Below are 288,358 nucleotides of genomic sequence, written 5' to 3' on the forward strand. Positions count from 1 at the left end.
GCCTCTTCGGACAGGTAAGGCCTTCACCTTTTTCCTCCTTTGTCTTCTCTTCCTCTCTTCTTACCGTTGCTTTCGACTTTTCTTTTTTTGTCGCCATCTTCTTTCCACCTTTATACTCACTTTTCTGTAACTTTTATTTCTGTGCCTTTGTGTTTTCTCTTGTTTTTCCCGACTTTTCTGGAGAGGGCTGGAGTTCACCGTCCGGCCACTACTCCATCGCGTGACTCCTCTCTCCAAGCAAAGTCTTCTTGAAGTTGGATTTGAAAGGGGGTTTTCACCAGCTGGAACTAGAGCCAGAGTCAAGAAAAATCATTACATTGGTCTCACATTATGGATTGTTTAGATACAAGAGGATACTATTTGGTGTAAATGCTGCTCAGACACAGCTTAACATCTCAGATGATATCATTGTCCATGGTGCCACAGGTGAGGAACATGATGAGAGACTTAGACAGACATTAGCCCAGTTGAGAGATGCTGGATTGACAGTGAACGCAAATAAATGTTTGTTGGGTGTATCTGAGTTGGTGTAATGGGTCACAAGCTGACTAGTGAAGGTATCAATCCAACTGAAGATAAAATCAAGGCAGTTGCAGAGGTTCTAGAACCAAGGAATGCAACAGAAATGAGGAGCTTCCTGGGCCTAGTGAACTTTTGTGCCAGGTTCATACTAAACCTAGCAACTATTGCAGAACCCCTGAGGAGGCTAACAAGGAAAAATGCTCACTTTGTGTTCGGACCCGACCAAAGGAAGACATTCCCGAAATTGAAAAGAAGCCTGATGAATGCACATACATTGGGATATTTTGATCCAAAGGCTCAGACATGAGTCATAGCTGATGCTAGCCCAGTGGGACTAGGAGCAGTCCTAGTTCAGAAGCAAAGAGAACAATGGAGGGTGATTGCATATGCAAGAAAGTCACTTACTGATGTTGAAAGAAATTATTCACAGACAGAGAAGGAGGCCCTAGGACTTGTATGGGTCTGTGAACATTTCATGCTTATCTATGTGGCATAGCGTTCCAGCTCTTAACCGATCACAGACCACTGGAAGCCATTTATTCTCCGAGATCAAAGCAGTGTGCTAGAATTGAAAGGTGGATCCTGAGACTACAACAATATCGCTACAGGGTGATTTACATAGCAGGGAAAAACAATATTGTTGATTCACTATCAAGATTGCTGAAAGACCATGGGGTAAACACTCAACACTTGAGATGGAGGCTGAATCATTCGTGAGATTCGTTGTGGTGAATGCTACACCACGGACAGAACAAACCAAGGAGATCAAGGAGGAATTGTGTATGGACCTAGAACTGATGGACATTAGGGATCAGATCAACAGCAATGACTGGAACAGCTGTCAAAACAAAACCTATGTGGCCATCAGAGATGAACAGTGCACAATTGGAAGATGTGTACTATGGGGAACCTGATTTGTTGTTCCACAGAAATTGAGAGGGAGGATGGTAGCACTGGCTCACAAGGGTCATTTGGGAGTTGTTGGGTCAAAACAAAACCTCTGTACAAATGTTTGGTGGCCAGGAATGGAAAAAGGTGTGGAAGAATATGTGAGATCATGTCATGGGTGTCAGGTGACACGCAGACCTAACCCACCTGAACCAATATGAAGCACACTGCTACCAGCAGGACCAAGAGAGGATACTGCAGTAGACTTCTTGGGCTCATTCCCAACTGGAGAGTCGATTATGATGGTTGTCGACTATTACGGCAGATATTATGAATGTAATATAATGAAATTAACAACAGCAGAAAAGAATATCGCAGCACTGAGGGAGATCTTCACCAGTTGTGGCTTACCAGTAACTTTTCATTCAGACAATGGACCTCAATTCATATCAGAGATATTCCAAGAATTCATGAGAACCATTGGTGTGCACCACCACAAAGTTATACCAAAATGGCCACAGGCCAATGGAGAAGTTGAACGCCAGAATCAGTCACTGGAGAAAAGAATGAGAATCGCTCAAGCAGAAGGCAAGGACTGCAAAGAAGCTCTTTTGACCTACATAGCAGTATACAGAGCGACACCACATAGTAAAACAGGAAAAAGTCCAGCATAACTCTTGTTCGGAAGAAAGATCAGAACCAAAATACCACTGGTTGTTGACGTAGTGAATGACCAGGAAGTGGAAGACTACGATGCTGAAAGAAAAGGGGCAACAAAACTGTATGGGGACATGAAAAGGAATGCCAGACCTTCAGATGTAATACTGGTGAGGAAAGAAAGTCAGAATAAAATGGACATACCCTTTATTCCCCAGCCATATATTGTGGGGTCCAGAGAAGGAAATCAGATGACGGTTCAGTCTCCAGAAGGTGTTACTTATGACAGAAACACATCACATGTGAAAATGTATTATCGTTGCAACGCTCCTGTGATGTTGATGCCAGATGAAACTGTGAGAGAGCAGAGCCAAGATGACCAGCTTGATGAACCTGGAATGCACCAGCTGGAAAGAGAAATGACTGGAAACCAGCATTAAGGCGATAGACAAACTGAGTAGGTTATCGCGGTCAGTAGTCCAGGAGCAGGCCAGACAATACGAAGAGAGAGACCGCAACATCAGTGATGACCACCTAGGAGATTTCAAGACTTCATGATGTAAATATTGTGGAGAACTTTGTATTTTATGGTTTGGAAATCTGTGTTTTTTAAATCATCCAGGAAAATATGTGATTTGGAAATTGAAGTTGATATTGATATTGAAAATAATCTGTATCGAAAGTTGACTGGTTTAAAAGTAGTTTAAGCATTATTCATTTATTTTATGATCCTTTTATTTGATAAGGGAGGGATGTCGTAGTGATAAATAATATAGTTCAGTTATTGACTAAAATGCCTTGCAGGATAATATAGATTGGTTATTGATTGTAATGCCTGGCATGTGGCACAGGACCATGAGGGAGTAAAAAACAGTAATGGTGGAATAAAATTGAGCATGTTTGAACTTTATATGACCTCAGGATTCGACAAGCCCCAGTCCTGACTTCCTGGCGTGGGTGTCATGGCTCAAGGGGGGCAAGATGCTAATCTCCCCCCCTTGTGTCTACAAGGAACTTTCGCCCGGAGTGTCAGTCCCATAAGTAAAGGAGGCTATCATGGTGGCCAACCACCATAGACATTAGCAATGGCCAGTCCTGATGTTTCCCAGAAAAGTACAGTGTGGGAAGCAACAGTGGGCTCCTGGACTCCACTTTTGGTGGTAAAAACACCAACGGTCCGAACTGGGGTAACTCCCTGCTGCGGGCATCACCGGCTTCGTTGGTGGTGTGGGGAAGGCTGCACTTTAGGACGTGACACAGGAACTTGCCCTGTCATGCTGCTTGGTGTGCCACAGGATATCTGCGCAGGCCATTACTTTACATGGGTCACTGAAATCATAGTCAGCGATGAGGAGGCGGATATCTTCCGTCATCTGCTTAAGACTTGTTTGAACTGTAAACATGGCTTATGGCCGTATGCAAGTGCCAGCATCTCGTTCATTAAGACTAATGGCGCGCAGTCGCCTAGGCCATCCATGTAGAGCAACCGCACTGCACACTCACAGCGGGAGAGGCCAAAAGTACAGATCAGGAGTGCCTTGATTGTTCATACCTGTCCACAACTAGTGGCTGGTGTAGGAAGTCGATGATGCAGCCTGCTTGCCCTGGTTAAGTGAACCGACCATATAGTAGTAATTTATGGTATCCGAGACGATTTGCCTGACCTGGAATTGGGCTTCAGCCTGTTCAAACCAGATCTGCAGCTGAGGGGTCCAAAAAGTCGGCAGGTTCAGCGAAACTGCATTCTGCGTGCTTGGATCAGTCATCACTGGGTCCAAATGCTGTTTGGACTGTCGGGGCCACCAATGTAGTCACACTAGGCAGGCAGCGAGTGAAAGAACCACGCAGAGTTGAAAGTGAGTTGAAGCAAATTACTTTAATAGAACTCTTGCATGTGCTAAAATCCCTCAGAACCCGATGATGCTTGTGTCTCACAGGTCCTTTATAACATCAGCTGCCAGGCTGTGGGCTTGCCCTGCACCCAGAGGACTCACAGTCAGATCTGCCGCAGACTTGCCCGTGGCTCTGTGAGGCAGTTCACCTGTTGCATGGGCGAGCCATCATAACATTGATAAAATTTGTGTTTACTTCTTTCAATTTAAAATGCTACTATATGCTACTATAAAGTGTTTTTTTTTTACAAAGTATCCATTTGGCTGCAGCAAGTAAGAATTTCACTGCATATAAAAGTTATAGAATGTATTTGACAGTCATGTCAAATTTTTGGGCAGGCATTTCTGAATTTTACAAGGGCAAACGAATTTCTGTTCGCCAAGTGTCCATAATGAAGGAACCACCTCTTCATAGTCTTTACACACTCTAGAATTTCAGTCCCTCCTGAAATCGCAAACTATTCTTTTCATTTCGATGAAAATAGATGAAAAGTATTCGTTTAGAACTTTGCCCACTTCCTGTTCTCAGATTGCACCTCCAGTTTCTCACGAGCCCCATCTTTTATCTGGTTTCCATCATGCACTTCCCTCTCAGACAAAATGTGTTGCTTCCAGGCCCTCAGTAGCCTCTCTGACCTCTATAGTAATGACATTTATTGTTGCTGTCTGATGGTCATAGAGAGTGTATCTTTAAGGATTGGCAGCCTCTTGGAAAACAAATACAGTAATTATTTAAAAATATTATCTTACTCTTTCCAATTAATTTCAAGCAGTCATTCTCAACCTATTTTTGGCGATGGCCCCTCTTGGACTCTGCTCAAAGATTAGGCCCTCCCCCCCCTCTTTTCCTGTGAAGCAGTCAAGTTTTTGGTTTCTTCTCTACTTCTCTCCGAACAACTAAATAACAAGCATTTTTTTAAATTGTTACATGAGGTGAAAAGAAAACAAGGCTTTTACTTAATTGCGCTGTGGCACCCAGATGGGCTTTAGGGTCCCCGTTGGGAATGGCTGGTCGAGAGGGCTTCCTTTGATATCTGTTCATGACTAATATATATTTTTTGGATAAAAATCTTGCTAATGATATCGCACACTTCTTTGCAACCTCATGATTTTTTTTGGAATGAGGGAGTATAAATTTAGTGTTAGTACTATATGAAATGTAATTTTAGCACAACAAAATAGGTAGAATATAATTCTAGTCAATCAGGGATAAAGACAGAGATAGGCATTGAGAGCAAGAAGGAAAGCAGGCCAAGCAAAGTACTTTCATTTTAAATACAAATGCTTTTTTTGGAACAAGAGGGTTAATGATCTTTAACTATCAACAACACAATTTACATATAACAGAAGCAGCCCAGAAGTCCTGTAGCCTGGCATCTTCTTAATCTTGGTTTATATGGAAAGTTGATGAAGCAAAGGCTGTGGATGTTATCTATATGGACTTGACAAGGCCCCACATGGGATGTTAGCCAGGAAGGTTCAAATGCTCAGTATTCATGGTGAGGTAATAAACTGCATTCGACATTGGTTATACAGAAGCCAAACTGGAGGTCTGTGACGAGTGGTGTGTCGCAGGGAATGGTGTCGGGACCGTTGTTTTTTGTCATCTATATCAATGATCTGAATGATAATGTAGTAAATTGGATCAGCAAGTTTGCAGATGATACAAAATTGGAGGTGTCGTGGACACAGAGAAAGGTTTTCCAAGCTTGCAGAGAGATCTGCACTAGCTGGAAAAATGGGCTAAAAATGGCAGATGGTGTTGCATTTAAGGACAAACCAAGAAAGGAATACATGGTAAATGGTAGGACATTAATGGAGTGAAGTAGAACCGAGGGGTCTTGGAATCCAGATACACAATTCCATGAAAGTGGTATCACAGGTTGATAGGGTTGCTTTCAAAGTATGGAGTATAGGTATTGGGCTGAAATGGTAAAGTTGTATCAGACAGTGGTGAGGCCAATTTTGGAGTATTGTGTGCAGTTTTGATCACCTAACTACAGGAAATATATGAATAAGATTGAAAGAATGCAGAGAAGATTTACTAGAATGTTGCTGAGACTTCAGGAACTGAGTTACAGGGAAAGATTAAATAGGTTAGGACTTTATTCCCTGGAGCGCAGAAGAATGAGGGGAGATTTGATAAGAGGTATTTAAAATTATGAGGGGTATAGACATAGTAAATGTAGATAGACTTTATCCACTGAGGGTAGATGAGATACAAGCCAGAAGAATGGGTTTAGGGAGGAAGGGAAAAAGTTTAGGGGTATCGTGAGGGGGAACTTCTTCAAACAGAGTGTTAGGAATGTGGAACGAGCTGCCAGCTGAAGTGGTGAATGTGGGGTCAATTTTAACATTTAAGAAGTTGGATAGGTACACAGATGGGAGGGGTATGGACGGCTATGAACTGAGTTCCAATCGGTGGAATGAGGCTGAAAAATGGTTTGGCACAGACTAGAAAGGCCAAAGGGCCTGTTTCAGTGTTGCAATGTTCTATGTGTGCATATTTTGCATGAGCATGGGGTCCTGTTGAATCTTCCAAATCTTCCAAGCTCATCAAATTGCAGGCAGCATTTTTCCATTTCCCTGCCAGGATATTGTAACTCTTTAGTTCAGGTGCAACCTGCACCACTTGTACATGTCACCCCTTTCCCAGAAAAGGTTCCAATGATCCAAGAACTTGAAACCAAACCCCCTGCACTATATTCTCAGCCACATTTGTCTGCACGATCTTCCTTTTCTAACCTTCTCTAGCTCCTGGCACTGAGAGTAATACAGAGATTTCCACCTTTGAGGTCCTGATCTTCAGCCTCTTTACGAACTCCCTAAATTTAGTTTGCAGGACCTCTACCCCACTGCTGTCATTGGTACCAATATGTACTATAGTCTCCATCTGTTCATCTTCACCTTTAAGAATATTCTGCAACTGCTCAGTGACATCCTGGATTGGAGTACCCAGAAGGCAACACAGTATCCTGGAATTTCTTTTAAGGCTGCAAATTCTCATATCTATTGAATCCCTCGTAACTATGAATATCGCTCTATCTGACTTCGCCCTTCCCTTGGCTCAGAGCCAATCACTGTACTCTTGGTCTGGCTGCTGCCTTGCCCAGATCGGCCATTCACCTCAGCAATATCCAAATGAGAATACTTGTTGCTGAGGGCAATGGCCACAGGGGTACCCTGAACTACCTGTCTGTTACCTTTCCCCTCTCCTGACTGTCACCTAGCTACCTTCCTCCTCCCTCCTAGGTGTGATTGTGTCCCTGTAACTCCTGTCTGTCTTTCCCTCAGCCTCTCGGATGATCCTTATTTCATCCAACTCCAGGTCCAATTCCCTAACATGGTTTGTTAGGAGCTGCAGTTGGATGCACTTCTCACAAATGAGATTGTAAATGATACCGTGAGCTTCACTGACTATCCTCATTCTGCAAGAGGAGCTGGCAGTCCCACTATGAAAATAGAAAAAAAAATTAGATATTTGTCCTTACCTGTGCTTCCTTACTGAATTCTCCCGCACCCCCAAAAGGTTGTCCTTACCTTACCTCAACTCCTGCCACACTACCTCAGCCTCACAAGCCAAAGGCTCAAAGTCCCACTCCTATACTAGGCCACAAACACAATGACCACTCCGCTTCCTTTTATTGGCTGGCTAATTAGCCAATGGAGAAATCTGAACAAGCACCTACCTTACCCAGTGCTTTTTAACTCTCCTCCTCTCACTCACAGACCTGCTCTCGCAGTCCCCAATGAGATTTAAACAAGCACCTACCTTTGCAGTGCTTTAGGAATCCAATAATCTTTTTGTCTTTTGCTTGTTCTCCATTTTTACTTTTCCCTTTTCCAACTTTTGTTCCAGTCTTCACATTGCTTCCCTCTATCTTACTCCATGCATTCCCATGTCCCTGCCATATTAGTTTAAACTCTCCCCAACAGCACTAACAAACAAACCCATGAGGGCATTGGTTCCTCTCCTGCCTAGGTGTAGACTGTTCCACCTCCCCTAGAACCAGTTACAATGGCACTACTCAAACCATATACCAATCAAAATTATCCCATTATTTCTACTGACTTGCACATGGTATTGGTAGTAATCCTGAGATTATTACCTTTCAGGTCCTACTGGTTAATCTCCTTGCTCCCGAAATTCCACTGGTAGGACTTCATCCCACGTTTTATTAAACCAGTATCATTGACACCTATCTGCATTATCACAACTGGCTATTAAATGCTCAGCTCCACCTCCTGTTTGCTCCCACCAGTGCCTGTGCAAGGTGACCAACACTAAAATAAGATTTAAATATTATAAAAGAACCTGCAATGGGAATGAAAGGCTCTGAAGTTCCAGGACCTGACGATCTGCATTCTACAATTTTGAAGGAGTCAACTGTTGTGATAGTGGATGCACTGTTTTCATTCAACATTCCATGGATTCTCGAATGATTTTCATAGATTGCAAAGTTTCAAATGTTATCCTGCTGAAGAAAGGAATGAAAGAGAAAAAAATAATTCAGGGAAAGACAGACCTGTTAACTTGATATCATAGTATGGAATCCATTGAGAAAGTTGTAACAGACCACTTGGAAATAATACAATTGTGCAAAGTCAACATGAAAACATGTTGGATAAATATTCACCAAAGAGATGAACAAGAGCAAATCAATTAATATGGTGTAATTGGATCTTCAGCAGGTCTTCGACAAGGTGTAACACAAAATATTATTGGATAAAATCAATGTGCCGTTATGAGCCCAGAGGACCCTAAAACCCAGCAGCAATAGATATTCACCAAGACAAATGGTCACAAACAAAAGTTGCTTTTAATTATCTTTAAACATCAAACTTCAACTCATCACTAACAGACTTAACCCCCTTCTAATTCTAAGCGCATGTGTATGTAATGTGTGTGTAAATTCAGAAAAGTTCTTAGGTTCACAGTCCAATCTCACTTCTCACTCCTCCAAGTTCACTGGTTGCAGGCAATTCTTATACTGTGCACAGAATGTAACATTTATAAAGTTCACCAGGCTTTGGTGCTTGAAAGGTAAATGGTTACTGCTCAGAAAGGTTCTTGCCAGTTTTCAGAGAGAGATTTGTTGCTCCAGGACATCCACAACTGATGTACTTCCATCAGCCACTCTTGCCCGTTCAGAGATCTCCAGATGATAACTTCTTTCTTTCAGGCCACCACAGAGTTCCTTTTTGTTTCACTTATTCCAAGTGAAACATTAGACAGCCAGTCCTCTGCTCTTGCATGAACCACAAGGGGTTTGACCAGGGTGTCTTCCAAATGGGCTTGCCAGCTTGTCCTGCTCCAGTCTCAGCCCCTATGCGGCTGTCGGGAGGCCACCTGAAAGAGCAGGAGGCGCACTTTCTAACCCTCCTCCGAGAGGGATAATCGCCAGAGCACAGAATTCCCCCTGGGCACCTGAATGCAGCTGTCTGAAAGTGGCTGCTCAGGGGATGACAATCAGCTGGTGAATACCTGACAGCCCTCCTCTCTGCTGCCCCTGCCCCCCAGTGCGGGACATCAGGGCTGGGGCAGCCGGCCCAGGATGTCAACGCTGACATCCCATGCCACCCACCCCAGCACTCACATCCCAAAGGGACAGGAGCCGGAGTGTGCTCGGAGGCACCTCCTGTGCAGCTGTCCCTTTCAGGTGGCCAGCGCTGCGCTTTTAGCGTTGCCACCTGAACAACCATTCCACAGGTCTGAATCCGCTTCTGCAGGTGCATTCTTAGCCGAGAATGCACCTGAAAGCGGTTTGTGTCTCACTCTTTCACTCTCTGAGAGAAAACCTGTTTGACCCTCTCTGCTTGCAAAACCACATGACCCTCTTACAACAGCAAGATTTCTTCCAGACAGCAGCGGCTCTGGCATGCTCTTTCATCTGTTGCCTTTGGTAAACAACGATCCATTAATGAAGTCTTTGAGCACTCTTCAAAGCTCTTGCAAAAGCTGTGTAGCCGATATGTCTAGAATGGGGCAGAGCTCCAGTGTTTTAAATAAGATCTGTTTTAAAGTGTTTGTATGTAACATATTCTAACAAACCTTTCCCAATTTATCTCTCAAAAACATATCTATATACTCTGTATACTCTTGTCACAGTGCACAATATTGGGGGTAACATAATGGTGGTTTCATTGCCAAGCATATTCAAAATATGAATCTGTAGATTTTTAGGTGTTAATGGAATCAAAGAAAATCTAGGGAAGAAAACTGCACTGAAGTAGAAGATTAGTTATGATCTTACTGAATGATCAACCAGTTTACCTACCTCGGCTGCACCATTTCATCTGATGCAAGGATCGACAAAGAGATAGACAACAGACTCGCCAAGGCAAATAGCGCCTTTGGAAGACTACACAAAAGGGTCTGGAAAAACAACCACCTGAAGAAACACACAAAGATCAGCACGTACAGAGCCGTTGTCATACCCACGCTCCTGTTCAGCTCCGAATCATGGGTCCTCTACCGGCATCACCTACGGCTCCTAGAACGCTTCCATCAGCGTTGTCTCCACTCCATCCTCAACATTCATTGAAATGACATCATCACCAACATCGAAGTACTCGAGCAGGCAGAGTCCGCAAGCATCGAATCCATGCTGCTGAAGACCCAACTGCGCTGGGTGGGTCACGTCTCCAGAATGGAGGACCATCGCCTTCCCATGATCGTGTTCTATGGCGAGCTCTCCACTGGTCACCGTGACAGAGGTGCACCAAAGAAGAGGTACAAGGACTGTTTAAAGAAATCTCTTGGTGCCTGCCACATTGACCACTGCCAGTGGGCTGATATCGCCTCCAACTGTGCATCTTGGCGCCTCACAGTTCGGCGGGCAGCAACCTCCTTTGAAGAAGACCGCAGAGCCCACCTCACTGACAAAAGACAAAGGAGGAAAAACCAAACACCCAACCCCAACCAATCAATTTTCCCTTGCAACCGCTGCAACCGTGCCTGCCTGTCCCGCATCGGACTTGTCAGTCACCAACGAGCCTGCAGCAGACGTGGACATTACCCCTCCATAAATCTTTGTCCACGAAGCCAAGCCAAAGAAAAGAAAGAAAGAAAGAATGATGGAGTAAGGACATTAGACAACAAGCTTTATTCTGCTCGTACAATTGCACCTTCTTTACAAAGCTAATGTGTTTCTAAAGTGCCGTTGATGGATGTAGTGATTTGAAGGGGAGCAATTTTTCATGGCTCAGCAGAACATTGGAGTCAATAAAGTTTGATTGCTATTTTCTTCAAAGTTTATTCCAAATGCAGGAAGAGCAATTCTGTGACATCATCAATTTCTTAAATAATGTTGCAAAATATTCAAAATTTCACTTCAAAGTTATTTTGAGACAGATGATGGAAGAGATACAAATCTCAGTTAGTGCTCAAAAACTTCAATTTATAGGAGGGTGATGTTCACATTTCATATTTAAATCTATAATTTACAATTTTCACTCATTTGCATTGGATCCAAGAATAACAATTAAAAACACACAAAGCAATCTGTGTCATAAATTAAATTTGTAATCCTTTGATTATGATTCACAAAACTGATCAATTAAGAGGTAAAAATCAATGTGTGCAGCGAAGACCAAATTATAGGATGCACACTAATCGGGGTGATACCAATCGGACAGGGTGAGGCATTTCTATTCTTCCACTTTTTTAAACAAGGACAAGGTCTCCTCAGAGTCTTCCTCCAACCAAGTAGTGCCATTGTGTATTTCTTAGGTTTGCTAAGTGCCTTCATATTCAACAGATTAGAATTTGGCTAAATCACCTAATTAACGACCATTGCATTGAGGTTTCTCTTTGTTCTAACTCAAGGCAACAGAGGAAAAGTTATATCCAAGAACATTTTTTCAGTAATATATATTCAACATGATCATGAGGTAAAATATACAGTATTCAAAGCATGGCCAAATCTAATGGCTCATTCTGAATTTCAATTGACATTCCTGTGTCAAATGTGGGTGTTCAAAAACATTTACAATTTTTTTGATCTACTTAATGATCAGATGTCTTGAGGGAACAAAACAGTAATTTAAGGGCAAATCATACCAAAAATATTCTTGATAAATTGAAATAATCTTTTACATTCTTAGTGAGATTCTTCATAGGTACTTGGTGAAAGTACACGATGATGCATTGTGAGAGTTGTTTAAATGAGAGAAGGATCAAACTGTATTACTCTCCACTAAATAAGCTGAGCTGCCAGTCCACCATTTTCAGAAAGCTCAGTGGCAAAAAGCTCTTTTTGTTTGCAACAGCTTAACATAGATTAGTTATCAGAAACAAATTAAGGAGCTGCATGAATATTTATTTAATTCAGCAAAAAGATCACATTTGCAGTCGCCATTTTTAACAAGGTAATTCTTCGCACAACAAACAGAATACTGCTGTAAAACATCGAAACAGCAGAATCATGGCAGTAGTTGTGAGTGGGTGGTGGTTTGTAAATTTTATTGCAAAGCCATTTACTGTGAAAGAATACAATTCACATTATGCTTTGAAGCTCCATTAAAAAGCCTCTTCTTTTCCAAAGAAAAATCTTGTTTAGGTTTACTGCAGTTAGGGTTAGATCTTTAAGGGTTATATGGGAGAAAATAAACAGTTTAAGAGTGCATCGTGCTGATAAAAATGGCTTTATATGTTAAATTTATACATAAAACTGCTTTGGTGAAAAAAAACACAAGAACTGGTTTTCAGATAATTTTATTCTGATTGTCCAACCAGATGTATTGTACTTAAAAATATTTTCCAATAAAATGACTTTCAGTATGGAGATTTTGTTTCATAATTGTGGTTTACAATCTTCACCTATGTTTCAAATAAATTCAATTGCAATCAATCAAATAAAAACTTGTACTGGAAGCTTGTTCCTTTTGGGGGGCTGGGGCAAGGAGGTGGTGGTGGGGGGGGGGGGGGGGGTGGGGGGTGGCGTAGTGTGGAAAAATCAATTTACTTGATTGGAAACCTGATAAGAAGGGTCGGTCGGCACTAAAGTTTGTAAAGTTTGCTTCTCCATAGTAATAAAACTGCATCCAAAGCATACTTAACAAATAAACCATGGGAATGTTGATACGTGTCTGATGCTCCAACTTTGAAATGCGCTTTAATCAGAGTCTTCATCATCAAGGTACTCCTCTGCATTATTCGCAGTCGTTATGAGACCTGAAAAGAGGAGATGATTTCAGGTTTGTAAGTGTGCAAGTAAAATAATCCAAATGGAAAAAAAAGTACAATATGCCATCTTGTCTTTAAATAATTCCAGATCCCATATTTCTTTGGCAGAGACCCATAGAACAAAATCACCACTTTCCCAATTTACCTAATCCTAGGTTCAAAAACCAAAGCCCTGAGGAGCAGTTGCTCCTCATGAAACATTTTTCATTCAACAAAGTATTTTGTTGTGGTTAGCACAACGCCTTTACAGCAGCAGTAATCGGGACCAGGGTTCGAATCCTGTGCTGTCTGGAAGGAGTTTGTATGTTCTCGCAGTGTCTGCATAAATTTTCCCCATGGTCTCCAGTTTCCTCCCACCATTCAAAATGTACTGGAGGTTGTAGGTTAATTGGGCAGCACAAACTCATGGGCCAAAATGGCCTGTTTTTTAAAAAAAAATTTAGAAGTTTCTCATTATCTCTCTCCTCACAAACAACGGGGATGGGAGGAGCGATCACCCTGGAGAAGGAAATAAAAGTCCGCAACACGGTGGGTGATGGCCCTTCCCCTATATGGTTACATGCCCTGCTGGCTGCCACTGACGAGTGTATCCTGGGTATTAAGGGATTTGCATTTGGAATTCGGACTATTACTAAAAGACTAGTGGAGGGTTGGGCTAAGTGGGATCCTGTGATGGTGACTCCCCTCCACCGAAACCATTATGCATTCCACAATATTGCCTCCCTGGGGGGCAGGAAGAGATTACAGCCACCATCGATGCTCTGCAAGAAGGGGTAGTGAGGCCTGCAACATCACCCTTTAATAGCCCTGTTTGGCCGGTCCAGAAGCCAGATGGCTCCTGGAAAATGACAGTTGACTATCGTTTTTTGAACAAACATGCCCCACCACTTGCTTCGGCAGTTCCGGACATTGTTACCCTTATTGAAAACATAGCTACTGGGAACTCAGGAACATGGTATGCTGTCATTGATCTCACTAACGCCTTCTTCAGTATTCTTATAGATGAGGTCTCACAGGATCAGTTCGCCTTTACCTGGAAGGGGCGCCAGTATACCTTCACCTGCCTCCCTCAGGGCTATGTACACTCTCCCACTATTTGCCACAGCCTAATTGCCCGTGATTTGGAGACGGTGCCAGTATCGCCTTCCCTCTCAATTCACCATTACATTGATGATGTGATGATTCAAGGGGCCATGGAAGAGATGGAACAGAAAGCAGAACAAGAGGACGCCTGGTTTATTGATGGTAGCAGCCGGTGGGTGCAAGGAAAGCAGAATTGGAAGGCGGTGGCTTACCATCCCAGGTCAGGAACTCACTTATTGGAGGAGGGGGATGGTGGCTCCAGTCAGTATGCTGAGTTGAAGGTGGTCACTTTACCACTAGACCCCTATGATCACCCTCTTTGCTTGTTTACTGATTCCTGGGCTGTGGTTAATGGACTAGTGGTATGGATGCCTGATTGGCAAAGGAATGACTGGCTGGTACATGACCGCCCAGTATGGGGCAAACAGTTGTGGCAGCTGTTGTGAGATGCTTCCCATCATCGTGAGATAACCGTATATCAAGTTGACGCCCATACCAATGTGACGACGAACATGGCACAACATAATGCAGCATCAGATCAGCTTGCCACTATCAGCCGCGCCGATACCGTCCCCCTGGATCGATGGGCACACGAACAGAGTGGCCATTTGGGGGAGAAGGGATCAGCTATGTGTGCCTGTACACATGCCTTACCCATCCATCAGAACAATGTCCGCATGGTCGAGCGGACATCCCCAGCATGCCAGCTTGTGAAGTCCCGCACTGTTCCTCCTGGTCCGCATGGCCGAATAAGATGGGGAGCTCGCTCAGCAGGAGTCTGGCAAATTGATTACATAGGCTATGCTAGACTGTATGGGTAAACGTTACGTCCTAGAAATGGTTGACACCTTTCCAGGCCTGGTTTTTGCTTTTCCCACCAAGACAGCTGACCAAGCTAGCACTAAAGCGAAAAAAGCGAGAAAAACGGAGAGCACTCCAGTGACTATCCCACTCAGCAACAGTTATGTTGTATTGGATTCTGTTGAGGGAGATGACCGGACAGAAGATGACCACGGGGACCAGGTCAATGGCAATGAGCCTGGCAGTGGTGCAAAAGAAAAAGAAAAGGAGAAATGCAGTAGTTATTGGGGACTCCATTGTCAGGGGTACAGACAGGAGGTTCTGTGAGCCAGATAAGTATACCCGAATGGTGTGCTGCCTCCCTGGTGCAAGGGTACGAGATATCACAAATCGGGTCCAAAATAGTCTGAGAGGAGAGGGATAGCAGCCTGATGTCTTGGTACATGTGGGTACAAACGACATTGACAAGAAAAGGGAGGAGGTAATTAAAAGGGATTACAGTGAGCTGAGACGAAAGCTGAAAGACAGGAATGCTAGGGTGGTGATCTCGGGATTACTACCTGTTCCAAATGCAAGTGATAAAAAGAATGTAAGGATAAGGAAAATGAACGTGTGGCTGAGCTGCTGGTGTACAAGGCAAGGATTTGGCTTCTTGGATCATTGGGATCTCTTTTGGGGAAGGCATGAACTTTACAATAGAACGGGTTGCACCTAAATCCAAAATGTGTCAACATTTTGGCAAGTATGTTTGGTACAGCAGTGGGGCAAGGTTTAAACTAATTTGGCAGGGGTATGGTAACCAGAGTGATAGGAAAAAGGGTAGGGAAGATAAAGTAATGGCCAGGAAAAGTAAAATAGGAAAAGTAATGTTGGGAGGAGAAAGTAAAAAATCAGATGGTGCAGTGAGTTTTCGGGTCAATGATAGTGTTAAGAAAATTACAAAGAAAAATAGTGGGCAGAAAAATCAAAAGAAAAGGTTATAGAAGTCACTAGATATTAAAAGGACAAAGAGCATAAGGGCACTTTATCTGAATGCCCGCAGTATTAGAAATAAGGTTAGTGAACTTGAGGCGCAAATCAGTACCCACGCCTATGATTTGGTAGCCATCACGGAAACATGGCTACAAGGTGACCCTAAATGGGAATTAAACTTTCAAGGGTATCAGGTGGTTCAAAGAGATAGACAGGATGGTAAGGGAGGTGGAGTTGCTCTCTTAATCAAAGATGAGCTCCAAGCAGTAGTGAGGAATGATACAAGATCTAAAGAGCATAATGTTGAGTCCATTTGGGTAGAGATAAAGAATAACAAAGGGAAAAAATTATTGGTGGGTGTTATCTATTGCCTACCAAATAACAATAGTTTAGTGGCACAGGAAATAAATAGGGAAATAAGTGAGGCATGTAATAATGATACGGCAGAAGTCATGGGGGACTTTAACTTCCACATAAATTGGGAAAATCAAGTTGGTCATGGGAGTCTAGAAGAGGACTTCATAGAATGCATCCGCGATAGTTTTCTTGAGCAGCATGTTAAGGAACCCACAAGAGAAAATGCTCTCCTGGATCTAGTGTTGTGCAATGAGATAGGTAGAGTAAATGATATGATAGTCAGAGACCATCTGGGAAATAGCGATCATAGTATGATTGAATTTCTCATTCAGATGGAAGGGGAAATAGTTAGATCTAAAACTAATATATTATGCTTAAACAGGGGTGACTACCATAGGATGAGGGAGGAATTGGGCAGAGTGGACTGGGAGCACAGGCTAATTGATGAAACAGTTGAGGAACAGTGGAAGATTTTCAAAGAAATATTTTGTAATGCTCAACAAAAGTATATTCCAGTCAGGAAAAAGGGCAGCAAGAGAGGGAAAAATCAACCGTGGTTAACAAAGGAAATAAAGGAGAGTATAAAATTGAAGGCGCAGGTGTACAAAGCTGCAAAGAGCAGTGGGAAACTGGAAGATTGAGAAAACTTTAAGAGACAACAAGGGGTTACAAAGCGGGTAATAAGAAATGGGAAAAAGGATTATGAAATTGGCACAAAATATAAAAACAGAAAGCAAAAAATTTGATAAATATATAAAACGGAAGAGGGTGGCCAGAGTTAACAAAGGACCCTTGGAGGATGAGAAAGGAAAACTGGTAGCAAAAAATGAGGAAATGGCCGAGGCATTGAACAAATATTTTGTGTCAGTCTTCACGGTGGAAGACACATCCAGCATGCCCAAGTGCGGAGTTAAGGATGCGAATGGGTGCGGTGGATAGAGGGGAACAGGTTGATGTTGTATATTTGGATTTCCAGAAAGCGTTTGATAAGGTGCCGCACAAGAGACTTATCAGTAAGTTACCGGAAAGTGGAGTCCGGGGAAGTATATAGGCCTGGATTGAAAATTGGTTGTCTTGCAGGAGGCAGAGAGTTGGGATAAATGGGAGTTTTTCAGGTTGGCAGAGAGTGGTAAGTGGGGTGCCACAGGGGTCAGTGTTAGGCCCACAACTGTTCATCATTTACATTGATGACTTGGAGAAGGGGACAAAATGTGGTGTAGCCAAGTTTGCGGATGACACCAAATTGAGTGGAAGAGCAAATTGTAATGAGGATGTGGAGAGTCTACAGAGGGATATAGTTAAGCTGGATGAGTGGGCAAAGGTCTGGCAGATGGAGTACAATGTTAGTAAGTGCGAGGTTATCCACTTTGGCAAGAAAAATAAAAGAGCTGAATATTATTTAAAGGGTGAAAAACTACAGTATGCTGTTGTGCAGAGGGACTTGGGAGTGCTTGTGCATGAATCGCAATAAGTTAGGTTGCAGGTGCAGCAGGTTATTAAGAAGGCAAATGGAATGTTGGCCTTCATCGCGAGAGGAATTGAATTCAGGAGTAGGGAGGTAATGTTGCAACTGTATTAGGTACTGGTGAGACTGCACCTGGAGTACTGTGTCCAGTTCTGGTCTCCATATTTGAGGAAGGATATACTGGCTTTGGAGATGGTCCAGAGGAGGTTTACTAGGTTGATCCCCTGGGATGAAGGGGTTGACTTATGATGAAAGATTAAATCATCTAGGATTGTATTCGCTCGAGTTCAGAAGAATGAGAGGAGATCTTAGAGAAACATATAGGATTATGAAGGGTATGGATAGGATAGATGTAGGAAGGTTTTTTGAGCTGGCCGGGGAAACTAAAACGAGAGGACACAGTCTCAAGATTTGGGGAAGTAGATTTAGGACAGAGATGAGGAAAAATAGTTTTTCCCAGAGAGTAGTGAATGTTTGGAATTCTCTAACCAGGGAAGTGGTTGAGGCTGCCTCATTAAACATATTTAAAATTCGGTTAGATAAATTTTTACATGATAGAGGAATTAGGGGATATGGGGAGAAGGCAGGTAGGTGGAGTTAGGTCATAAATTAGATCAGCCATGATCGTATTGAATGGCGGAGCAGGCTCGATGGGCCATTTTTGGCCTGCTCCTGTTCCTACTTCCTATGTTCCTATCCAAGGACTAAACCATTTAATTTCTCGTTATGATGTACCAGAGGAAATTTAGTCTGATAATGGCTCGCACTTCTCCGGGAAGGCAATCTGTGATTGGGCAACTGACAAGAGTATCTATGGATCCACCATATTCCTTATTACCCACAGGCTGCCGGGTTAGTTGAACGAATGAATGGCTTACTGAAGGAACAAATTCGTTTGTTAACACCACTGGGGACCCTAAAGGGGTGGTGCCATGTGCTGCAGCAGGCAGTCGACAATTTGAATCATCGCCCTTTGAAGGGAGGTACACCTTTCCACCGACTTCTTCACGCTTCTGAACTCCAGCCTATTCCCGAGGAAAAACAGTCATTGCCCCCCATTCCCGAACCAGAGAATGCTGGAAAAAAGTCATGGGTGGCACCATCAGGTAGTGGCCGTCCTGTAAAAGGGGAAATAGTGACACCTGCCCAGGGTAATACTCGGTGGGTAGCTATTGAGGGACAGGATGGTTTAGTTTGTTTAAATATTGAACGCTTACGGCGTCGTGAGTGACAAATGTCAGGCTTCTTTGTTGCAGGTCCTCCATCTTGTGCTCCTGTTGATCTGGCTTAACAGCTGCTTTGATGCCAGCAATTGGATTTGTAATGTCGAGGATGTTCTGAGGGAGTTGCCCATGGGGGACACGGCCCGATGTATCCATCAATATACCGGATATTGTTAAGCATGTTTCAAAATCTGTTCGTGAGCTTCAGTGTGTGGGTATTGTGGCCCACAAGGATAGTTTGAGCTTTGATTGGAATCCTTTTTTATGGTTAAATGGTACATTTGGGGGATTGGGCCACAATATTCTCCATTGGTTGCGCGCATTATTGCTTATTTTTGTGCTTATTATAGTTTTAGTTTCTTTTTTTCGCTCCTCCTGTACTCAAATGCTTGTAAGGTCTCATAAGTGACAGGCTGCGACCAAAGGGTGGAATGTAATGGAGGATTTAGACCAGCTGATGCAAGAAGGGATGCAGTTGCATCAGAAGACGTAATCCAATTTACACCATGAGGCCAAGATGCAGTTGTCTTTTGTTGGTCGCAGACTGTCAGGAGACCTTGAAGATAATTAAATCATTTGTTCAAAGAGATAAGATCTGAAGTAAACAACTTTTGGGTAATATAAGCCATGGTCCCACTGCTGAAGTTTGAGACTCTCCAAGAGGTGGCAACATCTCTCAAGAAGAACTTCAAGATTCCAAACCAACGTCCCGGTCTGGGGAGGTGGAAAAGCTGCTACCGGCACCCAGACAACCTACTACAAGTGTGCAGTCATCGCCTCGCTTTGGCAGTTGGGACCAGTCCAGGCATTGATAAGTATAATTGGGAAGGGCTTGCATGTTGAGTATGAATTCAGCTTTAGATTTAGTAATAAAGACTTGTAGAAACTGAACTGCACTCGGTGTGTGTCTATTTTCTTTCGGAAGTTCAAACACTGTGACCAATCTAAAACGAACAAAATGAGAGGTATAAGTTTACCCAAGACAGGTGCTTACATGGCAGTTAAAGAAAGAACAGGTATAAAGGGTTATTAATGCAGTCAGACGAAATTCGACTATTACTTACAAACCTCGTGAAATTAATGATGAGTTTTATTCATTTTATAAGTAATTATATACTTCTGAGGAAAAACAGGAGAGTGGATCGATCAACTTCTTTTTATCAGTGTTGAAATTACCGGTACTAGGAGAAGAAGACATATTGGAGCTAAAGGTTCCTTTTATTGATTTAGAAATTAAATTGGCTATGTTCGAAATGCCGAATGGAAAATCACCTGGTGATGATGGTTTTCCGTTGAATTTTATAAGGTATTTTATGATGATTTATCTACAGTGTTAGGAGATGTATTACGACAGATTAAGGAACATTATGATTTACCCAAATCATGCTCTAGTGCCTTAATTACTGTAATTCCTAAGAAGGATAGAGATCCGTTAAAGGTGTCTTCATATAGACCAATTTCTTTGTTGAATGAAGACTATAAAATAATAGCTAAAGTATTAGTGAATCGAAAGGCTAAATTTTTACCTAAGTTGATACATGTTGATCAAACAGGTTTCATAAAGAATAGGTATGCTTCAGATAATATTCTTTGAGTGATTAGTTTGATTAATAAACATCGACAGTTCCCTGACCATTCAATGGTGATATCTCATGATGCAGAAAAGGCTTTTGACAGACTTGAGTGGAACTTTTTATTTAAAGTCTTAAAGAAATTTAAGTTTGGTCCTTCTTTTATTGGTTGGATTAAAGCTTTATACAATAAACCAATAGCCAGGGTATTGACAAATGGTCAGATTTCGGAACCTTTTAAATTAACTTGTTCAACTCAACAAAGTTGTCCTTTGTCTCCAGCTTTGTTTGCATTAGTAATTGAACCTTTAGCACAATTGATATGACAAAATACACAGATACAAGGTATTCTTTTTCTTTGGCTTGGCTTCGCGGATGAAGATTTATGGAGGGGGTAAATGTCCACGTCAGCTGCAGGCTCGTTTGTGGCTGACAAGTCCGATGAGGGACAGGCAGACACGGTTGCAGCGGTTGCAGGGGAAAATTGGTTGGTTGGGGTTGGGTGATTGATCTATTTGCTGATGATGTATTTAACAAACCCAGCTCAGTCACTTTTACACTTGAAGGAATGTTTAACACAATATGGATCTTTGTCTAGATATAAAGTTAATTGGGGATAAAAGTGAAATTTTACTGATAGGTGAAGGAGATTATTCAGTTTATAAGAATATTATTAATTTGAAGTGGACTGATCAAATTAAATATTTGGTATAAATGTGGATGTTGATTATCAATCTTTATATAAATTAAATTATGTACCGTTAATGAAAAAGATTAAAGCTAGTTTGATTAAATGGAAGGATCTTCCTATAAATTTAATTAGAAGAATAAATACAATCAAAATGAATATTTTTCCACATATACAATATTTGTTTCAGTCAATTCCATGTTTACTTAATAAGAACTTTTTTTGAGATTTAAATAAAGTGGTTAGGGAATTTTTATGGAAGAGAAAATTTCCAAGAGTAGCTTTGAATAAGCTCACCTGGAAATATGCATTAGGGGGATTACGCTTACCACATTTTCAAAATTATTATGAGGCAGCTCAATATAAATTTATTAGTTCATTAAAGGATTTGGAACGGCCCCCTAGTTGGGCTAAAATTGAGATGGTGAATATTTCTGAATTTGAAATACATCAATTTTTGTTTCGGTGGAATTTAAATTTATTACAACAATATAATGTGCCTATATTAAAACATTTAATGAAGTTATGGATGAAGAAAAATAGAATGATAGGTTCTAAGGGTAAATTACTGACTTTAACACCGTTATATAATAACCAACGTATTCCTTTTTCAATGTATAATCAATATTTATTACATTGGAAATCTAAAGGTATAAAAAACTTGGGGAATTGTTTTAAAGAAGGTCAATTTTTATCCTTTAATCAAATGAGGGAAGATTTTGGTATTAATGAGAATTTTTTATTCATTTATTAACAACTTCGATCCCTAGTAAAACAAATGTTTGGTAGAGATATGATTTTACCTGAATTGACTAAATTTGAATCTTTTCTTGTGACTGCACCAAAAAAAGGGATATATTTCATTGATGTACCAAATATTACAGCAAAGTATGGAAAAAAGGGATGGAATAGATCTAAGATTAAATGGGAAAAGAATATTAATTTTACTTTTTCTGAGGATGATTGGTTAGATATCTGTTATGATAGTGTTACTAGATAAATGTTCATTATGCAATGGTTAATTACAATTTTTTTACATCAATTGTATTTAACACCTGAAAAGTTTTAAAAATATGGTTTTAGTGAATCACATTCTTGTTTTAGATGTGGTACTTCGGTTGGAACTTTCTTTCATGCTGTTTGGTTATGTGTACATATACAATTTTTTTGGAAAGCAATTCAATTGTTTTTGCAACATTTGTATAAGATCAAAATACCTCTGGATTGTTGGGTGAGTTGAATCCTTTGAAAGATTTGGGATTAGACAAATTTCAGATTGCTTTTGTGTATTTAGCTTTATCTGTTGTAAAAAAATGTATAGCAAGTATATGGAAAAATGCTAATGTGATTGATATTAATGAAATGAAAACTTGTTTAGTAATGGAAAAAATCACGTATGTTTTACATGATAATTATTCTTTTTTTTTAAAATAAGTGGTCTTTATATTTAGAATATTTACATTTAGATTTACCTTGATTAGATTTTAGTAAATATATTTCAGGTTTTTTTTCTCTTTCTTTGGCTCTCCTAAAGAGAGTTGGCTGAGAGGGGGTTCTTTTTTCTTTTTCTTTTAATAAATTTTTTTAAATTGTTCATAATATGTACTTTTTTATTGTATGTAATAACTTTGTTGAATGAATAAATAAAGTTATGAAAAAAACTTTACTAATGCTAACTTCTGTGCACAGTATAAGCATTGCCTGCAACCAGTGAGATTGGTCTGTGAACCAAAGAGCTTTGCTGAATTTACACACACGTTATACACATGTGCACTTAGCATTAGAACAGGCTTAGATAGGTTAAGTGAGTCAATAGAGATAAGTTAAAGTTTTATTCTATTTTCATGTTCAAAGATAATTAAATGTAACTTTTGTTTAAGAAACCCCTTGTCATGGTGCATATCTATTGCTGCTGGGTTTTGGGGTCCTCTGGACTCGTAACAGTACCAACAGGTGATAAGTGGGAAGGGTTGAGAGGATGAGGGAGAAGGGGAAGATGTGTATGATGGTGGGATCACGTTGTAGGTGGCGGAAAATGCTGAGGATATGTTGGATGTGAAGGCTGATGCCCTTCTTGGGCACCAGCCTTAATGACTATCGACTAGTAGCACTTACATCAACAGTGATGAAGTGTTCTGAAAGGCTGTTATTGAAGCATATCAATTCCTGTCTGAGTGGCGACAAGAATATGTTCCAGTTTGCCATTGTAGCAACAGGCCAATGGTGGATGCCATCTCACTGGCTCTACACAAAGCCCTGGAACAACTGGACAGCAAAGATGCATTCATCAGGATGTTCTTTATCAACCATAGTTCAACATTTAACACCATCATCCCCTCAAAACTGATCTGCAAATGCTCAGATCTGGGAGTTAACACCCCACTGTATAATTGGATCATGGATTTCCTCATCACCAGATCACAATCAGTGAAGGTTGGTAAGAACATCTCCTCCACAATTTCCATCAGTACCAGAGCACCACAGGACCACGTTTTAGCTCCCTGCTCTACTCACTTTACGCCTACGACTGTGTGGCTCAGTATGACAAAAATGCCATCTACAAATTTGGTGAAGATACCATGGTAGTGGGTTGAATAAAGAAAAGTGATGAGGAAGGAGCATACAGGAGGGAGATTGAAAATTTGGCTAAATGATGAACCAACCACAACTTTCCACTCAATGTCACCAAAACGAAGGAGCTGATGTTGACTTCAGGAAGAGAAAAACAGAGGTACACAAACAATCCAGTGATCATTGGGAGATCAGGGGTGGAGAGAGTGAGCAAATTTAAATTCTTGAGAGTCACTATCTTAGAGGAAAATTCCTGGATCCAACACACTAATGGCATCATGAAGAAAGCAAGTCAGCATCTCTACTTCCTCAGGAGTTTGCGGAGGTTTGGTATGACACCAGAAACCCTGGCAAATTTCTACAGAGGTGTGGTGGAAAGTGCATCACGGTCTTGTATGGGAACACCAATACCCACCACTGAGCATAAAGCCTCCAAAATGTAGTGGACACAGCCCAGGACATCACAAGCCAAACTCTCCCCACTTTTGAGTACATCTACAGGGAATGCTACCGTCAGAGAGCAGCACCAATGATCAAAGATCCACACCACCCAGCACATGCCCTGTTCTCATTGCTGCCATCAGGAATGAGATGTAGGTGCCACAAGACTCACACCACCAGGTTCATGTACAGCTGCTACCTCTCCACCATCAGATTCCTCAACAACAAACTCAATCAGAGACTCATTTAAGGATTCTTACTTGTGTACTTCATTGATTTTTAAAAATTCTCTGTAGTGTACAGTTTGTTTACATTCATTATCTGTTTACATGTGTACATTGTACACAGTTTTTTGTTTGCACCACCACTAAGTGGTAATTCTGCCTCACCCGGTGGAAAAAAGAATCTCAGGGTTGTATGTGATGTCATGCATGTACTCTGAAATCTAAATCTGGTGGGGTGGTGAGGACAAGAAGAATCCTGTCCTTGTTGCATCTGGGGTCAAAAGGGGCCAGGGCAAATACCTGGCAAATGGAGGTGATGTGGGGAAAGGCCGAGTTGATTGCAGAAGGAAGCCACATTTTAGGAGGAGGACAGCTCAGATGGTCACGCATGGAAGACCTCATCCTAGGAGTAGATGCAACAAAGACAGAGGAATTGAGAAAAAGCAATTGAATTTATAGAGGACAGGGTGTGGAGGTGCAGTCAAGGTAGCTGTGGGAGTTGGTAGGTTTGTCAAAAATATGTGTCAAGAGTTTATTTCCCAAAATGGAGACAGAGAGATTGAGAAAGGGGAGACGGACCAAGTGAATTTGAGGTCAGGGTGAAAGTTAGCAAAGTGAAGAACACACCCTGGGTGTAGGAAGCAGCACCAATGTTGTTGTCAATGTGGCAGAGGAAGAGCTGAGGACCCTTGCCTGTATAGGCTTGAAGGATGGATTGCTCCACATAGACGGAAAAAAGGCAGGCATAACTGGGACCCATGCAGGTACCCATAGCTATTGCTTTGATTAGGGGTCTCCAAAATGGTCATTGGGATCATCCAGGGGTCAATGGAGGTAGAAAACACTGGGGAGGTGGGGGTTGATTTAATATAGCGGCTATGGCAGTGTTGGCCAAGCTCTCGTGAGAGTGGTGCTTGTTGGCAGCCATGCTGTATTTGTCTTTGGCATATAAAGTAGTTGAGAGGGAACGGGAGGATGGAAAGAAGTGTGAGGTATGCCCAGCACCGCTAGCACCCCCTGGTCCACAACAGCCAACCCCTCCCTTCCAGCACTGCCACCACCCCCCTGACCAGCCTTGCTGCCACCCCTGTCCAGTGCCACCATCCTCCTCCACCCCCCCCCCCCCCCCATCCAGCACCGGGATTCCATGCCTGGGGGTTGAGGAGGTCAACAGACTAAAATGTTTGGGGATCCCTGGCTTTGTCTTTGAGTAAGTGAGATGAACCAAAGTGGAACAAATTCTGCCAGGAGGAGGAGGATGGTGGTGGAAGGGGTCCGATTGAGTCTGTTGTTGAGAAAGAAATGAAAAGGGGGGCAATGGAGGTGTGTAGAGATTGGACTTCCATAGTGAAAACGAGGCAATTGAGTCCAGGGACTTGGTTGAAATGATGTAGGGCATGGGAGGTATCACGATCCAATTTATTGTCATAGTAATATTATATCACTATGTCATATTACATGAAATTTTGCCTGCTGTGAGGCAGACAGATTCACCACCGGCAAGTATTACCTAAGCACCTTTTACAGGCTAACAGTCAGAGAGAAAGAACCAAAAGATAGTCCACCCAGAGTCACCGAGAGCCTGTATATTCACCTCCAGCACTTCTGCAGCCACACAGAGTCTAGTCCAAACCATTGGCAACTCGAACTTCAGATCTGATCCTCCAACATGGTCAGGAACCCTTTAGCACCCTTGGCTGCTCCTCGCATCCCGGTTCCAATACCCTGGTACCCCTTCCAGCCAATTGGGGGCAGTCAAGAGCCCAGCGCAAGTTCTCCCAACAGCAGTCTCCAGCAGCCCACAGCTTCCGCGGGTTGCAGAAGGACATTTGACCTCACCGGCTGAAGCCTAGTCGGAAGTCACCTCACCTCAATCAAGGATTAGATCTGCCCACCTGTGAGGCTGATGAGTGATTGGCCCTAGTAGCTGATGTGTGATTGGCACTCCAGGTGCCAATCAATGGTAAAATCTGCCTACAGGTGAGGTTGACACACAATTGGTCTTCACAGGTCCCGTGGATGGATCCTCCATTGAAAAAGCCAAGCACCTGCAGCCTCCCTCTCCACTACTGCATGAAGACTATCACTGAACTCCAAGCCACAGGCAGCTCCGGAGGGCCAAATACAATGGGCCTGTCCCGGATCCCAAGCCATGGGTGATGCTAGAGACCAGGTTCATTTGATATACTTGTTAGTTGTAATTAATTTACATTTTGTAAGTGTTCTGAACCCTTGTGCTCCCAATTGGGAATTGAAAATGTTTAGCAATGATTTATTCACACCCGATGTGTACTAATTTGTGTATTATTGCCATGCACATGCTCGTAAGTTGTGACCACTGCTGAACTCAAGGCTGCAAGCTATGAGCAGCTCTGGAGGGCCGAATGCAACAGGCCCGTCCCAGATCCCTAGGAGTGGCAACACTGGAAATCAGGTTCATGTGTATGTACTCATTTAGTTACACGGAATACTGTGCCTGTGGGTGGTGGCTGCTTCTGAAGTTCCACCCTCGTTTCTTGGTATACTCTGCCTGTGTTCTGTGCATTTAGCCTGTCAATGTGTGCCCTTTTTTGTGAATTCCCCTGTGTGAAAGTAAAGAGTTCTGTTTGTTTATAACACGTGTCCAGCCTTGATTCTCTTTGAACCTGTCAAATCCTATTCTTGAACACAACAAGTGAAAGGCCTTACCCAAGTCCTGTGTTTAGAGATTTAATTCATGTCCATAAAAGAATTCTGGTTAGCACTCATGGAGAGTCTCCATATCATGCCTCCTATGAGCACTATTCTTCACCAAACTCCAAGGTTTCTTGGATCTCACTCCAGCAGGGCATAGTACCCACCTGCTTCAAACAGGCATCAATCATATGGTGCCCAAGAAGAGTGCAGTAACCTGCCTTAATGATAATTGACCAGTAGCACTTACATCAGGCCAGTGTTGAAGCACATCAGCTCTTGTCTGAGCAATGACATAAATATGTTCAAATTCGCCTATTGAAGCAACATGTCTACAATGGATACCATCTCACTGGCTCTACACAAAGCCCTAGAACACCTGGACAGCAAAGTTGCCTACATCAGGATGCTCTTTATCGACTACAGTTCAGCATTTAACATCATCATCCCCTCAAAATTAATCTGCAAATTCCAAGACCTGGGACCCCATACATTTCCTCACCTCCAGACCACAATCAGTAAAGATTGGTAAGAACATCTTCTCCACAATCTCCATCAGTACCAGATCACCACAGGGCTGTATTTTAGCTCGCTGCTCTACTCACTTTACAGTTACAACTGTGCAACTCGGTACGACAAAAACACCATCTACAAATTTGGCGAAGATACCACGGTAGATGGTTGTATAAAGAAAAGCGATGAGACAGCATACAGGAGGAAGAATGTAAACATGGCTAAATGGTGCACCAACAACAACCTCCCACTCAATGTCACCAAAACCAAGGAGCTGATTGTTGACTTCAAACCAAAGGTATACAATCCAGTGATGATTCGAGGATCAGAGGTAGAGAGGGTGAGCACATTTAAGTTCTTGGGAGTCACTATCCCAAAGAATTGTTTCTGGACCCAACACACTAAGAAACATGAAGAAAGCAGGTCAGCGCCTCTACTTCCTCAGGAGTTTGCGGATGTTTGCTATGTCACCAGAAACCCTGGCAAATTTCTACAGAGGTGTGGTGCAAAGTGTGCTAACTGGCTGTATCATTACCTGGTATGTCCCCATACTCCCGAGTGGAAAGCCCTCCAAAATGTAGTGGACACAACCCAGGACATCGCAGGCAAAACCCTCCCCTCTATCAAGAACATCTACAGGGAATGCTGTCATTTGAAGGCAGCAGCAATTATCAAGGATCCACTCCACTCAGCACATGCTCTGTTTTTGCTGCTACTATCAGGAAAGAGGTATATGTACAACAAAACTTGCGTCTCCAGATTCAGGGACAGCTGCTACCCCTCCACCATCAGACTTCTCTTCAACACTCAATCAGGGACTCATTTAAGGACTCTTATTTGTGTACTTTATTGTTTTTTTAAATCCACTCTGTATTGCAGTTTGTTTACATTGGTTATCTGTTTACTTTGTTCACATGTGTACGCTGCATACAGATTTTTGCAATACTAATAAGTAGTAATTTTTGCCATCAAGTATGTACTCTTACAATAAATATGATCTGATGAAATCTGACTCCTACAAGGAACACATTGGCCTGTAGATGGAAGGCTACTGCTTGTTTATGTCCCTTTAAAAGCAGGTTGCATGAATCACACTGATTTGAGGTTCATGCTGAAAAATGCAAACTTGCAAAAGGTTAATAGGAAATTAAGTGCCAAAACCAACAAAATGCCTTTCAGTAATAACATTGCACAGAGAGCAAACGGTGCTGTTCTTTTAACTTAATTTGTTACGAATATTGGCCGACACAACATTGTTTCAATTCCTACAAAACAGCTCAGAGCGATTTCTAGGTTATGATTACAATTTTTATTAAAAATTGATTTTATTATTCATCTTCAGAAACTAGTCTGAATTATGTTGCATTTACTAAGCATACATCCCTAGAATGTGTCACGTAACTTTGAACAGAGCAAGCCCATTTAGAATGGGAAAATAATCTATTTCTGCTGTGAATTGTTACAGTGACAGAGCACAAATGCTTTTTTTCCAGGTTCTAGCTATTGCATCACAACATTTCTACAAAATTGCTCTTAAGATGTTAAATAATAATAATTCTGTTTGACTTAATCTGGAGCAGCTTTTGAAACTAATTTTTTTAAGGCAAACAAAGATTCCATGTCTGGAGTTGGATGAACATTTCTTCTTCTTTGGCTTGGCTTCGCAGACAAAGATTTATGGAGGGGTAAATGTCCACGTCAGCTGCAGGCTCGTTTGTGGCTGACAAGTCCGATGCGGGACAGGCAGACACGGTTGCAGCTGTGGCAGGGGAAAATTGGTTGGTTGGGGTTGGGTGTTGGGTTTTTCCTCCTTTGTCTTTTGTCAGTGAGGTGGGCTCTGCGGTCTTCTTCAAAGGAGGTTGCTGCCCGCCGAACTGTGAGACGCCAAGATGCACGGTTTGAGGCGATATCAGCCCACTGGCGGTGGTCAATGTGGCAGGCACCAAGAGATTTCTTTAGGCAGTCCTTGTACCTCTTCTTTGGTGCACCTCTGTCACGGTGGCCAGTGGAGAGCTCGCCATATAACACGATCTTGAGAAGGCGATGGTCCTCCCATTCTGGAGACGTGACCTAGCCAGTGCAGTTGGATCTTCAGCAGCGTGGATTCGATGCTGTCGGCCTCTGCCATCTCGAGTACTTCGATGTTGGAGATGAAGTCGCTCCAATGAATGTTGATGATGGAGCGGAGACAACGCTGGTGGAAGTGTTCTAGGAGCTGTAGGTGATGCCGGTAGAGGACCCATGATTTGGAACCGAACAGGAGTGTGGGTATGACAACGGCTCTGTATACGCTAATCTTTGTGAGGTTTTTCAGTTGGTTGTTTTTCCAGACTCTTTTGTGTAGTATTCCAAAGGCGCTATTTGCCTTGGCGAGTCTGTTGTCTATCTCGTTGACGATCCTTGCATCCGATGAAATGGTGCAGCCAAGATAGGTAAACTGGTTGACCGTTTTGAGTTTTGTGTGCCCGATGGAGATGTGTGGGGGCTGGTAGTCATGGTGGGGAGCTGGCTGAAGGAGGACCTCAGTTTTCTTCAGCCTGACTTCCAGGCCAAACATTTTGGCAGTTTCTGCAAAACAGGACGTCAAATGCTGAAGAGCTGGCTCTGAATGGGCAACTAAAGCGGCATCGTCTGCAAAGAGTAGTTCACGGACAAGTTGCTTTTGTGTCTTGGTGTGAGCTTGCAGGCGCCTCAGATTGAAGAGACTGCCATCCGTGCGGTACCGGATGTAAACAGCGTCTTCATTGTTGAGGTCTTTCATGGCTTGGTTCAGCATAATCCTGAAGAAGATTGAAAAGAGGGTTGGTGCGAGAACACAGCCTTGCTTCACGCCATTGTTAATGGAGAAGGGTTCAGAGAGCTCATTGCTGTATCTGACCCGACCTTGTTGGTTTTCGTGCAGTTGGATAACCATGTTGAGGAACTTTGGGGGGCATCCGAGGCGCTCTAGTATTTGCTAATGCCCTTTCCTGCTCATGGTGTCGAAGGCTTTGGTGAGGTCAACAAAGGTGATGTAGAGTCCTTTGTTTTGTTCTCTGCACTTTTCTTGGAGCAAAGACCATGTCAGTAGTTCCTCTGTTTGCGCGAAAGCCGCACTGTGATTCTGGGAGAACATTCTCGGCAACACTAGGTATTATTCTATTTAGGAGAATCCTAGCGAAGATTTTGCCTGCAATGGAGAGCAGCGTGATTCCCCTGTAGTTTGAGCAGTCTGATTTCTCGCTTTTGTTTTTGTACAGGATGATGATGATGGCATCACGAAAGTCCTGAGGTAGCTTTCCTTGGTCCCAGCAGAGCTTGAAAAACTCATGCAGTTTGGCATGCAGAATTTTGCCGCCAGCCTTCCAGACCTCTGGGGGGGATTCCATCCATACCTGTTGCTTTGCCACCTTTCAGTTGTTCAATTGCCTTATATGTCTCTTCCCGGGTGAGGACCTCATCCAGCTCCAGCCTTAGGGGCTGTTGTGGGAGCTGGAACAGGGATGAACATAGGAACATAGGAAGCAGGAACAGGAGTAGGCCAAAAATGGGCCATCGAGCCTGCTCCGCCATTCAATACGATCATGGCTGATCTAATTCATGACCTAACTCCACCTACCTGCCTTCTCCCCATATCCTCTAATTCCTCTATCATGTAAAAATTTATCTAACCGAATTTTAAATATGTTTAATAAGGCAGCCTCAGCCACTTCCTTGGTCAGAGAATTCCAAACATTCACTACTCTCTGGGAAAAACTATTTTTCGTCATCTCTGTCCTAAACTTACTCCCTCGAATCTTGAGACTGTGTCCTCTCATTTTAGTTTCCCCGGCCAGCTCAAAAAACCTTCCTACATCTATCCTATCCATACCCTTTATAATCCTATATGTTTCTATAAGATCTCCTCTCATTCTTCTGAACTCGAGGAAATACAATCCTAGAGAAATCTTAGACAAAGAACATGCTAGCAGGGGAGGGGTGTGTGTGGTGGGTGGGGGAGTGGGCAGAACCAACACTAACAGCTCCAAACTCATGATAGCTGGACACAACGGGCTCCTAACTACTGGCAACTAGCCATACAGCCATTAGGCATAGTGACTCAACAGCACCTGTAGGCCTACAGAGAAGCCCTGGCCTTCTCAACGTGAATGTCATGACATAATGGCATATGTCCATAACTTACATCTGCCACACTGGTAACCCCGAGCAATGAACTCTGCAAGCCTGAGCAACAACTACAACATTTCTGCAAAACACAAACTGGTCAACCGTAGATTTTATGAACAAGTTCACCAGGTCATCAACAAAGACATCAATCAAGCAAGAGGACAGTGTTTCCCTACATGGAGGTCGACTGAACATACAGCAGGTTTGGAAAGACAAAACTATATGACCGAAACTGTTGTTTTCTGCCTCACAAACTGAGAAACCAGCTGCAACAACTAGGCAAAACTGTTTACATACATCAAAAGTTGCGAGTAAATGCTTGATGGGGGTGGAGCGTGGTAAGATGGCGTAGAGAGTAGACGTGCAATTCCACCTCTCCCAGCTGAACAATTAATACCCAAAATTTAAAGAGTGTTTATTTTTAAAAATTATTTTAGACAAGATTTTAAGGAGATTTGAAAATCATAATGAGAGGTAACAAAGCTCAAACTTCAAAAAAGCCACTGATTAAAAGAGCAGAAAGTGCAGAGGAATTGAGTCCTACCTCGTCGAAAGATCCACAGTGGTTGATTTTGGAGCAGCCGAAGATCCAGGCAAAGGTATCGGCTACACCGGCGCGGAGGGGAGAGCCGTGCTTCTGATCGTGGTCACGAGCATGTCAGAACGGCTGCCAACGTGCCGAGTCTGACCGCTGAGGCAAAGGGCCTTCGCTACGGGGCCCTTGCCGAACTGGGCATGTGCGCGACTCCTGACCAGGCTCAGGCTGCCGGGGCGACTCTCTCCCGGTGGCCCGATTGTGTTGAGCCTACATGGGAGGGAATGTTGACCTGAAGTTCGGGGGCCCAGGCTGAGGCTCTGGTCTGGGAATCGGAAGAAGAGGAAGAAGAAGAACTAATGGAGGAATCTGAAGAGGAAACACAAGCAATATTGAGAACAGCTAAAATACTTCAAGGTAGGCCTCAAAAAGAAAGTTTCTAGAACTAAATCGCCTACCCTGCAAACCTTCCAAACAGTACAAGTGGAGGAGGAAACTACTCTGTCTGTTTCTGAAGAATTTATGCGGCGTATGAATAATATGGCTGTTCAAGTTACTCAGGGTTTTAAAGAAAGTAAGTTTCAATTTACTGAATTGAGAAGAGAGGTGGCATAATTTAGGCAGGATATGGTTAAATGTTTGCAAGCAGTAGATGTTGTCCAGGTTGAATTTAAAGATATCAAATGGGTGTTTCGTGATTGTACTGATACCATGGATCGGTATACTGAGCGAATGGATTACTTGAAACACTGTCTTACAGAATGGAACGTTCAGAAGCATGAATTTTTGAAGAAGATTGACTCATTGGAAAATCAAAGTAGACGTAATAATGTTAAAATAATAGGTTTGCCCGAAGATTTTGAAGGTACTGATCCGGTGAAGTTTTTTCAGAAATGGATGCGAGGTGTTGGGAAAGGATGCTTTTCCAGAAGGATTGGAATTGGACAGAGCACATACGGTAATACAAAGAAAACCTTTCCCTGATCAGCCTCCACGAGCGGTTCTTATTCGTAGTTTAAGGAATCAAGATTGTGAGGTAATTTTGGGGCTTGCAGTTCAGAAAGCTTGGCAGAATCAGGGCCCTATAGTGATTCAAGGCAATAGGGTCTTTTTAAAAAAAATATATACACAGATCCAAGTCAAGATGTGATATGACGATGGAAAGAGTTTAATCCAGCTAAAGCTGTGTTATGGAGGAAGGGTTATCAGTTTGCATTTAGGTATCCTGCTGTTTGAAGGTGTTTTATGGAAATTTTCAGGCTCAGATTTTTGATGATGAAACTGAGGCTTTGTCTTTTGCTAATTCTTTGCCGAATAATCCACATAGTTCTGAGTTACAGAGACAAGCGAATTCTCAGAGTTCTCCGAAGCGGAATGGGAATGGAAATGGCAGGAAGAATGTTGAAGAGCAACATTCGACCCGGAGGGGAGATGATGATCAACCTGCTGACGTTGTTGGTGCTGTTGGTGTTCAGGATCAACCGGTTGGAGATATGGGTGCTGTAGATTGAATTATCAATGTTATTTTGGGGATTTTTGAGACATGTGAATGTCAGCTGGGGGGGGGGGAGCTGGGGGGGGGGGGTGGTGGATGATGCTGCATCTTCTGAAGTCATCTGCCACTAGTGGTTTAGACCACACCCGGTCTGTAGGTGGGGGGGGGGGGGGGGGTACCATTTAGGTGTTTTTTTTTCTTTCTTTCCTTTTTTTATATTTTTTTTTAAGAGGGGTTTGTGGGGGGGGGGTTGTGTTTAGAGTGGGAGGAGGGTTTTTTTTTTGGAGCTCAAATTTGTGTTCAGGTTGGTTGTGCTGGGTATTGTTTGTTAAGATAAAATGAGTAAATTGAATTTTGCAACATTTAATGTTAAGGGATGAATCATCCGATAAGAGGAAGCGTGTGCTGGACTACATTAAGAAGATGAAGATGGGCATTGCCTTTTTGCAAGAGACACATTTGACGAAAAAAGAACATTTGAAATTGAAGTGAGATTGGGTTGAAAAGAAAAAAAAATAAAAATAAAATGTGTGTAAATGCTCGACGAAACAGAGCACAGTTGTCACAGTTTTGCAAAATGTTTACACTCCCTGAAGGGGTCATAAATTAGCAAGGTCTGCTGTCGTCAACACCAGCTTTTCAAACTTGCCTCTTCAGATCTTCAGTTGTTTGTATCTCAGTAGCTGGTACTGGAGGGAGGTCCCCCCGCACTGCCCATGTTTCAACCAGTTACTCCCACAGTGAAAACTACTTGACCTAGGAACAACCAGCAACCCCTACCCAAGGGAAGAAGCACACACTCCGAGGGACAACTATTAACTCCCCCGAGAGAAGATCACGCGTCCCGGAGGGCAGACGCCACCCCCTCCCCAATGGAAGAATCGACCCAGGTATTGACCTGTGAAATAATACATTTTTTAAAAAAGCCTAAGACCTCAAACTGTAGGCAAAACTCATTGCAATAGGGTTTGGTCTCTCCTGCTCCTGCTCAACATAGCATTGCCTACACGCCGGGCGGACAGCCAGAAGATTTTTCGCGGCTCTGGCAGTCGCTCTGGAGAATGTCACCTGCCAGCTCCTGTATGATACTACAGGCTTTGACCAGCAACAGACAATAACTTCATAGAGCGCCACCTACCAACTCCTGTGTGTCATTGCAGGCTTCAGCTGCGACTAGACTTTCTAAACTTAACTCTTTCCTAACAGACTTTGGGATTGGGACTATAAACTCTCACATTCACCAACAACCTGTTTACAGTGAGGACTTTGAGTTTCTCATGTGCCTTAACTGTAATTATCTGTAATCAACATTGATTTTTCACAACTGTCTTTGATTACCTTTGCAGACCTCATATGATTCCTATTTATTCATGTTGTCAATTATTGTTTTTATGGCTTATCAATTGATTGTACACTTCCTTCCACAGTAGCTTTTGTACACAATGCACCGGTAACCTGCAATATACAATGCACCAGAAGCACAGCACCATGCACATATCATGTCAGTTTCGCTCTCCCTGCATGGTTCTATGCAGCACGTGGGCATTCATGTCTGCACTTGCTGCACTCGAACAGAACTGCTGAGTCAGCTGGTCACTTACTGCCGGTTCTGGGGGAGCTGTGCAGCGGTATGCTGGGGGCGGGAGGGGGGGGTGTGTGTGTGGGGGGGGGGGGAGGGAGTGGGCAGAACCAGCACTAACAGCTCCGAACTCATAATAGCTAGGCACAACATGCTCCTATCTACTGGCAACTGGCTACTACAGCCACGAGGCATAGTGACTCAGCAGCACCCATCAGCCTAAGGAGAAGCCCTGGCCTTCTCAACGTGAATGTCATGAGGTATGTACTCCAGATGTCATGATGCCAGGTCACCTGTTGTTTATCCATATTAAGCCTGACAGCACGTCAATAAATGCTTTTGCTCTTCTTTGGCTGAAACCGGAGGTGTGGTCTCATTATTCATCCAATTTCAACATGATGGCAGATGTCCATAACTTACATCTGCCACAGTACTTAAATTTCTCAATTTGTTTGAGGGGAGCAGCAAAAGTATGAGCAGAAGGAAACTGCCATAGCATAAACAAGCTCCTCGTGCTCAGAACTCAGAAAAAACGTAACCGAGATAAGAGAAACAAGTTAATGGTGAAGGACAAGACTGCACAGATTTGTCCACATTCTTGGATTCAAAGAACATAAAATTTAATTCTCCATTAAGAAAATAATTTCAATAGTAGAAGTGGTATTTTATGTTAAAGATATGCAATTTCCTGCCTTTGACTGGTACCCAAGCTGCACATTTTAAGATGGCATTATTTCACAAGGTACCAAATTCGCCAAGATAGAGAGAAGTCTTTGTTGCAGATCTTTTGAGCAGCAATTTGCTTGGTTTTGCAGCAGAGAGGATGCACTGGTAAAAACAACACTTAGAGTATACTAAGCAGAGTAAAGCAAGATGCTATGCAGAAAGAACAGAAACCAGAACAAGTGAATGGTGTTGCTGGCTAGAAGGGTCGAATGGCCTACTTCTGCACCTATTGTCTAAAAATGTATCCAAGGGATATGTACGACAAATAACAGGGTAGTGGTGTGGAACCAGCAAACTGCCTGCGTGGGTAAAAGTTAGAACAGGAAAGTCATAACAATGACCAACTCCACAATTCATGCTCTGAATGTTGTTTTTTTTTTAAAAAAGTCACAGCTGGATATCCTGAATCATACCATGATCCCCTGATGCCATATTTAAATACATCACGTAAGAACGTTTTGGAATACAAAGGAAGGTTGTTGACCTACATTACGCATGTTGAAACTCAGTGCATCTGCAGGATGGAAAGTTTCACTTCTTTGTATATTGACAAGACTTATGGAAGCAGGGAAAGAGAGCATTAAAGGGAGAACTTCATCTGAACAGAAACTGCAAATTAGTCAGACAGATATGAAGAACGAAGGATTTCAATAGAGTAGAAAATGAAGAAATTGTCAAATGTAACTGATAAGCAGAATTATTTCCATTTGAATGACAACAAAAGGCTGGCTCAATTGCAAGAAAACAAATTCGCTGCAAAGAGAGAGGGATCTTTTTTAAAAAAACGGTGGCGATGTGGCAGCCCACCACTGCAGAGATCGAGGCGGTAGGTGCACGCGGTAGTAAACAGCAGCGTAACGCACTGTAACAGGATCCTTAACACAGTGAACAGGCGTGGTTGAAAGCTGCAAGACCAGTAGCCCTAAAATGGCACTTGCCAAGCTGCCCAGCTAAAAGATCAATAACAGGTTGAGGAAGAAGGGTATTCACATGCAAGGATGTTACCGCGCGCTATTGTTATTCATGCGACTGATGTCCAATCAAATAAACGGTGGGAAATCCGACTGTATAAAAGGAGCCTTTCCAGCCTCAATAAATCTCAGAGCTTAACCTCTCACACTGCGAGTGTGTGTGTTTCTTTGTAGCAGTCGGGTACAATTGGTAACCTTGATGATTCAGACGGCATCTAAAGCGATGGATAGCGAAGCAGCGATCAGCACAGTCGGCTTCAAGTTTCTGCCTTCTGAACAGTTAGATCCAGCGTGTGGTTCGACCAGATTCAGGGCATCACATCTGAGTCCACAGGGTACTACCACATGGTCAGCGCCCTGGATCCAGAGATGGCAGACAGAGTGGCCAACTTCATCCACGGGCCACCATCGGATAGCATTTACACCGCCTTCAAAGAGCTATTAATCAAGACCTTCGGGTTCTCGTGGCGAGAGAGAGGGGCACAGCTGCTCCACCTGGATGGGCTCGCGGACAGATCCCAGTCAGTGCTCATGAATGAGATGCTGGCCCTGCTGGGAGATCATGAGCCCTGCATCTAGTTCAAGCAGGCATTCTTGGAGCAGCTGCCAGAGGATATCCAACTGCTCCTGGCTGACAGGATTTCAACGACACCCGGAAAGTTGCAGCACGGGCAGATATTCTGTGGAAGCAGAAACAGAAGTGCTCGGCTACTGTGGAGCTCATCACTAAGTCTCGCAACCAGACCAAGGCAGGCCCTGGAATGGAGTGGCAGATGGGGCTCCGATGCCCGCCAATGCCAGTTGCCCTGCGAGTTCCAGGGAAATGACAAGGCCAGCCATCGTTGATGGTCACAGTGGCTGGCCAAATGTACAAATGGGATCACCTGTCCAGTAGACAATTCTTGGTAGATACAGGAGTGGAGGTCAGCATGATGCCCCCGACAAGTTTGGATACTAGATGCAGGCATGTGGGACCTGCGTTGAGGGCTGCCAACAACAGCAGCTTACGGACTTGTGGCATGCGTAAAGCCGAGCTGCAGTTCGGAGGCAGTCACTTCTCGCGAGAGTTCACGCTGGCCACAGTGCAACAGCAACTCCTTGAAGTGGACTTCCTGCGGGCCCACAGCCTCCTCTTAGACCTCAAGGGCAAGAGACTTGGGCATGTGGAGACGTTCCAAACCTTGGCACGGAGGAGCACTGGGCTCCTGGCACTGTATCTGGACTCTGTCCACATCTCAGATGCTGGCCGAGTTCCCAGCAATCCTTTCCCCTTAGTTCATGGTGGAGGTGCCCCGATGTGGCGTCAGGCATCACATCCTTACCAAGGGTCCACCTCTCCATGCAAGAGCAAGACAACTTCCCCGGAGAAGCTCCAACTGGCCAAGGAGGAGTTCCGCAAGCTTGAGGAGTTAGGCATTGTTCGAGGGTTGGACAGTGCGTGGGATTCTCCACTGCACATGGTGCCTAAAGCATCTGGGGGCTGGAGACCGTGCAGCGACTACCATCGGCTTAATGAGGCCACCACTCCAGATCATTACCCTGTAACGCATATCCAGGACTTTGTGGAAAACTTGCACAGAGCGACGATCTTCTCCAAAGTGGACGGTGCGAGGGTATCACCAAATCGCGGTGCACCCTGACGACATCCCCAAGACATCCATCATTATTGCATTCGGGCTGTTCGAGTTCCTGAGGATGCCATTCGAGCTCAAGAAGGTGGCTCAGACCTTCTAGCGACTGATGGATGCAGTGGGCCGAGACCTGGACGGCACCTTGGTCTACTTAGACAAGATTCTGCTGATGAGAAGAACCTGCAGGGACATCTACAACAACTCTGAAGTCTCTACAGTTGCTTACGTGAGTTCAGACTTACTATTAACCTGGTTAAATGCCAGTTCGGGCTGAGCACGATTGACTTCCTGGGCCATAGGGTTACCACATGCAGGGCCACACCACTACCCAGCAAGGTGGAGGTTCTCTGCAACTTCCCAAGGCCCAGTATGACTAAAGGACTGCAGGAGTTTGTGGGGTTGATCAACTTTTATCACAGATTCATCCCCGCAGCAGCTCAAACCATGCGCCCACTCTTCACCCTGATGACCAGCAAAGCAAAGGACTTGGTCTGGGATGTTGACTCCACATGAGCGTTCGTGGAAGCCCTGGCTTATGCTGCACTCCTGGCCTACCCCAGGTCAGATGCACCGACAGCCCTCACAGTCGATGCCTCAGAAATGGCGATTAGTGGAGTTCTGGAGCAGCAGATAGAAGGAAGTTGGTGTCCACTAGCTTTCTTCAGCAAACATCTGCGGCCCCCTGAGCTAAAGTACAGTGCTTTCGACAGAGAGCTATTGGCGCTGTACTTAGCCATCCGCCACTTACAGTACTTCCTAGAAGGAAGGGGTTTCATGGACCACAAGCCACTAACATTCGTCCTTGCCAAGATCTCCAACCCATGGTCAGCCCGCCAGCAGAGACTCTTGTCTTGCGTCTCGGAGTACACCACTGACAAGGCACATCTCAGGAAAAGAGAAAGTGGTTCCGGATGCCTTGTCAAGACAGAGCAGCCACTCTCTGGCCAACGGACTAGACTTCGTGACATTGGCGGAGGCACAGCAGCAGGACGATGAGATACCTTAGTACCGGAGTGGTGGCCTCAGGCTGCAGCTTCAGGACATCCCAGTCGGCACAGGTAACACTAACCTCCTATGCGAAGTGACCACCGGGCAAGTTCAAACTATCGGCCCATCAACATGGAGGCGACGAGTTTTCGACTCCATCCACGGGCTGGCACATCCATCAATCAGGGCCACAGCCCGGTTGGTGGCCAGCAAGTACGCCTAGCATGGGTTGTGGAAACAAGATAGCGGGTGGGCCAAGACATGCACGCAGTGCCAAACAGCCAAGGTACAACAGCACACCAAGGACCCCCCCCTCCCCCCTCCCACAGCCTTTTGAGTCAACGGAACGAAGGTTTGATCACATTCAAGTGGACATAGTGGGACCCTTTTCAGTCTCTCAAGGTTTCCGCTACCTGTTCCCAGTGGTCGACCGTTTCACCCTGTGGCCAGAAGCAATCCCCCTGGCCAACACATCAACCAGGTCCTTCACCAAGGCACTCATCTCGTCCTGGTAGCAAGGTTCAGGCTACCACACCACATAAACTCCGACAGAGGCACACAATTTACCTCCAGCCTGTGGACCAATGTTGCCAACCTGTGGGGCGCTCAGCTACACCACACGACAGAATACTACCTGCAGTCTAACAGGCCGGTTGAGCGCTTCCACAGGCACCTTGAGGCCACCCATATGACCAGACTCAAGGGCCCCAACTGGGTGGACAAACTGCCATGGGCACTGCTGGGGGATTCTTACAGCCCCGAAGGAAGACCTCCTCACATTCTCTGCCGAGCTCGTCTACGGAACCCCACTCATGGTCCCTGGGGATTGCGTCCCACCGGCCAGAGGACAACAGGAGGATACAACCACCTTCCTGGACAGGCTGCGGGAAAGGTTGATAACCTGGCTCTGATCCCACCCTCCAGACACAGACAAGCCAAGTTCAACATCCCTAAAGAACTCCAAGACTGTGAGTATGCGTGCATGTGCAAAGGGCCACAGCGTTCACCACCACAGAGCCCTACAAAGGCCCTTTCTGAGTCATCCTGAACAACAGGGCCACTGTCAAACTGGACATAGGTGGCAAACCAGAGGTCTTCACCGTAGACAGCCTCAAGCCAGCACATAGAGACCCTACACAACCCGTGGAGATGCCAGCACCTCGAAGCAGAGGCAAACCATCAAAGACATCGGGGAATGTATCCAAGGACACAATGAACTGTAGCGCAGGTTCTTGGGTTGGGGGGGGGGGGGGGTCATGAGACGGCCCAATATTGCGGAGATAGAGTCAGCATGCGCAATAATAAATAGCAGCATAACACACTGTAACACGTCCCTTAACACAGTGAACCAGCGCGGTTGAAAGCTCTAAAATGATGCTGGCCAAGATGCTCAGCTAACAGATCAATAACAGGCTGGGGAAGAAGGGTATTCACATGCAAGAATGTTCCCACCCACTATTGTTATTCATGCAGCTGATGTCAGCCAATCAAACAAAGAGTGGGAACTCCAACTGTATAAAAGGAGCCTTTCCAGTCTCAGTAAATCTCAGACTTTAACCTCCCACACTGTGAGTGTGTGTGTTTCTTTGTAGCAGTCGCTTACAGATTTAAAAAAAAGTAATGCAAAGAAATATAAGAGTCAAAGTTCCACAATCAGATGGCAAGAACAAATGACAATACAGAAAAATACAAAAAATACAGAAGTTTGGAATATCAAGCAGGATAATCATGGAGGGAAATTGATTGGTAATTGTAATGGAGACATACATAGCTTAAAAAAATGCCTTAAAATCATAATTACAGCATATAACTGTATCTATAAAAGAAAAAGAGCAAAATAATGGAATATCATGAAGAATTTTCATAAAGCAATCTCACAAGCTACTAGAAATAAAGCCATATGACAATAACTGATTAGTGGAGAGAAACAAAGCGTTTGGATAGATGACTACTGTTGTACTGGAAAAAAATGGCCAGATGGGGAAAAATAAAGACCATTTTAGAGATTATATTTAGACATTTTGGCTTTCACCAAAAGGGACAAAGACAAACCACAAAAAAAATCGCTCATATCTTCTAAGTAAACAAGATTTTACAAGAAATTTTCATAGATTATTGCAAATTTCATTCTTCAAAAGAAGAAAAGCATTTACTGTTACTTCTGTCCCACAAATATTTTGTAAATAAGTTTCACTGAGAAATTTCACAGCACTTGGGAGTCCAATTAGGAACGCCAGATGCTGTAGGTTTCAGTGAGGGTCGCTGAACAAAGTGGTAACTCTCTGACTGCCTTACGGAGACAAAAGTTAAAGAATTTCATGTATGCTACATTCTAAATGTAGCATTACATATCAATAATAGAACCTTTACCTTTTGAATATACAATAGAATCCCCATTATTCAATCAACCCAAAACTCAAACAGGAACAGAGAGAAAATAAATAAAAAGAATAAAACTGGGCAAATGGACACCACGAGGAGTGCCAAGACTTCATTGGACATACATGCAGGTTTGCCGCACTAAACTAGCAATGCCTCTTAATGGATGTGCATTCTTTTGGCTTGCATTGACACGAGCCAGGTGGTCAGCGTGAGGAAAGTGCGCCGAGGGCCTGACTAGGACACTTGAGTGGAGGTTAGTCAAAGTTGTCAGCGCGAGGAAGGTAGGACCTGACCAGGATAGTTGAGTTGGAGCCGGCAGGATGGGGGAGAGGCAAGATGGCAGCAGTGTTGAGACTTCACTGTCAAGGATCGGATTTTAGTTCTGGCGTACAAGACAACATTTTTAATTTTTGTAGACTGTCCTATACGCCAGCATATATGGTATTTGAAAAATACAAAGTTTAAAATTAACGGGGTTAATTATACCAACAGCACAGTTAGTGTAGTAGCTCGCACAACACTGCTACTGTTCCAGCGATTGGGGTTCCAACCTAAATTTTGTAATTTACAGGAATTACCTGAATAAAGTGAACTTTACATAATTAAAGACTATAATCTGATTTTTTTTTTGAATTACAGTACAACTCCAATTATCTGAAAAGATTGGGGCCAGGCCTACGTTAGATAGAGTACTGGTCGTTTTTTTTTAAGCAGAGCCCAGTTACAACAGCAAATCACTTATACAACAAACAACAAGGGAAAGCTTTTAAAGCATTTAAATAATATTTAATTATCACCCAAAAAATGTTGCTCCTGTCGACAGCCCGAGGTCTGCGCTGCCGTGCGCAGCCCGAGGTTCCCAGTCAGTTGGGCTCCGAAAAAATTTCAGATAAATGAGAAAGTCAGAGAATCTGACGTTGGATAATTGGAGTTGTATTCTACATTTAGCACTGCCTTTTGTCTTTTAAACTGTATTCTTAATGCAGGTGTATTAGTTAGGCCTTAGAAGCTTAGTCTCAGTCAACCGAAAAAATTACATAGCCAACATCTGCGATCCCCAAAGGTACCAGATAATGGGGATTTTACTGTAGTTAATTTATTTTCAGCATAATTAGGAACAATACTTCACACATTTAAAATCAAAGAAAAATTAATGTAATTAGTGCACCACTTTGTATCCTGCTACACTCAGAAATTAACTTGGATAAATGCATGTGCCAGAAGAAAAAAAGGTTTTCTGTCACATTTCATAGACCAACAGAACAACTGGTTCTGCAGCACATGCACAAAGAGGAAGAAATCAAATGTTGCAGCAATCAGAATATTTAAAAAAATTAAATAGGCTGTGAATATTTTATGAACCAAGGTTTCCTCCCCTCACATATCTGGAACAAAATAGTGCATGCATTATATTAAGGGTGTTGATGCATCACTGGTATTTCTGGTGACTCACTTCTCCAGATCTAAAGAACACTTGAGAATAAACTTCAACCAGTTTATAATCTGCAATACAATCTGCCGAATTTCAAAATTGAACTTTAACTTGATTTCAAGCTCGATGGCAAAGATGTTCTCACCTGCATAGTATCAATCCTTCATAAACGAGCGAATAGGTTAGAGAGGGGCAAGTACAGAACTTACACCTAGTACTCACTCAACAAAGGTATAGCTAGCTACATTACACTCAAATCTGCTAAATGTTAAAGATACCAGAATATAAGCCAACATTGTGAAGCATTCAAAAGCTATTATAAATAATGCTCAACATTAGAAATCAATAATTAAGAGGTATTAACATTAAATAATCTAAATAACTTTGGCATTGATTTAAACTCAACTAATCGCAAGAATATCAAGTACCCTATATATTCCTTAATCTGTGTCTCACTATTTAAATTAATGGTGTAGCAGTTCATCTATCTGCCAGGTCATCAACTGGATTCTCTATCTTAAATGCAGCATGTTTTTATTTCTTTAAATGTAATTGGGAGAAAATGCGGCTGACAAAGCCTAAGCAAAAAATGGCCACAGGAATTCGTTTGGCAAAATGCTGCCAGTTGTATGGTGAACTGCCAGTGTATCTCAGCAAAAAAAACAAGTCAGTATTTCCATTCATAAGGATGGTGGTTATCTAATTCAGGCAACCACAAACCTATCTGGTAGAACAAGTCAGCTCAAATTCATGATCAGATCTGGGAACTATGCTAAGTAGCAGAAGAACAGACATATAGTCTTCAAATGAATGGTGGAAAACAGTCAAGTAACTTTAGAAGATCTTCAAAAAGCTCTTTGATAAAATTGCTCATGGTAAACTGGCTCTGGAACTAAAAGCAGCAGAAATGGTAATATTGAGTATGGATAAAATATTGACTGATGAAAGGAAAACACATTCAGACCTAGGTACTGGAATGAAACATGCTTACTCTTTTTTGTTACTTTTAAATTAATAATCAAGGTAATTAATCTCACAAAACTCCTCTCTCCATTAAATTTTTCTCACATCCAAAGCCAGAAGGAATTATGACAAGAGTCAGAAGTTGTAGGAAAGCCAAGCTATTAGTGAAGTGCTGGACTTGGGTACACATTGCCAAAGTGATATTAGTTTAAGTTCGGGGTTGTCAAGACTGAAGCACAAGATACAAGAGCTTGTGATAGATCCAAGAGACAAATCCTGTTCTTTCAGTCCCATAAAAAAATTATTAAAAAAAATATATTTTGTTTCTTCTGTCCAAGTTCATCAATTCTTGGACATCCTTGATTGTTAAGTGTTGACGCTGGGAATGGCTCTTGCGTCATATTTACCGCAGAAATTTATGATGGAGAATCTCAATGTTTCACAAATTTCTCAGAAATTTAATATCTCTAGTCAGTTTAAGATTATGCATTGAATAATTCATCTTACCTTGCCCAGATTTCTTCTTAAGAAGAGACGAACATTGTGGATTGGTGGCCATATCTAGCGGCACTTTTTTCTCATTGTTTTTCAGATCTATTCTGGCACCTATGGATAGAATAAATGATTATGTTTAACATTCAATGAAACTAAGTTTTGTTCTTGTCTCAAGAATAAATGAGCTTTTGAAAACTGATAGCTTTTTAAAATAAAACATAATTTGTCCTGTTATTATATAATTTTTCTTTGATATTAAATGTAACCATAATGAATTTTTATATCTCCATTATAATGGAAATGACTTAAGCCATCAAAAGGCAATTCCTCCATTCCTCGAGTGGTAATGTTCTCATATCCCAGTCTACATTGCCAAGATTTTTTTCTGCATGACCATCAATTCTACCTCCCAAATTGATTTCACAATTTATATAGCAGTATAAATATAGTATCAGTACTAAATAACCAAAATAGATGACCTCACAAAGTGAATGAAATACACTTGATTCATATACCACATCTTGCAATTCTACTTCAGCTAAAAATTATACTAAGTCTGCGAACCTAATGCCATTCCCACACACCTAGAGTAGATCTGAAGCAAAATTACTAAATGGCAACATTAATTTCATCTGGGTCAGAATAATGCATTATTTAAATTATCATTAAAGTTGTAGCGTTTGCTACAGCAGCGCTACGGAATCAAGCGACGTCACGTCCACATGGTGCGAGGGTGAACTAGTAACCAACTTTATTGGTTGAATTCCTTGCGCTATGCGCAGGGAAACACCCACTTCTACTGACGTGTACACCGACCGACTTCCGGAAGTGATGTCAGCACGTTGTGGCATCACTTCCTGACTGGTGGTGCACCACCCAGAAGTGGTGATGTCCCCTGGGCAACACATGTCATGAACTGCGGCCTTCTCCTCAGGAGTGAAAGGGGATCTGTGCCATTTTGAGTCAGACAACTGGGGCGGCAATTCGGTCTGTTTAACCACACGGTTGCTCGTTACACTAGCTTCAATATTACCAATTAATTAGCTTAATTTTTGAAAATGCTATCTTAAATCTTATTAAAAAGATGTATAATAGTGTGAAACAAGAAATGCTCTGCAGTACAGAGTTTTAAGTATTACTTCCACTCTAAGAAAGATAAGCAATTTGAATGCTATCAATTGACAGCTTTACATTCTATTACCTTTTCATTGCTGCCAGCAAGTAAATCAAAGAAAGCCTTCAGAGAAGACCAAGGTGATTGAAGATTGGAAAAAGCAGACAAGAAAAGGGACCATGTGGAAGGTGGCTATGAGAGAGTAAAAGATGCAAGTAATAATTTTACACATCACAATTGATAATTGTTCCAAGGAACCTCACCTTTCAAAAGCAACAACTCCAGGATATCTTCATAACCCTTCCATGCAGCAGCATGCACAACTGTGTCTCCCAATTTATTCTGTATAAGCATATTAAAAAAAATACAAAATTTACATTGATGTATTTAACTGAAGATGTCAAATATATTCTCAGAGTAGCAATGGGAAAAAAAAAATCACATTTGAGCACCTTAGTTGTAATATTATCAACAATGCAGAATTAATCATGGTTTGCCATTTAGGCAAGTAAGAAAAAATATACTCTCTCAAAACTAAATTGGTACTTTCTTGCAGATAATACTACCCAATATTAATTTAAAACCTTTTTAAAATCCTTTTCTAATTAAAAAAAATTGTGCATTGGGACAATGTGTTTTATGGGCAGGATGTAGTAGAGAGATGGAAGTCTTTTAAAGATCAGATTTTGAGAGTGCAAAAGCTTTATGTTCCTGTTAGGTTAAAAGGAGGGGCAAAAGGTTTGAGAGAGCCATGGTTTTCAAGGAATATTGGAAACTTGGTTCGAAGAAAAAGGGAGGCGTACATTAGATATAAGAAGCATGGAGTTAAGGAGATGTTTGAAAGATACATTGAATGTAAGAGGAATCTTAAGAGAGGAATTAGGAAAGCTAAAAGAAGGTATGAGGAAACTATGGCAAGCAGGGTGAAAACTAATCCAAAAGAGTTCTACAAATATGTTAATGGTAAAAGGAAAGCTAGAGACAAAATTGGTCCCTTAGAAAATCAGAGTGGAAAACTGTGTGTGGAGCCTAGAGAAATGGGGGAGATATTGAACAGTTTCTTTTCTTCGGTATTCACTAAGGAGAAGGATATTGGGAGATGTGAGATAAAAAAAGCAAATTGGTAAATATGGGGAATATAGAGATTACAAAAGGTGTAGTTTTAGGGCTTTTGAAGAATATAAAGGTGGATAAGTCTCCGGGACCAGACGGGATCTTCCCCAGGACATTGAGAGAAGTGAAGGAGGAAATAGCAAAGGCCCTGGCGGTAATTTTCCAAATGTCATTAGATATGGGGATAGTGCCGGAGGATTGGCGCATTGCGCATGTGGTTCCGTTATTTAAAAAGGGTTCAAGGAGGAAGCCTGGCAACTATCGGCCTGTAAGTTTGACGTCTGTGGTAGGTAAATTAATGGAGAAAATTCTTAGAGGTAGTACTTATAAACATCTGGATAGACAGGGTCTGATCAGGAGCACTCAACATGGATTTGTGGGAGGAAGGTCACGTTTGACCAATCTGATTGAATTTTTTGAAGAGGTGACTAGGAATGTGGATGAGGGTAGTGCAGTGGATGTTGTCTATATGGACTTCAGTAAGGCCTTCGATAAGGTACCACATGGAAGGTTAGTTAGGAAGGTGCAGTCTTTAGGTATAAATTTTGAGATAGTCAAATGGATTGAACATTGGCTGAAAGGGAGAGGCCAGAGAGTGGTAGTGGATAATTGTCTGTCAGGTTGGAGGCCGGTGACCAGTGGTGTGCCTCAAGGATCTGTATTGGGCCCATTGTTGTTCGTTATATACATTAATGATCTAGACGATGGGGTGGTGAATTGGATTAGTAAATATGCAGACGATACTAAGATAGGTGGAATAGTGGATAATGAAGGTTTTCAAGGATTGCAGAGGGATTTGGGCTGCTTAGAAAAGTGGGCTGAAAAATGGCAGATGGAATTTAATGCTGATAAGTGTGAGGTGCTTCATTTTGGTAAGAAGAATCAGAATAGGACATACGTGGTAAATGGGAGAGCATTGATGAATACAGAAGAGCAGAAAGATTTAGGAGTAACGGTACATCGTTCCCTGAAGGTAGAAACTCATGTGAATAGGGTGGTGAAGAAGGCTTTTAGTATGCTGGCCTTTATCAATCATTGCATGGAATATAGGAGTTGGGAGGTGATGTTGAGATTGTATAAGACGTTGGTGCGGCCTAATTTGGAGTTCTGTGTGCAATTCTGGTGGCCTAATTATAGGAAGGATATAAACAGAGTGGAGAGAGTGCAGAGAAGGTTTACCAGAATGTTACCTGGGTTTAAGCATCTAGAGTATAGGGAGAGATTGGACAGATTAGGTCTTTATTCTTTGGAGCGAAGAAGGTTGAGAGGGGATTTGATAGAAGTATTTAAGATTATGAAAGGGATAGACAGAGTGGATGTGGATAGACTATTTCCGTTAAGAGGAGTAAAGATTAAAACAAGAGGACATGAGTTAAGAATTAAGGGGCAGAGGTTTAGAGGTAACATGAGGGGGAACTTCTTTACTCAGAGAGTGGTAGCTGTGTGGAATGAGCTTCCGGGAGAAATAGTGGTGGCGGAGTCAATTGTATTATTTAAGAAAAGGTTGGACAGGTATATGGGTGAGAAGAAGATGGAGGGTTATGGGCATTGTGCAGGGAGGTGGGACTAGAAAGGGGTGTTTGGTTCGGTGTGGACTAGAAGGGCCTAATGGCCTGTTTCCGTGCTGTAATTGTTATGTTATATGTTATGTTATATTCCTCATTTATTGCCCTCTCATTTTAAATATTTTTCATCCTACTTTTGAAGTTTTGTTTGTAAATGTATTTTCAAAAGCACAAAGAAAACTTCTGACAAGTTTTGAATGCATATATTTCCTGCCTTACAAAGCTCCCCTTTGTGATATGACACCTGGACTTAATGATAAAGTAACAATTTAAATCTTCAAAGATTTGGAATCAAGGTTAAAACGGACTTCTGCCATTTTATATATATGCTTTACTATGCAATAATGAACAATGGTAAATATTATGGTCATTCAATTGTTAAAGGTAGTGTAATGATTATAATATTTTGGGGAATTTGATAAGATTTAGAGTAGGTTACATACAAACACACATTTTAAATCAGATCTTATTTGAAAGACTGAAGAAATACTGAAGATCCCTGGAGAATGTAAGCACCTTTCACAAGTAGGTGTTAATTGAATGGAAAATTAATAATAAAATGAATGACCATTGTTATGAACTGGCGCCAGGATAGTTACAAAGTACCTTTCTGCAGAGTCCTGACAGGAAGGTTACTCCTGGGTTTTGTTTATATTGAAGATAAAAACTTGAGCAGAAGGAAGAACTCCTGTTGTTTGCTGGAGAAGGTGGGGATTTTGCAAGTCACATGCTTTTCACTGGAGTTTCAGTTGGAGAGAGAGAAAGAGAGAGGTCACAAGCTCTCTCAGTTAGTGTGTGGGACACTGAACAGTGCAATCCAGGAAGAACTGATGAAAAGTTCCAAAAGCAGTGGATGGCAGGAAGTGCTATCTGTCTGATGTTTCTCTTGGAATAAGAGGAACAGAAGGTGCTCTGTCACAATCTGAAAGAAAGAAATTACCATCTGGAAAACCCTGATGGGGCACGTTTCATCAGCGAGATATTGAGGTGACTAATGGTGGTACTGTAGCGGCGGCTACACTGCTAATTGAAGGATCGCACAACCAGATGGGTCGAGTTCAGTGAGCAAAAACTGATTCATTGCAGGCTGCCTCGCTGGTCTTATACTCCCAGCCCAGACCTGGCTGAGAACCGCGCTGGGGGGGGCACTTACGTCACCAGGGTGTCACATGGGACCTAAGCACAGGCTTCTGAGCCCGGTGCTGAGGTCGGAAGGAAATCCCCGACATCGCCATTTTGGCCAGCTGCCTCGTCGCTTTTGTGACAAGCGGGGCTGGTTCGCCTGCCTAATGGCGTACCGCCACACAGCCCCCCCCAGAACTGGCGCCAATGTCCTTTTTTGCCAGGCGGCCTCGCTTCTTGAGTTGGGCCACAACTACTAGTTCGGTGGGGCCATAAACAGTTCCCTCTTACCACTGATGTCCAGTGTGAAAGTGGATCCTGAACGCTGGACGACTTTGTACGGCCGTTCGTATGGTCTTTGTAGAGGTGCTGTGGACAGGCCCCACCTGATAAAAATGTACTCTGTGGAGGACAACTTGCTGGGGTCATAAGAGGCCAATGTGCAGTGTCTGGATGGCGGTGGGGGTGTGAAGGAGTCCAACTGGGCTCGGAGGTGGGGAAGTAGACCATGCGGTGACTGCTTAGGGGTTGTGAGGTACATTTACGAACTCATTGGGTAGGGCAAGCGATGCACCGTAGACCAGCTCAGCTGATGATGCTTGTAGGTCTTCTTTGGGTATCGAGTGTATGCCCAGGAGCACCCAAGGCAGCTCGTCCACCCAGTCGGGGCCGGTGAGGTGGGCGATAAGTGCCGACTTAAGGTGGCAGTGCAATCGCTCGACCAGCCCATTGGCCTGTGGGTGATAGGCCATAGTGTGATGTAGCTCGATCCCCAGCCTGTTGGCAAGCTGTGCCCAGAACGCAGAGGTGAACTGGGTGCCCTAATCACTGGTGAGGTGGTTCGGGACACCGAACTGGGCAACCCAACCATTCAAAAGTGCTCGGGAGCTGGGGTCCGTGGAGGCATTTGGCATCGGGATTGCTTCGGGCCAATGAGTGGTGCAGTCTACCACTGTGAAAAGGTAACGGTTACCTCGAGGAAAGGGTAAGGGCCCGACGATGTCCACATGTATGTGGCTGAAATGTTCCCAGACGTGTTAGAAATCTTGTACAGGCGCTCTGGTGTGCCTGTGTATCTTGGAAAGCTGGCAATGGGTGCAGGTTCTGGCCCAGTCCGCAATCTGCTTCCGAAGCCCGTGCCAGATGATAGGTTCTGCCACCATATAGACTGTGGACCTGATGAAAGGGTGGGAAAGGTCATGGACATGGTGGAAGACTTGATGGCACCACTGCTGGGCAACCACTGGTTGCAGGGTGCCCATGGAGACATCGCACAGGACAGTGCCCTCACCGTGAAGAGTCGGGAGGTCCTGGAACCTCAGGCCCATGATGGCAGTCCTGAAGGCCTGCATCTCCTCATCGGACTTCTGGTCCCGGGAGAGCTGGTCGAAGTCAAGGCCGGGTGTCAGTGTGCAAATGGCCAGTCCTGAGAGTGCATTGGCGACCATGTTGTCTTTCCCCACCTTGTGCCAAATGTTGGTGGTGAACTCTGACATGAAGGAGAGGTGACGCTGTTGGTGGGCCGACCAGGGATCTCTTTCCATAGTGAGCACCTGAGTGAGGGGCTTGTGGTTGGTAAAAATGGTGAAAGGCCTCCTCTCCAAGAAATAGCAGAAATGATGCACCGCTAGGTACATGCCCAGGAACTCACGATTGAAAGCCCTATACTTGTGCTCTGGCGGGCGAAGAAGTCGGCTAAAGAATGCCAGTAGTTTCCACTGTCCGTTCACCTGCTGCTCCAGGACGGCACTGATGGCTGTGACAGAGACATCAATGGAGAGCGCCATGTGCAGGTCGGTGCGTGGGTGGACGAGCAGGGTAGTCTTTATGAGGGTTTTTTTTCATGGCTTCGAATGCCCTGCTGGCCTCTGGAGTCCAGGCGAGTGTCTGGTCTTTGGCTGCGATGAGAGCGAAGAGCAGCTGCGTGATGCGCACAGCGCCTGGAATGAAGCAGTTATAGAAATTGACTATACCCGCAAACTCCTGTAGCCCCTTGAGGTTGTCCGAGCATGGGAACTCCCTGACTGCAGCAACCTTTGTAGAGGCAGGTGTGGCTCCTTCGGCCGTGATGGTATGGCCCAGGAACTGTATGGACTCTTTCCCGAACTGGATTGATCATTAGGGCAAAGTCAGCCAGTTGGAGAAGAGGGTGCGCAGGTGAGACTTGTGCTGTGCCTGGTCTCTACTGGTGACAAGGATGTCATCCCAGTAAATGAATACAAAATTTAAATCCCTGCCCACCGTGTCCATAAGATGCTGGAAGGTCTGAGCGGCTTTCTTGAGGCTGAACGGCATCCGTAGGAACTCGAACAAGCCAAAGGGGGTGATGATGGTCATTTTGGGTATATCCTCGGGGTGCACCGGGATTTGGTGATACCCGCGCAACAGCTCAACCTTGGAGAATAACCTCGCACCATGCAGGTTGGCCATAAAGTCCTGGATGTGAGCGATCAGGTAACGGTCAGGTACTGTCGCGTCGTTAAGCCGTCAATAATCTCCGCAGGGGCGCCAGCCACCTGAGGCGTTCAGGACCAGGTGAAGTCGTGAGGCCCAAGGACTATCAGACCATCGAATGATCCCCAGCTCCTGCAGATGCGAGAACTCTTCCTTCGCTATCTGAGCTTATCCGGCGGGAGCCGGTGGGTCTTGGGTGGAATGTAATGAAACACCCAGTAGCACGGTGAGGCGGCGGAGAACTGTGGCTTAGGGAAGGACAGAAACTTGTCCAAGATACGTCGAAACTCGTCCTTGGGCGTGCTGACCATGGCCATCTGCGGCTGCTCTGTGCGGGAGGCGTTGAGGCGAACTGATTGGATGGTACAAGCATCTACCAGTCGCTTTCCTCGAATGTCGATCAGGAGTCCATGGGCAAGGAGGAAGTCGACACCTAGGATGGCGGTTGGAAGGGACGAAACGGTGAACCTCCACGAGAACTTCTGCTGGCCGATCTGGAAGTGGATGGTTTTGTCTCCATACGTTCGGATCTCTGTTGAATTGGCTGCATGGAGGGGAGGTCCTAGAGGCTGGTTCTGGGACTGATCCCGCAGGTAGAGAATGCTGTGTTCTTGGCCAGCCGCCTCAGCCATTAACAGCAGCCGGCCTGCTCTGTTCCCCGGAATGAGCAGGGCTGAAGACACTTCCGAGCCTTGGCTCTCCAGCACTGGTTGAAGAAGCAGAGGCCTGAAGTGGATGACTTGCTTCTTGTTATCCTCTTTGAGGTCCCTTCAGGGGCCGGGTGTTCCACCACAGTGCTAGAGGAAGGCAGTTGGTGTGATCGCCCATGAGCACGAGCATCTCGTCGATCAACTCGATTGGAGTTCTGTTCCCCAAGGCATCGAGGCGCAGCATCCTTGCAGCACGCTGGTGCCTGGAGAGGCCGAGGGAGCTGGTGAGCACCCGTTTGATGGTCCTGTACTTATCTTCCGTGGGTGGGTGCTGAATGAGGTGCAGCGCTCATTTGGCGGTGGCCTGGTCCAGGAAGGCGACCACATGGTAAAACTTGGTCGAATCCCATAAAATCTGGCAGAGGTGAAACTAAGCCTCTGTGTGGCTGAACCAGGACTCCGGCTCCTGAACCCAGAAGTCAGGAAGCTTGATAGCTATAGCGTTGATCAAAGGGTCGTTCATGTTGGGTTCAAAGACGTTTGAACCGGTCAGGTCACCAATTGTAGCGGCGGCTACACTGCTAACTGAAGGATTGCACAACCAGACGTGTTGAGTTCAGTGAGCAAAACTGATTTATTGCAGGCTGTCTGGCTGGTCTTATAGTCCCAGCCTGGACCTGGCTGAGAACCACACTGGGGGGCCCCCGACGTTACCAGGGTGTCACGTGGGTCCCCAAGCGTGGGCTTCTGAGCTCGGTGCCGAGGTCGGGAGGAAACCTCAGACGGCACCATTTTGGCCGACTGCCCCGCCACGTGCATGACAAGCGGGGCCAGTTCGCCTGCCTAATGGCATACTGCCACACTACCTCAGTTGGGGAAATCCTGGAGCAACAAATATCTCTCTCTGCAAACCCTACAAGAACCTTCCTGAGCGGTAAACATTTACCTTTCAAGCACCAAGCCTGGTGAACTTTATACATGTTAAATTCTGTGCACAGTATGGTGATTGCCTGCAACCAGAGAACTTGGAAGAAGTGAGATTGAACTGTAAACCAAAGGACTTTTCTTGAATTTACACACACATTATATACGTGTGTGCTTAGAATTAGAAGGGGGTTAATTTGGGTTAGTATAAGTATAGAGATAAGTAAAAGTTTGATTGTATTTTCATGTTTGAAGTTGATTAAAAATAACTTTTGTTTTAAAAACCACTTGTCTTGGTGAATGTCCATTGCTGCTGGGTTTTGGGGTCCTTTGGGCTCGTAACAGTAGGTAGAGTAATAGGGATTAGAAACATATTACAAAGACATTTTTTAATTTATTCATTTGCTCCATCAGATATGGTGTATAATGACAACTGTCAATGAGGAAGGAGGCATTAGTGGTGTTTGGGATTAAGAAACAAAAGCAGGTACTGTATATAAAAAAATACGGTATTTTCACTCATATAATGTGCACATACAAATAACACACAGAAAATCAAATTGTGTAAAAATATTTTCGTATATCACACACACTCATATACTGTGCAGGTGTTGTATTCTAAATTCCATCTGACAATAGCGATTTGCATTTAAATGGGACACAAGACAAAACACATGCCAGTTTCTGCCACAGTTAATCTCCTGCAATTAACACTCAATCAATTTTCCCCAGAGGTGCCATATTCCCCATTTCTTAAATCAGAATCACTTAATATGTTAAATATGTTAATCTCCTCCCTAAGGGACAGGTCTGGACAATTAACATTGATAAGGTGCAGTGCCCGAGCCAGAATGTCCTGTTTATAGGAATACCCTGGCATTCCGTACAAAGAGCTAGTTCCAAAAATCAAAATTTCCCACAGCCACTATAAATTGTGCATGTTCTTTCAATGCTGCTATTATATTCTCATGCTTACTAACATTTCCACACTTGCTATAAACCGCCAGCACGCCTTTCCCATGGCCGCTATAAATTGTGCACATTCTTTCAACGCCGTTATTATATTCCCATGCCTGCTATAAATTGCTGAGGCATCCTTACCACAGCTGCTATAAAATGTGCATATTCAACATGTAAAAATATTCTCGCATAATATGTGCACACATAAAACACGGGGTGGTGCCTGGTTTTTAAAATACGCATTTAATGCACATATAATATGTGTAAAAATATGATACGCATTTTTTTGAGAAGCCATGTTTTAATGTGAGATTAGTAATTATTACTTGTTACTCTATCAAAAGTCTATTCTAGCAAACCCCCAAATTGATCAATCATTTTTTGATACAGCTGTGGCGCTGAATTATTTGGCAAGAACAAATGATCAAAGTTTGCAATCAGATTTGAAATGGTAAGCCATTATTATTGGTGAAAAATATGGCCATGATATTTGTTGCTCAGTTCTATAGAGTTAAAAATTACTACAGAAGCAGAAATTTATTCATGAAACTTTCCATTGCACTTCAGACATCAATAGCTAAGCAATTAGCATACCTGTTGATTTAATTCAATCTTTGGTTGGGAAAGCAGAAGCTTCACTATTCCTAGAAAAAACAAATAATAAAGTTAAATTTTTAAAAATTCAACAACATAGTTAAAATAGAATAGAACATTAGATTTTACACTTTTCAACAATCCTGATCTCTTGTATTCCCCACTCTCGCTCTTTCCCACATTATCCATTGTTATCACTATTCCCCCTTCTCCCACTGCACACACATTTCATTCACCAGACCCCTCACCCAATTAGCACCATCTGCCCTTTAACTTTCCTTAATGCTTCTTACTTACCACCTTCTTTACTTATCAGAGTCCAATGCCTGTGTGCCTTATCTTATCACCATACAGCAGCAGTTTCCATTCTATCCTGACAAATTAAGGAGGTTTCTGGATTATTGTATACCTGTCTGTTGCAGGTTTTTGTTCAGGTCAGCTATTAAAGGTATTTATGAAAGAATAGGTAGTTTACATTATCTCTGCTATTTATCATATTCAAAAGCCCCATCCCAGTTTTAATAACCTTCTCTTAATAGGTGATGTTATGGGAACACAATTATAATATTTTTTCGAAATATTGTGCAAACAGGAACATCAGAAATGCTGAAAGCGGCAAACAATGTTTTGTAATCAAATGTTTGCATGTGAAAATAAGTCTGATTTGTTTCCAAAAATTTCTGCTCAAGGCTAGTAAAACTGGCTTTGGTGCTTCCAAATAGGATTTAAGATAAGCTAGTCAAATATCCCTATTTTATTCATTTTCAGTGATTCCTTGGGGTGTTAACCAGTATTGAATGCATCAATTAAGGTATTCAGACAAAAAATGGCAGCCAACTTTGTAAAGAACATGGTCTAACACTCTTTTCACTGCCACTTTCAGGCAGAAGGTACCTGAAGACCAGCATCACTTCGTTCATGAACAGTTTCTAGCCAACAGCTTTCAGGCTCTTAAGCCTCTTGTTGTTACATGAAGCAGAGAGCTCCAACACCACTCTTTTTTGCACTAGAATAACAGTGATTATATATTATCTATATTTTTTCTGTATTTATTGTCTCTTAATTCAATTATGTATGCTATTTTTGTAGTTGTGCTTTTTTTGTCAAATACCTGTTCAGCTGCAGCAGACAAGAATTTTGGTGCCTATCTTCATGGTCATAGGCATTGTATGAAGTACATATGCACCAAGATTCTTGTCTGCTGCAGCTGAAGAGATAGTTCATTAAAAAATACCACAATAGCATACATCAAAATAAAAATAGATTATAAACACAAGATAGACAGTAAATATTCACAGTAACCATCAAGCAAGAAAAAAAAATGCTACAGTAGTGCACAATGTGGCATCAGAACAGTTCGTGATCAGTGTAACAAGGAGATTCAAGAGCCTGACTGCTGCTGGAACCTAGAAGAGCCGAGTTTCAGTCCCACAACTAAACTTCTAGCCTTTCGATGAAAATAATTTATTTGAAGAGACAGGTTAATAAATCACTAAAAACATTTAATGTAATTTTGTCAGATTTAACTAAGGTAACGTCGTAGGGTTATTACGGATATAGCTCGAGGTAGAAAGAAGACTCACACACCAAGGGAGTGTAATCGACACTGGTTTGATTGGGCTGCAGCTCTGCCTTTTATAGGCAACCGGCCTTGACACCACCAAGGCGTGGCTTGAATGAGTCCGACTGCTGATCGGCTGTCCTGGATTCACGGGCCCGGATTGGACCCCCTGCGATCTGCTGGCTGTGATTGGTTGATTTGATCGCTATTCCCGTGGCCTATAGGAGCAGGCATCCCATCCCGCATGCTGTCTATCAGATCGTCATGTTCAACGGGTGTTTGCTGTGTCGGCCCGCGGGCCGCTATAGTAAAATGTTATTTAAACATGTTTCTAACCAAATCACTCAACATGCTTACATTCATCAATCTATATTTGATAGTGTTTGAGGGAGTAAATTTCTTAATTGTAGAACAATTACCCAAAAACAATGCCTGGAAGTTTTGTAAGCTAGAGAAGACAAAAAAAGAAAGCATGTTGATCCAATTTCCATTTTTGCTCCATAATAACAAGACAGTATTTAAACAAGCATGCCTAATTTATTGTACACACTCAGAGGAAAGTTAGAGACATGAAGAGCTGTTTTTTTTATAAGGCAGCTTGAAAATCTTACCCAAATGTCCTCCATGGCAAGCCCAATAGAGAGCCGTGTTTCCAGCTTTGTCCAAAGCATTCACTGCAACTCTGTTATCTAAACATTCTTTTAACCAGCTTTCATTCCCTGAAATATTGAAAGATTACCCTAATTTTAAGAATTTATTTTAGAATAAAGGCTCCAAATCTTAATAGTAAATAGAAAGTCCAATAAATTACAGTACTTCAACACATCTACTTAAATGCAGAAATCATAAAATCAAAATAAAAATATTTAGCTATCAGAATTCAGTAAAAATTATTTGTGGCCAGAGCAAATAGAGTGTGATGATGTCCCACCCAAAGACCCTCCAAAAAATTCTAGCCCACATTTCTTTTGGTTGGGAGATTTTGCAATAGCCAGAAATTAAAGGTAACTTTTTATCATTTGATACTCAAAGCTCCAGAATACATGGCCTTCATTGTATTGCTTAGTTCCATTTTGAGGTTCCAGAAAAAAAACCTCAAAGACAAATTTAGAAAGGATGACCAAAAAATATTTACTAAGATGAGGTATAACCTTACATGGCACTGTAAAACTCTAACATAATCACAAAGAGAATCCAAGTTTGCAGTACTTTACAAATCCCAAGAATATCCTGATGTACTTCATTGGTTTTAGATGTGTAACTAAAAAGAAATGTAGTTCATTTGGTTTTGGTTCCATCTCTAGTTATTTTTGTTCAATTAATAAAAATTAACAATTTAAATTGGAGATCTGGAGGACCAAATGGAGGAGTGGGAAATGGATTGCAACCCTATGCCCTTTTTACACAGAGAAGCCTTACTGCCCAACTCACAATCTATGTAAAAGGAAAATCTGAAAGGTAGATTCAGTGTTCATGCTGCTGAGTCCTTTTACGTAGTGATCCGGTTACCCAGGGCAAAAGTAGCAGGACGTGATTCACAGCAGCATCGGCTTCTGCTGTGATGTCGAACAAACATGCCAGGAAGTGAAATGCCTTGCTGAAAAGAAGGAGGGACTGATAATCAAAACCTGGGGCATAGCTTGAGATTCAGTCTAACTACCCATTTAAACAACTTTCGACATCTGGAAACATCTAGTGAAGGCAAAGTGCTTCCGTGTGTTTGGAATGGATCCATCCATCAATTCTTGCTCCCTCCTCCAGAAAACAAAACTCTCATTCAAGCAGTGAAGACATCACAGTCTGACAAATTGTGCAATATCCAATCACCTTCCCGGAAAAGCTCCATTCACAAACCAGATGAAGGGAGTATCCCATCTGCATTTTTGAAATATCTTTGTTGCTGTTCACCCCTTCCTTACTGCCCTCTCATCTTGAATATTCCCTAATTGATCTTTTCTCTTTATAATGAGGGCACTAATGATCTGTTCATAAGGATCCCATATGTAAGCCTTGCATGCTTTCATGAGCCAAAAATCGGCACCAAGGGAGACTTGATGGTTTAAGTAAACTTGTTTTTAAACAAAATAGATGGATTTACAAAGTTCAAGCCGATGTTAAGCAAGTTCAGATTCGTGAGTGGACATCATCCCAAAGCACTTCAATACTCACAGGGAACAAATATTGTTACTTCCCTAACTGTACGAGGAAGATATAAATCTGAGAGCCAATAAAGGGACAACATCCTACCAGTGCACTATGATTAAGGCAGAAACTGTGATTATCCAATTGCCTCCATGGATGGACTCTACCTAGCACGGTCCTGACAGCGATACAGAAAGTTAGCGCTTTGGTGGTGGAGTAAATGGTGACCGGATCCTGCTCCTTGCACCATCCTTGCATTAGGAGCAGACCACTTGCTGGGTTGCAGGTATGTAAATGGCAAGAGAAGAGTGACTGAAATACCTAGGCCAGGATTTAGAAAATGCAAATAGTGTGAGAGCAGTAATAGCACAGACCACCTGGGGGACCCTGCAATTTCAGAACAAGAGCCGCAGCACCTTGAAATCATCCAATCAGATTTAACAGGCTGGCAATTTTATATTCTATTCATTGAGGTTCAGGAAAAAAAAAATATTTATGGAACGTGTCTGAGTGCGCAAACTCCACGCCTCATTGCAATCTTGGGAAAGGTGGGGGGAGCCCAAACTGGTGGTCTGAGCTGTGAAATAAGGCGGCTTCTCCATGTAAAAAAAAACCCTTTTAAAATTTGCATGATTGGTCACAGGCTGAGGACATCATCAACCATTCCGCCTTTCAAGCTAGTTTCAGCGCTCGTCCGTTTAGGCAGGAGGCGGTGCAGCTTCCTCCAACTCTGACAGTAGGTCTCTTGGCAGAGGAAACATGGAGGGAAATGGACATACCAATCCACCTTTTCTTCATTCAGGCAGGCAAGTGAAGCAGTTAAAAAGCCAGAGATAAGCTATCTTGAAAGCTCTATGTAAAAAGGGCTCGAGAATACATGAAGCAGAAGGAAACAACAAAGAGGGGTTTGACCCAAGTATATTACCTCAAATATGTTCCTATTAATTCTGTGGGAAAAGAGCATGGTAAATACAGAGGATAGATCTAGTATGGACAGTATAGCAGAGGGCTGAAAAATGAAGGCAAGTTCAGCTGGTCTAACAATTTTTGAAATGCAGTATTTGTTTTTCTTCTCACTCCATTTTTAAAATAAACTTGAGTAAACTATTATCCGAAAGATCCTCATTAGACATGTTTCACTGAAAATTCCTTTCTGGAAGTTTCTGATTTGATAGTCTGGAATGACTTCAAACCAGTTATTGGAGATCAAATAATTTCATATATGGCTAATGTTAAAAAGGCAAATTCTGAGAAGACGATAAGGCCTCTCAATTGAAGGTTATTGGTCAACAAAATGCCTTAGCCTCAAAACCCAAGCTTTTTAGAAGAAGGGTTAAACTTAAAACTAAATATGATCTCCTTCTTACTTATCCTATACAAACCCAACTCCTCAAGACTAAATCAAAATATTATGTGCATGAGGATAAGGCTGGTAAACTTTTAACTAGCCAAATTAAAAACCAGATATCTAAACAGTTTATAGCCTAGATCTGTAAAGCTGACGGCCAGACCACTAATGATCATGTTGAAATAAATTATACTTTTTTTTTCCAAATTTATTCAAAACTATACAGTTCAAATTTTACTCAAGATTAAAGTTCGATATTGAACTTTTTAGATAAATTGACGATCCCTTCAGAAAGCAGATTTAAATTGGAACAGCCTATCACTCATCAGGAAATAGTGGCAGCTATTAACTCTTTGCAGTCCAGCAAAACTCCTGGTTCAGATGGATTTCCAGCGGAGTTCTATAAATCCTTTATCTCACTTGCTGGTACCTTATTTGGACTCTGTCTTTGCTCAATCTTCAATTGGTGGAAAGTTGCCACCAACCATTTATGATACTTCCATCTCCTTTATTCTTAAAAAGAATAAGGATCCCTTAGTTGGTTCCTCTAATTTCCCTTCTATATTTTGATGCCAAGATTCTGTCTGGATCCTGGCCTTGACATTAGAGAATGTTATACCTCTAATTATTTCTGAGGATCAAACAGGATTCATTAAAGGACGTTACTCACAATTCAATATTCAACGTCTATTAGGTATTCTTTACCCTTTCCCAATTTCGTCCTCTGAATGTATCAAATAACAATGAACAAGATGCATATGAACCCATGTGTATGTGTGCGCGTATAGTGGGGGTGCGCGTATAGTGGGGGTGCGCGTATAGTGGGGGTGCGCGTATAGTGGGGGTGCGCGTATAGTGGGGGTGCGCGTATAGTGGGGGTGCGCGTATAGTGGGGGTGCGCGTATAGTGGGGGTGCGCGTATAGTGGGGGTGCGCGTATAGTGGGGGTGCGCGTATAGTGGGGGTGCGCGTATAGTGGGGGTGCGCGTATAGTGGGGGTGCGCGTATAGTGGGGGTGCGCGTATAGTGGGGGTGCGCGTATAGTGGGGGTGCGCGTATAGTGGGGGTGCGCGTATAGTGGGGGTGCGCGTATAGTGGGGGTGCGCGTATAGTGGGGGTGCGCGTATAGTGGGGGTGCGCGTATAGTGGGGGTGCGCGTATAGTGGGGGTGCGCGTATAGTGGGGGTGCGCGTATAGTGGGGGTGCGCGTATAGTGGGGGTGCGCGTATAGTGGGGGTGCGCATAGTGGGGGTGCGCATAGTGGGGGTGCGCATAGTGTGTGTGTGCATAGTGTGTGTGTGCATAGTGTGTGTGTGCATAGTGTGTGTGTGCATAGTGTGTGTGTGCATAGTGTGTGTGTATAGTGTGTGTGTATAGTGTGTGTATAGTGTGTGTGTATAGTGTGTGTGTATAGTGTGTGTGTATAGTGTGTGTGTATAGTGTGTGTGTATAGTGTGTGTGTATAGTGTGTGTGTATAGTGTGTGTGTATAGTGTGTGTGTATAGTGTGTGTGTATAGTGTGTGTGTATAGTGTGTGTGTATAGTGTGTGTGTATAGTGTGTGTGTATAGTGTGTGTGTATAGTGTGTGTGTATAGTGTGTGTGTATAGAGTGTGTATAGTGTGTGTGTATAGTGTGTGTGTATAGTGTGTGTGTATAGTGTGTGTGTATAGTGTGTGTGCATAGTGTGTGTGCATAGTGTGTATATATAGTGTGCGTATATATAAATATTGTGTGTGTATGTGTGTGTGCGCGCAGTGCGTGCGCGTAGTGCGTGCGCGTAGTGCGTGCGCGCAGTGCGTGCGCGTAGTGTGTGCGCGTAGTGTGTGTGCATAGTGTGTATATATAGTGTGTGTGCATAGTGTGTATATATAGTGTGCGTATATATAAATATATAGTGTGTGTGTACATAGTGTGTGTGTGTACATAGTGTGTGTGTGTATAGTGTGTGTGTGTAAAGTGTGTGTGTGTAAAGTGTCTGTGTGTGTATAGTGTCTGTGTGTGTATAGTGTCTGTGTGTGTATAGTGTCTGTGTGTGTATAGTGTCTGTGTGTGTATAGTGTCTGTGTGTGTATAGTGTCTGTGTGTGTATAGTGTGTGTGTGTGTATAGTGTGTGTGTGTGTATAGTGTGTGTGTATAGTGTGTGTGTGTGTATAGTGTGTGTGTGTGTATAGTGTGTGTGTATAGTGTGTGTGTGTATAGTGTGTGTGTGTATAGTGTGTGTGTGTATAGTGTGTGTGTGTATAGTGTGTGTGTGTGTATAGTGTGTGTGTGTATATAGTGTGTGTGTGTATATAGTGTGTGTGTGTATATAGTGTGTGTGTGTATATAGTGTGTGTGTATATAGTGTGTGTGTATATAGTGTGTGTGTATATAGTGTGTGTGTATATAGTGTGTGTGTATATAGTGTGTGTGTATATAGTGTGTGTGTATATAGTGTGTGTGTATATAGTGTGTGTGTATAGTGTGTGTGTGTATAGTGTGTGTGTGTATAGTGTGTGTGTGTATAGTGTGTGTGTATAGTGTGTGTGTGTGTATAGTGTGTGTGTATAGTGTGTGTGTATAGTGTGTGTGTATAGTGTGTGTGTATAGTGTGTGTGTATAGTGTGTGTGCCTCGCCAAGGCAAATAGCGCCTTTGGAAGACTACACAAAAGAGTCTGGAAAAACAACCAACTGAAAAACCTCACAAAGATAAGCGTATACAGAGCCGTTGTCATACCCACACTCCTGTTCGGCTCCGAATCATGGGTCCTCTACCGGCACCACCTACGGCTCCTAGAACGCTTCCACCAGCGTTGTCTCCGCTCCATCCTCAACATCCATTGGAGCGCTCACACCCCTAACGTTGAGGTACTCGAGATGGCAGAGGTCGACAGCATCGAGTCCACGCTGCTGAAGATCCAGCTGCGCTGGATGGGTCACGTCTCCAGAATGGAGGACCATCGCCTTCCCAAGATCCTGTTATATGGCGAGCTCTCCACTGGCCACCGTGACAGAGGTGCACCAAAGAAAAGGTACAAGGACTGCCTAAAGAAATCTCTTGGTGCCTGCCACATTGACCACCGCCAGTGGGCTGATAACGCCTCAAACCGTGCATCTTGGCGCCTCACAGTTTGGCGGGCAGCAGCCTCCTTTGAAGAAGACCGCAGAGCCCACCTCACTGACAAAAGGCAAAGGAGGAAAAACCCAACACCCAACCCCAACCAACCAATTTTCCCTTGCAACCGCTGCAATCGTGTCTGCCTGTCCCGCATCGGACTGGTCAGCCACAAACGAGCCTGCAGCTGACGTGGACTTTTTACCCCCTCCATAAATCTTCGTCCGCGAAGCCAAGCCAAAGAAGAGAAAGAAGATAGTGTGTGTGTGTATAGTGTGTGTGTGTATAGTGTGTGTATAGTGTGTGTGTGTATAGTGTGTGTGTGTATAGTGTGTGTGTGTATAGTGTGTGTGTGTATAGTGTGTGTGTGTATAGTGTGTGTGTGTATAGTGTGTGTGTGTATAGTGTGTGTGTGTATAGTGTGTGTGTGTATAGTGTGTGTGTGTATAGTGTGTGTGTGTATAGTGTGTGTGTGTATAGTGTGTGTGTGTATAGTGTGTGTGTGTATAGTGTGTGTGTGTATAGTGTGTGTGTGTATAGTGTGTGTGTGTATAGTGTGTGTGTGTATAGTGTGTGTGTGTATAGTGTGTGTGTGTATAGTGTGTGTGTGTATAGTGTGTGTGTGTATAGTGTGTGTGTGTATAGTGTGTGTGTGTATAGTGTGTGTGTGTATAGTGTGTGTGTGTATAGTGTGTGTGTGTATAGTGTGTGTGTGTATAGTGTGTGTGTGTATAGTGTGTGTGTGTATAGTGTGTGTGTGTATAGTGTGTGTGTGTATAGTGTGTGTGTATAGTGTGTGTGTGTATAGTGTGTGTGTGTATAGTGTGTGTGTGTATAGTGTGTGTGTGTATAGTGTGTGTGTGTATAGTGTGTGTGTGTATAGTGTGTGTGTATAGTGTGTGTGTGTATAGTGTGTGTGTGTATAGTTTGTGTGAGTGTGAGTGTGTGAGTGTGTGTGTGTGAGTGTGTGTGTGAGTGTGAGTGTGTGAGTGTGAGTGTGTGAGTGTGAGTGTGTGTGTGTTAGTGTGTGTGTGTGAGTGTGTGTGTGTGTGAGAGTGTGTGTGTGAGTGTGTGTGTGTGTGAGTGTGTGTGTGTATAGTGTGTGTGTGTGTGTGAGTGTGTGTGTGTATAGTGTGTGTGTGTGTGAGTGTGTGTGTGTATAGTGTGTGTGTATAGTGTGTGTGTGTATAGTGTGTGTGTGTGTGTGTGTGTGTGTGTATTACTATTTGTATTCAACATAATGAATACCAAGGTGCTTCAAGATGGATTGACTTGGAGATTAAATCTACTAAAAGGTATTCTCTCCTTTCAATATTTGGACCACCCTTGGGCCAATGGATTTAATACTGATCTTTACACAATCCTATGTCGTGGCTTTTGCTTCCCTCATTGCTAGAAGGGCCATTTTGCTGGGATGGAAAGATGCTGTCCCTCCCATTCATACTCAATGATTGTTGGATATGATGATATTTCTTTCTCCACAAAAATAATTAGGTGTTATACTACTTCAATGGATCTCACCTTTTCTTTTTGGGGTTCTTTTCTCAATGGCAGTTCAACTCCCATTATCCAAAATCAGATTCTCTGAAACCCTCATCTATCCAAAATTTAAAACATTGGATAAATGAGCATATCTGAAACAAATCAGAAACAGTCATTTATCCAATTTTTTTTTCAGAGCTGAACTGAGTGGGGACCTCGGGCTGCTGGCACGAGCAGTGACCTCAGTGGGGAGGTGTCGGTGATGGCCAGCATTTTTTTTGGTGAGAATTAAGCATTATTTTTATACTTAAAAAGCCTTCCTTTGTTGTTGTTTAAACACTGTTACAAGTGATTTGCTGTTGCTATTGGACTGTTTTTTTTTCCAAAAAAGACCAGTTATCTGGAAACAAAAACATTTATCCGACGTAGGCCCAGTCCCAACCATTTCAGATAATTGGAGTTGTACTGTACTTACAAAATTTGTAGATTATCCTTGTTTTGTTTTCATGACCCCATAGTTATTAATAGTAGTAGACTCCTCAACTTGGCCAGCAGCCCTTATAGGTTTGATTCTTAGTATAGGAAAATATGTTTTTTTTTCTTCTTTTCCTTTTTTCCCATTTAATAACATGAGTTCATATGCATCTTGTTCATTGTTATTTGATACATTTTACTTTGTATTAATTTACTTTGTTATTAATACCATTTGTACCCATGTATTTTGCAGATGTTAAAACCAATAAAAAGAGTGAAGGAAGGGGGAAAAAATATTTGTTTCAGAATAAGAACTGAAAACACAAATCTTAAACGTATTTTGAAAACATGGGTGATTCCATTTGACCCTTGTGGAAATATTAGCTTATGCTTGGCATTTACCTTTTACTGTTATACTCACCACGTTTGGCAGCTTCGTGCAACGGGTTGTCAATTGACTCTACGTGTTCAGCAACTGTGGAGAGAACTTGGAAATTACTTTTCTCATCAAAAGTATATTCAATTTTCTTGACAATGCAAGGCACAAAAAAAAACAAAGAATATATGCAACGTGAATTAGAAAAATGTAAAAAGATGCCCTCAAATGCACATTCTAAATGTAAACTCTTGGTTTGCAGGCAGAATATTAAGAAATCATTCGCAAATTTCCAAGCCTGAGGTAATTTTTCAAAGATTTGACAATAAATATCCCATGAATCGTTGGTCTGCTATTAGTACAAATATAAAAACCCTGTCCCTCTGCTTACCATAGTTACTTGGAATTAATCCTGTTCGACCTCTGCAAGTGCCCTTCCACCAATTGGGATCACTCTTAAAGCAAAATTATAATTAAAATAAATATCTGTTTGAAATTAAATTTTGATTGAACAATCTAAATTATATAAAACTGCTTATAAACTTACATTATCTGAAATATAAAGTATGTCCCCTTCATCAAAATATAATTCATCTGGCTAAAAAGAGAGAAAGATATTTAATTTAAAATATTTTATATATACAGTATATATTTCAGTGCAGATCTGCTGGCACTAGGGAATGAACCCAACTGATAGTTTCCAAATATTTCATAATTTGTATAACCAAAAAGACAGAACATAGAATCAACCATTCAGCCCAGCCATTGTGTTTTTCTTCATCTTCCACAGATGCAAATAATCTTACTTAGCTCGCCAGTTCCCTTTTATCTCTTTATCCACCCATCCAATTTAATCTTTAATGTTGTCACTCTGCTTCGTTGACTAAGTTGTAAATGATGATACTCTGGAAAGAAATGGATACTAAACTCCCTTCTGTTTAATCCTGCATGAAGGTCTTTCACACTTCACTGCTCTACTATAGAAATAACACAATAACCAGAAGGAAGAAATGACACAAAAATAACTTGGTCAAGAATTAATGAGTCAATATATATTTAATTGATTAATTACAACCATAATGGAAGAAATTATCATTTTAATTGTAACTTTTGTAAATAAAATAACCCATGCTTTCATCAGATTGTTATTAAAAAAAAATTTTCCTTGTGGGAAGAATTTTGGAATTAAATAAAATTAAATATTGTTCTTAAAACTATGCAAAAAAAAACCATATCCACAAGTTATTTAAACTATTTTTGAAAAAGGAACAATGATTTATGGTAATTCTGTCATTAGTGGTCAATGTTTTAAATAAGGGACTGTAAAGTGTGGAATTAAACCCCTGATTTAAAACTAAATTGTTTGCATTCAATAATAGTCAGAAATAAAGTTGCGATAACAAGTCAAAGCACAAGAGAGGCACAACTTGGGCATTTTTTTTTTAATTGAGTAGACGTTAGATTGAACTATGAAAATATTATTTGCTTTACATTGTATATTTGCATCTTGCAAAATTAAGTACTTCAATCATCTCTGTTGATTTGTCAGCTGCTTGAGTCTGCCACAGGTTTTTTTTGTTCATTTTTTTCAGAATCTTCTTGTCACTGTGAAGAATAGCATTTATTGGCCTTGAAAATTGTTGGTGAATAGTCCTTCAGCTATTTCCATTAGTCGTGGGAAAAGGTTCCAGGAATTGGACCCAGTGACAATGAAAAGTGTTGCGATATTTTCAAATAGGAAAGGTGCACAATTTAGAAGGAAAATTGCAGATGGTGGTGGTCATCCCATGCTCCTACTGCCTTTGCTTTAATGGTGGATATCATAGGTTTGGGAAATGCTGTCAAAGAAGCCAAGGCAAATTGCTGCAATGCATTTTGTAAATGGTGTACAAAGCAGTTGCTGTGTACCACTTGTGGAGGGAATAAATGTTTAGTGCAATTCCTTGAATGAATGAATGTATTGTTATATGCACAAATGAAATGTACAGATGCACTGCAGTTCATGGGTTTGGATGGCAATTAAACAGGATGTTTTGCCAAAGATTAAGGCCACTCCGATATAAAACCTACGACCCAAGGACCTCGCTGCCACGTCCCAGCTTGCTTGGCCACGGCACACGAACCATGGGTGTAAAGGGTGGGGCCAGTACTGCGCGCACTGCACTCCACCTAAAAGCTCCTTTGCGCAGGCCCGAGGACAGGTCCACGTCCTCCCCCTCCACGTCCTCCCCCTCCACGTCCTCCCCCTCCACGTCCTCCCCCTCCACGTCCTCCCCCTCCACGTCCTCCCCCTCCACGTCCTCCCCCTCCACGTCCTCCCCCTCCACGTCCTCCCCCTCCACGTCCTCCCCCTCCACGTCCTCCCCCTCCACGTCCTCCCCCTCCACGTCCTCCCCCTCCACGTCCTCCCCCTCCACGTCCTCCCCCTCCACGTCCTCCCCCTCCACGTCCTCCCCCTCCACGTCCTCCCCCTCCACGTCCTCCCCCTCCACGTCCTCCCCCTCCACGTCCTCCCCCTCCACGTCCTCCCCCTCCACGTCCTCCCCCTCCACGTCCTCCCCCTCCACGTCCTCCCCCTCCACGTCCTCCCCCTCCACGTCCTCCCCCTCCACGTCCTCCCCCTCCACGTCCTCCCCCTCCACGTCCTCCCCCTCCACGTCCTCCCCCTCCACGTCCTCCCCCTCCACGTCCTCCCCCTCCACGTCCTCCCCCTCCACGTCCTCCCCCTCCACGTCCTCCCCCTCCACGTCCTCCCCCTCCACGTCCTCCCCCTCCACGTCCTCCCCCTCCACGTCCTCCCCCTCCACGTCCTCCCCCTCCACGTCCTCCCCCTCCACGTCCTCCCCCTCCACGTCCTCCCCCTCCACGTCCTCCCCCTCCACGTCCTCCCCCTCCACGTCCTCCCCCTCCACGTCCTCCCCCTCCACGTCCTCCCCCTCCACGTCCTCCCCCTCCACGTCCTCCCCCTCCACGTCCTCCCCCTCCACGTCCTCCCCCTCCACGTCCTCCCCCTCCACGTCCTCCCCCTCCACGTCCTCCCCCTCCACGTCCTCCCCCTCCACGTCCTCCCCCTCCACGTCCTCCCCCTCCACGTCCTCCCCCTCCACGTCCTCCCCCTCCACGTCCTCCCCCTCCACGTCCTCCCCCTCCACGTCCTCCCCCTCCACGTCCTCCCCCTCCACGTCCTCCCCCTCCACGTCCTCCCCCTCCACGTCCTCCCCCTCCACGTCCTCCCCCTCCACGTCCTCCCCCTCCACGTCCTCCCCCTCCACGTCCTCCCCCTCCACGTCCTCCCCCTCCACGTCCTCCCCCTCCACGTCCTCCCCCTCCACGTCCTCCCCCTCCACGTCCTCCCCCTCCACGTCCTCCCCCTCCACGTCCTCCCCCTCCACGTCCTCCCCCTCCACGTCCTCCCCCTCCACGTCCTCCCCCTCCACGTCCTCCCCCTCCACGTCCTCCCCCTCCACGTCCTCCCCCTCCACGTCCTCCCCCTCCACGTCCTCCCCCTCCACGTCCTCCCCCTCCACGTCCTCCCCCTCCACGTCCTCCCCCTCCACGTCCTCCCCCTCCACGTCCTCCCCCTCCACGTCCTCCCCCTCCACGTCCTCCCCCTCCACGTCCTCCCCCTCCACGTCCTCCCCCTCCACGTCCTCCCCCTCCACGTCCTCCCCCTCCACGTCCTCCCCCTCCACGTCCTCCCCCTCCACGTCCTCCCCCTCCACGTCCTCCCCCTCCACGTCCTCCCCCTCCACGTCCTCCCCCTCCACGTCCTCCCCCTCCACGTCCTCCCCCTCCACGTCCTCCCCCTCCACGTCCTCCCCCTCCACGTCCTCCCCCTCCACGTCCTCCCCCTCCACGTCCTCCCCCTCCACGTCCTCCCCCTCCACGTCCTCCCCCTCCACGTCCTCCCCCTCCACGTCCTCCCCCTCCACGTCCTCCCCCTCCACGTCCTCCCCCTCCACGTCCTCCCCCTCCACGTCCTCCCCCTCCACGTCCTCCCCCTCCACGTCCTCCCCCTCCACGTCCTCCCCCTCCACGTCCTCCCCCTCCACGTCCTCCCCCTCCACGTCCTCCCCCTCCACGTCCTCCCCCTCCACGTCCTCCCCCTCCACGTCCTCCCCCTCCACGTCCTCCCCCTCCACGTCCTCCCCCTCCACGTCCTCCCCCTCCACGTCCTCCCCCTCCACGTCCTCCCCCTCCACGTCCTCCCCCTCCACGTCCTCCCCCTCCACGTCCTCCCCCTCCACGTCCTCCCCCTCCACGTCCTCCCCCTCCACGTCCTCCCCCTCCACGTCCTCCCCCTCCACGTCCTCCCCCTCCACGTCCTCCCCCTCCACGTCCTCCCCCTCCACGTCCTCCCCCTCCACGTCCTCCCCCTCCACGTCCTCCCCCTCCACGTCCTCCCCCTCCACGTCCTCCCCCTCCACGTCCTCCCCCTCCACGTCCTCCCCCTCCACGTCCTCCCCCTCCACGTCCTCCCCCTCCACGTCCTCCCCCTCCACGTCCTCCCCCTCCACGTCCTCCCCCTCCACGTCCTCCCCCTCCACGTCCTCCCCCTCCACGTCCTCCCCCTCCACGTCCTCCCCCTCCACGTCCTCCCCCTCCACGTCCTCCCCCTCCACGTCCTCCCCCTCCACGTCCTCCCCCTCCACGTCCTCCCCCTCCACGTCCTCCCCCTCCACGTCCTCCCCCTCCACGTCCTCCCCCTCCACGTCCTCCCCCTCCACGTCCTCCCCCTCCACGTCCTCCCCCTCCACGTCCTCCCCCTCCACGTCCTCCCCCTCCACGTCCTCCCCCTCCACGTCCTCCCCCTCCACGTCCTCCCCCTCCACGTCCTCCCCCTCCACGTCCTCCCCCTCCACGTCCTCCCCCTCCACGTCCTCCCCCTCAAAAGATGCTCACAAACTCAAGCTAGCATGCTGGAACATCAGAACCATGCTAGATAAGACTGACAGCCATCGACCTGAACGTCGGTCTGCCCTCATTGCACATGAACTCCTCAGACTTGACATCGACATAGCCGCTCTCAGTGAAGTCCGCCTGGCAGATGTAGGCAGCTTCCAAGAACGCGGCGCGGGCTACACACTCTACTGGTCTGGCAAGCCTTCGGATGAACGACGCCTATCTGGTGTAGGCTTCATGGTCAAGAGCTTCATTGCCTCCAAACTCGAAAACCTTCCGACAGGCCTCTCGGACCGAATCATGTCCATGCGACTCCCACTTCAAAACAAGCGTCACATCACCCTCATCAGTGTCTATGCTCCAACCCTCCAGGCGGAACCAGCAGAAAAGAACAAGTTCTACACCGACCTGCGCAACCTCATCCAACGTACCCCTACAGCCGACAAGGTTGTCATCCTGGGCGACTTCAACGCTCGTGTCGGCAAAGACTCAGAAACCTGGCCAGGAATCCTGGGCAAGCATGGCGTCGGCAAGTGCAACGACAATGGGCGCCTCCTGTTGGAGCTCTGCGCAGAACAGCGGCTTGTCATTACAAACACCCTTTTTCAGCAGAGGGACAGCCTTAAGACCAGCTGGATGCATCCCCGATCCAAACACTGGCACCTCCTGGACTACATCCTGGTGCGAGAAAGTGACAAACAAGATGTGCTCCACACCAGGGTCATGCCTAGCGCGGAATGCCACACTGACCACCGGCTGGTTCGCTGCAAGCTCAACCTTCACTTCAAGCCAAAGCCCAGGAACAATAAAGCCCCCAGAAAGAGGTTCAATGTTGGAAAACTGCAGTCAGACGAAGCGAGAGGAAACTTCCAGGCAAACCTCAAAGCAAAGCTCGACGTTGCAACCCGCCTCACGGACCCGTCCCCTGAAACCCTCTGGGATCAGTTGAAGGCTACCATACTGCAATCCACTGAAGAGGTACTGGGCTTCTCCTCCAGGAAAAACAAGGACTGGTTTGACGAAAACAGCCAGGAAATCCAGGAGCTGCTGGCAAAGAAGCGAGCTGCCCACCAGGCTCACCTTACAAAGCCGTCCTGTCCAGAGAAGAAACAAGCCTTCCGTCGCGCATGCAGCCATCTTCAGCGCAAACTCCGGGAAATCCAAAATGAGTGGTGGACTAGCCTCGCCAAACGAACACAGCTCAGCGCGGACATTGGCGACTTCAGGGGTTTCTACGAGGCTCTAAAGGCTGTGTACGGCCCCTCACCCCAAGTCCAAAGCCCGCTGCGCAGCTCAGACGGCAAAGTCCTCCTCAGCGACAAGATCTCCATCCTCAACCGATGGTCAGAACACTTCCAATCTCTTTTCAGTACCAACCGCTCAGTCCAAGATTCTGCCCTGCTCCAGCTCCCTCAACAGCCCCTAAGGCTAGAGCTGGATGAGGTTCCCACCCTGGATGAGACATATAAGGCAATCGAACAACTGAAAAGTGGCAAAGCAGCAGGTATGGATGGAATCCCCCCAGAAGTCTGGAAGGCTGGCGGCAAAACTCTGCATGCCAAACTGCATGAGTTTTTCAAGCTTTGTTGGGACCAAGGTAAACTGCCTCAGGATCTTCGTGATGCCACCATCATCACCCTGTACAAAAACAAAGGCGAGAAATCAGACTGCTCAAACTACAGGGGAATCACGTTGCTCTCCATTGCAGGCAAAATCTTCGCTAGGATTCTACTAAATAGAATAATACCTAGTGTCGCTGAGAATATTCTCCCAGAATCACAGTGCGGCTTTCGCGCTAACAGAGGAACCACTGACATGGTCTTTGCCCTCAGACAGCTCCAAGAAAAGTGTAGAGAACAAAACAAAGGACTCTACATCACCTTTGTTGACCTCACCAAAGCCTTCGACACCGTGAGCAGGAAAGGGCTTTGGCAAATACTAGAGCGCATCGGATGTCCCCCAAAGTTCCTCAACATGATTATCCAACTGCACGAAAACCAACAAGGTCGGGTCAGATACAGCAATGAGCTCTCTGAACCCTTCTCCATTAACAATGGCGTGAAGCAAGGCTGTGTTCTCGCACCAACCCTCTTTTCAATCTTCTTCAGCATGATGCTGAACCAAGCCATGAAAGACCCCAACAATGAAGACGCTGTTTACATCCGGTACCGCACGGATGGCAGTCTCTTCAATCTGAGGCGCCTGCAAGCTCACACCAAGACACAAGAGAAACTTGTCCGTGAACTACTCTTTGCAGATGATGCCGCTTTAGTTGCCCATTCAGAGCCAGCTCTTCAGCGCTTGACGTCCTGCTTTGCGGAAACTGCCAAAATGTTTGGCCTGGAAGTCAGCCTGAAGAAAACTGAGGTCCTCCATCAGCCAGCTCCCCACCATGACTACCAGTCCCCCCACATCTCCATCGGGCACACAAAACTCAAAACGGTCAACCAGTTTACCTATCTCGGCTGCACCATTTCATCAGATGCAAGGATCGACAATGAGATAGACAACAGACTCGCCAAGGCAAATAGCGCCTTTGGAAGACTACACAAAAGAGTCTGGAAAAACAACCAACTGAAAAACCTCACAAAGATAAGCGTATACAGAGCCGTTGTCATACCCACACTCCTGTTCGGCTCCGAATCATGGGTCCTCTACCGGCACCACCTACGGCTCCTAGAACGCTTCCACCAGCGTTGTCTCCGCTCCATCCTCAACATCCATTGGAGCGCTCACACCCCTAACGTCGAGGTACTCGAGATGGCAGAGGTCGACAGCATCGAGTCCACGCTGCTGAAGATCCAGCTGCGCTGGATGGGTCACGTCTCCAGAATGGAGGACCATCGCCTTCCCAAGATCGTATTATATGGCGAGCTCTCCACTGGCCACCGTGACAGAGGTGCACCAAAGAAAAGGTACAAGGACTGCCTAAAGAAATCTCTTGGTGCCTGCCACATTGACCACCGCCAGTGGGCTGATAACGCCTCAAACCGTGCATCTTGGCGCCTCACAGTTTGGCGGGCAGCAGCCTCCTTTGAAGAAGACCGCAGAGCCCACCTCACTGACAAAAGGCAAAGGAGGAAAAACCCAACACCCAACCCCAACCAACCAATTTTCCCTTGCAACCGCTGCAATCGTGTCTGCCTGTCCCGCATCGGACTGGTCAGCCACAAACGAGCCTGCAGCTGACGTGAACTTTTTACCCCCTCCATAAATCTTCGTCCGCGAAGCCAAGCCAAAGAAGAAGAAGTGGAACATGTTGAGAGTTATTGGTACAACATTCATCCAGTTAAGTGGAGAGTATTGGTCCTGATTTGTGCCTTCTCGATAGTGGAAATGCTTTGAAGTGCCAGGAAGCAAGTCACTTACTGCATAACACAGAGTCTGACTTGCTTTTCCAGCTATGGGGTTCATGTACCTCATCCAGTTGTATTTCTGGACATTTGTTGATGGTAGAGATCTCACTGATGGTAATGTTAAAATTTAGTTATTGGAGGTGGCCATTGCCTGGCACTAACTTGCCATTTATTAGCTCATGCTCAAATAGTATCTAGGTTCTCTTCCCCCCACCCCCCCACCCAAGTATATACAGTATCTGAGTTTAGTACAGGGGTGGCCAAACTTGCTGAATGCAAGAGCGACATACGATAAACTTCAGACATTTGAGAGCCGCAAGACACGAAAAAATATTACATACTCTTTTTTTCACCCTTACATGCATATTTTGTTATGAAACATTTATATAAATTTTAAGAAATACATCTACATAATAATATTTATTTGTGTACTGTAATATAAAATATCATTTTTAAACAGTTAATTTATATTAGTTTCATTAATCAAAAAAATACAAATACACATTCCAAATATTTTCAAATTCCTGACTGATTTTCTGTGGAAACTCTGCCCAAGAAAGCAGTAGAAGCTGTCTCATTAAATATATTTAAGATACAGTAGATAGATTTTTGCATTGAGGGGAATTAAGGATTATGGGGGAAAGGGAGTCCTGGGTCCACGGACAGATCAGCTGTGATCTCACTGAATGTAGGAGCAGGCTCGATGGGCAGGATGGATGACGCCTGCTCCTGTCTCTTCAGGAACGCTGCTGCCACTGGTCTCTGCAGATACTGCACCATTGCAGTGGGTTGTGTGGGAAAGGAAAGTTTGGTTGGTTGAAAAAACAGCAGGCCTGGACACAGGTTGAATGCAGAAATAATCTTTATTGAAACACACGCAAGGGGATCGCAACAGAGAATACACATGCATGTATTTCCATTACACGAGACAGTGCAACCAGTCACATCGGACTTAACACTACCGATACCAGTAACTGCTTACACTTCTAACAAGCACAATACAAACCAGTCACATGGGATTTAAAACTACCAATACTAGCAACTGTTTATACAGACTTATCACAACCAAGGACAACAATAGACTACCTAACATGGGGAAACACCATAGGCTGCAGACACTGTGTTTGTAGTAAAAACACCAAAATGCTGGAGGAACTCAGCTGGTCTATTCAGCATCTATAGGAGACAAAGCTACATTGCCTACGTTTCGGGCCTGAACCCTTCTTCAAGCTAAAAATCAGAAAAGGCAGAAGCAAAATGCATCAGAAAATCTCAGAAATCAAACAATGGGGGAGGAATCCAGACCAACAAAAGGTGTTAAATGGATGTGATAAGGGACGAGATAGAATTTATCATGTCTGTGCGAAAGGATATTGGGAATGGAGAGACAACAGGGAAGCAAGGGTGTGTGTGTGTGGGGGGGGGGGAATTAATAAAAAACAGAGAAGTCAATATTAATGCCATCTGGTTGGAGGGTGTCCAGTCGGGTGTTGTTCCTCCAATTTTTTGGTGGTCTTATCTAACAAGGGCACAGCTCAGATGCTATAGTGACAGATTATGTTTTATTTTATATTGTTATCAAGATATGTTTATAGGAGATAAATTGTGGTAATTTTTTTTTAAAGTTTAGGTCACATACAGATACAAACACTTCAAAACAGATCTTATTTAAAATGCTGGAGCTCTGCTCAAGCCAGACAGTCCAGGGTCTGAGTGTCTATAAAGACTTCACACAAGTAGGTGTTAATTGGACATGCTGTGGAGTAATGGATTTTTGTTTTGGAAAGCAACAGATGAACAAACTCAGAAGATTATGTCCGGAGTCGCAGTCTATCTGAGTGCAATTGGCTGTTCTCAGAGGGTCGTGTGTGTGTGTGTGTGTGTGTGTGTGTGTGTGTGTGTGTGTGTGTGTGTGTGTGTGTGTGTGTGTGTGTGTGTGTGTGTGTGTGTGTGTATGCGCGCGTGCGAGAGAGAGAGAAAAAAAGAGAAAATTCAGTTATTTTGTTCAGCAGCTGGGACTGGAACAGGACAAGTTCAAAAGCTTGTGGAAAAACCCCATTTTGAAGACAGGTTGTGAGTTATTAGTTCAGCCTGGTCAAAGCCCTTGTGGTCCATACAAGAGGAGAGAACTGACTGCATAATGTTTCACTTGAAACAAGGGAAACAAAAAGGAAATCTGTGGTGACCTGAAAGAAAGAGGTCATCATCTGGAAAACCCTGATGGGGCAAGTTTCAGTTTCTTCAACAAGATATTGAAGTGGCTGATTCAAAGGGATCAGTTGTGGGTGTTCAAAAAGCAACAAATCTCTCTCTGAAAACCGACAAGAACCTTCCTGAGCTGTAACCATTTACCTTTCAAACACCAAAGCCTGGTGAAATTCATAAATGTTAAATTCTGTGCACAGTTTTAAAAACTGCCTGATACCAGTGAACTTGGAAGACTGAGAAGTGAGATTGGACAGTGAATTAAATAATTTTTCTGAACTTACACACACATTACATGCATGTGCGCTTAGAATTAGAAGGGGGTTAAGTTAGATTAAGTTAATAGTAATAAGTTAAAGTGATTCTGTTTTCATGTTTAGAGTTAATTAAAAACAACTTTTGTTTAAGTAACCATTTGTCTCGGTGAATTTCTATTGCTGCTGGGCTTTGGGGTCCTCTGGGCTCATAACGCTATCTAAAATTAGATTTCAGATTTATTGTCAGAGTACATACATCACATACAACCGTAAGATTCTTTTTCCTATGGGCAAGGTAGAATTACCACTTATTGGTAGTGCAAAAAGGCGATACACAGCATATACATGTAAATAAAGCACAGTAAACCATTAACAAATATAAACTAACTGACTGCAACACAGAGAGAATTTTTAAAAAGTCAGTGAAATGTACAGGAGTCCTTAAATGAGTCCCTGATTGAGTGTTGTAGAAGAGTCTGATGGTGGAGGGATAGCAGCTGTTTCTGAACCTGATGGTGCAAGTCTTGTGGCATCTATATCTCTTTTCCGACGGCAGCAGCAAGAACAGAGCAGGTGCTATGGATCCTTGATAATTGCTGTTGCTCTCTGATGGCAGTGATTCCAGTAGATGTTTTCGATAGTAGGAAAGGTTTGTCCTGTGATGTCCTGGGCTGTGTCCACTACCTTTTGGAGCACTTTACACTTAGGACTATTGGTGTTCCCATACCCAGACTGTGATGCAGCCGGTTAGCACATTTCCCACTATATCTCTAGAAATTTGCCAGGGTTTCTGGTGTCATACCAAACTATACCAGTATACAACAGCCCCAAAGCAAACCATGAAAATCTGCGGACACCGTGATTGAATAACAGCCCTGATCCCTATGTGATGCACACCTTACCAATGACTCCGCCATCATTGTCCACAGCAGGGTTTATCAGGACTGAAGAACAAAAGAGAAAGAGCTACAGCATGTGGTGGATTTTACAGTATAGTAAGCTAGAAGGTCCAGCCCAGGTAATCACTAGGTAATTAAAAGGGCCAATGGCCAGGTGTGCACAAATGGATAGGCAGAATCAACCTTTATTGGCAGGTGATGTGACTTTTGACTAGGTTCCAGATGGAGAGGTCACTTGACCCTCCACAATCCATATTCCCACCAGGTTCCAGATGGAGAGGTCACTTGATCCTCCACAATCCATATTCCCACCAGGTTCCAGATGGAGAGATCACATTAACATCCACAAACCACATGACAGTGTCCACAGCTGAGTGCACGATGCAGGAAGTGACCCGATGCAAAGCTTCCTCCTGCAGCAGGGTGAAGCCAGGGGGTTCACAGCTCCGCTCCCCACTTCCCAGTCGCCAGAGCTGGAGTAAGGAGTGGCCTAACCTCTGCATTGCCAGGTGCTGACTTTCCATCTGGTGGGGTCAGGGCTTGCCCATGGCCACTGTCAGGACCTTAACTGCTACTGCCAGGTTTGTCCTGGCTTGGGACCTGGATGAGTTCCTCATTGGGGTCCCCTCCAGCTTTTCCTCCGTTTCCATATCTTGCTTCTCTCCTGCCAAAGTGCTTGGTCAGACACCCCACCTGTGGGGTAGGCCATGCCTCATTGGAACTCTCCTGGTCCAGCCCTGAATTCCTGTCCTCTGCGGCCACTCCCTGCAGAGGACCCATAGCATTGCCCAACTTGGACACCAACTGCATACCCCACATTGGCAGCGCTCTGCTGTGATGTGGCCCAGCCCAAGCGAGGAGGGCCCAACTCCTGCATGCACTACTCACTCTGCTCCTCTGCAGGGCTCATTCTTCCAGTGTTCACTCCCTCTCCTTGTCATGCAGCCTGGGCTGTGATCATTCTCAGACCCCCTGGTCTGGCTGCAGGGATTCAGAATTTCCCAGGGCAGCTTCAGGAGTGTTGGTATCTCCTCCAGCTAACATATTTCTAAGAGCTGCACATCACCTGTCTAAAAGCTACGGTTTGGCCACCCATGGTTTAGTACACATTGGGCAGCATACTAACACAAATATACACAAGTTTTTTCAATGACTTACAGGAATTATTAGCATCAAGTGAATTTTTAATTTAAGCTATAGTGGGTAAAAATGCATTATTAAATGATGCTAAAACCCAGTTTTATAAATAAAAAGGCAATAGAGTTACAGGCTGACTAACAGTTTCATTACAAAAAATGGAATTTGAAGATTCAGAAGCATGAAGAAATTTTTGAAAGTTTAAGAAGGCTGAAACCTTCAACTTCAATACTGGGACAATGAGACTGCTTACACCAAACACGAACTACAAGGCATATGGGTATTCTGGAGCGATAATGGATTGAGTACAAAAAGTATGTTTGATGCTAATGCAAACAAGAATTAGAGCAAGAAAACATTTGATGACTTTGTGTTTAAAGCACAAGGTAAATAAGGCCGAATTCAAAGGTAACAATGACTGAGTCATAGTTTTAAAGAGAAGGGATAGCACAGACATTAAGATTTGAAGAAAGTGATGTGGGCACTACTGGAAAGTTTGTCTTTCAGATGTTGGTGGCACTCTACAGTTCTTGAACAGCTATGGTTTAGAAACAGCTGCTATCCCTCCACCATCAGACTCTTCTACAACCCTCAATCAGGGACTCAGTATAGTATGCTGGAGGGTCCAGCCCAGGTAATCAGTAGGTCATTAAAAGGGCCAATGGCATGCCTCTTCTTTCCAACCTCAGCCCACCCTGGAGCAGAAGTTCCAGGATTCAGTCCAGCAAAGAAATGGCAAACTACTAGTATTTCAATGTTCTGAATGAAACATGAAAGTCTGCAGACACTGTGATTGTAGTTAAAAACACAGACATGTTGGAGGTGCTCAGCGTCCATAGGAGACAAAGATATGTTGCCAACGTTTCGGACCTGAGGCCTTCTTCAAGGAATGAGCAAAATAAAAGGGAAATCTCAGAATGCAGTGAATACTGGCTTGGGGAGGAGTCCCGACCAACAAAAATGTGTTAATTGGATATGATAAGGGGAGAGGTGAGAATTGATTATATTAGTGGGGAAGGAGACGGGGAAAAGGGAGAGACATCAGGATTTGCCGCTTTCAAGCGGAAGCTGAGCAAGAAGCGCCCAGTGATACATATTCTTTCTTTGGCTTGGCTTCGCGGACGAAGATTTATGGAGGGGTAATGTCCACGTCAGCTGCAGGCTTGTTTGTGGCTGATAAGTCCGATGCAGGACAGGCAGACACAGTTGCAGTGGTTGCAGGGGAAAATTGGTTGGTTGGGGTTGGGTGTTGGGTTTTTCCTCCTTTGTCTTTTGTCAGTGAGGTGGGCTCTGTGGTCTTCTTCAAAGGAGGTTGCTGCCCGCCGAACTGTGAGGTGCCAAGATGCACGGTTTGAGGCGATATCAGCCCACTGGCGGTGATCAATGTGGCAGGCACCAAGAGATTTCTTTAGGCAGTCCTTGTACCTCTTCTTTGGTGCACCTTTGTCACGGTGGCCAGTGGAGAGCTCGCCATATAACAAGATCTTGGGAAGGCGATGGTCCTCCATTCTGGAGACGTGACCTACCCAGCGCAGTTGGATCTTCAGCAGCGTGGATTCGATGCTGTCGGCCTCTGCCATCTCGAGTACTTCAATGTTAGGGATGAAGTCGCTTCAATGAATGTTGAGGATGGAGCGGAGACAGCGCTGGTGGAAGCATTCTAGGAGCCGTAGGTGATGCCGGTAGAGGACCCATGATTCGGAGCCGAACAAGAGTGTGGGTATGACAACGGCTCTGTATACGCTAATTTTTGAAAGGTTTTTCAGTTGGTTGTTTTTCCAGACTCTTTTGTGTAGTCTTCCAAAGGCGCTATTTGCCTTGGCGAGTCTGTTGTCTATCTCGTTGTCGATCCTTGCATCCGATGAAATGGTGCAGCCGAGATAGGTAAACTGGTTGACCATTTTGAGTGTCCGATGGAGATGTGGGGGGGCTGGTGGTCATGGTGGGGAGCTGGCTGATGGAGGACCTCAGTTTTCTTCAGGCTGACTTCCAGGCCAAACATTTTGGCAGTTTCCGAAAACAGGACGTCAAGCGCTGAAGAGCTGGCTCTGAATGGGCATCCTACATAACTGCTTTGAGCAGACAGACTGGTCCGTATTCAAGGAATCAGAAAACACCCTTCATCAGAAAGTGTGTAGAAATTGTGTGACCAAAAAGATGTTAAATGTATTCCCCAATTAGAAATCATGGATGAAACTGGGAGGTTGACCAACTGCTGAAGGCCAGGCCTAGTGGTATTCAAGCCAGAAGACCTAGCCCTCTAAAAACAAAATCCCAGTACAAGCTCTTAAACCCAAGAGAGGGTACCCCATGAAGTTCAAGTCTCAAGAGACATTACAGACACACAGCAACTATGACAGGGATACATGCTATCACATACAGTAATACAAAGCAAAGCTCAGCTGCATAATATCCAGATCAGTTCAACATGTTCTCCGCTCACTTCAAATAGGGAGCCAGGAGAGATCCACATCCATCTACAAGTGACGTTACACCCACGGTCACTGTGGCGGAAGACCAGGCAGCCTCCCAGCAGGTGAACTTACAGAAAGCAACTGGTGTAGGTGGCACCATGAGACATGTTCTGAGAGCCTGCACAGATTCCCCGGTGAGAACATTTACAGACATCTTTAATCTCTGTAGTCAACAGTTAGGCCTTTGACAAGGTCCCACATGGGAGATTAGTCAGGAAGGTTCAGATGTTATGTTCTCATGGAAAAACAGTGAACTGAATTCGACAATGGCTCGATGGGAGAAGACAGAGAATAGTGGCAGATTATTTCTTCTCAGAGTGGAGGCCCGTGACATGTGGTGCGCAAGAACCCTCCTGAGTTAAGCACTGAAGACTGGTGAACTTTGTTAATGCTAACTTCTGTGCACAGTTCAAGAATTGCCTGCAACCAGTGAGATTGGACTGTGATCCAAAGAACTTTTCAAATCTTAAATATACATTACACACACCTGCTCTTAGTATTAGAGGGGGAATTAAGTACGTTTAGTAAATGGGTTAAGTAATAAGTTAAAGTTTAATTCTGTTTTCTTGTTCAATTATAATTAAAGACTACTTTTGTTTAAGTAACCCTGTGTTGTCGGGCATATCTATTGCTGCTGGTTTTGGGGTCCTCTGGACTCCGTAATAACTGTTTCTGTGCTGTCATGTTTTATAATTCAAACTAGCAATTGCTTCAAAAAGATCACCATGATACCAAGACCAATGAAGAGCATAAATGACAACTAATTAATAGCTTTGTCATCAGTAATCATGAAGTGCTTGCTTGGATGGTTGGTCATGGCTCACCTTAACTCTCACCTACCAGCCAGCCTTAACCCACTTCACTTTGCCTACTGGCCACAGATCCATGACAGGCATAATCTCTCCGGCTCTCCAGAGCTCTGTTTCATTAGAATTACGGTAAGAAAAGTTAGAAATCAAGCACATATAGAAATTCGTAAAAAGTGCCATCTGTGACCTGAACTGTTTAATAGTACTTTTTTCTTTCAACTGCAATTTGTCCTATGGTCTGCTATTAACTACATGGCCTGCTCTTTTTGATTTACTCCAACACTATACCATGCATTTTTGTTTTGCTATTGCACTATCTTCTCCTCTGCTTCACTGTATGAAACTATACATGACAATAAATAATTCAATTCAAGAAAAGGCACAAGTGGTGGTGGGTGGGGCCTACTGAGAGAGGGTGATGAACAGCAGTTAAATTTAAACTGAAATTTAGACAAACAACACAGTAACAGTCCCTTCCAACCCATGGCACCCAAATATCCCAGTTAACCTTCAACCTCCGTATGTTTGGAAGGGTGGGAGGAAACCTGTGCAGATGGGGAGAATGTACAAATTCCTTATGGACAGCACAGGATTCGAACCCTATTGCTAACGCTGTGATAGTGTTCTGCTACCTGCTATGCTAACCGTGGCACCTCAATCTGTTTAGAGACAATGAATCAGAAGATGAACAAAGAGAGAAGAAAGAGTTAAATAAATGCTGGAATGGGAGACAACTCTGCAGTTGTGAAAAGTCTTAATCTTGCTTTGTAGTATTTTTCCTTTCATCTGATCGGTTTCAAATTGGAAATAATTTTCAGTCATCTTAATGAGAACAAATCAGATGATTATAAATCTGAGATTTCCACATATTAACACAACCTCCCCATGAAAAATTTTGTTCACTTTAACAACAAATAAAAAAAATAGATCTGATGATCCTTCTTTGACTTTATACAGTGGCCACTACATTCCCCAAAATCACAAATGGCCTGTTGCCTGTTATTGCATAACTACATTTTTCGAGTGTGGATTCCGTTAACTATGGAAGAACTACTTCGTATAGGCATGTTCTCATCAAGTATCTTTCACTAATGTGAGTTTTAACTTAAGCTTATGGCATTTAGGAAGGGTCCGGATGTATACTCGGATCCCTTCAGCATTGACAAAAAATAGTGCTTATGTGGTAGGGTCAGTGTGAGTCGAATAGCCTTTTTCCACTAAAGTAAAAACACAATGCCGGAGAAACTCAGCAGGTCAAAGACTGTCCTTTGTATAGCAAAGATAAAAGTACATAACTGACGTTCAGACTTGAGCCCTTCATCAAAGTGTGGAAAAATGTCGGAAAGCATCCAAATAAAAAAGGGGGATGGGGGAGGTGTGATAGCAAAGGCAGGAGGTAATAGGTGGAACAGGGAGGGAGGGCACAGTAACAAGTAAGCTTCCCCACCTACTTTTTAATTCTGACGCCTAATGATATTTTTCCATATCTTAATGAAGGCTCAAGCCCGAAATGTCGGTTATATATTTTTTATCTTTGCTACATAAAGGACATGGTTTGACCTGCTAGAATTTCTTCAGCATTGTATTTTGTCTTCATCCACAGTGTCTTTTGTGTTTTACTTTAGTCTGTTTCTACACTGTACACTTCTATAACACTCTAGCTTTTGATAAAGTGACCATCTACAATTCTCTCTTAAACAACTCTATCCAAGTTTGATTTTCCCATTTAATGGAACAGGGCCCAAAATTTCCACTTCATCATTTCAACTCAAAAATGAGCTGAAAGTTGACACTGACTTTATACTTTGTATCAGATATATCTGGTACAGGAAATGATTGCTGCAAAAACCATATCCTGCTTTCAGTGACTTTTTTCACACAATATAATGATGGCTGTACATTGTAAGATCCTAGATGGATTGAAACATTTCCTCTTTGGGATGGATTGCTTAACTATACTTTTAAAAGTATTGGCAAGTTAATATTTACTTGGATTAAATATTATTGCAAGTACAAATAAATAGTGATGTCTAATAAGTTGAATAAATACATGACTGACAGAGAAATATAGGAAATTAATATAGGAATCAAGCCACTTGATTTAAAGTTGCTTGACTTTAATAAATTTCAAGAAAATTGTAACCTTGTTTAATATCTGAAATACCCTCACATTTGTGCAGATTATAAATTATTTCAAGTTCTGTGTTATTTCCTACTGATTTGATCTTAGACTGTCACACAGGAACAAAAGAATACTTGAAAAACACTCAGCAGGTCAGGCTATATCTGTGAAAAGGGAGAGAGAATCAGTAGGTTTCTTCAGGTGCATTCTCCTCCAAGAATGTGCCTGCAGAAGCGGTTTCAGACCTGTGGAATGGTCATTCAGGAGGCAGTGCTGAATGCGCAGCGCTGGCCATCTGAAAGGGGCAGCTTCACGGGAGGCACCTCGGAGCGCACTCTGGCTCCTGTCCCTTCGGGCTGTCAGGGTTGGGCAGCTAGCTGTCAGCGCTGGGACAGCCAGTGTGGGACGTCCCAATACTGATCCCACTGCCCCATGCTCTCCCCACAGCCCTGTAACAGTCCCCACACTCTGGGGCGGCCGGCACGGGCTGTCAGAGCTGGGGCGATGGCGCGGGACGTCCCTACATTGATCCTACTGACCCATGCCCTCCCCACAGCCCTGTATCAGTCCCCACACTGTGGGGTGACCAGTGCGGGCTGTCAGAGCTGGGTTGGCTGGTACGGGATATCCCACTGCCCCATGCTCTCCCCACAGCCCTGTATCAGTCCCCACTCTGTGGGGTGGCCGGCGCAGGCTGTCAGAGCTGGAGCAACTGGCGCGGGATGTCCCCACACTGATCCCACTGAGCCGTGCTCTCCCCATAGCCCTGTATCAGTCCCCACACTGTGGGACGGCCGGCACGGGCTGTCAGAGCTGGGGCGGCGGCGCGGTTTGTCCCCACACTGATCCCATTGACCCGTGCTCTCCCCATAGCCCTGTATCAGTCCCCACACCGTGCAGACAGTTCTGACAGCCTGCGCCGGCTGCCCCTGCCCTGACATCTCGCCCCGGGGGGCAGGGGCAGCGGGGAGGGGTCTGTCAGGCACTTGCCAGCTGATTGTCATCCCCTCAGCAACCGCTTTCAGGCGGCTGCATTCAGGTGCCGTGGGGGACTTTAGTGCTCTGGCGATTATCCCTCCCGGAGGAGAGTTACAAAGTTCGCCTTGGATGCGCCTCCTGCACATTCAAGTGGCCTCCTGACAGCCGCATATGGGCATAATATGTGGCTTTACACCAGGAGATTTTAGCCTAGTGTTTCAAGACAAATGCTCTTTGTCTAAACTGGTTAAGAGATAAAAGATTAGTATCATGTTGCAGAGTAGATTTGAGGAGGAATGGAAAGGACAAAGTGGATGTCTGTAACAGGGTGAAGCAAAGGTTGCTTTTGGGATGAACTGTAAATTGGAGCAGTTAAAGGGGTGACACAAAAAAAAGTGTGACAAGTTGTGCATCGGAAGTTACTCAAGCTTACACATTACAACATTACAACAGTGCAAGAGATCACTGAAGGTCCAAGTGGCAGAGGGGGTAAAATGGCAGGGAACGGGAAGCTAGGGGGTGCCCCAATCTGCAATTGGTTTCTCCCATATAAAGGAGATCACAGACTGTAATTACCCAATGTTATACATTAGAATGGAAGAAGTGCAAGTGGAGTGCAACTGGACAGAGAAAGACTTGCATCTCTCAATGGTAGAAAACAAAATAAAAGGAAAAAATCTGCTGTGAAGGCATGGGAAAGTGCTAAAGGATAGAGAGTGGGTGGGGGAATGGAAGAGCTCATGTAGTATTATTTTGGGAATATTAGAGTGCAACAGTAATGCCAAACATTAGAAGCCTTTCCAATAGAAACAGTGAGAATCAGGATTTAAACTAACTTGAACATTGATCTAGAACTTCTGCTCATCAGGGACAAAAAGTATTTTTTGCAAGATCTGTATCCAAACATGAAAGGTATTTTCTCCAAATCCCACTTTTATAACTGAACTCAACGGCTGTTGTAAGTACTGAAGTATGTCACTTCCTATGGAGATCACTGGTAATGCTGTATAGTAGCCTCAAATGGAGGAAGACACAGTCATTTCTGTAATCAAACTGCTATGTCTTTCAAAACACTTCTGAACAATTTTACTCTCAACAGCATTTTCTTTGACAAAATGGGGAACTAATAGGTACACTTCCCCAAGTTTTTGTTTCTCGTTCATTAAAATTAAAAATGAAGGAAGTGGAAAGCTGATTTTCAAATTTACAGTGATGAAATCAACACATTTTCCAGAGTAGTTGTGTACAGGTTCTGCACACATATAAAACTGTAAACAGCTTCAATAATAGATTCAATGGGAGGAGTCACGCGATGGAGTAGTGGCCGGACGGTGAACTCCAGCCCTCTCCAGAAAAGTCGGGAAAAACAAGAGAAAACACAAAGGCACAGAAATAAAAGTTACAGAAAAGTGAGTATAAAGGTGGAAAGAAGATGGCGACAAAAAAAGAAAAGTCGAAAGCAACGGTAAGAAGAGAGGAAGAGAAGACAAAGGAGGAAAAAGGTGAAGGCCTTACCTGTCCGAAGAGGCCCGCTGCGGAGAGAGAAACCCGCTCCCTCAGGTCGGTAAATAATGGACTACAAAAATGGCTCGCAGAGCCGAGCAAAAGTGCGCAACCGCGCATGCGCGAGGAATCGCGCGTGCGCGATGCGAATGAAAAAAAACACACCGACGGGAGGGGGGACCAGCTGGGGAGTCGATCTCCACAGCCGGCAACGACAGCTGCAGAACACCTGCAGCAAGAAGAGACCACAGAAGACAATAGAAACAAGATAGAAGAGGAGGAAAGGGCAACAAAGAAACAACAGATGGTCAACCCAGAGGAAGAAGAAGAGGAAGAGTATGGTGAAATAGAAGAAGAAAAGATAGGCAAGGTAAAGGATATACTTGCTCTTATTAAAGGATACATGGAGTCATTTAAAGAATGGCAAACACAGGAATTTAAGGATTTAAGAAAAAGAATAAACAACACAGAGGAGAAAATAATTAAAATGGAGATGACCTTAACAGAAATGGGAAAAAAGATGGAAGAGCGGGCAGTAGCAGCAGAAATGGAGGTAGAAGACTTAAAAAAGAAATTGGAGAAATCTAATAAAAAAACTAAAGAGACACAAGAACTACTAGCTCAAAAAATAGATACAATGGAAAACCATAACAGAAGAAATAACATAAAGATAGTGGGCCTTAAGGAAGATGAAGAAGGCAAGAATATGAGGGAGTTTATAAAAGAGTGGATCCCTAAGACCCTAGGATGTCCAGAACTACAGCATGAAATGGAAATAGAAAGGGCACATAGAGTATTGGCCTCTAAACCACAACCACAACAAAAACCAAGATCTATTGTAGTAAAATTCCTAAGATATACTACAAGAGAAAAGGTACTGGAGAAGACAATGGAAAAAGTAAGAGAGGGCAACAAACCACTGGAGTATAAAGGGCAAAAAATCTTCATTTATCCAGATATAAGTTTTGAACTCCTAAAGAAGAGAAAAGAGTTCAATACAGCAAAGGCGATTTTATGGAAGAAAGGGTATAAATTTATACTAAAGCATCCAGCGGTATTGAAAATATTTATTCCAGGACAGCAAAACAGACTATTCTCGGATCCAGAAGAAGTACGAAAATTTGCAGAACAATTACAAAAATAGACTGAGGGAGGAAGACGGGTAATGAGAGTTAAAATGATCACGACTGATATGTATGTGGGTAAAGACAAAAATAGACTGAGGGATGAAGACGGGTAATGAGAGTAAAAATGATCACGATTGATATGTATGCAGGTAAAGAGGTATAAGAGTGAATAGAGACAATGAGCATACATGAATGTATCTGTACTTAGAGGAAAATATAGATAGTATAGACAAGAATTAATAAGGGAAGGTAATGGAATAGAGAGAATAAGGAGGGAATTAAAAGAGGGACCTTTGTGACATATGAAAAGTGAAATCTTTTCTGGGGGAGGCGGGGTGGGGGGAAATAGCGGTCACTGCACAATCAGTTGACGCTTGCGAGTGGATTCGCAAATCCAAATGGAGACGGGAGATGTGGTTGTCCGACAAGGGATAAAGGACAACTCAGGAGGTGAAGGGGAGATTGGGGATAAATAAGATAGAAATAGGAGAATAAGGAAAATGTTAGATGTTGTAGGAATGTTGTCTTATAAAGAGTTGAAAATAAGAAAACAGAAATGGAAAAGGAGGAAAGGTAATGATGGAAAAACGGAAAGAGAAGATAAACAAAATATAAAAGGGCTACGCTGAACTATATGTCTTTAAATATTAATGGAATACATAACCAAATTAAAAGGAAGAAACTACCAAATTTAAATGAATAAATGTATTCCATTAGAAAAAATAACATATTGGTTAAGAAATAATATTGAAATATTCGAACAAGTATAGGAGCCTTACATTAAATACAATAGCGAAAACCTACCGGGGACAAACATTACCTAAGTTGATGGAAGGAGAAGGAAAGAAAAGAATGGACTCAGTAGAATTTCTGGTGTAATTTTGTTGAATGACAACATTGTCTGACTGGCTTAATGCAACCTAGATTGTATACCTAAAATGGATGAGAGGGGGGGGGTGGGGGGGTGGTTTGGGAGGAAAGGGGGGGGGGGGGAGAAAAAGTCACTCTATATGTGTGAAAAAAAATAGTGTATATCATGGCTAATGTGATTTATGGTGTGAAAAATAAAAAAATTATAAAAAAATTAAAAAAAATAATAGATTCAATGAAAGATGGAAATAGAAGACAGACAAAGATCACACGCTGAGATTCAAACTCTAATTCTCTATCATAAGAAGTGTCAACTGCCAAAATTAAATAAGAAATAAGCAGAAAAATCAATTAAACTAACACACTTTAAAGTTGAGGGAAATACAAAACAAATGTGAATCTGAATGTAAAACTGGACAATGTTAAATTGTCACACAAAATACCAAAGTATTTTACAATCAAAAAAATTTATTTTGTTGTTTGGTGATATAGTTGTACAAATAATAAAATGAGGCAATGTTATTTTATTATGCTTGTTTTTCAATTCTCCATCACCAGCCCTACCCTCATATGCATTTGTTTTTCTTTATAGGAAGCAAGTTTCCTTCTAAAATTGCTGTTCACAGTCATGCGAAACAACTATAAAACTCAGAACAATTCAAATTATAAAAAGTGTTTAATAACTCTATAACTGCTTGAAGTTGTACTTTACTATCAACAGCATAGAATCTAAATAATCGGAAACAAAACAGTAGGATTAAATTCTAAATATTTCTGGATCCCCTGAATCGTACACAAATCAGCTGTTGTTTTCAGTAAAATAAAAATGTACTTACTGTTCTTGGTTCAAATGCAAATAGAGCTCTGTAAACTTTCACCTGACCTAAAAAATAAAAATCACATTACTATTTCATTGAGATATGCCACAGGAAGATGTAGTTTTAATTTGCAAATCCCCCCCCCCCCCCCCCCCCACAATTTTACTGCTTTGGTAATTTAGAATAAAAAAATAAAAAATATTAATTAATGACATTTTATTTATCATGAGATTAATTTTCACATGTGAAGCGTTATCTAATTTTGACAAATTATTACATCATGCAAGTGAGTGAAATAATGATGGTAAAGTCTAAAGAACCAAGATGGCACATTGCAAATCTCCAATGCACAATGGGAATATTGATTTAAAAAAAAACAGTTAATGATGTAAACACAGCAAAATAGGGAACATATATTACGCAACAAACAAAGCTAAGGTAGGCTAATGACATTTTATCAGAACTGAGAAAATTAGAGACAAAGCAAGATGCAAAGAAACTAAAGTGGGAGAACACAAGGGAAGGATAATGATGGGCTGGAAAGTAGGAGAGATTAAAAAGAAAAATGCTTTAACAATATTAATAGCTGCAGAACATTGGCATTGCTCGCAAGGAACACCATTTATGGCCTACCATTAATTACCTTTGAGGTAATTGTAAATCAGTGATTCTTAACTTTTTTCTTTCCTCTCACATACCACTTCAAGTATTCCCTATGCCATTGGTGTACTAATCTGTGATTAGTAAGGGAATGCTTAAGGTGGGATGTGAGTGAGAAGGGAAGGCTGAGAATCACTACTCTCGACTCAATTGTTACTGAAATATGTTGCTTGGGAAAAATTGTCTTTGGCCCATTTCCTTTGGAGTTGATGAAACTGCACATAGTGAGTCAATTAGGTAAGTGGAAAGAAAAAGGTTGAGGACCACTTGGGAAAAATTGTCTTTGGGCCATTTCCTTTGGAGTTGATGAAACTGCACATAGTGAGTCAATTAGGTGAGTGGAAAGAAAAAGATTGAGGACCACTGCTAAAAACTGTACCAAAGCACTCGGGACCTGACATCCAGAGTGGGAAACAGCTCCATTCCCCCAAGCCATTCGGCTCCTGAACTCCCAGTAGAGATGTGGATTGTGTGCAGTAGACTTTCAGAGTATATGTCTTAATACCATAATATTTTAAAATGTTAACCACTCTGTGGTCCTGGGGCAACACTACCTCATGTATTGAATAAATATCAATAAAAATATTTTAAAAAGAAAATAAATGAGGGCGATAATAGTGAGTAACACCAACAGTGATCGTCGTGGCCGCGTCGCTCACCAGCATCACCACCATCTCTCATTGTGCACCGAAAACTTCTAGTCATGATCATGAGCTACTGCCATTTTGTAGATTTTGTGTTTATCACAATAAGGGCATCTTAGTACAAGAAGATTTATCATAACAACAATGGAAATACAAATGCATAGTGTTAGAAGGGGAAGATTTTACCCTCAAGATAGCTACAGAAGGAAAGCACTTAAGCTATACTATCGGATCCAAACTATAAATGGTAAACTATGTCAAGGAGCATGGGAATAGAGAGGCAGCGAGAGTTTTTGGGGCAAAAATGATACAAGAATGGAGAAAGAAAGAGCAATAGCTACAGACTGCCAAAAAAGCTAAATGTAACCTTCAATGACCAGCCCCACATTGGCCAGAACTTGAGGAGGAGGTAAAAATATTGGTGATAAATGAGAGGAATTCAGGGAAATGCATTTCTAGCAAAATGATAATTAATGAGGCCAGGAGATTAGAAAAACAAGGGAAGCAAGGAACAGAAGGTTGGTGTAACCAGTTCATGAAAAAGCAGGGGTTATCATGGATAGAAAAACATCCATGGCACAGAAAATGCCAGTGGATTATGAAGACAACAAGAAGAGTGAAATGTCCCACCATTCCACAGGTGTGTGAGTGGGTGAAGAAATCTTGGGAAAACGTTAGAACTGAAATTATCGTGAAGGCTTTTATCGCTACTGGTAACTTGTTCTTATAAAATGTTTTCCGCTATAGCTAAGCTGTTTTTGTTTTCTCTTGTAAATTACAGCATTATTATTAAAAAGATTTTTCCTGTTCTAATTACATGTTTTGTCCATGCTTTTTCTGCTATACTTTAACTACATATTTCAATAATATAAATGCTTACCTGTAAATACACTAAAGACGAATTCTTAATATTCCCTGCTGAAAAGGGGGAGGATGGTCTTGTATACCCATGGGTCTCAAATGCCATCAAATATTTTAGAAGTGCAAATGTGAACACATTGCAAACACTTTTCCCCATCTCTTCCATCCCCCACCCCCACAAAGCCTACAAAGGATTAAAAGGAGGACATAGACAGAGTGAAATGGAGAAGTGATAAGAATTGGGTCTGTTATTGGTACAATGGGAGTAGTGTTGATCATGAACAAGGATCATGACAGGCAGTGAACTAAGAAAGTAAATAATGTATGATGGATTGAGGCGAAGATGAAGCATCAAAGGTAAGAAATTTCAAATGCTGGGAAAGGTGTACCTTAAAGAGAAGTGTACACCAAAAATAATAAAAACTACTTTCAACAAGCAGGACGCACATTCCAAGTCATCATACCAATCCCCAAAATGCTGAGGATACTCAGCAGTCAGGCAGTAGTTGTGGAGAAAAGATTCAAGATTCAGGTCACTGGTGACAGATGAAAAGTCTTCAACCTCATCTGTCTGTCTGTCTGTCTGTCTGTCTGTCTGTCTCTCTCTCTCTCTCTCTTTCCCTATCCCCCTGCCTCCATTCCTCCAGCTCCATATCCCCTTCCCTTCACTCTCCATTCCCTTCCCCATTTCACCTCAGCTTTTATATTCTTCTATCCTCTCATCTCTATCCACCTATAACTTCACCTGTTCCCCTCCTCATCCTCTTCACTCTTCCTCCCACATTTTTATTCAGGCACCTGTCTGCTTTTTCTCATGTCTTGACAAAGGGCTCAGGCTTTTACTTCCTGTAGATGTGGCATGACTTTTTTTGCATTGTGCAACCTGCAACGATAATTCTTTTTCCTTCCACAAATGTTACCAGACCCAACGAGTAATTACTATTTAATTTTCAAATTTCCAGCATTGCCGCTTGGCTTATTAAATTGAGTGACCAAGAAAGCAGAAGGCTGCAAAAGATAGCAAATATATGTGAGGCGCTAACTCAAGCAGGCAACCAAAATCATGAAGGACCCTCATCATCTTGGTCACAATCTCTTCTCGTTGTTACCTTCAGGAAGAAGGTACAGAATGCAGAATTCCAAAACCTCTAGGTTCAAGAACAGTCCCCCCCCCCCTCACCTATGATCAGGTTCTTGAACATCAGTCATAAACTTACTACATCAATCCTAAACTACTCAAGCACCAGAAAAAAGACCTGTCTGCACTACTGAAACACTATTTATTTCTTGCACTGTAATTATTATCTACATTTATCTCATTAACTTTTTCTGCACTGCAAATTAATGTAACTATTGGAGTTTTTAAATTAATACCTGCAACCATCATGAATTTCAGATACAATGCCTCCATAATGTTTGGGACAAAGACACTTTTTTCCCCCTTTTTTTGTTCCTGTGCTCCACAGTTTGAAATTTGTAATTAAACAATTCACATGTGATTAAAGTGCACATTCCAGATTTTATTAAAGGTTATTTGTATACATTTCAGTTTGACGATGTAGAAATTACAGCTTTTTTTTTTTAAATACATAGTCCCCTCATTTCAGGGCACGATAATGTTTCGGACATATGACATTTGATCACCCTTGGAGTCTGTAGTTGTCATTTTTCAAGATGAGGACCAGAGTTGTACCAATGAAAGCCAAATAAGCCATAATGAGGCTGAAGAACAAGAATAAACAATAAGGGACATCACCCAAAAATTAGAATTACCAAAATCAATTGTTTGGAACATGATTAAGTGAGCTCAGTAATCACAAAGGAACTGGTAGGCCAAGGAAGGCCTCCACTGATAATGACAGAACAATTCTCATCACACTGAAGAAAAATCCCCAAACACCTGTCTGACAGATCAGAAGCACTCTCAGGAGGCTGGTGTGTATGCGTCAATGACGACTGTCTTGCAGATGGCTTCAATAACAGAAGTAGAAAGGCTGCACTGCAAGATGCAAACTACTAATGAGCCACAGGAGTAAGATGGCCAGATCACAGTTTGCCAAAAAGTATTTAAGACAGCCTGCAGAATTCTGGAAAAAGGTCTTGTGGACAAATGAGACCAAGATTAACCTGTATCAGAGTGATGGCAAGAGCAAAGTGGGGAGGTGTAAAGGAACTATGGTGGTGGGGGTGTGATGGCCTGGGAATACATGGCTGCCTCAGGTGTACTTATCTTCATTGATGATGGCAGTAGCAAAAATAATTCTGAGGTGTATTGAAACATCTTATTTGCTCAAGTTTGAGCAAATGCCTCCAAACGCATTGGACAGAGCTTCATTCCACAGCAAAATAATGATGCCAAAGGAGTTTTACAAAGCTAAAAATTGGAAAATTCCTGAATGGCCAATCAGTCATCTGATCCAAATTTAATTGAGGTTGCTTACATATGCTGAAGAGAAAACTTAAGGGGATAACCCTCTGAATCAAGCAGTGGAGGCCTGGCAGAACATTACCAAAGAAGATACTCAGTGTGGTGATGTTTATAAATCACAGTCATTGCATGCAAGGCATATGCAACAAACATGACTACTTTCATATACATACTATCATTATGTCCCAAATATTATGATGCCCTGAAATGAGGGGACTGTGCATAAAATGTTCTGTAATTTCTACATTTTCAAATAAAAATGTGCATAAGCGTTAATAAAATCTGGAATGTGGACTTTAATCACGTTAATTGTTTGCTTACAAATTCAAAACTGTGGAGCACAGGGGAAAATAAAAGAAAAAAAAGCATCTTTGATTCCAACATAATAGAGGACACTGTATGTACACTGTACTTACAGTATGTGCTTCATAATAAATTGATTGTCATCCGCAGTCTTTAGCATTTAATAACAATTTAGGGGCACTCTGCCTTGCAAAATAACATCGCTACAGATCCTCCAGTGTGCCAAGAGTAACACTTCTGAATATAGCTCTGTCTAATCCACTCTATGTGTACCAACAGGAAATCAGAGAAAGGAAACTAAACACCACACTAGTTAGACTAAATCAGCTGAACCAGAAAGAGATTAGTGTTTAACTTAAAAATCACGGTTAGTTCCTACTCTGGCCTGGCACATCAATGAACACCCAGATGCACTGGCCACTTGCTGACTAAGTTGGCCTAAAAACATAGGCAGATTAATAGAACATAGAGCATTATAGCACAGCACAGGCCCTTCACCCCACCATGTTATGCTGACCCATATGAACCTACTCAACAATCTAAACCTTCTCTACCATAACTCTCTACTTTTCTTGCATTCATGTGCCTGTCTAAGAGCCTTTTAAATGCCCCTATTGTACCAGCCTTCAACACCACCCCACAGCAATGCATTCCAGGCTTACCCCTGATGTCTTCCCTTCACTTTGTACAGATGTCATCGGGTGTTTGCTACTCTTGCCCTGGGAAAAATGTACTGGCTATCCACCCTATCCTAATCTTGTAAGTCACCTCTCATCCTTCTTCACTCCAGAGAAAAGCCCTAGCTCTGCTAATGTTGCCTCGTAAGGTGCATTCTACAACATTCGAGTAAATCTCCTCAGCACTCTCTCCATAGCTTCCACATTCCTCCTGTAATTAGGTAACTAGAACTGAACTCTATATTCCATGTGTGGTCTCACCACACACTTGTTGAGATACAGCATTACTTCATGACTCTACCCTATCAACATGCACAGCAACCTTGAGAGATCTATGAATTTGGAACCTAATGTCATCAGCATAAAACACTTTGATTTTTCATCTTAATGTTGAAGCACTTTATAAAACTGATGAAAAGGCCAGAATTTATTTTCTAACTCTAAAATGCCCTTAGGAATATAGCAATGAGTCACTTTCTTAAATAGCTGAAGATGATTTGGCCTTGGACACTGTGCCAAGGAACTGCTGGTGTAATGTTCTGAGGCTGGGATGATTGATGCTTAACAACCACAACTACCCTCCTTAATGTGATTATATGATTCCAACCATGCGAAGATCTTCCTTTTGATGTCTATTGACTTCAGTTTTACAAGGATGTCTTGATGCCATGGCAAAAAAGAGAAACTGCCAAAGCCACTCAATGGGTTGAGCGGCATCTCTGAAGGCAAAGTTGACTTTCTTGGTCAAGGCTCGCATCAGGACTCAACCAAAAATGTTCACTAACCCTTTACCTCTACAAATAATGTCCAACAAACCAAGTTCCATCAGAAGTTTGGTTTTTTTTGTGCCAGACTCTCTTATGTGTGCATTTATGCCAGACTGTGATCAGGTCTCAGGCCAAATATCCTGGCAGAACCCAAACTGGGGTCCAATCACTCAACAACAGCTTCCATCAATTAGCTGATGATTCATATAGTAGATGGATTTGGGCAATAATTAGCTGGAATATCCTGCTTTTTATGACTTGGTTATACCTCAGCCATTTTTCACATTGTTGGATACAGGCCAGCCTCGTAACTCCAAGGATCAGCTTTGTGAGTGGCACAGCAACTTTTGAAGCACTGATCTTCAGTACTAGAACTGATTTATGTTCAGTCCTATAGCCTTTCAACCATTTATTTCACTTAGAGTGAATCAAATTGGCTGGAGTCTGGCTTTTGTGATGGCAGTAGGAAGCCAAAATGGATCATTTCTGATAACAGAAGATCACAAATATTTTAAGTTTAAAAAAAATTACCACACTGAAGACAGGGATGTTCTTGACATCTCCTACTGCCATATTTATTTAACTTCACACCAATATTCATGACACGATAAGACTGCAGAACTCCAGCTAATCTCTCATCTGTGAGATCATTTAGCTTTGTCCATTGTGTGCTTTTTTTTGCTGTTAAGTATCATCTAGCTAACACCTCATTATTTTTAGGTATGCCTAATCCTGCTCCCCACAGGCACTTTGACACTCCCTAATTGATCCAGAGTTGATCCCCTAGCTCGATATCAATTGTAGAATGAATAAAATGCTTGAGCATGAAATTCAAGATTGTGTTGTTCATTTCCTACTGCTGCTCCATGGCAACTTTATCTCTATTTGACCTGATGATATGATGCTCCTTTTGGAGTACCGGATGCTGGGTCTGTTGCAGCACTGCACAATGAGAGAGAGTGAGAGTGCGAGAGCGAGAGAGCGTGCGAGAGAAGATAGGACTTTGTCTCCAAGAGGACTGTTTGAGAGAGAGAGAGAGAGAGAGAGAGAGAGAGAGAGAGAGAGAGAGAGAGAGAGAGAGAGAGAGAGAGAGAAAAGAGATAGAACTTTGTCTCCAAGAGGACTGTTTGGTAGTCACTTCTATTAAAACTATCATGAACAAACCCATCTGTCATATGTAAGTTGTCAATTTGGTTGATCCTCATACTGGTTTATGCTCTTGCTCCCATAGACCAAGACTGGAATCTGAGCCCTTTAAGAATCAGTCAAACTGGTCATTGGTGGTTAAATTTAAATTAAATTTAAATTTAGACATACAGCACGGTAGCAGGCCATTTCAGCCCATGAGTTTGTGGCGTCCAATTAACACCAAATTACCCTAAACCTATGTTTCGAAAGATGGGAGGAAACCAGAGCCCCAGGGAAAACCGATGCAGAAATGGGAGAACGTACTAACTCCTTACAGATTGCACAGGATTCAAACCCTCGACTCGATCGCTAGCGCTGTAAAGGCATTGCTCTAATCACTACACTAATCCTGCTACCAAGCAACTTATCATGATTGAAATTTACCAAGAGTATATCTGTGCTCTTGCTACTCTAAGTGCTTTTTTTAAAAGTATTGTTTATATGGAGTAGAAGTATTCATTAGCTAAGGGTAGACAATAGTTGATAGTTATAAATTTTTCTCTTAATGTCTTTGACCAAATGCCATGAGACTTCATATCAATACTGAAGATTCTAAATGCTACTCCTCCCACTTGCTGGGAATACCATTGTGCTACAACAGACCTGGGCAATGTAAGGCGCCCGGGCCACATCCGGCCCGTTGGTTGTCCCTGACTGGCCCGCATAAGGTTAATTGTAAATTAGAAAATAAAGCTTAAATAAGTTTATCCCATGCGTGGATTAAAACTGCATTGCTTTTATTTTGAAGGTGTCTTTTTGCGCAAGTTACGTACGTATGTAGGCTACGCACGTTTCGATATGTAGTAGCCTACGTATATAAATCCGTCCATTTGCACACCTTTACTCAGTTTACAAGTTTACAAGTGTTAGCCCACAAAAAATGTTCGCTCATACTAAAAAAGAAAGATTGATGCAGAATGCAGAGTTTTTTTTTACAAAATATGGATTACTAAGTATTTATTTACAGAAGTCAGAGGTAAAGCCGCGTGTTTAGTTTGTGGAGAGCAGATCGCCGTGTTTAAGGACTACAATTTGAATCGCCATTACGAGACTAAGCACGTGGAGAAATGCAAAAACCTGACTGATGCCGATCGGGCACGGACATCTGAAGCTTTGCTAGCTAAGCTGCAAAAGCAACAAGACTTTTTTTACCAAGCTTCATACATCCAGGGACACAGCAGCCAAGACCAGCTTTGTGATATCCTACAAAATCACTAAAAACAGTAAGTCATTCTCTGAGGGGGAGTTCATCAAAGAGTATTCGGTGGACTCTGCAGTGCTAATATCCTCCGAGGAAAAAAGAAGCATTTGATAACGTGCTCCTCTCCAGATGAACCGTGACGAGAAGGATCGAGGACATCGCAGGAAATCTGGAGCTTCAGCAAAATAAAGTGGACAATATTGATTTTTTTCTCCTTGGCTTTGGATGAGACCTGTGATGTCTGCGACACAGCCTAGTTACTCGTCTTTGTCTGTGGGATAACGAAGGACTTTAAGATTATGGAGGAGCTGGCAGCAATGTCGTCAATGAAAGGGACGATGACGGGGAGTGATTTGTTCATGGAGTTAAATGCATGTCTGGACAAGCTGGGACTGAAATGGGACAGACTGGCAAGTGTTACAACAGATGGTTGTCCAAATCTAATGGGGAAAAACATTGGACTTTTGAAACTGATGCAAGAGAAAGTGACAGAAATCACTTGGTATTCTTACATTGTATCATACATCATACATCAGAATGTGTTGTGTAAGTCAGTGCTAAAACTTAACCATTTTTCACACCATAAATCGCATTAGCCATGATACACACTTTTTTCCTTTTCACACATATACAGTGACATTTTCTCCCCCCCCCTCCCTCCTCCCAACCCACCTCCCCCACCCTCCCCCTCCCATTCATTTAAGGTACACAATCTAGGATACATTAAACCAGTCAGACAATGTTGTCACTCAACAAAAATACACCAGAAATTCTACTGAGTCCATTCTTTTCTTTCCTTCTCCTTCCATCAACTTACGTAATGATTGTCCCTGGTAGGTTTTCGCTATTGTATTTAATGTAAGGCTCCCATATTTGTTCGAATATTTCAATATTATTTCTTAAACTATATGTTATTTTTTCCAATGGAATACATTTATTCATTTCTATATACCATTGCTGTATTTTCAAATTATCTTCCAATTTCCAGGTTGACATAATACATTTTTTTGCTACGGCTAGAGCTATCTTAACAAATCTTTTTTGTGCATCCTTCAAATCAATTCCAAATTCTTTGTTTTTTATGTTACTTAGGAGAAAGATCTCTGGATTCTTTGGTATATTGTTTTCTGTTATTTTATTTAATATCTGATTGAGATCTTCCCAAAATTTTTCTACTTTCTCACATGTCCAGATTGCATGAATTGTTGTTCCCATTTCTTTTTTACATCGAAAACATCTATCAGATACTGTTGGGTCCCATTTATTTAACTTTTGAGGTGTAATGTATAGTCTGTGTATCCAGTTATATTGTATCATACGTAGCCTCGTATTTATTGTATTTCTCATCGTTCCAGAACATAACTTCTCCCATGTTTCCTTTTTTATCTTTATATTTAAATATTGTTCCCATTTTTGTTTAGTTTTACCATTTGTTTCCTCATTCTCCTTTTCTTGCAGTTTAATATACATATTTGTTATAAATCTTTTGATTATCATTGTATCTGTAATCACATATTCAAGGTTACTTGCCTCTGGCAAATTCAAACTGCTTCCTAATTTATCCTTCAAGTAGGATCTCAATTGGTAATATGCCAGCGCTGTATCTCCAGTTATATTGTACTTATCTTTCATTTGTTCAAAGGATAAGAATCTATTTCCTGAAAAACAATTTTCTATTCTTTTAATCCCTTTTTTTTCCCATTCTCTAAAGGAAAGGTTATCTATTGTAAAAGGGAGTAACTTGTTTTGCGTCAATATTAGTTTTGGTAATTGATAATTTGTTTTATTTCTTTCTACATGAATCTTCTTCCAAATATTGAGGAGATGATGTAATACTGGAGAACTTCTATGTTTTACCACTTTTTCATCCCATTTATATAATATGTGTTCAGGTATCTTTTCCCCTATTTTATCTAATTCTAATCTAGTCCAATCTGCCTTTTCCCTTGTTTGATAAAAATCTGATAGGTATCTTAATTGTGCGGCTCTATAATAATTTTTAAAGTTTGGCAGTTGTAAGCCTCCTTGTTTATACCATTCTGTTAATTTATCTAGTGCTATCCTTGGTTTCCCCCCCTCTCCATAAAAATTTCCTTATTATTTTCTTTAACTCCTTGAAGGATTTTTCTGTCAGTTGTATTGGCAATGCCTGAAATAAGTATAATATCCTTGTAAAAATGTTCATTTTAATACAGTTTATCCTTCCTATTAGTGTTAGTGGTAAATCTTTCCAATTCTCTAAATCGTCCTGTAATTTTTTCATTAGTGGATAATAATTGAGTTTATGTAGTTGGCCGAGATTTTTGTTTATTTGTACACCTAGGTATCTTATTGCTTGCATTTGCCATCTAAATGGAGATTCCTTCTTAAATTTTGAGAAATCCGCATTATTCATAGGCATTGCTTCACTTTTATTTACGTTTATCTTGTAACCCAACACTTCTCCATATTCCTTCAATTTCTTATATAATTCTTTTATTGATAGTTCTGGTTCTGTTAAGTACACTATAACATCATCCGCAAATAAACTGATTTTATATTCCTTGTCTTTTATTTTTATTCCTTTTATATTATTATCTATTCTTATCAATTCTGCTAGTGGTTCTATAGCTAACGCAAACAATAAAGGTGATAGTGGGCATCCCTGCCGTGTTGACCTGCTTAAGTTAAATTGCTTTGATACATGTTCATTTACTGTCACTTTCGCTAACGGTCCCTTATATAATGCTTTATATAATGCTCCAATTAATATACTTCTCTGGTAAACTGAATTTTTGCAATACTTTGAACAAATAATTCCATTCTACTCTGTCAAAGGCCTTCTCTGCGTCTAAAGCAACTGCTACTGTAGGTGCTTTATTTCCTTCTACTGCATGAATTAAGTTAATAAATTTACAAATATTGTCTGTTGTGCATCTTTTTTTGATAAATCCAGTTTGGTCTAGATTTACTATTTTAGGTACATAATCTGCTAATCTGTTTGCTAATAGTTTAGCTATTATCTTATAATCTGTGTTAAGTAATGATATTGGTCTATATGACGCTGGTGAGAGTGGATCTTTCCCTTGCTTTAGTATTACTGTAATTATTGCTGTTTTACATGAATCTGGTAAGCTTTGTGTTTCATCAATCTAGTTGATTACATCCAGGAGGGGCGGAATTAATAAATCTTTAAATGTTTTGTAGAATTCTATTGGGAATCCATCCTCTCCTGGTGTCTTATTATTTGGTAATTTTTTTATTATCTCTTGTATTTCTACTATTCCAAATGGCTCTGTTAATTTATTTTGTTCCTCTATTTGTAGTTTTGGTAGTTCAATTTTAGTCAGAAATTCATCTATTTTCCCTTCTTTCCCTTCGTTTTCAGTTCGGTATAATTGTTCATAGAATTCTCTAAAGTTTTCCTTAATTTCTTTTGGATTATATGTAATTTGTTTGTCTTTTTTCCTTGATGCCAATACCATTTTCTTAGCTTGTTCTGTCTTAAGCTGCCATGCTAGGATTTTGTGCGTTTTTTCACCCAGTTCATAATATTTCTGTTTTGTCTTCATTATATTCTTCTCCACCTTATATGTTTGTAGTGTTTCATATTTTATTTTTTTATCCGCCAATTCTCTTCTTTTAGTTGTATCTTCCTTCATTGCTAATTTTTTTTCTATATTTACTATTTCCCTTTCCAACTGCTCTGTTTCCTGATTATAGTCCTTCTTCATCTTGGTTACATAACTTATTATTTGCCCTCTAATGAATGCTTTCATTGCATCCCATAGTATAAACTTATCTTCCACTGATTCCGTATTTATTTCAAAATACATTTTTATTTGTTTTTCAATAAATTCTCTAAAATCCTGCCTTTTAAGTAACATGGGGTTTAATCGCCATCTATACATTCTTGGAGGGATGTCCTCTAGCTTTACTGTCAATATTAGGGGTGAATGGTCCGATAGTATTCTAGCTTTATATTCTGTTTTTCTTACTCTATCTTGCATACTAGCTGATAACAAAAATAGGTCTATTCTTGAGTATGTTTTATGTCTAGCCGAGTAATATGAATATTCCTTTTCTTTTGGGTGTTGTTTCCTCCATATATCCAAAAGTTGCATTTCTTCCATTGATTTAATTATAAATTTGGTTACTTTGTTCTTTCTGTTAATTTTTTTCCCAGTTTTATCCATATTCAAATTCAGGTTAAAATCCCCTCCTATTAATATGTTCCCTTGCATATTTGCTTCCTTCAAAAAGATATCTTGCATAAACTTTTGATCTTTTTCGTTAGGTGAATATACATTGAGTAGATTCCAAAACTCCGAATATATCTGACATTTTATCATTACATATCTCCCTGCTGGATCTACTATTTCCTCTTCTATTTTAAATGGCACATTTTTACTAATTTTTACTCTTGCTTTTGAATTATACGATGCTGCTGTTACATGTCCTACCCAATCTCTCTTTAATTTCTTGTGCTCCAATTCAGTTAAGTGTGTTTCTTGCACAAATGCTATATCAATTTTTTCTTTTTTCAGTAAATTTAGCAGTTTCTTCCTTTTAATTTGGTTATGTATACCATTAATATTTAATGTCATATAGTTCAACGTAGCCATTTTATACTTTGTTTATCTTCCCTTTCCGTTTTTCCATCATTACCTTTCCTCCTTTTCCATTTCTGTTTTCTTATTTTAAACCCTTTATAAGACAACATTCCTAAAACATCAAACATTTTCCTTATTCTCCTATTTAAAACTTCTTTAGCCCCAATCTCCCCTTCCCCTCCTGAGTTGTCCTTTATCCCTTGTCGGACAACCACATCTCCCCTCTCCATTTGGATTTGCGAATTCACTCGCAAGCGTCAGCTGATTTTGCAGTGACCGCAACTCCTCCCCACCCAGCCCCCCCAGAAAAGATTTCACTTTTCATATGTAATAAAGGTCACTCTTTTAGTTCCCTCCTTATTCCCTCTATTCCATTTCCTTCCCTTATTAATTCTTGTCTATACTATCTATATTTTCCTCTAAATACGGATACATTCACGTATGCACATTATACATATACACACATATACCTCTTTACCCACATACATATAAATCGTGGTCATTTTTACTCTCATTACACGTCTTCTTCCCTCAGTCTATTTTGTAATTGTTCTGCAAATTTTCGTGCTTCTTCTGGATCCAAGAATAGTCTGTTTTGTTGTCCTGGAATAAATATTTTCAATACCGCTGGATGCTTTAGTATAAATTTATACCCTTTCTTCCATAAAATCGCCTTTGCTGTATTGAACTCCTTTCTCTTCTTCAGGAGTTCAAAACTTATATCTGGATAAATGAAGATTTTTTGCCCTTTGTACTCCAGTGGCTTGTTGCCCTCTCTTACTTTTTCCATTGTCTTCTCCAGTACCTTTTCTCTTGTAGTATATCTTAGGAATTTTACTAAAATAGATCTTGGTTTTTGTTGTGGTTGTGGTTTAAAGGCCAATGCTCTATGTGCCCTTTCTATTTCCATTTCTTGCTGTAGTTCTGGACATCCTAGGATCCTAGGGATCCAATCTTTTATAAACTCTCTCATATTCTTGCCTTCTTCATCTTCCTTAAGGCCCACTATCTTTATGTTATTTCTTCTGTTATAATTTTCCATTATATCTATTTTCTGAGCTAACAGTTCTTGCGTCTCTATAACTTTTTTATTAGATTCCTCTAATTTCTTTTTTAAGTCCTCTACCTCCATTTCTACTGCTGCTTCCCGCTCTTCCATCTTGTCCATTTTCTTTCCCATTTCTGTTAAGGTCATATCTATTTTATTCATTTTCTCTTCTGTGTTGTTTATTATTCTTCTTAAATCATTAAATTCCTGCGTTTGCCATTCTTTAAATGACTCCATGTATTCTTTAATAAGAGAAAGTATATCCTTTATCTTGCCTTTCCCTTCTTCTTCTATTTCACTGTACTCTTCCTCTTCCTCTTCTTCTTCCTCTGGGTTGGCCATCTGTTGTTTCTTTGTTGCCCTTTTCTTCTCTTCTTTCTTGTTTTCATTGTCTTCTGTGTTCTCCTCTTGCTGCAGGTGTTCTGCAGCTGTCGTTGCCGGCTGTGGAGGTCGACTCCCCAGCTGGTCACCCCTCCCATCGGTGTGATTTTTTTCATGCGCGGTTGCGCACTTTTACTCGGCTCAGCGAGCCATTTTTGTAGTCCACTTTCTACCGACCTGAGGGAGCGGGTTTCTCTCTCCACCGCGGGCCTCTTCAAACAGGTAAGGCCTTCTCCTTCTTCCTCCGTTGTCTTCTCTTCCTCTCTTCTTACCGTTGATTTCGATTTTTCTTTTTTTGTCGCCATCTTCTTTCCACCTTTATACTCACTTTTCTTTAATTTTTATTTCTGTGCCTTTGTGTTTTCCTTTGTTTTTTCCGACTTTTCTGGAGAGGGCTGGAGTTCACTGTCCGGCCACTACTCCATCACGTGACTCCCCCCAACTTAACCATGTTATTGATGTTGTAACTAAAATAGTTAACTTCATCAGGGCATGAGCATTAAATCACAGACAGTTTGTTGCACTCATGGAGGAGCTTGAGAATGAACATGGTGACATAGGCTACCACACAAGATGGCTCAGAGATTCAAGAGTTTTGTGAGAAGAAAGACAAAGGCATACCAGAGCTCTCAGATGGGAACTGGATGGCATATCTTGCATTTGCTGTTGATGTGACTGCACTGATGAATGAACTAAATATCAAACTGCAACATAGGGGGTTTTTTTGTTCATGAAATATACAGCTTGGTGAAGTCTTTCATGAGCAAGTTGCAGTTTCTTTCAACTGGAGAGCAACAGTCTCTCTCACATGCAAACCCTGAAAGAAGTCATACCATCAGCTGATCACCTCCGCAGGTACTCATCCATGTTAGGAGCACTGCATGCTGAGTTTTCAAGACGATTTGAAGACTTAAAACAGTTGAGGGTGAAATGCACATGATTTCCTCTCCCTTTACCTGCAGTGTGGATCATGCACCCAGTGATGTTCAGCTGGAACTCATTGACCTGCAATGTGATATGATCCTGTCAGAGCACTTTAAGTCAGTACCACTGCTGGATTTTTACTCTTCTCTCAATGAGGATTACTTTCCAAACATGAGGAGTCATTCTCAGAAGATGTTGGTTCTCTTTGGATCTACCTACATATGTGAACAAACATTCTCAGTGATGAAGTTTAACAAATCCAGGTATAGATCCTCTCTTACTGATGATCATCTGTCAGCTGTCCTTCGTCTATCCATCTCAGACATTCAGCCTGACTTTGATGCCCTTGTTCAAGCCCAACAGAAATTATATTTCTCTCACTGAACAAGAAAAAAGAACTGAAAAACAGCAAATGAGGTGGTTGGACTACAAGCAATATGGTAATATCAGTTTGCATAAAGCTGCTTTAATGCTGGTCTTTCAAAAATGGAACATTTCTGGACATGCACATTCTCTTTACAATTGTTTTGGGTAATTTTGATTGAATAAATGATGTTTTTCCTAAGCTTATTTTCCATTGCTTAATCATCACATTTACTCTTACCAGTTGCATCTTGTCAAAACTATGCAATTTACTGCTTTTATAAAGAGATAGAATTAATATTAAGCATAATTCAGTTTTTCATGTGGCCTCCTGGGAAAACTAATTGCTCACCCATGTGCTACAACCTCTTGTTGATCGCTCCTGCCAGTGGGGTTAGCATAATCCTGGTATTGTGATGGAGCAGTTGAAATCATTGTCTTCATGGTATCATTTGGGGAGCGGGAAAAATAACAAATTTTATAGTTAAATATCTGCCTCACTTTGCAATTACAGACTACATGATAAAATCTCATCCAAAACTCTTAAAAAAAGAGAGCGCCAATTTTTTTTACTGGGGAATCACATAACTTTGTATCACCAAAGCACAAAACATGTGAAGCATATGAAGGATACTATGTAAATCAATATCAGTCTGAATGAGATGCCTATTCATTTGTCAGTGTGCCTTTAGTATTTCCAGAAAGAAAAAAACTAGTTATTATCCATTGAAGACAAGTACATTTTAATTGGTGGAACACTAGCATGCATGCTCATTCCCAGCCGCCTTGGAATAACTTGCAGATATTTCAACATAACTCATGACAAATTCTCAAATATTGCACATGTTGGAGGTGTCACAGCAGAGATGAGAGTTTATTGCCAGCATTTTGAAATTTGAAAGGACTGGACAGAGTAGATGTAGTTAAGTTATTTCCCATGGTAGAGGAGTCTAGGTCAAAAGGGCACAACTTCAGGTGTGAAGGATGCCCATTTAAAACAGAGATGCTGAGGAATTTCTTAGGGCAGAGAGTGGTAAACCTATGGAATTTGCTGCCATGGGCGGCTTTGGTGGCCAGGCCTTTGGGTGTATTTAAGGCAAAAATTGATAGGTATCTGAATAATTGGAGTCTCAAAGATTAGAGGAAAAGGGAGGGCGAGTGGATCAGCTCATGATGGAATGGCAGAGCCATTCCTACTTCTGCTCCTACATCTTATGGTTAATCCACAGATCAGGGCCCAGACACAATATTTTTGGGTTTTATTTTTAATTCCTCTTCTTAAGCTGCATTCTCCTGAAACTGGCTACATCTTCTCTACTTGTCAGGTCCATCCTCCATTATCCCCATCAGAATTGCAACAATTGAAGGTAACAGGCAATCATTAATTCTCAGGCCAGTTACTCACATTAGAAGAACAAAGGAAAGGTATTCCCTATTTCTCTTAGTTCTTCCCTTAAAAATTTACCACTTAAATGCTGTGAGAATCTGGATGACCCTTTTCTCACTGCAATTAATTATGATTTTTACACCGCCACGGAGAAGCAGAAAATTTGCGTAAATTTTTCGCTCCACTGGCAGTGTAAAAATGTTGTGACGGAATTTATTTGCTAAATTTTTCCTCCAGGACCCCTAAACATTTTTACAGACTGCCTGCAGTCTAAATTGACCACAGGCACTCCGTAAGAAATTGGGCCAATATGATGTTCCCCCACGATTCCCCCACAATTTCCACAACAGAGGAAGTCAGTGTTAACATGCTTCCTATGTAAACAATCACTCCAGAAGCAAGTATGCAATTTCTTTTTTATATATAGGATTTTGTCGTTATTTATGTGTAAAAATCATAAATGATGCATTCGATCTACATGATTTTGTTGGTCAGAAGAATGGGATTTAAATTCAATTTGCTTGGCAATTTTATCCAATGTATCATTTCACTACTTTATTGTTGTTTGTTACAAATTGACATGAACTATGATAGGGCACTCTCCAAACTGATGGTATTAACATCAATTTCTGCTAGCCTACACCCTGCTTTCCCTCTTTCCCATCCCTTTGTCTTCTTTCTTCCAGCTCTCCATTCCCATCCCTCTCCATTTACAAAGCCATCCTCCCTCCCCTTGTTTGATGTGTGCCCTCCCTTCCTTATCCATCTCCTGCCTGTGGGATGTTCTCCTCCTGCCCCTCACCTCCCCACCATTGTGTTTGGGCACTTGCCTACATTTTGCTCATACATGATGAAGGGCTCAAGCCCAAAATGTTGGTGATGCATCTTTATCTTTGCGATATAAAGTACATTGTTTGATCTGTTGAGTTTCTCTAGCATTTAGTTTTTACATGTACTATCATCTTTGGCTTGGCTTCGCGGACGAAGATTTATGGAGGGGGTAAAAAGTCCACGTCAGCTGCAGGCTCGTTTGTGGCTGACAAGTCCGATGCGGGACAGGCAGACACGATTGCAGCGGTTGCAAGGGAAAATTGGTTGGTTGGGGTTGGGTGTTGGGTTTTTCCTCCTTTGCCTTTTGTTCGTGAGGTGGGCTCTGCGGTCTTCTTCAAAGGAGGTTGCTGCCCGCCAAACTGTGAGGTGCCAAGATGCACGGTTTGAGGCGTTATCAGCCCACTGGCGGTGGTCAATGTGGCAGGCACCAAGAGATTTCTTTAGGCAGTCCTTGTACCTTTTCTTTGGTGCACCTCTGTCACGGTGGCCAGTGGAGAGCTCGCCATATAACAGGATCTTGGGAAGGCGATGGTCCTCCATTCTGGAGACGTGACCCATCCAGCGCAGCTGGATCTTCAGCAGCGTGGACTCGATGCTGTCGACCTCTGCCATCTCGAGTACTTCGACGTTAGGGGTGTAAGCGCTCCAATGGATGTTGAGGATGGAGCGGAGACAACGCTGGTGGAAGCGTTCTAGGAGCCGTAGGTGGTGCCGGTAGATGACCCATGATTCGGAGCCGAACAGGAGTGTGGGTATGACAACGGCTCTGTATACGCTTATCTTTGTGAGGTTTTTCAGTTGGTTGTTTTTCCAGACTCTTTTGTGTAGTCTTCCAAAGGCGCTATTTGCCTTGGCGAGTCTGTTGTCTATCTCATTGTCGATCCTTGCATCTGATGAAATGGTGCAGCCGAGATAGGTAAACTGGTTGACCGTTTTGAGTTTTGTGTGCCCGATGTGTGTTCTCGCACCAACCCTCTTTTCAATCTTCTTCAGCATGATGCTGAACCAAGCCATGAAAGACCCCAACAATGAAGACGCTGTTTACATCCGGTACCGCACGGATGGCAGTCTCTTCAATCTGAGGCGCCTGCAAGCTCACACCAAGACACAAGAGAAACTTGTCCGTGAACTACTCTTTGCAGATGATGCCGCTTTAGTTGCCCATTCAGAGCCAGCTCTTCAGCGCTTGACGTCCTGTTTTGCGGAAGCTGCCAAAATGTTTGGCCTGGAAGTCAGCCTGAAGAAAACTGAGGTCCTCCATCAGCCAGCTCCCCACCATGACTACCAGCCCCCCCACATGTACTATCATAGATCTTCAGAAAAGCACAAGCAATCACTCTTATTATCAGAACTTGCATCTTTGAAGCCATTTGAAGTCTTTCCTGCCCAATATCAAACTAAACAATAACACGCTTTGTTTATGAAACAATTGACCATTCACAGCATATCCCACTCTCCTATGCAGAATAAAAAGCATTTAAATCATGCAGCACAGTGGAACAAAAATTTACTTTTGAAAGTTGGAGCCGTGAGTGACTGGCACAAGAGAGATGAGGCAGATCAGTTTATGATCATGTTGAATGGTGGAATAGGCTTTAACAGGTAAGATGGCCTAATCCTGTTCCTATTTTCTTATTTTTTAAAGAAAATATCACTATATCACCATAAAAAGAATGAATTCAAACTTCATTCACAAATTAGCATTCCTTATGCCAACAGTCACTAATCACCAAATTTTGAATGGAAATGCTGGCAAATGTCCAGAACTGCTGGCCCATGGTTGACTGGCAATTTCTAAACTATTTCATGAATGGAACATCTTCTTGCCCTCCCCCTTATCCCTGCAAAACAAAGTTACAAATTTACTCTGTTGCTAAGGTTGGAGTCAGCACTATTCAACTATTTGCCCTTGAGGAATGGACCAGATAACTGCACTCTTTATTTATTGTTCACTTCTGACCACACTCTGGATCCCAATTGTTTCTGAATTGCTGCATTGGTTGAACCTACAGACTCTGATGCCTCATTGTAGATTCAATTTAATTTCAAGAGAAAATGAAAATTGCTCATCTTTGACCCTTCCCTGAACTCTCCGATGAGGATTAAACTATTGTGCTGTTGAAGACCCAATGAGCTACCATCAGCAATGCTTTGTTTAGCATTAAATGAAAGTTATTTGTAAAAAATGTCCAACTCAGTGAACTATCACGATTGACTATGACATACAATTTTGAAAGCTGCGTCAAAGTAGTATTCTGGCTCATTGACCTAACCAACATTTAAACAATACTGCATCTATGGCTCTGTCTGCTGCAAGAACAAAAAAACTCCAAGAGGCCCAGAACTTCAATTCCACACCACATTGCCATAGTGACATGTCTGTCCAGGGCTTTGTGTACTGTCAGGTTGAGATCACCTGTAAATTGGAGGAAAAGCACCATCTCAGCAGTCTCCAATCAGACAGCATTAATATCCACTTTTCCAATTTCTGTGAACCCCCCCCCCACCCTTTCCCAGTCTCTCTCCTTCCCTCATCCCTCTGCCTCTGTTCCTCTAGCTCCCCACGTTCCATTCCTTCTCTTATCAAAGAGCTATCTTTCTTAGCCCTCCGCCATCTCCCCATCACTTCCATCTTTCTCTTCTACCCTCTACCTGCATCCACTTATTACTCTTTCCTATTAGCTTGCATTTCTCCCCTTTTGCCCTCTTTTTATTCAGACATCTGCCTATTTTCAGCACACCTGAAGAAGGGCCCAAGCACAAAACATGGGTGCTGTGCGACCTGCTGAGTTTCTCCTGCACTTTTGTATTCTGAATAAGTAATGTTATATCCCAAAGCTATACTTTAATTATCGAAAAAATAAAGTTCTGATTGTAGTAAATGCCATTCCATGGATTGTCTCATGTAGATCTGAAGTGTCTGCATTTTGTCACAAGATAAAAACTGATTTCAAATGTTATTTTGTTGAAGATGCAATGATTGGAGTTTTTAAACCCAGAAAATTGGATTAGTCCAAATTAAATTGTGCAAATATGGATTTACATTGCCACAAAAACAGATGTAAAACATTAAATTAATGCTTTATTGTCATATTTGAATTAAACTCCATAATTATGGTCGCTAGTGGTGTAGAAATATAGACCAATCTACATTCTTAAGAAGATAGTTATTTTTCTGTTGACATGAAGTCAGAGCTTGCAGTAAGTTTGGTAAATATTTAATCGCAATTATAGTTGACACAAACCCGATGCACGCAGTAAACGCTATTTGCTATTAGAGCTTGATCCCTCACTTCAAGAGAGAATTAAACATGCAGTTTAAAGTTCTCCAATGTTCTTGTCTTGCTGGGGAACAAACGAGTTGATCGAATCTGCAACATTTCTAAATTCCATCAATGCCGCCCATTTTTTACTGCTGAAACCTCATCCATCCCTCTGATAAAGTACATGGACCACAATTCAAATGCACCCTGCACATCCAAGTCCATCGTGGAAACTCCTTGCTAAAGCTCCTTGCTCGTGCCCTTTTTTTTCCTTGATGGGCTCTTAGTTAAGTAATACTTTGATTTTAATATTTTGTTCCTTGTCTTCCAAGTTCGAAGGCTTGCCCCCAACCCCAACTAACTTCGGTGATCTGTTACTGCCGCACAATGTACAAAAAAACGTTTCATAATTTATTTGTTTCCATCATGGGTTGCCAAGACTCAGTACCAAGGCCCCAAGTTCTGAATTTCACTCCCGAATCCTCCATACCCCTCTTTCCACTATTAAAAGAACACATTGTGGATTATTTGCCCGACTATGCATTGATATCAAAATTTGACTGACAACGTTTCTGTGAAGTCTTTGGGACGTTATGTTTAAAAGGGAGGTTATAAATACAATATTTATCCATTTTTAAAAGATTGTGTTTTGTGGTAAACATAGAGAAGTACTTAAAGGCAATGATCAAATAAAATACATTAAGAAGAAGACAACATCTAAAGCCTTTATGTCATCTAAAAAGAAACCTCAAACGTTACTCATTGGCGTTTTTACACCAAGTTGCCGTGGACTCCACTCATTGCTACAGGACCATTAACTCCAAATAAAGACAGCCACCTTACCTGGCTTGGCTGGTTTAGGTGGTGGCCTCGACATTGTTGTGAGAATCCGTTTGTGGGGGGGAAAAAAATTAAATGCTGAATGCAAAGATTTTCCCCGAGATTGAGGAAGTGCAGCCAAGATACGTCCAGGGAAGGCGGGGAGGAACCAGGAAGAAGGGCACGTCGTGCGCGCTGACGTCAGAGCCTCGGAGGCCCTCCCAGGCGAGACGGGCAGACGTGACCCGGCGGCTGTCGGTCATGTGTTGCGGGGCATCGTTCACATTCGTCGCCGAGGTCATCCCTCTCTCTCTTTTGGTTGTCAATAGCGATCACATTACAAAGTTGTGGCCTGGCGGAAGGAGCGGATCGGCCGATGCAGGTACCGGGGTTGAAGTGTTGAGAGGAGGGTGAGGAGTAGCTTTACTGGTCAGGGATGGTCTCACTGCTGGAGAAAGGGAGGAGGTCATGCAGAGTCAGGACTCTCACTGTCCTGGGAATACCACAAGCTCTCGAGACACCGAGGGGCAAATCAGCAGGTGGAGAGGGTGATGCAGAAGTTGCCTGTGAGCTGAACCTGCAGAACTGTTTAATGGAACCTTTGCAGGAGTTTGAACCCGACTTCTGAAGTCACGCACCTCCCAGTGTTCTTTGTGCTTTCCCCCTCTCCCCTCCCTCCCCCTCCCCTCCCTCCCCCTCCCCCTCTCCCCTCCCTCCCTCCCTCCTCCCTCTCCCTCCCCCCCTCCTCTCTCCCTCCCTCCTCCCTCTCCCTCCCCTCCCCCCCTCTCTCCCCCCCTCTCTCCCCCCCTCTCTCCCCCCCTCTCTCCCCCCCTCTCTCCCCCCCTCTCTCCCCCCCTCTCTCCCCCCCTCTCTCCCCCCCTCTCTCCCCCCCTCTCTCCCCCCCTCTCTCCCCCCCTCTCTCCCCCCCCTCTCTCCCCCCCTCTCTCCCCCCCTCTCTCCCCCCCTCTCTCCCCCCCTCTCTCCCCCCCTCTCTCCCCCCCCTCTCTCCCCCCCTCTCTCCCCCCCTCTCTCCCCCCCTCTCTCCCCCCCTCTCTCCCCCCCTCTCTCCCCCCCTCTCTCCCCCCCTCTCTCCCCCCCTCTCTCCCCCCCTCTCTCCCCCCCTCTCTCCCCCCCTCTCTCCCCCCCTCTCTCCCCCCCTCTCTCCCCCCCTCTCTCCCCCCCTCTCTCCCCCCCTCTCTCCCCCCCTCTCTCCCCCCCCCCCCTCCCCCCTCCCCCCTCCCCTCTCCCCTCCCCCTCCCCTCCCTCCCCCCTCTCTCCCCCTCTCTCCCCCTCTCTCCCCCTCTCCCCCCCCCATCCCCCTCCCCCTCCCCTCCCCCTCCCCTCCCCCTCCCCTCCCCCTCCCCTCCCCCTCTCCCCCCCCTCTCCCCCCCCTCTCCCCCCCCTCTCCCCCCCCTCTCCCCCCCCTCTCCCCCCCTCTCCCCCCCCTCTCCCCCCCCTCTCCCCCCCCTCTCCCCCCCCTCTCCCTCCCCTCTCCCTCCCCTCTCCCTCCCCTCTCCCTCCCCTCTCTCCCCCCTCTCCCCTCCCCCCAGGCTAGTAATTGACTATAGCCAAACTATTCATCGGTACACACTCCTGGACGCATAACCGCGCCCTCGAATTTCAGATATGGTGAATGATATTGCGCCGTATCGGGTCTATTCGACCATTGTCCAGAAAGCTGCTTATCACCAGCTGCCAATCCGTTCTGAGGACCGTCCATATACAACATTTGAGGCTAACAGTTGTTTCTAATGGGGCTTCTATCTTCAAGAGGCAGATGGACAGAATGGTGGATGAGTATGGGTTGAAGGCTACCATCTGTGGCCACACATTGGAAGACCATGATGTCAACCTCCAGAGTTTTCTTCACGCAGCGAAATCTCTGAACCTCACTTATAACTCTCACAACTGTGTATTCAGGACTAAATGAATGGCTATTCTTGGCTACATGGTGGAGAATGGCATAATTGGCCCTGATCTTGATAGGATGAGCCCCCTGTTAGAGGTCCCCGTAGCCAGGACCACAAAGGCTTTGAGGAGATGCCTGGGGGTTTTCTTATATTTCACCCAGTGGATCCCTCAATACACTGATAAGGTTTGCCCTCTCTTAAAAGCCACTAATTTCCCCCTCTCGGTTGAAGCCCAAACGGCTTTTAACCACCTCCGGAATCACAGTATGAAAGCCGCCATGCATGAAGTGGATGAGAATGTACTTTTCCAAGTGGAAAGCAATGCTTCAGATGTAGCCCTGGCCGCGACCCTCAACCAGGCAGGCCAGTTGCATTTTTTTTCTTGGACATTCTAAAGCTACGTGCTCCAGAACCCATCTGTGGAAAAGAAGGCTCAAGCCATTGTAGAAGCTGTAAGGCACTGGAGGACATTTACACTCCTCACTGACCGGTGCTCTGTCGCATTCATGTTTAATAATGTCAAGAGGGGCAAAATAAAAAAATGACAAAATTGCTAGGTGGAGGATCTAGCTCTCCACCTACAATTTTGACATTGCCTATCTCCCAGGAGCTCTTTATGACCCTCCAGATGCCTTATCCAGAGGAATGTGGTACTGCACTCCAAGTTTCATTTTGGGTCATTGAGAACAGTGGAGTAAAAATGCTGGGGAATTCCGCTAGGATTCTAGCGTAACAACTATTATAGAGTGTCACTGAGTCGAGGCGAAGTGTGGGCATCGCCGTGGGGTGCAAGGCCAGAGGGACTCAAAAGTCTTCGAATTAACCTTTGAGATCTACTAAAAGGGAATGTGCTCACAAAAAATCAGCTCCTAGGAGTGGCTGTGATACATCAGCAAAGGTGAAGGACCAGCTGAACTGTCTGGATGCTGCTGTTGTTGGAGACTGCAAGAGGAGGGCCTTTCTTTCCTGAATGTGTCTGGGCTGGAGGATGGAAAAGCGCTAATCTCCGCTCCAGTGTCAACCAAGAACCGATGGCCTGATTGTCGATCCCAGAGGAAAAGGAGGATGTTCTTGTAGTCTGGCTGTTGCAGCCACTACTGAGGGTCATCCTTGGCGTTTCCCGGATGCATACAGAGGGGATAGCAGCGGCAGGCTGCAGCTCCTTGTCTCTGATGGTATTAGCACCACTGGTCTCTCTGCGCTGTGTCCAGTTGAGTTTGATGCCGAACTGCTATCGGGAGTGGGCAGGATTCGAACCCTTAGCCGAGGCACCGCTACACGCCCACTTGAAAGTCTTTCTTTCTTTTCCAATCTTTTTATTATTATTATAATTTATAAACACATACAGTTCAAAGAGATATGAAAAATACATAGTAAATAACAAATTAATACAGAGATATTAAACAATAATATTGCAGAATAAAAATATATCATTAAAAAAAAATTTAGATCAGTTTAGAGTATGAACTATCTCTTAAAAAAATGATATAATTAATAAAAATATATAAAAAAAAGAGAGAAAAAGAAACAAACCCCAAAAAGGAAGAAAAAGCAAATCTGAATTAAAAACTTAAAAAAAACCTACCGATATAGCTAAATCACGTCGATCACTCCGATCTCACTTGAAAGTCTATCGTGCTGTTTAGCATGCCACAACTCATCAGGATTGGCTGCTAAGCAACGATGGTCATTAAAGTATTCGACTACAAGCAGCAAATGGATGTCTTCTGGCATTTCCTCGAGGAAAAAGTTAGTCGAAAAGCAGACCAGGCTGTGTCTGCCCATGAGCGTCAGCATGTCGTTGATTAGTTCGGAAGAAGTGCAGTTGCCCAGGCCATCTCTATGTTGAAGTCGTGGTGCCCTGTTGCATCAGGAAAGGGTGAAAATGCATATAAGCAGGAATTCGATGGCTTCATACCTGTCGTTGGCTGGAGGTTGGAGTAAGAAATCAACAGTATGCCCCACAGTGTCTTGGTCCAGCAATGCAATGACATAGTACTACTTCATTACGTCAGTGGTCATCTGGCATAGATGGAAATGGGCCTTGGCCTGCTTGAACCAAACCTGTAGCTGCGAGATCCAAAGTACTGGAAATTTGAGCGCAACGGCATTCTGCGCATCCATAGTAAGGTCCAAAATGTCGTTTGGACAATCAGAGTGGTGAGTGGTGCAGTGAATAAAGCCCAACAGAAGTTGTCTGTGAGCTGGGGCGTGGCAAGATGGCGTAGGGAGTGGACATGCATTCCCGGTCTCCCCCAGGCAGTTATATAAATGCCCGTTTTAAGAATATTTCTTTTCTGTTAAAAGTCTTTGTTTTGTTTAGCAATTGTTTTTAGTTTAAAATGGCAACAAAGATTAAGGAAAATAGAGTTCAAATACAGAACAAAACTACACTCTCCGACTTTGGAAGAAACTCGGCTTACTTGCCCAGACAGAACCACGGAGTCAAGGCTGGAATTTTCTTAAGAACGGAGCTCATTAATTGGACTGTCGGATAAGCTGGCCTTGGACACCCCTCTGAAAGATGTTTAAAATGGCAACAAAGATTAAGGAAAATAGAGTTCAAATACAGAACAAAACTACACTCTCCGACTTTGGAAGAAATTCGGCCTACTTGCCCAGACAGAACCACGGAGTCAAGGCTGGAATTTTCTTAAGAACGGAGCTCATTAATTGGACTGTCGGATAAGCTGGTCTTGGACACCCCTCTGAAAGATGGTGATGAATATTGATTTGAAATGTTTTATGAAGATAAATTGCAGTAATTGGCATTGGTTGCCCATGAGTTTTAAAAATCCAGATAACATTAAAGTTTATTAGTGATTTTTTTTGGATGGAATATCGGAAGGATGAATTTATTATCTATAAATACAGAACAAAATTACATTCTTTGACTTTGGAAGAAATTTGACCTATTTGCCCAGACAGAGCCGGAGTTGGTGCTGGAATTTTCTTAAGAACAGAACTTATTAAAGTTGATTTCGGACTCCTTTTTGAAAGATGGCGACGAATGTTGATTTGAAATATTTGAAATATTTTCTGAAGATAAACATATATATGGAACTCTTTGACCTGCAATAAGGTTTATCAGTGATTTTTTTTGGATGGAATATTGTAAGAGTGAATTTATTATCTGTGGGTATGCATACATTGCAAACAGATTTTAATAGTTTTGAAAAGGTTTTTTTTAAACTAAACAACAAGATCAGTTTAATATTGAGAAAATTGGAAAAAACGGAAACTTTATTATTAAATTTGGAAATTCAGTAGAAAGAAACTATGAACAAGATTGATGATTTATAAAATTAAAGTTGAAGGAGCAATGTCCAAGAAGAGTTAAAAATTTTGAATAAGTTTTTCTTGAAAATAAACAATAATTTCAACTTAACATTGAGAAGATTGACAAAGTGGAAAATTTGGTATTAAATTGGGAAACACAGAAGAAAGAACTTATGAATAACATTGATGCTTTAGAAGATCAAGACCGAAGGAATTATGTTCAAGAAAATTTTAAAAGATTTGAAAAAAACTTTTTTTGAAAGTAAGCTACAAATTCAACTTGAGACTGAGAAGAATGGAAGATTTGGTGTTGAACTGGGATGTTCAGAGGTGTTTTAATTCAGTGGATGAAATTCAGGAAGACTTGAAAAAAAAACTTTTATTGATTGTAAACAATGTTTAACTCAGTGTTGGGAGGGTGGAAAGGGTGCAAAATTTAATATCAAGTTTGGATTTTCAAAAAAAAGAGTTTATGAATAAGATTGGTTAAATTGATGGACCGGGGTTTTATGGATATAAGAAATGATGATTTTTCGGTTTATACGTGTATTTTGTCTGCCTTGGGGGGGGGGGGGGGGGGGGGTGGGGGAGGGAGTGGTACTTCTGCTCCCGAAAGTCATATGCCACTTATGGTTTATACCACACCCATTTGGGTTTTTGGGAATTAACCACCACAAGGTGGTTTCCTAAGGGGTTAGGGGAGGTGGGGGGGGGGGGGTCAAATAGTTTAATGGAATCTTGGCAGGAGTTTAAATAATTAGTTGGTTACCACAATCTCTGAAGTCATGCACCTCCCAGAGTTCTTTGTGACCCCTGGCCACCAGAAACTCTTGATCCTGCAGGCCTCACATTTATGGATGCCAGTTTGATAAGGGAGTGGTGTGGTTCGCCAGACAGGCAGATTTTGGAATGTTGCAGAAATTCAGTATTGTTATGGGAGACTTCAACTTCCCTTCTTTTGCCTGGCACCTCTTGACTGAGAGATCGATAGGGCAAAATTTGTCAGGTGTGTCTGTGACAGAGTATATAGATATGTTTTTGGGAGATAAATTGGGAATGGTTTGTTAGAGTAGGAAACATACAAACACTTTAAAACAGATCTTATTTTAAATATTGTAGCTCTGCTAATGCTAGTCACATCGGGGCCTCCCAACTTTTGCAAGAGCTTTGAAGAGTGCTCAAGAGAATTCACTAATGGATTGTTGTTGACAAAAAGGCAACAGATGAGAGCATGTTGGTGCTGCTGCTGTCTGGAAGAGAGCTTGCTCAGACACACACAGACACACACAGACACACACAGACACACACAGACACACACAGACACACACAGACACACACAGACACACACAGACACACACAGACACACACAGACACACACAGACACACACAGACACACACAGACACACACAGACACACACACACACACACACACACACACACACGAGAAGAAACCCCTGACGATGCTATCTCCTAATGGCTGTCCCGCCATGTGGTGATACAAGTGGGGTTCATTCGCCATTAGGCTGTGTGCCGCCACACAATTCCCCCCCCCCCCCCCCCCAGAACAGGCTACGTGTCCTATTGCTTGGGTGGCCGGCTCCGCCGTTTGGGCACGGCCGCCTGAACCAGTTGAGATAAGTCTAGGTGGGCGGATTTCAAGCGGTCCACGGTAAACAATTCCTCCCTGACCCCAATGTCCAAAGTAAAAGTTCTGCCTGACATGCCGGAGAACCTTTTACGGCCCCTTGTAAGGTTGCTGCTGCGGTACTCTCTGTGGTCCCCTTCTGACAATGACAAATTGCACCACATTGAGTTCTTTGGGCTGATGAGATGGTTGGGTGCCGTGGTGTGACAGGAGTGGTGGGGTCAGGTTGCCCAGGCATTTACGGAGGTTGGTGAGCCTTTCACCTTTGCTGTGCATGGCCTCTGCTTACAGGCCAAGGAATTCCCCTGATAGGGAGAGAGGTGTGCTGTAGACCATTTCAGCTGATGAGGCTTGCAGGTCCTCCTTGGACGCCGTTCTGATTCCCAGGGCAACTTGTCCACCCAGACGGAGCTGGAAAGCTGGCCATCAAGGTCGATTTTAAGTGGTGATGGAACCTCTCTACCAACCCATTAGACTCAGGTGGTAGGCCATGGTGTGGTGCAATGTTACCCCTAAAAGCCTTGCCAGCTATGACCATAGGGGGGAGGTAAATTGAGCGCCACTGTCGCTCATAATGTGCGCTGGCATGCCGAAACGAGCAATCCATTGGTCGACCAGGGCTCTAGCGCACGTCTCTGCCGATGGTTCACGGACCAGGATGGCTTCCGGCCACCTGGTAGCTGTCCACTATGGTGAATAGGTACCGCGACTCCATGGACACCGGTACATGGATATATTGGAACCTTTGCTGTGCCGGGTCGAAATGTTGGATGGGCCTGTGGACTTTGGAGGTCTGGCATTGGACGCAGTTGTGGGCTAGTGCTGCGATCTCCTTGAGGCCATACCAGATGAATCGCTGAGCCACCATGCGGGCGGTAGTCTTTACTGAGGGGTGGGAGAGATTGTGGTTGGAACTGACAACTCTAGCCCTTTATTCCTGTGGAACTGCCAGGTGCGGTGAGCTGGTGGAGGTATTGCAGAGTAGCGGCTGTGCGGAATTGGGGAGGCGGATATCCTCAAACTGGACCCCTGATACTGCGGTGTGGAGAGCCTGGGTTTCAGTGTTGCACTGTTGGGCCTGTACGAGCCGTGCAGTCAAGATCGGGAGCTAGCGTGCTGATGGCCAGGCAGGAGAGCGTGTCAGCGACTACATTGACCTTACCCGCCCTGTGCCAAATGTTCATTGTGAATTCTGAGACTTAGAATGGGTGGCGCTGTTGCCTGGCTGACTACGAGTCCTTGGCCATCGATAGTGCTTGGGTGAGGCTAGCGGGTGCCACTGTCTGTCCAGCCATTGCTCGAGCACCTCTCCGACAACCATAGACCGATAGAGCCGTGTGTGCTTCTGGGCGCGGGTGCACTTACAAAGTCACCTCAGCAAGGGCCTGCTTCGTCGCTACGAAAGCCTCGTCTGCCTTCCCCCGACCAGGCCAAGGTCTTGTCCTTCATCGCTATCAGCGCAAACAGAGGGCGCATGATGGGTGCAGCATTGGGGATGAATCGATGGTAAAATTTCACCATCCCCACAAATTCCTGTATCCCTTTGAGGGAGGAGGGCTTGGGGAAACGTTGGACACCAGTGCCGGTGTGTCCCAGGAACTGCAAAGTTTGTTTCCTGAACTGGCATTTGGCCTTGTTGACCGTGAGGCTGAATTCTGTCAGCTGGGTGAAAAGGGTATGGAGATGGGCCTTGTGCTCTTTGAGAGTTCAGCTAGCTACCAGGATGTCGTCTAGGTAGATAAAGACAAAGTCCAAATCCCAACCCACTGCGTCCATGAGGCGCTGGAAAGTCTGGGCGGCGTTCTTCAAGCTGAATGGTATGCGGAGAAACTCGAACAGACCGAAGGGGGTTACAATGACGGTCTTTCCAACGTCATCAGGGTGGACCGGGATCTGGTGTTATTCGCGCACCAGATTGACCTTCGCAGGGCTGGCGGCACTTGTGGGCTTTGGCTGATGGTAGAAGCACCACGATGACTGGGTTTCTTTGGGCTTGCCCTTGGTGAAATCTTGCTGACAATGGGGCACCGGTTTGGAGTCCAGGCTGAGTGCTGCCTCGTTCTCCTGCTGAGCTCGCCAAAGGGCATCTGCCCGGGCTGCTGCCTTGCTGGGGTTGGAGAAGTCCTTTTCAGACAGATGGAGCCGAATGTCCTCTGGCATCTGTTCTAGAAAGATCTGTCTGAAGAGGAAGCATGGCTCGTGATCCTCTGCCAGGGCCAGCATCTCGTCCATGAGGGCTGAGGGGCTGCGGTCCCCCAACCCGTCTAGATGTGAGTCTGTACACACGCTGCTGGGGTGAGAGGCCAAACTTCCCCAGGAGCAGATTCTTGAGGGCTGTGTACTTTTCGGTCGCTGGATGATATCGTCCACCTTCACTGCTGTGTCCTGATTGAGGGTGCCCACGACATTGTAAAACTTGGTGGTATCAGCTGTGATGTTGCAGAGGTGGAATTGTGATTCCACTTGGCCAAACCACGTCCATGGGTGATGTGGCCGGAAATGGGAAAGTTTGAGGGCTACTGTGTTAACCTCTGCCGTGTCCATCTTTGGCTGAGTCCAGAGGTCGTCTGGACCCGTCGGGGTCACCAATGTGGCGCTCTGAGGAGCTGAAGTAAATCACTGCCACCACGCCGTTGGTGGTTAATGATTGTTTTTATTCAAATTCAGCGCGGCCCTTTAAAGGCAATATGAGCTCAGTCACCTGGTGCATTGTGATGTTATAATCGCTGCCCAGGGTGTGCGCTAGAAGGGATGCTGGAGTCGAGAAGAAACCCCCGACGATGCCATCTCCTAATGACTGCCCTGCCACGTGGCGATACAAGCGGGGCTGGTTCACCATTAGGCTGTGCGCTGCCACAAAGCCCCATTTTCAGAAGAAGGCCTGTTCAAAGCCCTGTGGCTCATTAGACTGGCTGCCTAATGTTTCACTTGGAATAAGGGAAACAAAAAGGAACTCTGTCGTGACCTGAAAGAAAGAGATTATCATCTGGAGAACCCTGAATGGGCAAGTTTCGTCAGCAAGGCACTGGAGTGGTTAATTAAAAAGGAATCAGTTGTGGATGTCCTGGAACAACAAATCTCTCTCTGAAAATCGACAAGAACTTTCTGAGCGGTAACCATTTATCTTTCAAGCACGAAAGCCTGGTGAACTTTATAAATGTTAAATTCTGTGCACAGTATAAGAATTTCCTGCAACCAGTGAATTGGAGGAATGAGAAGTGAGATTAGACTGTGAACCAAATAATTTTTCTGAACTTGCACACAATTACACACACGTGCACATGGAATTAGAAGGGGGTTAAGTAAGTTAATAGTGATATTAAAGTTTGATTCTATTTTCATGTTTAAAGATAATTTTTTTTAAATTTTTTACTTTTCACACCATAAACCACATTAATCATGATACATACATTTTCCTTTTCAAATATATACAGAGCCATTTTCTCCCCCCCCCTCCCATCCCACCCTCCCTACCTCCCCCCCCATCCATTTAAAGTACAATATCTAAGATACATTAAACCAGTCAAACAATGTTGTCATTCAATAAAAATAAACAAGAAATTCCACTGAGTCAATTCTTTTCATTTCCTTCTCCTTTCGTTAATTTAGGTAGTGAATGTCCCCAGTAGGTTTTCTCTATTGTGTTTCATGTAAGGCTCCCATATTTGTTCAAATATTTCAATATTATTTCTTAAACTATGTTATTTTTTCTAATGGAATACATTTATTCATTTCTATATACCATTGTTGTATTTTCAAATTATCTTCCAATTTCGAGGTTGACATAATACATTTTTTTGCTACGGCTAGAGCTATCTTAACAAATCTTTTTTGTGCACCATCCAAATCAATTCCAAATTCTTAGTTTTTTATGTTACTTAGGAGGAAGATCTCTGGATTTTTTGGTATATTGTTTTCTGTAATTTTATTTAATATCTGGTTTAGATCTTCCCAAAATTTTTCTACTTTCTCGCATATCCAGATTGCATGAATTGTTGTTCCCATTTCTTTTTTACATCGAAAACATCTGTCAGATACTGTTGGGTCCCATTTATTTAACTTTTGAGGTGTAATGTATAGCCTGTGTATCCAGTTATATTGTATCATACGTAACCTCGTATTTATTGTATTTCTCATCGTTCCAGAACATAACTTCTCCCATGTTTCCTTTTTTATCTTTATATTTAAATCTTGTTCCCATTTTTGTTTAGTTTTACCATTTGTTTCCTCATTCTCCTTTTCTTCCAGTTTAATATACATATTTGTTATAAATCTTTTGATTATCATTGTATCTGTAATCACATATTCAAAGTTACTTCCCTCTGGTAACCTCAGACTTCTTCCTAATTTGTCCTTCAAGTAGGATCTCAATTGGTAATATGCCAGCACTGTATCTTGAGTTATATTGTATTTATCTTTCATTTGTTCAAAGGATAATAATCTATTTACTGAAAAACAATTTTCTCTTCTTTTGATCCCTTTTTTCTCCCATTCTCTAAAGGAAAGGTTATCTATTGTAAAAGGGAGTAACTTATTTTGTGTCAATATTAGTTTTGGTAATTGGTAACTTGTTTTATTCCTTTCTACATGAATCTTTTTCCAAATATTGAGTAGATGATGTAATACTGGAGAACTCCTACGTTGTACCAATTTTTCATCCCATTTATATGTGTTCAGGTATCTTTTCCCCTATTTTATCTAGTTCTAATCTAGTCCAATCTGCCTTTTCCCTTGTTTGATAAAAATCTGATAGGTATCTTAATTGTGTGGCTCTATAATAATTTTTAAAGTTTGGCAGTTGTAAGCCTCCTTGTTTATACCATTCTGTTAATTTATCTAGTGCTATCCTCGGTTTCCCCCCTTTCCATAAAGATTTCCTTATTATTTTCTTTAACTCCTTGAAGAATTTCTCTGTCAAGTGTATTGGCAATGCCTGAAATAGGTATAATATCCTTGGGAAAATGTTCATTTTAATACAGTTTATCCTTCCTATTAGTGTTAATGGTAAATCTTTCCAATGCTCTAAATCGTCCTGTAATATTTTCATTAGTGGATAATAATTGAGTTTATATAGATGGCCGAGATTTTTATTTATTTGTATACCTAGGTATCTTATTGCTTGCATTTGCCATCTGAATGGTGATTCCTTAAATTTTGAGAAATCCGCATTATTCATTGGCATTGCTTCACTTTTATTTACGTTAATCTTGTAACCCGACACTTCTCCATATTCCTTCAATTTCTTATATAATTCTTTTATTGATAGTTCTGGTTCTGTTAAGTATACTATAACATCATCCGCAAATAAACTGATTTTATATTCCTTGTCTTTTATTTTTATCCCTTTTATATTATTTTCTGTTCTTATCAATTCTGCTAGTGGTTCTATAGCTAACGCGAACAATAAGGGTGATAATGGGCATCCCTGCCGTGTTGACCTGCTTAAGTTAAATTGTTTTGATATAACTGTTGCAATCGTGTCTGCCTGTCCCGCATCGGACTGGTCAGCCACAAACGAGCCTGCAGCTGACGTGGACTTTTTACCCCCTCCATAAATCTTCATCTGCGAAGCCAAGCCAAAGATATCCATTTACTGTCACTTTCGCCAATGGCCCCTTATATAATGCTTTAATCCAATTAATATACTTCTCTGGTAAACTGAATTTTTGCAATACTTTGAATAAATAATTCCATTCTACTCTGTCAAAGGCCTTCTCTGCGTATAAAGCAACTGCTACTGTTGGCGCTTTACTCCCTTCTACTGCATGAATTAAGTTAATAAATTTACAAATATTGTCTGTTGTGCGTCTTTTTTTAATAAATCCAGTTTGGTCTAGATTTACCATTTTAGGTACATACTCTGCTAATACTTTGCTAATAGCTTAGCTATTATCTTATAATCTGTGTTAAGTAATGATATTGGTCTATATGACGCTGGTGCGAGTGGATCTTTCCCTTGCTTTAGTATTACTGTAATTATTGCTGTTTTACATGAATCTGGTAAGCTTTGTGTTTTATCAATCTGGTTGATTACTTCCAAGAGGGGAGGAGTTAATAAATCTTTAAATGTTTTATAGAATTCTATTGGGAATCCATCCTCTCCTGGTGTTTTATTATTTGGTAATTTTTTTATTATCTCTTGTATTTCTACTATTTCAAATGGTTCTATTAATTTATTTTGTTCCTCTATTTGTAATTTTGGTAGTTCAATTTTAGTTAAAAATTCATCTATTTTGCCTTCTTTCTCTTCGTTTTCAGTTTGGTATAATTGTTCATAGAATTCTCTAAAGTTTTCCTTGATCTCCGTTGGATTATATGTGATTTGTTTGTCTTGTTTCCTTGATGCCAATACCATTTTCTTAGCTTGTTCTGTCTTAAGCTGCCATGCTAGAATTTTGTGCGTTTTTTTTCCCCTAGTTCATAATATTTCTGTTTTGTCTTCATTATGTTCGTCTCCTCCTTATATGTTTGTAGTGTTTCATATTTTATTTTTTTATCTGCCAATTCTCTTCTTTTAGTTGTATCTTCCTTCATTGCTAATTCTTTTTCTATATTTACTATTTCCCTTTCTAACTGCTCTGTTTCCTGATTATTCCCTAACCGGCCACTACTCCATTACGTGACTCCTCCGTCGTTTAAAGATAATTAAAAGCAACTTTTATTTAAGTAAACATTTGTCTTGATTGCTGCTGGGTTTTGGAGTCTTCTGGGCTCGTAACATGTCCAAGAAGAATTCCTGACACCTATGTGGACTAGCCAACTCGAGGAGAGGCCATACTGAATCTAGTACTGGGTAATAATCTGGTCAGGTTGTAGACCTCTTGATGGAGGAGCATTTCAGTGATAAATGCCTTGAACTTTAGCAGACAAAATGGGAAAATGTTTAATTGGGAAAGGGCTAATTATGATAGGATGAGGCATGTACTAGGGAGAGTAAATTGAGAGAAAGCACAGAAGTAAAGTGCAGGAGTTTTAGGGACCACTAGCACTGGGTTTAGTATAGATTTGTCCCACTAAGACAGGGAAAAAGGAACTTTAAAAAACAGATGAGGCAGCTAGTAAACTGGAAGAATGAAGCATAAATTAGATATGGGAAACAGGAAGGGCTCATTAGAATTGTATGGTAGCCAAGAAGGAACTAAAGAAAGGACTTTGCAGAACTCAAAAGGGACACAAAAAGGCCTTGGCTTGTAGGATTATGGAACTATGAGAAATACTATAAACACGAGGTTATTCATGATACAATATAATTGGTTACACAGGCTATACATCACACCCCAAAAGTTAAATAAATGGGACCCAACAGTATCAGACAGATGTTTTCGCTGTAAAAAGGAAACGGGAACAACAATACATGCAATTTGGACATATGAGAAAGTGAAAAAATTTGGGGAAGATCTAAACCAGATATTAAATAAAATCACATAAAGCAATATACCAAAAAATCCAGAGATCTTCTGTCTAAGCAATATAAGAAATAAAGAATTTGGACTCGATTTGGATGGAGCACAAGAAAGATTTATTATGATAGCCCTATCTGTAGCAAAAAAATGTATTATGTCAACCTGGAAATTAGAAGACAACTTGAGAATACAACAATGGTACATAGAAATAAATAAATGTATTCCATTAGAAAAAAATAACATATAATTTAAGAAATAACATCACAATATTCGAACAAATATGGGAACCATACATGAAATACAATGGAGAAATCCTACCATGGGCCTCCACTACCTAAAATGATAGAAGGAGAAGACAACGAAATGAACTGACTCAATATATAAAAGTAAAAGACAAAAATTTCTTGTTTATTTTATTAAGTGATGACATTGTTTAACGGGTTTAATGTATCTTATAGATTGAACTTTGAATAAATGGGAAGGGGGAGAGGGAGGGAGGGAAGGGAGGGGGTAAAAGGGGGAGAAAATGACACTATATATTCCAGAGAAAAATGTCTATGTATTTTGGTCAGTATGGTTCATAGTGTGAAAAATTTAAAAAAATTTAAAAAAGAAAGGGAGGGAAGAGTTGGCTTGGGCATTGACTGTGATATTTGAGTTCTCCTTGGTCATAGGTGGGGGAGGTGCTGGAGGATTGGAGAATGGCAAATGTGATCCCTTTGTTTAAAAAAGGTAATAAGAAAAATCCTGGTAATTATAGTTTTTCATCAGTGGTGTGCAAACTATTGGAGAGGATTCTTAAGGATAGGATTTATGAGCATTTGGAGAAGTCGTCTTCTTGGGGATAGTCAGCATGGATTTGTGAAGGAAAGGTCGTGCCTTAAGCCTATTTGAATTTTTTTTGGAGGTAAAAGAAATTGATGAAGGTAGGATGGTAGATGTGGTCTATAAGGATTTAGTAAGGCATTTTTTAAAAACTCATTTCGTAAGTCATGAGCCATGTACCATGGCTGTGGATTTAAAAGTTGGCTTGCATGTTGAAAGCAGAGCGTAGGAATGGACGAAAAGTATTCAGCCTAGAGGTCAGTGATTTGTGGAGTTCTGCAGGATCTGTTCTAGAACCCATGCTCATTGTAATTTTTATAAATGATCCTGATGAAGAAGTAAGTTTGTAGATGATACGAAGGTTGGAAGAGTTGTGGAGAGTGCTGACGGTTTTCATAGGTTACAGCAGGATGCAGAATTTGGTGGAAAAGTAGCAGATGGAGTTCAATCTGGATCTGCCAATTCTCTTCTTGGACGGGAAAAATCAGAAGGCTGAGTATAGGGTTAATGTTTGAATACTGAAGTGTAGAGGAACAGAGAGACCTTGGCATCCAAATCCCTACATCTCTCAAGGTTGCCATGCAGATTGATAGGATTGTTAAAAAGGCCTATGGGATGCTGGGCTTCATTAACAGAGGATTGAGTTCAAGAGTAGAGAGGTTATATTGCAACTCTGCAAAGACCACTCTTAGAGTAAAGTGTTCAGTTCTGGTCACCTTATTATGGGAAGGATGTTGAAGCTATGCAGAGGGTGCAAAGGAGATTTACCAGGATGTTGCCTGGATTGGAAAACAAGTCTTGTGTAGCAAGGCTAACAGAAGTAGGATTTTTCTCTTTGGAGTGAAGGAGGATGACAGGAGACTTCATAGAGGTCTACAAGACTCTGAGAGGCATAGGTAAGGTGGACAATCATCACCTTTTTCCCACACAAAGTGAAGGCTAGAAATTTTAGGAGAGACATCAATGTCAAGTTATTTTTACACATTGTTGTTGGTGTCTGGAATGCCTTGCAAGGGTGATGGTGAAGACTGAAACATTAGGAGCATTTAAGAGACTCAGACATATGAAAGAAAAAGAGAGGGTTATGAGGTAGGAAGCCATTAGTATTTTTTTGAAGGAATATATAGGCCAGCACAACATTGAAAGCTGAAGGGCCTGAACTGTACTGTAATGTTCTATGTTCAAATGGTACCCAGTCAGTTACAGAGACCCGGTGGTTGTTCAGCGTGGATTCCAGCTGGCTGCGAATTGAGGGATCGACTTCGGCTGGAGGGCACTGGGGACCTTGCACTGTGGAGAGAGGGTATATTAAAAAAAAGTGCTGGAAAATTCTCATTGGATCTGGCAACATTGGTGGCTGAAGGAACAGCATGAACATTTCAAGTCAATACCTTAATCGAAGCAAGAAAAGTTGGAGCGAGGTCTGTGGTGGTGAAGTGCCAGCAACAGACCAAGTCCAGCTCACAGTAGTTACCTGTGTGGTGGAGTTATAAATAAAAGAGGTTGAAGGAGGATAAAATGCTGGACTTTTCACATTTTAAAAAGAACATCTATTTATTCCCTAAAACATATTGATGTGTGAATTTTTCTTTTGTATAATTGTACTTGCAATTTGCTTCCAAGGAAAATGATCAGTTTCTGCACTCAGTCCGTGTAATTAAATTGAATTAAACTCCCTTTTCTTGAATTGTTCCAGTAAATCCTTTTGATCCTCTCAATAACTTTAACATTATTCCTAAAACGCAGTGGCTAGAATGACGTTATTCCACAATTATAAGAAAATAACTGTCTCGTGAAGTTTTATCCCAATTTCTCTGTTCTGGTACTCCACGTTGTTCTGATTGGGGAAAAATGTAAAGCAATGTCAGTTAAAAAGGAACTTGTCTCCAAAGAACAGTTGCTGGGTTTTAGAGATTAGAGATGAATTAACCAAACGTTGGTGGCCTTGAGCTTTCAGAAGCCATCAAACAAGTGGGATGCAAAATCAGATTCATAAACACATGGTCCAGAGTCGAATGATCACTCCATAAATCTGTGAAGGCACAGCTGATTACAAAACTAAAATTAAAAAAAAAAACAATTAATTGGCAGCGTGGTCTTGAAACCAAGGATAGCTATTCCATTAGAAACTCTCATGATCATTCCAAGATATTGATTAGAGTAAAACTTCATTAATTCGGAAGGCTTGACGCTTTGGTGGTACTAGATGACAGATTGTTTGAAATATTGAATATTATTCCAATGAATGTTCCAAGACATTTTTAATTCACTTATTTTTTAAAGATTTTATACAGTATTGTAGTGAACCCCTTTTCTAGTGAATCCAGTAAGTTTAAAGGAAGCATGGGTGCTGGGAACCAGGACCTTGATGAGTTTACAGGGATTTCAAGAACTGAAACCTGATGAGCTAAGTATTGAACTATAAGCATTTCTAAACAAGCAGATTATAGGACTTTTGCTCTAATGTCATGAGATGCACCATCTCAATTTTTATAGTAACTACAGAGTGGAAATTATACAGTATTTACCTCAGTTCCATTTGGGTAAAGAGTTGTTGGATGATTTTATTTTTACTGTTATGAGCCCAGAGGACCCCAAAACCCAGCAGCAATAGATATTCACCAAGAAAAATGGTTACTTAAACAAAAGTTGCTTTTATTTATTTTAAACATGAAAACAGAATCACATTTTAACATATCACTATTAACTTAACTAACCTAATTTAACCCCCTTCTAATTCTAGGTGCACATGTATGTAAGTTCAGAAAAGTTTTGATTCACAGTCCAATCTCACTTCTCATTCCTCCAAGTTCACTGGTTGCAGGCAATTCTTATACTGTGCACAGAATTTAACATTTATGAAGTTCACCAGGCTTTGGTGCTTTGGTTACTGCTCAGGAAGGTTTTTGTCAGTTTTCAGAGAGAGATTTGTTGTTCCTGGACACAAACTGATCCCTTTTAATCAGCCACTTCAATGTCTTGACGAAGAAACTTGTCCCATCATGGTTCTCCAGATGATAACCTCTTTCTTTCAGGTCACCACAGAGTTTCTTTTAGTTTCCCTTATTCCAAGTGAAACATTAGGCAGCCAGTCCTCTCCTCTTGCATGAACCACAAGGGCTTTGACCAGGCTGAACTAAGCACTCACAACCTGACTTCCAAATTGTTTTCTTTTCACAAGCTTGCCAGCTTGTCCTGTTCCAGTTCCATTTGCTGCTGTTAACTGTAGCAGTGCAGAACTGAATTCTCTCTCTCTCTCTCTCTCTCTCTCTGAGAAAAGCCTGTTTGACTCCCTCTCTCCTTGCAAAAAAACCACATGACTCTCTTAGAACAGAAAGCAGCACTCCAGACAGCCTGCGGCTTCGACAAGTTCTTTCATCTGTTGCCTTTTTGTAATCAAAAATCCATTAGTGTAGTCCCTTGGGCACTCTCCAAAGCTTTTGCAAAGGCTCTTTGGGCCGGCCTGACCAGCATAAATGAGATTGTTTTGAAATGTTTGTATGTGACCTATGCTCAAAAACCTGCCCCAATTTATCTCCAAAAACATATTTATAATTTGTCAAATTACACATGTACAAACATTTCTGAAATATCCTGACAACTACAGTAAGTAAAATGCAGAATTTTATAAACATGAGAGTTTACCTGAATCTTGGGTGAAGTCTCGGTGAGAGCCCACAGCGAGTTAAAGTATGAGTTTCAGTAATCCTTCCATTACAGATAACATTGGTATTCAGTCTTGGTGAGAGCCCACAGTGAGTTAAAGTATGAGTTTCAGTAATCCTTCCATTACAGATAACATTGGTATTCCTGAAAGGAGCAAAGATGAAATGATAGGAGAGAAAATAACACAGGAAAAATGAGCAGTTATGAAAATTAATAGATGAATGCTGCATGTTCCAAGGCATCATACATGTAATTTCAGTTGTAAGTGTAGAAATAGCATGTGAAGCCACAGCATATCACGTTATAAAAAAAATTACTGTCGTTTAGCATTTTTTTTAGGGGAGATGATGTAGGAGTATACCTAATGGTTTTGCAACTTATCCGAAGAATTGATCCTATTAAAAACTTGCTGCCAGCCTATGTCTATGCTCATTTAGATTATGTGCTGAAATGTTGAGTTGTAATTAGAATTTAGATTCTTGACTCAAACCTTGTCTTTCCACTGCTTATTTGAAAATATTCAAATGTTTCCTTCAGGAAATATGTATTTTTGATGTTTTAGAGCACACATGTCAAACTCTGGCCCGCGGGCCAAATTTGGCCCGCGATATAATTATATTTGGCCTGCAAGATCATTTCAAAAATGTATTACAGGTGGCCCGCCCTGCAGCGAGAGCCGATGCTATTTTTTGGTAATGTCACCCCCACCATCCTCCCCCTTCATTGCACATCCTTCCCCACCCCCTAACTATCCCCTCCCCCCTAAAACCACCCCCCTTAAAAGATGGCCAGAATATTCTCAAAAAGGAATCCAGAATGGTAAAGTTCCACAAACCTTCTGCTGGGAATCCTAACAATCCATGGGACGCGGAGGGAGCAAGAGTGTTGCAGGTTGACCGTGCAAACTTTGAGAACGGGGAAAACAAAATTGTAACACGAGAAGTCTGTCTATGTCATCAGCCGGCAAGCCAGTTGGAAGGCTCCCTGCACAACCAGTCACTTCTCCCACCTGTCGAGCGGTGCGGCGGATTGGCGAGTGCCTGTGATTTCCTGTTGGCGCGACGGACATGGAAGGCTGCGCACAGCCCCCGCTGTTCCGCAAAGGCTGATCGGCAGCGCGCTGGGCCTGAGTGGGTTGGTAAGCAGGGGTGGGCAGAGGGTGCAGGTGAGGAGTAATGGGCAGGGGAAGTTATGGTGGTGCGAGGGGCAGTTAGAGGGAGGGATGAGTAGAAGGAGGGGTGGATAGGGAAGAGGTAAAAGGGGAGGGGTGATTAGAGGGTGAGAGACGGGTAGAGGGAGGAACAGGTTGAGGGGAGAGGCAGTAGAGGGGTGTGTATAGGATGGGGTGGGTAGAGGCAGAGCGAGTGGAGTGAGGGGTGAGTAGAGGTTGGGTAAAGGACTGGTCAGGTAGAGGGATGGTGGGTCGAGGGTGAATAGAGGCCTAGAGCCTGAGGAGTGAGCAGGAAATGCTGAGTCCTGATGCAGGCCAAAATGGACACAGCCTGTGAATGCTGACTACATCTCCACAGGGACCAAATATGTTTCCTTCAGGTCAAGCAAAGGGTGAACTTGAGCTACCTACTCCTGACCTGTAACATTATCCTCCTAAAGTTATATCCTAAAGTTTAACATTACATATGTTGAAAGAAGAGAAAACATGCAGATGTTGTTGAAAATTTTCAATAAATATTTAGTTCAGCCCTTGACTTAGTCCAAGTTTTTAATTTTGGCCCTCCGTGAATTTGAGTTTGACACCCCTGTTTTAGAGCTTTGGCCTCCCATTGCTATCCATTCAGCCATCTCATTGCTTTCCACTTGGAAATAGACTTCACCATGCACATCTACCAGCGTTTTTCAATTCAAGTTTATTGTCATCTGACTGCATAAATACAACTTGATGAAACAGTATTCTTGGTGCAAAACATGTAGACACACAACCATATATAACACACATTCAGACAAACATTGCATATGCTAGAGAAGTATTTTATCTATACAAGTAAATAAATAAATTTTGTTTTGTACCTGTGAGAGTCTTGGATGATTAGTGTGAGCTGTTCCTTTGGTCAGTCAGCATTCTCCTGTAGGAAGAAGCTGTTTCTCAGCCTGGTGATGCTGGTTCTGATACTCCTGTATCTCTTCCCCAATGGAAGCAGCTGAAAGATGCTGTGTACAGGGTGGAAGGAGTCCTCAATGATTTTGCGCACCCTCTTCAGACAACGATCCCAGTAGATCACATCAATTGGGAGGGAAGATTTCAGTAATCCTCTCTGCCAAAAAAGATAATGGTGGCTGGTAGCTTTGGCCACTTTAGTCTTCTCAAGAAGTCCAGTTGCTGTTGCGCCTTCCTGGCAAGTGAGGAGATGTTGAGTGTCCATAATAGGTCATGGTGCTCTCCATTCTCTGTACTACAGAGTTGTTGATGTGTAATGGAGGGTGATCGTTCATGGTACTCCTGAAGTCTATGATAATCTCATTCGTGTTGTCTACATTGAGACTCATATTGTTACTCTTGCACCATTTCACGAGATTTTCCACTTCTTCTCTGTAGTGCGGCTCATTAAGAAATTACAGAACCAAGACCGAGATGACTGAAGACCAGAAGCAACTGAGAATCTTGTCTATACCAAACAGCAGAGGAAAAAATAGTAAAATAAAAGTTGGAGTAAATGAACAGATGAATTAAAATACAACAGATAACGAATGCCAGTTTATTTTGCATTTTTAGCTAAGCCTATCCTATTAAAAGTACTATTTATTGAATACTCAGAGGTAAATGAGTGAGAAAGAACCGACATGCAAATTAAACAACATTATAGATATAATGAATTCAATATAATAAACATGTATCTGGGTTTCTTTTAGGTCTGAAATGACTTGAGTCTCGGCAATTCCTGACATCAGCAGCTACGTTTTATGAGAACAAAAATGAAACAAATTATTGTTGGAATTGGAGGGTAGGTATCGGTGAACTTAAATTACCATTGTTGTGGTTATTCCTGTGTTTGAGAAAATAGAGAACAGAATATATATGTTTCTTAGTCTACTTTACTCAGCTTCAATGACTCAAAGCAACTTTAGATTTTTTAAAATATCTAGATGCATTATTCCCAAGCATTGAGGATGATTTTCAAACAATTTATTTTTAATATTCTGAAGTGATTAGTCTTATGCAGGATTTTTAGACATTGTCTCAGGTATAGCAAGTGGCACTTGCTGGAGCAGATGGGTAGAATTTTGTTTGCTCCTTGTGCTATTTAAACTTGGTCTCTCCATACTTTTGTAGCGTTTGGAAGTGCCCAATGCCTAAGGAAATGTTCCAACTCCATTTTGAATGATGACTGAACAGAGAGACCCATGAATCAATAAAGATTTTACATTTCAAGGAAACTTTAAGAACATATATGAAGCTTTGTCTTTTATGCCTCTTGCTATGGCAGTGCACAGATTAGAGTGCCTCTGAAGCTTGGCCTCCAATTATCACTGGTTGACATTTTCCAGAGTTATCTAGATTCAGGGGAGGTGCCTGTGGATTGGAAAGTGGCTGATGTAGTGCCACTTTTTAAGAAGGGAGGGAGAGAGAAAACTGGAAATTATAGACCGGTCAGCCTGACGTCAGGTGGGGAAGATATTGGAATCTATCATAAAAGGAGAAATAGCAGAACCCTTAGGCAGAAGTAATAGTATCAGTGCTATTCAGGATGGATTCCTTAAAGGAAAATCATGCTTGACTAACCTGGAATTTTTCAAAGATGTGACAAAGAGGGTGGACTTACAAGAGCCAGTGGATGTGGTGTACATGGACTTCCAGAAAGTCTTTGATAAGGTCCTGGTACATGGTATTGGGGGTAGGGTACTGACATGGGTAGAAAATTGGTTAAGAAATGGGAAACAAAGGGTTGGGATTAGTGGATCATTTTCAGGATGGCAGGATGTGATGAATGGATGGTGTTGGGTCCTCAGTTGTTTATCATTTATGTAAATGATTTGGATGAAGGGATTATTAACAACATGAACAAATTTGCAGATGACACTAAACTGGGTGACAGTGTAAAGTGTGAGGAGGATGTCAGGAAAATGTAGAGGGACTTGGACAGGTTGAGGGAGTGGGTGGAGGAATGGAAGATGAAGTTCAATGTGAGCAAATGTGAGGTTATCCATTTTGGAGGCAGTAATAAGAGAGCAGAATATTATTTAAATGGAGTCCAGCTAGAGAGTGGGATAGTGCAAAGGGATCTGGGTGTACTTGTACACCAGTCACTAAAAACTAGCATGCAGGTTCAGCAAGCTGTAAAGAAGGCAAATGGCATGTTGGCTTTTATGAAGAGGGGCTTAGAGTATAGGAGCAGAGATGCCCTCCTGCAGTTGTACAGGGCCCTGGTGAGATCTCACCTGAAATATTGTGTCCAGTTCTGGTCCCCAAATTTGAGGAAGGACATGCTTGCTCTAGAGGGAGTGCAGTGCAGATTTACAAAGTTAGTTCCCAGGGTGGTAGATTAACATATGCTGAAAGGTTAGAAAGACTGGGCTTCTATGCGATGGAGTTTAGAAGGATGAGGGAAGACATGATTGAGGTATTAAGATTATCAAGGGACTAGACAGAGTGAAATCAGATTACATGTACCCAATGTTGGGAGAGACTAGGACTACATAGAGGGCATAGTTTAAAAATACAGGACAGAGATGAGGGGAAGTTTTTTTTTTACCCAGAGAAATGTGGATCTGTCGAATGCTTTGCTGCAGAGGGTGGTAGGGGTACATTCACTGGATACATTCAGAAGGGAGTTAGATAATGTTCTTGTGGGCAGGGGAGTTAAGGGTTATGGGGATAAGGCAGGGAATGGATACTGACAGAGAATGATCAGCCATGATCTGAAAAATGGCGGTGCTGGCTCGACAGGCCAATTGGCCTACTCCAGCACCTATTGTCTATTACAATTGAAAATGGCGTCTTCATGCTGCAACTGACCTTGATTCTGGAGCACAGTTACCATAGATGGAACTGCAGTTCTATAAGTTCTTAACAAAAACGTCAACCATTTATCATTTGAAAGTTACCCTTGATGAAGAAATTCACATTGTCTTAGTTGATTGAGGAAAAGGGATTTGAAGCTCAAAACCTCAGACCTGGCACAAACTCACAGTCTGCCAGGCAGCAGTGATTTCTGCCCTTTCGTATATTTCTGCGACCTGGATAATCTGCAGTACACATCTCAAGGCAATGAAAAGTAATCACCAATATTTTATTTCCAGAATCCTCCAAATTCACTGGAAGGATAAGCAAACCAATGTTGGTGTACTCTAGGACAACATTGTCTTCTTGCACTTGGTTGGTCACAATTGGTAAGCCTTGCCAATGGCAGGCCCTATACCTGACTCAAAATACAATTTCAAATTCTGTCATAGGAGGATAAAAGCAGGCAGAGAAAAGAAAGAATTAAAGGGTGTACTTAAAGCCTTCTTGAAAGTGGGCATTATTCCTCACTGATTCCTGGGAATTAGAGCATAGAACATAGAACTGTACAGCATAGAAACAGGCCCATTGGCTGATGTATCAGTGCTGAAATCAAGCTAAATCTCTGCTGCTTACACTTGATGATATCCCTCCTTCCGTTTCATATTCATGTGTCTACGTAAAGGCTTAAATGCTGTAATTGTACCAGTTACCACTTCTACTCCCAGCAGCCTATTCCAGGCACCCACCACTCTTTGTGTGAATTATTTGCTCCACACATTTCCTTTAAACTTCTTTCCCCTCACCTTAAATGCATGTCCTCTGTGAAAAGATTCTGTCCAAATTCCTAGGTAATGAATGTTCAAAGTGGAGAAGAATCACATTGGAATCGAGACTCTCAAGTTCATGCACAGAAATTCAACATAAATGGTGAAAGTAGTGCACAAGTTCAGAAACTGCTCAACTGCCCACTTGATCAGTCACTTTCTACTCATCTGTGAAGAAGGAACCTTTGGTTCCCACATTGGCCTCATTGGTCACCTCTGAACCCTCAAAACAAAAGAGGCTACGTATGAAAATGGACTGGGCAATACCTACAAATAAATAAACCAACATCTAAGGACCAGAGGAGTAGGGATGATTGATTAAAGAATTCTTGAAATGGTACATCGGAGGTTTATGAGGTTATGTCCCAAAAAACAGCAAGAATGAGTAAAGAGGGAAGGAAGTGCATGAAACTGAAGAGAAAAACAAACAGCAGGCAAAAACAAGAGCAGAGCTTGGTAACTGAGAAGTCTAAGAACAGCAAAAAGGTGTCAAAACATTTACTACCAGCTTAAAAAAAAACTAACTGAACTTTACAAAATCAAAGAACCTCACAATTAGCCCAGGGATAGGGGCAGGAGCAATATATGATCCCACTAAAAACAAATAAAGATAATGTTCAAAAGTAGGTTGAATAATTTATTTTCATTAGTATTCACAATAAAGCAGAAAAAGCATCCAAATGTCTTGAGAAAATGAACACTGATTCAAGGATAAGGATTGATAAAAATGTTATGAGCAAAATAGGAGTGATGAAAAAAAAATGGTCTTAAATAATCATGGATTGGATCTTTTCTGTCCGAACAAAAGAACTAGATTAGACAATTGCAGATGTTATAACTAATTTTTGGAAAGTGTTCTCATTTTGAGAACCATAACAATCCAGGAATTTTATTAAAAAGGTACAGAAGATTTTAGATGGGCCACATTACTTCCTTCTGGATAGACATTGAATTCTTCAGCTTAATTGATGTTTTTCTATCAGTTGCCTATCTGTGATTTTTGTAACAGTTTGTTTGCTTTCCTTTCTCTTTTCTCTGGAGGTGGAAGAAATGCCTAGCCTGTCATGCTGGACATTTTGCTGCTTTGCATTTTGCAACACTGAAATAATTCCTCTTATGCACTCATTGATTAAGTAACCTTGATTACAATTTAGCCCCATGGACACCTGGATTTTACTCTCCCTTCAGTTTAACAAACTTTTGTCTCCTTTACTCCATTGATCTGCCTCAATGACTATTGACCAGGAGCACTCACCTCTACTGAGAGGTTAGTCATGGCCAGGATTAACTCATACAAAAATAAAGATCTACAATTCGCTTACTTCCACAATTGTCCCACAGCAAATGCCATCTCACTGGCTCCCCACTCAGTCCTGGTTTCCTCTACATCATAGAGATTGGGCGCAGACTGGAAGATTGCTTTGTTGAGCATCTTGGCTCTGTCCACCACAATACCAAGATCTTCTAGTGGCCACCCATTTCAACTCCCTGCCCCATTCCCTTGTTGACATGTCTGTCCATGGTGTCATGTACTTCCAGACTGAAACCACCTACAAGCTGGAGAAACAACATCTCATCATCCATCTGGGCATACTCCAACTAGATAGTATTAACATAGACTTCTCCGATTTCCATTAAACTTAACCCCTGCCCCCTTCCTCTGCCTGTCTCCTTACCCCAGCTCTGTCTCTCTCTTCCCTTTTCCCTCTGTCTCCTTTCAAAGAGCCAAAGTTAAATCTCACCTCACCTCTTATCATTATCCAATTAACAGCTATTGTTGGTCTGAACTCCTTCTCCTGCCAGTCTTCAGTCTTTATTCTGATGTTTTCCTATTTTTGCTTATACCTTTTTATAAAAAAAATGTTATTTAATATAAAACTGCAAGCAAACATATCACAATATTTCAAACTTAATCCAAATACATGTGGTATTTTATAAAAAAGAAAGTTAAAAAAAATACAAAAGAAAGGAAAACCTCCTATAAATCTCCACACTTCCTCCCCCAACCCCCTACAAACTTTTTTTTAAAAAAAAAAGAAAAAGAGGGACAAGAAAACTACAACAGGAGTACTTCATTTTCTGATACTTTGAAACCTATATATTCATAGAGACCTATAAGAGAGAGGGCATGTTTGAGATTGATTTGAATTTTAATACCAACAGTTTGTAAATATGGGCTCCATACTTCACCCAATTTATGATATTTATCTCTTAAATTGTAAGTAATTTTCTCAAGTGGAATATAACTCTGAATATCTGCATGCCATCTGTCCATTCCCAGATCAGTATCCGACTTCCAAGTTATAGCAATACATTTTCAAGCTATTGCCAATTTGAACAAAGTTTACATGATACATATTAAGTTTTAATGTTTTTTGCTTCTACCTGGAAGAAGGCCTCAGTCTTGAAACATCAGTAATATATCTCTACTTCCTATGGACGCTGCAAGACTGGCTGAGTTCCTCCAGCTTTTCTTTTTCAATATTTTTATTGAAGTTGAAATTCCACATCGAAAAATAAAGAGTACATAAAGATACATACTAAAAGTCAAAATCAAATAATTTCATCCAAGGTACCCCGCATTCTCTATCAAACAAATTATTTTATAATAATATTTTATTCTAAAAAGAAAATCTAAGCCCACTACCAGAAACAAAGCTTTTTGGCAAAGAGAGGGGAAAAAAATTCCCTATCAGAATAATAAATTACCTTATTAGTCAGCACCTCTACATTAATACCAAATTAAAGATTTTGAAAGTAATTCACAGTGTAATTTCCACAGTATTTGAAAATTTAAATTCAAATCAGAAATTGAGCATCTCATCTTCTCTACATTCAAACATGACATAACGTGATGTAACCATTGAGTGTGAGTAGGTGGAACAACGTCCTTCCATTTGAGCAACACTGTCCACCTAGCCATAAGAGAAATAAAGGCTAATACATGCAAGTCAGATACCATTAAAGTTATGCCACTCTCACAACAGTACCAAACAAAGTAGTTAAAGGATTAGGCTTAAAATTAACTTTAAAAAGTACAGAAAAAAATTTGAAATACTTCATTCCAGTATTCCACAAGACCCTGGCATGTCCAAAACATAGGAATTACTGAAGCTTCTCCTTTGTTGCATCTATCACAATAAGGAGATGCATCCACATAAAAGCAAGATAATTTATCTTTTGACATGTGAGCCCCATGGACTACTTTAGATTGTAGGGGGAAATGATGAGGTACAGTACAACTCCAATTATCTGAAATGGTCGAACCTGGGCCCATTTCAGATAAACATTTTTTTCAGAGAACCGGTTGTTTTTTAAAACGGCTCAGTAACAACACCAAATCACTTGTAACAGTGTTTAAACAACAACAAACAACAAGGTAAGTTTTTTAAAGCATTAAAATAACATTTAATTCTCAGGAAAAATTAAACACTGTTACAAGTGATTTGCTATTGCTACTGAGCAGTTTTTAAAAAAAACTACCGGTTCTCTGAAAAAAAAAGTTCATCTGAAATGGGCCCGGTGATCACCGACACCTTCCCACCAAGGCCCTGCTCGTGCCGGGAGACCAAGAGTCCTCCTCTTGCCCAGGAGCTCGAGGTCTGCTGCTGCCACCACCAGGAGCTCAAGGTCTGCTGCTGCCTTCACCAGGAGTCGCAGGTCAGTTTGGCTCTGAAAACATTTTGGATAAATGAGGATTTTGGATATCCTTGTTCATGCAAAATTTTTATAAAAATTCAGATAACTGAGACTTTTGGAGAATTCGATTTCACATAATCAGAGTTGTACTGTATTAACCAATTTAAAAATTACATTCCAATTTTCTTCAGAGATTAAAAGCTATAGGCTCTACTCCCAGGCTTTTAAAATTTTAACTAAGGGAGCCTCTCTTATTCCCAACAACATGTCATAAATGTTAGATATTGAACCATTATAAAAACCATTGTAAATTATAAGTTACATCTATTAAATTCTTATCATTGCTCTCGGGAAATGTATGTAATTGAGATCGCAAAAACAGATTATGGGACTCTGAAATATAAAGCTGTTCATTTCAAGTTATTTCACTGAAATGTGATACTAAACACATTGCTAAAACCTATTTGCCTGATTGTTTTATATGACATATGTTATGTTCTCTACTGATTACAAATATGAATGTAGTGTTCTCTTTCCTTGATTCAGCATGACAAATGGTGGAAAAACCACACTTGCATGCAGTCTAAAGAAAGCATTTCCAAACAGCTTTTTAATATGTCAAGATACATTTTTCAAGGTAAATGCATAACATGCTTTAAACATTTTTGTTTAATAATTGCAGTTATTGTTCATGTATTTTAATAAATTTGCCCTATATTTTAGCATACAAGTTGAGTCTTGAAACACTAAAAAAATTCTCAACAAATGGGGGGGGGGGTCTTGCGTCAGATATACTTTTGAGACCTTAAATTCACTGAAGAAAACCAGATTGACATTAATTTTGCGCATAAGTCGATGCAGGAAGCAGCTCCCCACAGCTGGCGCTGCGGCTCCCTGATATCTCCCCAGTGCTAGGTGCTGCCATAACTGCTCCTATCTTGGACCCTGAGGTTGCCATCGCCACTCCTGCCTGGTAGCCAAGGTTCCTGCTCCCACTGGGAGCACAATGTTGGCACTCCAGCTCTGTGGGCCATCACCACTCCTGCCTGCTAGGCCGAGGTTTCTGCTCCCTCTTGGAGCACAATGTCGCTGCTCCAGCTCCGTGGGCTGTCGCCATTGCAGTCTGGTAGGCTGAGGTGTTTTTTTTTAACTTAATTTACAGCTTCGTTACTTGCGATTGGGGTGTTTAAAAAATTTTAGGGTTGTTCCTGGGAGGCCCCAACACCTCGAAAAATGAGGGTAGACTTGTACACTGGCCGATATGTATGCTGTAATATTATGTAGTTGTTTTGTACTCAAGTTAAAAAAAAATTTTACATGTTCCATCTAAATTATATTACTCAATGTCATACCTCCTTTTTTTTCTATTCTGGTAACTTATACAAAAAAAATTCTAATGGTTTTTTGAGGAATTTCAACAAAACATGTTTTAATAATATTAGCATTTATATAATAGAATTAACTTGGAAAAATCTCAACCTATTTCAAAGAAGCATAATCAAATAGGTCCCAAGGTTGGTGTAGCAATTCAGTGATCCAGATTCAAATATACCAGTGTCTGTGAGGAGTTTATACATTCTCCCAATGTCTGTGTGGGTTTCCTCCCACCCTCCAAAAATATACAGAGTTAGTAGGTTAATTGGTGTATTTGAATGGTGCAAAGTTGTGGATTGGAGGGTCTAGTTACCATGTTGTATCTCTAAACATGGAAAAAAAAATTAAATTGGAATTCATCCTCAGAAAACAACAAAGTTTCCCAGATTACCTCTTCGTGTCCTGATTTAAATTGGACGGTTAGTGGTTCTACCTAGTCTATCTAATTAAAATTATTAAGGACTTAAGTACTGACATAATAATGGTACACATATCTAAATATCTCCTGTCAATTTAAATCCAATGTACTAAGTCTACCTTTATCTATTTGCACCTCTGCTAGTTTCCAGGATATGTAATCCTTGTATTTTAAGCTTTTTTTTTAATAATTTTTTTCTAAAGATCTATTTTAATATTAGTTTCAGCTACTATTGAAAGACAGGTCTAATCTTCTTTCAGTTAAAAGTAGATACAAACATTTGAAAGTTGAAGAAGTTACAGTCATTCCCCAGAGTAGAGGCAGCTAATTGGTTGAACTCTCAAGAAAATGGAGGGGTCAATTTAATGTAGGCTTTTTATCATTTCCATTCATCCATCTCTTTGAGGCTTTATAACAGAGTAAATTATGCACAGGTGGTAATGACCTGGCAAAATATAATGGGATCTGCACTAGAAGGCATCAGCTATTTGCAGCATTTATCTATCTCTCTGTGTATATGTGTACTGAGGTCATGCTCAATGTGTTGTAATAACCTACAGCAAGTTAACACTGACTGGAGGATTCAGTTTCCAGCAGGTAAATGACAATTCAATATGCATGTTGAGTAAATATTCTTGCGTGCAAATAAACACGTCTCCATCGCAAATCTCTTGGTGTAAGAAACAAGACATCAAAGACATCAAAGGTGGTAATCTTTGCATGTATATCTGAAGAGAGGGCAGGAAGGATGATTTGGGATAGGACTTGCAAAAGACCTTCAGTCAATTGCTAGATTAGAGATTATTAAACAAAATAAATGTTATGGTATGGGGCAAACACAGACACTGATTGGGGAATGGTTAAATGGTGAGAAAAAAAATACAGTGACTAATGGGATGCTGTGGAGATTGATAGTATGGACCTTGGTGTGAATGTTCCAAATTTGGTGCTGATCTTAAGTTAAGAGGTTGTGAGAAGTGTGCGGGAAGTTTATAGATAAGTTAATTAACTGTCTAATGACAAGACAAATAGATTTTAATGTGGAAAATTTGAGAGCTTTATCAATTTAGGTGAAAAAAAAGTGTAGTTTATAAATGGTGAGTGATGGACAAAGACAAAGGAGGAAAAACCCAACACCCAACCCCAACCAACCAATTTTCCCTTGCAACCACTGCAACCGTGTCTGCCTGTCCCGCATCGGACTTGTCAGTCACAAACGAGCCTGCAGCTGACGTGGACATTACCCTTCCATAAATCTTCGTCTGCGAAGCCAAGCCAAAGAAAGAGATGGAAAAGTGAGTATGTCGAGATATTCTTGTACACAAATCTCTGATGGTCAACGTGAAGATACAGGAATGCAAACAGTATGTGGGATTAATTGCAAGAGGATTTGAGTCGAGATGCCAAACTTCAGTTCTATGTGTGGAAAGTTTAAGAAGACTGGGTTAATATCTTTTTGAGATAGGAAGAGTGATATTGAAATAGCGAACATAGCACAGTACAAACCATTTAACCCACAATTTTGTGCTGACCTATATAAACTCTTTACTCTCTCATTGTCCAGGACTCCCCATTTTTCTTACATCCAGGTACCTCCATATCAAATTTATAAGGAATTTAGCTGGGGAGATGAAAGGATAATGATTCTTCTGCCTGGGATGCATTGAACGAGGAGCCATGGCCTCAAGGAATACTGCAGTATTTAAGACAATTCCTTACATATTTTGTGACACTATTCAATCCCCTGCATCACATGCTGGAAAAGTATAGGTGAACCAAGGTGCCACAGAATATATTTACCAACACAAGAAATAGAAACAGGAGTAGGCTATTCAGCCCTTTGTACTTTCTCCACGATTCAGTGAGATCACAGCTGATCTTTACTTCATTGCAACTTCCTTGCATTATCCACATATTTGTTGATTCTCTTCACATTGGAAAACATGTCTTGTATGTGTTTAATCATAGATATGTCAACAACATCTACATGAGAAAATTTCAAAGATTTGCTACTTTTTCGGTGAAGAAATTTCAGCTCCGCTCTCTCCTTATTTTGAGCTGGTGACATCTGTTTCTGGACACCCAAACAGGGAAATATTGTCCCAACATCATCTTAAGTCAGGATAGTAATTAGGGATTTACAAAAGGTAAATCGTGCTTGACAAATTTATTGGAATTCTTTGATATGGTGACAGGTAAAATAGATGGGGGAGAGCCAGTGGATGTGGTGTACCTGGACTTCCAAAAGGACTTCGATAAGGTCCCGCATAAACGACTGGCTTCCAAAATCAAGGCTCATGGGATTGGGGGAAAAGTATTGATGTGGATTGAGAACTGGCTGGCAGGTAGAAGACAGAGAGTTGGGATAAATGGCTCGTTTTCTGAGTGGCAGGCGGTGACCAGTGGGGTGCCACAGGGATCTGTACTGGGACCCCAGCTGTTCACAATTTACATTAATGATCTGGATGAGGGGATTGGATGTAATATCTCCAAATTTGCAGATGACACTAAGCTAGGAGGGGTTGTGTGCACGGAAGAGGGGGTCAGGAAGCTCAGTGTGATTTGGATAAATTGAGGGACTGGGCAGATACATGGCAAATGCATTACAATGTGGATAAATGTGAGGTTATCCACTTTGGTAATACAAACCGGAGGGCAGATTACTATTTGAATGGCAATAGATTAAGAGATGGGGAAGTGCAGAGAGACCTAGGGGTACTTGTATACCAATCTTTGAAGGCGAGCATGCAGGTACAGCAGGCGGTTAAAAAGGCAAATGGTATGTTGGCCTTCATATCAAGAGTGTTTGAGTATAGGAACAAGGATACCTTACTGCAGCTGTACAGGGTCTTGATGAGACCACACCTGGAGTATTATGTGCAGTTTTGGTCACCTTATCTAAGGAAGGATGTTCTTGCAATGGAGGGAGTGCAGAGGCGATTCACCAGGCTGATACCTGGAATGGCAGGAATGACTTATGAGGAAAGATTGCGCAAATTGGGATTGTACTCGCTGGAGTTTAGAAGATTGAGAGGGGATGTCATAGAGACATATAAAATTCTGGCAGGACTGGACAGAATGGATGCAGATGGGATGTTTCCAATGATGGGAAAATCCAGAACCCGGGGCCATGGTTTGAGGATAATAGGCAAACCATTTAGGACCGAGATGAGGAGGAATTTCTTTACCCAGAGGGTGGTGAATCTGTGGAATTCATTGCCACAGAGGGCAGTAGAGGCAGGTTCATTAAATATATTTAAGAGGGAATTAAGATATATTTCTTCAGTATAAGGGCATTAAAGGTTACGGAGAGAAGGCGGGGACGGGGTACTGAACTTTAAGATCAGCCATGATCTCGTTGAATGGCGGAGCAGGCTCGAAGGGTCGAATGACCTACTCCTGCTTCTATCTTCTATGTTTCTATTCAGCATATTTCAATGCAATCATTTCTCATTTTTTCCATGTGCAAGAATATGGTCAATTTTGTGTGTTCTCTTTTTCTATAATGTATACTAGAAAAGCTGATATTATTAAAGGTGACCATGAAACGACTATATTATTATCAAAACAATTTAAATTACTGATGTCCTCAGGAAAGAAAATCTGTCATTTTTATATGATTCCAGACAAACAAATGTGTTTAATCTAATTGCTCTAGCTTAATCCTTAAATATCTTAATCTGTTAAATAACCTCATTAAGCTGCTGTAATGGCAGTGAAGCCGCTGGTGCAGACAAGGGAGAGTGGGAGTTGAGACTCAGCACTGCTCTGCAAGGTCCTACAGCCCAGATTCTGACAGCTCTGTACAGGATTTAAACAGTCTGTTAGAGGAGCTGACTGTGTTTTATTTAAAATCCTACAAAAACCAAGATCTGTGCCAATGATGGTACTGCCTGTGCTAGGCGGCATACCACAAAAGGTTGTAGACTCCCAAGGAGCGGAAATGAGCAGAACATCACCCCCATCTCCTCTCCCTCCCCCCATTGGGAAAGAGGGCATGGGAGATGATTCATGGGAACTAAGTATGGAAAAACCGATATCGAATCTAGGATTTGAGAGGGTTTTAGGGCCAGAAGTCCTCCTGAAGGACCTTGGGCCTGAAGGCTTCCTATCAGATGTTTGGACCTGGAGCTCAGGCTGCCAATGGTACGACTTCAGAAGAGCTGGAGGAAAATCCAAGGACATTCGGTGTCTCTGAAGGGACTCTTTTGGGCCATGTTCATCCAACTCTATTTGGCATATGGCAGGCAAAAGTTTGTATATCATGTACATTACATTTTTATGTATTATGTGAAATAAAAAAAACATTGGAATCTAAGTTGACCAATAAATTAGGGTGAACGATCAATGCTAACTCTAAAAATAACTTAGATATCTTATGAATGAATATACAACCCAGACCCCACAAGTGGCTTATGCTTCCTCAGTAACTCAGAACATCAATGTCTCATGAGCAAATGGGCAAAACTTTGTGCTGAGTACCACTTCTCTGTCCTTTTTTACCATTACTTTTCCTGTGCTCTTTGAACTGCCTTGTTTGCAACACACTAATTATGGTGCTGATTTTTTTTAAATTTTTTAAATTTTTTATTTTTCACACCATAAACCACATTGACCATGATACATACATTTTCCTTTACAAATATATACAGTGTCATTTTCTCCCCCCCCTCCTCCCAACCCACCCTCCCTACCTCCCCCCCCCCCATCCATTTAAAGTACAAAATCTAAGATACATTAAACCAGTCAAACAATGTTGTCATTCAATAAAATTAAACAAGAAATTCCACTGAGTCAATTCTTTTCATTTCCTTCTCCTTTCGTTAATTTAGGTAGTGAATGTCCCCGGTAGGTTTTCTCTATTGTGTTTCATGTAAGGCTCCCATATTTGTTCAAATATTTCAATATTATTTCTTAAACTATATGTTATTTTTTCTAACAGAATACATTTATTCATTTCTATATACCATTGTTGTATTTTCAAATTATCTTCCAATTTCCAGGTTGACATAATACATTTTTTTGCTACGGCTAGAGCTATCTTAACAAATCTTTTTTGTGCACCATCCAAATCAATTCCAAATTCTTTGTTTTTTATGTTACTTAGGAGGAAGATCTCTGGATTTTTTGGTATATTGTTTTCTGTAATTTTATTTAATATCTGGTTTAGATCTTCCCAAAATTTTTCTACTTTCTCGCATATGCAGATTGCATGAATTGTTGTTCCCATTTCTTTTTTACATCGAAAACATCTGTCAGATACTGTTGGGTCCCATTTATTTAACTTTTGAGGTGTAATGTATAGCCTGTGTATCCAGTTATATTGTATCATACGTAACCTCGTATTTATTGTATTTCTCATCGTTCCAGAACATAACTTCTCCCATGTTTCTTTTTTTATCTTTATATTTAAATCTTGTTCCCATTTTTGTTTAGTTTTACCATTTGTTCCCTCATTCTCCTTTTCTTGCAGTTTAATATACATATTTGTTATAAATCTTTTGATTATCATTGTATCTGTAATCACATATTCAAAGTTACTTCCCTCTGGTAACCTCAGACTGCTTCCTAATTTGTCCTTCAAGTAGGATCTCAATTGGTAATATGCCAGCACTGTATCTTGAGTTGTATTGTATTTATCTTTCATTTGTTCAAAGGATAATAATCTATTACCTGAAAAACAATTTTCTCTTCTTTTGATCCCTTTTTTCTCCCATTCTCTAAAGGAAAGGTTATCTATTGTAAAAGGGAGTAACTGATTTTGCGTCAATATTAGTTTTGGTAATTGGTAATTTGTTTTATTCCTTTCTACATGAATCTTTTTCCAAATATTGAATAGATGATGTAATACTGGAGAACTCCTACGTTGTACCAATTTTTCATCCCATTTATATAATATGTGTTCAGGTATCTTTTCCCCTATTTTATCTAGTTCTAATCTAGTCCAATCTGGCTTTTCCCTTGTTTGGTAAAAATCTGATAGGTATTTTAATTGTGCGGCTCTATAATAATTTTTAAAGTTTGGCAGTTGTAAGCCTCCTTGTTTATACCATTCTGTTAATTAATCTAGTGCTATCCTCGGTTTCCCCCCTTTCCATAAAAATTTCCTTATTATTTTCTTTAACTCCTTGAAGGATTTCTCTGTCAAGTGTATTGGCAATACCTGAAATAGGTATAATATCCTTGGGAAAATGTTCATTTTAATACAGTTTATCCTTCCTATTAGTGTTAATGGTAAATCTTTCCAATGCTCTAAATCGTCCTGTAATTTTTTCATTAGTGGATAATAATTAAGTTTATATAGATGGCCGAGATTTTTATTTATTTGTATACCTAGGTATCTTATTGCTTGCATTTGCCATTTGAATGGTGATTCTTTCTTAAATTTTGAGAAATCCGCATTATTCATTGGCATTGCTTCACTTTTATTTACGTTAATCTTGTAACCCGACACTTCTCCATATTCCTTCAATTTCTTATATAATTCTTTTATTGATAGTTCTGGTTCTGTTAAGTATACTATAACATCATCCGCAAATAAACTGATTTTATATTCCTTGTCTTTTATTTTTATCCCTTTTATATTATTTTCTGTTCTTATCAATTCTGCTAGTGGTTCTATAGCTAACGTGAACAATAAGGGTGATAGTGGGCATCCCTGCCGTGTTGACCTGCTTAAGTTAAATTGTTTTGATATATATCCATTTACTGTCACTTTCGCCAATGGCCCCTTATATAATGCTTTAATCCAATTAATATACTTCTCTGGTAAACTGAATTTTTGCAATACTTTGAATAAATAATTCCATTCTACTCTGTCAAAGCCCTTCTCTGCGTATAAAGCAACTGCTACTGTTGGCGCTTTACTCCCTTCTACTGCATGAATTAAGTTAATAAATTTACAAATATTGTCTGTTGTGCGTCTTTTTTTAATAAATCCAGTTTGGTCTAGATTTACCATTTTAGGTACATACTCTGCTAATACTTTGCTAATAGCTTAGCTATTATCTTATAATCTGTGTTAAGTAATGATATTGGTCTATATGACGCTGGTGCGAGTGGATCTTTCCCTTGCTTTAGTATTACTGTAATTATTGCTGTTTTACATGAATCTGGTAAGCTTTGTGTTTTATCAATCTGGTTGATTACTTCCAAGAGGGGAGGAGTTAATAAATCTTTAAATGTTTTATAGAATTCTATTGGGAATCCATCCTCTCCTGGTGTTTTATTATTTGGTAATTTTTTTATTATCTCTTGTATTTCTACTATTTCAAATGGTTCTATTAATTTATTTTGTTCCTCTGTTTGTAATTTTGGTAGTTCAATTTTAGTTAAAAATTCATCTATTTTGCCTTCTTTCCCTTCGTTTTCAGTTTGGTATAATTGTTCATAGAATTCTCTAAAGTTTTCCTTGATCTCCGTTGGATTATATGTGATTTGTTTGTCTTTTTTCCTTGATGCCAATACCATTTTCTTAGCTTGTTCTGTCTTAAGCTGCCATGCTAGAATTTTGTGCGTTTTTTCCCCTAGTTCATAATATTTCTGTTTTGTCTTCATTATGTTCTTCTCCACCTTATATGTTTGTAGTGTTTCATATTTTATTTTTTTATCTGCCAATTCTCTTTTAGTTGTATCTTCCTTAATTGCTAATTCTTTTTCTATATTTACTATTTCCCTTTCCAACTGCTCTGTTTCCTGATTATAGTCCTTCTTCATCTTGGTTACATAACTTATTATTTGCCCTCTAATGAACGCTTTCATTGCATCCCATAGTATAAACTTATCTTTCACTGATTCCGTATTTATTTCAAAATAGATTTTAATTTGTCTTTCAATGAATTCTCTAAAATCCTGCCTTTTAAGTAGCATGGAGTTTAATCTCCATCTATACATTCTTGGAGGGATGTCCTCTAACTCTATTGTCAATATCAAGGGTGAATGGTCCGATAATATTCTAGCTTTATATTCTGTTTTTCTTACTCTTTCTTGCATACGAGCTGATAACAAAAATAGGTCTATTCTTGAGTATGTTTTTTGTCTACCCGAATAATATGAATATTCCTTTTCCTTTGGGTGTTGTTTCCTCCATATATCCAAAAGTTGCATTTCTTCCATCGATTTAATTATAAATTTGGTTACTTTGTTCTTTCTGTTAATTTTTTTCCCAGTTTTGTCCATATTTGAATCCAAATTCAGGTTGAAATCCCCTCCTATTAATATGTTCCCTTGCGTATCTGCTATCTTCAAAAAAATATCTTGCATAAACTTTTGATCTTCTTCGTTAGGTGAATATACATTGAGTAGATTCCAAAACTCTGAATATATCTGACATTTTATCATTACATATCTCCCTGCTGGATCTATTATTTCCTCTTCTATTTTAATTGGTACATTTTTACTAATTAATATAGCTACTCCTCTTGCTTTTGAATTATACGACGCTGCTGTTACATGTCCTACCCAATCTCTCTTTAATTTCTTGTGCTCCAATTCAGTTAAATGTGTTTCTTGCACAAATGCTATATCAATTTTTTCTTTTTTCAGTAAATTTAGCAGTTTCTTCCTTTTGATTTGGTTATGTATTCCGTTAATATTTAAAGTCATATAGTTCAGCGTAGCCATTTCATACTTTGTTCATCTTCCCTTTCCGTTTCTCCATAATCACCTTTCCTTCTTATCCATTTCTGCTTTCTTGTTTTGAACACTTTATAAGACAACATTTCTAAAACATCAAACATTTTCCTTATTCTCCTATTTAAAACTTCTTTAACCCCATTCTCCCCTCCCACTCCTGAGTTGCCCTTTATCCCTTGTCGGGCAACCACATCTCCCCTCTCCATTTGGATTTGCGAATTCATTCGCAAACGTCAAAACGTCAACTGATTTTGCAATGACCGTAACTCCTCCCCACCCAGCCCCCCCCGGAAAAGATTTCAATTTTCATATGTAACAAAGGTCACTCTTTTAATTCCCTCCTTACTCCCTCTATTCCCTTTCCCTCCCTTATTAATTCTTATCTATACTCTATATATTTTCCTCTAAATACGGATACATTCATGTATACACACATATAGATATATATATATATATATATATATATATATCTATCTTTGGCTTGGCTTCGTGGACGAAGATTTATGGAGGGGGTAAAAGTCCACGTCAGCTGCAGGCTCGTTTGTTGCTGACAAGTCCGATGCGGGACAGGCAGACACGGTTGCAGCGGCTGCAGGGGAAAATTGGTTGGTTGGGGTTGGGTGTTGGGTTTTTCCTCCTTTGCCTTTTGTCAGTGAGGTGGGCTCTGCAGTCTTCTTCAAAGGAGGTTGCTGCCCGCCAAACTGTGAGGCGCCAAGATGCACGGTTTGAGGCGACACACACACATATACCCCTTTACACACATACATATAGTTCGTGGTCATTTTTACTCTCATTACATGTCTTCATCTCTCTGCTTGTTTTGTAGTTGTTTTGAAAATTTTCTTGCTTCCTCTGGATTCGAGAATAGTCTGTTTTGTTGCCCTGGAATAACTATTGTAAGTACCACTGGGTACTTTAACATAAATTTATATCCTTTTTTCCATGAGATCGTTTTTGCTGTATTGAACTCCTTCCTCTTCTTCAGGAGTTCAAAACTTATGTCTGGATAGAAAAAAATTTTTTGACCTTTATATTCCAGTGGCTTTTTGTCTACTCTTATTTTCTTCATTGCTTTCTCCAATATATTTTCTATTGTTGTATATCTTAAGAATTTTACTAAAATGGATCTTGGTTTTTGCTGCGGTTGTGGTTTTGGGGCTAAAGTTCTATATGCCCTCTCTATTTCCATTTCTTCCTGTAATTCTGGTCTTCCTAGGACCCTGGGGTTCCAATCTTTTATAAATTCTCTCATATTCTTGCCTTCTTCATCTTCCTTTAGGCCCACTATCTTTATATTATTTCTTCTATTATAGTTTTCTATTATATCTATCTTCTGAGCTAACAGCACATGTGCCTCTTTAACTTTTTTATTAGATTCTTCTAATTTCTCTTTTAAGTCCTCTACTTCCATTTCTACAATTATTTCTCATTCTTCCATATTTTGCACTCTTTTTCCTATCTCTGACATGACCATTTCTATTTTATTCATTTTTTATTCTGCATTCTTAATTCTTCTTTTTATCTCATTAAATTCTTGTAATTGCCATTCTTTCACTGATTCCATATATTCTTTAAAAAAAGATACATCCATTGTTTTGCCTTTCTCTTCTTCTTCCATTTCTTTCTGTTCTTCTTCCTCTGGGTTGACCATCTGTTGTTTCCTTGTTTTCTTTTTACCCTCTTCTTTCTTGTTGTGGTTATTTTCTGTGTTCTGCACCTGCTGCTGTGTTGCAGGTGTCTCTCAGCTGTGGAGATCGACTCCGCAGCTGTTCCCCCCTCACGTCAGTGTGTTTTTTTTCATGCGCAGTTGCGCACTTTTACTCGGCTCCGTGAGCCATTTTTGTAGTCCCGAGCCTGGGACTTCCACTGACCTGAGGGAGTTCTCTCCCCGCGGCGGGCCTCTTTGGACAGGTAAGGCCTTCACCTTCTTCTTCCGACGTTCTTTCTTCCTCTTTTCTTCCCGTTGTTTTAGACTTTTCTCTCTTCGCTGCCATTTTCTTCTCACCTTTATTTTTTTACTTTATTGTAAATTTTAATCTTGTACCTTTGTGTTTTGTGTGTTTTTTTAACTTTTCGGGAGAGGGCTGGAATTCCCTGACCGGCCACTACTCCATCACGTGACTCCTCCATTTTGGTGCTGATTAATGGGATATTGAATGTAAGGTGGACATTCATGATGTGCAAGCTATTGGTATTGGCCTCTGCACTCATTTGATTTCCAAAGCTAACACATTATGCTGAGTTAAAAAGACTATGGATGTAGACATAATTGAAAAAGCCTTCAAATCATGCCATCATTGAATGGTGTAACGACAACAACCTTGCGCTCAATGTCAGCAAAACCAAGGATCTGATTATAGACTTCAGGAGGAAGTTAGGGGAACACGACCCAGTGCTCATTCAGGGCTAAGTAGTGGAGAGGGTCAAGAACTTCAAATTCCTGGGTGTCGTAAAATGGGTATAATATGTATGTTTGCACTGTGGCGCTGTCACAAAACACTGAATTTCATGACTTGTTCCTGACAATAAGTCCTGATTCTGATTCATGCCAAATAAATCAATCACAGTAGGTCTCAATTCTTCCAGTATATTCTCAATACATTTCCCAATCTTAGATATTGTTAAGTAAAAATCCTGTTTGAATTATCCAAGTTACAGTATCTGTGAGACAGCTGTTGACATTCCTATGGTGTTTTACATTAATCCTCCATTAGCTTCTCACTTTGCACAATCTGCTCAGTTGTAATGTGTCATTCACCTAGGAGAAATCCCTCCTCTTTGAACTAGTTCTCTTGGAGGATAAGTGCCTGAACTGGTACATGGATTGAATGATTTTGCATCATCAGTAAAAATTACCTAATTGAAAGAGCCATCATTGTCCTCTGTACTAACTCCTGGAAGATGTTTGGGAGTCAATTAAAGCAAAATGAGCCAAATAAAAGTGAATTTCTCTCCATTTATTATAAATTGAAGTTGGTGTGCGATAGTCGAATTATGGTTGAGATGCAGTGATAAGTCACACAAAAAAAATGGTGCTGTCAGAGCTGCTGTAACAACAGCACTGCTGCAATATGGACACAGGGAGAGCGGGAAGCAGATACTGCACTCACCCACGGGTTTCTACCACCCAGTCCTCGTACCAACAGCTTTGTACAAAGAGCTGACTGTGTTTGGGCACATGATGGTGGTGCCTGTGTTTGGCAGTGGCTTTGAGGGGTTGCAGACTGTGGTGAAGCAGCCATCTGGTACAGGACACTAGTAACAGAGAGAACACTTCTCAGTTGAGAAGAAGCAGAGGAGACAACCGTAAGGATGGTGACCATGGTGGTGGACCAGAGAGGAGCTCTGTGGCTGGAGGAAACTTAAGCGGTGACCTGTTGGTGACTTGTGGACAAGGAACCCATATGGGCTGCTGGTGACGAGGTCAAAGGAGACACCTGGCTATGGGCATTTGGAGATTGGCTAGTCGGGGCTGGGTTCAAGAGGATGCTGAGGGTAAGGATGGTTTTTGAAGGATCCTGGGTGCTGAATGCTTCCTCATTGTGTAGGAAGTTTGGATCTGGGCTCGGGTTACTGATGGTTTGACTGAACTTGTAGTCTTGTGAGGCTGCAGGATTGTTGGTGGCAAATCCATTGACAGATGGTGACTGGGGGGGAAATCTATCTTTCGTTTCACTTTCTGTGACAGTAAGGGGTGCCAGGCAATGACAATGCTAATAGTGAAACTTTACCTTATAGCAGACTAAAGGCAATTTTGTGTGATAATACATGTTTTATTACATGACAACAAATGGTATCTGAGTATTCAAAATGATGAACAAGAGAAACCATTGGATTTGCACTTTAAATGTTCACTCTTGGCTTCTGTCTGAGAAGTCAGAAGGCAGAAGTGATCATGTAACTTACAATTTAAATTCATTTCATAAATGCTCTATTTAATTGGTTAAAATTGTAGATGAAATCCAGAAAAATTCAATATTAAAAAAAAAACTACTGAAGGTACTGGAAATTCAGAAAAAAAAATCCAAATTCTACAAAAGCCAGCATTTGTGGAAACAAAACAGGTCATCATTTTGGTTCAGCAACCCTTTGTTAATAGCATTGATAGGTATGAAAAGAATTTGACAAATATGCAGACAAGAAACTGGAACCATCCCAGAATTGATGAATCTGAAGAAGGACACCTTAAATGGAAATAAAAACACACACTGCTGGAGAAACTCGCCAGGTCAAACTGTCCTTCGTATAGCAAAGGTAAAAATACATAACTGATGTTTCGGGCTTGAGCCCTTCATCAAGGAATGGAAAAATGTCAGCAGGCATCCAAACAAAAAAGTAGGGGGGAGGGGTGGTCACAAAGGCAGGGGATGATAGGAGGAGAAGGGAGGGAGGGGACAGCAACAATCAAGGGGAGGAGGGATGGCTAGGGGAATGGAGGGAAGAGAATTGGAATGGGGAACGGAAGAAGGAAGAGAAAAGGTTAGCAGAAATCAGAAAACTTTATGTGAATGCCATCTGGCTGGAGAGTGTCCAGACAGAAAATCAGGGGTTGTTCCTCCAATTTGCAGGTGACCTTGGCCATGTGAGTATGGGAGTGTTGACAGAACTGAAATAGTTTGCTACTGGGAGGTCTCTGTCACTAGTGCGGATGGAGCAAAGATGCTCAGCGAAGTGATCTCCCAATCTGTGCTCAGTCTCTCTGATGTAGAGAAGGCCACCAAGTGAGCACTGGATGCAAAAAAACAGTCCTGCGGATACACAAGTGGTGTTGCTTCATTTGAAAGGCCTGTTTGGGGCCCTGGACCATGGTGAGGGATGAGGTATGGATCAAGTATGGCACCTTCTGCTGGAAGACCTCATCTTGGGTCATCTACAACAACACCCTCCCCTTCCTGGATCTCTCTGTCTCCATCTCGGGAAACAAGCTTTCCACTGACATACAGTATACTACAAACCTACTAACTCTGTCAACTACCTTGAGTACACTTCTTCACACCCTGTGCAATGCAGAAAGACAAAAGAAAATCAAAGTGCACAAGTAAACTTGAGTTCTTAAAAGAGTCTCTGATTGAGTTTGTCATTGAAAAGTTTGATGTTGGCAAGGTAGCAGCTGTTCCTGAATCTTGTGGCATCTATACCTCTTTCCTGATGGCAGCAGCGAGAACAGAGTGTGTGCAGGGTGGTGTGGGTCTTTGATGATTACAGCTGCTGTTTGATGGCAGCATTCCTTGTAGATATACTCAATAGTGGAAAGAGTTTTGCTTGTGATGTCCTGGGCTGTGTCTGCTACATTTTGGGGGGCTTTACGCTCAGGGGTATTGGTGTTCCCATATCAGACGATGATGCAGCCATTCAGCACACTTTTCACCACACCTCTAGAAATTTGCCAGGGTTTCTGGTGTCATCGCAAACTTCTGATGATAGAAACATTGATAGGCTTTCTTCGTAATGCCATTGGTGTGTTGGGTCCAGGATAGATTTTCTGAGATAGTAACTCCCAAGAATCTAAAATTGCTCACCCTCTCCACTAGGTTGTATATTTCCTTTCCTGAAGTCAACAATCAGCTCCTTAGTTTTTGGTGACATTGAGTGTGAGGTTGTTGTTGGTGCACCACTTGGTCAAGTGTTCCATCTCCCTCCTGTAGGCTGACACATCCCCTTCCTTGAAACAACCCACTACTGTGGTATCATCAGCACATTTGTAGATGGTATTATTGCCGTACCCAGCTACACAGATGTAGGTATAAAATGAATAGAGCAGGGGGCTAAAAACACAGCCCTCTAGAATTCCAGTACTGATGAAGATTGTGGAGGAGAAGTTCTTAGCAATATTCACAGTTTGTGGCTTAGAGGTGAAGAAATTCATGATCCAATTACACAATCGGGTGTCAACTCCTAGGTCTTGGAGTTTGCTGATCAATTTTGAGGGATTGAAAGTGTTAAATGCCAAACTGTAGTTGATGCATCTTGATGTATGCATCTTTAATGTTCACTGCTTTGTTTCGAGCCAATGAGATGGCATCCACTGTAGACCTGTTTCTACAATAGGTGAAATTTGACGATTAACCTAGACTTTTTCGGTTTCTGCTAACCTGCTCTCCTCTTCTCCCTCCCCCTCTTCTTTCTAGTTCTACTCCCTCCCTCCCCCCTTCCTTCACCTAGCCATCCCTCCTCCCCTTGATCGCTGCTGTCCTCTCCCTCCCTCCTCCACCTATCACCTCCTGCCTTTGCAACCACACCTTCCCCCACTCTTTTGTTCAGATGCCTGCCAACATTTTTCCATACCTTGATGAAGGGCTTAAGCCCAAAACGTCAGTTATGTACTTTTGCCTTTGTTATATAAAGGACACTTTTTTTGACCAGCTGAGTTTCTCCAGCATTGTGTTTTTATTTCAACCACGGTGTCTACAGATTTTCGTGTTTTACTTTTCACATTAAATGGATTCCTGGAGTGTTAATGCTTAATACTCTGAAAGAAACGATCACGGCCAAATTTCAAACTTAATGTGCAGGAATGATTAGCAGGAAAGCAGTGGTAAGAAACTGTTCATGTTAATTTGCTAGCCTTTCTAAAATATCTGCCTTAAATTAAGGAATAAAGTTAGGTTCCATGTGAACTTGATATGCTTTCTGTTTGTTACATCGTTTTATCATTAGATCTCTTAACAATTTGTTCTTTTTTAAAGAAAGGTTTCATCTCCTTTGTGCGATGCCACAGTCCACTTGCCATTTAACTGCATTTAATTGTCTGAGAAAATGGCAACAGGATTGCATTATTACCTATAATTTTTGCAATATAAAATCTTATATTCCCGAAGATGAGACCAATTTATTGCACTCTGAACCAGGAATATTATTTTGAAGTAAATAATTTTGGGTGTCTGCTCATTATTTACAGGAACCTTCTGATGTGAAGGTAGGAGAAGATGGCTTTCAGCAGTATGATGGTAAGATGTGTTTCATCTCAGACAAAGGCTTTTTTAGTCCAATAATCACAAGATGAATGGTCAGAGATTTTTGCTTTTAAATAATACAACATCTTTCAAAATGTCATTAAATTTCTCCTCTCATACTTCAACTTTGTAAGATCATAAAGGAACATGTAGTTAATATTGATAAATTCTATAATATTGTTTTGGGAGGTATAAAAAATGCTTATCACATTGGGGATGAAGAATCTTTTTCAAATAGGCCTTAGAGAAACTCTTGAATTAGGTTACCTTTTCGACCTCTCCGATCCCTTCTGATTTCACCTCCAAAGACTAACCGTTGATAGAATTCTACACCCCACCCAGCTTCCCCAGGAAATGGAAGTCCTCCAGCAGAGTGGAATTTCACTTTTACTTATATGATTCTGTTCAGGTAATATCACTTTGAAATTTGAACCACTGAGCTTCTCTGAAATGATCAGTCTATTGAAGTCCTCTAGCAGAGTGGAATTTCACTTTTACTTATTATATGATTCTGTTCAGGTAATATCACTTTGAAATTTGAACCACTGAGCTTCTCTGTGAAATGATCAATCTATTGACTGCAATATAAAAGAAAAAGGAAAACGTGTGTGCAATATTTTAATACAACACCTAGGATGTATCTAATTATTTTAGTAACTTCTTTTCAGTCATCACTGCTCTAGATATGGAAACAATGATGGATGAAGTATGTGCCTGCATGAAGAAGATGGCTGCTCTTTGTAAGCAACAAGAAGCTCCAGGATACAATGGTCTTGGCATCCTAATAATAGAAGGCTTCCTTCTTTACAATTATAAGTATGTTTCTTATATATTTCAAAGGTTCATTCACATAATAACTATTTCAAAATATTGTGCAGTATTTTTAAACTATGAAAAGTAAATACTGAACATATTAACTAACTCTGCGTGGGTTTTGTTTATTGTTCACAAGAGTGACGACTTAGTTTAATTTGCTTTGCCATGGTCACTTCCTGATATAGAGAAGTAATTAGAATTTAAGAGGAAGACATTTGACTCACCATAGATTTCTATCAAAACCCAGAGAACAAATGTGAATACACCTAAAGTTATTCCTAATCTAACTATTATTGCATCAATCTTAAATAATGCTTTTAATTACACTTTGAGTGTTATTGAATGAATTTGTAACACAGAACTTTGCTTTCATATTTTTAGGCCTTTGAATGATGTTTTTAATCAGCGCTATTATCTCTCCATTCCATATGAGGAGTGCAAGAGACGAAGATGGTAATTAGTTTTTTTTTTAAACTTTATTTATTAATTTTAACATATAAAGTCAGTAATTCACATACAAAAAAATACAAAACGAAGTAATACAAAGTAACATAATTAATACAATACCAATCTCAAAATCTCCCCCTGACAACTAAAAACTAAGACTAAAAGAAAAGAAACTATTTTTAACCCCTCAACCCCCCCTCCCCACCCCCACAATAAAGAGTGAAGAATTAATAGTTAGTATAATAAGAGAAAAAAAATTAAAAAAAAATTTTAAAAAGAAAATCAATATATATATTTAAAAAAATATTAATTAAGTATTAATTATTAGTCCACAAAATTTTTATTATATAAAACTGTATATAAAAAAACCAAAAACAAACAAAAAAAACTTAAAACGAAAAAAAAGCCAACTAAAAAAAAACTAAAAAAAGGAAAGAAAAAAAAACATATATAGAAAAATGTATATATATAAATGAAAAGTTTTTTTTAAAAAAAGAGAAAAAAAAATGAAAAAAAAAATTAATTCAAACTTATTTAAATTGTATATAATCAATAAATGGGGTCGACTTTAACTCATAAAAAGACATCTTGTATAGAAAAAGATATTCTTTCCATAACCAAACAAAACTTCATCTCTGAATACCACCTATCTAAAGACAATACATTTCTATTCTTCCAAGTAATCGCTATACATTTCTTAGCCACTGCCAACGCTAAATAAATAAAAGAGATCTGGTAATTATCTAATTCTAAATCAATCAATGGTTGCATATTCCCTAATAAAAATATATCAGGGTCTAATACAATATGAAGATTATATAGATTATTAAATACAGATTGAATACCTTTCCAAAATTGTTGTAACCGATCACACAACCAAACAGCATGTAAAAAAGTACCAGAAACCTGATCACAACGAAAACAAAGATCTGACTTACTAAAACCAAATTTTTAAAATTTTTCGGGTGTTAAATATAATTGATGTATAAAACTATAATTGATCATCGCCAATCTAGCATTGATCAATTTTCGAACACTGTTACGACAAATTTCAGACCAATCTTCTTCAGTTATTGTTAAGCTTAAATCTTTTTCCCATTTCATTTTATCTTTATCCCAATCTATTTTACTTTTACATTCCAACAAAATACGATACAAGCCTGATATATAACCCTTTTTTGGAAATGAAAGCACGTATTTCTCAAAATCAGTTTCAGACAATAAATTCATTTGGCAACCACATACCTGTTTTACAAAAGATCTTAACTGATAATACACAAATATAGAATGACCACTTATATCAAATCTCTTTTGCAATTCTACAAAAGAACAAAAATGACCTTCTAAAAAACAGTCAGATAAATTATGTATTTCTTTCTCCTCCCATTGTTTCAAAATAGTATTAGATACCGTGAAAGGAACAAGTTGATTATTAAATAATGGTAATCTTCCCGACCACTTATTTTTCAATCCCATTTTATGTAATTTACTTGTCCATAAATTCATTAAATGTTTCAATATTGGTACATCATAAGTTCGTAACAAATTTTTATTCTATCGAAATAAAAATTCATTCGAAAATTTTTCAGAAATAACTGCCAATTCTATCTGTGCTCAACTAGGCGTTTCTTGTGTGGCCATTAATACGCTAAGAAATCTAAATTGAGCTGCTTCATAATAAAATTGAAAATTAGGTAGTCGTAACCCTCCAAATTGAAAATCCCACATCAATTTTTTCAATATCTTTCAACAATTAGAAAAAAAAAACCCAACTCTTACCCCTTTACCCTCTCTTAATACAATAAAAAAAAAGAAAAAAAAAGAGAAAAGAAAAAAAAGGAAAAAAAATTTTTTTTATTAAACAAAAAAAAACCCCTTCACTCTTTAATCTGATAATACAAAAAAAAGAAAAGAAAAACCGGGTAGGAGGTTAAAAATACCTCCTCCCGTCTAAACCGCACAATGCGGTAACTCCCCAAAAATAAAATGGGTGTGAGATAACTCACACGTAGCTGATGACTGCTGGAAAATACTGCCCATCCATCCCCCTCTCCCAACTCCCATATCATATTAACATAATCATTATCTAAAACCATCTCCAGAATTTTCTTTTAATCAATTTAATCTCTATGGCCACCCTTATCTCCATCTCTTCTTGAGGATCATTTCCCTTCTTCCATCTCCAAATTTTTCTGAACAATTTTATCTCTCTTATCTCCCTTATCTCCATTTCTTCTTGAAAATCGACTCCCTTCTTCTGTCTCCACTCTCTTTGGAGACCGTGGTGGACTACGTCTTTCTTGAAATTGCATAATTGACAAAGATTGAGCAAAATCCATAGCCTCCTTAGGATTATCAAAAAATTTGGATTGATAACCATCTTGAAAAATCTTCAGTACTGCTAGATATCTAAATGTTGCTTTATATCCTTTTCTCCATAACACTTCTTTCACAGGATTAAATTCACGCCGTTGAAACATAACTTATTGACTCAAATCCGGATAAAAGAAAACACGATTATTTTCGACCATCAAGGGGGATCTTCTTTGTTGTGCATTTCTTATAGCCGTGCGCAAAATTGTCTCCCTATCGCAATAATTTAAACAACGAACCAAAACCGATCTTGGATTTTGTCCTGAAAAAGACTTTCTTCTTAAAGCTCTATGGGCACGTTCCAAAATTAAACCGTCCGGGAACTTATCCCGTCCTAACACCTGCGGGATCCATTCAGTAAAAAATTTTCTTGGATCCGGTCCTTCCATGCCATCTGGTAAACCAACAATTTTTATATTATTCCGTCTAGATTGATTTTCTAAATAATCAACATTTTTCATCAGATTCTTATTCTGAATTTGTAAATCTTCAATTGTTTTATTTACTTCTTGCATTTGTTCCTGTACCATGTCCATTTCATGATCAACATCTTCAAATTTTTCTTTCACTTCAAGCTTGAAAGCTCCATAATCAGCCATCTGTTTAGTGATAGTTTCCGTCAAAACCTTAAGCTCAGTATTAGTTTGAACTACAACTCTGGATAATTGCGTCATTGTAAGATATATCTTGGTTTCAAAATTCTGAAAATACATATCCATTTGAGTAGATTCAACTACAATAGGCTCCTGCCGTTTCTGTTTCACTGAAGAATCTTCTATTTCTTCCCTCATTTTAACTTTAGCAGTTTTTCTTATAGTTTGGCTGCGTGTAGAAACCCCTGCCACAGCCTCCTCAGCAGTATCTGGAGGTCTGTGTCTAGGGATATTCTTACCCCATATTTTATCAAATACTTCTTGTAAATCAGGTTTTAGTAAAGTCTCCTTTGTTAATAGTACATCTTGCAGCACTGGTGCTTTATCCAAGGTTAAATCTCCACTCCCTGTCGGATTTTCAGCAGACAGCGTCTCAGCTGGTTGTAGGAGTAAAGGTTCATTCATAATATTTACAGCTAGTGCTGATTCTCGCACATGCGCCCGGCTAGCCCTTTGTTCTAAGGGCTGCCGGGTGCCATCTTCAAAGAGTCCTACCGACAAAGAACTGGACTCTGCTGCCGAACCTCGGATCTCCTCCCCTGGGTCCATCTCGCACTGTAGTCTGGCTTCCCGTGTGCAGGTAGGCTTGGAATCTTTAAGTCCTGGAAAATGTAGTTTCTTGACAATCTGTTGCTGTTTTTTTTTTACTTTTCTTCAACAACTGTACCATCAGGGATTAGCCTAACACCTCTAACTATTTTTAAACTTTTAAAAAGTTTTAACGGGCATTTCTAGACAAAACAATAACAAAGAGTCGGGAGAGGACTGGAAGGCACGTCTGATCCTTACGCCATCTTGCCACGCCCCCCCGAAGATGGTAATTACTGATTTAAAATAATGTGAAATGTATTACCAACAAATTATCTAAAATTATAAGATGAATTTATTTTCTCTTTAGTTTAAGGACATATGACCCTCCTGACCCACCTGGATATTTTGATGGGCACGTGTGGCCAATGTACCTCAGAAACAGAAAAGAAATGGAAGAGAATGTAGCCAACATAAGTAAATCATTTAAATGTTTTTGTTTTCACTTGTGTTTTTTTAAAATGCAGAATGTAGTAAATTGTAACTTCTACATATAAAATTTTGTAAATAATTAAAATAATCAATTCAAACTTTCTGAATATATCATCTTTTAATTTTTGATAGAAAGAATTGAATGTTCATAAAATTGTCTGTAAATATGAATAAATAAGCTTGAGCATAATTAATTCTAAGTTCTGTTCACAGTGTGTTTTTGTAAATAAATCAACAGTAATGGAAATCTAATAATATATTTGTTTTGATACGTCCCATTTTCAGTTTTCTTTGTTGATGGTTAAGATATTTTTAATTGTAGTCTCTTGGAAATTCAGAAAGAAGATGTGATTTCATGAAATTACTAGGAGCATCAAATGATTGATATAATGTGTTTTGTTCCTTAGCTTATTTGGATGGAACAAAATCTCCAGGAGAACTGTTTACTCAAGTGTATGAAGATATTTTAAGGAAAGTTGAGGAACTCCAAGGTATGTCTTTTATCTTGTGGTTCATGTTTCTGTTCATGACAATTTAATCATTGTTATTTTCAGTCCGCTGATGCTTAGTTTAAAAATGGCATTGATGAGAAATATGTGTATGGTTTAGTGGTTTGAAATGAAGTAGAAAAAAACTTATTCCATTAAGATACACTTATATAAATTATGTATCTTGAAAAATATACTTATGCTAAATAGTCAGGCATTTTTCAACATTTAATAGCAGAGCCAATAAGTTTGATTTTAAAAAAAAAGACAAATTATTAATAAAATACAAAGCTTACATTAATTTAGTATTAAAAAGGCAAGTAAAAAAATTATAACACATATTAGTTATTAAAATGTGTTCAAAGATGAATCCACAAAGTTGCCACTTTCCATTGCCATTTTGAATTAAAAATTCACATTTGAATTTGAGAAAGTAAATAGTGATGGACTTAAAGTAGGATCAGAATCTCTTGAAACCTTTCTTAGAAGTGGGAGTAATGCTGGATCACAAGATATTGGGAGATATTACAAGCTATCAAGTAAGGGATGAGTGGGTACTATAGAAAATAAAGTATAGCTGTTATAAAAGAATGCAAGTTTTTTTATTACAATAAAGGAAACATGACATGGTACCAGGAGTGGGGTCAGTCAATAGCAGCAGTAACATGGAGAGTGTAAAGGCTTCTGATGCTTGGAAATGTCGACCACGAATGGAGGATATTCAAACAATGATTTATGCTATACCTGCAAGTCATTGGACTCAAAAGCAAACCTGATGAATAGAAGATTGAACTGATACTTATGGTGGCAGAACTTCAAGCACTTGAGGTATTCAACACATTTGTTTTTGCTGAGGTGCTGACTAGGGCAAATTCGACAAGGTTATCAAGATGTTTGATGAACATTGTTCAGCAAAGAAAAATTAAACATTTAAGAGGAACATGTTTTGAAAAACTCGTGCGTGCAGCTGCAGGGAGATACCTTTGATACTTTAAAAAAAATTGCAAGAATTTGCAATTTCGTACCACTGCAAGATTCAATGATCTGTGTTCAAATTGTGCTCGATTTACTGATAAGAAAGTGAGAGAGACGTTGCTGTGAGAAGCAGAACTTACTGCTAGTGCTATGAAGATATGCTATGCCAGTCAAATAGCTTTGCAGTCCGCAAAACTGTTCAGTGATAGTGAAAAATCCAGTGAATTAGAAGGAATAGTCGTAGCCACAGTGTATGGATACTGTTACGAGCCCAGTGGACCCCAAAACCCAGCAGCAATAGATTTCACCAAGACAAATGGTTACTTAAACAAAGGTTGCTTTTAATTATCTCTAAACATGTAAATAGGATCAAGCTTTAACTTATTACTATTAACTTAACTAACCTAACTTAACCCCCTTCTCATTCTAAGCACACGTGTATGTAATATGTAAGTTCAGGAAAGTTATTTGATTCACAGTCCAATATCACTTCTCATTCCTCCAAGTTTACTGATTGCAGGCAATTCTTATATTGTGAGCATAATTTAACATTTATGAAGTTTACCAGGCTTTGGGGCTTGAAAGGTAAATGGTTACTGCTCAGGAAGGATCTTGTCGGTTTTCAGAGAGAGATTTGTTGCTCACTGGACACCCACAATTGATTCCTTGTAACCAGCCACTTCAGTGTCTTGCCGAAGAAACTTGACCCATCATGGTTCTCCAGATGAGAATCTCTTTCTTTCAGTCACCACAGAGTATGTTTCTCTTATTTCAAGTGAAACATTAGGCAGCCAGCCCTCTCCTCTTGCGTGAACCACAAGGGCAGTCACAACATGTCTTCCAAATGGGGTTTTCCACGAACTTGCCAGCTTGTCCTGTTCCAGTCCCAACTGCTGCTGCTGACTGTAAAACTACAGAACTGAATTCTCTCTCTCTCTCTCTCTCTCGTTTTACACTCTCTGCTTGCAAAACCACATGGCTCTCTTAGAACAGCAAATTCCACTACAGACAGCCTGTGGCTACGACGAGTTCTTTCATCTGTTGCCTTTTTGAAAACAACAATCCATTAGTGAATTTTCTTGGGCACTCTCCAAAGCTTTTGCAATAGCTCTTGGTGCTTGCCTGTGTAGAATGAACAGAGCTCCAGTATTTTAAATAAGATCTGTTTTAAAGTGTTTGTATGTGACCTACATTAAAAAAAACCTGCTGGAATTTTTCTCCCAAAAACATACAATACAATATAAAATACAAACACAACATAATATACACATAAACAAAAAAATGAGATATAGGAAGCAAGAGGGTGGAAATACAGGCCACAAGCCAATAATAATGTTAATCAAGAAAAATCTCAGTGAAATGTCGCGGCGAATCCAAAGACTGATGATAAAGCTACAATGTTATGACTTTGAATTGATGTACACACCAGGGAAACATATTGTTTTAGCTGATGCGCTATCCAGGGCAATGAGGCAGAATGAAGCACAGAATGAGAGTTCTACAGAGACAGATGTGAATGTCCACGTGAACCTGATCACTGAATCTCTTCCCCTATCTGACATAAAATCCAAGCAGATTCGAGCTGAAACAGAAAAGGACACAGTTCTACAGAAGGTCATCAAGAATCTGAATGAAGAATCAATTTTGTTCATTGGCATCACTTCACTTTTATTGGTGTTAATCTTGTACCCTGATATCTCCATATTTTTTCAGTTTCATATGTAGTTTTTTTTTAATTGACTTAACTGGTTCTGTTAAATATACTATGATGTCATCTGAAAATAGGCTGATTTTATATTCTTTCTCTTTTATTTTTATTCCTTTTATCATAGTTTCCTTCCTTATCAACTCTGCTAGCAGCTCAATAACCAAAGCGAACAGTGAAGGGGATAATGGGCATCCCTGTCTTGTTGACCTGCTTAATTTAAAGAGATCTGATACATATCCATTTATTACTACCTTTGCTAACGGTCCATTATATAATGTTGTTAATAAATTTTTCCGGGTAGTTTAAATTTTTGCATCACTTTAAACAAATAGTTCCACTCTACCCTATCAAAGGCTTTCTCTGCATCTAACGTAACAGCTACCATTGGCATTTTATTTATTTGTGCTGCATGTATTAAATTAATAAGTTTAGAAACATTATCAGCTGCTTGTCTTTTTTTTAACAATTCCAGTTTTGTCTTGCCTTAATAGTTTCGATGCACAATCATTCAGTCTGTTTGTGAATACTTTTGCTATTAATTTATAATCTGTATTCAATAATGATATCGGTCTGTATGAAGATGGCAATAGCAGGTCTTTTCCCTTTTTTGGGATTACTGTAATTATTGCTGTTATACATGATTCTCTTCTACTTGATTTATTACTTCTAGGAGGGGAGGGATTAATAGATCCTTAAAAACTTTATAAAACTCTATAGGGAATCCATCTTTACCTGGTGTTTTATTGTTTAGTAGTTTTATTAATATATCTTCAGTCTTAAAAGGTTTTGTCAATTTATTTTGTTCTTCTATTTGTAGATGTGGTAGTTCAATGTTAGATAAAAATTTCATCAATGTTGTCATTTTTTTTCTTTATTTTCAGTTTGGTATAATTGTTTATAGAATCTCTTAAAATTTTCATTAATCTCAAATGGATTATGTGTGATCTGGTTATTGTCTTTTCTTGTCGCTAGAATGGTTCTTTGAGCTTGTTCTGTTTTAAATTGCCAGGCCAATATTTTGTGTATTTTCTCTCCCAGTTCATAATATTTTTGATTTGTTTTCATTATATTTTTCTCTACTTTATATGATTGTAATGTTTCATATTTTAATTTTTTTCTCTGTCATTTCTCTCATTTTCTCTGTATCTTCTCTTTCTGTTAATTCCTTTTCTGTGATTGTTATCTCTTTCTGCAACTGTTCTACTTCCCAATTATATTTCTTTTTAATTTTAAAAAGTATCCTTTTCAAATGGCAATCACAGGCGATACATTACCTTGGTATCAAAATAGATATCAACCTAAAACATTTATACAAGTTAAATTATGAATCATTAATTTAAAAAATACAGGAAAATTTAGAGAATTGGAAAGAACTACCGTTAACTTTAATAGGAAGAGTAAACTTTATTAAGATGAATGTGTTCCCACGAGTGCAATATCTATACCAAACATTACCAATTCCCCTGACAGAAAATTTTTGCAAAACTGAAGAAAATAGTAAGGAAATTTTTATGGAAAGGTAAGAATTCAAGAATAGTGCCAGAAAAAATAACATGGAGCTACAAACAAGAAGGGTTACAGCTACCAAATTTCAAAAATTACTACAGGGCGGTACAATTAAGGTACTTATCAGATTTTAATCAGAGAGGAGAAAAACCGGGCTGGACTAAGATATAATTAGACAAATTGGGAGAAAATATCCCGGAACACATACTTTATAAATGGGATGAAAAATTGGTGCAATATAATAATTCACCAGTACTACATCACATACTTAAATTATGGAAAAGAATACACCTGGAAGAAAAAAAGATAAATTATCAAATACCAAAAATTATATTAACACGAAACTCATTAATCCCCTTTACAATAGACAATTTATTTTTCAAGGAATGGAATAGAAAAGGAATCAAGAAAATAGAAGATTAAAGAATGGATCCCAAAGGTCCTGGGAATGACAGAGATACAGGAAGGAATGGAAATAGAAAGGGCACACTGAACACTAGCTCCAAAACCACAGACACATCAAAAACCAAGATCCGTTTTAGTAACATTTTTGAGATGTATGACAAGAGAAAATATACTGGAGCGGGCAATAAATAAAATTAGAGAAGACAAAAAACCATTGGAATACAAGGGTCAAAAATATCTTTTTAACCAGACATAAGTTTTGAACTCTTAAAGAAGAGGAAGGAGTTTACTACAGCAAAATCGATCCTATGGAAAAAAGGTTATAAATTTATGTTAAGATATCCAGCTGTACTTAAAATATTTATCCCTGGGGAGAAAAACAGATTGTTCTCGGATCTGGAGGAAGCACGAGAATCTGCAGAACACCTGCAGGACAGAAGGAGAGATGAAGAGATAAAACAAAAATGAAGAACGGCGATAAAATACATATAAAGATGTAAAAATAATGTATATGTAAGAACTAAAGAAGAGAAAGAAAAGGGAAGAAAGGAAGTAAGGGAAAAAAAAGAGGGTGAACTTTGAAGAAAAAAGTGTTTTCTGGGGGGGGTTGGGTGGGAGAGAATAACTGTCAAAGTGAAATCCAGATGGAGAGGGGAGTTGTGGTTGCCCGGCAAGGGATATGGACCAACTTAGGAGGAGGGGGGGGTATTTGGGGGTTAAGGTAATATTGGATGTGGGAGTTGTTGGAGTATTTTATGTTTTAAATGTGTTGTCATACATTGAGTTTAAAAAGGGAAAACTGAGAGATGAAAATGGGGAAAAGAGGGATGGTGGTGGTGGTGAGGAAGCAGAAATGTGGTGTAAACACAATATGAGATGGCCATGTTGAACTATATGACTATAAATATTAATGGAATATATAGCCAAATTAAACAAAAAAGGCTATTAAATTTCCTGAAAAAATAAAAAATAAACATAGCATTTGTGCAGGAAACACATCTAACTGAAGTGGAACATAATAAATTAAAGAGAGATTGGGTAGGGCACGTAGCGGGAGCATCATATAATTCAAAAGCCAGAGGTGTAGCTATATTAATAAAAATGTACCAATCAAAATAGAGGAGGAAATAATAGATCCAGCAGGGAGGTATGTAATGATAAAGTGTCAGATATATTCAGAGTTTTGGAATTTGATCAATATGTATGCATCTAATGAAGAGAATCAAAAGTTTATGCAAGATATCGTTTTGAAGATTGTAGATACGCAGGGGAATATATTGATAGGAGGGGACTTTTAACCTTAATTTGATTACAATGTTGGATAAAACTGGACAAAAGACTAGCAAAAAGAATAAAGTGGCCAAATTTATGGTTAAATCAATGCAGGAAATTCAACTTAAGGATATATGGAGGAGGCAGTACCCAAGGGAGAAGGAATACTCATATTATTCGAGTAGGCATAAAACATACTCAAGGATTGATATGTCTTTGTTGTCAGCCCATATTCAAGGGAGAGTTAGAAAAACTGAATATAAAGCTAGATTGCTATCTGATCATTCACCCCTGTTATTAGTATTAGAACTGGAGGACATCCCAGCAAGAACATATAGATGGAGATTAAACTCCATACTACTTAAAAGACAGGAATTTAGAGAATTTATTGAACGCCAAATTAAAATGTTCTTTGAAATAAATACGGAATCAGTGAAAGACAAATTTATATTATGGGATGCAATGAAAATGGAAATGAGGTGAGGGCAGATAATAAGTTATGTAACTAAGATGAAAAAGGACTACAATCAGGAAATAGAACAGTTGGAAAGGGAGATAGTAAGTACAGAAAAAGAACTAGCAACAAGGGATGATATAACAAAAAGAAAATTGGCAGACAAAAAAAAATGAAACATTACAAATGAATAAGGTGGAGAAGAATATAATGAAAATAAAGCAAAAGTATTATGAGCTAGGTGAAAAACACACAAAATATTAGCCTGGCAACTTAAAACAGAACAAGCTAAAAGATTTGTATTAGCATCGAGGAAAAAGGACAAACAAATTACATATAATCCAATGGAGATTAATGAGAACTTTAAGGAATTTTATGAACAATTATACCAAACTGAGAACGAGGGGAAAGATGATAAAGTAGAAGAGTTTTTAGCTAAAATTGAACTGCTGAAATTGCAAGAAGAGGAGCAAGACAAGCTGATAAAACCATTTGAAATAGAGGAAGTACAGGATATATTAAAAAAGCTGCCGAACAATAAAACGCCTGGAGAGGATGGATTCCCAATAGAATTCTATAAAACATTAAAAAAGTTATTAATTCCTCCTCTCCTTGAAGTAATGAACCAAATAGAAGAAACACAAAACTTGCCAAATTCATGTAAGACAGCAATAATTACAGTAATACCAAAGATGGGGAAGGATCCACTAAAACCAGCATCATATAGACCAATATCTCTACTTAATTCAGATTATAAGATAATAGCAAAATTATAAGATGATAGCAAAACAGATTGGCTGACTGTGTACCAAAAATAGTAAAACAAGATCAAACTGGATTTATTAAGTAAAGACGAACAGCAGATAATATCTGTAAATTTATTAATTTAATTCATGCAGTTCAAGGAAATAAGATGCCAATAGTGGCTGTTGCTTTAGACACAGAAAAAGCCTTTGACAGGGTAGAATGGAATTATCTATTCAAAGTATTACAGAGGTTCAATCTACCAGAAAAATATTTTCATTGGATTAAAGCATTATATAATGGACCATTGGCAAAGGTGACAGTAAATGGATATGTGTCGAACCAATTTAAATTAAGTAGGTAAACTAGGCAGGGATGTTCACTATCTCCCTCACTCTTCGCTTTAGCAATAGAACCATTGGCAGAACTGATAGAATAGAAAATAAAATAAAAGGGATAAAAATAAAGGAGAAGGAGTATAAAACCAGTTTATTTGCAGATGACATCATAGTATACTTAACAGAACCAGAAATATCAATAAAAGAACTACATAAGAAACAGAAGGAATATGGAGAAATATTGGGGTACAAGATCAACGCAAATAAAAGCGAAGCGATGCCAATGAGTAATGCAGATTATACAGAATTTTAAAAAGAATCACCATTTAAATGGCAAACATAAGCAATCCGATACCTAGGTATTAGATTAGATAATAATTTAAGCAACTCATACAAATTAAATTATCAGCCATTAATAAAGAAATTACAGGAAGATTTAGAACATTGGGAAGAATTATCACTTACGTTGATATGGAGGGTAAATTGGATTAAAATGAATGTCTTCCCAAGGATACAGTACTTATTTCAATCATTACCAATTCCCTTAACAGAGAAATTCTTCAATGAACTAAAGAGAATAATAAGGAAATTTTTATGGAAACGGGGGAAACTGATGATAGCATTAGATAAATTAACAGAGTGGTACAACCAAGGTGGTTTGCAGTTACCAAACTTAAAAAATTATTATAGAGCAGCATAATTAAGGTATTTATCAGATTTTTATCAGACAAGGGAAAAACCAGATTGGACTAAGATAGAGCTAGATAAAATAGGGGAGAAGGTACCTGAACATATACTTTATAAGTGGAATGAAAAGATGGTTCAATATAAAAGCTCACCCGTATTGCATCATTTACTCAATATATGGAAGAAGATTCACTGAGAAAGGAAAAAACAAATTACCAACTACCAAAATTGTTATTGACACAAAACCCACTAATCCCTTTTACAATAGATAACCTTTCCTTTAGAGAATGGGAGAGAAAAGGAATCAGAAGAATAGAAAATTGTTTTTTGGGAAATAATTTATTAACATTTGAACAGTTGAAGTACAAATATGGAATAACTCATGGTACAATGTTTGCATACCATCAACTGAAAGCCGACTTAAAAGATAAATTGGGAAACAGACTGAGATTACCAGAAGGAAGCAGCTTTGAATATGTGATTACAGACACAATGATAATAAAAAGATTTATAACGAACATGTACATCAAGCTGCAAGAATGATGAAATAAGCTATAAACCGAAACAGAAGTGGGAAAAAGATTTAAACATAAAGATAAAAAATGAAATATGGGAAAAGTTATACTCTGGAAATATGAAGAATATAATAAACACAACCTTACTATTGATACAGTATAATTGGTTACACAGGTTATATATCATGCCCTAAAAGTTCAAAAAATGGGATCCAACATTATCAGATAGATGTTTTTGATGTAAGAAAGAAATGAGAACATGCAATTTGGGCATGTGAGAAAGTGAAAAAGTTTTGGGAAGATCTAAATCAGGTATTAAATAAAATCACAAAAAGCAACATTCCAAAAAATCTAGAGATCTTTCTTCTAAGTAATAGGCCTCAAACTGCATGAAGCGCAAAAAGGATATATTATGATAGCCTTAGCTGTAGCAAAAATATATATAATGTCAACTTGGAAATCAGAAGAGAGCCTGAGAATACAGCAATGGTACATGGAAATGAATAAATGTATTCCATTGGAAAAAAATAACATATAATTTAAAAAATAAAGTCACATTATTTGAGCAAATTTGGGAGCTGTACATGGAACATAACAGAGAGGGCTTGCCTCGGACCGCCACCCCCTAAAATGATAAGAAGACAAAATGACTTGATCCACTGTGTAAAAGTAGATGACACATTTTTCTTGTTTATTTTCATTGTGTGATGACATTGTTTAATGGTTTTATTATATTGTATATGTTTAATGGGTTTGGAGGGGGGAGGGAAGGTAGGGGGAAAAAAAGAGGAGAAAATGCCACTCTGTATATTTAAGAGGGAAATGTTTGTATGTATTTTGATTGATATGGTTCACTGTGAAAAAAAAAATGAAAATATAAGATTGCGTTTTTGGAAATAATTTATTAACATTTGAGCAATTATAAGATAAATATGGAATAACACAAAGTACAATGTTTACATATTGCCAATTGAAAACTTATCTAAAAGATATAATGGGAAATTGCTTGAGATTACCAGAAAGTAGCAACTATGAATATTTAATCACAGGCACAATGATAATTAAAACATTTATTACTAACATGTACATCAAATTACAATATAAAGAAGAAGATGAAATAAAGTATAAACCGAAACAAAGTTGGGAAAAAGATTTATAACAGATACAAAGAATGAAACATGGGAGAAGTTGCGTATAAGAACAATGAGGACATGATAAATACTAGATTATGTATGATTCAATATAACTGGCTACATAGATTATTTATTACTCCTCAGAAATGAAAAGAATGGTACCCAACAGCATTGGATAGATTTTTTCATTGCAAAAAAGCGATTGGATCAACATTGCATGCAATTTGGACATTCTCAAAAGTAAAAACTTTCTGGGAAGATCTAAACCTAATAGTAAACAAAATCACAAAAAATAATGTACCAAAAGATCCCAAAGAATTTCTGTTAAAATAAAAGACAAAAAATGAGGACCAAAATTAGACAAAGCCCATATAAAATTTATTATGGTAGTGCTAGCAGTAGCCAAAAAATGTATTATGACAACCTGGAAATTGGAAACAAACTTTAAAATACAACAGTGGTATACAGAAATAAACAAGTGTATTCCATTGGAAAAAAAATACATACAATCTGACAGACAGGTGTACATTATTCGAACAAATTTGGGAACCAGACATAAAATATGTTGGAGAATGCCGACTACATACCTCCATCTCGTAAAACAAAATAATTATGAGCACAATAAGATTTAAATATGTGAAAGTAGATGATTCAACTTTCTTTTTGGTTATTTCTTTGCTTTAAGTGTTTTATCATTTATTGATTTTTGATGAGGGTGGAGTAGGGGAGAGAGGAAGTGGGGGAAAAGAAAAAAAGTCACTATGTATATATTGTTGATGATCATTTGTGGATGTTGTTATTGATATGACTCAGTGCAAAAATAAAAAATTAAAATTAAAATAAGAATCTGAATGAAGGATGGCCTAGAGTTGAATGTTAGCCATACTACAACATCAGACTTGAATGTTGTCAATGGGCTTCTACTCAGACAGAGCAGAATTATCATTGTTCAATCAGTGCAACAAGAGAGGCTAAAAAGTGTGCACAAGAAAGGACAGAACGGCTGTTTATTGGCTAGGGATAAACACTGACTTTAACAGGATGGTTTCAAGCTGTGAGACCTGTTTGAACAATCACACTAAGCAGACAATGAAACCCATGATAATAACTGACTTACCAGTGGAACCAAATCCGAAAGTTTGGACTTTATGTTCCACGTGGATGGAAATAATTTCTTACTGCTTGTTGACTATCTATTGAACTATCCGAAGATTGCACTGCTTCCTAACATATCTGCTGCTTGTGTGATCAAATACATGAAATTGATCTTTGCAAGAGATGGAATTCCTCAAATTATCTACAGTGACAATGGATCATACTACAGTTGTAGAGAATTCCAGAACTTTGCATAAGAGTATGATTTTTGACATGTGACTTCTGCATCCACAGTCAAATGGCAAAGCAAAGAAATGAGTTTACATAATTAAGCAGTTGCTCAAGAAAGCATAAGACATATCTAGCTCTATTGAGTTATGGAACTTAACCACTTAAACATGAGCTTCTGATGGGATGTAGACTACGCACCACACTTCCCTACTTTGCAGATAAAACAAGAACAGAGATGTCGAAGTTGCCAAATGGAAACAAAAATGTCTGTAATGGAGATAAGATCCAAACTATGACATCAGCAAGAAGCTTAGGGTCACTGGCACAACATGACACAGTGAGACTCAGAGATTCCAACACTTGGAACAAAAAAACTACTGTTCTTGAAGAAGTAAATCCAAGATCCTACACTGTCAGAACAGAGGATGGTCAAATACTGAGGAGGAATCGAACGAGCCTGCCAAAAACGCAAGAGACACTGCAAGAACACCACTAGTGCTAGACAGTAGTGGACCAGCGATACACAAGTGTTATCAAAGCACCTGACAGACAGAATCTCTAAAAGAAAAGGAACTGCAAACATAAAACTTTGTGCTGCTGATGTTTGTGTTGAACTTTAAATTGTGTCACAGATTATGATGTGTTTGTATTGTACATAGATATGTTTTTGGGAGATAAATTGGGGCAGGTTTTTTTTTTAGTGTAGGTCACATACAAACATTTTAAATTAGATCTTAGTTAAAATACTGGAGCTCTGTTCATGCTAGACATGTGGGGCCAACAGCTTTTGCAAAAGCTTTGCAGAGCGCACAAGAGACTTCGTTAATGGATTGTTGTTTACAAAAATGCAACAAATGAAATAACTTTTTGGAGCCGCAGATTGCCGGGAGGGGAATTGCTGTTCTAAGAGGGTCCTATGGTTTTGCAAGCAGAGCAAGTCAAACAGGCTTTCTCTTAGAGAGAGAGATATATATATATATCAGTTCTACAGTTTTACAGTCAGCAGCAGCAACTGGGACTGGAATAGGACAAGTTGGAAAGCTTGTGGAAAACCCCATTTTGGAAGATGGGTTGTAAATGCTTAGTTCAGCCTGGTCAAAACCTTTGTGGCTCATGCAAGAGGAGAGGACTGGCTGTCTAATGTTTCACTTGAAATAAGAGAAACAAGAAGGAACTGTGTGGTGACCTGAAAGAAATAGGTTATCATCTGAAGAACCTTGAGGGGGAAGGTTTCTTTGGCAAGGCACTGAAGTGGCTGATTAAAAAGGAATTAGTTGTGGGTGTGCAGCAAACAACAAATCTCTCCCTGAAAACTAACAAGAACCTTCCTGAGCGGTAACCATTTACCTTTCAAGCACTGAAGCCTGGTAAAGTTTATAAATGTTAAATTCTGTGCACAGTACAAGAATTGCCTGCAACCAGTGAACTTGGGAGGAATGAGAAGTGAGAGTGGACTGTGAATCAAAGAACTTTTCTGAACTTACACTTATATTACAAATACGTACGCTTAGAATTAGAAGGGGGCTAAGTTAGGTTAGTTAAATCAATAGTGATTTATCATGATGTGGACGTGGGTGAAGCAAGACCCATAAAACAACACCCATATAGAATAAACATTCAAAAGTATAAAATCATGGATCAGGAGGTGGAATATATGTTGAGACTGGAGTTCTCCTTGTATTCTGGTACCAAAGCTAGATGGAACTGCTAGGTTCTGTACAGATTACAGGAAGATTAATTCAGTAACTAAAACAGATGCCTATCCTATTCCGAGAATAGATGACTGTATTGATAAAATTGGAAAAGCTAAATTTCTTACTAAGTTGGATTTGTTGAAGAGTTACTTGTGTGTGCCTCTAACTTAGAGAGGAAAGAATATTTTGGTTTTTGTAACTCCTTCCGGGTTATGCGAGTATAATGTGTTACCTTTTGGTATGACAAATGCCCCTGCAACATTCCAAAGGCTTATTAATTTGGTAATCCAAGGGTTAACACATACAGATGCTTATATTGATGACTTGGCGGTCACAAAAAGTGACACATGGGAAGAACATCAAAGGGTACTGGACAAATTTTTTTGCAAGATTATCCAAAGCAAACTTAACTGTTAATTTAGCAAAAAGTCAATTTGCAAATGCCATTGTAACATACTTGGGTCATGTAGTTGGTCATGGCAAAGTTGCACTTATTTAAGATAAGGTTAATGCTATTTCTGAATTTCCTTTTCTCAATGGCAAGAAAGTAGTGAGAAGGTTTTTAGGAATGGCAGGATATTATAGAAAATTTTGCTGTGGTTGCTCTTCCTTTAACCAATCTTGTGACGAAAGGGGAGAAATTTGTGTGGACTAAAGTTTGTCAGACAACTTTGGAAAATTTAAAGGAGATGCTATGCCATTACCCGTGTCAAAATCTCCTGCTTTTGACAGACCATTTTTTTTTAGCATTGGATGCCAGTGAGGGGGCAGCAGGTGCAGTTATATTACAAAAACATAGTTAAATTGACCATGCAGTTGCCTACTTATCAAAAAAAAAATCAATGTTCATCAAAGGAACTATTCCAGTATTGAAAAAGAACTGTTGTCTATAATATTTGCTCTGCAGAATTTTGATGTATATCTCAGTACCTCTCATGAACCAATTGTGATATTTACTGTCCACAATTCTCTGGTGTTTTTGAATAAAATGAAGAATAAAAATAGAAGTTTGTTAAACTGGAGTTTAATATTACAAGAATATAATATGTAAATTAATCATATCAGATGTACAAATAATGTGATAGCAGATTATTTGTCAAGATGTTAAAATTGAACAGGTATAGAAATATATACTCTCAACATTGGATTACTATATTATAACATGTTATATATATTGTGTATTGTTATCTCTATATCTCTAAGACAGTTTAGTTATAACTGAATTTTAACTCAAGAGTTAAAATTCCTTTGAAGGGGGAAAGTGTAACAGTATATAGATATGTTCTTCGGAGATAAATTGGGGAGGTTTTTTTTAAGTGTAGTTAACATACAAGCACTATAAAGCAGATCTTATTTAAAATACTGGAGCTCTGACCATGCAAGACAGGCCGGCACCAAGCACCTTTACAAAAGCTTTTGAGAGTGCCCAAGAGACTTCACTAATGGATTGTTGTTGGCAAAAAGGCAACAGATGAAAGAACTTATTGGAGCCACAGATTGTCTGCAGGGCAATTTGCTGTTCTAAGATGGTCATGTGGTTTTGCAAGCAAAGAGAGTCAAGCAGGCTTTCTCTCAGAGAGACAGAGATATTAGTTCTGCAGTTTTACATTCAGCAGCAGGTGGGTGTGACTGCTTAGTTCAGCCTGGTCAAAGCTCTTGTGGTTCATGCTGGCTGTCTAATGGAAATAAGAGAAACAGGAAGGAACTCTGTGTGACCTGAAAGAAAGACATTATTATCTTGAAAACTTTGATGAGGCAAGTTTCTTCGGCAAGACACTGAAGTGGCTGGTTACAAGGAATCAGTTGTGGGTGTACAGCGAACAACAAATCTCTTTCTGAAAACTGACAAGATCCTTCCTGAGCTGTAACCATTTACCTTTCAAGCATCAAAGCCTGGTGAACTTTATAAATGTTAAATTCTGTGTACAGTTTAAGAATTGCCTGTAATCAGTGAACTTGAAGAAATTAGAAGTAAGATTGGATTGTGAATCAAAGAACCTTTCTGAACTTACACATACATTACATACACGTGCGGTTAGAATTAGAAGGGGGCTAAGTTAGGTAAGTTAAATCAATAGTGATAAGTTAAAGTGTGATACTCTTTATGTTTAAAGATAATTAAAAGCAACTTTTGTTTCAGTGACCATTTGTCTTGGTGAATATCTATTGCTGCTCTGTTTTGGGGTCCTTTGGGCTCGTAACAGTTGAAATGAATACTGTATAAGTGTGCCATGTTGTTAGATTAAACATCTCAAGGAAGGGGATTTAATAATAGAGTGCTAGTGATAATGCTAGTATTTGCCAAAGCCCTTTCCTGCTCACGGTGTCGAAGGCTTTGGTGAGGTCAACAAAGGTGATGTAGAGTCCTTTGTTTTGTTCTCTGCACTTTTCTTGGAGCTGTCTGAGGGCAAAGACCATGTCAGTGGTTCCTCTGTTTGCGCGAAAGCCGCACTGTGATTCTGGGAGAATATTCTCAGCGACACTAGGTATTATTCTATTTAGTAGAATCCTAGCGAAGATTTTGCCTGCAATGGAGAGCAACGTGATTCCCCTGTAGTTTGAGCAGTCTGATTTCTCGCCTTTGTTTTTGTACAGGGTGATGATGGTGGCATCACGAAGATCCTGAGGCAGTTTACCTTGGTCCCAACAAAGCTTGAAAAACTCATGCAGTTTGGCATGCAGAGATTTGCTGCCAGCCTTCCAGATCTCTGGGGGGATTCCATCCATACCTGCTGCTTTGCCACTTTTCAGTTGTTCGATTGCCTTATATGTCTCATCCAGGGTGGGATGTCCCCCAAAGTTCCTCAACATGATTATCCAACTGCACGAAAACCAACAAGGTCGGGTCAGATACAGCAATGAGCTCTCTGAACCCTTCTCCATTAACAATGGCGTGAAGCAAGGCTGTGTTCTCGCACCAACCCTCTTTTCAATCTTCTTCAGCATGATGCTGAACCAAGCCATGAAAGACCCCAACAATGAAGACGCTGTTTACATCCGGTACCGCACGGATGGCAGTCTCTTCAATCTGAGGCGCCTGCAAGCTCACACCAAGACACAAGAGAAACTTGTCCGTGAACTACTCTTTGCAGATGATGCCGCTTTAGTTGCCCATTCAGAGCCAGCTCTTCAGCGCTTGACGTCCTGCTTTGCGGAAACTGCCAAAATGTTTGGCCTGGAAGTCAGCCTGAAGAAAACTGAGGTCCTCCATCAGCCAGCTCCCCACCATGACTACCAGCCCCCCCACATCTCCATCGGGCACACAAAACTCAAAACGGTCAACCAGTTTACCTATCTCGGCTGCACCATTTCATCAGATGCAAGGATCGACAATGAGATAGACAACAGACTCGCCAAGGCAAATAGCGCCTTTGGAAGACTACACAAAAGAGTCTGGAAAAACAACCAACTGAAAAACCTCACAAAGATAAGCGTATACAGAGCCGTTGTCATACCCACACTCCTGTTCGGCTCCGAATCATGGGTCCTCTACCGGCACCACCTACGGCTCCTAGAACGCTTCCACCAGCGTTGTCTCCGCTCCATCCTCAACATCCATTGGAGCGCTCACACCCCTAACGTCGAGGTACTCGAGATGGCAGAGGTCGACAGCATCGAGTCCACGCTGCTGAAGATCCAGCTGCGCTGGATGGGTCACGTCTCCAGAATGGAGGACCATCGCCTTCCCAAGATCGTATTATATGGCGAGCTCTCCACTGGCCACCGTGACAGAGGTGCACCAAAGAAAAGGTACAAGGACTGCCTAAAGAAATCTCTTGGTGCCTGCCACATTGACCACCGCCAGTGGGCTGATAACGCCTCAAACCGTGCATCTTGGCGCCTCACAGTTTGGCGGGCAGCAGCCTCCTTTGAAGAAGACCGCAGAGCCCACCTCACTGACAAAAGGCAAAGGAGGAAAAACCCAACACCCAACCCCAACCAACCAATTTTCCCTTGCAACCGCTGCAATCGTGTCTGCCTGTCCCGCATCGGACTGGTCAGCCACAAACGAGCCTGCAGCTGACGTGGACTTTTTTACCCCCTCCATAAATCTTCGTCCGCGAAGCCAAGCCAAAGAAAGAAGTGATAATGCTGACCACTAGAGGGAGTCAGAGATGATTTGTTGCAGCAAGGCTTAGATTTAAAATGGATGCCTCCACAAGGTCATGAATGAATACTATAGTAAATAAAATACAATAGTTATAAAAGATCCAAAATTCTTTTATTACAATAAAAGAAACGTCTTCAGGAGAAATGGAAATTCCTAGCAATTTAAAATCCAGTATTGGTGGGAAAGAATTTTGATGCTTCATATTCGTAGCAAAATTAGTTATCATTTGGAATATTGTGTTAATAATTGAAAACTAGTATAACATTTAAAATGGCAGAATTTATTAAGGTTGTTTATGTGCTGAAAATTTAATAGAAGAAAGTAACAAAAATAGATTGGGAACTGGAGCTTGTAGATAAAAATGACTTTGACAAGTGGGAGTCTTCTAAAAGTTAGAGATTTTAGGTCCAATGAGGATGAAAGGCAACAATGGCAAGATTAAGGAATCTTGGATGATTTAAGATTTGGACTCTGTATATGTGACAATAACTAAATTAACAAGTGTTGAAAACCTTTTACATGCCCTTTTGATCAGGAAAAACATGAAGCATAACATGTTTTGGCAACTGAACAATTGAGTCTTTTGAGGAAGAAAGATGATGTAGGAGAGAGTTTAAGGAATTAGGAGAATTTAAAAAAGAACATGGAATATCCTTGGCAAGGTAGGATTATGGGCAGTGCTGTTAGTATAATGGTTAGCGCAACACTGTTACAGTGCCAAATATTGGGATTGGGATTCGAATACCGTGGATTCTGGAAGGAGTTGGGTCATTTTCCCTGTTTCCACGTGGGTTTTCCCTGGGGGCTCCAGTTTCCTCCCACTGTTCGAAATGTACTGGGGATTGTAAGTTAATTTGTTCTAGAAATTGAAAAGGTTGTCTCAGGGCACAGCAGAAAATAAACTAAATAGAAACTACACATGGTTGGTGTGGCAGTTAGCACAATATCTCTACAGCAGCAGCAATCAGGACCGGACCTGGGTTCGAATCCCATGCTGTCTGTAAGGAGTTTGTATGTTCTCCCCATGTCTATGTGGGTTTTCTCTGGGTGCTCAGGTTTCCTCCCACCCTTCAAAAAAAAACATACCGAGGTGTAGGTTAATAGGGTGTAATTTGGGCGGCATGGAATCTTCAGGCCAAATTGAAGTTAAATTCTAATTTTTTTTAAAAGATGATCAGAGTATTGGTAGCTGGAATTATGTCCCAGCAAAAATGTGAGGTTCTGAGTAAAACACCTGGTAAGTCAAATGGGTAGGTCACATATAGTAAGTGATGGAGTGCTAAGGAATGTTGATGGAACAGGCGGTGCTTGGGGTGGCAGTCCATAAATCCCTATAAATTGCAACACTGGTGAAAAGGGTAGTAATGAAGACAGTACAAAAGTTGGGAATGTGAATAATTATAATGGTTGTCTCTTACAGGCAGTTGGCTGACTATTGTTGCAAACAATTCCAGTGAAAATGGCTTTCAATACTGAACTCCCTTCATCTCAAAGAAATGATGTAAAAATGCATGGACTCCTTTGGAATGCCCAGAACCAAAGCTAAGACATTCTATCCTCAAAAGTTTAATTTCTGCTTTCTCATCTCTCATACAATAATATATTTTATTGCTGCCAGCATTAATCATGGCAATTCCCTGACGACTAAATGGTCGCCAAATGATATTACTTTATATCAACCTGCATGTTTATTTTACTAGCTGAGTAGGATTTAGTGGAATAGATTATAATATTAAATTTCCTTCTCCAACCAATTTGAATTTACATTAAATTTCTTGATAAACTTAGAACATTGTTTTTTTTTCCCCTCGGGTGGCATTGGCCAATACTAGAGGACATCTGTGGAGGAAATTTTAGGGGCGATATCATAGGAAGGTGTTTTCTTAGAGAGTGGTGGATGCCTGGAATACAGTATATTGCTGGGGGTGATGGTTGAGGCTGGTACAATGGGGACATTGAAAAGACTTGTAGATAGGTACATGTATGTAAGGAAAATGGAGGGTTATGGGCTATGGGAGAGGGAACGGTTAGATCAGTGGTTCTCAACCTTTTTCTTTCCACTCACATACCACTTTAAGAATCCTTATGCCATAGGTGCTCTGTGATTAATAAGGGATTACTTAAGGTGGTATGTGAGTGGGAAGGGAGGTTGAGAATCACAGCTCTAGATCCAATTGTTACTGAAATACTTTGCTTAAGAAAAATTGTCATTGGCCCATTTCCTTTGGTATGCACATAATGAGTCAATTAGGTACAATTAAAACAGTGGTTTTCAAACTTTTTACTTTCCACCCACATACCACTTTAAGCAATCCCTTATAATCACAGAGCTCCTATGCCATAGGGAATACTTAAAGGGGTACGTGAGTGTAAAGATAAAGGTTGAGAACCACTAAGTTAGATTGTTGAGGAGTAGGCTGAAAACCCTGTACGGTACGGTACTACTGTTCTATGTTAACCTTTTATCTGTGAATTAACCGTAAATTTACGTTTAACCTAAAATTCTGGAGAAACTCAGCTGGTCAAACAGTCTCCTTTATGTAGTAAAGGTAAAAATACAAGCCCGAAAGGTCGGTTATGTATTTTTACCTTTGCTACATAAAGGACACAGTTTGACCAGCTGAGTTTCTTGTTTTTCAATCTGTTTATTGCGTTATATCAAACATATATACATATATACAAGAGGAGAGTTACATTACATTCATGTATTTACAAGTGTATAATAAAAAGAACATATTAGTATTTAACCAATATATATTAACCATAAATTTCTTCTCTTGTAAAACCAAAAGAAAAGAGATATTTTATAAAAGAATTTTTGTTACAAGATACCCTTTAACTTATTAAAAAAGAAGAGGGACTGGACAGTCCATTCTGAAAGTAAAGTAGAAAAACAAATGGTTTCCTGGTTAAAACCAAATTTGCCATAAGGAACTAGGAGAGAATCCAGCATAAAATTATGATTCTTAAAACTGTCGACTAAATGGTCGCCAAACTTCTTAAAATTTAAAACTGTATCAAATATCCAACTTCTAATTTTCTCCAAACTTAAACTTGATATGACAGCAGAGAGCCATTGAAGTAGAGTAGGTGGGTTAGGATCCTCCCATTTGAGTCATGGCTTTTCTGGCTAATGAAACAGGCATATGCCCAGTCTCCATTGGTATGATTCCAAAAATAGCTGTGAATAGATTTGGTTGTAATTCTAATCCTAGAACTTTAGTTAGGATTTCAAAGATACCTTTCCAGAAATTATGTAGTTTTGAACATGATCAGAACAGAGGAGTTAAAGTTGCTACCTCAACTTTTCACCAATCATAAGTAGGGTTTACATTGGGAAAAATACAGACCTACTTATCTTTAGACATATGTGCCTGATATACCACCTTGAACTGAATCAAGGAATGACGGGCACAAATTGATGAAGTATTTACTAGTCAAAAAATATGATCCCATTGATCATCCGGAAGCAATTCTTGAAATTCCAGTTCCCAACAACCTTTAATTTTATTGTTGGATATCAGTCACAAGTTAAGTAACCAACTATATATTGTAGCTATTAACCCTTTTGAAGTGGATACACCTGAAAAAGGTTGTCTATCATATTAAGCAGGTAAGCAGAAGGATAGTGTCACATTAGTGGACCGAAATGTGAAGTTAATAACACTAATAATGCAGGTTTTACCAGTTAAACATCTCCGTGTCTTTATTCTCCAGTTTTCATTGTTTCTCCAGTTTTCATTGTTCCTCCATTTCGCGCTCTTCTCTCTCTCTCTCTCTCATACCATGTGACTTCCAGTCAGGTGAATACATCTCATGCATATTCATTATCATGACATCCCTCCTTTTACCAGAAATAAACTTTACACCTTAATGTTGAAATGTAAACACCGTCACCTTATCAATATCCCTCGGAACCAACAATGTCTAACAAACAAACAAGTTCAAACTCCTTCTACACACAATGTAACATGAACATGTTGTAACTAACTGTAATACAATAACTCAACTAAACAAAATGTACTTCATACAGCACTCATAAACGCACTTTATGATATATGATCAAATCACTGTCCCAATGTTCTTTTATCATTCCAACTGTCACAAACTTTCCCTTTTGTGATAATGCAGGCACAATTAGAAGTACGGCACAAAGTCTTCGTATCGTTTAGGCAGTTTCCTGTGTCGTTTCGGCCTTCCTGCAATACTATCGTCGCTACTCGGTTGTTCACTCTCAGCGTCGGAAACACTGCTCACCACGGCCTCAGGTGCTTCTGGCACTCTAGTCACTTCATCAGGAATGCTGGTAACCGCCTCGGGAACATCATCTGGTCTCTCAGGTTGAGCATCTCGTATTGGACTTTCAACCACCTCGCTCGATGTCTCTCTGGATTGGTACCTTTTTACACCTGACACATTTCTTTTGTACAGGACTCCAGCCGGAGACTTGACTGTTATCATACTGCCACTTCTGGATACGACAGTGTAGGGTTAATGGTAATAAGGTGTGTCTAGCTTACCACCATTCTCATGCCTCACCAGAACATTATCTCCAGGCATGATGTCTGAGTACCTGGCTCCACTTCTCGAATCTGTGTACAGCTTTGCTGCTCCTTTCTTTTCAGCATCGTGGTCCCTCATCTCCTGGTCGTCCCAGATTTCCTTTATTTCATGCATTTTTGTGCGGATTTTTCTCCCAAAAAATGCTTCTGCAGGACTTTTTCCTGTGGTTACATGAGGCGTTGCCCGATAGACAGCCACATAAGATAGCAATGCTTCTCGCCAATTTTGTCCTTCTGCGTGAGCGATCCGTAATCGTTTTTCAATGGACTGATTTTGTCTCTCTACTTCCCTGTTGGCTTGCGGCCATTTCGGAGTTACTTTATGATGGTGGATACCTGTGGTCCTCATGTATTCAGCAAATGTCTCTGAAATGAATTGTGGACCATTGTCAGAGTATAACATAACAGGCAATCCATATCTTGCGAAGATCTCTGCTAATGCTTGTATTGTTTTTTTCAGTGGTCGTGGACCTCATCACAGTGCACTCATAGCATCTGCTGTAGTAATCTATCACTACCATGATTGATTCACCAGTCGGTAAAGGTCCAAGAAAATCAACAGCTACGTCGATCCACGGTCCTGTCGGGAGTTGTGTACTCTGGATCGGCTCTGGAGGATTACTCCTACTTGTGATTTGACATCCATGGCAAGTTTTGACGAATTTCTCTGCGTCTTTATCACAACCTGGCCACCATACTTTACTCCTGAGGTTTTGCTTGGTACCAACAATACCTAGGTGTCCTTCATGAGCTAAGGATATGATCTTCGGTCTCAACCTCTGTGGTATCACCAATCTACAACCTCTCAATACACACTGTCTGATGCAACAAAGTTCATCTCTAATGGGAATGTAAGCCTTGTGAGTACATTTGTCCCATTGTCCACTCTGGATACATTCTCTCACTTCCATGAGTTCTGGGTCATGTTCGGACTCTCTCTCGACTTCCTTCATGGTCACAGCTTTCGGTGTCGACTGAATAGCTACGAAGCGTACAAAGCTCTCTGCTTCTGTTTGCTTTCCCAGCAATGTGAACTACTTTATATTTGTAGGGTTGGAGTCAGAGTACCCATCGCTCTATTCTGGCACACGGTTTGGATCTAGCGGCATAGATCACCTCTAATGGCTTATGATCTGTGATGAGTTCAAATTCAATGCCATACAAATATGCATGGAACCTCTCACAGGCCCATACAAGTCCGAGTGCTTCTTTCTCTGTCTGAGAATATCTTCTTTCCACATCTGACAACGATCTGCTGGCGTAGGCAATAATTCTTGGTTCTACATCATGCATCTGGACCAACACGGCTCCTAAACCAACGGGACTAGCATCCGCTATGACTTTGGTTGGTGCAGCCGGATCATAATATCCAAGAGTATCAGCATCTGTCAGACTTTGTTTCAGCGTTGTGAACGCTTTCTTCTGCTCCGATCCAAAATGAAATGGTACACCTTTCCTGGTTAGTTTCCTTAGTGGTTCTGCCACTGAGGCAAAGTTAGGGATGAACTTTGCGCAATAATTGACCAATCCCAGGAAACTCCTCACCTCCGTTTCGTTCTGGGGTCCACGTGCATCTGCAATAGCCTTCACCTTGGCCTCTGCTGGGTTTAGTCCTTCCCGTGTAAGTCTGTGTCCCATGAAGTCCATTTCTGACACACCGAACTGGCAATTGTTTCCATTCACGGTAAGGCCTGCCTCCTGTAGTCTAGATAGTACACGCCTCAACCGTCTGTCATGCTCTTCCTTTGTAGGTGCATGGACTATGATGTCGTCAGAAATGTTGGCAACTCCAGGAATGCCTTGAATCACTCGATGGATTTCATACTGGTAGATCTCAGAAGCTGCATTAATGCCGAATGATAGTCTCTTGTATCGGTACAATCCACAGTGAGTCACAAATGTTGTTACGTCTCGGGATTCTGGGTCCAGCTCTAATTGATGATAGCCCCATTTTAAATCAATTTTTGAGAATATCTTACTGGTAGTTAACTCCTGAAGTATTTCCTCCACTGTTGGTATACGGTGTCATTCTCGAATTATAGCTTCATTGGCCATCCTCATATCAACACACAGTCTTATGTCACCATTTGGTTTGGGCACAATCACTACTGGGCTGACCCATTGTGTCGAATGTTCCACAGGTTCAATAATGTCTTGCGCGATCAACTCTTTAATTTTGGCTTCAACTTTCCCACGAAGTCCAAATGGAGTTCTGCGCACTGGTTGCGCCTTGGGTTTGACCGTTTTGTCTACCGCTAGCTTTAGTTGTCGACCTTTCAGCTTTCCTACTCCTTGGAAGACTGCGGGGAATTCTTGCTTCATATCCTCGTATGATGAACTGAATTGACACAAGCTGAAGTATGAAGTATTGCCAGGTCTTGCGCTGTGCGTCTACTCAGCAATGGTTCTCCCCTCTCGTCTATGACAACAAACTCTGCTTTGGTGTACTTATCACCAGCTTCAACAGTTGCAGTAAAACATCCAATGGTCTGCAATGGCTTGGTTGCTGTGTATGGATACAGTTTCTTGGAGCACTTCTTTGAGGCACAGATGAACTTTTTCCTTTTCAATTTCTCCCATAAATGTCGATCAATTACATTACTGTCACTGCCTGAGTCTACAATGACCTGAACTGTCACACCACCAAAGATCACTGGGACCTTCTCATGATGTACATCATTCAATGTAAATTGATAATATCTCTGTCCATCCTGGTTATCATCATCATCGTCACTTTCTGGGTCACTGTCTATATGGCAAATAGTGTCTTTCTTTCCAGGATACTTTCCTTTCCCCCAAGCTTTGCCTTTGGAAGCTGTGCTCTTCCCCTTCTGGTCTGCATTGGACTTGCTTTTGCACTTCTTTGCAAAGTGGTCCTTACCTCCGCACTTTCTGCAAACTTTGCCTTTTGCTGGGCAGCATGGGTCTTTTCCAAAATGACCTCTGTTTCCACATCGATAACACTCCACGTCATGTGTCAACGTATATCTTGGCTGGTTATGGCGATGCGAGAGCCTCTTAACTTGCTGGCTTGAGTTGTCCTTCAGGGTCATGGTATGAAATTGCCCCTCAACAGCCTCTAATGCAGCAGCAATGGCTAAAGCATCGGTGAGCTTCAACTCACTCCCTTTTTCCAGCAGACGTCTCCTGAGCTTGTCTGATCTGCAGTGCTGCACGACTTGATCCAATAATTGGTTGTCCAAATCAGCTGCCATGTAATTTCATCCAACAGCCAGCTGGCGCAATCTTGTCACGTACTGAGCAATTGTTTGTCCATCTTCTTGTTTCGTTCTCCGAAACAAATGGCATTGAAATGTAGCATTCGGTGTCACTACATAGTGTGCATTCAATGCATCGACCGCTTTCTGGTATTCATCCTTCCTTCCTGTATTCAAAAGTGTCTTAAAAGTTTCCCGAACTGCGGGTCCTGTGGTGAAAAGAAGTAACGCCCTCCTCTGCGCTTTTTGTTCCACCGTACCGCTATCGAGAAATAGGCCACGACTGTCGGCGTAGGCTTCAAATTCTTCCAGCCATGCCTTCCACTTCACACTTACAGTGCCTGCATCACCCGTTGTGTCAAAATGAGGAACACCTCGAAGTGTTAGAAAGTCAGCTTCTGCGCCTGCCATGAGGAAACTTTTTTCAGCCCAAAGGCACCGAATCAAAGATCAAAATTCCTATCACATTGAAGTTCCAAAATGTTGTTGTTTTAATCCTCGTCGCCAATGTCACATTTGTGGCCCGAAATGTGAAGTTAATAACACTAATAACGCAGGTTTTACCAGTTAAACATCTCCGTGTCTTTATTCTCCAGTTTTCATTGTTCCTCCATTTCCCGCTCTTCTCTCTCTCTCATACCATGTGACTTCCGGTCAGGTAAATACATCTCATGCATATTCATTATCATGACAGATAGTTTGAAAGAAAAGTACGCAGAAAGAATTTAATTTGCAAATACCTACAAAATTATGCCTAGCTCAAATTATATTTGTCTGGTAACTCATTGAAAGATAATGAATAGTCTTCTGCAAATAGTTTTCCATTTTAAAAGCACCTGATCAATCAATGATGCTTTAAAAAATAAATTAAGATGTATTTTACTAGATAAAACAAAATTATTAAACCCCAAAAATTTACAAAACTGGAATCAAATTCTTATTGTATGGTTAAGAACTGGGTTAAGATCTTGCCTATGTGATGGTGCATCACCAGCCTACTGCAGGGGGAAACCTCTGTACCTGCAGGAGTGTAAGGGGACAGGACAACACCTGGCCGGCTGTCAATTGGTCAGCCTGAAGGGATCAAGCCCCACCCGGTCGGGTGTCAATCATCCTCCGGGCTATAAGCCTGTGCCAGCCTCCCGAAGCTCACTCAGAGTTACTGCAGCTACAGCCAGCCTGGCTCTGTGGAAGTCTTTGTGGATTAAAGCCTGTTGTACAGTATAAATCTTCGTCCGCGAAGCCAAGCCAAAGACAGTCTTTACCTTGTGTGAGTGTGATTCTGGCTAACAGTGCACCACAGCCTATTAATTTTGGATAATGCAAAGTGTAGAGGAGCTCCCAGTAATGAGGCCAATGAGTACCCACTAATTGAATTCCTCTCCAAATCAGGATCATTTAGCGGTGCTGGGCCTGTACTTGTTGGAATTTAGGAGAAAGAAGGTGTGAAAGTATCATGTTTTTAGTGCTGCTTTTACAAGTCTTGCAAGGACTATGTGAATGGAAAGTTACTTGGCTAAGCAATAAAACAAAATGAGTGAACAAGCTAAGGGGCATGATAAGAAAAGGAGACATTGTGTCTTGGTGGCAGGAGGGAATAGAAAACAACCTCTTTTATGTTAAGAGTGTGGCTTTGTTGAGACATATTTCATGCTTTATATGTGCTGAATGTGCTATGGTAGTGGTGATCTGCTGTCCACCTGGACTCTCCTTTTCAGTTACTTATAGAAAGATTATGTTCAGCCTATATGCTGAGCTCACTTACTTGGGAAAATAGCTGCTGGGCTGCAGCTCTCTCTCTGTAATTGGGTTCCTCTTGATTTGCAAAATGAAAATAAAAGAAGTTTTATTTATCAGTGTTCAGAGTTTTCTTTTGGTTCGAGTTTGGAAAATGGTGTGGTATAACAAGGTGGCGGGATCATTATCAAATGTTGAAATGCATGGACAGTGCAGCACGGTTAGAGTAGCAGTTACTGCAACACTGTTACAATGCCAGCGTTTGGGTCTTGGGTTCGAATCCCATGCTGTCTGTAAGGAGTTTGTATGTTTTTGTACCTTTATGTAGCAAAGGTAAAGTTAATGTTTTAGGCTTGAGCCCTTCATCAAGGTGTTGGGGAGATGTCAGAACAAAAGGTGGGGGAGGGGGTGGTGAGGGTGGGAGATGATAGGTGGAGGAGAGGGAAAGGACTGCAGGAAGGGGAGAGGAGAGGAGGCTAGGCTAGGTGGAGAGAGAGAAAGGAAGTAGGAACTGGAATGACTAGTTAAGGGCAGGGGAGGGGGGAGAAAAAAAGACAAGCTCATTAGTGGAATGATGTGAACTCATTGTTCATGCCCTGGAGTTGGAGGGTGCCCAGATGAAAAATGAGGTATTGTTCCTCCAATCAATTTGTGGAATGCTCACATGTAACGCTTCGCCCAGCACCTCCTCTCGATCCACAACAAAAGCGACCTCCCCTTAGCCAATCATTTTTATTCTGTGTCACACTCTCAAGCTCACATGTCTGTCCATGGCCTTTCACATTACCCTACCCTGACCACCCGCAGATTGGAGGAACAACACCTCATTCTTTGTCTGGGCATCCTCCAACTCCAGGGCTTGAACATTGAGTTCACTGCATTCCATTTGCCTTTCCCACCCCCCCCCCTTGTTATTCCAGTTCTATCTTCCTTTCTCTCTCCAGCTAGCCTAGACTTGTTCCCCCCCCCACCCATTATCTCCCACCCTCACCAAACCCCCTCCCATTTCCCCCTTTTGTTCTGACATCTCTCATATTCTCCCACATCTTGATGAAGGGCTCATGCCCGAAACATTGGTGATGTATCTCTACCTTTTTGTTACATAAAGGCACTGTTTGACCAGGTGAGTTTCTCCAGCGTTGATGTGTCTTTAATCAGTTCATCAACTGGTTTATCCTCAAAAGCAAACACCTTGGCTTTAATTAGTAATTTTGTGTCAAGCTTTTTTAAATGCTTCTCGGAATAAGCACACAAACCAGCTGGACTCAACCTTTTTTTTTCCACCATGACTTCCCTGAGGACTCAGCTTAAATTTATGGGCCCCTTGGCTTGTGAAGCAGTCAAGTTTTGGTTTCTTCTGTACTTTTCTCCTATTGACTACATAACAATTTTGTTTAAAATGTGAGGTGAACTTATATATACTGTCGGACCCCCATTGAGAACCCATAAACTACAAGGTTGGAACTGATGAATTTTGTTACTCACATGAATAAAAATCATATTTATCTGCATTGGCTGCTGCCCTTGCTGGGCTGCTAAAGATAATGATCTCCACAGAATTGAAGCTTGCTTGTCTTTGGTGCTTCACGTGGAACTTTTCTTCAGCACATTTAAATTGTTTTCAGTCCTAATATTTAAAGGCCCAATTTATGACCAAGTAATTAATGGTTTGGGTTGAGATATATAAATTACACGTTGGTGGCTGTGCTTCTTCTGACTGGGAGAAGGGACGTCTCCTGGCTCTGCGCTCATCTCGGGAGCTCCGAAATCCTCCAAGCAGCAGGTGTCGCTGTCTCGCCCGTTGCTCGCCGCCTCCTCCAGCCGGAGGGGGTCGTTGTGCCGAGTGTGCGATGTTCGGTCTCGGTGCGGTTGCGAGGGCCGTGGTTCCCCCAGCGGTGAGGAAAAAGATGGAGAACGAGCGGGACCATCGCTGCTGCATGGAGGAAAAGGAAGAACCAAAGCAGCAAGAGGACGAGGAGGAGCGGCTGGAGAAAGAACACTTCTGGAAAATCATAAATGCTTTTAGATATTATAGGTAAACCTGTGAATAAAACAGCCGGCAGTCGACTGGGTGGGAGGGACATGATTCCAATTCAGGCCTGAGCTCCGGGTTAGGAGGTGATGGTCTGAGGGCCTGACTGACTTTGGTACCGGCAATCAAATTGTTTAGAAACTGAATGTACTTGGCTTTTTTTCCTTTAAAAAAAAACTGTTTAGGACTACTTAAATTCAGGGTTGGCCGACTTCCCTCATCACAAGTATGTCGAGGTCGTTGGGCACTTGGTGCCATGATTTGAAATATAATTTCCTCAACGGTTTAAACTGAAGAAGGACTCGAGCCCGGAATGTTGGTTACCTTCGTCTCCTGTGGGTGCTGCGAGACCTGCTGAGTTCCTCCAGCATCCTTGGGCTTTTATTTTGCCCCTTAATGGTTTATCTCCCCACAAGCATCTAATATATTCCTCTGCTGGGGGGTGGGGGGAAGAAAGGCAGAAAAATCTTAGGTTCCCACAAGAATTGTCGATGGAAAGAAGGAAGGAATACTCTTCAAGTTCTTGATGTCACTTCAGTATAGCCTTAATGGTGTTTGCATTATCTGCTGCCTGTGCAGTTTTAGGATAGAGCTTTATCCAATATGGAGCTAATAATAAGTGCACTTGGGATTTTTAGAATAATTAATATATCCCCTTTTTATAAAAAAAAAGTCTGACTTCAGTGCTCACCATTACGTCTTAACCAGGAGATCCAGTTTGGAACTCTTTGTATGTTATTTAGAATATTGATGTTTTTATAACTGAACTGTTTTAAAAATAAAATATATAATTTTCAATTGTTTCTTTGCTTTTTTAATGTTTCAGGGTTCTATTTTATTTTTACTTTATGGTGTTTACACAGTGTATAGGAATGGAATAGCAGCACTGAATGGATGGCCTTCAGACTGTTAACATTGATACATTCTGTGTACTCATTCACCATAAATTTTCCTAAGTTAAATGCCTCTCAATTCAAACTTGTTTCAAAAATTCTGTAACTTGTGTTCTGCATCTTTTGTCATGGAGCACTTTTTAAAAAAATGCCAATGGATGATCTCTGATACAACTAGATCTTTCAGAGCATAAAAGCAAGATGAGGTCCTGTCTTGTAGTTATTTAGGACTGATCTATGACTTAACATGCATAATTTCCCATTTTCCTTTCATTTTTTTTTATAACTAATCAATAGATCTCGTTTAGTTGACCACACATCATTTCCAGTTTGGGGAAGAAGTTTTGAGATTCTACATATGACTGCATATGGGGGGGGGGGTTTACAGAAATCCTAAGAAACTTAGGTGTAATCATTTGGCATTGCCTCAATTGCTAGATTGTTCAATCAATGGAAATAATTTTTCTTTACATACCCCATAAATTTAAATCTAGACACATAGCCATTTCGGCCCATGCTGCCCAATTTATAGCCAATTAACTTAATTAATACTCAATTAACCTGGTATGTTTTGAACTGTGGGAGGAAACTGGAACCACTGGGGAAAACCCACGTGCACACGAGGAGAATGTATAAACTCCTTACAGACAGCGCGGGATTCGAATCCTGGTCTTGATCACTGGCACTGTAAAGGCATTGCACTAACTGCTACACTAACCGTGCTGCCCAATTCTCTCTCTAATATTCCCTTAACGTGATGGAAGCAACCAAAAGATACTGCTAGATCAATGTAGAATGGTATATTTTATTGACAATGTAGAAGGTCAATAAAATACCAATAATAAAATACATGTCAATAAAATAACAAATTTAGAGGCAAGAAATCATGAAAAGACTGGGAAGTGAATTTATTTGAATAATGTGCCTCAATAGTATCCAACTTTGAAATTGATTTGTGTCATATTCATAAAGGGGATGTCTTGCATATGAGACTCTTGGTAAGTTCCCTAAATTTTTCATTCAACTTTGGAAAATAACATTAAATAACAATGGAGAATGCTATTTGGAGAACAGTCTGAAAATAAATATTTATGTCAGGAGGTAAACTAAACAATATCTAATAAGATATCCAAATGTTTTAATCCATTTAAAGTACAATTTTTTTACAGAATTGAGAAAAGAAGGAAAGACAATTAAATCAGATTCCCTTCTTGCAGCTCTGCCCTCTTTGGAGACAGTACTAGTAGGGCCGAACTGGCCTGTTCTGTGCTGTAAGTGGTTATATGGTTAAGATATATAAAATGTCCTGTTTTTGTAACATATCAGTAACATGAGAATGTATTCAAATTTATAGGTTTTAAAATTGAAAGTGCTCCCATCAAAGTATTAACTGTGAATTGGAAAAAGCTGGAAAATGAAGATTAAAATATAAAAGTAAATACTGGAAATCCTGATCAGATTAGGCACTATTATGTATGGATGAAGAAACAGCTCAGGTCAAAGTGGACTGGAATAAAGTGAAAACAGCAATTTGGGTAAATCAGAGAAATCTGAGGTGCTGCATTTGGGGAGGTGCAAGACAAGAGAATATGTAATGATGTTTTTGAGGGATGTGGAGGATCTTGAAATGTATATCCACACATCTGTAAAGATATCAGGACAGGTCAATGAGATGGGTTTTTTTAAAAAAAAAACAAGGAATGCTTTTATTTGCTGAAGAAAATAGCAAGAGCAGGGGTTCATTGCAGAATTACAGATGATACACCGCAGCTTGAATACTAATCACATCGTTCCTGATAGGATATCAGTGCTTGGAGGAAATAACAGTGGCATTTTTCACTGAGAAAATCTCTGAATGGTGGGATTTTTAGAGCACATAAGACTGAGGTGTATAAAATTAACAGGACTAAATAGTAAATGGAAAGGATGTATCCCTTCTCATAGGGTTTGGAAATAGGGGGGCGGGGGGTGTCATTGATTTGAAATAATTGATAGAGGGTTAGAGCAGGCAGAAAAATAATCATAGAATTGATAGGGTTTGAAATGTGATACCTTAATGGGTGGTTCAGGAAAGCAGTCTTATCAAACTTAAGTTCCAGGATGACCCAGTTAGCTGCATCTTGAAGTATAAATTTTCCATGATGTGTATGTGGATCAATAACCTTATAAAGCTTTGTAAAATTAAATACAAAAAAATATCAGAGATCGAGAGAAGATGAGGCGAAGAGGTCTGTGTTAGGTGAGATTAAATAGCAAAAGACACCTGGTACAAAGTCGTAATTTCTCACGCTTTTGCAAACAAAAGAATACAAGGAACTGCAATATTGAAAGAAGTGATGCAAGATATTACTTAAGGCCTGTACGTTAGCCTACTTGGAGTGAGACAGGAAAGGTTTGGTTGATAAATTGCATTGGTCAAGCATTCACATTACTTTCCTATAATCGTGACTACTCTCCAAATGTTTTAATCCATTTAAAGTGATAGGCATGAATGACTGAAAATGTAACAATTGGAGTCTAGAGTGAAGGCATAACATGATTCATGCATTAAGGTGCATTAAGGAATGATTGGAACACTTGACCTGGATTAACAGCAGAGTGCTGATATTTCATGGTTAAATCAACTGTCTGACCTGCATTTTGATTATGAATTGAATATACATGGGAGATATGGCATGGCTTAAGTTGAAAGGTAGGCTTGGTAAGATCACTGGAGTGTTTGGAATTCTTTTGAGTTTTGTAACACTTTTTTTCCCCATCCATCTGTGAATGGAGAATATGGCCAATTTTTCATTGCTGCTGTGAATTTAATTTTCAGCAGTTGAACCTGATCTGATGCCTTCTGTAACTTGTGTTTTAAGATTATAAGATTTTGTGTGGAAATGTTTTGTGTTGCTCTTATATATTCAAAGTGATACAAGTTGTGGCTGAAAATGGAAATGTTAAGGAAACTGTAGTTCATTATGCATTTGTTCCAAGAATATTGCCAAAACCTAGTTTGATGTTTTTAACATTCATTCGATCTTCATGTTGTATCATACTTATGTTGCTTATGTTATAATGCATATTTCAATTAAAATGATTTATTTATTTTCTTTCAAAATGCCTTTAGCATGTAATAAGATGATATTGTGATTATTCATTTTGTGGCAGAAAGACACAGGTTACCATTATCATCTCTGCTTTATTTTCAATATTGTCCCTTTCCCAAATTTCTTTGGTATTTATTTTTAAGTATGCATTCAGTATTTGAAATGTTTCAATTAAGTAAACTCTCATCTCCAATTAAACGATGATACTGAATCTTAAACTTCAATAAAATGATGTTTCTTTATATCATCTTAGATATGTTTGCTCTTTTGTTTTATTCAAGAAAATAACTTTTTAAGTTGAATACTGTTTTCAAAGCCATCTTCTTTTGCTTTGAACCTGAAATCTCATCAGCATTATCTCAATAATGTTTCCATAGTAAATCTGAAATTATGAATTATATTAGCCAAACTACTTATTCAAGAACCATTATTCATGATAGCCAGTATATTGATGTGTTTAAATGGTGAATGCTCAGTATAGTTAATTACTGAATTGCAATCATTGCTGATACACTTCCGTATTATTATGGTAGTTTCTATTGCATTGATAGGTTCATTTTCAGTCGCTGTGTAACTTTTGCATAATTGTTCACTTTTTGTAATTATAGTCATAGAGCACAAAAATAGGCTGTTGGCCCACCAAGTCAGTGCCAATTGTCAAGAACTACTTTACACTAATCTCATTTTATTCTGCCTACATTCCCTTTGCATCCTCCCCTCCACCCCTACCAATCCCCCAACCAAATTTCCACCCAACAGGCCAATTTACAGCAACCAATGAACCTTACATTCCTTTGGTTTTATGTGCATACTCTCATCAAAATTTATCTCCCATATTTTTGTTCAGCAAAAGGCACATGCTTTTTGTTTTTACGATGGAAATGTGCAAGGGAGACTGTAACTTCTAGAAATAGCATGTGGCTGAATTCCAGAAATAAATTTACTCTTCATTGTAAATATTATGAAATATAATTTCATTTGGCTAAGGATTCAGATTTCATTTCATTATTATCGGTAATATTTCTGTAGCAGAATTTTAGAAAAACGTGAATACATTGAATAGGTGGTTGACATTTTTTCCATCAAAGTTTAAGTTCAAAGGATTCTGTTTGAATTTGAAAATGAGTTAAGCTAAACTTGTATAAAATATTAAGTGTGACAGAGTTTTGGGTACTTTGGAAATAGCTGAAGGAGTTAGGAAGAATGTGAATGTGAGAAAAAGGTTTCAGTTACAAAAGAAGTTGGAGTTTTTTGGAGCAAGGAAGGCTCAAGATTTAGGAGAAGGGCTTCTATTACAAATGGGATTGGATTAAATGGTTTGGAAGAAATCAAATTCAGGGCGATGAGCAAATTTTTATTTTTTGTTTTTGATGGGTTTTTATACAGAAAAGTTATTTGACCTTGTGGTTGACGATGTATTTGTTTCAGTGCCTTACCTCAATGATACATCTTGAAGTTGTTTGTTGCCATAGGACGTGTGAGAAGATTCTATGTTTTAACATTTACTCTGGTATTTCTCAAAATTTTAATATGTTGTTTGAAGATTTCATTTAATTTAAGTTACCCTGGTTACAATAGTTACTAGCATCTTCTACCGTCTGTGCACAAATGTGATTGTTATTAATCTGAACAATTATCTGTATATTCTTAAACCAAAATACATAATTGGCTATGTAAAATATATAGCCAACGTAACTTTGCAATTGAAAATCATGCAAATTTTCCACTAATTTATCATGAAGTTTTTGGGGTTGGTACTGGTGGTTCTATTATTAGTTATCAATTCTATTATCAAAGAGAAAAATCCAAATTACAGCAATTATATGATATAAATATTTTGCCTTGTATACTCCACAGTGACCTAGATCTATATTATTACTTTATCAAATTTAGTAAATACCTGTACCTGCAATTTTTTGGTCCCTTTGTCCAATAGTTGTCTAGATTTTCTGCAGTTTCCACTACCTACAATGTGATCCCACCACAGAACATCTTCTATTCCAGATCATTTGAGATGTCCTTGTTCTTCAAAATATGTGGCTTCCACTGCACAGCCATCAACTTAGCCATTACCCGCACTTCCTCTATTTTTCACACGTCTGCCCTTCCCACCTCTGCCTCTAGACGCAACAAAGACAGAATTCACCTCGCCCTCACCAATTATCTCAATAGCCTTCGCATCCAACGTATTATCCTTTGCAATTTCCACCACCTACAACTTGATGCCACCATCAGACACCTTCCCCTTGGCTTTCCATATGGACCATTCCCTCCATGACTTCCTCGTCACTCACCTGTTCCCACTAATCACTCCCTTGGTACCTACCCCTGTGACAACAGGAAATGCTACACTTGCACCAAAACCTCTCTCATTATCATTCGGGGCTCCAAACAGTCCTCCCAAATGAAGCAACACTTGACTTGTGAATCTGTGGGGGGCATCTACTGTATCCAATGCCCTGGTTGTGGCCTCCTCTATGTAGAAGATGCTGGATGCACACTGGGAGATCATTTAATTGAGCACCTTCGCTCTACCTGCTACAATAGTGGGGACCTTCCAATGGCCATCTATTTTAATTCCATGCCTCATTGCCACACCAACATGGGTGTCTATGGCCTTGTGCACTGGCAAAGCTAGGCCACTCACAAATATTCTGTCAGGGCGGTCTCCAACCAGATAGGATTTAACATCAACCTCCAGTTTCTGTTAGTCCTTCTCCTCCTCCCCCCTCTCTCATTGGTTATTTACCTTTGTTTCCTATGGATGCTGCATTACCTTCTGAGTTTCTGCTACACTTTTGTATACTAAAGTACAATCACAGCATCTGCATGCTTTCATCTTTAACACTTTCTGTCTACTCTGTTTATACCCTTCAGAATTTAAATACCTCTGTTAGATCTCCTTGCTTCTTCTGTTTCAAGGAAAACAATTTCAACCTATCCAATCTGTCCTGTCCTCTGCATATTCTCCATAGCAGGTGTTTCTTTCTTAAAATGTACTGCCTATACTGTAACCTTTGCTTCAGTTGTAACTAAGGCATTGTTTTATAGAGTTTACCATAGCTTTCTTGATGTGCTCTAGGCCTCTATTAGAAAATAAAGATCTTTGTATGCTTATTTTAATCAATTTCTCCGCACTTTTAACAAATATGCACATATATTCATAGAGCTCTCTGTTCGTGTACCTATTTTGGATTTGTGCCCACTTGCTTCTTTGTTTTATTCTTTAGACAAAAATGTGAGATTTCATATTTTTCAGTAATACTTTCAGAACCTATTTCCCTACAGGGTGGCACGGGTGGAGTAGCAGTTTAGCGCAATGCCTTCACAGCACCAGCAATTGAGACTTGGGTTTGAATCCCACGCTGTCTGTAAGGAGTTTGTACATTCTTACCAAGTCTGTGCGAGTTTTCCCCAGGGCTCCGGTTTCCTCCCACCACTCAAATCGAACTGGGTGGCACACACCTGTGTGCCAAAATGGCTTGTTACTGTGCTGTATGTCTAAATTTAAAAATATCTTTCAAAGTTGATGGCTGAAACCAGTCATTAATTCTGACAGCCAATGACATATTTGGAATTCATGATGAAATCTAGTGTAGACTAATTAATGCTTCATTTGCATTTTTAAAAAATTGCTTAATTTCTTGAACCACTTTTATGTCAAATATAGAATTTATAGCATTTTATGTTTTCAATTTTGTTAAAATTTAATTGTTAAAAGTGCAAACTAAAGATGTAGGATATAAGACTTTCATATGTAAGTTCATTGATTTTGCCTGAGAAAATGTGTTCAAAGTTCTTTCAGCTTTTTTTAATTCAATTTCACTTTACAGGATATATGCTCATGAGAGGGTAACTCGTTCTGAAAAGCAATTCCAATCACTTCCAGTAGCTCATCGGAAGTTGCTCCCTAATTTTCTTCCTCATGTGAAAAAATTAAGAGAATGTATTGAACATAATTATGAAATCCTAAAAGAAATTATAAACAACTGCAATCATATGTTTGAAAATAAGGAATATGGATTTATTGACATGGAGGTAAGAGAAACGTGTAACTTTTTGAAAAAAATCATTCCATGTTTGCTCCAAATAACTGGAATTGTTTGCAGTTCAATCAATCAATTCAGTCAATCTTTCAGTTTTCTATCAAGATCTAGGTACATTTATGCATTATCAGTACAGTAAAGGTTTTTTTAAAATCCGGACCACCTGAGAATTTTTTTATCTGGAAAAAATGTTTCATTAATAAATATCAACATTTACCTGTTCATCTCTTTTTTATTCTCCACAAATTTGAATTTTAAAGTACTGCCTGGGAATCTCGAAAATCCAGAGCAACCCCAGTCCCTGTGCAGTCCGGATTTTAGGACTTTTACTGCACTGTTTTCATCTTATCCTTGGAAAAATAAAAGCAATATCTTAGTATAACAGTAGAATACACTGGAATTACTCAGCAGGTCAATGTAGTATTCATCTAAACCGAATTAATGTTTCATACAGTGACCTATTTTCAAAATTCACAATAATAAAAGTTTTAATGAAGGGTCATTAAGCCGAAATTTTAATGGTGTTTCTCACATATGCTCCCTGACATTTTGAGCATATCTCTTCCTGATTTTATTTCAGAATGTTTGCTTTTTGCAATATTTTGTTTTGGTATTCCTGATTTGGTTAGTGTAATTGTACCATATTAAAATGGTAATCCCTGTCCTTTGTAATTTTGTTGTATATAGAGCATGAGGGTCCGTGACCTTATAATATATTTTATTGATGTCATCCAAACTAAAATTAAGTTAACAAGACTTTTAAGTTAAATACTATGAAGGCAGTATTACTCAGTGAAGCAATATTGAGTCTAACAATGTCACTAAATGTTGTTGAGTAAATTTTATAGAACTAATTTTTTTAAGTTATAAAATGTAAGGTTCTGTTGAGTTCAAATTCAACTAAGCATGATAATTAGAATGTTGCACTTGGCTTATGGATCCCTGCTTGGGATCATGTAAAAAATTAACCAAATTACACTGATGCTAAATTGTGAACTCCTTTGGAACTGAGGGTTACCAAGCCTTGCTACATATTTCTAGATGTATCATGTTTAACTGAGCTGTAGAGCTGCTGTATTACAGCCAATTCAGAAAGCTGACATAATGATTTCACTATTTATATATGCTTATGTATCTTGCCTGATAAATGGGTCAGATTTTGTAAAGTAAAAGTCTAGGGGAAATGAGGGTTTGTCAGAGAAGGATAGGTTCATGTTTAATTTAAAAGCATTATCTTAAGTTGAAGTTTTTTTTTTAAATGAGGCTATTGGGGTAGGAGTTGCTATGAAAAATGGATAAAATATAAAATTTTGAGTACAATAATGAATCTTTCGAAAAGTTTATAAGAACCGAGGTGTATGCAGGTTTGGTCTCCACAAAGCAAACCTGTTGGCATTGAAAAGGATGCTTTCATTGGTTGCCTATTGGAGTGAGGAAAGGCAAGGAAAGACTTGAAGCTTTGTACTACTTTTGCTTAAGACCATGATTCATAAAAGTATCTAAAGTGATTAATGAACTAGAAAGTAATGCATATTTTCAGCAAATGTGTGCAGTAGAGCAAAATTTTAAAAGCAAGAGATTTAAAATGATGTGCATCAAGTGATTGTATGTAGAGTAACTATTTAGACTGTCATTATTCTTCCAACCATACTCTTGCAAAATCTGTTATATTTACTTAGAAGACTGGATTGAATCTCAATCCAATAAATAATCTAGATTGCCATTCAGAATTCATTCATTTTGGTACCAAGCACAAAACCCAAGCCATAGGAGTGACAACATGAGCTGAAACAAAATTGCCAGGAAACCAGGCTTTCATGATGTGTTATTAGTTTCTATGACCCTTTCTCCCATTTGTAATAAATAATTATTTTTAAATGTAACAGACTGATCTGGAACAATTAAAACCAGCATCTACCTTTGATATGGACAAATTGAAGTCTACCATTAAGCAGTTTGTAAGAGATTGGAGTGAAGATGGCAAGGCTGAGCGGGATGCTTGTTATCAGCCAATAATTGAAGAAATCGTAAAACAGTTCCCTCAAGATGAATGGTATATTAATTGTTTCACATGTCTTCAACTTTGAAATCAAGATGTATATCTTTTATTTGTCTTATTAATATTTTCATCTCAGCATCCTATACAGTATAATGTAACAAATATTCAATCTGTTTTACACTGAATTAACTCATTTTAACCATGAGAACAGTGAGGTCGTATGGTTGAGCTCTGCCCTTAGAAGGGAAAAACTAAGCATTGATCTTTACTATAATGTGCATGTATCTAGAGACTGAGGACAAAATTTGGATCAGCAATGGTTAAATAGCTAATTATTATATATTGCATTATCTTTTGAAGAACACCTGTATTTGGTGGGGTGCATCTACAACCCAGCAAAAATTATTATCTCCAAGAGACCAGGGAGATTATAAACAACCAGGCAAAATGTTTTGCCAGAATTTTAATTTCCTTGACTTAAATTAATAAAATTAGGATGCAAAGTAAAATTACAGAAAACATCTTCATTAGTAACTGACAACATTTATAAGTTAAGGAGCAAATTTTCTATGCTAGCATTATTGCTGTTTTATGTTTTTATTAATGTTATAACAAACTAAAAATAATCATGTATTTAATTTTGTTTTCTTGGTAATTTTGTAAATAGAAAGTATATGTCTAAACAGTACAAATAGATAACCCATTTTGCTGATAAAAATGGATCAGTGAATTTATGAAAGGAGTGAAATGCAAAAATCTGCAGATGCTGTAATTGTAGAAAAAACACAAAAAATGCTGGAAGATCTCAGCAGGTGATAGAGCATCCATAGGAGGTAAAGATATGTAACTAACGTTTATAAGGTATGCCTTGAAGGGTTCAGGCCCAAAATGTGGGTATTTATCTTTACCTCCAATGGACACCTTGACCTGATGAGTTCCTTCAGCACATTTGTGTTTTTAGCGTATCAGTGAAGTCAGATTTCAATAAATTGCATATACAATCAAGTTCAAAAACTGCCTTTGTGATATAATACTGATCCAAGCTCATTTTGGAACCAAACATCTCTGATTCCACTGTAATTACAAGATTTTATTCCAAACACATTGAGGTATTTCCAAAACAGTTGGACTTAAGAGAGTTGATTAATTTGAATAAATTATTGTTTTTGTAATGGATTTTTTCATTAATTATGCTTCATTTGAACTAATATTTTTACTTCAGCATGTGAGTGTACTTAACCTTGTGAGTGTATCTTTTCTTGATCTTCCTCTTTTCAGAAGTTCCCTTCTTTCAACCAAGCCACATTTCTTGTGGCAAAGAGAACTGAGAATCTTGCTTTCAGTTTATCCTGCTTGTCACTTTTGCTAACATGAGAACAGTCATAGGAACCTTCAAATTTAATATGTTTTGCTCTCAAAAGAAGAAACTTTAGCCCCTATGTTTGTATGCTGTTCATTTGCCTCATTATAATGACTGAGAAGTGAACCTACATTCATCAATCCATGGTGTCCTGTACTGAATTGATACTATAGCGCCATCTAGCAGAATAACATAAAAAGAAATGGCTTTGTATTTCCTCATGAACTGATGCAGGATAAATACCATTTAATTTTTAGCAGTGATACAAAATTTCCAAACTTGTATCCAAAAATACATTGAGTAAAAATGAGCCAACTGTTGTTTATGTGTATCAAGTAGTCAGTTACTAGGAGTTGCCATAAGTGATTACAAGAGTCCTCCATTTGCACAGAAAATATTAGAGTAGAAATTGTCAAACAAAGCATTGTCTTAGTTATAATTGAAAGCAAGATTTGTAAGGTTAATTGATGTTTTTGAGGATTCAGTGAGGTTAACAAATTAAAAATCCATGCAACCATTTGAAATATCCTGTGAAATGATCATGATAAATGTTTAATTTTTTATCTTAGATCTTATACATCAAATTGTTTTCTTTTGGTTTGTCAATGCAGCAATCCTACAGATTTTAACATACTTGTACCAGGAGCAGGACTTGGCAGACTGGCCTGGGAAATTGCTCGACTGGGTTATAGTTGCCAGGGTAATGAATGGAGTCTATATATGCTCTTCTGTTCACATTTTGTACTCAACAGGTAGAGTATTATATTAGAACTTGAGTCCTATTTAATGCAGTGCATGATTTTAAAGTATTCTATTGAAATTATTAAATGGCATTTGTTTTGGAATCTCAAAACAAATTAGAGAAATGCAGTAAAGAATAAGTATATAAACAAACAAAGTATAGGTGGACATTGCTAATGCCAAATTTGGAGTAATCATGTGCAGTTTTAGTTTCTTAACTTCAGGAAAGTTACTAAGATTGAAAGAGAGCAGAGAAGATTGACAAGGATGTTGTCAGAACCAGAAGCTGAGTTACAGTGGAAGTTTAAATAGGTTAGGACTTTAGTCCCTGGAGCATTGGATGATAAGGTGAGATTTGATAGAGGTATACAAAATTATGAGGGGTAGAGACAGGGCAAATGAATGCAGGCTTTTTCCACTGAGGTTTGGGGAGACAAGAACAAGAGTGAAAGGTGAAATGTTTAAAGGGACCAATAGGAGGAACTTCTTCATGCAGAAACTGGTGAGAGTGTGAAACAGGTTGCCAGCTGAAGTGGCGAGTGTGGGGTCAATTTCAATATTTAATAAAAATCTGCATAGTTAATACATGAGAGGGGTATGGAGGGCTATGGTTCGGGTGCAGGCCTAATAATAGTTTGGCACAGTTTATATGCGCCAAAGGGCCTCTTTCTGTTCTCCAGTGTTTTGTGGTTCTTGATATCAGGGAAAGTGAATTGTGAGGTAACAAAAGTATTGAAAGAGAAATAGACTGGTTAAGCAAGTGGACAGGAATATGGAAATGAAATATAATGCGGAAAAAATGAAGTAGGAAGAATAGGAAAAGAAATTAAGTTAAAAGAAACTAATAACTGCTGATGTATGGACCTTGGTTTGCTGTTCTATAAAACTTAAAAAAAACACAGGCAATTAGGAAAGTGGTATATTGCACTTTATTGATTGGGGTAGACATACAAAAGTAAGGATATTTCAATACAATGGAGCCACAATGAGACACTGCAATTTTACCTAAAAGGTAATAAAATGCAGTTTCACCAGATAAATAACTAGGATAAGGGTTATCCTTGGAGCCATAGATTACTCAACTCAGAAATAGGACCATTGGCCTGTCTATTTCCTAACGTGCACCTGAATTATAATCCTCCATACCCTTCACAACCATGTATCTATCCAAATTTCTCTTGTACGTTGCAATTGAACCCACATCCACCACTTCTGCTGGCAGCTTGTTCCATATTCTCACCATCCTCTGAGAGAATTTCTCCTTAAATATTTCACCCTGAATCCATGTTCTCTCATTCTTGTCTCGCCCAATATCAGTGGAAAAAGCCTGCATTCATTTGCCCTATCTATTCTCATAATTTTATATACCTCTATCAAATCTCCATTCATTCCCTGACACTCCAGGAAATAAAGTCCTTTTCAACCTTTCACTGTAATTCGCCTCCTCATGTTCTGGCAACATTCTTATCAATTTTTCTCTGCACTTTTTCAATCTTATTGATATCTTCCTAGTAGGTAGGTGACCAAAACTGCTCACATTACTCCAAATTTTGCTTCACCAGTGTCTTGTGCAACTTCAAAATTGCATCCCAAATCTTATCCTCAATACTTTGATTTATAAAGGCCAACATGCTAAAAGCTCTCTTTTTGGCCCAATTTACCTGTGATGTCACTTTTAAGGAATTGTGCACCTGTATTCCTAGATCCCTCACACATCCACATTAAATTCCAGCTTCCATTTTGCAGCCCATTTTTCCAGGTGGTCCAGCTCCCCCCAATCTGTCATCTGTAAATGCTCCAATTTACCACATTTTTATCCATGTTGTTGATTATAGATGACAAATAATGGACTCAACAATGATCACTTGTCACAGGCCTCCAATCAGAGTTGCAATCATCTACTGCCATTTTCTGGCTTCTGTAAAGCAACGTTGAATCCAATTTACAACCTCACCTTGAATACTGAGTGCCTGAACCTTCTTAACCAACCTCCTGTGAGGGACCTTATCAATGGTTTTATTAAAGTCCATGTACACAACATACACTGCCTTTCCTTCTTGAACTTACCAGGTGGCCTAAAATGCTCAAAGCTCTGTTGACTCTCCTGAATCAATCTTCTTCTCTCCAAGTATTGTATATATTCAGTTTCATTGGATTCCCTCCAGTAACTTACCCACTACTGATGTCAGGCTTGCCAGCCTTTTAATTTCCTGGATTATTCTTAGATAACAGACCAATGTTAGCTATCCTTTTATCCTCCAGCACCTCACCCATGGCTAAGGATGTTTTAAATACCTCTGCTAGGGTTAGATACCTCTGCACTAGCCTCCCTCAAGGTCCAAAGGAATATCTTGTCAGGTCATGGAGATTTAACTACCCTTAATTGCCTTAACACAGCAAATACTTCTTTGTAATCTGTAAAGGGTCCATAACCTCACTGTTCCTTTGACTAATTTCTATACATTGTGTTCATCTTATAGGTAAATAAAGACCCAAAACATCCATTTAAGATCTCCTCTATCTCTTGGTTCTATGCATAGATGACTACTCTGATCTTCAAGAGAACTAATTTAGTCCCATGCTATTCTTTTCATTGAAGCCCTTGGGATTTTCTTTCACCTCATTTGCACGAATCACCTTGTCTTTTAAGATTTCTGATTTCCTTCTTAAGTGTTTTCTTGCATTTGTTATATTCCTCAGGGACCTTGCTGCCTCTGCCTTCATCTTCTTCCTAACCAGCGTCTCAATCTCAAAAACCAAAGTTGCTTATACCTGTTGTGGGCTTGCCTTTAACTCTGCTCCCAAAATATCACCTTTTAAGTCTTATCAAGCACACTTTTGCCAGAAAGCAATCTGTATCCTTCTACATTGGCGAGATCCTTCCTGATACCATCAAAATTGGCCTTTCTCCATTTGGAATCTTAAACCAAGTACTGTACCTATACTTTTCCATAATTATTTTGAATCTAACAGCATTATGATCACTAGATCCCAAGTTTTCCCTTACACTCACTTCCATCAACTGCCCTGTCTCCTTCTCTAATAGGAGATCCAGTAAGGCATTTTTTCAGTTGAGACCTATATAACTGTATCTCTCACACACACACACACACACACACACACACACACACACACACACACACACACACACACACACACACACACACTCACACAGCCCTTTTACAGTATGAGAGTCCCAGTCAACGTGTAAAGTTAATTATTTATTATCACAACCTTGTGTTTGTTACGATGGTCTGCTATATCTAACATGTGCTCTTCCAGTTCTTACTGGTGGATGATCTGTAATATAATCCTATCATCATGGACCTCCATCTCTCATTCCTCAGTTCCACATTTATTGTCTCAGCAGATGAGTCAGTGTGTCCAGTCTGACCACTGCTATTTTTTTCCTGACTTACATCAACGCCTCTCTCCCTTTCACCCCTCCCTCTAACAGTAGCTCAGAACATTAAACTGCCAGTTCTACCCCTTCTGCAACCGAGTCTCACTAATGGCCACAATGTAATAATTCCATGTGTTGTTCCTCACTCTAAGCTCATCCACCTTCCTTATAATACTATACATTAAAATAAACTCAACTAAGAACATTATTCCTCCCATGCTCAATCTTTCTATTTCTGTCTTTGACTGCAGGCTTAACAACATTTTTTCTACAATCACTTCACTATCTGGTTTCCATCTTTCTGTTTCATTAGTTTAAACCTCCTTGAGCAGTACTAAGAAACTTGTAGTTCAGATGTAAAGCAGCCCACCAGTAAAGGTTTCTCCTACCTTGGAAAAGAGACCAATTTTCCAAAAATCTGAAGCCTTCACCATCACTTTAACCACGTATTAAGATGAATTATCCTTAAATTTCTAACTTCAGCTCCTTCCCTGTAACTCCTGCATAGCACTCCCTCAATCTCCCAAATGGTACTTGAAGAGAGAATAATTTTGGATTGAATTTACAAATTATCAAAAGAGAAGATAGATGGTGAGAGTGCCATTCCTCAGATTGAAGAGGCGAGAAGTAGGGATGATCATTGAAGACTAATAGTTCAAGGTTCCTTTTATTGTAATGTAATATGCATGATATATTTTGTTTTTTGTCTGCCATAAGGCAAGCAAAGAGTTCCCATGGACATTGCCCAGCACCCCTAAACAATAAGAGAAAGAAAGAAAAGAGAGTCCCCTTCAGTGTCTCTGGATTCATCTCCAGTGCTCCCGCAGCCTCAGCAATCCGAGCTCCAGATCAAACCACTGATGCAATCTGGAAGCCTTCCATCACTTGAGGCCTTTCATGGGCCATACTTGCTCTCAGCACCCTCTCGAATCCTGATTCCGATACTTGGTTCCCATGAGCCAGTCTTCTGCGACCTGTGTGGGTTCTTCGAACACTGAGCCCCCTCACTGGTCACTGTCCTGTAGGGTCTTTTCCAAGGCTTCTCCTTCTTAACAGGATGTTCTCCCCATTTCTGGTGCCCTGCACTGGTCTGCTTCTTCCCCAGATCCTGCAACCCTGCTTGGTAAGTTGCCCAGCACAGGATCCTTCTTGGTTGCAGGATTAAGAAAGGAATGCTGTCAGCTCCCTTAACAGATCATTTAAAACCTGCATTGGAGCAGTCAGTGGTAGGACCAGGTGGTAGGTCCCGGTGGAGCACCTCTGTGTCTCCGTTCTCTGCTTTCCTGGGTCCGCAGCAGCGGCAGTGCAGGTGTAACGTCAGCTCCAGCAGCACTGCCATTTTTATTTCTTGATGAGATAGTTCTTTATTCCATGTGTTGAACATCTTTGGAATTCTCTAGGTGGGTTGCTGTGAATACTTTGTCATTGAGAATACTGAACTCTTAGATTTTTGGCTAGGAACTGAGGGATGTGTGGATCATGCAGGAAAATGAATATAAAGTATGGCATCAGATATAACTGAGTTTGTGAAGCAGCCTCAAGGGGCTGTAACAAGAAGTTATTGATTGGTACTTACTGAATTCCCTGATCTTATGTTTTATTTCACTTTTTTTTTAACATGAATTACAGTCCTTAATTTAATTTGTCAATTTCCTTTTTTTTTAAAGATGTTCGGGAGTTAATACAATGACAATCTATCCCTGGATCCACCAATTTAGTAACAATAAACGATCAGCTGATCAGATTCGACCAATCCATTTTCCTGATGTTAATTCTCACAGTCTTCCATCTCATGCTAATTTTTCAATGACAGCGGGAGATTTTCAGGAAATATATACTGAACCAAGTAAGCACACCGTTTTTGATCTTCTGTGAATGTTATTTGTGCATTTTCTCAAATATTTAATAATAGATTGTAAATTAATTAAGAAACCTTGTAGCTTTTTTAACATGATATTTTATTGCAAAATTGGTTGTATTATTAATATATTATTTAGTGACCTGGATCACATTGAATCCATCCCCTGTCTGCCATCACCATCCATCGTTCCTTTGCACAGACATCCACCTGGTCCAGATTTGGATATCAAATGTCACTTTCCTTAGATATCTGCAGGTCCAGCCAGCAATGTGGACACAGGCAAGAGATAATAGGTGGATATGGCAGGGAGAACACAAGAAAACAGGTGATGGGGCAGATAGCTCTGTGAATGGAGAGGGAAGGGGATGGGGAGCTGGACGAAAGGAGACAGAGGGATAGGGAAGAGAGGGAGAATGGGGAATAGTCGACCAGAATCTGGAGATGTTGATGCCTTCTGGTTGCAGAATGCCCAGTATATTAGATATTGCTCCTCAAATTTATGGGTTTCCCTGGTTTGGCAATGCATGAGCCCATGGACAGACATGTTGGCACAGGAGTGGGGGAAAAAATTGAAATGGTTGGCCACTGGGAGATCCTAGTCATTGATGCAGATAGAGTGATGGTGTTCAGCAAAGTGTGAGCAACAGCCATGCAGGACAGGTATTTAAAATCCTTGTGGGGGCCAAACTGGGAGGCCTGGAACCAGAGCTAGAATCCACGAGGCACAAGAAAATTAACAAACTTTTGTAAATACTTGGATATCGCATTGATAATGTTGAAATCTAATAAATATTAGTCCTTGTATATACTGTGAACAAATCACAAAATTAATATGAAGGAAGTATGGTGGTGAAAGAACCAATTGGAACAATGGCTTCTGACACAAAATGATAGCTTTTTTCATAGATTTACTCAAATTATACATCCTTAAAAGCTATAATTAAGAATTGTATTTTATACTTCTCTCTTCTATAAATTTCATCTGCTTCTTTTCTGCCACAGTGTCATCGCTATCATCTTTCAGTCTGTTATTATCTTCATTGGTGTTTATTATTCTTTGAAATTTTATGCAAAGTGCAAATATGGGAATTCAACCACATCTGATATCAATAGATAGTGAAAAATGTAGTGGTCACAATATTGCTGTCTGGGGAACATCAATATCAAGGGCCTCAATTTTATTAATCAAACTTTTCTGTAAATCTTTAGCAAGTTCTTTCGGAAAACCCAGATTGGAAATATTTACTGAATTCCTTTTTCAGCCTATTGTTACCCCAGCAAAAAAAAAGTCACTTTGTTTAGTTAGACAATTTCCCTTCAACAATTTGGTGCTGCTATCCTTTCTTAATTAAAGTTCCTTTAAGTTTCTATTCTTTCTTTCCCCCGATTGTTCTTGAAACTACAACTGAAGTTAAAGTTGACTATCGTGGAGGAATGTTAGCATTCCTTTAAGTTTCTATTCTTTCTTTCCCCCGATTGTTCTTGAAACTACAACTGAAGTTAAAGTTGACTATCGTGGAGGAATGTTAGCATTCCTTTAAGTTTCTATTCTTTCTTTCCCCCGATTGTTCTTGAAACTACAACTGAAGTTAAAGTTGACTATTGTGGAGGAATGTTAGCATTCCTTTAAGTTTCTATTCTTTCTTTCCCCCGATTGTTCTTGAAACTACAACTGAAGTTAAAGTTGACTATCGTGGAGGAATGTTAGCATTCCTTTAAGTTTCTATTCTTTCTTTCCCCCGATTGTTCTTGAAACTACAACTGAAGTTAAAGTTGACTATCGTGGAGGAATGTTAGCATTCCTTTAAGTTTCTATTCTTTCTTTCCCCCGATTGTTCTTGAAACTACAACTGAAGTTAAAGTTGACTATCGTGGAGGAATGTTAGCATTCCTTTAAGTTGCTATTCTTTCTTTCCCCCGATTGTTCTTGAAACTACAACTGAAGTTAAAGTTGACTATCGTGGAGGAATGTTAGCATTCCTTTAAGTTTCTATTCTTTCTTTCCCCCGATTGTTCTTGAAACTACAACTGAAGTTAAAGTTGACTATCGTGGAGGAATGTTAGCATTCCTTTAAGTTGCTATTCTTTCTTTCCCCCGATTGTTCTTGAAACTACAACTGAAGTTAAAGTTGACTATCGTGGAGGAATGTTAGCATTCCTTTAAGTTTCTATTCTTTCTTTCCCCCGATTGTTCTTGAAACTACAACTGAAGTTAAAGTTGACTATCGTGGAGGAATGTTAGCATTCCTTTAAGTTGCTATTCTTTCTTTCCCCCGATTGTTCTTGAAACTACAACTGAAGTTAAAGTTGACTATCGTGGAGGAATGTTAGCATTCCTTTAAGTTTCTATTCTTTCTTTCCCCCGATTGTTCTTGAAACTACAACTGAAGTTAAAGTTGACTATCGTGGAGGAATGTTAGCATTCCTTTAAGTTGCTATTCTTTCTTTCCCCCGATTGTTCTTGAAACTACAACTGAAGTTAAAGTTGACTCTCGTGGAGGAATGTTAGCATTCCTTTAAGTTTCTATTCTTTCTTTCCCCCGATTGTTCTTGAAACTACAACTGAAGTTAAAGTTGACTATCGTGGAGGAATGTTAGCATTCCTTTAAGTTGCTATTCTTTCTTTCCCCCGATTGTTCTTGAAACTACAACTGAAGTTAAAGTTGACTATCGTGGAGGAATGTTAGCATTCCTTTAAGTTTCTATTCTTTCTTTCCCCCGATTGTTCTTGAAACTACAACTGAAGTTAAAGTTGACTATCGTGGAGGAATGTTAGCATTCCTTTAAGTTGCTATTCTTTCTTTCCCCCGATTGTTCTTGAAACTACAACTGAAGTTAAAGTTGACTATCGTGGAGGAATGTTAGTATTCCTTTAAGTTTCTATTCTTTCTTTCCCCCGATTGTTCTTGAAACTACAACTGAAGTTAAAGTTGAGGATTGGAAACTTACAGCAAACCCCACCTACTCAGAAGACAGTTCAGGTACTTGTTTAAGCATAGCTGGTCTTTCTTAGTCTCCAAGCCAATTTTTACACCATCCAGTATGTTTGCTCATTCAACTGATATTTTGGGAGCATCTTTGGTATGATCTAATGTAATGTTCTCATTTATTTTTTCAATTGTCCCTTCTTTCACTATGCACAGACTAGCCTATGTTATAAATCTGATTCAGCCATCTGAATTATAACAAATACCTCAGTGTCTTGAATCTAAATCGTGTGCATTAGCTATTTTTATAAAAGTGGAAGAAAAATTTGTTTCAGTTTTCTTATTTTACAAATGGAAATTTACTAGCATTTTCTTATCTACAGATGCGTGGGATTGTGTGGCAACGTGTTTTTTTATCGACACAGCCCATAATGTTGTTGATTATATTGAAACAATATGGAAGATTCTTAAATGTGGGGGAATTTGGATAAATCTTGGTAAGTGCTATCTGAATAACCTGTTTACATGTAATATTGTTTGCATTTTGGTAACCATTGAAAATAATATCCATTGATGAATGTTACACTGATAAATTGAGTGTATATCTCAGGGCTTCAGACCGAAATGTCTTAATGTTTGAATCCGGCTCTGGAATTAATAATACTGCAGCATTCTCTGTTATAGAATATTTCCATTCTTAAACCTCTAGTGTATAAATTAATGCTGAAAAATCATGAACCTAGTTTCTGAGGAAATCATCTTTTTGTATGTCTTGTTCTGTTTTCTCCAGAAATAATTATCACAACTGCCTTGATTCCTTGAGGGGATAGCCATATCAAAGTAAAATGTGAACATAATGGTATCTGCATTAATAAATGTTCTACAACAATATTAAATGTAACAGAGCACTAGTGGTATTTTAAATTATGTTCCTCTGATGCTTTTCCACCTATTTCCTTATATAGACAACACAAATACTTCGTGCAAAGTGCAAAACCTGATAAAGAAAGCACCTTGAAGACTCTTTGTAGGTGACCATTATTCTGCAGATTGTTTTATTTTACCTTTTTTAATTTTATATATAAACTAAGCAGATTAGAGAAGTGACATAAACCAAACTGTATATCATCAGGATGAAATGCTCATTTATGGAATTATTAATGATTTGAATGGAGAAGAAAATGGATATTCATCTTGTTCTCCTCAAATTAATTCTGACATTAGTCGGCAGGTTCAGGCTACAGTAGAAGTACTGTTTGTTCAGATGGTTACATCAAACAAACATGTCTGTGTTTACATTGAAAATATATTGAAGAGATGTTTTATTTTAAAAAAAAATGTAAATATGTAACTAAGAAATGTGCACTTCAGTTTTAATTGTTGACATAACAATTATATATTTAATATATTTTCCTAATTTATATTTTGTTCTCAAAGGGCTTGAACTAAATAGTTCCAAATTAATGTTTCATGTTTTTGATTGTATTTGTTTGAGTATATGCATTAGTATCAAAAGTAGGACTGTCACTATTTTAAAAAGCTGTCCCAAGAATGCATAGAGGAAGCATACCCTTGGACTAACAGTGCTGTTTTTCCACACAGTAACATGACCCTGCTCTGCATTCTAAATTTTATATAATTTCCACCTGATTATCTGTGCCTTTTCAGATCCACATCTATTTTTTAATCCATAGTATTATTCAGCAATTACTTTTGTAAGCATTTTTCTGTTTAATTTCATGCCTTCCCTCTACTTTTTGTTGAAACTTCATCTTTGCCAATCTTTTCAATTAGTAATACAACTTTTAGTATGCTTTATTCCACATGTCCATAATAAGTGGGAAGATTTTTTTTCCCATTTCCTCATCCTGTTAATCTTGCTCTTGAATTATGTATTCCCTTCACAAACTAAATAGATGTTTTATCACCATATTATACACTTCAAAAAGCATTTTAAGGATCTTGATCATGTCTCCCTTTTATTTTGTAAAATAAAATTTATTCTGAAATGTGTTCATAACAAAGCATTTTATCACTTGTCGCTGTTTTCTAAATTCTCCATTATATTGGTCTGCAAACTTTAAATGTTTTTCAAACAATGAATCAGAATTGAATTATTTTCGATGTATTCAGATATTGTCAGACACGTGACCACAAAAATAATTTTTGTACAGAACAGGGTGGCACAGTTGGCTTAGCGGTTATCGCAATGCCTTTACAGCGCCAGAGATTGGGACCAATGTTTGAATCCCACGCTGTCTGTAAAGAGTTGGTATGTTCTTTCCACGTCTGCATGGGTTTTCCCCGGGGACTCCAGTTACCTCCCACTGTTCGAAACATACCGTGGGTGTAGGTTAATTAGGTATAAATTGGGCAGTATGGACTCATGGAGCGAAATGGCTTGTTACCATGCTGAATATCTAAATTTAAAATTTAAAAGTAATATGCTTCATTAGTATACTTTTAGTATAACTCCCTTTTAAGCTGTTAGCTTGGAAAGTTTGAAATTACCACAATATTTCATATAATTTTACTGCACAATCAAGGCAAAACATTTAAAGTTTGCAATGTACTTCATCTTTAGAAATTTTATTTGACATCATTATTTAGTCAATGTTTAGATATTATTCATTTGGCCAAATTTTTGAAGTAGCAAATTAGCTGGCATAAAAAGCACTACCTCGTGCCACGGTTGTAGACTCTGTTAAATCTCAGTTTTTAAAAAAAATTCACCTCGCAATGAAAAGAATTTTTGCGACTGTTCTATTAACAAAATTTAAAAATTGAAATATTAACACCTGACTGAAGGTAAAATAATTCATCAGACTGATGAGCCAGAAGCCAGTTTTCACAATATTTGAATGAGTGGAAATGAATTTAGTATTCTAAGATCTTAGTATGAGTCTTAAGCATCCTTTTATTAATATATTACCTTTGCTTTCACATGGTGAGCATGGGAAACAAAACAATATGAATAATATTTAAAATGTAAGTCAAAACTTACATATTTCTGGAAAGAAAATTAAATATGGAGAACCTATTTTTTTTGTTGATTTAAACAAATTTGAGAGCAAAGGAAATTGCTACAATTGAATGTTTTTTTTACATCTTCAAACCTGGTGCTGTGTGATTCTTGCCAAAAACAGCATTTTGGAAATCATGCATTATTTTGCTGGTATTGGAACATATGAACTGACTCATAAGAGATTCTGGCCCAAATTCCCAATGAATATTGTTAGCACTAGAATTGAAATCAAAGTTTCAATACAATAAGCCTAACATTTTAGTTAGAGGCAAAACAAATTATTTCTGGGATTAAATCAACATTGATTATGATGCCATTGCTTTGGTAATGGCTCTATCTGTTGATTTTTCTCTGCCACCAATTCTCTTGGAAATATAAAATTCAAGTTTTAATATTAATTTGTTTAATGCTGTTAACATTCAGGTAAACAAATACATTCATTTCTATATGTATATGTTAAAATGGTGGATTAACTTGTCCATTGAACCTGCTGTGATTCCTTCAACCACTTGATTAATAGGTTAGAGTTAAAAGATAAAAGTTAAAATTAAAATGGCAAATGATCAGGAGCTCAGGATTAAACTTGCATTCAGTGTGGAGGTGTTTAGCAAAGTTATTGTTAAATAGTAAGTGAAAGAGAAGGCCTTTTTGGAGACCAAAAATGATAAAATGCTATTGTGCAGCATGTGGTAAGATTCCTAATGAATACTTTGGAGTTATCTTCACAAAAGAAGGGGACAAATCTGTGTTGCAGATAGTGAAATATTAGACAGGATAACTACAGCAAGGGGGGAAAAAAATATTCAAGCATTTAGTGGTTTTGAAAGGTAAATTATCAGCCATAGATTAAATGCATCCCAGTCTTTCAAAAGAAGAAAGGAAGAAATGTGGAGGGACTTGCTATCATTTTCAGTTTCCTTGCCTACAGGAACGACAACAGAGGTTTGGAAGATTATTGACATTGTACCATTGTTTAAAAAGAGAAAAAAAGACCACTGGGTTAAACGGTGGTGGCTAAATTATTGGAATTATTCCTGTGAGATTTTATAAACCATCATCGAGAAAGGCATGAAATTTTCCAAGATAATATATATTAGACAGGAACTTGTCACAGGAAGTTTCTGTCTGGTTGACTTGATAGAATTTTTTAGGAACAATGAGGAGGGTCATTGTGGAAAATGTACTTAATTTTAGCAACGTTTTTGACAAACGTGACAGGCTGGTTTAAGAAAAAAAATGAAAACCCATGTGGTCCAAGGGTGAATGGCTAGATATGTATGCAGTACTAGTTAAAATTGTTACTTCAGTATGATGTGACATTCTCAGTACCATATTACAGGAGTTGTGTGCTATGGTGAGAGTCCAAAGTAGATGTTCAAAGATATTGCCAAGACTGGAAAATCTTAGTTAAGGCAAGATTTGAGAGGGTTGTTCTTTGGAAAATAAGAATCAAAGAAAGTTAAAATTCTAAGCAGAGGTTTCAGAAATCTTGGGTCATAGATATAAAGATAAATCTAAAAGTGTTAGAAATGAAATGAACAAACTGTGTGGAACAAATATTACTTGTGATTTTTTACCCCATATCTGAATGATACTGTGGTCTTGTATGCAGCCTCAGACAGCTCCGATGCCTTAAGGAATTGCATGTAGGATTTCAGAGCCATAAGTAAAAGTCCCCACTCATAGCTAATGTTATTTCTTTAAGTCACATGAAGTCTCTCAGTTGGTAAATTTGATCCAAAATTGGCCTGATCGCCATCATAGTGTATTTTGACTGGGTCTGTGACCAGTGTGGTTCTCTTAGAATCAGTGCTGGGACCTCTCTTATTTGGAATATATATTAATGATTTGGTTGTTTGATTAGTAAATTTTCAGATGACACAAAATTGGTGGAGTGGTAGGGAGGATTTTTTTTTTCAAATACTGGAGGGCATAGATTTAAAAGGATAGTGAGAAGGTTTTAAGGAGATTGACGAGGGAATTATTTTTACACACGGTGTGGTGGATGCTTGCCATAGAGGTGTAGAAGCATATGTGTTTGAGAAACATTTAGACATATTGGGTTAATTTAGATTTTCTCATGGCCAGTGGTCTTGTAGTAGGTTGAAAAGTATATTCCAGTGCTGTACTGTTCTACAAAAGCAAGTTGGCTAATTCGATCCAAAATTGGCTTGGTGATGGGAGGCAGAGATGGTCACGGAAGGATGTTTTTCTGATTGGAGAATCAGTGATGAGATCCTTGTTATTTGTGATTTATATTAATGACTTGGATGTGAAGGAAGGAAGTAGGATAAGTAAGATCCTACTGGGTGGCATAGTTGGGAATGCCTTTACAGTATCAGCGATAGGGAAGTTGGTGGTGTGGATAGCAAGGAAGTTTGACTAAGGATGCATAAGGACATAGATAAGATGGAAAGATTAAATATAATTCCAGTAAATGTGAGGTCAAAAAGGGATACAGTAATTGGAAGCCAAGGAATGTTAATGAACAGAGTGACTTTGGGGTTCAAGTCCATAGTTCCATGAAAGTGGGAACATTAGTCACTAAGTTACAAATAAGGCATGTCTTTATCAGAACATAGAATTTAAAGTTTGGCTTGACATGTCCCATTTGCTTGCATTTATCCAATATTCCTCCAAATCTTTCTATCTGTAATAAAAATTGGATTATAATGTTGCAGCTTTACAAAACACTGGTTAGACCATGCTTGGAGTATTGTGTGCAGTCCTGGTTGCCACACGATAGAAAAGGTTGTGCTGCAGAGAAGATTCACCAGCATGTTGCTTGGATCGGGCAACTTTAGAGTTGGGGACAATGTTTTCCTAGGAGTAAAGATGGTGGGGGTGACATGAAAGAGATATAAAGTTATCAGAGGCATAGAGATGGTAGGTGATGTCTTTTTCCTGTGATATGGCAATCAAAAACAAGACATAGGTTTAAGATGAGAAGAAGAAATTTTAAAGATTTAAAGGAAAGTTATTTTATGTAGTGTGGGATTGATATCTAGTACTTGCAGCCAGAGGAGATGATGGAATTGGAAATAATAATTAAGATGCATTTAGGCAGGCATAGGACATGGACCTAGTGTGGACAAATGGGATTGGTGTCAATGAGCAAAAATGTTGACAAGAATGTAGTAGGCTAAAGGGGCTGTTCCTGTGCAGTGCAACTCTGACCTTTGTCCTTCTCGTGGAAGGACAGTCACGGATGAAAAAGGTGAAGATAGTTGGACCTTGGTCTTCGAGTTAAGTGGATTGACCTCAACAATCAGAATTATTTTACTTTGTGCGTGCTTACCCCCTCAAGCCCTTTTTTTTTTCTGGACTTCTTGGTGAGATGATACTTTCAATTTGCCTTGCCCTGGCTCTGAAGTTTGTCCCATTTGCCTGCGTTTGGGCCAAGATGATAGAGATTTGGAGTTTAGTGATGCTGCCAAAACTTAACAGTTATAAATAAGTGTGATCAGAGTTTCATTACCTTTGCTAATGATTAGAAGTTTCTTTCTTTTTTCTTTTTTCTTTGGCTTGGCTTCGCGGACGAAGATTTATGGAGGGGGTAAATGTCCACGTCAGCTGCAGGCTCGTTTGTGGCTGACAAGTCCGATGCGGGACAGGCAGACACGGTAGCAGCGGTTGCAGGGGAAAATTGGTTGGTTGGGGTTGGGTGTTGGGTTTTTCCTCCTTTGCCTTTTGTCAGTGTAATTGTCCTGCTTAGAATTTTCCTCTTTTGTTCATGGACAAAATGTACCTGGGCAATTTTTCATACTGTTGGATCAGTGCTAATACTGTAAATGTATTTTGAACTCTTCGATAGCTTTGTGTCTAATTGTGAAGTGCAGATTTGTAAAAGGAAACTTCTTTTTAGATTCCCATCCTCTCACCCAATTTTTAATATCATTTGTAATAAATTGAACTGACTGTAGACTGACTTTCTTTGATAATGGGCACTTTAGATGAAAGCTAAAATGTTAAATATGGTTCTAAATATTCAAGTTTGTCTTTAATGTTCTCATACTGAGCTCTGCTGTCATTTACCCGTCTAAACTGCACACCTGGCCACTACTTGACACAATTGCTTGAGTCTAATTGGATAGATTTAATCTGGTTTGTTGGTTAAGAGATCACCAAGCCCTGATTTCTGTACATTATTTAGAATCAGAATTTATTATCACGAACAAATCATGAAATTTGGTGTTTTGCAGCATGATCGTAGTGAAAATATTCATATTGTAACCATCTTACAACATTACTATAATTTTTTTTTTAAAAAGTAGTGCACAGGAAGTAAGACAGTGTCTTTGATTCATTGATTATTCATGAATCTGATGGCAGTGGGGAAGATGCTGTCCTTGTGCTGTTGAGTGCTCATCTTAGGCTCCTGTACCTTTATCCCAATGGTAGCAAAGAGAAGAGGACACGGCCTGGATGGTGGGGGTCTTTGAGGATAGAGACTGCTTTCTTAAGCATACATACAGTCCAGTATTAGAGTGCTACTATTCTGGCAATGCACTTGTAGTTGCACCTATAGCTCAATGAATCACAGTTAGTCCATAGATTGTAAATAATGATAGAATGAGCAATATTCCAGGCTATGATATTCATAATTATGGTGGAAAATGCTGCTAACCTACAACACCCTCAATGATGCTGAGTTTTGACCTGTCTATATCTGTCTTATTTGGTCCCAAACAGCATGAATGAAGGGTGTCCTTGCAATAAATAGGAGATTTTGTCTCTGCAAGAACTGGGCTTTGGTTACTCCAACCCAGATGTGTCAGCAACAAGTAATTATGAGACCAAGGTAAAGTAGGTTTATCCTTCCTATTGATTTGCTCAACCTCTCTCCTGCAGACCTCTTCCAGTAATTGTGTTGCTCAGATCAAAGCTGTGTATTCTAGCTTCCAAACCTAGAATGGAGCCATGTTACTAATGGACTATGAAGTATTTCTCCCCCCCTCCCCCAAACACAGGGTACATATTTTGCCCTTGCTGCTGACATTGCTTCTGCTCAGTATTCACATGGAAGAATAGTGGTTCATCAGCTGAGGGGAATGGGAGGTGATAATCATGCAGGTTTCCATGCTGCTGTTTTTTCAACCTGATACCATGAGGGCTTGGGGTCAGGGATCAATATGGAGGATTTTCCAGCTACTACATTTTGAGTTATTCCACAAGATCAAAGGGCATGATGAAGTTGTCTGCAATATTGATTGGTAGGTAGTATTAATCTGTTACTGGATTTATCATTGGGATGGCTATTGTAAGAAAAGTCTTTTATGAATAAAATAGGCTAGGAGCAACATTACTATATAAAGAACTGAGTTAATTTCTTACTTTTCTGTCATAACCATGAACAGAAAAAAAAGTTCACTGGGATACGAACAGACTGAAATAATAAGGTTTATCAGAGAAGTCTAATGTAAATTATTGGTTTAAAAAAAACCTTGGAATTACTCCATAATGGAAGAAGATTTCCAAAGAAGATGGTCATTAACCGTGTGGAACTGGTCACTTGATGTGCAGTTGAGTCTGTGGTTTCAGGTGAAGTATCATTTTTGCAAAGTGGGCCTCCTTAAGGTAGAAATCTATTCACCATACAACTGATTTGCTCTTGCGGGTACGTTTAACAATAATGTTGCAATGGAACTTGAGAGAATGATGTTGTAAATTCAGATTGAACTGAGCAGAGATGTTAAGACGGCTTGTATTGTGCTATCAGTTCACAATGAAGAGGTCTAGAAAGGCTAAGTGACTGGATGTAAGAATCCAGATGGAATGATAATGCTGAGACCAGAAAAATGGTCTGGTATGCAGTTAAAAGTTATGGCAAAGAGGATACAAAAGTAATGGAAGAAGAGCTTGGCAAGTTGAGATTGGAAATTCAAGTGTTTTAAGATGAATATTAGTTTATTAACCATGTTTTGAACCATGTCCAATTCCAATATCCCACTATGTATGAATTATGTTCAGTGCAGCTAATTAACATTATAATATTTTGAAAATTCCCTGCCCCCACATGAAAATGTTTAATTAATCAATAATAACACAGCTAATCCTCTATTTCTGATTCACTCCCCCCCCACCCCCACCAGCCCCCAGCCAATGGCTATCTTGGTTCTGATGGAATCCAAAAACATTCGACAGCTGAATATTTACAACCATTGGGGCAGAGAAATCAAAATATTTGCAACCCTTTGTGAATAAAATTCTCATTCTCAGACCTAAATTATGAATTTATTATCATGCCTTGCAACCGAATGCCTTGTATATTTGGGTACTCGCAGAAGACACTAGAGTTCTATGTCTGTCTGGTGTAAGAGTGCATGACATTGACATGTGCATGGCATCATGTTTATTGAAGTTGGGTGTAATTTTCCAAATAGAAAACCATTCCCTTTTAATTTTTCCCTCCTTATACATATCTTCACGACACCTTAATGTCATTTGTAAACCAATACCAATATTCAAATAATAAATGAAGATTAATAGTAGGTTGTTGTAAGGTTATCTTTTAAATTTTTTTAAATTGAAACATACAGCATGGAAACAGGCCCTTAAGACTCATGAGCCCATGCCGTCCAGATACCCCAATTAATCTACAACCCCTGTGCGTTTTGAAGGGAAGAAACTGGAATGTCTGAAGGAAACCCACGCAGACCATAGAACATTACAGCATAGAGAACAGGCCTTCTAGTCTGTGCCAAACTATTATTCTGACCTGCACCCAGTCCACATCCCTTCATAGCCATCCCATCAATGTGCCTGTCTAAATTTTCTCGTGTTAAAATAGAGCACACATTCACCAGTTCAACTGATGGCTTGTTCCATTCTTTCCCCCTCGTGCACCCCCAAACTTCTCTCCTTTTGCCCTTAGCCCACGTTCTCTGGTTTGTATCTCACCTAACCTCAGTAGAAATAGCTTACTTCCATTTACTAGCTATACCCATCATGTCCTACTTTGGTTTGTCCTACTTTGGTTTGTCCTACTTTGGTTTGTCCTACTTTGGTTTGTCCTACTTTGGTTTGTCCTAGTTTGGTTTGTCCTACTGAAATGCAACACCTCACACTTGTCTACTTTAAATTTGATCTGCCATTTTGCAGTCTATTTTCAAGCTGGTCCAGATCCCTCTGCATAATTTGAAAGCCTTCCTCGCTGTCTACTACACCTCCAATCTTTGTTTCATCTGAAAACTTGCTAATCCAATTTACCACATCATCTAGATCATTGATATAGGTGGCAAACAACAATGGACCCAGCACTGATTCCGGAGAGCCACCACTAACCACAGGCCTCCATTCCGAGAGGCTATCATCCACTATCACTCTCTGGCTTCTCCCTTAAAGGTAATGTTGAATCCAGTGTACTACTTTACCAGCAATACAGAGCATATGATCCTTTCATGCGGGACTCTATGAAAGGCCTTACTAAAGATCATGAAGACAACATCCACTGCCTTTCTCAACTTTCCTGGTAACTTCCTTGAATAACTACAAGATTTGTTAAACACTATCTACCACACACAAAGCAATTGTTGACTGCCTCTAATCAGTCCCCTGACTATCCAACTACTTGTATATCCTATCTCTTAAAACATCTTCCAATAATAATCTACTACTCCAGTTCAAGTTTATTTATCATCTTACTGTACAAGTACAACCGGACGAAACAACATTCTCTGGTCCTTAGTGCAAAACTCTGCAAACACACATACAGATAAAAAATACATGCGCACAGTACATACAAGAATTAAACAAATATATTTCTTAAAAAAGTAAATAGTAGTAACAGTGGGTTTGTATAAGCATTTCATCAGTCATTCAGTATTCTCACTGACCATGAGAAGAAGCTGTTTCATCAGCCTGGATCTGATGCTTTGTATCTCTTTCCAGATGGGAGTAGCTGGATGATGCTACATGCAGGATGATAGGGGTCCTCACTGATTTTGCAAGCCATCTTTTAGACGATGAACCTGGTAAATCATATTGATTTGGGGGTGGGGGGGTGGGTGGAGGGAGACCAATGTAATTCTCTCTGCTGTACTTCTGGTCTTGTCTATTGACCTCCAATCCAATACTCTACAGCAACCATACCACACTGATGCAGCCGGCCAGGATGCTCTTGCTTGACCTACTATAGAAAGTTGACAGAATAGTGACCCGTAGCCTTGACCGCCTCAGTCTTCTCAGGAAGCATAATTGCTTTTGCGCCTTCCTGACAAATGAAAAAATGTTCTGTGGCCTAGATACGTCACTTCTCAAGAGGAGTCCAAGGAACTTGGTGCTCTCTACTACCAAGCTATTAAGGTGTGATTGAAGGAAGTCATCCCTGGTCCTGAAGTCTGCAATCATCTCCTTCGTCTTGTCCATGTTGAGATTCTGGTCGCACCATTTTGAGATTTTCCACCTTTTCTCTGTAATGCAACTTACTGTTTTTGTTGATTAGGTCAACGACTGTCGTGTCATCTACAAACTTGATGACTCTTAGAGCTGTGTCTGGCATTGCAGTCGTGGGTCAGTAGCAAGGACAAGTGCAGGCTGAGCACCCAACCCTGAGTTGCACCAGCGCTTAGCGTGATTGTGCTCGATGTTTGGCTGTCAACCTAGTCTTTGTTAGGAGGTCCAGAATCCAGTTAAGAGATGTTGAGTCCCAATGAGGACAGCTTCTCCATGAGCCTCTGGGATCCATTCATATTAAATGCTATGCTGAAGTCAATGAACAGCAGCCTGGCAAATAAGGCATCATTTTCCTGTAGGACAGAGTGATGGAGAACCATTTCACCAGTGAAATGGTTCCATCTGTAGGCAAATTCAAATGGGTCCAATGTCTCTGGGAGGCGTGCTTTGTTGAGTTCCAGCACCAGCTACTTGAACCTTTTCTTAATGGTGGAGGTCAGTGCCTCTGAGGGATAGTCATTGAGGTCTACTACTATTGCTATCTTTGGTACCAGGATAATGGTGGCATGAAACCCACAGGGATGATGGACTACTGCAGCAATATGTTGAAGATGACTGTAAGGACCTCCATCAGTTGGTCTGCACAGTCCTTCAGAACCCAACAGGGTCCCTTGTCTGGTCCCTCTACCTTGTGTGGGTTTACTTTGGATAGGGTTCTCCTCACCTTAGCTGTGGCTATGCGAGGGGCCCCATTATCTGAGGGAAGACAGAGCTTTCTTTGGCGTCAGCCTGTTGCTCTCATCGAACCATGCATAGATGTTCAGACTGTCCGGAAGGGAGGCGTCGTTGTCTTGTGGTCTATTATTAGTTTTGAAACCTTGCCATGTGTGCCTCATGTTGCCAATGTTGCACACCTCTCTGGATCTTCTGTGTGTACCCATGGTTTTCCTTCCGGATTGCATGGAAGAGTTCAGCCTTGGCTGATGTTAATGTCATCTTGTCTCCTGTCCTGAAGGCAGCATCACGAGCTCTGAGAAGTGCACAAACCTCTACGTCCACCCATAATTTTTGATTAATCCTGATAGCAATTGATCTCTGTGACATTCTCGATTCATTTGTAATGTAGCCAGTCATTGAGTTTTTGACCTCCTTGATATTTACATGACTATTGTAAATGGCCACTACCCTGAAACCGCTCCAGTCCATGTAATCAAAGCACTCCTGTAGTGTTGCAGTGGCCACCCCAGTCATGTCCTGATCTTCCTGAGAACTGGCTTGTTTGTTTTACCAGCACTCTATGCTGAAGTTAGCAGGACAGATAGGCTCACTGGCCTAAAAATTTTTAGGTTACTTTTGGAGCTTTTGTAAACAATGGAACAAAATGAGATTCCCACCAATCCTTTGGCAGGGGCCTTGCAATATTTTTGCATTAGCCTTCCTCGAGATCCAAGGGAATACATTGTCAGGCCCATGGGATTTATCCACCTTTATTCGCTTTAAGACAGCAAGGAATGTGCTCCTCTTATTTGTATAGGTTCCATGGCCTTGCTGCATTTTTACCTCACTTCCCTTGAATCCGTGCCAGTTTTATGAGTAAATACAGATGCCAAAAACCCTTTTAAGATCTCCCCATCTCTTCTGGCTCCATACAGTCAGCTACCTTGATCTTCAAGAGGACTAGTTGTGTCCCATACTATCCTTTTGCTCTTAATCTACCCATAGAAGCCGTTAGGATTTAACTTCACCTTATCTGCCTAAGGTGTCTTCTTTCAGCCCTCATGATTTCCCTCCTTTTGCAGTTATTTCCTGCATTTTTTAATGCTCATCAAGTACCTCATTTCTCTCTTGTCTATAACTGCTATACACCTCTATCTTCTTATCCAGATCCTCAATATCCCATGAAAACGGATCCCCAATATCCCATAAAAAACAAAGGTTCTTTATGCCTATTAACTTTCCTTTAATCCTTACAGGAACATACACTTTTAGTGGTACACTTAGCGTAAATAGTTAACGCATACGAGTTGCTGCGCCAGCAACCCTGGTTCAAATCTGGCACTGTTTGTAAAGAGCTTGTACATTCTCCACATCTCCATGGGTTTTCTCTGGGTGCTCCCATTTCCTCCCATCTTTCAGAGCCTTCGAGGGCTGCAGATTAATTAGGTGTATTTGGATGGCACAGGCTCATGGATTGGAAAGGCCTGTACCATGCTGTATGACTAAATTTAAAAACAAAAATTAAATACAAACTCTGTACTGTCAAAATTTTATCTTTGAAGGCCTTCTACTTATTGAGCACATTCCTGCTGGAAGACAACTTAGCCCAATCCATACTTAGGCTGTTTCTCATCTATCTCCAATTTAGAATGTCAACCTGAGAACCAGGCTGAATGGTGCACCAACAACAACCTTGCACTCAACATCACCAAAACTAAGGAAAGCCAGAGATATAGATTCCAGTGAGGTGGAGAGGGTGAGCAAATTTAAGTTCTTGGGAGTCAATATCTTGGAGGATCTTTGCTGGACCCAACACACTAATGGCATTGTGAAGAAAGCATGTCAGCGCCTCTACTTCCTCAGGAGTTCACGGAAATTTGGTATGACGCCAGAAACCCCGCCAAATTTCTACAGATGCATGTGGAAAGTGTGCTGACTTGCTGCAACAAGGTCTGGTATGGCGACACCCCTGAGCGTAAAGCCCTCCAAAAGGAAGTGGACACAGGCCAGGACATCACAGGGAAAACCCTCCCCACTATTGAGAACACCTACAAGGAACTATGCTGTTGGAGAGCAGCCACATTCATCAAGGATCCACACCATCCAGCACGTGCTCTGTTCTCACTGCTGCCATCAGGAAAAAGGTATAGGTACTACAAAACTCACACCACCAGGTTCAGGAACAGCTGCTACCCCTTCACCATCAGACTCCTCAACAACAAACTCAATCAGGGACTCATTTAAAGGCTCTTAGTTGTTCACTTTACTGAATTTTTGTTTTCTGTATTGCACAGTTTGTTTACATTTGTTATCTGTTTACAGTTCTTTATTTGTTTACATATATATGCTGTGTACAGGTTTTTTGCACTACCGATATGTAGTAATTCTGTGTCGTCTGCAGAAAAAAAAGTATCTCCGGGTTGTATGTGATGTCATGTATGTACTCTAACAATAAATCTGATCCATAATTATCGTGAAACTAATGGCATCATGATCACTGGACCAAAAATATTCCCCTACACATACTTCTATCATCTTTCCTGCTTCATTCCCTAATAAGACATTTAGTATTGTACTCTCTAGTTGATATCTCGATATATTGATTTAGAAAATTTTCCTGAATACATTTAACAAACTCTAAGCCATCGAGCCCTTTTGCGGAATAGGAGTCCTAGTCAATATGTGGAAAGTTAAAATCGCCTACGATCACAACTTTGTTTCCTGCAGCTGTCTGCCATGTCGCTGCAGATTTGCTCCTCCTATTCTCACTACTATTGAGTTGTCTATAATACAACCCCATTAATGTGGTCATACCTTTCCCATTCCTCAGCTCCACCCTTATAACCTCAGTAGACAGACTCTCTGGTCTGTTCTGTCTGAGCACAGCTCTGATATTTTCCCTTAAGAGCAATGCTACTCCTCCATTATTTCCACTGTGCATCCTTTAATTTCTGCCTTTATAGGCAGTGTAAATGATATATTTTTCCTTTTATCTGTTCTGGTATTCTCATTTCTATCCCCCTGCAAATCCAATTTTAAACCCTCCCCTGGAGCTGGACTAGCAAATCTTCCCGCAAGGATATTAGTCCACCTCCAGTTCAGATGCAAACCCTCCTGCTAGTACCACTTTCCCTGGAAGAGAGCCCAATGATCCAGAAACCTGAAGCTCTCCTCCCGCATTTCCTCTTTACCCACATGTTAAGCTGCATTATCCTCCTATTTCTAATCTCACTAGCACATGGCACAGCTATCAATCCTGAGATCACATTCCTGGAGGTCCTGTCCTTCAACTTCACACCCAACTCCCTGAACTCTCTTTGCAGAACCTCATCCTACCTACATCATTAGTCCCTACTCACGCTCCCTCTTGAGAATGCTATGAACTCAATCAGAGATATACCAGATCCTGGCACGTAGGAGGCAATCTCTTCCACAGAATTACATATCTATTCCCCTCTCTTTTGAAAACACTATAACTACAGTTCACCTCTTCTTCCTCTCTTTCTTACCCACAGAGCTAGACGCTGTGAAAGAGACCTGACCGCTATGGCTTGTCCCTGGTAGGTGTCTCTTCCCCACCCCCCCCCCCCCCCGCCCCAACAGTATCCAAAACAGGAGTACCCTGCACTGCTTGTCTGTTCCCTTACCCTTTCCTGACTCCCAGCCACCTGCCTGCCTTCCTAGGTGTGATTGGGTCTATTATCCCCTCAGCCTCCCAAATGATCCAGAGTTCATCCAACTCTCGCTTCAATTCCCTAACACAGTTTGTAAGGATCTGCAACAGGATGCACTTCGCTCGGATAAAGTCACGAGGTTTTTCTGACTATCCACATTCTACAAGAGAAGCATAACCCTGCCTTGGCTGCCATTTCTACTATTTATGAAATAGAAAAAAAAAAGTTAAAAAGTTAGAAAAACCTGTCCTTACCCGTGCCTTCTTGCTGAACCCTTTTGATCCTCTACAAGGTTATCCTTACCTCTGCTCTTTCATCACCACCACCAAAGCCTCAAAATCCCACTCTTACACTGGTTGCTCCATTTAGGCTGCAGCTAATGAGCCAATGGAGAAATTTAAACATGCATAGTGTGTCTGACCAAAGTGATACTATGTATTTTGGGTGTTGAATCAAGGATATAGAAGATTTAATGTTCAGTACTCCATAAAAGGTCATGTAATAAGTTAGTGTTCTGGTATGGAAAGGGTGAAATCATTTTTTTTAAGTACATCATATTTGAATTGTTCCTTAGAAAATATAGAAATGATATCCAAGGTCTAGTTTATCTTGGTTTACGAACAAAAATCTTTGTAGACAAAGTAGAATCTTTCACTTCCAGAGATGAAAGACTGAATGGAATTTGAAAATAAATAATTTAGTTAAAGAAGTCAATGTTGGCTTAAAACTGGGTGTACCAACAATAACACAAAGATTTCTGAGAAATCCTGGTGCTTTTCAAATGTATAAGAAGTAGAAAGCATGCTGATAATTTCAAAGTTTCAGGTCCTATTTTATGTGAAATTCTGTAATATTAACAACTCTACACAAATATAAATGAATGCAGAAATAAACTATGTTTAGATACTTAAGCATCTCTGTGTTAATTTCATTGTTTAACATTATATTCCTTGATATATGCAACAGTTATTAATCGTATACCAACATGCTAAATCTTCTGAAATCATCTGGACCTCTGTGACTCATAGACCCATCAAATTATAATCCATAATGGATATAATTGCATATATTCTGTCATCTCTGAGCCTAGCACATCTTTTTTTCCTATCATTACTGCTTTCAGTGACCATTGCAGTCTGCTTTCTGCAACTAAATATCCCCCAAAATATACTGACACCGTGGGAGTAATAACATTAGCACAGAAAAAGTTCTATGACCATTTGATGAAATTCAGACAAAGTCAGCACAAGGGTCATGCAGAATATTGTAAGAGTTTTACATTATTAAATAGAATTGAAAAAATAATAAATGTCAAACAGCTTCAGTGCAATTAAAATTACTCAATAATATTTGATGTTTTGTGCTCTTTCTATAAAGCGGATTATATTCAGAAATAAAGCTGAATAGGTTATAATAGAAGCAATGATTAGGAAGGAATGTACATGTAATTAATTAATTTATGGACTGTAATACCAACTTTGTTTCAACTTTTTTTTAATGAATTGGAATTTTTAAGATGAATCTAACATATAAACGTAGAATGGTGTGATAAAATTCACTATATTTTCTAATATAACAGAAATCACAAACATTCTAATTAATACCCAATTTATTACAAAGCTCTTTTATTAACTACTTTATGTGCAAACTCCTCTGCATGTATGTGGTGCTGTGAGTCATCTTATTTGTTATCTTGTAAATTAATTGATAGATGACCACTTAAACCAAATTACTTTCTCCTAGGTCCCTTGCTCTATCATTTTGAGAATATGGCAAATGAAAAATCAATAGAACTGAGTTATGAAGACATCAGGCATTGCATACTTCAATATGGATTCAAATTGGAGGTAAGAATTGATCACAAATAATTTCAAGAAAAGCCCTTGGTATAGATCAATTTATACACTTGAATTTGCACCATATAATTGATTTTTTTAATTATTTTCCACACATGATGAGAGAAAGGGGCCTTGTATGGATAGGTGAAAATGTTGACATGAGATGATGGTCATAGCTTTGTGTAGTCTTTACGTGCCATTTTTAGAAAAATACCAAGGATAAAAGTCATTGCATTGCTGCATTTTACCTGAGCAAAAAGAATGTTATTCTTTGGTCTTGAATTTGAAATAAATTTCGTCTTTGCTTTGATGATTGCCTTGGCATATTTATTGCAGGTTGCAACTGCAGTTTTTTAGATAGTTGCCACTGACTCGTGACAAAATTATACATCTTTCAGGATAGAACATCACCAAAATTGTTTAAAGGTTTGCTGTTCCCAAAATAGGAGCACAATATGCTGTCAAATTCTATTACCTCAAAGTTCAATTACTCAATGATTGAAGTCTTTCATAAATTTGCTCATGTTCAACACCACATTTTATTCTTCAGTTTATCAGCCAGATACTTGAAAGATCAATTGACATTAGCTTCTAAATTTATAGAATTAAAGTTATAGGAAAATGTTACCTTTTGGGCAAACACAGAAACAAAGCAGAAAAATACCAAACCATTACCACTGATTGAGAGAGGAACAATTTAACCAATACTGAAACGTCAGGGATTGAAACATCCAGTTCTATATATCAACCACAAGCACATTTACAATATTTTCTGGTGAATTAATTTTTTTTCCTATTAATTCTGCAAACCAAAAAAAAGAAATAAATAACATAAATGAGTCTAAGATCTGAATTTGAAATTTTGCAATGTTTGCATAACAATAATCCTATTAAAGTGATGGCAACTGAAATATTAATTGACGAAATGATCACACACATTGTTTAAATGGTTTGCTGTTCCCAAAACAGGAATACAGATATGCTGTCAAATTCTATTATCTCAAAGTTCAATTGTTGCTGTGCCTGCTTTTTAGCCCACTTTTCCTACCTTTTCATTAAATTTAAATGTGTAAAATTATGGATTTATTCTTTCTTCAGCTGATTTTTTTCATCTCCACGATGACACAGTTACCATAGCGGTTACCGCAGTGCTATTACAGCACTGGCAATCCAGGTTCGAACCCAGCACTCTCTGTAAAGTGTTTGTACATTCTTCTCGTGTCCATGTCAGTTTCCTCCCACCTTTCAAAAACGTATGGGGGTTGTAGGTTAATTTTGGAAGCACAAGCTCATAGGCTGGAAGGGCCTGTTGCTGTGCTGCATGTCTCTCAGGTTAGTCCATATATTTTGCTGGTTAACCACCTTCTCTTGAAATAGCTTTAGTTGAAGCAGCTTGAGAATTTTTTTTTAATTAAGGAAGCAATTTAAGACTTCAATGAAATGTGCCAGGAAACAAAAAAAAGCATGCTAAACTGAACAACATCAAAAGTGAGATGTGCTGAACATCAGTGCATCTGGTTGCTTGGTTCATTATTGGACTTCCCACTGAACCCACCAATAGAGCAATGGTTTACTTGAGGGCCACCAATCTTGTCATTTAAAAAAAAAACTGTTCTTTCTTTAATTAGTCATAATTTAATGACTTTTCATTAATTTTATTTTTAAATGTTATTTATAATATGTATTTTAACTTATTAAAATATATTTTAAATGTGTCTGCCTCGTAACTTGCTTATCTTGCAAGGTGTATTCCCAGGATCAAGAACACTAATGATAGCAGTACTAAAAGAGGTCATTAAAACATGGAGTTGTCAGTGCTGCTAAGCCACAAACCTGGCATTAACTCATGTCCTCCCAACTGCTGAGCCAAGAAACTGGCCAGGAATGGCCATGAACCATTACCCTCCCTGTTACTGTGTGCTGCTGTGCCAGAAAGATGGCAAGCACCGAGCAATGAATTGCTCCCAGAATTGGTTAGAAGGAGCTACTAATGAGAGCTATTGGGCAGACTAGGGCTGGTGCTACAACCCCTCAGCATTGAAATGTGAAGCTCAAGCCTGAACCCTAGCTGGACATTGGTGGAGACTAGTAACACCTGCTCCATTCATTACAGGACACCCAAATCCTAAAATCTCTCTCCCGTTGGATGTTATGGAAGCTAGTTGTTTACCCTTCTCTTCAGTTGCACAGCTTTTCCAGACCAGATAATTTAGGAATAAGATCATCAGCTAGTAATCACGGAGAATTAGTTAACATTTTACATAAATGACCTTTTTCAAAATTGATAAAAATTAAAGATGTGACAAGTTTTATTTTAAGAATCAGGATAAGTGTGGAGGGAGGGGAGGTTTTCTATGGAGTGATAAACATGAGAGATTAAATGACAAACAATATAATGAAGCAAGGTAAAAGAATATGAAAGAGGCAAGGTAAAATGTCTTTATTATTCATAAATCGAATGTAGCCTCACTGGTATAACCAGTATAGATTGTCTCACTCCTAATAGAGTTGTTTATCATCATGTGTCCTGAGATACAGTGAAAAATGGTTTTGCCTACCATGCAGGCAAGTCAACCTATACGTAGTGTAAAAATAAAAATGGTGCAGTGTCACTCTCTTGAATAACTGCAATCGTTCTGGTGAAATGCTTCCAATCTGAATGATCTGGAAAGTTTGAGGCTTTAAACTAAGATAAGATGAAGAAATGACAATGGATTTGCAAATTAAGAAGCTAAGTACGGGCTGCTGGAGGCTGGATCGTGAGAACCAGATATTAGGACTACAATTTGTGAAGATGCTGATGCACTGACTACTTCATAATAGTTGGTTCGGAACCAGGGGCTGAGGACTGTAACTTTGATGACTGTAGTTCAGGTTTAAATGCGGGATTGGATACGAGGCTGCGCCACTATGAAGGTCACAGAAGGCGGCAATATTTGAGACGGTGGCAGAATTACAGAAAGGATATTATTGGCTTGAATAAACAGAGAAAATTAGCAAATTGATGTCAGAAACACTGAATGTTAGCTAAGTTTGAATGGTTAAGGTTTATTTTGTTGGGTGGAGATTAAGGGAAAGAGGAAAAATCCTGATTCCTTTGCAAAATAATTGGTAATGGTTAAAAGGCTTGATTTTTTTTTCCCCCACTTAAAGCAGTTTGGGAAGCTTTGTCTTTTTTTAAGGACATTTAGACAGGCACATGATCAGGCAGGGGATGGGTGGGGGGGGGATATAGACTGGGCAGGAAGATGAGATTAATTTAAATTGACAGCATAGTCATTATGGACTAAAGGCTTTTATTTTGCTGTACTGTTCTATGTTCTGTGTCTGAAAGGTTGGTGGAGCTAGCAAGCTACTTGACTCTCAGGAAGCACTTGGATATGGACTTTAAGGCACAAAGACTATGAAGTAAGAGTTTTGAAATAAAAATAGTCTAGTTTATACTTAGGCTAGCATGGACATGGTGTGCTGAATAACCTTTCTGTATCGTTCACATTTATTCAACCCACAATTCCTTGGAACAAAGTTAGAATATTTGTTTCAATAGTTTTTGATAGAACTATATTTCATTTTCTGACCTTTTTTTAAAAAAAAATGTTATAAGTCTTGTTACGGGCCCAGAGGATCCCAAAACCCAGCAGCAACAGAAATTAACCAAGACAAATAGTTACTTAAACAAAAGTAGTTCTTAATATTCTTTAAACATTTTAAAAAAGGATCAAACTTTAACTTATTACCATCAACTTAACTTAGGCCCCTTCTAATTCTAAGTGCAAGTGTATGTAATGTGTATTCCTTTTGAAAAGTTCTTTGATTCACAGTCCAATCTCACTTCTCATTCCTCCAAGTTCACTGGTATCAGGCAATTCTTATACCGTGCACAGAATTTAACATTTATGAATTTTCATCAGGCTCTGGTGGGAACAGTTAAATGGTTACTGCTCAGGAAGATTCTTGTCGGTTTTCAGAGAGAAATTTGTTATTCATTGGACAGACACAAACTAATTCCATCAGTACTTCAGTGTCTTGCCAAAGAAACTTGCCCCATCAGGGTTTTCCAAATTATAACCTCTTGTTCCAGGTCACCACAGAGTTCCTTTAGTTTCCCTTATTTCGTGTGAAACACTCTAGCCAGCCATTTCCTCTTGTGTGGACCACAAGGGTTTTCAACAGGCTGAACTCAGAACTCACAACCTGTCAATAAAGCAATGTTTTCCTTTACTAAACAATTCACATGTTTCGAAAGCAAATTTTACATTTTTTTTTTAAACATGTGAATAATGTGAAGAGCTACTATTAAATTCTCCCTCTTCTGCATCACCCATGCTTGAATTTTTAGCAAGGCCCTCTGCTCGGGAGGTATCCCAAAGAGACTTCATCCACAGTAAAACACGGGAGGGGATATAGAAATCTGAAGTTAACCACATCGAGGTTCAAGAATATTCTTTCTCCAATGGACAAAATCAGTGAACCGGTGCGGACTCAAAAGGCCAACATGGCCTGTTTCTGCTCCGTAAATGGTTATATGGTTATTTGGTCTTCAAAATGAGGATGAAACAAGCTACCAGCTTGTTGTGCTGCAGCCTCCAGAAGCCACTGCAGAAAACCCTCTCTCTCCAAAGAATCACATGTTCTTCTTTCTCTCTGCTTGTAAAAACCTGAAACTCTCTTAAAATAGCAAACTGCCACAAAACAGATTGCTGGCTCCAAAAATCAATTCCTGAAAGATCTTATCAGTTCCCTGAGATGGGCTCTTTTTTTCACCTCCTTGTGAAAACCTTCAGCAAAGCAGTTTCTATTGTCTTTACAAAGGCACTGGGCTCACAGGGTCTGGTTTTAAAAAGCAGAGCTCTTGCATTTTAAATGAGATCTGTTTTGTGGTTTTTATTTCCTACACTAAAACCCCCACAATCTATCTCTTCCAAAAACATATCTATACATATATAAAATATGATATAATCTGTCAGTCTGAGTGACAAGTTGAATTCAGAATAGGAGGTGCATATATTCATGTATGAAAATGTACTCGTGCACCACATTAGTTTTGTATATATGCAGGAGATCCTTTCTGGTGTTTCTTGCTTCCAATCATTTTTGTGACAGTGTTGATGAGCTCTGAGTATCATTCCAATTTTTCATTTCTGCTTTTCAGATTTGGCACAAAATCTGGTAAGTATGGTGGAAAGTGCAAATGGAACTTTTTTCCCCACTTGTGGAGAAATGTAAAAATGTTAAAATATGAAATGAACAGGAAGATCTAAAGCAGAAAGTGGGATGTAGCAGTAAATGTAAAAGTAAGAAATAAACTAAACTATATTTGAAAATTAATAAATCCCAAGCCGTTTAGAATAATACTTTGTATAAGAGAACAGCTTGCAACCTTTGGGAAAGTAAGCAAATCAAATGGTGTCTCCTTATTTTCTTGTCTGAAAGGCATATTGTATTTCAGAAAATTCTGTGCCAGGATGAGATTGTATTTTTCTATTGCAGGTGGAAAAGAATTCTGTACCATCAACTTACACGGAAAATGACCAATCCATGTTGAAATACCTTTATGACTGTGTCTTCTTCGTAGCTAGGAAGCCTGCACATGCACCACCGCTAAATGGATTTCCAATAAACAGTTGAGGAAAGGAATTGTTTACTTTTTCTGCGATTGAAGACTTTAGATTATAAAATGGAGAAAGGAGTTACTCAAAGTCAGAACAATCCAATGACTCCAGGGATTCACCGTACTCTCTAATAGTGCCTTTTGGAAGTTGACTTCAGGATTTCCAAACTATTTCAGAAATGTGCAATGAAATAATTTTCTGTAAGATTGGCAAAAGGAGCAAAGTTCAAGAGAGGAAAAAAAAACAGGATATGATGCTCAATATTAATTTGTGCTGATATTTCCGATGTTGATATTTATAGGCACAACCTTCATTTTTTTTAAGATATTGTCATGCCCTAATGTCTAGCTATTCAATTGATAACTGAAATTATTTAATGAGATGTTCCTCATGCACGTGCACAGACTCCCACCATGCATTCTAAATACAGATACACTGCTTCATTATCCTGGTTTTTTTTCAGATTGTTGAAATCAGAAAGTTAATGATTTCTATACCTTTTTGTAGACTTCGAGCTGTTGAATATTTTGTGTAGTGTTATTTTAGCTTGAAACCTTTTCTGTTACAGTTGAACAATTTTTCCACTTTTACCATGTAGTTTCCTAAAAACTGAAAAGAGGGATTTGCACTCGGATTTGAATTAGGGATCTATTCAACCTAAGATATAATTAAAACAAATTTGTAACATCAATATAAGATAGTGCCATATGACTTGACTGGTTTCTCAGCATTAGCATTCTTTTGCATTGCTAGGCTTCGTGGTCACTGTATTTTGAATCTCATTAGCTTCTTGTTTTCTGATGGAAGCAATTAATTAGTATGGATTTATTTAATTTAGTGGTGGGTATTACTCCAAGTATGAGATCATTTAAAACAAAATCCATAAACAGAACTGAAATGAATGATGCATACATTTGGTTTTCTTAGTTTGGAAAAGAAAGGTCATTACCTGCTTCAGTATCTGACTCCGTCCGCATCAAGCCTCTATCAACTTGGTAAAACCATTAACACATTTATTAATGCCATATACTTTTCACCATCAGGCAAACCATGATCCCTCTACATGTTAATTGATGAAGATCAATTGTCAAGCTGTGGTTGCAGATACGTTATTCCCAACTGTATCCAACTTCATCCAAACATTTAAAAAATGGCAATCAGAATAAAACAATCCTCTTAAACTTGATTTCCATAGAAACACACAAGCTAGAAAATACTGAAAACAATGTTACTTCAGAATTATTTTGATAATTCAACCTTTGCTCCAATGCACATTTTGTGCATTCTCATGAAAGCTCACACAATCTCACCTCACTTTACTAATGTAATTCATAGTCATGTAACAGTAAAAATAAATCTATTTATCAACAAATTGCTGAGGAGTAATTTGGTGATTCCTATTTATAATACTAAGGATCTGACAGTATCATAAACTTACATGATAAAAACTAGAGTTACACTTGAACAATTCAATACATTGCACACAGTCAGTATTGTGAGTACTGTATAATATCTGTTGGTGAGTGGGCTTTTCTCCTTTAGTGTATTTAGAAAATTAAATGCTGACTTATAATTTAAGAATGTCTTGCACCATGATACTTGTAATTCAGAACATGGTTAAACACATTGAGGGTTATCTGCAGATCATCTAATTTTGCTTAAGATCACCTATTATAAATTGCTATTATACGAATAATTATTTTGTTAATAATTTAAGTTTTAATTTGGCTTCAAAATTAATTTTATTTAGAGGGATAAAAGCCAACCTAAACCTAATTGCCATAGAAAAGTAAAATGACAGCTTGAAATTGTAGAATTAACTTAGTAGTTTAGGAATTTTGTCAATCAGCTTCAAAATTCATTCCATACATCATTTTTTTGGAAAATTGTAAATGGTTTAAAAATGACCCACTTTTAGTATATTTTAAGGTTGCCTACTATAGTTGCCTGTAACATCTTACAACTCACTTGTACATGGTAATGTGATGAAGGCTTCTACAAGAGAGAGTAAGTAAGTACATGGTCAATTAGCTGTGAGGAATTCATGTTGATAACTTCTGTTAGCCTGCCTATTTTCTCATACTTCGTATACTGTCAAAATGATGCATCTTAATACCTGCAAGAGGCAAAGCTATTTAGTCCTGCAGCCAAATTGATTTGTTCTATATCGTGCAACCCTTTCCACCACCTTAAATATTCAAGGGCCAGTGTGGTTAATTAAATTTATATCAATTTTTGGAGCAAATTTGCATGGTCTTGAACATAAAATGATCTATCATAGTTCATGCCACAAACTTTATTTCCTCCAATTCTTTGAAAATTGATGATGAAATTGTTAATATTTCTAGAAACTCTTTAATTTTTTAAAAATGTTCATGAATTTGAATAAATTGAATTAATTCTGGATATTAGCATAGTTTGTTTTCCTTTGATGTTGGCACTTGATGGATGAGAAGTTTAGATGAATGTACATTAACCTGAATATTAACTCAGTTTCTCTCACTACACTTGCTAAGTAGTGCCAAACATTTCTGCTTTCATATTCCAATGCCTGTGGTACTTTGTTTTTGCCATTGTGCCTGCATCATTTTGCCAGTATACTATTGGGCAGAGATGATTGTAAACCATAACATTTTTTCTGACTACAGTGACCATAGACAAACAAAATGGAAGACAAAACAAAATACTTTTTAATATTTTATTTACAATTTTAAACAAAACAAAATACTTGAATAATCGACCTTTTCGTGACATCAGTCTTGCTGGAAAGCAGATATTGGATGCTATTCTGCCAATAACTTGCATGCTACATAGTTGAAAAAGACTGCGGGGCCTAGAAGAATGTCGAAAGGAGGCTAGGAAACTGCATGGGGGATGTCCAAAAGGACTTTGAAAACTGGACCCCAGATGAATGAAAAGGGAGCAGAGCGATTGTTAGCTGGTGAGCCAGATGACAAAAAATCAGGATTTCTGAATAGTCAGATCGACATAGTTTTCTTGTAATGTATTTTGCAACAAGAACATTTGTATATTGCAACTTCATTGGAATTTTCTGAACTAAATTGTGACATTGATTCTCAAAAGCAGAGAAGAAAAAAATAATTTAGATTTTATGGAGCATATTGAGGAGGAATGATTTCCAGAGGTTCAAGAACCAAGTGAAGGCACAGCTTCCAGTGATAGAATGATTTAACCTTTTGGGAATCCTTGAGTTTAAATGTTATGAGGCTTTAAATTTGGGAGGGGCAAGAACTAGAAGGATTTAAAAACAAAGGTATGAATTTAAAAGTTGCAGAAAATGTAAATGTTAACAGTGTTTCTGAACAATTCTGTAAAGAAAATGACAAACCAATTTATCATTTTTATGCATTGTCCCTGCTTCTTGATGACTAATTTGCCGAAAATTAATTTATTTGCTACCATTGACACTATTCAAAGTACAATATTTTGAATCAGTAATTGCAATTAAATCACAGTGCCGAAGCCTATTGAAGTAACTCCATTTCTGTAAATGAATTTTGCAAGACAAATAGTAATAAATTCCAATAAAATATTTTATTAATATGCCTGTTTCTCTATATTCTATTATATAGAATATTTTCATGAACAAACTATTTTTTCTTGTCAGCCTTTATCTTGACGATGATTTTCCATCATCCTGGAAAGGAAAATTACTGAATTTGGGTTCTTTAAAAAAAAATATATATACCCTGAATATTGGGTAATCTTCCTGCATACATATTGCATGAATTTAATTAAGTGATGGGAGAGAAAACAAAAAAAAGATGTTGCTTCCTCATTTAATTGTTTTACAATATCAAATGGAGTCAAAATCTATTGGAGGGAGTGAGTGATGCAAATGAATAGTATTTTTGAATACAAATATTCCGAGATTTGATTAACGATACATGCTGCAATGCAAAGAATACAAACCCCCAATTGAAATAAGATGGATCAAAATTATATTCTCTCACTGTGTAATATTGATAATCAAATATTCAGTTGCTAAAAGCATCAGTAAGTTGCAGCAGTAAATAAATATTGGTTGAGATTAAGGCCGTGGGGTGGCATGGTTAGGATAGCGGTTGGTGGATTGCTGTAGCGGTTGGTGGATTGCTGTAACGGTTGCCAGGAATTGGAACCAGACTGTCTTGAGTCTCCTAGAATAAAATACAATCTTTCAATGAGTGCCCTGGATTTTCCCTCTGTTCAAGATCCGATCAATCCAACCCAAAGGCCCCAAGCATGAAGATTAAATCTCAGATGGCTGGGGATCTGTGTAGGCAACCTGCCCAGGAATCCTGGGCAAGCATGGTGTCGGCAAGTGCAACGACAATGGGCGCCTCCTGTTGGAGCTCTGCGCAGAACAGCGGCTTGTCACTACAAACACCCTTTTTCAGCAGAGGGACAGCCTGAAGACTACCTGGATGCATCACCGATCCAAACACTGGCACCTCCTGGAGTACGTCCTGGTGCGAGAAAGAGACAAACGAGATGTGCTCCACACCAGGGTCATGCCCAGCACGGAATGCCACACTGACCACCGGCTGGTTCGCTGCAAGCTCAACCTTCACTTCAAGCCAAAGCCCAGGAACAGTAAAGCCCCCAAAAAGAGGTTCAATGTTGGAAACCTGCAGTCAGACGAAGTGAGAGGAATCTTCCAGGCAAACCTCAAAGCAAAATTCGAGGATGCAATCCGCATCACCTTTGTTGACCTCCCCAAAGCCTTCGACTCCGTGAGCAGGAAAGGGCTTTGGCAAATACTAGAGCGCATCGTGCATCCGTGCAGTACCGGATGTAAACAGCGTCTTCATTGTTGAGGTCTTTCATGGCTTGGTTCAGCATCATGCTGACCTTGGGCTCCGGCGGGGAAGTGTTGATGATCGGTGGTGGCCAGTATTTTTTTTTGGTGAGAATTAAACATTATTTTAATACTTAAAAAGCCTTACCTTGTTTGTTGTTGTTTAAACACTGTTACAAGTGATTTGCTGTTGCTACTGGGTGTTTTTTAAATAATGACCGGCTTGCCGGAAAAAAAATGTCCCGACCATTTCAGATAATTGAAGTTTCCTGTGTTATACATTTTATATATGTCAACATTCATTGGACCGACTTCATCGAAGTACTCGAGATGGCAGAGGCCGACAGCATCGAATCCACGCTGTTAAAGATCCAACTGCGCTGGGTAGGTCACGTCTCCAGAATGGAGGACCATCGCCTTCCCAAGATTGTGTTATATGGCGAGCTCTCCACTGGCCATCGTGTCAGAGGTGCACCAAAGAAGAGGTACAAGGACTGCCTAAAGAAATCTCTTGATGCCTGCCACATTGCCCACCGCCAGTGGGCTGATATCGCCTCAAACCGTGCATCTTGGCACCTCACAGTTCGGCGGGCAGCAACCTCCTTTGAAGAAGACCGCAGAGCCCACCTCACTGACAAAAGACAAAGGAGGAAAAACTCAACACCCAACCCCAACCAACCAATTTTCTCCTGCAACCGCTGCAACCGTGTCTGCCTGTCCCGCATCGGACTTGTCAGCCACAAACGAGCCTGCAGCTGACGTGGACATTTACCCCCTCCATAAATCTTCATTCGCGAAGCCAAGCCAAAGAGAAGAAGAGAGACTTCTTGATGACCCAGCTTTCAGAGACAAGAGCAAGTGTCCCTCACCTTTCATCATTTTCAAGGAACACCTTGTATCTGTTGATCTGTCCTCCCCCTGCCTGTTTCTCCCCAGCCTTTTAATTCGGGTGCCTGTCTGCTTTTTACTCACACCTCGAAGAAGGGCTCAAGCCTGAAACATTAGTTAGATACCTTTACCTCCTACGGACGTTGCTTGACCTACTAAGTTCCTCCATCACTTACTAAAGTGCATTGACGACAGAGTCTGCAGAATTTCGAGTGTCACCTCATTGACAAGAGACCCAAGGTGATAGGATGCTGTTCTTCAGCTTCACCACTTGAGGGCGATTTCCCTGCCTGGCAGAGCCTGTGACCTGGAAATTGACCTGAAGCGTTCAGCTTGGTCCAGCCCCTACAGATGCTGCCTGCCGTGCTGAGTCGATCCGTTTCGACCTCCAAACGCCGGGGGCACTACGGTGTCTCATTGGGAGAGAAAGGACGCCTTGTCGGAAGCTGTAGTTGAAAGGTTATGGTGGAGGGGAGAAGTTTGCACGTCGTGGAGTGAGAGGCAGCGCAACTACAAGCGGCGGCTGATGTCGAAGAGGAAAGCCGAAGACATTCTGTCGTGTTGCCCCGCCACCAAACGCTTTATCTCCCTGCTTGCGGACTGCAAGAGTGTGAATCCGCTGCTCGGCCGCAAGCGGACGGGCAAAAGGAAAGTGCAGGCGGCCGAGCTGGATTTGGGCAGGCTGCAGGCCGACCGCAAGCGAGCAGAGGGCGCCCGGCAGGGCCCAAATCCTGGGGACAGGAGCGCGAGCGATGGCGCCCGGGTGCAGGGCGGGCGGGAGGAGGAGGGAGCTCGCGCGCCGCGGGAGCCCCGCACCAGCCCCAACCTCGCTGGCTCCGCGCCGAGAGCTGCACTCCCGCCGGTGAGTCACGGCGCCAAGCATCGTCCATGATGTGAAAATGATGGGGTCTCGTTGAAATTACCCTTGATATTGCTGCATAGTGGAAGTCGACGGCCCTTTCCAATGCGTATAAAGAGGTTGAGGAATTCATCTTTTATTGCTTTTCTCTGTTCCATCTGTTGGCCCTCAGAATTGTATCACCACAGAGGTTTTGCACGTCTATTATTTAAATAGAATGCTCAAATTGAAAGGAATTGGAATTAATTTGAACCTATAGCAAATCAATAAAGGGGTAAATTTAGCATGTGGGGACTGAATGGGAGCGCATTCTTCCATGACCAGGTCTTTAGTATCCAAACTGCTGCATCTCGACATAACCATTTTGTGACTTGTGTATCACTGCACTCTAATTTTGTTTTATCATTGCACTACCTGGGTGTAGGTTGACTTACTGGGTTGCATGCAAAACATTTGTTTCTACAGTATCTTGGCGATAAATTCAATTCAGTCTCTTGCACATCTCTGGAATCCCCCTTTTATCTAATTAGCTGTTCTAGTATTTTCTTTCCATGGCTCTCAACCTGGATCTCTCAGGACTGGATGGTGTTCTTCCATTTCCATGATCAATAGATACACAGCTATGAAAGATGTTATTGACTGCATTTTCATGGATGACAGTACAACACTTCTAGAAAGATAGTTTGCCACAAGTGCCGCAACTTAAAACGTTAAAGGTGATGTTCTCTTGCCTTGTTTTCAATGCTTCCATCAACTACGGAAATGTTGAAACACTGGTTGTTAGGGTGGTGCATCCTGAACACAAGCAGTGTCCTTTTTTTTGTCATCAGCCAGTTTCCCTATAACCCATAATGAAATGTTAAAGGCTTTAATCACCTTTATACTAACGTTGCTACAATTAAAATGGAGCTTAGAGTCTTATGCACATTTTCATCTTGTGCAATAAATCCTTGGAGATGGATCCACCTTTTGTTCTGTGAACATGTCTGAGCCAGGTATGTCTCCTTTATTTTAAGAATACTGAGATACTGGGAGACGTCACGTGATTCCATAGGGTCAACACGTAGGCTCCTGACTACCTTGGGAAATTAGCTAAAAAAGTTTTAAAGGCACTCTTTTAAGCTTAAAATATTTTTAAAGTTGATCTAAACTTTAAATCTATGATGCCTCCAAAACAGAAAAAAAGTCATTACAATGACATCAGGAACCCAACAGGACGACAAGAAGAAAAAAGAATTTGGGCCTACCAGGGCACTGGACTCCATTCTGCCTCTCGACCTGGTGAGCTGCTGGAGCGGACTCCTGTCGGTGCCTCCCCCGCTAGTGCAGAAAGATGGCATCAGTGGAGAACTCGTGCATGAACCACGCATGGACGAGAAGTCACGCATGCACGGCGCGTCAAAACCCAAAGCACTACTGGGAGTGCAGCAGTCCCTTGGAGAAAAGTCAGGGATTTTGACTTCTGCACAGGAGGAGGCGACTTCTGCACAGGAGGAGGAAGAATCAGGCTTAAAAGGAGGCTCTTCAACTGAAGATGAGGAAGAAGGGATGCAAGAAGAGGAGGTAGAGGAAATTAAATATGAATCATGTTAAAAAAGAGGACATCTATAATGTTAATGGATCAATTTAAAGTAATGAACGAGGAAATGAAGGAAAGATTAAAGGAAGTTAAAACTGAGATTAAAGTTGAAATTAAGGAGATGAAAGAAGAAACTGATAAAATATTGGCTATAGTAAATAAAGTGAAGAAGGAATTTGAAAAAATGGAAGAAACGATTACTAAAGTGCAAGATGATGTACAACATGTTAAAGACAGGTTGACTAATGTGGAAGATACAACTACTGGTTTAATTACAGTAAATGAAAAACTTTCTGAAGATTGGATTCCTAAAATATTTGGAGAAAATAATTTTGAGAATAAGATTGAAATTGAGAGAGCTTATAAGGCCCTGAGATTCAAACCCTCCCTGAATTAGAAACCACGTTCCATAGGAATAAAGTTTCTGCATTATCAAGATAAAGAAGATTTTGAATTTGGCTGTGAAAAGAGCAAAGGAACTATATCGTCCTTTGTTATGGAAAGGGGGCAGGATCTTGTTTTGCCCTAATTTGAGTGAGAATTTGTTGAAGAGAAGGAAAGAATTAATACTGCTAAGAAGATGTTATATGAAAAAGGTTATAAGTTTGTTTTTTTAATACCCATCTACTTTGAAGATCTTTGTTCCAGGATAACTAAAAGTATGTTCGGAATCTTCCTCAAGCTCAATCCATAATTACTATGGATCTGATGCAATGAATTAGTTCTCTTTTTTTAATCTTGATTTCCTAAATGGAATGGAAGAATTTGTTGATTTATTTCTTCCTTGATATTATTCAAATTGAATTAAGTGATTAAAGCATCATATTAAATATACCAAGTGGGTTGGGAGGAGTGGGAGGTGTTGGTTTCTGCAGGATTATGTGTGTGTTTGTGATCTTGGTCACAACCCGTAAAATGGAGGGAATTAGTGTTGTTTTAGACAACACTTGTTGGGAGGGTTTTTCTTCGTACTGTGTTAAGTACGGTTGTGCATATATAAAATGTATAACACAGGAAACTTCAATTATCTGAAATGGTCGGGACATTTTTTTCTGGCAAGCCGGTCATTATTTTAAAAACACCCAGTAGCAACAGCAAATCACTTCTAACAGCGTTTAAACAACAACAAACAAGGTAAGGCTTTTTAAGTATTAAAATAATGTTTAATTCTCACCAAAAAAAATACTGGCCACCACCAATCATCAACACTTCCCCGCCGGAGCCCAAGGTCCGCTGCTGCTGGTTCTGGGAGTCTGGAAAACGCTTCTGCTGTCACCGGAAGCCCAACATCCCCAGTCATTTCAGCACCAAAAAAAATTTTGATAATGTGGATTTTGGATATCCTTGTTTATGCAAAGTTTTAAAAAAAATATATCTTTGTATTATTGTTTCTCTTTGGATTGCTGGAGGAGCTGCATGCTGATGCATAGATTCTTTTTGGATTGTGAGGTTGTCTGTAGGATGGAGTGAGGGAGGGTTTAATTAATATTTGGTTTGATTAATAAAGTAAGTTTGTAAATTTTAATATTAATGGGTTAAACAGGACAAGAAAGTTAACATATATTAAAAAATATTGGGAGTAGATATAGCTTTTTTTTTAAACAAAAAAAAACACATTTAACCGAAAAAGAACATTTGAAATTAAAAAGAGATTGGATAGGATAATGTGGTGGCTTCTTAATTTCTTTCTAAAGCAAGAGGGGTAGCAATTTTAATGTAAAAAATCTTCCTATTAAGGTTCAAAATATTATCACAGACCCTGCAGGTGGACACATTTGTATGCTCCAAATATTGATGATGAGTAATTTATTCAAGGTACTTTTTTTAAATTTAGCAGAGGCACATGAAAATATTTTAATAGGAGATTTTAATTTTTGTTTAGATCCTTTGTTAGATAGGTCTACTTGAGTAACAACAAGAATGAAAGCAGCTAAAGCTACATTGGGACTGATGAGAGGTTTGAATTTGATTGATGTATGGAGAAGAATTCAACCTAGAGAGGAAGATTATTCATTTTACTCGAGTAGATTTGGTTCTTACTTTAGAATTTATTTATTTTTGATTTTGGCTCAAATACAAGATAGGATTCTTGAAGAGGATTATAAGACGAGGATTCTATCTGATCATTTGGCTTTGTTAATAACTATGGAAATGCCTGATAAAGAGAGGTTCATAAATAGGTTGAAATTAAATTCTCTGTTGTTGAAAAGGAAAGAGTTTTGTGACTTTGATCGACATCATATTAGAATATTTTGTGATACAAATTTAAATTCGATAAATTATAAATTTATTATATTGGATGCTTTAAAAGCATGTTTGTGAGGGCAAATTTTACATTTAAAATTAAAAAGGATTATATGAAAGTAGACGAATTATAATAATAAATTATAGTTTTAGAAAAAGATCTTCAAATCTTGGTTTTGGAAGACTAATGCAGACAATTGATTAATAAAAAGCTTCATTATAAAACATTGCAAACATAGGACTGAAAAAGTTATTATTAGGTCAATGCAAAGATGAATTGGGTGAGAGATCACAAAGGCTTGGCAATTAAAAGTGGAGCATGCTTTGAGAAAAATGCATTAAAAAAGGATACTAATATATTTACATATAAACCTCAAAAAATAAATGCATCTTAGGAATTGTTATATAAATTATGTACTTAGGAATTTTTAGGAGCTGAATTGCCGAGATTAAATTTAGAAGAACAAACTGAACTTGATGCACCATTTACTGAGGCAGAAGTAAAAGAAGCAATGAATTCTTTACATAGTAATAAATCTCCAGGAGAAGATGGTTTCCTGTCTGAATTTTATTAAGAAGTTAAAGATTTATTAATTCTTATATCTAAGCAAGTATTGGATCAAGATTCAGAAACTTCTCTTCCAGAATAATTTTCAATGGCAATAATGATTGTGATTCCTAAAAAAAAGAGATCCAAATACAATGCAACTGCAATAATCTGAAATCAGATTCTCCAAAATCCTCATTTATCTAACTTTTTTCCGTCGCTGAACAGACTGGAGTTGTCGGACTCCTGATGGTGGCAGCAGTGGACCTTGGGCTCCCAGCGGCAGCGAACCTCGGGTGCCCAGCCATGAGCAGGACTTGGTGGGGAGGTGTCAGTGATCAGCAGTGGCCAGCATTTTTTGGATGACAATTAAACATTAGTGCTTAAAAAGCCTTACCTTGTTGTTAGTTGTTTAAACACTGTTAAAAGTAATTTGCTGTTGCTATTGGGCTGTTTATTAAAAAATATGATCAATTCTCCGAAATAAAACTTTATCTGAAATGGGCCCAGTCCTGACCATTTCAAATAATTGGAGTTGTACTGCAGTAGCAAATATTTTGACAAATAGAATGAAAAATTTGTTATTTAAATTAATTAATATGGATCAGACAGGGTTTGTTTTTTTAAAAAAAAAAGACAATCTTTGGAAAAGGTAGCTAGATTGCTTAACATAATTCATTTAGCGCAAAAAAAAAGAGGTGATCTCAGTGTTGCAGTGGCTTTTCATGCAGAAAAGGTATTTGGTAGATTAGAATGGGATTTTTTATTTAAGGTATTAGAAAAGTTTGGATTTATATTTTTTAAAATTGGATTAAAGCATTATATAATAGTCCTAAAGCTAAAGTAGTAACAAATGGACAGGTATCTATGTCATTTAATTTAACGTTTATTTGTTTTAGCTATAGAACCATTTGCCCAGATGATTCGCTCGAATTTACAAATTAAGGGCTTTAGGGTAGGTCAAGAGGAACACAAAATCAGTTTATTTGCAGGTGATGTTTTAATATATTTGACTGAACTTGAGTCATCTGTACGAAGATTGTATTCCTAACTGGAAAAATATAGGAAAATTTCGGGTTATAAAATAAATTGGGATAAAAGTGAAATTATGCCTTTGACAGTAGGTGACTATACCCAGTGTCAAAGAGATATGCAGTTTAAATGGCCAAAGGAAGCTATTAAATTTATTTAGGAATACAAAAGGATAACAATTTGAAGTATTTGTGTAAATAGAACTATTTATCTTTACATAAAAAGTGAGGAAGATTTTTAAAAATGGATAAATGTACCTATAACTTTAGTTGGAAGGATGAATTGTATCAAGATTAATGTATTTCTAAGGATATATCTTTTACAGACGTTACCGACATTAATACCTCAAAACATTTTTCAAGAATTAAATAAACAATTAAGGAAATTTCTTTGGAAAGGTTAAATGGTAAGAGTTTCTATAGTGAATTTAACATGGAAATATGAATTAGGACTAAAACCTCCCTAATTTTAAGAATTATTATTGAGCGGCAGAGGTGAGATTCCTTGAGTCTTTATTTGAAAATGTAAAACCGGCATGGGTTAACATTGAACTGACTAAAATTGAAGAAAGGAAATCAGAAGAATTTATATATAAGTGGGAATCAAAATTGTTATTTGCTAATAAAGACATTACTATTGAAGCACTTATTCAACATTTGGAATAAAATGAATCAAGATATTAGTCTTTATCATTTAAAATGCCATTGATTAATCCTCTTTTGATCTTTTCAAGAAATGTGGAAGACTGCTTTGAGAGAGGACAATTAATGTTGTTTGGACAGTTGAGGAATAAATATGATATGCTATGTACTACTCTTTTTTTTAATTTTCAATTACGGCCATATTTGAGAGATAAGTTAGAGCCAGTAATGTTTTTGCCTAACTATACTGAGGTAGGACTTATTACGAGTGGGAATGTTAAAAAAAAATATTTCTTTACACGGAATATTTGTTATTGCAAGTAGGAACTAAACTAGCATTGTATAGATCTAGGCAGAGATGGAAAACAGATTGGAATATTATGATAGATCAATGAATTTGGGAAAATTTATGTAGTGATTCTATGACTGATACTATTAATGTAAGGTACAGATTAGTTCAATACAGATTTTTACATCTTCTATCTACACAATAGAAGTTGAATAGATTGAAATCAGATTATCAGATCAATGTTTTGGGTGTGGCGAGGATGTAGGATCTTTCATACATTCAGCATGGTCTTGTCCAAATGTGAGACCCCTTTGGGTGTCTATAAGTATTTTTTTAAAACAAGTTACAGGAGCTGTTTTTCTGTTAAATCCTGATCTATTTTTATTAAGAAATATTGACGGTACACTTCCTAAATTAAAATGATCAATTTATCAATTGAAATTTATTAAATTAGCATTACCAGTTGCGAGAAAATGTATTGCAATGACTTGGAAATCAGATACATCTTTAACATTCCCAAAGCATGCTGAAATTCAAAATTGTATTCCTTTGTAAAAAAAAAAAAATACTCTATGTTTTTACAAATTTGGTGTACGTACACTCAGGTATTGGGATTAAATTTATCGTGATATCCTTTTTACTCCTCTGGTCCCGCAGAATTCTCCTCTATATGTTTGTGATAAAACTGATGAGTTACGCTGCATGACCTCGCTCTCTCTGCAATCCAAGATTCTTTGTTACTTTTTCTCTTTCTAACTTTTTATACATATTTTAATTTTTTTATTCTCTTCCCTTTTTTGGGAGGGAGGGGCTTTGGGTTGGGTTGAAAACCACAATGTATGTGATCAATTTGTTCTTTTTTAGATATCTGTATATTATAATAATTGTAGTTACTGCATGTATGGAATATAAAATAAAATATTAAAAAAGAATACTGAGATACCTGGAATTTTTTCATCCAAGGGGACGTTTATGTTGGAATTTTTTTCCTTCTGTAAGATGCCATGGAAATGTTATGATATTAGGACAATGATGAGTAAGAATATAGGATGGAGATAGAGAATCTTTGGTTGTAAAAGGCTGCAGAAATTAGCAGATTTACCCAGGTCCATCATGTGCATTGAGGACATGCCTCATGAAGGCTGCAACATCCAAAAGGATCAATATCACCCTGGTCACAATCTCTTCTTGCTGCTACCTACAGACAGAAGGTACAGAAGCTTGAAGTCCTGCAACAAGAGTTCAATAAGTTTATTCTTTTCCTGCAACTGCTTTCATGCTCCACCTAACCACAATGCCTAATGAAAACATTATTATAGGATCACCAAAGGTCTTCTGCACATTTGAAACCACATATTTTTCCACTGCAGCTGAAAATATTTCTTTATCCTTTTGTCTTTATCATTTTTTTTGTTTCTCATGGTGCATTGTTATTTTAATTTATGTTTTTTGTTGGTGTGTTTTATGTACTTGGGTCACTGGAACATGTGAAAAAGGCACCCAAGGACAAATAAGTAAATGGCTTGCACAAGAGATAAAGCTAGCATAAACATCATTCATTTTGTATTTTTCAAGGCAATGTTAGACCATAACACATTTTATTTTGTTTATGAAAGGTAAACATCAAAAAGCCAGGTGTCAGGGTGGGGAAAATTTTTTATATAGAATATTGTAATATTAAGAGTGAGGGCCGTTTTTCCCCTTACTCATTTGAAATTGTATAAATATAGAATGAAATCTCTGTATCTTTGGAGTGAGAGCTGAAGGCTTCAGACATGTGTCAGAAATTGACCTCGCCTGATTAGTCTTATTCACTTCTCGTATACGAATTGATAAAGGGTTAATAAAATCTGTATACTTTGAAGAGATTTTTTGGTTTTGTGTTGTTTTGCAGTCAGATTTCATTTCAGGGGCACTGGCTGACTTCCACAATTGCCTCAAGTAATAAATTCCTAGCACCTGCACATTGTTGTCTTTATGGTGTACAACTTGCTGTGTGCAACTTTCCTACAGTTTCTTACAGCACAAAAATGTCTGAACAGGCACTGAGGTACTTTTGTCCTCATTGGCTCTCTCTTTCTCTAAGACAGTCATTCAACAACATCAAGGATAAATTTCTGCTACTCCAATTCTGTGGTGGCCAATGGGTTTGCACAGACTCTCCATGTGAAAGAGGTACTTAACGTGGTGTGTCGATGTGCTGGGTAGTTTGAAAGATGGTGCATTGCTGCCATTTATAGCTTCTGCGTGCTCCTGTCCAAAGGGTATTCCAGAGTTGCAGTTATTCAGCCTGCAGCCTAACCAAAATCCCTGAACCTCATCCTGCCTGGCCTCATCTGATTGTCGTCCCCCTATGCGAAACCAGCAACTCACCAGTTGTGAATGCAAGATTGTCTTTAAATCCATGGAATTTCTATCTCCTGCATTTCCTGAGACTTTGACTACATTTCATTAGCTACTGCCACAGCTGGTAGGTTTTGTCTGTAAAGCATTTCAGGAATATGTAAATCACTTCTATGATATAAATCATCAATTAATTTTACTTTGGAGTTTCTGCCTAGATCATACATTAAACCTGGTTATGCTTTATTGAAATAGGACTTCATTTTTATAATAATAGGAATTAGGTTGTGACTAAAAGAGAGGGAAGAGCAGAACAAGGCAGGAATCGGGGACTGAAATTCTCAAACTGGAATAGTTGCCACAAAGTTAGCAATATCTTTATCCTTTTAATGTTCAGAAATATCCAACCTCTTTTAAATCTGACCTCAACTGATGGACAATTCACTTTTAAGTAATTAAACCTTGAATTAAAAGCCTGGTGCCATAAATGGTAACCATGAAACTACTGGATTAACTGCTTTTCAAAATATCTGGGTTCATTGATGTCCTTCTGAGGAGGAAATCTGTCATCCTTGCCTGGTGTCACCAAGATATGACTATGTTCACCGATGTGATTGATTCTTAATTGCCTATAATTGTAATGAAATTAAATTGGAGAAGTGCAACAAGTATCAACCTTGGGCAGCAGCACCCTGTGAATGAATAGAAAAGTGAGGTAAGTTGGGTAAAGTGAACAAACGTAGTATCAATAAGGGTTTCAGCATTCTGAGAGATAAAGGCAGCGTGGTATATTTCCTTCTCAAAGGCTTTGGAAGGACATCAAAGAAAGGTTCAGCGCTTGATACAGAGTCATGGGGAAGAACTGAAAGTTGTGGTCTAGTTTTGAACCATCAGTGAAGAGAAGATGGTTACAACTGCAGTAGGGGTTAAGGGGTTGAAAAAGATACTAAATAGTAGGATCCAGGAGTTTGTAATATTTGGGTCAGTGTTAGGCCCATGCACCACTGGGAGTGGAAATTGTATGGTAGCCCCTAGCCAGCACTGTCTGAATTCTGAGATTTCCTGTTTTTTGGCTCATTTCTTGAAGAAGGCTCAGACCCGGAACATCAGCAACATATCTTTGTCTCCTATGGACACTGAAAGATCAGCTAAGTTTTTCCAGCATTTTAATGTGTTTTTACTTCAAATTTTTGAGACATTGTTATCAGTGCATGACAGATGCACCTGTTTAAAATGGATAGGCAAAGCATTGTATATGGATGATTAGTGTTTGAAATGTTTTTGACATTATTTCAAAATAATTTGTATTATTTTCCTCGTAGAATACTCCATGGGATGAAGCGTCTTGTCAGTACAATTCGTTTCAGTTTTGGAGAGTCCCTTTGCCTAAACTTGAATTGGCTGAAATTGAGGATGTTAATCACATGAAGATACCTGAAGAAATGAATTGTGATATTCTAGAAGAGGCAGCGGAAATGGAGATAGAGCTCCAAAATTGAAATTGTTATGAAATGTTTAATAATAAAATTGTTTCCATATTTTGAAAAAAATAATGTTAGTAGTTTTCCTTTGGGAAAAAAGGAAGGGTGCAAAAGGCATCTTTTGTTTTTTGTAAAAATGTTCATTATGACAAACTTATTTGGAGATAGCCTGGCTTGTGCTTCAGGTAATTTTAGGAGAATATTGAAAGGCTTTGGCTCTTAAAGGAAAGGTATTGGTGAAAAAAATGCTAGCAATCCCACTATAAAATTGTAAATAAAGAGGTCTTCAATATCTGATAAACAAATTGAAATGGTTGGAGTTGCAGATGTGGACTTGTTCATTTCCAGGCACACGTCCCAGGTAAATGTAATTTATGATGTCACTGGAATTTGTTTTGTTTCTGGTTCCTCCATGCTAGTTTTAATTTTCTGTTTAAAATACTTATTTTTAAAGAAGTACTAGAATATGTTGAGTATCACTTCAGGATGATTACTAACCTAAACAACTGAATTTGAATTGTAAGACTTTGCCTTCTCATCTAAAGCATTGAACTTTTCGAATTATGATTTCTAGTTTGACACCAGCATTCTCCACCATTTCATCCAAAATCTAAGTTTTTATGTTTAAGGGTTTTTGTCCCAGAGTTTTGATGGATTTCTGATGAGGTATCAAAGCCAAGACTGAGTGAAGGTATTTTTTTTCTTAAACTTATAATCGGGGTAAAGTAATTGGTGACCAAATCAAGAATTAATCCTGAACATTTCAACTGATTTTACTTCTTTGGGATATGATAGGCTATTCTGAGCTTTATATGTAATGCTAAATTACTCTTTAGATGTTCTTTGTGTGAAATAACTATCATTTATTTAGCCAACCAGCCCATCCATTACAATGTAAAGTTAAGATCAGAGATAAAAAGAGAAAGGAAAAAAAACCTTCATTAAAAGTTTGTGTTTTTTGTGATTAAGGGCATTTTAGTCCAGCATTCCACACTGACCTTTTGCATTAATCCCATTTGCTGACACAAGGTCCACATCCTTCTGTCTTGCGTATTTAATTGCCTGTCTAAATGCCTCTATCTGATTCTTCCATCTCCTGTGGCAGATATCAATCAATTAAAAAAAAACTTCTTCCTCATTCTTTTTAAATATACTTCCTCTCACTGTAAAACTATAGCTTTGTTTTTGATAATTCTCCTATGAGAAGATACTTTTTTAGAGAATTCAAAGTACTTTATTACACATTTTTGAATCCCTATAATACCAGAATGCCTCCATGTATTTTTTTTTTCCTCATGAATATATTTGGTAAACTGAAGATGATGCATTTTGCATTGCTAAAGCAATTCAATTTGGAAACTATAAGTATTGCAGTTTTGGGATTGAACCCATAGGATCTCCAAAAAATATTGAAGTGGCTAGTGATGCAATTTAGACTCCAGATGGGGAAATGCACAGCAATTCCACCTGATCTGTGGAGTTGCATCAATTGATGTTTGGGCAAGTTCTTTCTCGTGCAATTGGAGACACAAGAAGGAATGCTTTATTTCCATTAGTATGAAAAATTAATGCTTTTGATTTTTCATGAGGTCTTTACTCCCTAAAATATAATACAAGTAACCCTTCTTCTCTCACATCCATCTCAGGTGAAATATATTTTGATCATTATTGAAAGCCCTATAGTTCATTCTTCAGGTGGAGAGGTCTGTTTCTGTTTGTGTACGTGTGAATGCATTTGCAGTTTGCATTGTATTTTCGGCTATATTTAACTGGCAGAGTTCCAAACTGGATAACTTGAATTTCTACTCTGTGACTATTCTTAATGCTGGAAGTCTTATTTACCAAAAGAGTTTTCTTTTATCCACCCTGCTCTCCATGCAATCCTTCTCCATCCCACAACTCAATCTTTGGTATGAAGGAGATGGGATCCAGAATCGAATTAATAATCCTACTGATGGAAAAACATTAAGGAAAATTACTAAATTGATTCTGGATCTCATTTAAGTTATAATTTTTATTAAACCTTTTAATATGAAGTCTATCTCTTGTTTGGTATAAGATCGTAATAAAACTGCCATTCTTCAATTGCAACAAAAGCAACTGAACAATTAAAAAAAAAACTTTAAAACTCACAAGCCCAGAGCAGAATGAAAAGTACATCCTCTTTATTACTATAACTCCTATCTAAAACAAAATAGGTGATATTTTGATTATGTAGTCTACATTGTGTGTAATGCATGTATGTTGTTATGCCCCTCTTTCTTCCCCCCCCCTCCCAAACAAGGCACAATAGGCAAGTTCTCTGTTGCCCAGAAATTGTTTACAAAATCAGCACCAAAAACTGATTATCCAGCTATTTTACAGACTGACTAATTTGATGGAATGTTCAGTGCTTCATCTTTGTATTTAAGAAATTACTCATTTAATTTACATTTTAAAATCTGAACTATATCAAATATATTTTGTCCTGTGTTAACTTTGTCAGTCTTCTCTACTACATTTTCCATTTTTATTTTTAAAAATGTTTCTAATTGCCTTTTAAAATACAGTGATAATTGATGCATTTCAAATTCTGTTAATGTATATGTTTTAACATCTTTCCCTCTGTTTAGTATTGTTAGTATGTTAATTTTTGTAGCTTTAGGGTCTTTGTTTTGAAATTAATAAAATCTTGAATGTTATATATGCTTTTAATTATAAGATCCAGGTCTAATTTGTTTTACCTATACAGTACTAGTTTTACTTAATGCACCATTTCAGAGATGCATAGGAGAACCGACTAATGTGTGTTCCATCAGAAAGTTCTTGCATCCAGAAATACAGCACTCATGGTTTTCCCTTCTTTATTGCTGACCAGAAGAAACAGGTAAAGACCATTCTACCCCTCAAGTCTGTTCCTGCATTCAACAATATTGCGGACAATGCAATTTTTCTATTTTATGAATACAATTGACAACTTTTCTGAATAAAGATATCTCATTGGCAGCTTTAAAATTCCACATGCTAAGGAGTTCTAAATGGTTACAACCAATGAATCCATTATCTCTGCAGCTACTTTTAGGATAGAAGCGATCAGGGCCAGACCAGTCTTTAGCTGCATTAGTTTGCTCAATACTAATTCCTTTATTTTATGCACACAATTGAGCCTAAATGAAAGTTATAGTATTTAATTCCCCCACAGTATTAATTCAGAATTAATGCTATGTTTGTAGTTTCTTCTAAATACTTAATACTGTACATAAGTTTAACCCTTTTGCCATTTTTAAAATTTATAATACTCCACCTTCATTTTCTAAGTAGCCTTGACCTCTCACCAGTTTTTCCTCAGTTTATTTTCTCCTTGAATTTTTTTTCCCCCCAATGTCTCAATTCAGGATTCTGAATTTATTCCCTGACTGACTTTTGCCACCTTGTATATTTTTGATTGAAACTTCATTTGGGGGTGGGAGGGGAGCATATACCACTATCCGTTGCTACACTTTACTTCCATCCACATAGGCTGTACACCTTCTAAGCTTAAGGTTGTCTCTCACACAATTCTAAGTGCATCCTCTTTCCTGCCCATCCTTCCTAAAAGTCAAATATCTTTGAATATTGAGTTTTTCCAGTTTGATCTCCATAAAACTCTATCTCATTAATGGCTACTAGATCAAACCTGTTTACTTCAAATTGTGCTATTTATTGATTTTGTAGTAGATATAACTTAAATTTAGATGCATCATTTTTTCTGCCTTTCCTTGTGTTAACCCTAACTATTGGATCTATTGTGCTATTTGCTTCTCGTTTCTTTTCCCCTGCCTTTCATTTCCATCCTTTACCTTTCATCATTCTCCTTGCTCCCGTACCCATCCTCATACATACTCCCCTACAGTATTAACAAGCAGCCCTGTGAGGGTATCAGCCCCACTCCTGTCAATCTTCTACAGGTCTCATCTTCCCCACTAGCCCTAGAAACTCAGGAATCTGAATCCTGCCCTCCTGCACTGTCCTAGCTACATTCATCTCATCTATACTGTTTCTGTACATGTCACTCCCCTCTCCTGATTTGCTGGACATGTCTTCCTGTTCTACATTTCACAACCTTTGTTTATTTCTTATTTTCTGTGTTTCTCACTTTTAAACTGCTCCTATTCACTCATTGGCCAGTTAACCTTATTTGCAACTTATCCCAATGGTCACCTGCATCAGAGATATCCCCCACTCACCCTGCAGATTAACAAGTTTGTTTTGTCTCCTTCCCAGTTCTGACAAAGGCCTTTGACTGAAATATTAGTTCTATTTGACTTCCCACAGATGCAGCTTGATGTGCTACTTCCACCATCTTTGCTCCACTGGGAGGAATCCAGAACATTGCCTTTATAATTTTTTTTTAATATATTCCCAGCTCCCTTGATTCAAATTACAGGGATGAATCCCCTTTTATATTTGTTGTTGGTACAGATAAGGGACACCATCACTGGCTGTTTACCCTTTCCATCCAGAATGTTCTGAAGCCACTGGCAGACACGCTTGGCTCTAACACCAGAGAGGCAACATGCCATCATGTTTGTGATGACAGAAATGCCTATTTCCCTTCCAATTGAATTGCCTTTCTCCATTGCTCTCCTGCTCTTTCACCTGTGCAGCAGAACCACCCCAGGCCACAGTTTCCTCAACAGTATTCAAAATGGTGCATCTGTTCGATAAGGAGAAAATGACCTCTGCACCATCTGTCTTTTACCCTACCTGATAGTCACCCAAATTCAAGAATTATGGAAAGATCAAAGGAAATTATACTTGCTTTTTTTTAATTGACCTTGCCAATATTTTAAGAAGACAATACATTGTCCCATTCCATAAATGCATTTAAGATAAGCAAGAAAATCTGCAGTTGCTGGGGTCTCGTGCAATCCACAAAAGTACTGGAGAAACTCAGGTCCCTGATGAAGTGCTCAAGCCCAAAATGTTGACTATCTTTTGCTTCCAATGGCCTGCTGAGTTTCTCCAGCATTTTTGTGCATTGCCATAATTTATTTTTTTTGGCACAACAGTAAAATATGGTTTTGCATTGACTTTTGTCTCAGGAGTAGAGATCTCTATGATTGTAACTAATTATTTTCAAAGTATGTACAGGTAAGCAAATCTCATGCAACATCTCAAAGTATTCCTGGAAATGAATCCCAGGGAATTTTCCTTGTCCTCATCATCCTACCCACTTTTGACATTTTAAAACTTTTTTTCCTTTTTGTCAATTCTGATTCGGGGTCTCATTTGAAATCTTTACTTGGGGGTTCTGTGCACAGTGTTAGGTAAAAACATCATGAGCTGGGAATGTAGAGGGAGTCACCCAGTGCTGGGCCGTAACAAGATGCAGTTGTGACCTTGTACTCTCAAGATAAGAGTGGGGATGACAAATTGATGTGCAAGAGGCTAGCAGAGAGGGACAGCAACAGTTTATTCATTGGACAATGTCATGGTATGATAATTTACTAAGTACGTATCCTAAGGTATATAAAAACCACCACTTGCTGATAACGGCAGAATGCGCCTTCTCCAACTAACACTGTTAGTTGCAAGTGTTACAATTCGGCAATAAAGAACAAAGAACCTTGATTTCGACTCAGTCTGGTGTTTTACTCACTCATTCATGAACAAAGCAGACCTAACAACGGGCACTCCTGATTTACTGAGTGCTCTCAGCATTTTTTATTTGTGTCTATGCTTTAACTGGTCAGTCTCTGATGTGGTGGCTAACCAATGATGCTTGTAAATTACACGAAAGTGTTGAAGTCTAGCAGACAATTCCTGGAGAGAATTATGTACTATAATTTTTTTTAAATTCCTATTTAGAAATTACTAAATATCTTAGTATCTATCACAATTCAAGACATTTATGGACCATAAGATGTGGGAGCAGATGTTGGCCATTCACCCTTCGAGTCTGCTCTGCCTTTCCACGAAGAGCTAATCCACTCTCCCATTCAGCCCTACTCCCTGTCTCCCCTTAACTCTTAATACCCTGCCTATTCAGATACCTATCAATCTCTGCCTTGACTACACCAAATGACAGTCTCCACAGCCACACGTGGCTAAAGCAATTCCTCACATCTCTTGATTCTGAAGTTGTGCCCTCTTGACCTTGACTCCTCTACAATGGAAAACAACTTTGCCATATCTTCTCTGTCCAGATCTTTCAACATTTGAAATGCTACAATGAGGGTCCGCCCCCCCCCCCCAACCCCCACTCATTCTTCTGAACACTAAAGAGCACAGTCCAAGAGCCATAAAAATGTTCCTCATATGCTCATCCCTTTGTTCCAGGAATCATTCTTGTGAATCTTCTCTCTTGAGTTCTCTCCAATGCCAGCACATCCTTAAATAAGGAGCCCAAAGCTGCACCATGTGTTCCAAGTGAGGCCTCACGTTGGAATCCATGCGTCAACTCATGCCATGTGTGCTGCTAATTCCATTTGCAAATAAAATAGGCATACATTCTTATTCTGGCCTTTAGAAAAAAGGTTTATTTACATTTTTCCCTCTTTTTAAAAAAAAAAGTGCTTGTAGCTGACCGCTACAAAGAAACACATACAGTGTGGCAGGTTAAGCTCACTCCTTTATTAGGGCTGGAAAGGCTGCTTTTATACTGTTCAAGTTCCTGCTGTTTTTGCTGATTGACTGAGTCATTCTATGAATAACAATAGCAGGTGGGAACATCCATGCATATAAATGTCCTTCCCCAGCCTGTTTCTGCTGAGTTAGCTGGGCAGCTTGACCAACACCATTTTAGGGCTGTTGGTCTGATGCTGCCCAAGCTTCTACCCCCACCGGTTCATTGTCCTGGGAGTCGCTTTAGCGATCTCTGTCTGTGTCTGCTGCTGCGCTATGTGGCGGCCCGATCTTTGCAATTGTGGACCGCCACACGCTTACCCTTCTTATAACGTTGCTCCTTCATTGCATTCAAAACTGAGCGCTCCTCTTGTTCACCATCGCTCTTTAAGCTTTTTCCAAAATTACATTCACCGAGTTTTTTTGAGATCATGCAGAGCATTCCACCCTCGGCATTATGAATCCACTAGGCATGATTCTATATGCAGTCTCCAGGTGGCATTGGGGAAATAACATTTTATACAGAATCTGTAAACCCATTTCTGTTACCTTAGACCAGGGGTGTCAAATTCAAATTCACGGAGGGCCAAAATTTAAAACTTGGACTAAGTCGAGGGCCGAACTAAATATTTATTGAAAATTTTCAACAACATCTGCATGTTTTCTCTTCTTTCAACATATGTAATGTTAAACTTTAGGATATAACTTTAGGAGGATAATGTTACAGGTCAGGAGTAGGTAACTCAAGTTTACCCTTTGCTTTGCCTGAGGGAAACATATTTGGTCCCTGTGGAGATGTAGTCAGCATTCACAGGCTGTGTCCATTTTGGCCTGCATCAGGACTCAGCATTTCCTGCTCCTCCTCAGGCTCTAGGCCTCTATTCACCCTCGACCCACCATCCCTCTACCTGACCAGTCCTTTACCCAACCTCTACTCACCCCTCACTCCACTCGCTCTGCCTCTACCCACCCCATCCTATACATGCCCCTCTACTGCCTCTCCCCTCAACCTGTTCCTCCCTCTACCCGTCTCTCACCCTCTAATCACCCCTCCCCTACTCACCCTGCCCCTCCCCTTTTACCTCTTCCATATCCACCCTTCTAGAGCGCATCGGATGTCCCCCAAAGTTCCTCAACATGATTATCCAACTGCACGAAAACCAACAAGGTCAGGTCAGATACAGCAATGAGCTCTCTGAACCCTTCTCCATTAACAATGGCGTGAAGCAAGGCTGTGTTCTCGCACCAACCCTCTTTTCAATCTTCTTCAGCATGATGCTGAACCAAGCCATGAAAGACCCCAACAATGAAGACGCTGTTTACATCCGGTACCGCACGGATGGCAGTCTCTTCAATCTGAGGCGCCTGCAAGCTCACACCAAGACACAAGAGAAACTTGTCCGTGAACTACTCTTTGCAGACGATGCCACTTTAGTTGCCCATTCAGAGCCAGCTCTTCAGCGCTTGACGTCCTGCTTTGCGGAAACTACCAAAATGTTTGGCCTGGAAGTCAGCCTGAAGAAAACTGAGGTCCTCCATCAGCCAGCTCCCCACCATGACTACCAGACCCCCACATCTCCATCGGGCACACAAAACTCAAAACGGTCAACCAGTTTACCTATCTCGGCTGCACCATTTCATCAGATGCAAGGATCGACAATGAGATAGACAACAGACTCGCCAAGGCAAATAGCGCCTTTGGAAGACTACACAAAAGAGTCTGGAAAAACAACCAACTGAAAAACCTCACAAAGATAAGCGTATACAGAGCCGTTGTCATACCCACACTCCTGTTCGGCTCCGAATCATGGGTCCTCTACCGGCACCACCTACGGCTCCTAGAACGCTTCCACCAGCGTTGTCTCCGCTCCATCCTCAACATCCATTGGAGCGCTTTCATCCCTAACGTCGAAGTACTCGAGATGGCAGAGGTCGACAGCATCGAGTCCACGCTGCTGAAGATCCAGCTGCGCTGGTTGGGTCACGTCTCCAGAATGGAGGACCATCGCCTTCCCAAGATCCTGTTATATGGCGAGCTCTCCACTGGCCACCGTGACAGAGGTGCACCAAAGAAAAGGTACAAGGACTGCCTAAAGAAATCTCTTGGTGCCTGCCACATTGACCACCGCCAGTGGGCTGATAACGCCTCAAACCATGCATCTTGGCGCCTCACAGTTTGGCGGGCAGCAACCTTCTTTGAAGAAGACCGCAGAGCCCACCTCACTGACAAAAGGCAAAGGAGGAAAAACCCAACACCCAACCCCAACCAACCAATTTTCCCCTGCAACCGCTGCAACCGTGTCTGCCTGTCCCGCATCGGACTTGTCAGCCACAAACGAGCCTGCAGCTGACGTGGACTTTTTACCCCCTCCATAAATCTTCGTCCGCAAAGCCAAGCCAAAGAGAAATCCACCCTTCCTTCTACTCATCCCTCCCTCTAACTGCCCCTCGCACCACCATAACTTTCCCTGCCCATTACTCCTCACCTACACCCTCTGCCCACCCCTGCTTACCCACCCACTCAGGCCCAGCGCGCTGCCGATCAGCCTTTGCGGTCAGCCACCATCTCTCTGTTCACGTGCAGGGCCGAACCAGCCGTCCCTGGGGTCCGTGCGGGTGCAAGCGCTGAAGGTCGTGGCGACCGGGAGAAGTGCGCTCACACTGTGGAAGGGCCGTCCGGTGCCAGTCGCGCGGGGCTCGCGCTGCCCGGGGGCCTTGCGCAGCCTGCCATGCCCGTCGCGCCAACAGAAAATCACAGGCGCTCGCCCATCCGCTGCACTGCTCGACAGGTGGGAGAAGTGACTGGTTGTGCTGGGAGCCTTCCAACCGGCTTGCCGGCTGATGACATCAACAGACTTCTGTTACAATTTCTCGTGTTACAATGGGGAAGGATGTGCAATGAAAGGGGAGGAAGGTGGGGGTGACATTACCAAAAAACAGCATCGGCTCTCGCTGCAGGGCGGGCCACCTCTAATACATTTTTGAAATGATCTTGCGGGCCAAATTTGGCCCGCGGGCCAGAGTTTGACATGTGTGCCTTAGACAATTATGTTTTCTGGAAAGGGTCTTCGAGCATTAAGACAGAAATGTAAGTAACCTGCCAATGTCATGAATATTGGCCATTATATATTTTTTATGGCATGTGTGATAGAATATTTGGAAATTTATTTGGGAAATAAATTGGTAAAATTAGGGTAGGTTACATACATACACACTTTAAAACAGATCTTATTTGAAATACTGAAGAATTCATATTCAATTACGACAGAAACTGGAGAAAGCTATGCACATTCCACAAGTAGGTGCTAATTGAAATGATGTCATTAAATGAACAGACCATTGTCTTGGATTGGAGTCAGGTTGGGTGTGTTGGCGATCTCACTCAAAGGTCAATGTTTCTTTACCTAAAAACAACAGATGGGAGCAAAAGACTTGCCTGAGAAGGAGGGGAATTTTGCAAGTGCAAGAGAGAAAGAATGACATGTGGCTAGCAGTTGGTATCTCAGATGAGAGAGAGAGACAGCTGAACAGTGCAAGTCAGGAAGCTTGTTGGAACTAAAACAGAAAACTCCAGAGTGGCGGATGGCTGGAAGTGCTATCTGTCTGATGTTTCTCTTGGAATAAGAGGAACAGAGAGGAACTCTATGATAGTCTGAAATGAAGAGGTTATCATTTGGAGAACCTTGATTGGGGCAAGTTTCATCAGCAAGACATTGAGGTGACTAATGGTGGTACCTCAGTTGTGGAAATCCTGGAACAACAAATCTCTCTGCAAACCCTACGAGAACCTTCCTGAGCAGTAAACAATTACCTTTTGAGCACCAAAGCCAGGTGAACTTTATACATGTTACATTCTGTGCACAGTATAAGAATTTCTTGCAACCAGAGAACTTGAAAGAATGAGAAGTGAGATTGAACTGTGAACCAAAGAACTTTTCTTAAATTTACACACGTTACATACACGTGCGCTTAGAATTAGAAGGGAGTTAAGTTGGGTTAGTTAAGTTAATAGAGATAGGTTAAAGTTTGATTCTGTTTTCATGTTTAAAGATGATTAAAAACAACTTTTGTTTAAGTAACTACTTGTCTTAGTGAATGTCTATTGCTGGGTTTTAGTATCCTTTGGACTTATATGAAGTCTCGCGGCGACATTTGTTTTAAAGTTGGGGACACTTTGTGTTCATTTATAAACAAACACGTTATTCTTTGTAATGCTGATGTTTCTGTTGTGGAGAAGTCAGATGTGTGAATCAGAGAAGCATTTCAATGCCCAGTGCAGACTCGTGTTTGATTTTAGGTTTTTGTGAAGTTAAACATGGTTAGATTTTAACCTTTTTTCAACTAAGTAGGGTTACAGCATTTTGGTTAAATCAAGTGTTGTGATTTCCGTTTTGTTTTGGCAATGAATTTAATATTTTATTGTGTAATATTGGCCAGACCATAACATGTTGGTATATTGACAATTTAATATATTGCGATTGACTTATTTCAGTTTCAATTAGGCATTGAAGCTGTAATGGAAGATTTAAACCATGTTTTTTTTACTTTTGCAGCCTTTGCTTCTGCAAGGCTGAGAACCTGCTTGTTTTTTAGAATCAGCAGACATAAGCTAAATTCCACCGAGGGGCCAGAGATGCAGTTATCTGAAGAAAGGACATCTGTGTACCAAGAACATTTAATCTTCCTTCTTGTTTTGGTCACAGACTGTCAGAGGCCTAGCCTTGATGCAAAATTAACCATTGTATTCAAAGTGATAAGCTGAAAATTATATTATTCAATAGAAGCCTAGCATGCTAGCTTGCTCGCTTATCTTTCTTGCTGTGCTGCGAATGGGTGCTTGGGTAAGCAGTTTTTGGGTAATATAAGCCATGGTCCCGCTGCTGAAGTTTGAGACTCTCCAAGAGGTGGCAACATCTCTCAGCAAGAAGAAGAACTTCTAGAGTCCAGCCAATGTCCCGGTCGGGGGAGGTGGAGAAGCTGCTATTGGCGCCCCGACCACCTACTGCAAGTGTGCAGTCGTTGCCTCGCTTCAGCAGTTGGGACCAGTCCAGGTGTTGATAAGTATAGTTGGGAAGGACTAGCATATTGTAGTTTGAAATCAGCTTTTGAACTTGTAATGTACATTTGTATAAACTGAACTGCTCTCGGTGTGTGTGTCTATTTTTTTCAGTAGCTCAAACACTGACCAATGTAAAACGAACAAAGTAAGAGGTACAAGACAGAAGTGAGTAAGAATGTATGCAATAATTTGGTCTTATTATGATGGTAATCACATAGTCATTTTAAAATAGAGTGATAAACATATGGCTGATTTAAAGTTCGACCACCTTCCCAATCAGATCTTAAAATTTGGGCTCATAACGATTTTGGACGCTGCGAGACCTGTTGAGTTCCTCCAGCATCTTTGTGCTTTTTTTCTACATTCCCATCATTTGCAGACTTTTGTGTTTCACTGCTAACAATTTTTTTGGTGTTTTTGAAGTAATTTAAAACAATATTACAATTATCTACCCCAATATTTTAATATTGCATTCACAGTGGGGTGAATGTTTCGACCATTGGTAGCCAATACTGAAAATGTCCTCTTAAAATTCAAACTTGTTTTCATTGACCTCGCGATCTAAAATTGTGTATACAACATGAAAATGTGCTGGAATCAAACTTCTCGCTTGAATTTGTAAAGCAAATGTAGTTTAGTCTCCTTCCTTAGAATGTTACTTTGAGAAGTTACTTTGATCAAGGGTTCCAGAGGTTGTGACATTGCATTGTCCCACACCGATCCACTTTCCCAGTTTACCAGGACTCTTGGTTTCAGTCAAAGTCAATAATAATCTTAAAGCACGAATTCAAATTATTTCCTGAATTTGTTTGCATCTTCAACATTCGTGTGTATTAATTAGTTATCTATACTAAGACCATGGTTATTCTTAGTCTTGTGATATTGAAAGTCGATTTAAAAAATTGAAGGTACTGGAAATCTGAAACAAAAACAAAATAGATAAATACTTGAACTATTGAGGAGGTCAAGCAGTACTTGTAGAAGGAAGTCAGAGTTTCAGGCCTCTTAAAAAGAAACTGTAACCGTTTAAATCATGATGCGCTAGATATTTTTGTTACTTGCTGGGATTGTTTCAGTCTGCCACACAGCTACCAGTACTTTCAATCAGTTAACATCTTGATCATCTGTATTCCTGATATTTAGTGTCAGTATAATTATATAACATGGCAAGTGAAAACTTTATTTCCCTTTTATTCTCACCTGATTATTAAGACTACAGCTATGGATTTGTTCCGCACCTAGCAAGTTAAGCGATAGAGAAATGGGTCACTTTGTAGTTTGGTTTAAAAACTTGATTACAGGACAGGAAGAAAAAAAGCAGCTAATTGTTTGCGAATGTTTTGCAGCCGCAGCCATCTATCACTTGTGTTCTACTCTGTGGATATTGTCTGCAAGAAATGAGTAATTTTATTTTTTAAAGCAGAATTCTCCTGGCATTCTCTGTTCAAATCCTGGGGGTAAAAAAAAAATTATTCTGGACAAACACGAAGTTCATTTTAAAGTCGATTCCCATACTTTATCCTGACATTTGTTAAACGATTAAATTAAGATTTTCAGAGTGATTGATAAGGAGCCATTGAGCAAAAGAGCAGTGGGGGGGGGGGTGATCATTAAATATTTTGGGTTTTTTTATGTCATCCATAGAAGAGAAATTGGAAGAGACCAACTAAACTTGACTGCTTCACAGGGGAGGCCATGCACTTTGCACTTTGAGCAGAGTCCTAAGGGGCCCATAGCCACCAAAATGGCAGTAACAGAGTACAGAACTGTTTTGCCCATCTGTACTAATCCTATTTGTCCTCATGAAGTTCAAACCCTTCCCTGGCTTGCCTGTTGAAGCACCAGTATGAATCGCTCGTAAGCTAATGATTGTTTCTGATTCTACTACCTCCTCTGGTAGCACATTCAGACCTAATTGGGGTAATCAGGGAAAATATAGTTAAGGGAATAGATAAAGTTCTCTGTTGCAGGGATAGACTGTCCTTTTGTCTGTATTGCCTGCCTGGTGCCCAGGTTTGGGCCGTCGTATCTGACCTGCAAAGGAATTTGCAGTGGGAGGGGAAAGATCCAGTTGCCATGGTTCATGTGGGTACCAAGGATATAGGTCGAACCAGGAAAGAGGTTTTGCAAAGGGAGTTTGAGGAGCAAGGGACTATTTTTTTTAAAGATGAACCAAAAAGGTGATAATCTCAATTACTACTTGAGCCACATGCAAATTGGCACTGGGTCCAGAATATGAGAGAGTTAAATGTGTGGCTCAAGGATTGGTGTGGAGAAAATGGGTTTCAATTCATGGGAAATTGGCACCAGTATTGGGGAAAGAAGGAGCTGTTCAAAGTGGATGGGCTCCATCTGAACTGTGATGGGACCTGGATGCTGGCATAACCATGTCTGTGGAGAAAGCCTTAAACTAAATAGTAGGGGTGTAATTTCAACATATTGGAGGATGGATAAAGTCAAAGAGAAGATTGGATAAAGTTTAAAAAAGAGGAAAGTAAGAGTAAAGAGTAAAAAAGTAAAGTGCAAAAGAGGCAAAGTTGACCAGATTTTAAAAGCACAATCTTTATAAGGGCATTTTATCTGAATGCCCATAGTATTCGAAACAAGGTCAGTGAACTTGTTGCACACATCTGTACAAAGGGGGACAATTTTGTGGTCATTACAGAAACATGGTTGCTGGGTTGAGAGGATTGGGAATTAAATATCCAAGGATATCTGGTCATATGAACAGACAGGCAGAAAGTTAAGGGAGGTGGAGTAGCGCACTTAATTAAGGATTAGATCAAGGTAATGGACTCATATAGATATAGATAGGTCCTGTTTGACAAATTTACTGGAGATTTTTGAGGATATAATGAGCACAGTAGATAAAGGGGATCAGATAGATGTTGTTTACCTGAATTTCCAGAAGGCATTCAATAAAGTGCCACAAAAAAGACTAATACGTAACATAGGAACATAGGAAGTAGGAACAGGAGTAGGCCAAAAATGGCCCATCGAGCCTGCTCCGCCATTCAATACGATCATGGCTGATCTAATTTATGACTTAACTCCACCTACCTGCCTTCTCCCCATATCCCCTAATTCCTCTATCATGTAAAAATTTATCTAACCGAATTTTAAATATGCTTAGTGAAGCAGCCTCAACCACTTCCCTGGTTAGAGAATTCCAAACATTCACTACTCTCTGGGAAAAACTATTTTTTCTCATCTCTGTCCTAAATCTACTCCCCTGAATCTTGAGACTGTGTCTTTTGGTTTTAGTTTCCCCGGCCAGCTCAAAAAAACCTTCCTACATCTATCCTATCCATACCCTTCATAATCCTATATGTTTCTATAAGATCTCTTCTCATTCTTCTGAACTTGAGCAAATACAATCCTAGACAATTTAATCTTTCATCATAAGTCAACCCCTTCATCCCAGGGATCAACCTAGTAAACCTCCTCTGGACCGTCTCCAAAGCCAGTATATCCTTCCTCAAATATGGAGACCAGAATTGGATACAGTACTCCAGGTGTGGTCTCACCAGTACCTTGTGCAGTTGCAACATTACCTCCCTACTCCTGAATTCAATTCCTCTAGTGATGAAGGCCAACATTCCATTTGCCTTCTTAATAACCTGCTGCACCTGCAACCTAACTTTTTGCGATTCATGCACAAGCACACCCAAGTCCCTCTGCACAACAGCATGCTGTAGTAAGGATGCATTGAGTTGGGGATTATCTATTAGCGTGGATAGAAGATTACTAATCAATAGAAAGGAGAGAGTTGGGATACAGGGCTGTTTTTTTATTTGACAATCAGTGGTGAGTGATGTGTTGCAGGGGTCAGTGCTGGGCCCGTAACTGTTCAGGATATATATAACTATCTGGAAGAGGAGACAGAGGGTAGAGCAGTGGTTCCCAAACCCTTTTGGGCTGCCACCCCCTTGGTTCCCAGGCCACATGCCTAGTGTCCCCCCCCCCCCCCCCCCCACACACACACACACACACACACAATGAACATATTTTTTTTCTTGGTATCAGGTCTACTGCAAATTTAAAACAACAACTAATCAAGCACTATAAACAAGTGTATATATGTCACAAGCATCGTGTACAATGGAGGTCGGGAAAGGCAGGTTTGCCGGTGTTCTGGATGGAGATTTAGCAGAGGTGAGAAGCACAAAATGAGTTGGGTAGCCAGGGTGTGAGAGTAGGGTGGAAGGGCTTCTCCTATCCGTCTGCTTCCCAGGTATAAAGGGGCTTGCTTGCCCCTCGAGTTCTCACTGCTTTCAGCTGTGGCAGTGAGAAGACCAAGTGAAGAGGAGACAAACAGAGAGAGAGGAACTCACCATGGCTGAGCACTCCAAGGCTGAAAATGTTGATCCCGGAAAAGTGGGCTGCAGAGTAAGGCAACCTAGAGCAAGAAGAAGAAGCAACAGTAGAGTGGAGGGCCCCACAATGACCGAGCACATCAGGTTGGCAGCAGCAGCTGCAAAGGAGTGGTGCAGCCTCACTGGCCACCCTCAAGAAGGTGCTGGCAGCTGAGGGCTATGACTTGGCAAATCCTCTTTTCCCTCACCGCCCCTTTGTATCTTTCCACTACTCCAGGGGGCGGCACCGGCCACTTGCGGAATTACAAGTGTAGTGTATCTAAGTTTTTTGCTGATGACACTAAATTGAATGGAAAAGCAAATTGTGCAAAGGATACGGAGAGCCTGCAGAGAGATATAGATAGGTTAAGTGGATGGGCAAGGTTCTGGCAGATGGAATACAATGTTGGTAAATGTGAGGTTATTCACTTTGGAAGGAAAAATGGAAGATCAGATTATTATTTAAATGGAAAGTGATTGCAGCATACTGCCGTGCAGAAAGACTTGGCAGTGCTTGTGCATGAATCACAAAAGGTGGCAGGTGCAACCGACTATCAAGAGGCAAATGGAATGTTGGCCTTCATTGCTAGGGAGTTTGAATTCAGAAGCAGGGAGATTATGCTGCAACTGTAAAAATTACTAGTGAGGCTGCAACTGGAGTACTGCAGTTCTGGTCTCCTTACTTGAGGAAGGATATACTGGCTTTGAAGGCAGTACAGAGGAGGTTCACCAGTTTGAGTTCCCGAGATGAGGGGGTTAGCCTATGAGTTGAGATTGAATCATCTGGGACTACTTGCTGGAATTTAGAATATGGGGGGGGGGGGTGGATCTTGTACAAACATTTAAAGTTATGAAAGGTTAGTAGGTAAGTTATTTCTATTTGTGGGGAAGACTAGAACTAGGGAACATAGCCTCAAGATTCAGAGTAACAGATTTAGGATGGAGATGAGGAGGTACTGCTTATCCCAGAGGGTGGTGAATCTGTGGAGATGACCCTATCATCGGATCAGCCGTGATCTCAGTGAATGGTGGAGCAGGTTTGATGGGCTGGATGGCTTACTGTTATGACCTAGAGGACTCCAAAGCACAGCAGCAATAGAAATTCACCAAGACAATGGTTACTTAAACAAAAGTTGCTTTTAATTTTCTTTAAACATAATATCAAGATCAAACTTTAACTTATTACTATTAATTTAACTAAACTTAATCCCCTTCTGATTCTAAGCATACATGTATGTAATGTGTATATTTTCAAGATAGTTCTTTGTTTCACAGTCCGCTCATTCACTTCTCACTTCTCCAAGTTCACCGGTATTAGACAATTCTTATACTGCGCACAGAATTCAACATTTATGAATCTTTACCAGGCTCTGATGTTTAAAGTTAAATGCTTACCATTCGGGAAGGTCCTTATCGGTTTTCAGAGAGATATTTGTTATTCATTGGACAGACACAAACTAATTTAATTCCATCAGTACTTCAGTGTCTTGCCAAAGAAACTTGCCCCATCAGGGTTTTCCAAATTATAACCTCTTGTTCCAGGTCACCACAGAGTTCCTTTAGTTTCCCTTATTTCATGTGAAACACTCTAGCCAGCCATTTCCTCTTGTATGGACCACAAGGGTTTTCAACAGACTGAACTCAGAACTCACAACCCATCTTCAAAATGGGGTCTTTCAACAAGCTTGACATTTTGCAGCCTCAACTGCTACTGTAGAACTTATCTCTCTCTCCCTCCCTCCCTGCCACATTCCTAATAGCTTTCTGAAGATGGGCTTTACTTTTACATGCTTGTTTTCCCTGCCATATATATGAAAAAATTATCGAATCTAATAAATTAAAAGAGGATTTAAGGGAATAAAAATTGGTAAGGCTTGAAAAATATACAAGAGTTTAGGTAGAATATTCATTTTAATCAAATTAATATGTCCAATCATTGTAATTGAAAGTGGTGACCATCCCTATAATAATATTTTAATCTGATTAAGTAATATCACAAAACTTTCTTTCATAAGTTTCGTATTACTTTTTATGATAGTTATTCCTAAATATTGAATTTGGCCTTCAACTATTTTAAATAGAAATTTAGAAAACATAGAAAGAGATCCTTTTAAAGGTAAAAGTCCACTCTTGTGTCAATTTATTTTATATCCCTAAAGTTGTTCAAACTGAGCAAACATAGTTAATATATCTGGTAAAGAAACCCCTGGATTTGAAATGAAAGGCATTATATCATCTACATATAGAGATGCTTTATGTTCAATTCCACTTCTGATTAATCCTTTAAATTCTCAACATTGTCGATGGATTTCTGCAGTAGTTGACTGAAAGGACATCCTTGTCATGTTTGTAAAAGTTAAAACCTTGTGTTTTTTTATTCTTTTGTTAATTTTGTGCCTATTCCTTTAAGGAAAATTATTGTTTGTAGTGTTACCATAGTGACTATGACATCATATGTCGTAATATCCGAGGGGACTAAGAGTTTGCACCTCATTCTTTGAAGAATCGTGACGGATGTAAGGTCGAGATACTTTTCTTTGAATTCATCTTAATTTCATTTTATTTCATCTTAATTCATCTTACTTTTTAATTTCTTTTATATCTGTTTGACATTGAATATCATTATACAGTATGCTTTGTTTACAGCATGCTTCATTATGAAAATCTCAACGTGAAGTTATGCAAAATGTTTATCTTGTTTTTAAATCGATGAATTAAAACTACTTACAGCTGCAACTATGAAGTTTGATTTATTGAATTAATAAGATAGTAATTCAGAATATCGTCACTTATGTTTCTTTAAAGATGACATGTTTTGAAATTGGGAAATACTGGAACTTGGCAAGTGTCATCTATATTCTTAATCAGAGAAAAGTTATAAATGTGAACTTTGTCTGAAAGAACTCAATTTACTAAGCTTTTAAGCTTTAACGAAGTCTAGATTCCAGAAGCCTCTACGAGAACATGTCTGCCTGACTGCAGATACCTGTAACCTTGGAGAGAGATAAGAGTTCTGGTTTACAGAAATGACAGGAAGCCCAGAAGTATGTGTTCTATAAACAACTGATATGGATGAAGCCTGTGTGCAGAACAGAGACATTCAGCCAGAGAAATCCTCTTAAAGGGACCACACAAGATACAAATTTATTTACAGTTCCCAGGAGAAGAGGAGAAGATAGGCTGCAGTGTGAAGAATCTAAGATGGAATAAGAAGAAGTCTCGTCGGGCTAAAGACCTTGTGCAAACAGCTCCTCTCAAAGAGACGTTTGGTAGTGAGTTGAGCCAGCATGGCAGACTGATATTGCTTGGCAGGAGATTGGAGCCAGCCACCATTGAAGAAGCGGCTTCAACTACCAAGCAAGAAGAAGACTCTGATAAGGCACTGCAGACCTCATTAGCTGACTTAAAAGTTAGTGGAACTGAAATGTACATTCAGCCCCACTGGTGCTGTACCAATTGATTTGCTGAAGATAGAGACTCAGTCAACAGTATCTGAAAGTTCAGATGTGAATCCTGATGATAGTATTTCCAAGGTTATGAGAAAGTCTTCAAAGGCATCTAGAGCAAGTACAGCTTTGCATGCTTCAAGCATATCAGCTATGCATGCTAAGGTGCAAGCAGACTTTGCTACTCTCTATACTCAAAGTGAGTGGTTGGAGAAAGGACCTGCTCTAGAAGATATGGAAGCTGAAAGGAAGGATCAGCAACTAAGGCAACAAGCTGAAAACAAGAAACAACAATTCCAGCAAGAAGATCAAAAAAGATAATTGAAGAAAGAAAAGAAATGAAAACTAGATCTTGAGGAACAATATGCTTGAATATGGCCAAAGTAAAAGCATTAGCTCAGGCTTCTGCAGAATCTATCACTCAACGTGAAATACCCAAAGGGCTATCACCTGACATTCCAGCAGATCAATGGGTATGGCAGCTGCAAGAAATGAGAATACTTGAGTAAGGAGCCATCGGTGGTACTGCTAGTGCTCAAATGTCAATGATCAACCCTGTGGAAAGGGATAGTGACATTCAATCTCTTCCGAGCACACAATTTATGAATCTTCCCAAAAGGAGAGTATTTCAAAAAGATTCAACCATGCAAGTTGATCACACTCAACTGATGATGTCTCTTCGTGTGGCTGACAAACCAGCGATAAGTCAAGGATCCCCATCAATGCCATCACTTACATCCCAAGGATCCCCATCAATGCCATCAGTTACAACTCAAAGTTCTACACCAATGGCACCAGTTCAAGTTCTGTATGCTCCATTCACAACAAGACAAATTGCAAGCCATGGTGGACAAGGCAATATATTGTCCCATCATGTCATTGTCCTTATTGTCCTTATTCACAAACCTGCCTTTGTCCTTATTTACTCCTTCCCAACCCTCAGGGCTTACTAACTCTTATATGCAGAACTTGCTAATTCTTTACTTCCTACATTCTATTATCTACCCTTATCCTATTCATACTGGCTTTATTCATTACACATATATCCATACTAGCTTTCTTCATCTCTCATATTTCCATATTAGTTTTACTCATCTCTCACAATATGAATGAATTTTGTGATCTTACAAGTGTATATACTTAGGACTATGCCAGTGAATAAGGAGAATATTCCCTATCAGGATGATATCAAACTGTGGGATCATCTAAAAGATGTTTGCTCACCTAAGATTGATGCTAAACTCGAGATGTTAATTGGATTAGATCTACCAAAAGCTGTCGAACCTCTAGAAGTAATAGGGAGGCAAAATGACTGACCTTATGCCATGAGAGCATTGCTTGGATGGACAATTAACGGACCATTGGGATGAAAAATGAATAATGATCAGGAGTCATCGAATGTAAATGTCAACAGAATTTCAGTTGTCAAACTTAATGATTTGTGGGGCAACAGTTTAAAATTGATTTTCCTGAATATCTCAGATATTCAAGAACCATCAAGGGAGGATAAGCAGTTTCTGGATTTAGTTTCAAATTCTGTTAAACATGTTGATGATCATTACTGTATAGCATCACCTTTGAAGAAAAGAGAAATTTATATGCCAAATAATAAAATAATCGCAGAACAGCTTATGCTGAATTTGAAGAGAAAATTCAAAAGAAATTCTTCCTTTCATTTGGAATATACCAATGTCATGTCGGATATGATAACCGAGAGTTATGTAGAAAAGGTATAAGATATCTTGGAATGTAAAGATAGTAGAAAATAGTATTTACCTCATCATGGATTTATACATCCACAAAAGGATAAACTACATTTAGCATTTGATTGCGGAGCATCATTTCAAGGAGTTTGATTGAGTTCTCAACTTATACAAGGTCCAGACTTAACCAGTACTTTAATAGGTGTTCTGATAAGATTTTGTAAAGAGCCTATTGTAATTACTGCAGATATTGAAGTGATGTTTTATCAAGTGAAAGTACCATCAGAAAATTGTGATTTTCTACGATTGTTATGGTGGCCTAATGGTGATTACAGTAAAGATATGATTGAATACAGAATGACAGTTCATTTATTTGGAGCAACTTTGTCACCGAGTTGTGCAATTTTTGCTCTCTGGAAATGTGCTGAAGATAATGAGCAATTTAGTTCTCAACCTATAAGCATCATCAGAAATAATTTCAATGTTGACGATTGTCTGACTTTAGTGATTTCAGATAAAGGAGCAATAAATCTTTATCATGAGTTAAAGAATCCTATAATAAAGGAGGTTTCTTCCTTACAAAATGGATTAGCGACATTCAAAATGTGTTGGTTGTTATTCCTGAGGGAGAAAGAGCTAAGGAGATAAAGCATCTTTACTTGGATTGTGACGTTCTACCTCTCGAAAGAATTCTAGGAGTGCAATGGTGTGTTCAGTCTGATGTTTTTAAATTCAAAATTGTTTTGAAAGAATGACCTTTTGGGTCTTTATTCATTGGAGCATAGAAGGTTGAGGGGGGGGGGGGGAATTTGATATAGGTATATAAATTATGAGGGGGATAGATAGAGTAGATGTGAATATGCTCTTCCCCTTGAGGGTAGGTGAGATTGGAATAAAGGTTCATAAGTTGAGGGTTATGGGGCAAAACTTTAGAAGTAACATAAGAGGAAGCTTCTTCACTCAGAGTAGTGGCTGAGTGGAATGACCTTCCGGAAGAGGTGGTTGCAGCAGGCTCAATTTTGTCATTTAAGAGAAGGTTGGATGAGTGCATGGATGTGAGGGAATTGGAGGGCTATGGACAGGGAGCATGTAGGTGGACTAGTGGAGTTAATTTAAATCGGTGTAGACTAGAGGGGCCAAGATTACCTGTTTTCAGACTGTAATGGTCATATGGTTATAAAAAGAGGTATTCTTTTGATTGTAAGCTCAATATATGATCCTTTGGGAATATTGTCACCAGTAGTATCAATAGCCAAGAAAATTCAGCAAGAACTGTGCAGAAGAATATTTGGATGGGATGAAGCCATACCAGATTCCATCGCACAAGATTGGATGAATTGGATTAAGAGTCTTGGAATGTTAGAAAGTTTTGAAGTCAACAGATCTTTTAAACTTACAGAACTTGGAATTGCCGCATTTGCTCAGTTACACCACTTTGGTGACACAAGCAAAGGTGGTTATGGTACTGTCAGTTATTTAGTACTGCAAAATAACCAAGAGCGATTTGTAATGGGGAAAATCCAGAGTGGCTTCATTAAAGCCAATCACCATACCTCAAATGGAATTGATTGATGCTTCTATGGCGAGCAAAATGTGTCCATGTATTAAGAAGAGAAGTTACAGACGGAGTTAAGACTCTATGTTTTGGACTGTTAGTACATCAGAGCTTAAATACATTAATAACAAAACCATGAAATTTTGTATCTTTGTGACTAACAGAATTAATGAGATTAAGGTTTTGCATGCTAATCACTGTTAAAACAGTGCATAATCTCTCTCTTACATGGCTTCATGAGGAAGAAGTGTTGAAAAATGATATGGAGCTATTTTTACCTGTTCAACTACGAGAGCAATTCATATTGATACATACTCTTTTATCAATGTTCTTCGATGTTTTATCGCCAGACATGCTCAAGTAAAGGAATTAGGTTCTGATAAGGAATCTAATTTTACAGGTCAGTTAGAGTTCCAAAAAGCAATTCAAAATTGGAATCAACATCCAATTCTTGATGCATTACTTCAAAAATAAATTTAACCCGCCTACAGGATCACATCATGGAGATGTGTGGGAACAGTCAAATACTGAATAATGATAATCTTCAGAGAGTATTGTGTGAAATCAAAGCTATTTTAAATAGTCGTCCCAATGATGAAAGTTTCTGTTGATTCACAAATGACATCGAGGCACTTACATCAAATCATCTCTTACTTCTTAAATCTAAACCTTTAATGCCTCCAGGTCAATTTCAGAAAGAAGGTATTTATGCAAGACGCAAATGGAGACAAGTGCAGTTTATTGCAGATTTAATTTTTCAAGATGGATTAAAGAATATCCGCCCTTTAGGACGGAGATGAGAAAACATTTTTTTACCCAGAGAAGTGTGAATCTGTGGAATGCTCTGCCACAGGGGGTGGTAGAGGCAGATTCACTGATTATGTTCAAAAGAGAGTTAGATAAGACTCTAGTGGGCAAAGGAGTTAAGGGTTATGGGGATGAGGCTGGAAGGGGGTACTGATGGTAGTGATCAGGCATGATCTGTAAAATGGCTCGACGGGCCGAAGGGCCTACTCCAGCTCCTATTGTCTATTGTCATTATTACAAGAGAGACAAAAATGGCCTAAAGCTAAACACAATTTTGTATGCAGAGAGATTGTAATTATTATGGATGATTCTGCACCAAGAAATTCTTGGTTGCTGGGGAAAATTGTGGAAACAGTTCCAGACAAAAAAGGTTTTATTCGGCAAGTGTGGATTGAAACCAAGATATAGCAAATAGATATTTCCATTCTACCTGTCAAATGCTTTTTCAGAGTCTAGTGAAAGAACAAATTCTGTCACATGGGTAGAGGGAAATATAGCGTATTCAATACTCAGTATATGTTAATAGTAATGTTATGAGCTCAGAGCATTCTAAAACCCAGCAGCAATAGAAATTCACCAAGACAATGGTTACTTAAACAAACATTGTTTTTAATTTTTCTTTAAACATAGAAACAGGATCAAACTTTAAGTTATTACTATTAACAACCTAACCTAACTTAACCCCCTTCTAATTCTAAGTGCATATTGTATGTAATGAGTATATGTTCAGGTAAGTTCTTTGTTTCACAGTCCAATCTCACTTCTCACTTCTCCAAGTTCACTGGTATCAGGCAATTCTTATGCTGTGCACAGAATTGAACATTTATGAATCTTCACCTGGCTCTGGTGTTTAAAGTTAAATTTGTTACTGCTCAGAAAAGTTCTGTTGGGTTGAGAGGGATATTTGTTGCTCATTGGACACACACAAACTGATTTCCTCCAATCAGTCACTTCAGTGTCTTGCTGAAGAAACTTGTTGGTTTTCCAAATGATAACTCTTCTTTCAGGTCAAAAGAGTTCCTCTTGTTTCCCTTATTTCAGGAGAAACACTCGAGCCAGTCATTTCCTCTTGTAAGAACTAGAGGGGTTTTAAACAGGCTGAACTCCGAACTCACAACCCATCTTCAAGTGGGATATTTCAACAAACCTGCCAGCTTGTCATTTTGCAGCCTCAACTGTTACTGTAGAACTGATCGCTCCCTCCTCTCTCAGAGAAGAATCCTGTTTGTTTTTTTCCCTCTCTGCTTGTGAAAACTAAATAACTCTCCCAAGGCTCCAAACCAAATCTTTGAAAGATCTTATCAGCACTTGAGCCCAGAGTCTGTTCCAATTTGCACTTCCTTTTGAAGTTCTTTCCAAAGCAGTTCTATTTTTTTCTGCAAAATCACTCCGAGCCTCAATGTCTAGCTTCAGCAAAACTCTTGCATTTTAAATGAGATGTCTTTTGTGAAATGACCTACACTAAACCCCCCACAATCTATCTCTTTTAAAAACATATTTATGCATAATAATATAACCTGTAACCGTAGGATTAACAGTTTTTAATAAAACCTGTTTTGCCAGGGTTAATGATTGTTGGTAGAATATCTTATATACATTAACACTTTAGAGAAAATATTTGTATCAACATTAATTAATGAAATTTATCTATAAGAAGCACATACTGTTGTTTCTTTCCCTTTTTTAAATTAAGAGAAATACCAGTTCTATAAAAAGATGAGGGGATGTTTGAAAGATACATTGAATGTAAAAGGAATCTTAAGAGAGGAATTAGGAAAGCTAAAAGAAGGTATGAGGAAACTATGGCAAGCAGGGTGAAAACTAATCCAAAAGAGTTCTACAAATATGTTAATGGTAAAAGGAAAGCTAGAGACAAAATTGGTCCCTTAGAGAATCAGAGCGGAAAACTGTGTGTGGAGTCTAGAGAAATGGGGGAGATATTGAACAGTTTCTTTTCTTCGGTATTCACTAAGGAGAAGGATATTGGGAGATGTGAGATAAAAAAAAGCAAATTGGGTAAATATGGGGAATATAGAGATTACAAAAGATGTAGTTTTAGGGCTTTTGAAGAATATAAAGGTGGATAAGTCTCCGGGACCAGATGGGATCTTCCCCAGGACATTGAGAGAAGTGAAGGAGGAAATAGCAGAGGCTCTGGCGGTAATTTTCCAAATGTCATTAGATATGGGGATAGTGCCGGAGGATTGGCGCATTGCGCATGTGGTTCCGTTATTTAAAAAGGGTTCAAGGAGGAAGCCTGGCAACTATCGGCCTGTAAGTTTGACGTCTGTGGTAGGTAAATTAATGGAGAAAATTCTTAGAGATAGTACTTATAAACATGTGGATAGACAGGGTCTGATCAGGAGCACTCAACATGGATTTGTGGGAGGAAGGTCATGTTTGACCAATCTGATTGAATTTTTTGAAGAGGTGACTAGGAATGTGGATGAGGGTAGCGCAGTGGAAGTTGTCTATATGGACTTCAGTAAGGCCTTCGATAAGGTACCACATGGAAGGTTAGTTAAGAAGGTGCAGTCTTTAGGTATAAATTTTGAGATAGTCAAATGGATTGAACATTGGCTGAAAGGGAGAGGCCAGAGAGTGGTAGTGGATAATTGTCTGTCAGGTTGGAGGCCGGTGACCAGTGGTGTGCCTCAAGGATCTGTATTGGGCCCATTGTTGTTCGTTATATACATTAATGATCTAGATGATGGGGTGGTGAATTGGATTAGTAAATATGCAGACGATACTAAGATAGGTGGAATAGTGGATAATGAAGAAGGTTTTCAAGGATTGCAGAGGGATTTGGGCTGCTTAGAAAAGTGGGCTGAAAAATGGCAGATGGAATTTAATGCTGATAAGTGTGAGGTGCTTCATTTTGGTAAGAAGAATCAGAACAGGACATACGTGGTAAATGGGAGAGCATTGATGAATATAGAAGAGCAGAAAGATTTAGGAGTAACGGTACATCGTTCCCTGAAGGTAGAAACTCACGTGAATAGGGTGGTGAAGAAGGCTTTTAGTATGCTGGCCTTTATCAATCATTACATGGAATATAGGAGTTGGGAGGTGATGTTGAGACTGTATAAGACGTTGGTGTGGCCTAATTTGGAGTTCTGTGTGCAGTTCTGGTCGCCTAATTATAGGAAGGATATAAACAGAGTGGAGAGAGTGCAGAGAAGGTTTACCAGAATGTTATCTGGGTTTAAGCATCTAGAGTATAGGGAGAGATTGGACAGATTAGGTCTTTATTCTTTGGAGCATAGAAGGTTGAGAGGGGATTTGATAGAAGTATTTAAGATTATGAAAGGGATAGACAGAGTGGATGTGGATAGACTATTTCCGTTAAGAGGAGGAAAGATTAAAACAAGAGGACATGAGTTAAGAATTAAGGGGCAGAGGTTTAGAGGTAACATGAGGGGGAACTTCTTTACTCAGAGAGTGGTAGACGTATGGAATGAGCTTCCGGGAGAAATAGTGACGGCGGAGTCAATTGTATTATTTAAGAAAAGGTTGGACAGGTATATGGATGAGAAGAAGATGGAGGGTTATGGGCATTGTGCAGGGAGGTGGGACTAGAGAGGGGTGTTTGGTTCGGTGCGGACTAGAAGGGCCTAATGGCCTGTTTCCGTGCTGTATATTGTTATGTTATGTTATGTTATGGAAGTATTCCTTCTTTAAATGAATCTTCTCACACAGAGCTTAGATGAGGCACAAGCCATTTAGAAAAAAAAAGATTTATAAAATTCTACAGGAAATTATCTAACCTGGTGATTTACTAGACTGCAAAGAAGAGATAGCTATAGAAATTTCATCCTGAGAAATAGGTTCCTCCAGCCTTGTACACTTGTTCTGAGATAGGGTGGGTCAATTTATTCATTCTAAAAAATCTGCAATTGAAATAAAATTATTCTTAACTGCAGAAATATAAAGATTAGAAAATCCCCCACCCCCTCCCTCCCTCTGCTAAACTACATTTAAACATTTAAAATTAATTAATCAACATGCCAACTCTTTACATATCATTTACTTAAAATCTATAGCCATACATTCCAAATATAAACTCCATATTTTAACCAAAAAAGATAGTTATTTCGCATATTATAAGTTATTTTTTTCCAGATATACACTTGATTGCAGTTCATTATGCCATCTTTGTATATTCAATTCTACATCATTTTTTTCCAAGTTATCGCTATACATTTTCTTGCTACCACTAACCCTAACCGCAAAAGCACCAATTGTGAACAGCCACTCCAGAATAACAGCATTCATATAACCCAATAAACACATTACTGGATCCATTTGCAAATCAATTTTGAATAAATCTCTCAAAAATTTTATAACTTTTCCCCCCAAAAATTAACTTTCTTACATCCATACAGAATGCATAAAAGGACCTGTCTTTTCTCCACATCTAAAACACAAATCTGTTAAACTAAACCCATATTTCTTCAATTCTCAGGAGTCAACTATAATTGATGGATAAAATTAAAATTAACCATACTATATCTCACATTAAGTAATTTTGTAACACAATCAGTACACCTATTTGACCATTCCTCCCAAGACAATTCAATATTTAAATCTTTCTCCCATTTCTCTTTTGTCCTATATACCCCAACTTTGTCCATCTTTTCTTGCAACAACCTATACATATGCGATATAAACCCTTTTGTTTCCTTATCAACTATTAAAATCTCAAACTTAGATTGACTTGGTAAAATTAAATCCTTACCAAATTGTATTTACAGAAAATCTCGGACTTGACAATAAGCCAAAAAAGAGTTTGAAGAAATACCAAATTTCTCTTGTAGTCTATTAAATGTAGAAAATTTACCCGCCTCTAAACAATCTTGTATAGTACTTATTCCTTTCAATTCCCAATTTTTCAAATAAGGATTATTTAAAGAAAACAGAATTAATTTATTCTGATACAACGGTGATTTAATTGAAATTTTCCATTTAGAATCTATAAGTTGATCTTGCTTCTACCAAATATCCAATATATGCCTGAATACTGGTAATTTATATTTTTGTAACAAAAATGTATCCCATTTATAAATAAATTGACTCATTTCTTTTTCATAAATTTGATCCAATTCAACTTTGACCCACACAGGTGGTTGTTGAACATCAAATAACCTATTAATAAATTTAAACTCGTAATAATTTTGAAAATGTGGTAATTGAAGTTCTCCCCATTCGTATCACCCTAGACAATTTACCCTTCCACAAAAATAATCGAATTACTTTATTTAATTCTTTTAAAAATTTCTTAGGAAACACACATGGAATAAATTGAAAAAGATATTGTATACGAGGATAAATATTCATTTTTGTACAATTTACTCTCCCAATTAAAGTTAATGGAAAATATTTCAATTTCTGTAAATCAATTTTAATCTTATTTAACAATGATGTATAATTCAAAAGATATAAATCCAGATATTCTCTATCACATCAAACTCCTAAATATTTAATTTTATTAGACCATTTAAATTTATTAATCTGTCTACAATCTGTATAATCCTCATCTGATATCGATACTTCATTCTTCTCCCAATTAACTTTATATCCTGAAAGTTTTCCATAATGATTTAATAAATTTTGCAACACTTTCAGAGATTCTTTAGGATATGTTAAATATATCAAAACATCATCAGCAAAGAAGTTAATCTTATACTCTTGTTCACCTACTTTAATACCTTTAATATCCAAATTTTGCCTAATAGCCTGAGCTGAAGGTTCTATTACCAAAGCAAACAATGCTGGTGAAAGAGGACAACCTTGATCGAGATAATATAAAAGCCGATGAAATCTGTTCATTCGTCATTATTCGTGCTGAAGGATTGTTATATAAAGCTTTAACCCAAGTAGTTAAAAGCAGTCCAAACTGAATTTTTTCTGAAAGCTTAAATAAAAATTTCCACTCAACCCTATCAAAAGCCTTTTCCGCATCTAACGCCACTCTCATTGGTTGATTAACTTGTTGTCTAGCAGCATTAATTATAGAAATTAATTTAGTAGTTATCAACTGAATATCAACCTTTTATAAATCCAGCTTGATCAAAATATACAAATTTTGGCAAATAATTAGCCAATCTATTAGCCAATACTTTTGCCACAATCTTATAATCTACATTTAAAATAACGACATTGGTCAGTAAGAAGACGCTTTTAATGGATCTCTATCTTTCTTTGGACCTCGAAAACGATTCTGGAAATGAACATCTCAGTTGCCAGTTTCAAAACTTCCATATAGACCAGAAACAACAAATCATTAAATTCTTTATAAAATTCTGTTGTAAACCCATCTTCTCCTGGAGACTTTCCTCCTGGAATTGATTGCAATGCTTCCTTTAATTTGAAATCCATAAAAGGACTTTCTAAATCATTAATATCTTTCCCACTCAATGATTGCAAATTTAAATTGGCCAAAAACAAATAATTTGCTCAGTATTTTGTCTACTTTCAGATGTATAAAGTTCATTACAAAATCTAAAAAAAATCCTCATTAATTTCCTGTGGTTTATAAGTAATCTCTGAATCTTTCCTAATTGCATTAATCATTCTTGATGCCTGTTCTGTTTTCAATTGCCATGCCAAAAATTTATGTGCTCTCTCACCTAACTCATAATGCTGCTTTGATCTCTGAATAATTTTTCATATTTATATGATTGTGAAGTATTATATCGTAACTTTAATTTAGATAATTGTATCTTATTATCCTCAATAGAATTGTTCTGAAATTCTTTTTCTAACCTTTCAATTTCTTTTTCCAAATTCTGACTCTCAATCAAATATTGTTTTTAATTCTTGCTGTACAACGAATAATCTGTCCTCTCAAATATGCTTTTAATGCATTCTATAAAACAAATTTACTCTGAATGGAATCTTGATTCATTTGTAAATAAAAAGTAATTTGTTCTCTAATATATTTAATGAACTCAAGTCTTTTTAACAACATCTCATTAAATCTCCAACGATAAGTATTTCCTACCTTCTCAGTACCCAAACAAGAAGCCAAAAACTACGAATGGTCAGATAATGTTCTACTTTTATACTCAGCTTGTATAAATCTACCTTGCAATTGAGCTGAAATGAAAAATAAATCAATTCTAGAAAATGAATTATGCCATGCAGAATAAAAAGAATAGTCTTTTTCAGTAGGTTTCAATTTTCTCCATATTTCCACTAAATTTAAATCCTTCATTACTTCAATTATTCTCTTTGCCATTTTAGTTCTCTTTACAATCTTTGGAGATTATTTCCAACAAAGGATCCAAACAACAATTAAAATCTCCTACTATAATATTTCCATTCGATTGGTTCAAATTTAAAAAAGTATCTGTAATAAATATTTCATCATCTTCATTTGGCACATAAACATTCATCAAGGTCCAAGCTTCTTAAAAAATTTTGCAATTCATCCCCAAAATTCTACCAGCATTAGGAAAAAAGGAATCAAAAATAAATGGTATTTTCTTATTTACCAAGATAGCTACTTCTCTAGCTATGGAATTAAAAGATGAAGCAATCACATGTCTAACCCAATCTCTTTTCAATTTCAAATGTTTCTTCTCTGTTAAATGAGTTTCTTGCAAAAATGCTATATCCACCTTCGACTTTTTAATATAATCTAATGTACATTTCTGTTTTATTGGATGATTTAACCCCTTATCATTAAATGTCGCAAAATTCAAATTATTCATTATCACCTATAGAGTGGCACTTAAGACAATATACTCTTACAATAAAATCCAGCTCCCTCTCAAAAACTGGTTAAAAAAAAATCTTTCTTACCAACCTAAACTAAAAATAAAATAATATCTCCCCAAAGAAAAGAAAAAAAAAACCAACAGCAACCAAAAACACAAACACAAAAATCCTCCTCCTCCCCCCCAAAACTGCAAAGCAGTACCCACCTTGTCAACCAGGTGTGGTCGGTGCCACTAGCGGCTGATGACTTCAAATTCAGGAGGGTCATCTACCCCTCCGCGGCTGGAAATTCACAAATTTATTGTCCAGACTGCTTTATAATATCTTCCACCACATCAATCAGCTGTAGCATCTCCATCTTCTCATTTCCATTCTTGACTTTAGGAACGTTGACTGCTGGCTTCTTGGAAAGATCAAAACTCAACTTATTATCTGGTAAAGAATTAGCAAAGGTTAAAGCATCTTGAGGTTTCTCAAGAAATTGAAATTGAGATGGCCCTTAAAACACTTTCAGAACAGCTGGATATCTAAATGTCGACCTATAATCCTTCTTCCACAACACCGTCTTAGCTTGATTAAACACCTTATGCCGCTGTATAACCTCCTGACTTAAATCCGCATAAAAGAAAACTCTACTGCCTTGAACCATTATTGGATTCCGATCAATTCGATCTTTCTGCACAGCAAGACACAAAATCATCTCCCAATCCTGATATCTTAAACATCTAAGTAAAACTGATCTCGGAGGTTGACCTGGAAAAGGTTTTCTTCTTAATGCTCGATGAGCCCTGTCCAGTTCTAATCCATCTGGAAATGCTTCCACCCCTAATATTTCTGGAATCCATTTATGAAAAAAATTTGTAGGATCTTGACCTTCCACATCTTCTGGAAGCCCAATTATCTTAAAATTATTCCTTCGACTTTGATTTTTCAAAGAGTCAATTTTTTGCATAAACATTCTCTTCTGCATATCCCAACCAGACACTGATTCTTCCACTTAATCCATTCTGTCTTCAACATCCTTACATCTTTCCTGTACCTCATCCACTGTAATCACTCATTTATTAAGATCCTCCTTGATAGCAGCAATTTCTCCACGCACATCAGATATTTTACCTTTTCACATCAACAAATTGTTCATCTGTAGCAGCAGCTACACTGCTACTGAAAGAACACACAACCAGACAGGTTGAGCTCAGTAAGGTCTCTGCAGAGGTGCTGCGGGTGGGCCCGGTTGAATAAAACCGTACTCTGTGGAAAGCAGCTCGCTAGGAATGTGAGATGGCCGTGTGCTGTGTCTAGGCAGCAGTGGGGGTGCGAAGGAGTCTAAGCGGGCCCAGAGGTGGGGAACCAGCTCGTGTGGCGACTGCTGGGGGTTGTGAGACATGTTGATGAACTCACCAGGCAGTACCAGTGGTGCACCGTAGACTAGCTTAGCTGATGACGCCTGCAGATCCTCCTTGGGCGTGGAGCAGACGCCCAGGAGCACCCAAGGCAGTTCATCCACCCAGTCGGGACCGGTGAGGTGGGCCATAAGTGCCGACTTAAGGTGGCAGTGCAGACACTCAACCAGCCCATTGGCCTGCGAGTGATAGTCCGTGGTGTGGTGTAACTCGATCCCCAGCCTGTTGGCGAGCTGTGCCCAGAGTGCAGAGGTGAACTGGGCACCCGGATCACTGGTGAAGTGATTCGGAATGCCGAACCGGGCGACCCAACCGTGGAACACTGCTTAGGAGCAGGAGTCTGTGGAGGCGTCTGGCATTGGCATCGCCTCGGGCCAACGAGTGGTGCAGTCCACCACCATGAACAGATAACGGTTGCCCCAGGAAACGGGTAAAGGCCCAACTATGTCCACGTGAATGTGGCTGAACTGTTCCCAGACGTGCTCGATTTCTTGCATGGGTGCCCTGGTGTGCCTGTGTACCTTGGACATTTGGCAATGGGTGCATGTTCTGGTCCAGCCCGCGATCTGCTTCCGCAACCCATGGCAGATGAACCACTTTGCCACCATCGAGACCGTGGAGCTGATGGACGGGTGCGAAAGGTCATGGAAGAGATGGAAGACTTGCTTGCGCCACTGCTGGAGAACTACTGGCCGCGGGGTGCCCATGGACACATCGCACAGGATGGTGCTTCTGCAGCTTGGAGTTGGGAAGTCTCAGATTCACAGGCCCGTGATGGCAGTCCTGAAGGCTTGCGTCTCCTTGTCGGACTTCTGGTCCCGGGTGAGCTGGTTGAAGTAGAGGCCAGGTGTTAGCGCACAGATGGCCAGTCACGAGAGTTAATCGGCAACCACGTTGTCCTTCCCCGGCTTGTGCCGAATGTTGGTAGTAAACTCCGACATGAAGGAGAGGTGACGCTGCTGGCGGGCCAACCAGGGGTTCTTTGCCATCGTGAGTGCCTGGGTGAGGGGTTTGTGGTCAGTGAAGATGGTAAAAGTCCTCCCCCGGAGGAAATAGCGGAAATGGCGCACCACCAGGTACATGCCCAGTAACTCACGGTCAAAAGTGCTATACGTGCTCTGGTGGGCGGAGAAGCCGGCTAAAGAATGCCAGCGGCTTCCATTGTCTGTTCACCTGCTGCTCCAGGACGGCGCCAATGGCTGAGGCAGAGGCATTGACGGAGAGCGCCATATGCAGGTCGGTGTGTGGGTGGACAAGCATGGTAGCCTTCGTGAGGGCATCCTTGGTGGCATCAAATGCACTGCAGGCCTCTGGGGTCCAGGTGAGCGATTTGTGCTTGGTTGCGATGAGGGCAAAAAGCGGCTGCATGATGTGCACAGCTCCCGGGATGAACCGGTTGAAGAAGTTGACCATACCCACGAACTCCTGCAGCTCTTTGAGATTGTCTGGATGTGGGAACTCCTTGATAGCAGCAACCTTCGTAGCATCGGGCGTGGCTCCCTTGACCGTGATGTTATGGCCCAGGAACTGCATGGACTCTTTCCCAAACTGGCACTTGGCTGGGTTGATGGTGTGGCCGAAGTCGGCCAACCGAGAGAAGAGGGTGCGCAGGTGGGCCTTGTGTTACGCCCGATCCCTGCTGGCAACGAGGATGTCATCTAAGTAAATGAAGATGAAATCCAGGTCCCTGCCCACTGAGTCCATGAGGCGCTGGAAGGTCTGAGCTGCGTTCTTGAGCCCGAATGGCACATGAAGGAATTCAAACAAGCCAAAGGGGGTGATGATGGCTATCTTGGGTACATCCTCAGGGTGCACTGGGATTTGGTGATACCTGCGCACCAAGTCAACCTTGGAGAAAACCCTCGCACCATGCAGGTTGGCCGTAAAGACCTAGATGTGAGGGATGGAGTAATGGTCAGGAACTGTTGCCTTGTTGAGCTGTCAGTAGTCTCTGCAGGGGCGCCAGCCACCAGAGGCTATCGGGACCAGGTGGAGCGGCGAGGACCATGGGCTGTCAGACCGCCGAATGATCCCCAGCTTCAACAGATTCGAAAACTCCTCCTTCGCCACCTTAAGCTGGTCAGGCGGGAGCCGGCATGCCTTGTCATGAACTGGTGGGCACTGGGTGGGAATGTGGTGGAACACTCTGTGGCGCGGCAAGGCAGCGGAGAACTGTGGCTTGAGGAGGGTTGGAAACTCATCCAGGATTCGTTGGAACTCGTCTCTGGGTGTGCTGATTGTGGCTATCTGCGGCTGCTCTGTGCGGGAGGCATCGAGGCGAATGGCCTAGAAAGTACGGGCATCCACAAGACGCCTACCCCGAATGTTCACCAGAAGCCCGTGGGCGAGGAGGAAGTTGGCACCCAGGATGGTGGTCGGAAGGGACGATATGGTGAACCTCCATGAGAACTTTCGTCGGCCGAACTGAAAGTGGACTGTCTTGTCTCCATATGTCCGGATCTCTATTAGTTGGCTGCACACATCAATGTTATGAAAACCAGTGGTTATATAGATCATAATATTTTCATTCTGTTTTGTTAACTCCTCAAACATTGTAACCACATCAGGTCCAGGTGAAGGATTTGAAGTAGGTGAAGCAACAGACTTAAAGGGAGAAGCCATTTTTGTAGTTCTGGGCCTACCTTCCATTGCTTCAGCTGCCATTAACAACAGTTCCTGATCTTCTTCATCCAAATATTCGATTTGCTCTTCCTCATGATCCTCGGGTATTAAAACATCCTCTCTTGCCATCCTGCTACGTGTCTGAACCCCAGTCCACGTCGGGCCAACTTCTTCAGTCCAACGTGGAGCAGGTCCCCCCGCAACATGGAATCGATCAAGGACCTCATGAAAACGCGATGTCGGACGCATGTGCATTGGGCCCGTTGTATGATAGTGTGCACTCGCTGGCACGTCGGTGCACATTGGAGCACTGCCTACAGCACTGTCCTGCCCATACCCCTGAGAGGCCCTGCTCAGCTCGTCACCCCCGGCCACGCTAATGGCGCTGCACTCACGAGTGTCCTGACCAACGTTGGCGCCATCTTTGGTCAGCTGAATCCTCGGAGACATCGAACTTCTTCCAGGTTCATCCGAAGATGTCCTCTGGGGCTTGGATTCCATACTTAAATGATCCTGGTACTTCTTCTGTTCGGTAGGCCCAGATTTTTCAATTTTTCCCACAACTTTAATATCTAACTTCTTTTGCTTCTGATCTCTTCCTTTCTTCATTTCTTGCAGTCCCAACACTTAATGATGCATCTAATAAACTTTTAAATTTTTAAACAGTCTTTACAACTCGGGCATTAATTAGCCCTGCCAGGGAGAGACAGAACCCACGTCCTTGTTCTACGTCATCTTGCCATGCCCCCCACCCCCCCCCCCCACATATATCAGTTTGTTTAATCTGATTAATCATTTCCAGTGTTTCTTTATTGGACTTTTTCCTAACATTAGTTGTGAATGAAATAATTTGTCCCCTCAAATAAGCTTTCATAGTATTACATTTTTCTCTTTTGTAAACATATCTTTTTCATGAGAGCAGTTTACACCAGCAATAAGCAGAAATTCTGCCTGGCCTGCAGGAAAAAGAAACTCAGTGTTGTGTATGATATCATGTATGAACTCTGACAATGAATTTAACTTGAAATACTCTATTAAACTTTTACTGATGCCCTATGAAAAGTATGTGGACAGGTTGCATCACAGCCTGGTTGGGTAATTAGAGTGCCAGGAATACAGAAGGTAGTGAACCTAGTCAGGTGCATCACAGACTCTGACTTCCCATCGATTGCTAACATCAGTGTGAGCTGCCATCTCAAGAAAGACAGCAAACCTCATAAAGAGCTCCCATCAC

At 40.2% G+C, this 288,358-nt stretch overlaps 4 protein-coding genes and 1 long non-coding RNA gene across 17 annotated transcripts; 3 read left to right on the forward strand and 2 right to left on the reverse strand.

Annotated features, from left to right (window-relative positions):
- Positions 1-11,190: 11,190 nt before the first annotated feature.
- ostf1 (osteoclast stimulating factor 1) lies at positions 11,191-112,034 on the reverse strand. Its single transcript, XM_069930765.1, has 10 exons — positions 111,865-112,034; positions 89,522-89,568; positions 66,594-66,644; positions 66,438-66,501; positions 66,092-66,145; positions 57,739-57,846; positions 55,567-55,616; positions 46,448-46,526; positions 45,083-45,181; positions 11,191-13,134 (listed from the first exon to the last, which is right to left on the reverse strand). Exons 1-10 carry the CDS (start codon positions 111,896-111,898, stop codon positions 13,076-13,078), a joined length of 645 nt encoding a protein of 214 aa, XP_069786866.1. The 5' UTR covers positions 111,899-112,034; the 3' UTR covers positions 11,191-13,075.
- A 5-nt stretch (positions 112,035-112,039) lies between these two features.
- On the forward strand, positions 112,040-199,475 carry LOC138760302 (nicotinamide riboside kinase 1-like). 7 transcript variants are annotated; one of them, XM_069930710.1, is made up of 10 exons: positions 112,040-112,222; positions 133,120-133,340; positions 133,434-133,525; positions 140,535-140,625; positions 157,313-157,361; positions 158,036-158,183; positions 158,565-158,636; positions 162,555-162,661; positions 163,084-163,167; positions 165,972-166,287. In XM_069930710.1, exons 3-10 carry the CDS (start codon positions 133,485-133,487, stop codon positions 166,151-166,153), a joined length of 774 nt encoding a protein of 257 aa, XP_069786811.1. In that variant the 5' UTR covers positions 112,040-112,222; positions 133,120-133,340; positions 133,434-133,484; the 3' UTR covers positions 166,154-166,287. The 7 variants fall into 7 exon arrangements, with proteins under 7 accessions (XP_069786811.1, XP_069786805.1, XP_069786855.1 ...); XM_069930704.1 differs by lacking the exon at positions 133,120-133,340; XM_069930726.1 differs by lacking the exons at positions 133,120-133,340; positions 165,972-166,287 and adding an exon at positions 199,400-199,475 and having other exon boundaries at positions 112,041-112,222.
- LOC138760332 (uncharacterized) lies at positions 115,292-138,178 on the reverse strand. 2 transcript variants are annotated; one of them, XR_011355545.1, is made up of 3 exons: positions 138,097-138,178; positions 130,548-130,712; positions 115,292-115,611 (listed from the first exon to the last, which is right to left on the reverse strand). It is a non-coding gene; the product is annotated as an uncharacterized lncRNA (long non-coding RNA). The 2 variants fall into 2 exon arrangements; XR_011355544.1 differs by lacking the exon at positions 138,097-138,178 and adding an exon at positions 132,594-133,177.
- carnmt1 (carnosine N-methyltransferase 1) lies at positions 186,393-238,727 on the forward strand. Of its 6 annotated transcripts, none has more exons than XM_069930665.1 (9): positions 190,491-191,584; positions 199,400-199,604; positions 201,499-201,665; positions 203,583-203,723; positions 208,783-208,961; positions 212,287-212,400; positions 229,457-229,560; positions 232,886-232,959; positions 235,042-235,131. In XM_069930665.1, exons 1-8 carry the CDS (start codon positions 191,214-191,216, stop codon positions 232,940-232,942), a joined length of 1,338 nt encoding a protein of 445 aa, XP_069786766.1. In that variant the 5' UTR covers positions 190,491-191,213; the 3' UTR covers positions 232,943-232,959; positions 235,042-235,131. The 6 variants fall into 6 exon arrangements, 5 of the variants coding, with proteins under 5 accessions (XP_069786792.1, XP_069786766.1, XP_069786784.1 ...); XR_011355525.1 differs by lacking the exons at positions 232,886-232,959; positions 235,042-235,131 and adding exons at positions 212,869-212,930; positions 219,621-219,729 and having other exon boundaries at positions 190,503-191,584; positions 229,457-229,539; XM_069930691.1 differs by lacking the exons at positions 190,491-191,584; positions 232,886-232,959 and adding an exon at positions 186,393-186,481 and having other exon boundaries at positions 235,042-238,727.
- A 2,484-nt stretch (positions 238,728-241,211) lies between these two features.
- On the forward strand, positions 241,212-254,497 carry LOC138760271 (uncharacterized protein C9orf40 homolog). Its single transcript, XM_069930620.1, has 2 exons — positions 241,212-241,714; positions 251,709-254,497. The coding sequence occupies exons 1-2, from the start codon at positions 241,379-241,381 to the stop codon at positions 251,883-251,885; spliced, it is 513 nt and encodes a 170-aa protein (XP_069786721.1). The 5' UTR covers positions 241,212-241,378; the 3' UTR covers positions 251,886-254,497.
- The last annotated feature ends 33,861 nt before the right edge of the window (positions 254,498-288,358 follow it).

Source organism: Narcine bancroftii, chromosome 1 (genome assembly GCF_036971445.1).
Source record: "Narcine bancroftii isolate sNarBan1 chromosome 1, sNarBan1.hap1, whole genome shotgun sequence".
Lineage (NCBI taxonomy): Eukaryota > Metazoa > Chordata > Chondrichthyes > Torpediniformes > Narcinidae > Narcine > Narcine bancroftii.

Bases quoted from the DNA above. Each gene is read 5' to 3' on its own strand.
- ostf1 (XM_069930765.1), bottom strand. From the start codon at position 111,898: ATGTCGAGGCCACCACCTAAACCAGCCAAGCCAG. The intron at 55,617-57,738 runs GTAAGATTTTCA...TGTTTTTTCTAG, and splicing joins TTGCCATGGAGGACATTTGG to GAATAGTGAAGCTTCTGCTT. The intron at 13,135-45,082 runs GTAAGATGAATT...TCCTCTTTTCAG, and splicing joins TAAGAAGAAATCTGGGCAAG to GTCTCATAACGACTGCGAAT.
- carnmt1 (XM_069930656.1), top strand. From the start codon at position 191,214: ATGGTTTGGGTTGAGATATATAAATTACACGTTGGTGGCTGTGCTTCT. The intron at 212,401-229,456 runs GTAAGTGCTATC...ACTTTCTCCTAG, and splicing joins GGGAATTTGGATAAATCTTG to GTCCCTTGCTCTATCATTTT. The intron at 229,561-235,041 runs GTAAGAATTGAT...TTTCTATTGCAG, and splicing joins AATATGGATTCAAATTGGAG to GTGGAAAAGAATTCTGTACC.
- LOC138760271 (XM_069930620.1), top strand. From the start codon at position 241,379: ATGTCGAAGAGGAAAGCCGAAGACATTCTGTCGTGTTGCCCCGCCACC. The intron at 241,715-251,708 runs GTGAGTCACGGC...TTTTCCTCGTAG, and splicing joins CGAGAGCTGCACTCCCGCCG to AATACTCCATGGGATGAAGC.
- LOC138760302 (XM_069930710.1), top strand. From the start codon at position 133,485: ATGAGAACAAAAATGAAACAAATTATTGTTGGAATTGGAGG. The intron at 140,626-157,312 runs GTAAATGCATAA...CATTATTTACAG, and splicing joins GTCAAGATACATTTTTCAAG to GAACCTTCTGATGTGAAGGT. The intron at 158,184-158,564 runs GTATGTTTCTTA...TCATATTTTTAG, and splicing joins TTCCTTCTTTACAATTATAA to GCCTTTGAATGATGTTTTTA.